At 44.3% G+C, this 256,139-nt stretch overlaps 12 protein-coding genes and 1 long non-coding RNA gene across 13 annotated transcripts in view; 6 read left to right on the top strand and 7 right to left on the bottom strand.

Moving 5' to 3' along the window:
* LOC137903429 (SNF-related serine/threonine-protein kinase-like) overlaps positions 1 to 5,828 on the bottom strand; it is an 11,245-nt gene extending 5,417 nt beyond the window's left edge. Inside the window, exons 1-4 of the mRNA XM_068747580.1 lie at positions 5,711 to 5,828; positions 2,654 to 3,002; positions 2,320 to 2,538; positions 1,785 to 2,047 (exon numbers count right to left, since the gene is read on the bottom strand). Of these exons, the coding sequence (XP_068603681.1) occupies positions 1,785 to 2,047; positions 2,320 to 2,538; positions 2,654 to 2,776 (605 nt within the window). The 5' untranslated portion in view covers positions 2,777 to 3,002; positions 5,711 to 5,828. The remainder of the gene's footprint in view (positions 1 to 1,784; positions 2,048 to 2,319; positions 2,539 to 2,653; positions 3,003 to 5,710) is intronic.
* A 1,682-nt stretch (positions 5,829 to 7,510) lies between these two features.
* Positions 7,511 to 10,448, bottom strand: rpl14 (ribosomal protein L14). The gene is made up of 6 exons (XM_068747292.1): positions 10,408 to 10,448; positions 9,827 to 9,928; positions 9,650 to 9,744; positions 8,913 to 9,012; positions 8,108 to 8,161; positions 7,511 to 7,605 (listed from the first exon to the last, which is right to left on the bottom strand). The coding sequence occupies exons 1-6, from the start codon at positions 10,408 to 10,410 to the stop codon at positions 7,546 to 7,548; spliced, it is 414 nt and encodes a 137-aa protein (XP_068603393.1). The 5' UTR covers positions 10,411 to 10,448; the 3' UTR covers positions 7,511 to 7,545.
* A 4,413-nt stretch (positions 10,449 to 14,861) lies between these two features.
* LOC137903466 (uncharacterized) lies at positions 14,862 to 16,459 on the top strand. The gene is made up of 4 exons (XM_068747617.1): positions 14,862 to 14,943; positions 15,032 to 15,140; positions 15,268 to 15,441; positions 15,571 to 16,459. Exons 1-4 carry the CDS (start codon positions 14,921 to 14,923, stop codon positions 16,195 to 16,197), a joined length of 933 nt encoding a protein of 310 aa, XP_068603718.1. The 5' UTR covers positions 14,862 to 14,920; the 3' UTR covers positions 16,198 to 16,459.
* Positions 16,460 to 32,715: 16,256 nt separating this feature from the next.
* On the top strand, positions 32,716 to 67,680 carry LOC137902933 (growth factor receptor-bound protein 10-like). Its single transcript, XM_068747039.1, has 17 exons — positions 32,716 to 32,792; positions 34,606 to 34,712; positions 39,268 to 39,361; positions 44,455 to 44,701; positions 45,753 to 45,876; positions 53,742 to 53,898; positions 57,098 to 57,213; positions 58,280 to 58,354; positions 58,685 to 58,822; positions 58,926 to 59,036; positions 60,065 to 60,163; positions 60,247 to 60,324; positions 61,225 to 61,341; positions 61,682 to 61,748; positions 62,020 to 62,107; positions 62,461 to 62,554; positions 63,711 to 67,680. Exons 2-17 carry the CDS (start codon positions 34,662 to 34,664, stop codon positions 63,855 to 63,857), a joined length of 1,803 nt encoding a protein of 600 aa, XP_068603140.1. The 5' UTR covers positions 32,716 to 32,792; positions 34,606 to 34,661; the 3' UTR covers positions 63,858 to 67,680.
* Positions 67,681 to 68,823: 1,143 nt separating this feature from the next.
* LOC137902983 (triple functional domain protein) lies at positions 68,824 to 119,515 on the bottom strand. The gene is made up of 63 exons (XM_068747094.1): positions 119,368 to 119,515; positions 110,028 to 110,081; positions 102,218 to 102,292; positions 100,789 to 100,903; positions 99,129 to 99,321; positions 96,875 to 96,979; positions 96,464 to 96,660; positions 95,043 to 95,292; positions 94,185 to 94,307; positions 93,506 to 93,697; positions 93,241 to 93,372; positions 92,555 to 92,785; positions 91,843 to 91,965; positions 91,445 to 91,636; positions 90,897 to 91,066; positions 89,156 to 89,330; positions 88,750 to 88,945; positions 87,861 to 88,027; positions 87,606 to 87,725; positions 87,292 to 87,483; positions 87,023 to 87,172; positions 86,816 to 86,930; positions 86,576 to 86,691; positions 86,015 to 86,137; positions 85,739 to 85,933; positions 85,544 to 85,659; positions 85,186 to 85,252; positions 84,967 to 85,076; positions 84,613 to 84,682; positions 84,340 to 84,429; positions 84,162 to 84,254; positions 83,973 to 84,084; positions 83,679 to 83,869; positions 83,378 to 83,479; positions 82,209 to 82,238; positions 81,473 to 81,615; positions 81,286 to 81,385; positions 80,941 to 81,184; positions 80,747 to 80,854; positions 80,458 to 80,651; positions 80,207 to 80,377; positions 77,563 to 77,658; positions 77,103 to 77,251; positions 76,912 to 76,978; positions 76,627 to 76,730; positions 76,476 to 76,545; positions 76,287 to 76,376; positions 76,098 to 76,190; positions 75,893 to 75,943; positions 75,735 to 75,812; positions 75,457 to 75,648; positions 75,171 to 75,351; positions 74,823 to 75,071; positions 74,226 to 74,731; positions 73,264 to 73,511; positions 73,004 to 73,145; positions 72,898 to 72,925; positions 72,665 to 72,827; positions 72,404 to 72,525; positions 72,252 to 72,330; positions 71,957 to 72,157; positions 71,735 to 71,873; positions 68,824 to 71,290 (listed from the first exon to the last, which is right to left on the bottom strand). The coding sequence occupies exons 1-63, from the start codon at positions 119,438 to 119,440 to the stop codon at positions 70,739 to 70,741; spliced, it is 9,315 nt and encodes a 3,104-aa protein (XP_068603195.1). The 5' UTR covers positions 119,441 to 119,515; the 3' UTR covers positions 68,824 to 70,738.
* Positions 119,516 to 121,399: 1,884 nt separating this feature from the next.
* On the top strand, positions 121,400 to 123,700 carry cfap90 (cilia and flagella associated protein 90). Its single transcript, XM_068747096.1, has 3 exons — positions 121,400 to 121,554; positions 121,965 to 122,081; positions 123,305 to 123,700. The coding sequence occupies exons 1-3, from the start codon at positions 121,438 to 121,440 to the stop codon at positions 123,458 to 123,460; spliced, it is 390 nt and encodes a 129-aa protein (XP_068603197.1). The 5' UTR covers positions 121,400 to 121,437; the 3' UTR covers positions 123,461 to 123,700.
* An 853-nt stretch (positions 123,701 to 124,553) lies between these two features.
* adcy2b (adenylate cyclase 2b (brain)) lies at positions 124,554 to 153,540 on the bottom strand. The gene is made up of 25 exons (XM_068747095.1): positions 153,271 to 153,540; positions 148,406 to 148,603; positions 144,497 to 144,658; positions 142,913 to 143,062; positions 140,776 to 140,924; positions 139,350 to 139,461; positions 138,242 to 138,369; positions 137,343 to 137,501; positions 136,424 to 136,556; positions 133,858 to 134,034; positions 133,708 to 133,748; positions 133,528 to 133,608; positions 132,895 to 132,964; positions 132,637 to 132,734; positions 131,947 to 132,031; positions 130,674 to 130,814; positions 130,001 to 130,129; positions 129,463 to 129,647; positions 128,906 to 128,990; positions 127,039 to 127,197; positions 126,669 to 126,815; positions 126,365 to 126,472; positions 125,612 to 125,726; positions 125,411 to 125,535; positions 124,554 to 125,342 (listed from the first exon to the last, which is right to left on the bottom strand). Exons 1-25 carry the CDS (start codon positions 153,538 to 153,540, stop codon positions 125,190 to 125,192), a joined length of 3,360 nt encoding a protein of 1,119 aa, XP_068603196.1. The 3' UTR covers positions 124,554 to 125,189.
* Positions 153,541 to 163,245: 9,705 nt separating this feature from the next.
* tent4a (terminal nucleotidyltransferase 4A) lies at positions 163,246 to 172,780 on the bottom strand. The gene is given in 14 exon segments (XM_068747088.1): positions 163,246 to 163,413; positions 163,804 to 163,983; positions 164,072 to 164,230; positions 164,426 to 164,607; positions 164,837 to 164,940; positions 165,021 to 165,147; positions 165,378 to 165,591; positions 165,847 to 165,976; positions 167,431 to 167,558; positions 167,905 to 167,990; positions 167,993 to 168,024; positions 168,098 to 168,144; positions 169,877 to 170,000; positions 171,944 to 172,780. Coding segments are annotated over 14 exon segments (2,496 nt in total). The 5' UTR covers positions 172,759 to 172,780.
* On the top strand, positions 166,653 to 169,999 carry LOC137902979 (uncharacterized). The gene is made up of 3 exons (XR_011105754.1): positions 166,653 to 166,755; positions 166,880 to 166,954; positions 169,885 to 169,999. It is a non-coding gene; the product is annotated as an uncharacterized lncRNA (long non-coding RNA).
* A 1,044-nt stretch (positions 172,781 to 173,824) lies between the features above and the next one.
* srd5a1 (steroid-5-alpha-reductase, alpha polypeptide 1 (3-oxo-5 alpha-steroid delta 4-dehydrogenase alpha 1)) lies at positions 173,825 to 179,256 on the bottom strand. The gene is made up of 6 exons (XM_068747418.1): positions 178,857 to 179,256; positions 178,605 to 178,771; positions 177,638 to 177,739; positions 176,754 to 176,904; positions 176,525 to 176,622; positions 173,825 to 173,947 (listed from the first exon to the last, which is right to left on the bottom strand). Exons 1-5 carry the CDS (start codon positions 179,144 to 179,146, stop codon positions 176,556 to 176,558), a joined length of 777 nt encoding a protein of 258 aa, XP_068603519.1. The 5' UTR covers positions 179,147 to 179,256; the 3' UTR covers positions 173,825 to 173,947; positions 176,525 to 176,555.
* A 476-nt stretch (positions 179,257 to 179,732) lies between these two features.
* Positions 179,733 to 188,342, top strand: nsun2 (NOP2/Sun RNA methyltransferase 2). Its single transcript, XM_068747167.1, has 19 exons — positions 179,733 to 179,789; positions 181,114 to 181,271; positions 181,505 to 181,609; positions 181,713 to 181,818; positions 181,992 to 182,063; positions 182,594 to 182,678; positions 182,877 to 183,069; positions 183,416 to 183,490; positions 183,583 to 183,713; positions 184,293 to 184,366; positions 184,457 to 184,587; positions 185,077 to 185,173; positions 185,272 to 185,480; positions 185,702 to 185,794; positions 185,875 to 186,010; positions 186,288 to 186,368; positions 186,712 to 186,850; positions 187,123 to 187,162; positions 187,248 to 188,342. Exons 1-19 carry the CDS (start codon positions 179,733 to 179,735, stop codon positions 187,540 to 187,542), a joined length of 2,277 nt encoding a protein of 758 aa, XP_068603268.1. The 3' UTR covers positions 187,543 to 188,342.
* A 13,352-nt stretch (positions 188,343 to 201,694) lies between these two features.
* Positions 201,695 to 207,312, bottom strand: ube2ql1 (ubiquitin conjugating enzyme E2 QL1). The gene is made up of 2 exons (XM_068747686.1): positions 206,929 to 207,312; positions 201,695 to 201,826 (listed from the first exon to the last, which is right to left on the bottom strand). The coding sequence occupies exons 1-2, from the start codon at positions 207,280 to 207,282 to the stop codon at positions 201,695 to 201,697; spliced, it is 486 nt and encodes a 161-aa protein (XP_068603787.1). The 5' UTR covers positions 207,283 to 207,312.
* Positions 207,313 to 209,884: 2,572 nt separating this feature from the next.
* Positions 209,885 to 211,688, top strand: med10 (mediator complex subunit 10). The gene is made up of 4 exons (XM_068747318.1): positions 209,885 to 210,114; positions 210,199 to 210,282; positions 210,724 to 210,826; positions 211,016 to 211,688. The coding sequence occupies exons 1-4, from the start codon at positions 209,993 to 209,995 to the stop codon at positions 211,109 to 211,111; spliced, it is 405 nt and encodes a 134-aa protein (XP_068603419.1). The 5' UTR covers positions 209,885 to 209,992; the 3' UTR covers positions 211,112 to 211,688.
* The last annotated feature ends 44,451 nt before the right edge of the window (positions 211,689 to 256,139 follow it).

The following is a 256,139-nucleotide window of genomic DNA, read 5'->3' as shown; positions in this document are numbered from 1 at the left end:
ACAGACGCCTACATAAAAACACGCCGCTTCAGTCAGGTCAGTATTTATTTAAAAAGTAAGAATACATTTGCATGGTTTTAATCATTTGGATTGAAATCAGTGCGTTTCCCTGGATGCACTGGAGATTTGAATCTGGTGAAGCAACCGTGGCAGTTTCCCGTGGGTGGAGCAGAGGAGCATCTCCTCCCGCTGATGGAGGGCGTGAACACTGCTGCGTTCCCCCCCCCCCCCCCCCCCCACTGTCATTGTACCCCGAGCCAACGTCTCCTAGCAACCACGACCCCTCCTCCCTCATTACTTGCGTCAATCCTCCACCAAACTTCCTTCCTCGATAACTTTATTTAGAAACCAGATGGCTTGCACATCTCTGGATAGCACCATTCACAACCGCTGCGCGTTGCATCACCATCGCCGTCGTCGTGTGAACAGCTCTGAATGTAAACATCCCTTTCTCTTACCATCCTGCACTGCACCGTTTCCTTCCCGAAGGCAACGAACAAACATTTCCGAACGCCTCGACACATTAAACCGCGGCGGGGCGGCCCGAGCTCTGCGTCCTGTCCCGTTTTTTTTTTAAAGAGCAGCTCGTGCTTCTTTAAGAGGGAGGGAAAATCTATATTTACATTTCCATTTTACTGGAGACAAAAAGAAGAGAGCCCCCACGCCGCATAACATCAACGGGCAAAAGGAGGCAGGCCATTTGTTTTTGCACGCCAAACAATGAAAGCCACATTGATTTGCCACCCCGTTGCCGAAGCGTGTGAAGGAATACGTTTCTCTGCTAATTAACGTTGCTGACACCTTGAATGAAAAAAATAAATGCTGCAGTTGGTAGCAAACCGCTTTCCAATTGGCTCCTTCCCGCGTGCGCCTGACGACTGGTGCAACATTCTCTGCTCTATTTCGGATCACTTTTCCTCTCAAATTATTTTCAGCACTTCAGAGCAGGCAGACGCCTCTTTGTGCAGGTTCCTTGGCAGAGATCTGATCCCAGACCAGGGTTACCTCAAATCCCGTGAATGTCAGGACTGCTGGCCTCCAGTCAGCCTTTTAACATCAAAATTGAATTGGCACTACTAGAGTCACATCCTGGATGGGTGGACAATCCTTGCAATCAAAACATCATTATCTCAACTGAATGATCAAAACACACACACACACACACACACACACACACACAGTGTGTAAACGTCCACAAACGCCCGTCATCTGGGTCATGCACTCAGAGGCAGCTCACCTGATATATCTATATGTAATAATAATAATAGCAAAGACTCCACTTTAAATATTTATAGTCGTCTGCTTGACCCAGAAGAACCTGCGATAGAGCAAAGACAGAAAAATAGAGCATTTTGCTGCTTCTCCCACCCCCCCCCCCACTGATGGCGAGACGATGACGAGGCTGCTTGAGGCGCGTGCAGCTAAAAGAAAAGTCTGACAAAGTCAATTTTCCGATCCGAAACCAAACTGGCGTATTCGACGAGCGTAGAAGCGGGGAGACACACACAGACGAGCCGCGGGCTAACGTCCTCATCCGACGCTTCCGCCTGTCAGGCAAGCTTTTTGAGCGTTGAGCAATTCTCCTTCTGCCGTCAGCCGGCCGATAAACGCTCGCCAGCCTGCCAAGTGTGTCTGCGTGTTCCAATCCAAAGTGCTCGCAGCAATCGAACAGGTTTGGGTACGCCAGAGGACATCTTGTACTAATCCTGCAGCTGGGAGCGCGCACACACACACACACACACTGCACTTTGGACTAAGACAGTGCCCCCCCCCCCCCCCCCCACGCTTCTTTAGACTCACCCACAGCAGGAGCGTCGTACTCGTCCCCCAGCAGTATTTCAGGAGCAGAGTAGGCCAGCGAGCCGCAGGAGGTGTTGAGGTTTTTGCCGGGCTGGAAGCGGTTGCTGAAGCCGAAGTCGGTGAGCTTGACGATGCCCTGCTTCTCGAAGAACACCACGTTCTCCGGCTTCAGGTCCCGGTGCACCACGTGCAGCCGGTGACAGTAGGAGATGGCGTGGACGATTTGGGCAAAGTAACACTTGGCCACCTTTTCGCCGTTGGAGAGACGGAGAGAGAACGCAACGAGATGTCAGGTCGGGGGGGGGGGCCGCGGTTCTCATCAGCAGCTGCAATAGAAACGACGGCAGCGTCGACCTTCTCACTTAACCCTTAAATGTTCTTAAAAAAGGTTCTTCTCCTGTAGACCCACGAAAACAAGTCCGGGATCTCAGTGCGTTCACCGATTACTAAAAGGTCTACTTTACTGGTTGTGTCCCAGTAACCCCCCCCCCCCCCACGGTGACTCACAACCCTCCTCACCTCTTCACTCAGACCTCCATCGTGCTTCATGATGCGGTCGTACATGTCCCCTCCGTCCCCCAGCTCCAGGATGAGGTAGAGCTTGGTGGCCGTGTCGATGACCTCGTAGAGGCGCACCACGTTGGGGTGCTGCACCAACTTCATGCATCGCACCTCCTGGAACAGATGCCCCCGCGCCACCGGGTCCAGTTTAGTCTTATCGATCACCTTCACTGCGACCTGGGGGGGGGGGGGGGGAAAGGACGGTGAGAAGCGTTAAGCTTTTTAGGTCTTCGTTGAACGCTAGAGACGCGACTCAGACGTCTACGGCAGGTACAGAGATCGCCCGGCGTACCTGCTCCCCGGTGAACACGTGTCGGGCCAGTTTGACCACAGCAAAGTGCCCGCGGCCCAGCGTCTTGTCCAGATCGTACAGACCGGCGATCTTCCCCTCGCGATGCCGTTTGAGGCCCGCCATGGCTGCCTTTGGATGTCTGTCGCCCCCGCTGGTCAGGCGTTCATCTCCTCCTTGAGTTGGGTGAATTAGCCGAGGGTCGTCGGCTCGCTTTATTCAGCGGTGGGTCCTCTCGAGGTAGCGGCGAGCGGTTTAACGGTGAGGATGAACGCCGATGTAACAGAAAATGCTAGCAGGGCTTGGTCCTGCTAAACGTTGAATATTTCATTCGGCCCCATCCTCCGATGACCTGAGGTGGGAAAGAGAGAAGCAGGGACATGAATTCAGCCGTTCACGCACGACACAATAACACCTCACCGCTCCGGAGAGCTTCTGACAGCTGTCTGTTACCATCGAGACTGCATTCTGGGCACGTTAAAAATAACTCAACAATTAGTCAGCCAAAAATGTTTCTTTAAATAGATCAGAGTACAGTAACAGAGACACGAGACCGCCACCAATGTGGAGCTGAGATAACTCACATAAATACCTTCCAGGTATGTGTAAGGACAAAATATTACTGCGTTGTTATAGGACCCATAAACTACAAATGATAAACATCATAAACTACAAATGATAAACATGTTATTGGAAATGCTGGAGCCAGTCATTCAGGTTTCACTATGTACTTTAACACAAGACAAATCATCAATGAAAAAATGTCATATATATATATATAAAGTATATATACATATATATACACTGTATATGTCATATATACATACAGTATATACAAACACATTTATACAAATATATATATATATATATACTGTACATAGATATACATATATAGATACTGTATACTGTATACTGATACTTGCTCACAATGAATGAATTCTTTGTTCCACAATCATCGTTGTCTCGTTTGTTTGTTTTTGTTTGCCTTCAGGGGTAAAAAAAAAATCTCTTTCAACTCCAAACCAACTCATGTTCACGAGTCGAACGCCGCCGCCTGCCCCCCAGGAGTGACTGTCATCGGAAACTACGCTGTGAATATGGAAAGGAAAAGATAAAAGCCTCCAGGGAGGGCATGGCATTCCTCTTCCAAGAAACGACCTGCGTGCCAAAAACAACACACACAAAGTGTACGGACACGCAGAGTACAACAACGAAGAACATTCCAGAGAGGTGATCCTCGCCCAGGTGTGTCCCGCTCCCCTGGAAACCTGTGTGTGTGTGTGTAGGTGTGTAGGTGTGTGACCCTCATTTGGAGGTGCGTACCTGTGAGAGTAGAGTGAGTAATTTCCCCCCCCACACAATAGGAGGCTGACATCTGTCTCACAGACGCTAAAGTAATCTGCTGAAGTCTGGCACCTACGACACACAGAGGCGAACGCCAAACAGAGGCGAACGACACACAGAGGCAAACGCCAAACAGAGGTGAACGACACACAGAGGCGAACGCCAAACAGAGGCAAACGACACACAGAGGCGAACGCCACCGCAGAGGCGAACGCCAAACAGAGGCGAAGGCCACACAGAGGCGAACGACACACAGAGGCGAACGCCACCGCAGAGGGAACGGCACCACAGAGGCGAAGGCCACACAGAGGCGAACGCCACATAGAGGCGAACGCCACATAGAGGCGAACGCCACACAGAGGCGAATGCCACACAAAGGCGAACGCCACCGCAGAGGCGAACGCCAAACAGAGGCAAACGACACACAGAGGTGAACGCCACCGCAGAGGTGAACGCCACACAGAGGCGAAGGCCACACAGAGGCGAACGCCACACAGAGGCGAACGCCACACAGAGGTGAACGCCACCGCAGAGGCGAACGACACACAGAGGCGAACGCCACACAGAGGCGAACGCCACACAGAGGTGAACGCCACCGCAGAGGCGAACGCCACACAGAGGCGAAGGCCACACAGAGGCGAACGCCACACAGAGGTGAACGCCACCGCAGAGGCGAACGACACACAGAGGCGAACGCCACCGCAGCCAGCTCTGACACGCAGGTGAGGCTGATGCCACCTGTCAGGTGAGCTCAACGTGAGCTGCAGAGCCGGCTGGTCAAACCAGGAGCAAAAACACATCGAGGTGTGTGTGTGTGTGTGTGTGTGTGTGTGTTCAAGCACTCGATGGCATTAGAATGCTGATGGGTGGCACAGGAAGTTGAGCCAACCAACACAGAGTACAACAATGTACTGCGCCGGCCATGCATGCGTTCAAGGCGTGGGTACTGCGTTCGTGGAAACGGTAGTAACGTGCGTACAGGAAACACACATTTATGCTGCCAAGGAACAGTTACGTAACCGCTGAACCATTTAAGGTATTAAGGGGGGGGGTTTTATCAATGCTCTGATTAGGACTAAATCTGATTAAGACATCAGAGTATTGGTGCGGAAGCTCTGGGCTCAGGTTGCCGTTTACTTTATTCCACAGAACCATTCGATTAAAAACAGAAGATGGAATATATATATATATATATATATATATATCCTGCTGTCGTCTCCTAATAGTCTCTCGACCCTTTGGTATTTATCAACGTCCAAATAACGAAAGTGTTATACGGACGAGACAGGAATAACACAGGTGCAATAAAGTGATCTACACACACACACACACACACACACGCACAAAGATCACAATGAAATACATGCCCGAGCGATGAGGGTACTGAAGTACTACACCACTGTACATGTACTACACGCTGTACTCCAGGATCGTATTTAAGACAGATGTTCTCGGGACCTCCAATGTTGTGATCAGACTCACCCGACCCTGGATCAGCTGTGTAGTGTAGCTGCTGGGCCCATAAGGGACCGAGCTGCGCCCCCCCCCCCTGTTATGTCCGCGTGTCTGTAACCGCATCGAACATGTCAACGCAAACAACGCACGCACGAAGACATCGACGACGCGGGCAGCGACCGACCCACGGATCGCAGCTAACTTGACAACAACACGGGCCCAGTAGCATCAACCTGGTGCGGGAAAAGCGGCCCGACTCACCGCAGAGGAGCCCGGAGGGCAGCGCCAGCCGTGCGGGTCCGTTCCCCTCTAATCCTGCGGGAGGACGCGGAGCTCCGGGCGGGGTGGAAACGCGTCCGCCGTTCGGTTCAACGCTCCGATCTCACTTGGCAGCGACCGAACGAGTTACCTGGCGTCACCGCTCAGCCCCGCCCCCTACCTTCTGTCGCTCCGGCAGTGTCAGCCACAGGAAGTTCACCTTTCAAAATAAAAGTCTTGAAAACGTGTTCTTTTCAAAACAAACGCGTTAGTTTGTTTTTATTTAAAATGAAATATCTCAAAAGACTGAGCAGAGATTTTTTTTGAGGATTTCAGCAGGCGTGTGTCTTTGGGGAAGGGCGAGTTCGTGAAATTTAGAGGCCAATCGAGTGGCAGATGTGGATTCTGAATGGCTTTTTCAGCTTTAATATCGCAGAATAACACCTTTTCATACATTTTGACTGCAACGTGAAATATCGTAACCCAGACCCCCCCAAAATAATAATATGTAACTGAAATAATGCAGATTCGGAGTCATTGAAGTGGATTCTGCATCAGTGTAAGGTAAGGAGTGTTATCTCGATGAAAAATAGCTCCGAATCATATTTTCATTTCTGACTCAGTAAATAATACCTGACCTCAAATTCCAGTAATATATTTCTCAGATGATGGTTTATGGTGGTAATATTCATGCCAACCGCATTGAAACTGTGACTGATATCACTTTAATGACCTGCTCTTTTTTGGTAGTGTTGTGAGGATTCCTTAAATATTAGGACTTAACTTGAAGAAAAGTAACGGCCTTCATCTATGATCAAAATGGAATATTTTTGTTGTTCTTTTACTTTCCAAGGGGAGTTGGCCTGATTTCCGCTTTCTTTTCCAGTGAATGGCATTTCTATCATCGCTGCGCCTCTGTGACGTCACAACTACGCTCACAGAACAGCGTGTCCGCTCTTATCACAGAACAGCTACTCTTACCCAACCTGCGCCCATATCGACGTATTAAAACGAACATTGGTATGTTCTAGAAACACAATCCACCCGGCTGTCATTCTAACCCACCTTTCATCGTATCTTACATGCCTGCCGGGTATCGTGTAATATTGACTATCTCCACTTTGATCTCTGGAACTGGTTTAGCTGGTGAAAGAACCAGTCCCAACGCTGCTGAACTTCATCCAAATGGGATTCTGAAACGAGAAAGTGTTTGATAGCTTTTTGCTTCTTTTACTATCAAAGTAGCTCCTTTACATTAATATTTTTGTCTTGAACGGCTGCCTTTTTGCCACAGATATACCTTTATTTTTTTCCTTCATGTAATAAAAACAAAAGCCTCGGCCGACATATTAGACGACACTGCCATCTAGTGGATGTTTGAGAACATGGTTCTTAAAACAAACAGCAGGATCCCACTTATGGGGTAATTGACCCATTTCGTGCTGTGGCAGTCAGATCAATTTAGTTTCCAGGTAAATCAAAGCTAATTTAGCTCACAATCAAGTGGCTTTCTGCAGGAAGTCTGGACTGTGGATTAAAAATAACACTTCGGTGAATCAAGCTGAAGTTTTCAGGCAGCAGTTGGGTAAACACATGTACGGTATTCAAAAAGGGGTGCAGCCAGGATATAGCCAGCACCCATTGCATTTGGCCTAAAGAAAGCCTCTCGAGTGGCTTACAAGTTACATTTACAAGTCTAAATGTTTTGACGATAAATGGCCAGATGTGGTGAAATAAATCTGCCTCGAGTCGTATGATGTTTTCCCCACAGCAAAAGGACAAAGAATGAGAAGATGCAGAGGATAAACTGAAAAGGAACTTTATTTTGTGAAAAGTGTTCACTTCTTTGCTGCCTGCTTCTGGAGTTTCTTCACCTCATGCTTGATGATCTTGTTCCTCTGCAGAAACAAAAGCATTATTTCAAAAATACTGCATCAAGTCTTACATTCACATCAACAGGATAGAACTACGCAGTCCTTGTCTTTGACCATAATATGACACCAATCTGAAGGTACTTCAGAATGATTCATTTCATTTCAACTGAGTGAGCACTACTAACAGTAGCTGAGGCACACTCACTGTCACAATAAAATCAAACCGACTACTCATTGATAAAATAAATGAAAAAAGAGGCTCCGTTCTTGTTCAACAGTCTAAAGACAATTTTTTTTATGATCTGAGGCCAACAAATAAATGATAATTATATCCTCCTGAGACCCAGCCAGTTAGCATGTCCTCTGTAGTGGACATTTGTCCATTACAGGGGACATGCTAACCCAAAGCTGGATCCCAGGAGGATACGACCAACGTTAGCTGTTCAAGATTTCCAACCTTTCAGCTACTTTGCTGCCCCGGTCATTTAGAGTAACTAAACCTGATCCAGGTCTCTGCTGCACTCACCATCCTCTTCGCCTTCATCACCTTGAAGCGGTCAAAGTCAGACATTTTGGCCCTCTGAAATGACAAGAAGTTGATGTCAGGGTCAGAAGCTTTGTCCACAAGAATCGGCGTATTTAACCAGAATCCTGATTTGTGACTGGCCAGCATACAGTACAGGACAAAAAGAATTGTTCAATAATAATAATAAAAAGGAAACTCAATGGAGAACAGTCAGCAATTCCGTCACTCGTTTCAATAACAAGCAAATTGTTTATGGTTTAAGAGCCAGCGTCTCATACCGAATGACTATTACAAAAATTAATTACACAGAACAGGCTGCAATCAGGACCGGCCAGACGCAGCTCAGTAGCTGACACTGGCTGCGCAACCTCATCCATCAAATAATTATTGATAACCAATAAAAGCATACGGAAGTTTGGAATAGCGATCAAATGGATCAGAATAAAACCACCACCGCCACCAAACACTCAGGAAACGGGGATGAGGGGACCGTTTGTACCGGCTGGTTGCAGTCTGATTCTAATACAGCCGTTTTCCTCAAGGCACAAACAAAACAAAACATACATTCACATATTCTAGAATATAAAAATGAGAACTAACAGGGCCCCAGATTGTCCCTACGAGCACCACTGCAATGTGCAGACAGTATACGACCCTTACTTTTCTGACATGTTGTCTAAAACAAGCTTTACAGTGATAAAAGCATAGAAATCCGAAAGCCAACCGCAGATTTGCGACCACGGAGACATCATCTACCAAACCTCCTAAAATGACACGGCTGGAAAAACAAAAAACCCGTCTTTACCTTTTGTCTTGCCTCAATCTTCTTGGCCCAGCTGCTCTTTTCCCACTTGTCGTTGACCTGGGCCTTTTCCCAGGCTCTCCTCACAAACTTCTGACGGGCACTGAGAACACAATTAGAGGTACTGTAGTGCTGACAATACAGGAACCTTTAAAGCCCCATCGCCTTGTTCCATAGGTTGAATTTCTTATAGCATTTTGTGATGTCACAATCGCCCTGAATGAAGCCATGTGAGATATGTTAGTGAATATTTTACTGAAAAAATTAAGCTCATCCGGAAAAGCAAATCTTATCTGAAAATTCTGACATGGTGATGTTTCAAGGGAGCAAATGGTATTAAAAAAAACATGAATAAATAAATTAAAGTGCTGTAAATAAGCGTCATCTTCAAATTAAACCGCTAATTCAATATTTTAAATTGCCATATGCCAGACTGGCCTGCTCATTAGTCAAAAGACTAATAACGTTTCATAAACATCTGCTGAATGAGTGTAGCGGCGTAAAAGAGTGGCTGTCCTGCACTTACAGAACAACAAACAAATCACTTTATTGTTTCCACGTATAATTATTTTTGGATAATATGATGGTCTTCATCAAATCACAGGACCTGTGGTAGAAGGGATTACGGTTGGGCCATCATTCATAACAATGCTGGTACAATTATTAATGTGATGTTTAGGGCCATATCGCCCACCCAAGGACAGATGTGTGCCCCCCCCCCCCACCCCCCCCCTACTCACCTGTGAGGAACCTTGATGACATAGTCTGTGAGCTGCATGCACTTGAAGGGCATGGCTTGCCTCTTCACGCCTGTGCAGGGACCGTCAACCAGGGCCTGGGAAAGCACAGGAGGCCGTCACTACCACCAAAGCTAAAGGCAGCAGCCTATAGCAGCCCGCGGTTCGACGTGTACTCACCCTGTTTTGGTCGATGACATCTACGATGGCCACCAGCTTGCCAGCATAGGGTCCGAAAGAGATGTAGGCGACACGGCCAATCTCCACAAAGCGTTTGAACACCTGAGGAAGGGCATTTAAAAAAAAATAGCTTAATTAAAGCTAACATGAGAACGGCTACATGACAGCAACCAGAGGCGACTGTTTGGTTTACTAGCGCTAATTAGCTTATGCTACCGATTTGCAAATCATTTACTAAACTGGACTATTTTTAATAAATGTGCAACATATGTAAACGCAACAATTTCGTCAGCGTGTGATTATTTGTCCTTGTTCTGGTGACAAAATGGGCGAATTCGATATTCTTGACAGAACATTTCTTGGCCCGGTCAACTCGACGGACCACGTTGTACGAGGGAATTGCCGACATTTTATAGATGAAGCGTTAAAACAAGAAATATACGAATATGTCTGCATCAAACGCGCCACATCTATGCATATAACTGGGTTATAAATACATTTGAGCCGCGTCGTTTTAGAATAAAGACATATAAAAGCAAGAAATAAATGTATAAATACGAACGCTCTCATCGCGAGCTCACCATGATGGCTGTCCGGGAGCAGAAAGGACGTTACAACTTCCGCCCGACGCACATACTACTTCCGGTAATAGTTACGCATGCGCAGTGACACAAAAGCGATACATTGCGTTTTACGATTTCAACAAATTGAGATTAATACGTTGAAAAATCCACGCAAATCCACGCAAATCTACTGATACTGGATTTTTTTTTTTTTTTAAAGCGGCCCCACATCCTAAAGTGGATTTAGGCTTTGGCAACGCACCGCTTATTTTTGTATTTATTTACTTACTTACTAACTTCCCGACTTACTGACTTACTTTCTTATTTTAGTCCATATTTTAATATACATAGTTATATTTCCTTTAAATAAAATTGTCCTAAATGACCATTCCAAGACAACAGTTGTATCGCATATATTTGTAATACTTATGTTCTTCATAATAAAAGCGTACAATACACAAAATAAAAAATTTGCAATATAAACTGCCCGAGCAAATGTACACATAAATATCACTGTGAATGTAGAAGTAACAAACATAGTTTAACACGAGGCAGTACTGTAGTCATAAACGTAGTGACGGCAGTCACAGTTGATTTTCCTATCAGGGATTTTTTATTTATTTTTATTCTTATTTACTCAGTGATACCTAAAATGGAACATGCCCCACATTTACATTAAGTACTTCTACAATGGTGTTTGACAAATGAAAAACAAAAAACGGGCAACGGAACTCCTTATTTGAAAGTCCAGATCCTCCGTTCCTGAGATCAAGAGCAACGTCCTGTCCACGAACAGTTGCGTTTGTTACGGCAGCCTCTGATGCACCTGAAGGCAGCACAGCTAATGGGGCGGGGCGACAGTCGATAATAAGTCCACCTTCGCTTCCCGAAAGAAGTTACTTTCTCCCTCAGACAACGAAGACGTTTGTTTATCCGGCAGACTTGGTAATTTATTTTTCCGTAACGATTAAGTATTTGTTGGATTTTTTTTTATTAATCTAAAACAAAATAAATAATTGCTGCGTACATACAGCGTGTTGTTTTGTGCATTTTGCGCAGTTTTCTTTTTTTAAAGTCTTAAATGTGATTGTATATTTTATATGAGGGACGGCACGGCATAAAGTCGTACCTTGTGCTTTATGCAAAATAGTACAGAATTGCGGGACAGTCCATTGAGTTTTTAATTTTTATGTTTCTGTACCTGGGTTTGAGTATTCTCCCACCACTGCGTTGACTACAAACTTTGCTTTCCAGGTGACAGTGATCCAGAATGCAGCGTAATCCAGTGACAACGTCCATGTAAGTGGCATCTTCTGAAAAATGAGGTTTCAATGCACATATTAGGATGTTGTAAAACAATTACAAGATCCTAACATGTGCAGCCAATGGAAGATTAATGGTAAATCAGCACATGAGTGTAATGATTTATTAAACAGTGCTGAGTATCAGTTCTACTTTTATCTCTGTTTATCTCATTTCTATGCACCAGACCAGCATCTGAGATGCTTAATTTCCTCCAGCGCCACGGACAACAAGGTAGGGCACCAGACATCCTTGCCTGACAATCTGAAACATTTACCATCACAAAACATTCAAACTCCCTTTTGTCTAATATATTTTGCAGATCCAGATTACTTGACATGGGTTTCAGATGTTGTGTCCAGAAACAGACACAAGTCTTCCCTCCTGAAGAATCCAGCCGGTGCCGCGTGGACAATAGGAGGCCTGGATGACACCGTCTACAGCGGCAAACATCGCGAGGTGAATGGATGGGGGAAATTCTACCTTCCTCAGGTGGTAAGCATGCAGGTCATAGGCGTGGTGAAGGGGACCTCATGCTGCTGTGACCAGCTGGTTCTGATGACCTGCGATGAAGGGAAGATATACGCCTACGATGGCGAGCAAGAAGAACTCCATGTGGTGGCGTCAAGCCTGAAGCAGCTCTGTGACGAGGGAATGGAGTATCCAGCATCCAAGAGTTACTACAACGGGGAGGCCTTCAACGATATGGTGAGAGGTTCAGCTGCTGGGGAGAGCATGTGTTTGTGATTGAGATCTGATACTGGTATTTCTGGTTGCATGCAGACTCAGGAAGACTGGGATGAAGTGAGGAAGGGTGCCGTGGGGAAGCGTTTGGACGAGGCACATCGTAAACTGGTGACAGCAGAGAAATCCAAATTACTGGCCGCTCTCAAATAAACATGTGGGTAACTTCATCATTATTTTTTATCTTTATTCTGTATTAACTGATCAATTCCCCCCCCCGTCTCCTCAGGATTCTGCAATTGATGCATCTGGTTTTCTTTTGTTTGAGTTGATGGTTGGAAAATAAAATGTCATCAATAACCTGCATCTGTGTGTTTTATTAAAATCAATAAACAAATGACTCAGTGGTAATCAATATAAGGACAAATTCGTTGATTTATCGTGAGGACATACGGTCACCCCATTTGGGTTCACGAAGAGCAAAAACCAAGAATCAACTGGACTTGTTCAAGTTTGTTTGAAGACGTTTCACGTCTCATCAAAGAGGCGTCTTCAGTTCTAAATGACCAGTAGAGCGTCCAGATATTTATATTCCTGTTGGAGTAGAAAACAAAGAAAGATACTGGTCTGTGTGTGTGTGTGTGTGGGGGGGGGGGGCACTTATGGAATGCTTTTTTTAAAATTGTCATCACAATACAAGTACAGTACAACAACGAAACAAACCTGACCTACAGTCTGTGTGTGCAACTGGATTATTTTCAGATCAGAATTATAATCTTAATCTGTCGTTCTGTGTTAACTTTCATGGCATCTGAACAGAAAGATTTCATGGCCAAACCTAGATCCTGTATTTGATACGCCTCCGGTTTCATATTTAGTCAGCATGATTAAATTCACTGGAAATTCAGAGGCAACACCGCAGCCAATTTTACAACACGCGGTCTGTGGCACAATCTGGGATCGTAAAATATATATTTGGAGGGGGCCAGTAGTCAAAGCACAATAACAGGTACAGAGACATGGATTCAGATGCTCGAATGGATTTCATGTGCAAGCATTGATAAATAATCGGGAAAAAAAAATAGAAATAGATCCAGATCTGTCAAAGTGAGAAATATTTTTGTTGACAATTTATAATCGACTGTTAATAAAGATATTATTCCAAATGTGAGGAGGAGGTTTTCAGGGTCGTATAATGTTCTAGTTTTATTAAATTGACATGAAGCAGATCCGTGTAAAGAAAACTTGTTTTATTTCTTTTTTTGTGTGGCAATATGACGGAAGGCAGTTTAGTGAACCGTACAAAAGTTTTCCTGGACTGTTCAAGGAGGCTGGCATAAAGCAAGATCCACAAGATCCAAATGTTTGTTTGAGACTGAAATGGGAATGATTGAGAAGAGAGTCCACAAGTAAAACGCATTCAGGAGGACCAACAAACAATTTAATGTGCACACATCAATACGGAACACAACTTTGCAGTCACATTTACTACATTATACATCTACTGCTTATACTGCATTGTTTGTTACTACTGTACACAAGAACATACTGCAGTTCAATACTAAACAATTGTTGGACAGCAGCGAGGCACAAGCTGAATACTGTTTCACTTAAAGAAGTCGGGGGGGAGGGAAGTCCAAGTGAGTTTTCAAAATGGCTGTTTATAGTGTGCTGACTGATCATTAATAGATTTAAGGAACTGGAGTTCTGTGTTAACTTTTATGGCATCTGAACAGAAAGATTTCATGGCCAAACCTAGATCCTGTATTTGATACGCCTCCAGGACAAGAGTTTCATATTTAGTCAGCATGATTAAATTCACTGGAAATTCAGAGGCAACACCGCAGCCAATTTCACAACACGCGGTCTGTGGCACAATCTCACAATCATGGTGACCTGTCTACCATTGTGCTGGTAGACATTGCATGTCCAGTAATTTTCCAGCGAAGCCGCCTCGCTTTCACGATAAACCTGTTATCTGTGTGTGTGGGAGCTGAAGTTTGGGTTCCAGCCAAGTTCATGGACTTTAAAAGGGAGTGGACGTTTGATTCTGGGTAAGGAAGTCGTTCTCTCTTCCTCCTTCATTTGCGCTCTGCTGGCACGGTGAGTAGCTGCTTCTAAGCTGTTAGCCAGCGTCCCATGCCATTATGTTTAAATCATACTTTGCTTACTTTATGCCAGTTATTTGTGCAGTGTGTAATTGCTGTAATGGGTTCTATCTTATTTCGCCTTTCACCCATTGAAATGAACATGTGCAATAAAGGTTTCTTCATCTCAGACTCTATCACGATCACTATCAGGTGCAATCATTTTGCTATTAAATCATGTTATATCATCTGCACTTTATTTATTATAACTCCTGACTTTTTGTACATATCTTTTCTCCTATTTTGTGTTATCTTTATTCTGTTCAGTGCATACACTTTTATTGAATATTTCTATTTTATTATTTACTGTAATTCGTTGGAGTAACCTGGAACCAGAATTTCCTTCGGGATTAATAAAGTTGTATCTTATCTTATCTTATCTTATTTTATCTTATCAGATGAACCCAAGGGCAATGACAAGGTGAGTCGAGTATCTGGATTAGAAGTGGTTACTGTTGCATTTGTTTAAAATAAAAAAAATCCAACTCAATTTGTGGTTTTATTTTAAGGGAAGAGGAATTTCTGGAAAATAAAGACTTTTTCAGAAGAAATGCCTTCCTGGTTATCAAGAAGATTGTGGGAATGGCTCCCGAACAACCTTCCATGTTGGTGGATGAGGTACGTCTGACGGTTCTGAAAATATTAAGTACGGTACTGGTGTATACTGGTATTTAAAGTTTCTGTGTCAGTGTATTTGACCTTGACTCTCACCAACACTTTCTGTCAATGTGTTTTGATCAAATAGATTCTTCACATCATCTTCTTTTTGGGAGAGATCAACAGACCCAAATATAGCCCTCAAGATATTGTGATCGAACAAGACTTGATGAACATCTTGAAGGGTCGTTACCCGAAGCCTTTTAAATGCTATCCCACCCAGATACCCAGGCGGAGTCCAATTTCATGCGTGCTGGACATGGTAGGATCATGGCTCATCAAAATATGACACAATCATTCGTCCTCACTTTGGCTATTACTGTTATTGATTCGTTACATCACAGCAGATACACACAAGGCATTACCCATTACCCTTTGTTATCGCTTGCAGACTGTCTATCTGACCGGACAAGAGAAGGAAAGTGAAATCATTGCAGATCTGCAAAAGCTCATCCATGACTTGAGGAAGGATCAAGCCACAGACCTGGTGTGCTCCACCATTTGTGTCTCCCAGTTGAACCAGTCAGAGAGACACTATGGAGTCTCCTTTTCCACCGCTGGCCGTGATCCTGGCCGAATTGTGACAGGAGCAGACTGCCTCAGCGGCTGGGAGCTTTATGTGGCAGGTGCAGTGATGACCTACTATCCGAAGAAGGAAAAGAAGGCCTACTTTGATGGAACCATCAAAATTCCAGGCGATGTCAGGTGTCAGGCGTTTAATCTCAGCGACGGAAATCCAATGGCTGCTTGCAGATCATGCGCGAATCTGTTTGGTTTGACTACGAGCGAAAAGAAAGAATGGCCTTATGGCAACTGTGCTGAAGTTGAGAGTCTGAGTAACCTGCTCAAAAAGGAGAAAGAATTAGAAGAGAAAGTGAGACCAACTTCTGAAACCTACACAGACGAGAACAGGAAGAAGGCCGCAGACAGCGCCATGAAAGAGGTCACAGATTCTCTGCGCATGTTGCATTTCAAATGGGATAAGAATTTCTACACCCCAGAAGGGCACGTACCTTAAAGAATTGAAATGATGCCAAATATTGAGAAGCATCTTATGGTCTTTGGGAATATTGATTTGATTGTCTTTACTCGTCAAAGCCTGTGTTGCTATCCTTGCCCTTTGCTTTCTACTTTTTGTTACTGTCGAGTCCTCCAGTCCGTCATTCAAGCTCCAGTCATTTTCAGCTGCAACAAACGATGCATAGTAATGGTGCGATGCATAAAAATGTGTTAACCGTTCAATTTGGATTAATGAAAGATGCAAAAAAGTTGATATATTGATCACGTTATGCACAATAAAATGATGTTAAATCATGTCCTTTACTTTATTGTCAGTATATACAGCCTTACAGCGAGCTTCTACAGTGATGCGCCACCTTAGGAGTGAAATACTGAGGAGCTTAAGCAGCTATCAATGACAGTCTTAAATAAAATAAAAAAAGGCTTTTGACATTACTTTCAACAGAAAACAAAAGGACATCATCCATGAAATCCTCTCCAAAGGTACACGACAGGAATGGATCAATCAATCTTCTTATTTACAATCTCTTAAATGTGTTGGCCAAGTTATTTCACACATTTATAAAATCTTTTACAAAAAATTAGAAAAAATAGAGAGGCCAAACCTTTGCAAAATAAAAGTAAAAAAAACCTCTCTCCCTACAGATTAAATTCATTTTAGTAAAGAACTTAAATCTGTTTATAAATTTTGTTTACGGTTGCGAGGGGTCAATTCTTGTATATTCATAGTAGACGGTATAATGGCGTTCTACCGTCGTATGGAGAGGGAAACTATTCCAGCTTCGACGCTGCACACGGAGATGACGCATTCAAAGGCGTCGGAGAACCATGGTGTGTTCATAAACATGGGACATGTGACAACTCACGTCAGAACGAACAATTATCGGCTGAAAACGCGTCTATGAGCCGTGCAACGCCAAACTAATAGTATGGGCTTTCTAACATACGTTTATTAGTTTATTATTTTCCTTTTTTTTAATATATATATATATATATATATATTTTCGAGGCTTGGAGTGGCACCCCCTCCAGCAGGTGGCGCCCTAGGCAATCGCCTAGCTCGCCTATGCCTAGAGCCGGCCCTGATAGTAGTGTACGGTATATGTCAAGTAGTCTAAAACTAAAATGATCACCTAAATGTGAAATGAAATGTTATATTAAATCTATTTAAATGGCAAAAGAACAATACCGTATTGGCCCGAATATAACACGACCCGACTTTTTCAGCCTAATTTCAATGCAAAAAACATCGTGTTATATTCGGGCCAATACGGTGATTGTCTTGAAGAAAGAGCCATGATGCATTCGTATGACTGATGGCGAATAACCACTCTCTTGTTAAACCAACCTTCTCCTGTCAAACGGAGAAAACTTTATCTGCAAGAATGACACAGGTAGGGCAACATCACAAGGATCATACCACTGGAATAACGGGGGGGGTTTGGCGGAGTTCTGGACTGACCCATGTCAAGCCCTGACCTGAAAGGTGGCATGTAATGGTTGTGTCAGTCCAGGAGGAGGCAGCTTACTGCTATAATCAATGCCAACGGGCAACAAGCTGGTTACTGATAACTAAAATGTTGTTAGCTCTGTATTGGCAATAAAGTAATTCCTAAGTATAATGACAATTACATAATCGATAATTGTAAGATCAATCAAATAATCATTAAGTGGCGATTAAACAATGCTAAGTAACTTTGACCTACAGGGACGGTAGTAGGAAAATAACTGTCTGCAAAGGTGTGATAAGATGAAAAAACAATGTTCCTTTCCACTCGCTAAATAACCATCTGCAAAGGTGTGATAAGATGAAAAAACAATGTTGCTAGACAGGAAGTACGCTTCAACGAAAGACCCTCGTATGCAGCTAATTTTTGTTGTAAAGGTTCATGGACTGCATCTCCGTATTGATACTTAGAATTTCCCTTGTACAACACCTGTTTCCTGTTCTAAGAATGAAAGAATGGGTGCCTATATAAGCAAGATGTTTTCACTCTTCTTCGCTTCACTCAGCCAACTGTTCTACTTTGATGACTGAAGCCCCAAGGCCTTGGTAAAATAATTAAAGACCAATCTTACATAATCATGTGTCTTTATCATACAATTATTCAAAGTAACAGAAAACTGCCAACACAGCTCCAGTTGTGCCACCTGAGAAAGTTCATATTCATTATATAAATTATTATATTATATATTTTAGTTATGAATAAGATAATTAATTTGATATTAAACTGTTCAGTTTAAAATATAGAATACTCATAAAGTGAGAATATACTTAAAACTAAATAAAACTCATTAATAAACATGAAGTTTAATTATATCGTAGCAATCACATTTGTTTTATTCTGGATTTTTGTCTGTGGTGATTTCGTCTCTGTGAACCACTAGATGGAAGCACGACATTATTGTACTCCATCTGATCTGAATTTAAATGCTCGTTGTTAACAGCTGCGTCCACCAGACTGATAACCAATAACGGCAGCATCATTTCATCACACTCCGCTTTGACTGGAATTATGGAATGAATTGACATTAATATCAACACCAGCAACTGGTCCGATTCAATCCTTTGTGTTTCGTTGGTGCCTTTCAGCTTCATCTCTGACAGGCCAGACTGCTTCTTTCACACAAAACATGACGTCAGTCACAGAATTAGTCCCGACCCAATGCATCAAGCATTATATTAGTAAATACGCTCTGTCCTCAGATCATCCAATTTAAATCTGATTGTAGTTTCGAGAAGGTTAGAACATGTTTGAATCCATCCATCCATCCCTCCATCCGATCCATCCATCCTTTAAGCCAGGCTCTTGAATATTTTTGAATGTCAAGCAAGCTGCGTTTTCTTTTTGTTGTAAATTTTCTTTACTTGACATTCGTTGAGGACGTGAAGTAGAAGTGAGATTTGACCAAGTCCCAACTTGTTGCGATTTAATAGCCTTTTAACCAGCCAAATTCGGAGGACATTATTTTCCATCAAGCCAAAATGTCCTCAAAATAATTCAGCATTGCCAACGTTGTGTTTTTCCTTGGATCTGATTTCTGAATCAGAATCCCTGAGAATGAAATGGCATAACATTCCTCGGGAAAGGTCTGGGGAGCGATGGTGAAATGTGATTTATTTCCTCCTGCTACGTCACAGAGGCTTTGTCTGGCGTTTCCTATGACCCTGTCGTCAATAACATGTTTGTCTCAGGTCTATATTTGTGTAGCCAACTTCTACCGAAGCGGGGGAGGAAATCCTGTCTGACCTCTCAGCCTCTCCTGATGAAAACACCGGCACTTGATGACGTTCAGGGGGCCAAATGTAAAAAAACTATTCTCCAAGCTTACTAATTTATAATTGTTCTAATCTTTGTTTGAACAGACAATCCCCTGTGCTTGACAGAAATGTATAAGGAAATAGGCTGGAAGTTGATGTCAGGACGTCAAGCATTCCTACATGTCCATAATGGAAGCAAACACACACTGACAATAAAATGCTACATCACACTTTCGTGCGCAGACACACACACGCACAGATGGTTGCAGTTAAGACTGTGATATTTTCATTCAAGTCGTTCTTGGTGTTTCATGTCTGGAAAGTCTGAGTCATCCTTGTTTGACATATCATTCCAGATTTAATGTAGGGTTTGTTTAATCACCCTGTTTTTAAGTGAAACAGATGCTCGGTTAATACACACTGACGCCACTCATAGATATGTGAGGATGTTTCTACAGTGTGTTTAATCGTCAAAATATCAATTCATTTTCAAACAACGGTAGTTATTTTGTATTTTTTAGATGGGTTGTTGATTTATTTTCAAAGTTTTCGCTGTGAATACAGTTGCATTAAAGTTATTGCAAGTTTATTATACGGGGTCCTACAAGTCATACACAACAGTCCCTATTATGACCTACGACCTTATTGCAGGTCGAAATGTTCAGTTGATAAAACAAATGCATTGCTTGGGTAAGTAAAAAAAAACACATGCATGTATCTATACGCTTTTTTAATGTAATGCCAGGAGTGTGGTGGAATAACACGGTGCTCTGACGGTGATTGATCATGAGATCGTTCATGGCAGATTGCCATCAGTTGCTAATTGCTCAAAAAGCCAATATTGCATTTCAAGAAACTATGCTATAATTCAGATAATTATTCTGAGTAAAAGTCCTTTATTTCTAGTTTCAGCATCACAAGGTTAAAAAATAAATGCCATCAAAAACATCGAAGCTCCTTGGCAGAGGCAATAAAATGTGTAATGGATGTGTATTTATTTATTTATTATACATTTTGAAGGTCATTGACGTATTTAAGATCACTCTGAAATATACTGTGAGTCAAACTGAAGGCAGCACCAGACGGGGCAGTGGAGCAGCCGGGGTTCCAATGATCTGATCATCAGACATCACTTCTCATTATACCGTTGAGTATGGCCAGTTTGGAATGGGTGACTCAGCGGTTCTCGATGGACATTTTCATGTCACTCCTCTGCAGCAAGGCGATGAAGACAAAAAAAAAAAAAGAGGAATGGCAATAAAAACATAAACTCCTTGTTTGCAGTGATGACAGCTAAATATTTCTCACAGCCGAGTTCAGTTTGTGTCAGGAGTTTAAGTATGGTCGCCTTGGTGATTTTTCCGCTGTGTGAAATTTTAAATGTCTATCAATGACTCTGCTGTTGCCATGTGAGCGCTGAACAACGTCCCTCCTTCTGCACATAAGCTTGAGTGAAATGTGTGTTGTGCTGACATGAAGAATGCATTGATGGCCGTATCTTTACATAAATTAAATAAATGATGATGGTGATGATGATACTGGTTGACAAGGATTCAATTACAATAGAAAGTAAAGGTAATATAATATCATTCCTTTCCTTTTACAGCCCAAATTTGCTTGTAGTTTCAGCCTATGATAATTTAATTTACCGTAAAAATATTTGAACTACCAACAAGTATCTGGAAAATGTTGTCATCTTCTAAATGTGCATCCAACAAACACATAACAGCAATATTTTTGTTTTTATTCCCATTTTTCCTACGTTGAAGTGAAGGATTTAAGACATTTTAGACACGCAGCAGACTTCCCTCCTTCCGATTTTAAGCACAGATTGGTAAAAAAAAAAAAGAAAAGAAAGGTTTTTACCGACGAGCGCTGGCTGCTGGGATGTCTGATTTTCCCTGTGAATTCAATGTTCACTTCATGACCACAAGCCATGTTGTTTCAGACAGTTTGGCAGAACATCCAAAATAGCTTCCCAACCACAGGCCCTGTGTAACTAAGTCATCCCAGGATATGTACATCAGGCTTCTTTGTCTGCAGGATTGTCTGAGAAGGGTGACCTTGAAAGCATCTTTGGGGGGGGGGGGGGGGGGGGGTTCCCACTGAGGTCTTGAGCAAACTGCAGTTTGTCTTCAATGGTATCTGGAAATATCCTGAAGGGATGAGTCCCGGTGTGACGGCGTTCTGGGCAGACAGCAGGCAGTGTTCATTCTGTGGTGTCAGCATTGTGAACAGAGAGAGCACTATGGTGGTGATATATAAGCTATGGACAGCCAACATAGGTGCAATTTAGTGATGCCAAATCACTGCACAAGCATCACTGTTTAACCACGGCCGAATCTGATGCAACATGATGGTGCACAGCGCCGTATCGACAGCGTGATCTAGTTGCTAGTCTTTCAATAAATTTGTGGGAAAACCTGAGCACAAAAAAAAAAAAAATGTTGTATCCATGTTTTGTTGATCACTAATCCTGAACACTGTTATGCAGAGTCAGGAGGCCGTAGCCCTGGTGGAGATGCCAATTGCTGGGGGAGCACAACAACGGGCGTGAAGGGTGACAGATATCTGAGCACCACCTCTGCTGAGATAATGATACTGTGCAGTGGTTATATTTAGGGGCTCACTTTGGCTAAATTGCTTGGCGTGTGTGTGTGTGTGTGTGTGTGTGACACACTAGGCTGCCAAAGCTCTGAGCTTTTCAGTGCCACAACAGCGTTACCAGTAAAATCACATTGAAATGTGTGCACTTTCCACAACAGAGATAAATGCTGTCCAATGAAAAGATTTGCAGTGAGGAATTATTTCTTATTTGTTCCTACATTTCCTATATAACGTTTAATACAACGCATGACCTTTCCCCTATATTCTCAGGCCAGAACACACACACACACACCCCCACACACACACACACACACCACTCATTAAATCCAACAATGCAGCTTGCAACCAAGACGTCGCCTCCAATAAAAACAGCTCAGGCTTTGAATTTAAGAATAATACATTTTCACTAGAATATCACTCAGGGTTTGGGCAAACTGATGCATTTACAGGATGTGCAGTAAAGCCTCAGTAAGTACTTGTGCTTTTTGACACCTCCAGCCACTGAAGAACAACATAGCATTCACGAGGAGTTCCGTGTCTGTCCACCAAACCACTACGTTTATATTGTTCAGCAACAGTAATCCTTAGGTTGCTGGTTTGAATCTCGCTCAAATGAAGTTCTTTTGGTGGCAGTGGCTCAGTGGGTTGAGACTAAGGAACAGGGAGGTGTCACCGGTTCAGGTCCTGGCCCTGCAGACAAAATACTGAGAGTGGTTTGGTGGCTGGAGAGAGGCCAGACAGCCTCCAGAGCACTGCCAAGATTCCCTTTAGCAAGGCAGCGAACTGCTCCCGATGCGCCCATCATGGCGGCACCATCCTTCACCTATGCCCTCTCCGCATGACATATTTCATCCAAATCCGTCCAGACCTTTTTGAGTTATCTTGCTAATGGACGGACAGACAGACGGATGGACAGACGATAACCTCCGCCTCGCCTCGGCAGAGGCAATAAAAGGCTAGGCCTTAATAATTGCTACCTCTAAGGGGGGAATTAATTGCTCTTGGGTGCATTGCCAGACAGGCAATATCATATTTCCAGTAACAGCTCAAGTTGTCCCACCCCTCATGTGTTCGATTGGCCCAGAGTGTTCCCTGCCCTCTTTCTATTGGCTGGCAGCCAAGGTTTTTGAGGCCATCATGAAGCACTAAGCCAATCGGAGTGGCCAGGGTAACCTCGGGGTTATCAGTTCTACTGTTGACTCAACCGCGCTCACCACAGATACTCAACATGTGTGAGTGTGAGTGTGCACGTTAGTGGCTTCAGTATTCTATAATTGTCATAAGAAACCAGCCAACACTGAAAAACGAGACACCACAGTGTGTCTCAAGATAATTCATATTAATCTCAACACACACACACACCCACACACCCACACACACACACACACACACACACACACACACACACTATGCATTCATTTTGCACACTCTTCCTTCCCCCTCTATTTCTTTGCCTTCAGATTCTGGACAGATGTGTCAGGATTTGGGCGAATGCCAGTTTTGGAGATACTCGAAGTTCAGACAAAGCGCTTGCAGAACAAACTCTCTCGTGCACACACATGAGTGCACACCCATACACTCACACCTCCAGCCTTCCCCCCCCCCCCCTTCCTGTTGGATTTTGTTCCCGCTGTTCTGAGAAAAATGAGAAAGGGAATGTTCTGAACCCTGTCAGCAGGGTTTGGTACCGGTCATCCAGTCACGGTTGGCCGGGTGAATTCTTAAATGTTACAACATGTCCTCCAGGTTTGCTGCCTTTTGACCTTTCTCTGCCACCTCAAATGGAAAGTCCTGCTGGGCAGACAAAGCAATAATCTTACTCTGCTGAAATTACGGTGACTGATATTTGGATTTGGGGTTCTGTTACATCGCTGTCGGCAAGAAAACAAGTTGGATAATAGAAGAGGGAACTGAAGACTGGCATAAAGAGATATAACTTTAAATCTAGTATGAAATTATAAATGTTCCTCAAAGCGGTTGTCGGAGATTAAGTGGATCTAAAAGAGTTTGGCTTCTTGGTTTTGTAGTTAATCTTCGAGCTGCAAGGCAACCTTCACTTCGGCTTGGCCCGGCATTCAGCAGCAAGACTCCGGGTTGTTGGCTGACACATGTACGTTGCGCTCGCCCTCGCCAAGATTAAATGATTTAACCTCTTCGATCGGCTTTTTCCATCCCAAGTAGCCAGACTGCCGAAGGCCTGCTTAGTTTATCTCTCATTCCTTTTCATTGCGCTGCCAGAGTCGTTAGAGTTCCTGTGTTTTGCTTGGTGGACACCAAACTAACCCTTGATCCAAACTAATGTGGTATAGATTCTGGCAGTGCTGCTATTAATAGCTCGGTGGCCTTTTGGCAGAAGATAGCTGACACTTAAAGAGGGAGACAGGGCATGCATGCCTGATGCACAAGGGAAAATAGTTACAAAACCAACACTTAGTTTTAATCTCTTTCAGTCAGCAGCTTAATGTATAAGGAAGTTGCAATTACAGAGCAGCTTTTTGGAGACGGTGAGCTCGAAGTAGAAAGTAGTTTGGATGAACAGTCAAAGCAAGGTAAAGCATTACGTCAATTCAGGCAAATACTTTTCATCCATTATCAATACTTTTTGCTGTTATTATTAAAATCCAGACAACTGAGACATGTTTTGCAATCTGTGTTGCGATCCAGATGAACGCACATTGTCTAAGCATCTGAAAAGCTAAAAGACTAACACAAAAAAAATCTTATTCATAGTGCTCACAGAGTCCTTCTCTTGTGCTCTGCAAGCCCGATTATTCATGTCGACCTCACTCTCAGGATTCGTTTGGCCCGGCTCATATTGAAAAATCCCCGGTGCCGGGACAGCTTCAGTTTCTGGAGTGCAGCGCAAACATTCCAAGTGATTTAGCCGAGGCAAAATTAAATTCCTCAATGATTATTGCTTGTTTTTTTTTCTTCTTCTTCTTTCTGGTGCACTTATAAAATAAAAGACTTGCAGGTGCAGGAAGACCAGTCCTTTATCATGCTATTGCATTCGAAAGGGGAGTTGTGTTCCCTACATTCTCAGTACTCTATTCCTGTAGTCTACGAAGCCCGAGCCAGATGGAAGGGTGGCGTTCCACCACACAGCGATCCAATCCAAACATCTGCCTGGCAACAGGCGAGGCCGTTTCACCGAGACAAAACACAGGCCTGCTCTGTGCAATACCATTACAAACGATTTCTCTGTTTGATAGGGAATAGCTGCAGAGCACTGCTTCCGGCATGAATTGGAGATACGTGGGCATCAAAGTAGGTCAATTAGTAAAGGGTGTTGTAGCTCAACCACCTTAACCTGGCCTTTATCAAACTCCGCCCACTTCCCTCAGCCCTTGCCACAGACTGGAAAGTTAAGGACCGAGCTTCTGTGGTCCTGTTTGTCAAGCGATCCATTGAACTTTCTGATTCACCACAATAGAGGTGTGTTCACCAGTCACAAATATAATGGAATGATTTAGATTTTTTTTTTGGAATCAAAGAAAGTCAAAACCGTTTGCAACCCAAACCTTGGTCTTGGACTTGGACTTGAAATTATTAATGTCCACCCTAGTAAAAAAAAAACATGGACTAAGGGATCAGAAGACTTTTCTTGATGTTGAATAAGTCACCCACAGGAATACGCCTACAGACAGACATCTATCACCCATGTCTGTGAATCCCTGTGAGCTTTAGGGAACTTTTCATCCTGTTTCAATCTATCCATGCATCTTCTACAACTTATCCCGGGCCAGGTTATGGAGGCAGCAGTATGGGCTGGGATGTCCAGATTTTATTTTTTATTTTTTATGTTTTGCTGTCTCGATTTTTAAAACAAACCAAAGGCCCTCTTTTGGACCATTTACTATAAAGTCTGTCATCCGTAGCATGACAGATGTTAAAATATCCTATCACTCAAGCAAAAAAAAAGTCTAACAATATACACATCCATGCCAAAATATCTATAACGTTAACATTTTCTACAAAGATATTGAACAGCCTGACATTTCGTGGAAAATAAGGATTGAGAAACTTGTGGGTTTTCCAGCGCGTGTCTAGTGGGACACATACTAGCATTTATTTTACTACTGAGCAGTAAATCAGCTTGTTGTCTTACGTGAATATTTTCATGACCTGTGCAAAGTAACTTGCGTTGGATATGTAACATAAGTAAACTAATTTTAACCCAAACTATAATTTTTTTTTATACCTAAACTTAACCAAGCTAAGCCTAAATCTCAGCACCTGTGTGTCACGTGACTAAAACAACAAAAAAGCACATGGACGAAAATCACCTTTTTGTTTATTACATTATTAAAAGTCCAATAGATTTGATATGTTAGTTGTATAATGGGGATGGGATTTAATAAGTTATCTTCTTCCCACTCCTTTTCAAGAATCAAGAAGAATCAAGAAATCTTTAATGTCATTCATACACTCTCATGCACGAACGAAAAACAGCACTCAGGTCCCAGCTCGAGGCACACAACACACATTCATTCAACTTAAAGTAAATATATACACAAAATTAAAAAGTGACAAAGTGACAAAGTGACAAGTGATTGCACGATCCCCGTTTGGGTCTCCGCTTGCCTCTGGGCCGCTGAACTCTGCTGCGCCAGCCCGATGTCCTCAGGAGCTGTAGCCTTCCAAGCGTGGCTCTGAGAGTTGGTGGAATAGTCGTCGATTGAGCATCGTTGACGCTCAAAAGCTCAGTTACACCGTACTTTACCCGCTCACACTCACTTTTCTCCACACACTCATTCATACTAACGCCAAAACCATTCATACTAAAGCCAAGGCTGGGAGCTAGAGAAGCCGCTGCACCACAGCGCGCCGCCATCTTAAGGACTTTCAACGGAAACAAGCCCGCAAGGGCTTTTTTGAAATGCTCCTCTTAGACAGGATGTTTGACGTTATTTGTACTGTAATACATGCTACTGTGTGACTGTACTTGTACTCTAACATTCTATCTAATAAATATATTCATCATCATCATCTATCTATCTTCGAGCACTATATAATGAATTATGAGATATTTCTTGAGTACATGGTATTTGGTGTTTTGTCTTGGACACATTTATTATTTTTTTCTGCCGAATTATGGCTTCTTGTACACATAAAGGTATTATTTATTTATTTATTTTTCTTCTGCTTGAAACAAACAAAATCAAACTTGTCAATTTCTGCACGTCTAAACCTCTAAAATTACACTGAATTTAGTTTCCTTATACTTGTGTAATGACAACAAAGTTGAACCTAAAAAAATAAAATGCATACAGTATCAAATGACATGCAAAAAGCTTAAAATGCATAGAATGATAAAGTGTGAAACGACACGTGCGATGACTTTAATGTGGCGGTGCTATTTATAGGCCATCCCATGAGGTCACGTTGAGTTACAAAACTTTCATGTTACACAAGAGTGTTGCAGAAGAACGCTCTGTGAAAATGGAGCATTTAGTGATTCCATATTCACCACTGTGTGTTGTAACACGAGTATCTGCTGTTGGGACATGCAGTATCCTGTAGTGTTTGAATTCACGTTTCCGGAGATCAGGTTTGGGTTTTGCTGCTGTGGCTGTTGAGGCTCGGTGGCACTGACGTACCAGGCGGCCAAAGTGAAAAGAATGTTCTGTTATTAGTGGAAAAGCTCCTGTTATGTGGATTAATCTACAGCCTCGACTTTGATCTCCTCCTGCCTCACTCTAAGCGACTTTGGAGGGGAGTTGGGTCCAGTGCACATTTCAGGCACAAACACACACACCTGGTCCAAGTAATGTCCATAATCGATTCTGAAAACACGGCCTGTTACAACAGCGGTGCGTCATTCATTTAATTACCTAAAATGTTTCGTGATTATATAACATACTCTCATGACATGACGCTCTTTCTTTATTCCTTACTCGACTGCCACGCATGTACCCTTGTTAAACCCTGCATTTGAAAGTTTTTTTTTCCCCAAAGCTAAACTTAAACTTTAATTTAGTGTAAATATTGATTAATTAAAATGTACTTGCCCACGTGTGTGTGTGTGTGTGTGTGTGTGTGTGTGTGTACGTGTTGTTCAGGGCTTATCTCAACCAAAGAACTCAAATCTCTGAATCCCAACGGCGTTCCAAGCTCTTAATAAGATTTAGGTTTGTAATGTAGATGCTTAATTATATAAATCCCACGCGGAGGCAAAACACACACACACAAAAATATTTTGTTACTAATGTAGATTTAATGATTACCAAGGTGTTAAGGGATTCATTATGCTTTCAAATATAAAAGGTACGTCGACCCATTTATTGAAAACACAGCCAAAATGAGAAGGAACAAATATTATGTAAAGGACAAATAAAATTGATTTGACTTGAAGAAACTTAACAGAAATGTTAAATGGACAACATATGGCCATGTTGCTGGGCGGAACAATATTAAAAATAAAGATGTATGCCATGTAAAATCACAGGAGTGGCGCTCATGCAAAACTTTCAGGGAGGAAGAAATGTTTCCAGGTTTTTCAAGTACACCCGAGATTAGGACTATAAGTATTTCTGTATTTTTGAGGTTACATACATTTTACTGTGTTTAATGCACCAACCGTTAGCGGATCCCAGTTCACATCTTTAACTCTTTCTACACGGATATTGTACGTACTCGCTTCAACAGGAACCCTTCTGTAGACTGCCTTGTCAACAGCAGCATAACACCGCTGCATTGTGGGAATTCAGTTCTTATTTGATGCATGATAAACCTTCTCGGTGTCTAGTGGGACTTTTTCATATGCATCATATTGACCCTTTTACATGACCTTAGCTTCTTTCCTCGTACGTAAAGGACCTCCCAGACTTTGGTCTGTCTCCAATTTGGAGATCGTTTCAGTTGATTTTATTTGACCTTGAGTTAGCTGCTCTCTGCTACTAGCCTTTTTAAAACTATCTTCGGTGTTATGTACTATCCCAGTTGCCTCATTGACTCAGATGTCCATTCACTGCTGTTACTACCCCCGCTATAATTACCTCTCCAAGTGCACCTTTGTAACATTTATACAGAGAAGGTGCAATAAATACACAGTCTTGAATGGGCTGCATAAAAGGGGTTTTTATTGTCATACCCATCTCACTCAAAAAAGAAGGCATAAAAACAGGGCAGATGATTTCATCCATTCTGTCCGATGGCTGTTGAGATATTTCAGTCTATTTCCAAAGAGTTGGACTGACGCCTCGCCAGCACTGCTGCCAACTGGTCTGCGAAGGATCATCCTATACCTTTCCTTCTTTCAGGCCTTTCATTTGAACCACATCTCTCCTCTCTGGACCAATCCCTGCCTCTGTATGAAACGGACTATGCTTGGAGACATAGCAGCATTCCAGGATGTGAGCGTCAATAATAAAAATAACAAAAAAAAAACCCAGCAGGACATCAACAACAGCGCTCAGACTCTCCAAACCACTTTATCCACACAAACACAAACGCACTGATTTATTCATCTAGAAAACAGGCCACGTCTTACTCGGAAAGAGACAGCACACACCCAACATCATCGTCCAATGTCAGGATGACCCGCTTCCACTTAACTCTGTTTATAGTTTCCAGAGGTTTTTGGCCAAAACACACCCTGATAGTTATGGAATTTTAATTGTCTCAGACATCCAAACACACAAAGACAAGAAAGTGACACAGCATGACTTGCTTGATTCATGAGCATCCTGTACAACATATTTACAACTGGAGGCATTTAAGGCAATGAGTTGCGGTGCATCTGTGTGTGGTTGCCGAACTATTTCCCAACAAGGGTCAGTGGAATTTTTATGTAACAGCCACGCTTCTCCTGGCTTTCCCAAAGGACTGTGCTTGTCTATGTGTTTGTGTGGCTGTGAGCTGTTTCTGTTGTCGTTTGCACAACTCTGTCACACTGAACCCACGAATGCAAACAGCTGTGGGACCCGCGGACCTTAGCCCTCGCCATTCGTTGGCGTTCTTAGAAAGCGCTGCGCTTTGAGGTGCTACAGCCCTCATCATCTCTTAAAGCCTCTGCTTTCTGCCAGCACCAATGTGGTTTTATAGGGAAGTTGCATTCCAAGGCAAAGCCTCAGATATTTCTAACATTCACTGGAATGGAGCCTTTGGTTGTATGTTATTAATCTTTTTTTCTTCAAGTTAGAAAATCTGCCAGTTGGAGAAAAATGCTATCAATTCCTTTTCCAAATGAAAATTCATCCATTCATCTTTGCACTTTCTATAGGTGCTAGAGCCCATCCCAGTTGACAATGGGACACACATCTCTCTAATTAGCACAGTGTCAGTGACTAGTGTGTGTGTATAGGTGTGTGTTAGCCTAGTGCAGGGGTGTCAAACTCATTTTCTCCAAGGCCCACATCAGCATTATGGTTGCCCTCAAAGGGCCAGTTGTAAATATAACATTGTGTAAATGTAACTAAATGTAATGTAATGTAAATAAAATGTAACTACTCCTTAACATGCTGCTAAATAACTGTATTTACTACTACATACTTAATTAAATTATAAATATTACATATGCAATTGCATAGTTCTAAAAATATATCGATACCTTACTGATGTAAAAATATCCGCCGAGGTTATGTAATCGCCGGCATCTGTCTGTAATTTGTTCTTCAATATCTCCATTGATTATTGACCGATATTTAGGGAATTTAACACAGTCATGTAGGGTGGGGGCCTCTATCTTACCACTGAATATCATCTGGGTCGGATCCAGAATGGAGTCAGCAACAAATATTTAATTTTAACATTAAAACTCCATTTACAGATTAAAAAGCAGTTACAAATACACATCAACTCTGATTCACTTTTACTTTTCAGCATTTTACAAAAACAAATGTCTGCACAAAGCTCTTGCGGGCCTCAAAAAAATGATGTGGCGGCCCACATTGGCCCCCGGGCCTTGAGTTTGACACATATGGCCTAGTGTGTTAGCCTATCAGCTCACTGTTGTATTTTTAATTGCAATACTGTCTGAAGCTCGAATTCATTTGGCTGCTGTTATGTACGTCCTCCTGCTATTTGAATAGGTCAGATGAAATAAATTTAAATCTCCAATCGCCACACAACCTGTTTGTGAATGGCTACTGAAGGATGGGTCCGGTGAAAGGATGTGGGCGCCGACAATTATATAAATCAATGCAGACACTTTATGGCTTTAAAACAAGCTAAGCTAAACTGCATCAAGGCCAGCATGCATGCATGTGTGTGTGTGTGTGTGTGGGGAGGGGGGGGATTGATCCTGCTTTACCACTGCCAAAACTTTCCTTGTTCAGTGATTTAGAGTATTATCATAAATACAGGGCACTCAGTGGAGCGCATACCTTTGAGACCCAGCAGTCACTTTTAATTAAACAAACCCTAATCCACATTCCATCAAAATGCTATCTACGTCTACTCCAGAATTCAGTGGTCCCTTATTTCTCTTTCAGTCCTCCACCAAGTTTCATGAAAAGCAAGTTGAAGGATTCCTCTCTTCTTGTCCAACAGGGCCTCGGGTTTCATGATCTGTCACGTAGTTGTTGTGGAATCCTGCTAACAGAGATGCAATAGCTACAATGCTCTGCTGCCCTTTTGAACTCTTGAAACAATTTACGTGGAATTTAAAGATGTGTTTGATGTAAAGAATATCAGTTCCAGGCAACAACTGCATGCTGTAGAGCTGACAGCAGATATCTGAGTGACATTGATGACTGCCACTTTAACTCGGAGGCTGCAGCCCCCCCATGGAGGGTTAAAGACAGGGCTTGAGCACACTGTACAAAATGTCTAAAGATAAGAACGACTTGGTGCAATTTTGTAAGCATCAGCATTACATTTTAAAGGGGCATTTTCATCAATGTTTGACACATTTTTGGAACAGTGTTTCATTTGTGTATTAATCACTTGATGGATTGCATGGGCAGTGGGATGAGGCTTTTTTTTTTTCTTTGTGTTGACAATTTTCTGAATTGACAAAGAATTGATCCTCGGATACATGAAGCCACAGAAACAGCTGAAATGCTGCAGTGTTTTATGTTTATTTTCTAGATTGGTGCCACAGAATGAGATCTGATTCAGGAAAACATACACGAGAGGAGGGTTGATAAATCCAACAGATTCTGTAGATCAAACAGTTTCAGGAAGAAAGATTTCAGGACATGAAAAGTCCCTTTTTTGTGTAAAGGAATGGCCAAACGAACAAACAAGTAACTGGTCCCAACTCCAAGGACACGTTTACAATTTGGAGTGGGTAAAGAGATGATTATTTTTTATACTGTCTTTAATCTTGAATGCACTCTGAGGGCAGGCGGCGCATTAATTAAAATGTCCCTTCCTTTAACATCACGCATGAGACTATCCTCACCATCAGAATGTAAAAAATAAATAAAGTACATTTCTTGCAGTGTGCTGCTGTTTTCAGGGCGGGGCGGTGAGAGGAGTTTAACTGGGGGGGGCGTGCTTGTTGAGAGAGCGAGGCGAATCAGCTGTTCGAAAAGTGCGTGTTGAGAATTGGCGCATGTGTTTTGCGCGTTTCTTTGCGTGTACGTGTGTGTGGGGGGGCGTGCTTGGGGGGTTGGGGAGGGAGAGCAGAAGCAAAGGGGGGGGGGCAAGGTGAAGACAACAGAGCGACGCTTTTCGAGGGGAGGCAGTTTGCGTGGGTATCCAGACGAGGACCGCCAGCGCGCTCCCGGTGCTGCTCCGCCGCGCGTCCCGGACACGTCCGTGTCCCTTTGATTACCGTAAGAACTGATCGCGCACGCAACACGAACACGGACGCGTTCGACAGAACTTTAGCAACAGTTTGATTGGAAGACTCCGCGGAAAGCTCCAACCCGGTGCGCGTAACGCGCCTCAGGGCGAGATCGATATTTAAAGGCTCCCACAGCATCGTGTGTGTGAAACCATCTGGAGCGCATCGCTGACTTCCTGCGCTCACTGACGCGTAACGGGCTGCGTGGATGCGTGGATGCGGGACTCCCCGCATTTTAAACGCACCGGTTAGTCTCCATGATTGATCCGTCGGTACCGACCGGGATGGGCAGAGGCTGCTCAGATTCTTTATATGGGAGTTATTGACCCGGCGGCACGGAGGAGGGACGGCTGCGTTACAGGAGATAAGACTGCTGCGCGCGCGTGTGTGTGTGTGTGTGTGCGCGCGCGTGCGAGTTGGTGGTCTGTCATAAAGCTCCATTAGCTATGACTTAATGTAGGCTGCTAAACTCCCTCCCTTCTTCCTTGGTGCCTAAAGAAGACTCCGGATCACTTTAGGATCCGGTAACATGAAGAGGAGCTCTGAATGGACCAAGATGGACCAAGATGGACCAAGATGGACCATTAGAAACTGTCTTTGTTTTTATCCGTCTGATGAGTGTCTACAGTCACACACACACACACACAAACTGCAGTGCATCAGAGGACAGCTGTGCACCGTGCTGCACACAGACACGCGTGCCGTTGTTAGCTCGCTGCCTGCCCCGGTTGGTTCTCCGCATCTCCCCCTTTGACCCGGTCCAGTTGAGTCGCTCCCTTTTTCTGCAGGAGGCATCGCAGATGTCAGCAAAGGTCGAGCTGTTGGCGTCGCTTTCGAGCTCAATCGGCTGTTTGGCTGTTAATGCGAGACTGAGTGGAATGTAAAACTGTCTAAAAATGACAAATATAAGCAGTGCAGAGGCCGTCTATTTGGTGTGTGTGTGTGTGTGTGTGTGTGTGTGTGTGTGTGTGTGTGTGTGCACGACTGTATACACATATTTGGACACAGATTCGACTGAGCGTCCTAAAGATAGCAGAGCCCCAGTGGGAACAGTAATTAGTGGGGTGAAAAGGGAGGAGGAGGAGGAGGGGGAAGAGATATTGTTTGAACCATCTGATATCTGTTATATAATGAGACACGCTGGGAGAGAAAGTGAGGAGGAATTGGGCGAGTTTGGGAGTGAGAGGAGCTGCAGAGCTCGGTGTGCGGAGATCCGGTTTACCGAACCTCCGATCAGGACGCGGGTTTCTGTCTGCGCTGAGCATTCTCGTTTGTCTGCACTTATCAGGTCTGCAATGAAACAAGGCAGCTAAATACAATAAATTGCACTGACATTGGGTGTTCAAGTCCCGTCGGAACCCCCCCCCCCCCCCCCCCCACACACACACACACACACACACAGCGGTCTGCAGGTGGTCATGTGTTGCAAGCTTCGGAGAGCGTTTTGTACTTGGTCTTAAGCCCCAGGCTTTGTCTCTGGTACACAATGGCCGTGTTTACGTTGGATCTGGTGTGCGTCTGTTTATCCACGCTGGTCTGCACAGAGAGGCCTTCAGGCCTGCAGACCTGCAGCTCTTACAAAGCTCCTGCCTGGTGTTTGGCCCAGATTCCAACTCGACAACTTTGTCCGTTCATGTCTTCTTGGTCCATTACCTCATCGCTCGCGTCTTCCTTTACCGTTAAGCAAATTTTTGGGACCCCCCCCCCACACACACATTGTTTCCTGTGACCTTTTGTTCGATCTGATTCTTTCCTGTCTTTTATTGTCCGTTAACTGTCTTGTATCCGTCCTTCATTTGCAGGCTGCTGGAGACACCGAGGGTGTCCCTCCATAAAGAGGGGACACTGAAGGCACACGATGGCCTTGGCGGGATGTCCTGACTACTACTTACACCATCCAAATTACCAGGTAAGCCTGTGTGTGTGTCTGTGTGTCTGTGTGTGTGTGTGTGTGTGTTGGTTGACAGTAAAAATGTTGTTTCCACCTTCATTCAGTGTTTAGTGAAACAGAAAGTCTTTACCCCATCTTTGAACTCATCTAGCAGAATTAAGCACGGTGGCGCAGTGGGTCGTGCTGTTGCCTCGCTTGTCCAGGGTGTACCCCCCCCCCCCTTTCTTGACCGTAGACTGCTGGGCTCGCCTGTAGATCCCGCGGTCGGGATTTTTGGATTAATCGGTTAAGAAAATGAATTAATGAATTGAATTGGGAAGCTAAATTAGCCGTTACCCAACTGCTCGCCTCCTGCAAGACGCTCCCTTCATCCGTCAGGAACGGAAAGTGAGTAAAAAGTTCACGTCTAAATAAAACCCAGAATGTTGAAAACAGGCAGTCATATATTCTGCAGACTCACCGCATTCTTGCCGTTTATTTAGAATGGCTCTTGTGTTGTGCTTCGGCCCCGCGGCCTAACTAAGTTCAGTATTCTCTTTCAGTCAGCTCTGATAAAGTCTCCAACTACTGGGGAAAAAAAAAAAAAAAAACCTTCTGGAGCCATTAAACGCTGCTTTGTTTAAACGCCAGTCGCTAATTTTGTCCCCCTGCCGTGTGCTGCTGGGCGTTTTAGTGCGCTGCGTGGTTAATATTATCATCAGATTGTGAATTTGGGGATAAAAAAACATTTTAAACACAGTTAAAATGCTTTATGGAGGTGTGGAAAACTGTTGAGTTGCTGATTATAAGACAGCAGTTGGAGAACAGTCCTGGCACGTAGAATTAAACCTCTCTGTGTATCAACATGTGGCTCTGAGTCGACTGACTCTCGGCCTAGTTCGGTGAAATATGGCGTCTTTGCAAACCACAACAGAACAGGCCCCACGTCCACCGTCCAACTCCTGCTAGAATGAGCCCTTTGTTTCTCCGCTTGGGCTTTTCTCCCCTCCGACTCTGCTCCAACCTAAAGAATTTGGCCGGAGAGCATCTAAAAATAGAGCGCTAAACAAACAACAAAAAACAAGCTGTGGGCTTTTTTTTTCGCGTGACGGGCCTGAGAGAATGGGATTGATGGTGTGTGACGTCTTACTGGGATAGGATGGGTCTGTGAGGGTGATGTCGCTTCAGCTGCAAAAAGAAATGCAGCTCCCTGCTAAAACCCACTGTGGGACCGCTGAGCCCCCCCCCGTGGAGCTGACATGAAGTTGGACTGCTTCACGGTAGCTTCCAGGAAAACGTTTTTCCACCAGGAAGGCTACAGTGAATAGTGAATTGATTCCCCGTAGAAAACGACATTCCTCCACCCTGCATCTAGTGGAGTAAAAACAGAGTTTGGGAGAGAAGTGGGTCACGACGTCGCCCTCTCTCGCTCTCTCTCTCTGTGTGTGTGTGTGTGTGTGTGTGTGTGTGTGTGTGCGTACTTGGCATGACACGGCATGGCACACTCTCACATGGGGTCTGTCTGTAGGCTTGGTGTGTGTAGACGAGGACCAAATGAACGCTCCTTTCTGCATACTTGCATAACTTAATATGTAACGGCAGCATGTTTGGGAATCTGGGCACAGTTCCGTGTGTGTGTGTGTGTGTGTGTGTGTGTGTGTGTGTAGGTGTGTGTGTGTGTGTGTGAGAACTTTGGATCCGTTTCAGAGATGTCTCAGAGCCACTCTTGCTTTCCTTCTACATTTTCTTAATGTGCGCACACACAAACAGCGGCAGCACTCAGAAACCTCAGACGACCAACGCCGCTGATTTATGGATTTAATTAAGCATTTAATTGCGCTTCTTCCACAAATATCACTATTTATGTGTGCGTCAAGACGATGGAAAATCCGGGCTTCAGAGTTTCTTAACAAGTTCTGCTGACTCTACAGAACTAACATTGACCCAAATCCGGGGATGAGAAATAAACTGTCAAAACAAATAAGAGCACATGAAATTGCGACGTGCCGGCAGCAGGGCAGAGAAGCTCCATTTACACAGCTGTTTCAAGGCGGGACGCCTTTGTGTTCCGTTACGATCCACCAAAGTCCATTGTCTTTTTGTTCTTGTTTCACGTAGGATTTCCGGCCTTCCTAAAGTCTCAAGGGATGGAAATTGTTGCTCAACGTTTTATTCCAAAGTGAATTAGCTAAAAAAAAAAATTGTTTGTGGAGACCTTCGAATTCTCATTTTTCGGGTTTAGGTTTGGTCTGAATTGGACAGGACTACTGATCTGCTATATCCGCCGCAAAAACGTCTGACTAGTTAAAGATGAAAAATCTGATTAGTTGAATGATGCCATTGTGGAACATGACACGCAAGACTCATGTGACTCACAGGCCATGCAAGTCCAAGAAGAAAGCTTCCCTTCATGTACTCCACCATTTGTACCCATGAGACTTGTAATATCAAAACTGTTGGCTCACTGTGCAAAACAATTTACATCTGGAAAATGCTTTTACAAGAGGCACCAGTGATTTTAAGTTGCAGCTTCGAAACAAATATGTCTTCCACATTTTGGTGGCCCAGTTGACCACTGAGACATCAGCACACGGCCCTGAGACTACATAGTCAGGAACTGCATTATTGGGAATGCACAATGAGGTTTTTATGGGACATTTAGCCGTTAAAACTGGCTCTTTTATTGCACAAGTGCAGCTAAGGGGAGGGGAATTTCCCTGGGTTTACTTGTAGCTATATATTAACACTGCTGCTACTGATATCTGTTACTAGAACTAGGACACGGTCCCTCCTCCAGCTCCACACAGTGTACACATTTACAGCCCTACGTCCAGGGCAGGGCAATCCTAAACTGGTGCTGACAGTGCTGAAAGAAGAATGGCAGACACATGGGTCTTGCGGCTGTAATGTTGAACAAAAATTTAATTTAACCTCTTTAACGCTAGACCTTGTCCTCAAGTTTCTTAAAAAAGAAAAGACAAGTATGTCCTTGCACGAACAGCATTGTAGTTGCAGGATTCTTAGATCTAAATGATTTTTGCAAGGTGCTGCGTTTGTATGATTATTACATTCATTCATGGCATTCATGCCTGAATGACATTTTATCCATAACGTAGATCAATTTGGAATAATCAATTCACATAAATTGCAGGTTTTTGGACGTGGGAGGAAACCGGACGAGAACATACAAACTTCGCACAGATAGGATTTGAACCCGGTACCTTCTTGCTGTGAGGCGACGGCACTAAACACTCCTCCAGTAATTATTTCCACAATTCATTTAGTTTATAAAATGGCCAAACAATTGCCCAAATATACTTTTCAAACACGTTCTGGCAAACAGTGCAGAACCAAAAGACTTAATTCGCTGTAAAATCTAACAAAGAATAGCATCAACTCTTTACATTTAAGAAGCTGAAACTAGTAAATGTCAATTTGTTCTTTACAAATGAAATGATGAACCCTTTTCATGGCAACTCATTTTCTCTTGTCTAATTGTGCAGCTCGAGCCATTAAGTGGCCCGTGCTGTGCAGGCAGCTGGATTGTTAGAAATAGAAGCAAATGTTCTCTGGCTTTGGCCAAGAAATATTAGTTCATCAAGACGGATTTACAAATGGGGGGGGGGGGGGGGGCGTTAGGAGACTGACACGTTACCAGAACTCAATTTTCTGTGCATATGAAAGCATGCACATTGTAAACTGCACATTGTAAACTGCTGTAAACCAAATTGCCCTCCGAGGGACAAAATCAATAATTAATATTTAGTATTTAGTATTTGACTCGCGGTGCCTTTACATGCTGAGTAATACGTACTCTATTTCAAAGGGTGTTTTGTGAACTGGTTGTATTCCCAGCTAGTCGGCGAAGTTACCGTCCTTGGAAAGCTTTTGGCTGCCTCTTCTTTCCCAGAATTTATGGGTGTTTACGAAGCACTAAGGTGTGTGCGTGTGTGCGTGTGTGTGTGTGTGTGTGTGTGTGTGTGCACACGCACGACACGACCCCTGACAACGAGCTGTTCCTGGAAGCAATACTTCCTCGTTGTTCTTTTTCCTAGAAAAAAGCCATCGTAAATTTCTTTGGCTTTTTTCCCAGGCTTATTCTTCTGCAGCTTTCTGCCTTGAGAGTTGAGACGTGTCTAATTTGACGAAGTGTGAATAACTTGGTTGAGTGCGTGTGCATCTCCAGACATGTGCCATTGTGTAAGCGTGCCTAACCTCTTTTTTTTCTTCTTCTTCTTTCTCGTAAAGATTTTATCTTCTTTCCCCTCCCTGTCAAATCAGAGCCTGATGGGAATTTCACAAGTGCGAGTTCTCTCAGACGCATACTTGCAGAGACAAAAAGAGAGCGGGGGGGGGGGGGGGTGTCATAAAGAGTGCTACAAGGTCAAAGTGTGTCTGAACTTGAGGCTTGCTATTCCTCGAGAGCAGAGCATGAATCCACCTTCTCACTAACCTTTGCTAAATAAGGATCGTCTTTACTCTTCCTTAGCTGTTCTGACATCTTAAACCTCATGCATGGTTTTACTGCATGGTCTTCGCCTTTAAAAAAACAACAACAAAAAACCCCAAATGTCTTCTTTTCCTTTTTTGACAGGAAAGCATGGACCGCACTTCCTCTCGCAGGCCCGAGGAACTGATTGTTCCAGGCTTTCAGCGCCCAGCCAGTCAAAATTTGCCACATCACCATGGTAACTTTCCTCTCCTCATTCAAACTATTTCAGATAGTTCAGATCTCTTCCAAACCTCCTCATTGCCATTTACGTTTTGAAAGACAAAGACAGAGAATTCTGTCTTTTCTGGCCTACAAAATGCTCCTGCTGTCTTCCTGGAGATCACTATCTTTCTCTACCTGTGTCAGACATTTTCTACATTCATGTGAAGCACTGTTAAATATGTCTTCACATGGATGGGGTGTTTAAATGGGCCTATAGAGAGTTGCTTGTACTACGTAGGTCATGAGTTTGGGAGACGGGGGGAGTAGAAGATCTGCAGGTACGTTACTCCATAAAACATGGAAGTTCAGTTCCTCAGAATGAAATCTTTGTCTTTAAATAAAATTTTAATGTAGAAGACTAAGTTTTGTGTTCTTACTGCATGGTACCGAGTCTACTTGCGTTTATGGTTTAGTTTTCCATTCAGTAAAAATACATGGTTCCTGCAAGGTGCTTAAAGGTGATGAGAAATCACTGAATATCGGTGATTGGTCAGAGTCATCGATGTGTCATTAAACAACCAAGCGACAGCCGGCACACGATCATAGAAAATCCCAGCCTGAGAGATGGATCAGAGAGGAGTGTGAAGATGACATCACAGCAGTTTTGAACTGTGTAGCCATGACGACCAGCAATAATGCGGTTCCCCTGTCCTCGAAACAGAAAACAACCTAGAAAAGTACCCAACGCCAAAGCTAAGCCAAGTAGCGCATGTACCACGTAGCAGAAATAATGCTGTATTATTCCTTATTAGATAATTAGAAGTTATACCTAAATGGGGGGGGAAATGTCCGGATCCCAATTATGGAAGCCCATTTGTTGTTAACACAAACTCCTGATGACGAAATGACACTCACAAATGTTGGAATGGCCAAGGTTTTAGTGAATTAAATGGACTTAAGGCAGATCCCATGGCATCGTCATGACGACATCAGCATAATACTTACCCTAATGCTGAATGAAAGGGCTGATACGGCGCAAACCTTTTCACGGCAAAGTCAAACTGGAATTGATGGATGCACATTCTTGTCTGAATGCTTTCTGGGTGTGAACGTAATTGCCCTAAATGGAGAAACATGAACGGAGAAAGAAGTGAAGGAGTCAGGTTGAGGTAAAAGCAAAAGTGGTCTTCATTCCTTTACCAGACGCGCCCATACACTGCTACGTATTATACCACAAGTGTTGTGGTTTAGTGCAGTCGTAATAGTGCAGAGCATATTATGAGAAGCTGAGGGTGTTGCCTTAAAGTAGTAGGCGGCCAGGTATTGGCATTTATTTTTATATTTGTCTAAATATATTGAAGTGCTGGATCGGATGTGCTCAGTAAAGAAGGTTGTACGCTATATTTGGATGAATGAACGAGGATTAAAGCAGGTTTCTGCATCAGGTACAAACATGGCAACGACTATTCTGTGGGCCTTTATATTTGGACCGTGCCTGGCTCGGACGTCGTGCAAGCCGCGTCCTTTTAATGGTCTGATGTTGTTGCTCTTGATGCATACCCATGGATGATATTGGTTGCATGCAAGCAAATCTGTATGCTGTGATGGATTTGTGTGCGCGCTGGTTGAAACCAAGGCCTTCCACGTGGTCCACATATAGAAGGAATTGTTTTGCGGATATGTCGGACTGTTGTGGAGAACTAAAGAGCATTTTTATGTCGCATGCAATTGGAGGGATTTTATTGCATATAAAGGAACAGAATTGCACTTTGCCCTTGAAAACCTGAGTATCCAGCTCCGTTTCTCCAACCTCTAGACTGCCATCGGAGACCGATGATTGCAGGTTGTCATGGCTAGAGAAAGGGAGCACTCATTCAGTGTATTCTGGGATATCACAGGAATGAACTGGCCACGGATGTATAGTGGGTTTTGTTGCCAGACGCAGCAATTCATCCACATTCAAAGTCACAGTTTGGCTAGAGAGAGAGAGCGAGGGAGGGAGAAGACCTTTTCATGCTATATGTCCGCTGGCTTCCCTGACTGAGGCGGATCGGGCAACGGGAGGCGGGAGAGGAATGCCAAACAAATACCATCATTACCTCTTAAAGCTGCACTCGGCTACGTTTTTTTTTTTTATGTAAAACTCCAGCAACGGAGAGGAAACCTTGCTATTCCACAAATCAAAAGGATGTTTGCCTAAATTAAACATCGGGTTTGAAGCGTTACCGCTGGAGGGAAAACCTTCCCGGTTGGGAAAAGTGACACGGGGAAATTTGCGACCTGTCTGATGAAATCTTGATTGCAAATGACAACTTAACGGTTTCTCACCTACTCATTCATCCGAAGAAGTTTGTTCAGTTCTTTTTTTAAACGGAGATGAAATGAGATTGAAGGTGTTTCAGACATGAGGAGTCCATGCCAGAGCCTCTGTGGGCTGCGAGCCAAAGGACCAGCGCTCTTTATGACTTTTCAACGGGTGGATCATCTGGGGGACCATTCATTTCTGTAGAATCTACCCAGTACTTTTTGAGACATGATTTACGTGATGACAGACAGCAGTTAGTCATCTTCTGTGGCACCTCTGCCCTTCCTGCTACTCCATGATAAATCTTTGTGGAAAGGCCTCGAGCATGTTGGTGTTGCACCACGGACGATGTCTGCCTGTCCCAATGTGCTTTCTTTACCTCCCGAGTGCTTTTCCCTTTCATGTTGCCCCATCCAGCCTCGTTCGGTATCACATGACCTTGTGTCCTAGACTGTCCTGTGTGTGTGCCTATGTGTCATGCATACCTCCTTTGTGATCTGAGGTGCAGCGGGCCGTCTCCTGCTGGTTTTGGTACAGTGGCTTCTTTTTGTCTCAGTGGGTTAGATGTTGATGTTCCCTGTGTGTGTGTGTGTGTGTGTGTGTGTGCGGTACAATGAGCCTTTTTTTTTTTGTATAATTACATACACATGCTCATCAGCGCTGCTTGGCACACACGGAGTCTGAGGATCGTCTTGTCTTGTCTTGTGTCTCGGTGCCCTACTTTGCGCCGATCATTTGTCCACCAAATGCCATGAAACAGGCTGGTGAACGTTCCCAGAGTGCTGCAATTAATTCCTACAGGAATTTCTGGAATTCTGTGTGTGGTGTTGGGTTGGGACACACTTTGGAACAAAGGGCTTTGGACACAGGGTACAGAAACACATGGACACAGACCGCACTTGTGTTTTTACAGGGACAGTTCAGTCCAGAATCAAAAATGTGCATTTGTTATGTTTATGCAGCTTAGTTTTTTTTCGTTGATGAGTTACGTGAGGTTTTTATTTAAATCTGTTTTAAACTTTCCTATGTGCAAGTCGACCCAGATAACCATCTAATATCTCAGGAGGGTTTTTAGTTGTCAGTGCAATATTTGACAATGTGTGTTGCTGTTTTGGATTCCCAAACGTTTTCCTGGTTTGCCTCTCTGGATTTTTGGGCCTTTTTTTAAGTTCAAGAGTGATTTCTGTCTGCTTCTCATCAGTTGACCGTGAAGATTAACTTGGAAGATGTGCAGAAACAACAATTTTGTTGCTATGTGCAATGTTAAATGCTGATTGAGTTCAATCCCTGGAGTTCAGCAAAAACGGCTGAGTCACTTAGAAACACTAAAAACGGCGGATTCATTGTTTGAAATAAATGATTGAATGAACAGCTGGTCATCAAAACAGATGTTTCCAATTCACTAAAGCAGCTACAAGTAAAGGAGGGTAACTGTAAGATTTTAGTTTCTAACTTTGTACATAATGGCTGCAATGATCCAGATCTCTGAATCCAGAGCGTTTGCATTTATAAAGCTCACAGAAACTGGACGGCTGTGACAGATAATCATGCTGCAGACCTGGAGCGAGGATCGAACTGGAGGCATCGGGCTTGATCCTGGTGAAACGTTTTTTGCGTCTGTCTTGCTGATGATCTTATTTGCTTAGATGGGTTACACAGAGACATCAGCATTAAGATGAATCTCTTTAAGCTCAATCCTGCTCGCAGTACATTTAATAATAGCGCAGGTTCAAAGGCAAGCACTGACTGGTTTGTGTTGCTCTCTAGAGCACCCGGTTTGTTTTTTCCGCCTGTGGGTGACTGTTGGGTACGACTTGCAGCGCTTGACAGACGACCCAACCCTGTGAATGACAGGTTTTGCATATCCTAACCAATGGCAAGCTAGTAAGTTAGTGTACGCCGCAGCCGCCGGAAGAAATCCGCGCCAAAGTGAAATCCAACACGAGGTGGAATGAAAACGTCAAAACAGCGCTCCAGTGCGTCTTCCTCTGCTCTCTCACTCGTCGTTTTGGGGCCACAATGTGCTCCTTGACAACATTTTTCATTTTGGCCATGTATGTTAAATTACGAGTAGAAATTGCTAGTCAGAATTTTGTGGCATTGAGCGGGACAAAAGGTCACCGAGCTTCTGACCTTCACGGGAATAATCATCGGGCCATCATCATTCTTAGTACAGAAATGAAATGTGAGACGCGTCACACCGCAGGAGCGCTAACAAGCAGACTTGCATTTGCCCTGCTTTGATCCCCTGCTATAAAATAACGGGTGATGCAATGAAGTTATCAGCATGTCCACCAGTCAGTCATGATTAAAAAATGTCATTTAAATTATTCAAAGCGTTTCAACTAAATTATATATTCTAGATTCACCAGCCTTCAGCTGGTTCTTCTAGTGTCCCATGGAGAGAGGGATTTAAGGTGACTGAAGGTCGCTTGAAGCATATATATATATATATATATATATATATATATATATATATCCAAAAACAAAATGTGGTACTGGGTTAAGGTTAGATGGTCTGGTTGAATTCAGGATCCGCAGGGAATCCAGCGTCAAGATGATAACGGCTTGAATTTCAGATGATTTCATCCCTTCAAAGTCGATATTTTAGGCTCTGTCTATCCGGTAAATAGCAATGTAACCCCACTGGTTCTTTATTATTCATCGGTGGATGTGGCTGCTCCACTAGAACCAGACAGACTCACTGACGCCCCTGACACACACACACACCGACGATTAGCGATGCCCACTCGTTTTCTGATTGCTGTGGATATTCACTCCGTCTCCTTCTGCACCACCTCTCTTATCCCACCTGTTTACAGATGACGACGTGGACCTGGAGCAGCTGGTGAATGACATGAACTCGTCCATGGACAGCGTGTATTCTGCACACGCAGACACCGCGCTACTTCTGAACAATGGCCACATGCACGCTCAGCCCCACCACCAGCATCTGCACCCGGTCCGGGCCCACCGTCGCCACACCCCGCCGCCGCTGCCGGCTTCCTCCCCCTCCCCCTCCAAGGAGAGGCTGCGACACTCCCAGCCCATGCACATCCAGGCCGTCAGGTAGACCCGTGACCTGCCCTCTGCATCGCTTTTGCCGTTTCATGTGACGATTAAAGAAAGGAGTTGCTTGTGAATCTGGGGCCTGCAGGTGTTGAGGATTACGGGAGCAACATGTGACACACACATTTACACTTTTTCTCATGTTTCATCAAAAGAGAGAACAATGAATAGGAATGGATTTGTCCAGCCAGGCTTGGCTAATGAGATTTTGTAATGTTTGCCCCTGAAGTGTGGAATTGGTTGAACTCTTGCCACTTTATTTGTAACCCCATGTACTACCTTGTTTATCATAATAGAAGGATTTACACTGATCCCGTCTGATCAAACCCTTTCTGTGTGCCCACTGTTGGCCCTTCCATCTCTGAGACTGGGATTTTGTTCCTTGAGCTAAATCCAAAATAATAAAAGCTTTACTCACACAATGCAGAGAAGAGGTGCCTTTTGATGTTTTTTGGGGGGAATGTTAAAATTTGAACAGATTTATTCTCATATGAGTCAAACCTTTGTGTCATCATAGCACAAGAACTGAATATGTTTAAGGAAACTTAAACATATGTGTTCGTTTACTGATGTTGTGTCACTTTGATGCTCAGCGTCATCAGAAAAATGTCCGACGGGCGAACGACACATTCGACTGGTCTTGTGCGAGTTTCACGGAGGTGATGTGCAATCTTCTGATGGCTTTTCTGATAGTCGTAGTTTTTTTTTTTTTTTTTTTAATCTTAAGCTTGGCACCATCTTCTCTTAGTCATGGAAAAAAAGAGGCTGTGGATAAATGGATTTCTTCATAGCTGTTAACAGAATTAACCTTGGCAGACAGCAAGTAGATTGTGTTTAAGGATTACGCATCTGATTGGAAAATCCTGTCATCAATCAAGAATTATTCTCGAGTGTCATCATTTAAAATTGTTCAACAGCAGCTTGTTTTCTTTTGGTCTGCATCAGATTTATATATATATATATATATATATATATATATATATATATATATTAATCATGTGTAACTGCTCTGGTCTTTATTCGGTGTGTGTGTGTTTGTCTCCCTCTGCAGTTGCCTGCAGGAGGAGCACCAGCTGCGTCCGGCCTCCTTGCCTGCCATCCCCAACCCGTTCCCAGAGCTCTGCAGCCCAGCAGGCTCTCCTGTCCTCGGCCCCACGCAGACATCTGAGAACCAAGTAAAGACCGCCACATCGCATCACCTGCACTATTACGCCCTCCGAGTCAGAACAGACGGGAGGAAGGCAGGCAGGCAGGCAGTGCAGGGTTCTGACTGCTTGGCTACCCTTCCGGCGCTGAGAGTCACCCAAAAACAGCGAGCACATTTTATATATTGTATAATACTATTTACAATACATGATACAACAAGCAGCGAGGAAATGAATGCTCTTCTGGTGCTTTTGAGAGTCTGAAGGTTATTCTGGTCGGTGTCACTGTGGACACGGCAGATTTGGTTTTCTTGCATTTGTTGTTTTTATTTGTCCACAATCACAAGTGCGCACGTGTGTGTGTGTGTGTGTGTGTTGTGAAACCAGCTGACTGTTATTTTCAGGTCAGAGCAGCATGTGTTGACTATGGCTGTAGACAGTCTTTCCTTCCATTACACAACATCTCACCCAGGGGGGTTTATCTGACTATAAATGTGTGTGTTATTGCGGAGGCGCGCACACACACACACACACACACACACTCTCTCGTACAGAATGACAGACGTGTTTTGCTGTGGAAGGAGGTGAACAATGTCTCCAGGATGCTGCAGACGCAGTGCAGACATCCGTAGCAGAGCTGGGAATACGGCTGGGAACGTCTGCAGGTCAGATCTCCCTGAATCTGTTGCCTCCGGCGCCCATTTCCGGTTCACATGATTCAACCCTGGCTCTTAGCGCGAGCGTGTGCATTTAGGTGTGTGTGTGTGTGTGTGTTTCATAGCCTTGCGTTTCCTTCCCCGGTATAGCCCCCTGTTCCAGGAATGTTCCATCCCGTTCAAAGATGTTTTCACGATGCCCACCACGAACAATATAAGTTATTTTTGACGCTCACTCCAGCTTCCTCTCTTCTTCGCACACACAGGTGGTGTCATTTGGTTCACACGCACACCTGCGCATGTGATAAGGCAATGCTTCATTTGTGAGTTTGGCTGACATCACCTCACATGGTTTGGAGTCAGAGAGCAAGTTGCCAGTGTGCACAAAGCATCGTGTGTGTGTGCGTGTGTGTGTGTGTGTGTGTTGAGTCTGTGTGAACTGACTGGAAGTTCATTGGGTTCATTAACCGTTTTTCTCGCGTGTCCAGTGAGACAAAATAATCAGTCAGTATTTCATGATAAGGGTTTTTATCTCGACGCAGGAGGTTGTGCTCTCACTGGATTCTCCTGGAGCAGAGCCAGGACATTTTTTTTTCTTCCCATTTTCTTAAATATTTCTGTTAATTCCGCATAAACTGGGCTGATGGGGTTGGATGTAACTTGGCAGAAGGGCTGCGCTCGTAGCAAGGAAGAATTATATTCTGGTATGGATCTGGATAAAGGGAAAGACTGTGGAATCTTTTCCATTTATTTATTACTTACTGAATTGCCAAATAACCATAAGACACATGTACCATTACTCTGTGGGGCGTGTGCCACATGGAAAATATATTTTCCACAGCTGTAATTAATTTTCTCCTTGCAGAGCCCTTACAGACTAGTGAGCTGGATGGGATCTGTACGGCCCTTCTGGTTTAAGTTGATGATTTAGAATTTGATTTAGGGTTTATTTAAATAATAGGGACTGTGGGATTTTCTCTTAAAGCTACAGAACCAACTCATTCCTCTCTGTGTATCTGTCCACCCCCGCCCCAACCATGAAATTATTGCCGATATGTCGTCATCAGATGGCTCATTTAACAGATAATAGGTTAGGGATCTGGCGGCACCTAGTTTTTTAATGACCTGTCACCATGTTGATTTAGGCCGGACATTCTTTGAAGCCATTTAATGTCACAAAAACAGGGAGATGATTTTACTCTTCCAGTACAAGCTGAGATAAACCTGGAGCTGAAGGGGGAGACCTTAATGCTCCTTCTCCAACATTCCCTCATCCAGATGTTAATCATAGTCTGTAGCAGAGAAGACGCTTTTGGGCAAAGACTCAGCGGAGGTGGCTGGAAGTGACATGCATCGTGGGAAGACAAAAGTGTAAAGGAGCGGCTCCTCTATAATTTAATTGTTTCACATTTATGAATAATTATAACAGCAATAAATGGAGTAAATTTAGTGCTGAGATTACAGGGAGAGACGTGGCAGTCCAGGCTGAAATACGCAACGCTGGATTGTCCTGAATGTCCAGTTCAGTCCATCGATGTGTCTGTGAATTTATTTGTTTAAAGAAAGAATGGAGGAAGAAAGAAGCGTTATCAAAAAGCCAAAAGCTTCAACTACACACCTTGCCTCAGCTAACAACAAACGGATGAACAAATGAGAAACGTCCAGTCGACAAAACAAAAGCATCGTTAATGTCGTTTTTTTTTATATTCTAAAACAATTTAAATGTATTCTAATGACTTTCGCGATACTTGAATTTTCCTCTGGTGACTTTATTTTCAGGGTCAGAAGTACTTGACTGATCCCTGCTGATAATTATTAATACAAGATAGGAAAGAGGAAAAGGAGAAGAGAAAAATGTTAATAATGACATTAAATAATCATAATAAAATGTAATGTGAAGAATGTGTGCTGTGTTTTCATGCTTTTAGCTTCTAGCATTGCAGCTAATCCGGACTCACTCAGTGGCTGTGTGTGGAAGTATAATGCCCTTTAATTCACTCTAATACCTAAAATGAGCCACGGCTCGTCCTCAGATGATTGAATGAACCCTTCGCTGATCTTATCACTTAAGACCAGCGGCAGACGCGGCTTTTAGCGCCAGACACAAGTACTTCTGTCGGTATGCGATGTTGTGTAATGCCGGATAGGCCATCGCACAGATGTGTGGCGCATCTGAAGAAGTAAATGTGCTGCATGTAGGCATAATGGTGTGCAAATATATTTTTATCTACACAGCCGAAATGCATGCTTTGTGTACTGTAAAACACAGTCTGTGTAAAACAGTCTTTAGGAACCTCCATTCTAGTAAGAAAATACAAAATAAAGTTAAAGTGGCAAACGATATCTCTTATATCGTTTGTACAAAAGATGCCATGCGTACATAACAGGCCATTTAAATGACAAAAATAAAACAGATCAAAGTATCTGCTGAACTCTTAAGTGCTCGTTTCTAATTACCTAAAAAAGTTTGAATATTTCTTTATAAATTATGTAAATGATTGGATGCAGGAATAAATACATGCTGGATAACTACAGAGAATATATTTATTCAGAGGTAACAGGTTTTTGTTAAAGAAATTCATTGTTTTAAAATATTTTATCAGAACTGTTAAAATGCTTTGAGTGTTTAGTTATTACTCAAATAAAGTTTTAGATGATAATCACCAATGAAAACCAAACAACTCTAAATAAATATTACCCTACGGGCTCTGACTATGTATTGCGGCTGTGTCATTAAACGAACTGAAAACCAAAGCCCTGAGTCACGGTGTTCAAACCGCCCCCCGCCGCCGATCAGCTGCGTGTCCGTGTGTTTTTAGTGTGCACACATGGCAGCAGAACTCTGTTAGGAGAGACTTGTAGGCTTGTTGTGTGACAGAATACGCCTGTGATGACGTGGGAGATGAGTTTAATTGTTAAAAGCGGCATTCATGTGTTTACGTTTCACACAACTTCTGATCTGCAGAGCAGTAACTGTTGCACATCTGATTACATAAAAAAAAAAAAGCTTAATCAGAAGGCCCATGCTTCTCTCTCTCTCTTACACACACACATTGAAATTTGTTTTAGGACTGGAAGAACTCGAGTTTATTCAGTTGTCTATATAACTCATGCAGATATAACCATGAGGATAAGCATCAATGAACTGTAAGTGATTCCGTTTGATATAATGTGCTCTGATTTTAGGAGAATAGCTGATGACAACAGATTTGTGTGCGTTTACGTAAAGTTTTTGTTCAGATAAAGGAATACGGTATCCTGTGCGTAGCCAGATTTAGCAGAAGGCATCAGTTGTGTTGTGGAACTGGAGATGGATAAATATGTGCTTTCTGCTTTGGATAAATCCGATGAAAGTTGATGGATATATGGATGGCTGCGTGCACGGAAAATAAATCGGCACGCAAACTTGTCTGCCAAATCCAAGCAAGCGTCTCCTTTTCAACATCTGCCAGTCAAAAATTGATTTCATGTTCTATTTGTTTTGCCTCAATTTCATCTGAACCTACAGAGACGTTCAGCAAAGAACAGCGTTTCTCTCTGATTGCACACGAATGCATTCACAGAGCTTTCGGCTTTACTGTACGTGTGAGGCGGCGCTGTGTCCGTGTTGAGGCGAGACGCACTCGGCGAGGCTGGACTGCGGCGCTTCAGGGAGGTGAAATTAAGTTTGGCTCGTCTGCTCGGCAAATCATCTCTGTCTGTCTGGAAACCTGACCGCTCTCAGACACGAAAGACAGCTGATGCTGTAATAGTCCGATGTTGGGAAGTCACCGCCAAACCGGCGTTCAGATGCTGACGTGGGTCATGGGTGTCGGTGCGTCGGTCTAAAAAAGAAGCCTCCACCAGACAGATAGCTATTTGGAACTTTGTAGCAGATGGTCTTTCTGCAGTTGCAAGATAACGTAGTGTTTAGCTCTTAACTTAATATCTTAAGTGGTGTTAACTTGCAGTAGAATAACTGATTTCACCCCTTACTTTATCATAAGGAGAGAAAATATTCATATTCAGTTTAAATGTAAAAAAAAAAGTATTGCCTTTGCTTATTGGAAAGCAAGAAGCGTTACTATTTTCTATCAATTAGCATACTATCAATAAGAGGAACAAAAGATCCACTGAATGTGTTCAGGTATAATTACTCCATCGTGGATCCTGCCTCGCCGCTCTGAATCAATCCAAATGATCAGGTCATAATTGTGAAAGATCTTTTACCTGATTTTGTATTTATTTAAAGGATTGCCTTTACAGCCGGGTGTGTTGCTGTGGATTAGATCTGCGCTGGCTCAGAACCACCAGATCACTTGTATGTGCAGCCTGATGGGTTTAAGGCCCCGTAAACATCTTGGTCAAGTGGGCCTGACTCTGGTGCAGATTATTGCTTTTGACCTCTGATCTCGTACATACTGTGTGTCTGTCTGTGTGTGTGTGTGTGTGTGTGTGTGTGCGTGCGCGCCATGTTTATAGGCATGTAGGTGCGTGTCCATTACCCTTCAATTTAATATGCTGTGGCTCCAAGCCCTCTCAACGTGTTTGTGTCTGTGTGCGCGTAACTATAAGCAACATAGGAGACCAATAACACAGTACACTTCCACCCCTCACCCTCTTCTGCTGGCGTTAGAAAGGAGGAAGTGGGGGAGGGGAGCACAGAGTAGGGAGGAACACGCCAAGGTGAGTTAAATTTCATCATGTAGAGAAAAGAAGATCGTCTCATCCCCCCGTGCACAGACGCTCCTCTACATGTGCTCGACACGCAGAGGAACATGCATTATCTTTGCACGCGCTCCGAGATGTTGCTTTGCCGCAGAACTCCCGCGTGAGACTCGAGCAAAAAAGTGAGGCAGCCTCCAGCGCTGGTTGTGATAGTTTACATTTTGTCTTCCTCTTTTCCTCAACGCTCTCGTGCGGACGGTTGGAGGCCAGCTGGCGAGGCCTGCACGCTACACATGAGCCTGATTATGACTCAGTATTACATTACTGACATTCCTCCTCCCCCCCTCTCTTGCTATTCTTCTCCTACCCTCCCCACCTTTTCTATTTCTCGCTCTCCCTGTCGCTACCTCTCCCCAAGGCTGGACAGATTTGCTGAGCAACCACCAACCCCCCCATCACGCCCTCCCTCCCTCCCTATCCCTCCCTTGACCCCCTCGGCAAAGCCCAAACGCCTGACACGTGATCCGTGCAGCTTCGGATCGAATCGCCCCACCGCTTTCCTTTCAACCGCCTTCTTTGCAAGCCCCTAAGCCGTCAGTGTGTGTTACACGTGTTGCTCTGGTCCCAACACTCGGGCATAGTATTTCACATCCAGCTGAGGAGGACAAGGAGGAAGAGGAATAGGAGAAGAGCGAGGGAGGGGATAGAAATGAAAAACGCAGGGCAGCTCAGAGAAAATGTCGTGGATGCACAGGAATAAGAGATGCGTGTGTGTGTGTGTGTGTGTGTGTGTTCAGTGATTTGCTTCATACTTGCACGCTCCATCCGTGTGTGTGTGTGTGTGTGTGTGTGTGAAGGAGGAGGAGCTTGGGTGTGTTTTAGGGAGGCTTGCTTTCGTTGCGGTGCTAGAAAGGTGACGGCGGTAATTTTCTTTAGGGGTAGGAGGCTGAGATTTTGAGCGCAGCCCTGAAGATAAGAGTGTGGCGTACATGACAGGTAGCAGCTCACCGTTTAAAACGCCCCACACTGGGTTAATCCAGTGGGAAGAGGAGGAGGAGGAGGAGGAGGAAGGAGAGGAACAGCGGCTCATACCACTCCTTGCAGCTCAGCCTTTATGCTGTCCAGCACAGGAAGAAGGGGAAGACTGTCTCTCTCTCTCTCTCTCTCTCTCTCTCTCTCTCTCTCTCGTCCTCCTTCTGTCACCCCTCCACCTCTCTTGCATTCTCTTTGCCAATCTGTCCCTCCCTTTCTCTCTTCCTGACTTCCTTCCCTCCCTCCCTCCTCCTCTCCCCCTCTCTCCCTGTCTCTCTGTGTCACTGGAGAGTGTCTCAGTGTGAAAATGCCATCCTGCTCTCCAGACTGTTGCCTCTTTCAGGCTGTGGAGGTAAGTGTGTGTGTGTGTGTGTGTGTGTGTGTGCTTCTTTTCTGGATGTGGGTCGTGAGCTTGCGTGTGTGTGTGTCAGTTTGCAATGATGAGGACCTTTTGTGCTTTTTCTCTCTGATGTTGCTGAAACTTTTTTCAAACAAAACTCATGCGTCATGTATTTCTTTTTCCTTTTAGAGCGTAGCGAGTCTTCCTGTGAGCGCTGTAGCATCGACATTTGTTTTTGGGAGCCTCTCTTTGCGTCTTTGTGCTAATGCGTGTCCGTGTTCTGTGTCATTTCTGGGCTGCAGCATTGCCGCTTCGTGTTGCCATTGTTTGACTTGATTTTCCGTGACCCCCCCCCCCCCCCCCTCCGGCTCTGTCTGGTTATAAGTCTTGTGTCCTGTTTCATGTGATTTTTGAGCAGCGGGGATCCCTGCTGATTTTGCCTGATGTACAAGACAAGTAGAATGCTTGCCGCTAACAGGCACACACACCTACACACGTGAAGTTTCTCTAATCGCTGTGGTGTGCAGACACGTTGTGTATGTGTGACTGAGCTGTATGTGGTGTGTGTGCGTGTGTGTGAATCTGCTCATACAGTGGTGTGAAGCGGCTGGTCTGTGGTTTACTTGTGCAGAAAAGATGCACCCGATCTAAATGTTGCTTTGGATGCATGAAGTGCTCCAAAAATTGTCTGACGATGGGAAGCTTGCTGCTCCGATCGGGGACGTGTTTAAAGACAACATGCACAAATATTTAAAGCACTGCTTTTGCTGTCCAACTTGTAAACAAAGTGGTTCTTTTCTTCTTTTTTTTTTTGCCCTGGATGCGACAGAAAGCGTGTTATTTGTTCACATGGGTTTACATGTCTGTTTACTGAGGTGCGTTTGAGGAAGTTCGGTTGAGCTGTGGACAAAAGGGTTGAGCGGAGAGCTCAGGGGCTGGACAACCCGTCTGGACGTCATCTTTTTCTTTTTTTTCCTTTTTTTTTTTTATAGCAGTTCTCTTATTGGAGTGAGAGCAGCTTTTTATGAGTGGACTTGACAAAGATTCTTCATATGGAGGTAAATGTGTCCTCTGTTTTGATGCATGCTTCCTTTCTCTCTGCAGAGACAAATTCCTGATGGGGATTTTGGAGGAGCCTCATCTCCACGCTGCTTGTTAGGCTTTTTTCAACCTGCTGAATCGCTCTTGTCAACATGGTCATTATCCCTGTGTGCTTTCAGATAGTGAAGGTGTGGAGCGAGGATGGGGCCGGTAAAGTGGTGGAGATCCCAGCAGACATGACGGCGAGAGACGTCTGCCAGCTGCTGGTCTACAAGAGCCACTGTCTGGACGACAGCGCCTGGACACTAGTTGAGCACCACCCCATCCTAGGCCTCGGTGAGGATGTGGTGTACGTTAATGTGATGAGTGTGTGTGTGTGTGTGTGTGAAGTTCATATTCAGTGAAGTAGCTGCTTAAGATGCGCGCAGCACAACTAAACATGAGCCAATATCTGCTCTATATATATATCTTAAATGTGTATTTTGTCTTTCTGTATGAAACCGGATTTGTGCCTGACAAATCGTTGCACAAAGCAGAGAAGATAGTTGTGCAGATTTCTTTCTATGCATGAAATACATTCTGGGTTTCTCTTTTCCATCTATATGTTTGTATCTGGAGTTTTAATGTCTGTCTACACCCCTTCTGTGTGTACCTCTGCATGGATGCCTATACTGAACCCGTGTTCATTTGGTCCTGGTGCTGTCGATGCAGCTCAGGGAGGGAGGTGTGATGATCATAGGATTAAGCATTTTTCATGTTCTGCCTGCACGCCTGTTCCCTCCTCGGGGGGGGGGGGGGGGGGGGGCTGTAACACGGGACCCATGCTTCGCTTATTCATCTCTAACGTGTCTCTGTTTGTCGCTCTCATTTCTTTATTTTATCCGGGCCTGTCTTTGTCCTCGGTGAGGCTTTCCTACGCCGAGCCGTATTTTTAGAGTCAAAGGATTGCTTTGTGCGTTGCTGCTTGATCTGCGTTTCTGGAAAAAAGTCCACTGGAGAGATGGAATGTGAGGTGGAGAGAGAGAGAGGGAAAAAGAAAAAGAGATGAAGGGAGAGAGATTGAAGGGGGGGAGGGTTGGGTAGGTGGAGAGGCCTGGACTGGAGCGTCATACCAGACTTGTTCTGGACCAATCACAGTTCTCCGTCAGACGAGCCCCTAGCCTTGCTAGCCAATCAGTCTTTCCTTTACCCTCCACAGGAAATTCCCCTGCTTGCATCCAGCACGCACACACGCACACACACACAAATAAGTTGGACATTTTCATCTTCAAACTGCGGCCAGAACACATTTTTAGCAAGTGACCACAGTTTCGCTAAGTTGCATGTATGAGTGTCTGTGTTCTCGTGTGAGTCTAATAAAACCAGATTTTGTGAGTTAATCTGCGAATTAGCACTAAATCCTGGTTGCTATCATTCCGTGTGTGTGTGTGTGTGTGTATGTGTGTGTAGGTGTGTGTGTGTCTTTCCGAGCTGAACGGGAACATCCTGTCACTATCCATTTCTAATCGGCCTCACTCTGAGATCATATGCCCTCGACTTCAAGAAAGAGGATAAAACACACACCTACACACACACACACACACACACTAATTGGGCGTCTGTGGTGCGCAGCGAGCAGGTTAGGCCTGTGTGAGCTCTAAATGTGTGGTTGTGTGTTTGTCCATCGCTTGTACTTTGCTTATGGCTTTGCCGCTCTCAGCAATCAGCCTAAATACATGACATCATCTTCCTGTAATGCCCCCCCCTTCCATCTCGTAGCATTTCTCCTCACCTCCTCCCTCCCTGCATCTCAGCGGTTGTTCTTTTGCTCACTCCCTCTGAATTTAACCTCATTCTCCCGCATTTGTCTCCCAGAAACTGCTGATTTGATCTTGCTGTGTCGTTGCACGCTAAAGTAGTACCAGTCCAATCTCGTGGTAAATAAGAAGACATGACCTCCAGTTCGTTGTCATTTTTAGAACAAAAAGAGAGATACGCGACGTGTTTGTGTCTTCAGTGCTGTGTACAGGGTATTACATTGCTTGATTACAGATATGAAGATTGGGTGTTTAAATTAAACCTGGTAAAATAATATTTCTTCACATTTACTACTTGGATTGTAAGTGTGTTCAAGGACGAGGACATTGAAAGAGCAAATGCATGCAAAAGAGCTGCTTGTTATGCTGCAGATCGGCTCTGCAAAGCACGACAAGGAAAAGTGAGACGACAATTCCAGTGCAAACTGTTTTGTATGACTATCAATATTCAAATCTAGATTCATATTTTACTGTAACAATCCCTAAAGCATTCTACAGACAGTGATTTTAAATAAATAAATAAATTGGTCCATGTTTGCTCTAGCTGCGTCCCCGAGGACAAGACAAATATAGCCCAGCTGGGGGGGCCGTCCACACTGACAGCTATAAATATATTGTTTTGAAAGTCATTCCACAGAACAGATATAAGTAATATTGTTGTCTGTGGACCCTAAATGATGGGATCGTAGAATCTGCTCTGATCCGACTAGTTTGTAGAGGCTCACGAACGATTAAAATGCTGCAAATTACACACGTCTTTTTTGATTGTGACGAGAACAGCTGTTGATTCAGTCTAAAACGTATCTGGAAAACGTGACGACTCTTCAAGCTTTTATTTTTTGGGAAAAAATGTGATTACCGTAATTCCCGGTGTACAAGCCGCTACTTTTTTCCAATATTTTGAACCTTGCGGTTTATGCAACGACGCGGCAAATTTACGTATATTTTCCCACTTTCGTTACGAGCCGTGTTTCGTTGAAGCCTATTTATTTTTGTTACAAAATTAACGCCCGCCCGCCCGGAGGGAAAGCCCCGTAGCTGGGGAGATCCGCGAGAAGCGCCCGGCGCTCGTCCAGAGTCGCCGCCGCCGGACCGCCGTACCCGGTCCCCGCCGCCTGTCCGCCATCCGCTACGCGGCGTCGGACGCGCCGCGTAGCGGGGAAGGAACCCACCCCCTCGACCTCCCGGGCGTCCCCACCCCTGCCGCACCACGCTCCCGCGGACGGAGGATGAGGGGCACGGGGGCAAGGGGGACGGGGACACCCCGCCAGGCGGGCGCGCGCACCGCGCAGCCTCCGACGGGCGGGGAGGGGAGGGCGACGGGGCGACTGCTCCCCCAGCCGCGGCTCGAGCCCAGCCCCGCTTCGCACCCCAGCCCGACCGACCCAGCCCTTAGAGCCAATCCTTATCCCGAAGTTACGGATCTGATTGCACTTGTGGCTTACGAATATGTGCGGCTTATTTTAGTACAAAATATATATATTTTTTAATTCAGTGGGTGCGGCTTTTTCACAGGTGCGCATAATAGTTCAGCAATTACGGTACCTATGTTCATCTCTGTGCACGTTCTTTATGACCAATAAGAGGTCATAAAGGTCTGTATAACCAAACTACCAGTGAACTGCTGAGGCTGCTGGGGCATGCAATGTGTGCTTGGCGCCACTGTTTATGGATTAGCATGGATGCTCATGTTGTCATCGTTATGGTCATTGTTGGTGTGTGTTTATGTCGTCGTGCAGAGAGGTGTCTGGAAGACCACGAGCTGGTGGTTCAGGTTCAAGCCTCCATGAGCGGTGACAGCAAATTCCTCTTCAGGAAGAACTATGCCAAATACGAATTCTTCAAGAACCCCCTGGTGAGTCGCTTGCATTCCTAATAACTCGTTTCGTAAGATCATTTGTGTTGGAGCTTCTGGTAGCCGAGATTTCGTGCTGGGATTCAATCTCTTTCATGTTTGCTTTTTTGGTTTTTGGCAAAACAATATTTTCTTGGCATCTCCAGCTTCTGCTAGCAGCTCTTTGAGGATCTGTTTATTGCCCATTGAGCTAAATGCTAATGTCGTTAAGCTAACGTGCTCAAGAATTCAAATTCATTTCAATGCTAACATTCTGATGTTTAGGTTTGTGCACACTGAATTTAGTACTGTGTATGTACTGTATATTCTCTGTGCTGGCATGCTAACATTTGCTAATAGGCATTGAACACGAGGAGCCATAACCCAGTTCAGCAGTGCACTAATGGTACTCGAACAGGAAAGCAGGTGCATTTTGTTGAAATTATGACATTCAAGTTCTCAATTCAAAGCAAATTCTCCAACTGCAAAGCCGTATTTGCATTTGCTCATTTTCGTCATCTTCATATTGATAAAGGGAGCTGATGGTTTGCGCTGTTTTTACAGTACATTCAAGGAAACAACCCTGACTTTGGCAGCTAGCGGCGCTAGCGTCGGGCAGTTTAGGTGGCATCTTCTCTTGTATGAAGCTCCACCGGCCGGGTTTTTACGGTGACATGATTGCCACGCCGATTCAGGTGCGTGTCGGGGCCAACAGGTGACCTCAGCTCTGTGGTAATGAGCACAGTGAAACGGCAGAGTGCTGCCACGGCCTGTCAATCACGCTAAGAGTAGCGCTGCTGGCTAAAGGGGATTACATCAGCGGGGTGAGATCATACTGCATCTGCTCCTCGGCTGGAGTGCCCGCTTTCTCTCTCCATCACTTTGTCTTGGAGTCCTTGTGGCCAACACACACACACACACACACACGCACACACACACACAGAGTTATATTCTGCACAGAGAAACCTTACCCCACTCTGAGCTTGCATATGCACTAAGTGGTTTCTAGTGCCTCTCTCCCTTTCTTTCCCTCTCAATCATTATATATCTCTTTCTGTCTCCTTTTCTTTGTCTCTTGTCCACCCAGAACTTTTTTCCAGAGCAGATGGTGGCTTGGTGTCAGGAGTCGAATGGCTCGATCCCTCAGTCACAGCTCTTACAGGTGAGGCGATGACTCGGTGCACGAGACACGTACATCTTCAATGGCACATGTCAAGATGTGATTCATTTCCTAATCCTAAATCCTAAAGTAAGACACGCAAAGATGAAAAACAGAAGGCTGACAAATGCTCCAATATACAGGATATTTATGTCAAAACCTTTTTTTAAGATGGCAGCAATCCTAAAATGTGCCTGCAGACTTCTGAAGACTGAATCACTAAAGCTGATTTGAGTATCGCTGAACATGTCCGCTCCTTTATTTGGATGGAAGCATCTATTTAATTCTCATGTAGCAGTGTCTCTAGAGGATTCCGCTTGTGGGTTTTTGCAGAACTTCCTGAACTCCAGCAGCTGCCCAGAGATCCAGGGCTATCTGTTCTTGAAGGAACCTGGACGCAGGTCATGGAAGAAGCTTTACATGTTCCTGCGACGCTCTGGGCTCTACTTCTCTACGAAAGGAACATCCAAGGTGATGAAATGCCGTTGCACTAGTTCTCGTGGCGTGAAAGAGTAAAAAATAAATTACCGGTAGGTTAGATTATAGATCTTTGTTTTTGCTCATGACTCAACAGGAGCCTCGACACCTGCAGCTCCTGTCAGATCTGGAGGATAGTAACATCTTCACCATCATCACGGGGAGGAAACTCCACAATGCTCCCACTGACTACCAGTTCTGCATCAAGGTAACACACACGGGAAACCTCTGAATCCAGCACACGTCAGTGAATTCATTGCTGAGGATCTCCTGCACAAATTAAGCAATTTTTATTTTCATTCTAGCATCTCACAAACTGCAGAATGCTATGATCTGTCCCGTGCGGCCTGCTTCAGAGGTGGAAGACTGGCTATTAGTGATCATGTGTGAAACCAGATGCACCTGCCTTTCAATCAATTGCATTGTGTGTGTGTGTGTGTGTGTGTGTGTGTGTGTGTGTGTGTGTGTGTGTGTGTGTATAATGAGGTTAAAACCACCCTGCAGGGGTTAAACACACACAGGACTGTGTTCCATTCCAGGAGGTATCTGTGGTGGGTCACCTGCTGATCTGGGATAAGCCCGTATGGAACAGGGAAATCTGGTCTACTTAAGCCCCCCCAAAGAAACCCCCTCTCTTTTATATACACACACACACACACACACACAAAGAGCGGTGTATCAGAGGCTGTCTGCGGGGGGGTGACAGTGCAGGATTTGGTAAAGGATTTCACTGGATTGTTGCCATAGTGACATGCATGAATTTATCGGCAGGGGTTGCACTCCAGCAGCAGTGTGTCTGACTTTATAGTGATGGAGGGGTGTGTGTGTGTGTGTGTGTGTGTGTGTGTGTGTGTGTGTGTGTGTGTGTGTGTCTGTGTGCTATGATGCCGTTAAAGTTTTTTTTATATGGCTATGTATTGTATAAAACGCTACTTATTGACAGGTGTGTCGTCTGGTACCTGGGGAAGACGGCGGTTTGAAAACTGCATTTAATAATACCATGTAATAATACTGAACATAAATGTTATCATTTAATGCATCGTACCAATGTTAGCTTTCAAGCTAATTTTCACCTGCCGTCAGCTTCCGGGTCTGCAAACATCGTTTTGTGGATTTATGAGATTTATTACTTTCTTATGTTTGCACACACAATCTTTGTGGACAATAGCGACACACATTAGCCTTCGAGCCTCCGCATGTCATTGACGGAGCGTCCCGCTGTGCTTTGGTTGACAGCCCAGCAAAGCGAGGAGCGACTGTAAGGAGCTGAAGATGCTGTGCGCTGAGGACGAGCAGAGCAGGACCTGCTGGATGACTGCCTTCCGACTGCTCAAAGTAATTCCTTTTAGTTTGGCGTGTCGTTCACGTGATTTCATTTATCAGCTCGCCGAGGTTGACGCTCTCTCGTGTCCTTGCAGTGTGGGTTGGCGCTATATCAGAGCTACAACCTCCCCCAGCAGAGGAAGTCTAACCTCTCGCCCTTCTCGGCGCCTGTGGTGAGGATCTGCTCTCTGACATCATTCTTACAGCCCTGCTCTAATGCCCCCCCCCCCCCCCCCACTCTGTCAGGGTCAATCCAGATTGATCCATTAATTAGCTGATGGTGAATTGGAAACCGTTCCGCACTTGTTCCTCCGTCTTCTCTAAAGGGAAACGCACAAATCTGGATGACATGTTGACTTCATTTTGCACAAGAAGGATTTGATAAATGCTGAAATTAATTCCTATTTAAAAAAAAAACTCACATTGGATCTGTTGATGTTTTGTAAATGAGGTGAAAGGTTTAGGATCCAGATTCACTTCAGCAGTCGGCAACGAAACTTAAACGATTGAGCGTTTGAATGAAGAATTGAACGTTGTTGGTATGAAATGATCCCGCGGTTACGTTCATTACACTTAACTCAAAGAGTGAGACAGATTTACACGAAACTTTTATCAGATGTATAAAAGCTCGGGACGCCTCTGGGTGTGTGAATCTAGATTACAGCTGGCTGTAAATAGGATTGGAACTTGTGGGGATCTTTTTTTTTTTGGAGGGATTACAGAAAAAACTCTGACTTCATCACAGCATGGTTTTAAAAACAAAACAAATGTCCAAATAAATGCTAAAGATCCCTCAGTGCAATAAATGCACAACAAAACCTGGCCGTCCAGCCGTTCTCATGTGTGTCACTGCGCTAACCAGATGACTTTCTTACGCTGGCTTCGAGCCCTGCAGAAACTTTTCTTCCAGCGGGGATTTGTGGACTGAAGTGGGTCTCTGCAGACAGGATTTGTCATGCCCCAATGAGTGTGTGTCTGGCTTGTTTGACCTCTGATCCGTGTCTACCCCAACTCCCTCCACACCCCCCCCCCACCCCCAATTCCTTTCTACCCCTCCCCCATTCGCCCCACAGCGGAGCGTATCGGAGAATTCTCTGGTCGCCATGGACTTCTCCGGACGGACCGGCCGTGTCATCGACAACCCGGTGGAGGCCCAGAGTGCTGCCCTGGAGGAAGGACAGACCTGGAGGGTAAGGGGGGGGGGGGGGGGGGTCGTTTGAGCCCACAGCTCTTTCACTGACATACACGACCAATATTTTTGGCACATTAAAGGAATATTTTCCTCTTTTCCTTTGTAAGACATGCAAAACCTCCATTTCTCTATTATTCCTGCACATTTCTAGACTAGAACCATCTTAAAAGTTTTTTTGGGGGGGTTTCAGCCATTTTTTCCCCTCATTTTCAGTGTTTATTTATTTTATTTTCTCTGAGTCCTGATGTTGAGGCTTGCTGAAGGGAGGCTGACTTAAAGAGTTGTAATAACGATGATACGTACGGTAAATGTTGCTCATGATTCCGTTCTCCTTCCAGAAGCGGAGCCAGCGTATGAATGTCCTGGGCAGTCCCAGCCCCCTACATCCATCCTCTCTGAGCACAGGTACTTCAAACTGCAACAGACGCAGCGCTAATCATTTCCTACGGACTGTAGCTGTAGTCTGGCACTGACTCATAAGCCCTTTCTACAAAGAGATTGCACACAGGTGCCACAACAAAGACGTTTCCCCTACTCTGCCATGGTTTATTTACCCTGAACAAACGACCGGTGGCAAAGCGCCGTTCCAGTTAGTGATTTTTTATGAGGTTTGTTTGGGGTGTTTTTGCTTGTTTGGTTACGGTTGGTCTAAGATACAAAGTTGTCCTTGTTTCAGTGATCCACAGGACACAGATATGGTTTCATGGTCGCATTATGAGAGAGGAAGCCCACAAAATGATCATACAACAAGGCCAAGTCGACGGGTAAGAACAACTGTGCACGTTTAGACCGTGCGCGTTTGAAATGCAGCACACATCTCCGGGGGGGGGGAGCAGTTAACTTGAGGTTATTTCATCAGAAAAAATACAAGTAAAAAAAAATACGTCCAAATTGAAGACGTGACTGCTGCCAAGAAAAGCTTGGATCTGCAAAACGTCTGTCTCAAACACGGCCTTTCGCCTTGACAGCCATACATCTTGGTCCTTTTCCAAGTGGATTAAGATAAGGGTTGCAGCTGTTTCAGCTCACGCAGCAGCCGATCGTCAAGCATAGCATGCAGTCGTGACGTGGCGTTATATTCAGGAGATCCTTTCTCTCTCAACGCTCTGTCTGTCAGGTTATTCCTGTTGCGGGACAGTCAGAGTAATCCCAAGGCATTCGTGCTCACGTTGTGCCACCACCAGAAGATCAAGCACTTCCAGATCCTTCCGGTGAGTAATGTACAGTCGTATTATTATTATGTTTTATCTTCTAGACAAGGCCCAGTGGGGGGTGGATCATTGCATTCGTTTTAAAAACTAAGATATGTGCTGACAAATGTTACATTTCACGTCACAGCCTGGTCATAACCTCAAAAGCAAACTGTCCTCATCTGTCCCCTGCAAATATTCAGCACGCCCGCCTTCTCTAAATGCACAAGACCTGCAAGATCCATCCCGCCTGCTGCACTCACTTAATGTCACCGTTAAGCATTTTCCAAAACATGCGTTATTAAGATTTTGAGATATGCTTTCCTTTCCTCCCAGGCAGCCATCTGCTTTCCTTTATCCTGTTACAGTACAGGAATCAATTTGGAATGGCTCGAAGGGCCTGTTCGCACAAATTATGACAGCCCCTTATTCTTTAATGCTCTTTCTCATGCTGCTCGGGGTATCCAGCCACACAAAAGTGAGGTTTTGAGAAGTTTGTCCTGGTATGACGCTGCCGACAATGTAAGGACACGCGGATGTAAGGACACGCGGATGTAAGGACACGCGGATGTAAGGGCACGCGGATGTAAGGACACGCGGATGTAAGGACACGCGTATGTAAGGACACGCGGCTGTAAGGACACGCGGATGTAAGGACACGCGTATGTAAGGACACGCGGATGTAAGGACACGCGGATGTAAGGGCACGCGGATGTAAGGGCACGCGGATGTAAGGGCACGCGGATGTAAGGACACGCGGATGTAAGGGCACGCGGATGTAAGGGCACGCGGATGTAAGGGCACGCGGATGTAAGGGCACGCGGATGTAAGGACACGCGGATGTAAGGACACACGGACCTGGTGCTGCAGCTGTGGGGCAACTTCGGAAAACGGGAAATCGTCGACCAGTAAAAATCTGTCAAGCATGCAGAGCAGTGAATAAACGACGGACAATTTATTTTTCTTTCTGTTTTATTTCCTACATCTATAGTGACTGAAAAAGGTTAGCTTAGCGGTGCTAACAGTTTCTACGTAGTGCGACGTACAGCCGGGACCGTTTTAATGTCTTTGGTTTTTGGATGAATTAAAGGCCGACTTTCTGACGTCCTTTCAGTTGTCTCGCTGTCATGCTAACTGCCCCCCCCCCCCCCCCCCCCCCTTTGCCTCTGGTTTCAAGTGCGAGGAGGACGGTGAGGTGTTCTTCAGCCTTGACGACGGGGCCACCAAGTTCACCGACCTGATCCACCTGGTGGAGTTTTACCAGCTCAACAGAGGAGTGCTGCCTTGCAAGCTCAAACACCCCTGCACCGCCGTGGCCTTGTGACACTCGACCCCCCCCCCCCCCCCAACGGCCCCCATGCCCCTTTTTTTTTTGCACACCTCTCATCCAGAGATCCCACCCCTGATCTCACCAACGCAACTAGGTTGAGGAGACAGAGAAAGGTCAAGTGAAGTTTCGTGGATGTGAACAACTCATCACAAGCTAATGTTGAGGGGGTTTGCCCCCCCCCCGACCCCCCGTGTGCCCATGCATTTCTCTGCCTTACTGCCGCCTGGATGTTTAGGCGCCAACCCTCCAGCGCTGCAGGCTCCCGCCGTGTGATCATGGGATGGTTGTTTCGTCGTGGCTGTTTTGACCGTGGAGAGAGAGTACGTTGTGAAAACACAAGACATCAGAGGTCAGTTCTACGTGGGTCCCACCCTTCAGAGTCCCCCCCCCCCCCCCCCCTCATCCTCCAGGCCTGATAAGCTGTGGTGCACACCCCCCCCCCCACCCTCGCCCATTCGCAGCCGAGTTGGGTCGGGAGCGCGCCACCTTCTGACTTTCTCAATGATCATCAGGGATGGACGGGAACCCCTCTGGGTCTCGATCCAGGAGGTTTCTCAACCCGTGCGGTCCAGTCTTTATAAGCTGACACTCTGCCCTCCCTCCCAAGACACCACCTAAGCAGACTTGACACGGCCCGTCCGCTGCGTCTCGTCCCATAATCCCTTGGGTGTAGCCCTGGTCCCGCCTCTTCTCCGCCACAAAGAGCTCCGATTAAAGTTGGAAGAGTAAAGAGAAGTAGCTAAAGGCAAGTTAAGAAGAGTGGCGAGGTTTTGCTGACAAGACGGAGGAATGTTGATCAGGAAGGCCGTAACGAGCCTCTCTTGTACAGTTGATTACTTGATGTCATTTTAATGCTGTTTTATTACTATTGATTCAATGCAGAACTAGTTTTGCACTCCTGGGTGGACAAGACGACAGCTGTTATCTCTCGCTAAACGAAGCTGCCTGCTCTCCGTTCGTCCTCCCGCCCTTAAACCCTAAACCCACCCCCCCTCCCCCCCCAAACCCCCCACCCCCGAAAAGCATGCATGTGAATTTCCACCAGTTTTTATTGGATTACAGTGGCGTGGGAGCAAAGAGAGTCGAGGTTGATTAATGCAGTGCCTTTCAGACAGGTTTTGGAAAATCTTGGACATCCGTGTCACGTGATCCAAAGCTTTGGTAAAAGCTCTTGGAGCGCCTGAGGCGCCTCGAGAGGAGGAGGAGAAAGACTCTTAAATAGACAAAGTGTCCACGCTTCTGTCGTGTGTCTATTCTTTTTTAAATCGAAAGCGTTATTAAATCTGTTGGCGAATTTTTGAATGTCATTTTCTTTTTACGATCTTGATTTGGCATTGATTGATTGATTGAAGTGTCGCGTTCAGATTCTGACCACTGTTCACGCCAGAATAGACAAATCATCAAAAAGCACCCCCCCCCCCCCCCCCCCCCCATTACATTTTATTCTTAGAACAAATAACTTGAATTGTGACCTCGGTCGACTGTCAGCACAAGTCGCCTTAAGTTAAGATTGTGAGCCTTTTCTATGAAAGCTAAGCCGTGTTAAAATGCACTTACAGATTTTAGGAGGAAATGATTGTGTTAAATAATTAGCCTTTTAGGACAGTCTGGTTAATCGCAGGAGGATTGGTACCACTCGTGTGTTTTACGGCAAGGAAGGAAGCGGCCACTTTGTCGTTTTAACAAGCGATGACGTCCTGGACTCTTCCTGGTGGTGTAACTTCTGAAGCTAAGCTAATGGGCTGCTGTATCAAAGCTCCCGTCACCTTGTCTCAAATAAAATAAAGACATGACAAAGATATCAGTCTTATCTTAGCAAATATATTTCATAAAACAACTTTAAAGTAAAAATCCACCTGAACGTGCCTCGAACAAGGTGCTTGTTTCATTGGTTGCTGGTTTATTCACATACCTGGAGATAAATACGGACTTATTTCTCATGAAGACGATGATTGATGCCGTTTCCTTACAGAAGGTAGCCTCGGTGTTGATTCATTTTACAGCACTGGATTATTCAAATTAGCTTTCACCACAGCTAGTCGACCGGTATCAGCAACAACCAGGGCTTTAGCTTCTCAGAATGTTTTTGGGGTGTTTAGGCCAAATTTTGCACAAATTTCTGACATTTCATAGATCAATGGAGCAAGCACGAAAACAGGTAGCCATACCATGCTAATTAGCTCACTTTCTGTAGCTCAGAATCTAATGAAGCAACACTGGGCTATTTGTGGTGGTTGGTGAAAGGCATTCTGGGAGATGAAGTGACAATCTTTTTTTTTTTTTTTTTAATGGATTTGTGAAACCTTAGTGCCCCCTAGCGGCAGCAAACGCACATGCGGTAACCAGCTTTTTTTCCTCAGTGTCAGACGAAATCTTTTGTGGCAAAGTAAAACAGGAAAGGAAGACGAAGAACACCTTAAAATTGTTCTCGCCTTTCTGAGTTTTGTGACATTTTCACCTTCGATCCCTGTCAGATTACAAGGGTTAGTGGGAGACCGCCATTCCCCTCTCTTCAAAGCCACTTGCCACCATTTTTTGGCCAATCACAGTGTCTCTCCAGGGAATCAGATGATGCTTGAACCCCACGCCCCCCTTTCCCCACCTGTGTCCAGCCTGTAAGCTATGACCCTGTGGCCAGACTGTTATATTCAGGAATGCTTGTTGATGGTTTAAGCAGGAGACGTAGAGGAAGACGAGGGCTCGGATGGAGGCATCCCAGCGTTCCCAGTCCTCATGAGGTCAGAGATGGTCACGCCGCCGTCCCCTCCTCCTCCTCCTCCATCTCCCTCCATTTTTTAATCACTGTGCTGCAATGCAATCCTATACGCAAAGCCCATGCATATGAATATAGCAGTATAGCAGTATCATTTGTTTAAGTATGTGAATCTTTGGAGAAGACGTAGATCTAACACTGTACTAGGTCACAGATCACTATGTATGGGGCGTTGTGCTTTTGCTCATAGCGCCATTTAAATGAAGAATGATTTTGTTTTGTTTGTTTCCTTTTTCCATCGTTTATGTGTTTGACATTGTGTATTTTCTTTGGTTTGCCACAAAATGACATTTTATATGAAAAAAAATGGAGAAAAAAAAGAATATACCACAGTATATATATATACAGTATTAAGTTAAGTTGTTTTAATTTTTTTATTTGGAGAGACCCAACTGGATTTTTGACCCATGTCAAATTTCTGATCATTGTGTGTATAAGCTTCAACTCTCCCTGCGTTTATGCCATTTTGTTAAGATGTTTTGTTTTGTTTTAAATCCTCTCGCATCTGATTCCAATCCAAACTTCCATTTTCAAGATGGTTAATGTTTGAACTACATTCAACCCTTCTCAGCGGCTTTTGTGCACTTCAGTTACAAACTCGAGAGAGTTTTGCATTTCATTACGACGTCCTTTTACTCTGATTTTAAGCTGCGTAACAAAACAAACCGAACAAAACCTATTCTTGCTGCGGGTTTCTCTTGATTGTTGACGGTATCGTCCTTTATTTTCCGTCCGCCCATCATCTGCATTCATTTGGAGTTAACGTCAAACATAATTCAGTATATCTCTATCATCGGAGACTCGGTTATATTTTTGGGTTGAAGTCAAACATTTCAGGGAAGCAACAACAACAACAAAAATCTAATAATGAACCACGACCGTTTTTGTTTCTTTTTTTCTCCAGACAAGCTCACTGTGCTCTGCTTCATTCTGTTTGTATGGCTCCTGGATCCACATTGTATCCTGTTCAGGTATTTTTGTACAAATAAGGGACTGATATATTCTGTTTATTGGAAATTAGAATAAAAGGCAACATTGCTATAAACCAAACATGGCCTGGCCTGGTGCTGTGACGTTCTCCATCCACTGAATGACACACAGATCATGTTTGTGTGATTGCGATCATTTGACATTTTTAACCATCTGGATTAAGCTGTGAGGTCAATGAATTTCAAGCTCTTATAATCAATATGTTTAAAAATGAGGCGTAAAAGGACGGCGTTGCAAATCTTCAGCATATCTGAGTAGAAAACGCGACCGCTCAAGAATGCAAAACCTACAAGATAAAAGTAATACTATTGTGAAGGCAAAGGCTCTGCAGAATGAATAGTTATAGTTTTCGTCATCGGGATTCAATTTGAAATTTAGAGGGAAAATGTTTCTAAAAATTGATAGAAATTTAAAATTCAAGTACATTTTAATGTGCTTGCTTTAAAAAGTTGGCGGGTACTACCTGGACAGGTGAACAGGTTATCACCAGCAACCAATCACACGCATCAATTCATCTCTACTGCCACGCAGACATGGGGAGAACGCGCAAACTCGGACACGCAGGTGGGATTAGAAGGCCGGAACCTTCTTGCTGTGACGCAACAGCGCCACCTTGCTGCCTGTCTCAAATCACGGCGTGTTTTTTGAAACGGGCAGCAAACCCTCCGTTTCCAACATATTTGAAGAATAAATTAAGTCATCAAATGATTTATTCTTTTTGGAGTCGGGACGAGGCAAACAAGACTTAAGATGGACACTTCTACATGTGTGCGCGTCTTTATAAAACGTACGAGCGTTCTGAACGTTTAGCGGATAAACAATACGTATAAAGTAGCTGTCAGCAAACGGCCACCAGGGGGCAGAAGAGCGCAGGCTATTAAATGGGAATTACAATCAAGATCCGTCCGGAACTTTTAGATACTCAAGTCATTGTGGTGGATTCCTGTAAAAAATCATGGAAAAGAAAAATATAAATGTTTGTTATTTCCACAAGGCTGAACTAAAATGCGTAGAACCCCGGTATCTAAATCTAATCCCATTTATATCATTCCAGAGACAGATGTTTGGATATGACCACAAGCCGTCCTCACATCTGGAGTAAACAACAACTCCGCCGCCAGGAAAGCTTTTCCCTCTCGATTAAAAGCAGATGTTTGAGTAATAAAACGGTTAAAGAATGAAAATATAAAAACGCAGTACATGTGCTGATATTTAATTCTCAAATAAATGATGGCAAAAAAAAATCGTATTTACATTTAAAAATTAAACTGTACAAAGAAATATACATGCAAATATAAAAAAAACAACAACATTGGAACAGAACTGGAAATGAACATGAACACAACAATGGGAAGAAACCTTAAGTAGCCAGTCCGCGCTTCCTCGCTTGAATGGGCCTGTGCACATTTCACATAAATAAAACTAACGGAGGACCGCTGTCAGCATCACTTTAACGTTTAGTGCCCACGCTGGGCTGATGGAGAATTAAGTCAATTTATAGCATAGCTATTTAACTTAACCCCCCAAGGCGCTTTAATCCAAGCAAACCATTTCTTTATATATGGAATAGGAACATTTTGGCAAAGATTTTCTGTACATAAAGGTTTAGAAAAAATAACAAAAATCTCCCATTGAATGCTTCAAATGAGCAGCGGTGCTCCCTCCAGTGGTGAGGAGGACACGCTTCAGTACAGGAGACTAAACCGTGTAAAACATTTCACATGGTCATAAACTACTAACCTCAAGTGAAACAGAATCACCAGAACCTTTTTATTTAGTGACTATGAAGCTAGAGCGACCTTTGTGTACCGATACGACAGAGGCATACAGTAAAAAACATAAAAAATACATTTGATCATACCGTCACGGTTGCAGTTTGTAGACCTCTAAGCCGACAGGGTCCCGGAATCCCCCAAAAAAGGACTGGCGTATGGAATAAACACAAACTACCAGCAGTGCTTGCAGTACCGAGTACGTGCGTTTCTCTGGGTTTATTACAGATACAACAGATGTCTTCATAAATAGTTGCATAAAACGTTAAAGCCGCAACATTGCACATGATAATCAAAACATAACGTACAACGAGTGCATTGACAGTAATTTGGCTTCCTCTGCCTTCACATTCACACCCGTCCTGATTGGCCAATCACTGCTGCCACTCAAGTCTCATCGTGTGTCCCACAACTGAGAAGCAGCGAGTGTGACAGGAAAGAAGGCAGAAGTCTATGTACAATGTAAGGCTTAAACATCTTATATCTGCCGCAAACACGAGTTTTTTGTTCTCAGAAAAGCAAACTACGGATGCCGTTTCCTCTCGGGTTGGACAGCGGGGACTCGCGGCGTCTCAGACTAGTTAACTTTATGCGAGCGCAGCAATCGAAAAGCTTTGATCGGACGTAGAAATGATTCCAAGTCAAAAGCGCAGCAACCGAAGAGCGTTTTCTACAGTTGCATTTTTGCTGCTTGAACGTGTGGACAGTATTTTTATGTGTATCCGTCGTTTGTATAAGAAAGGGCTGCTTCTCAAACGTCACATGAGTTACAGATTTAGTGTAAAAGAGCATCGAGCCAATGCCCGTGTCCAGTTTGCTCTCGGCGCTATCGTTAGCGCCCCTTAGCGTCTGTGCACTGGTGTCAAGGATCGATCACCTGGCTCCTCTGAAAATACAATTTCTTCATAAATTTTGTGGTTTTTTTTTTTTGCATTTATTATTTTTTTCTAAAAGATTTTTTGTTCACTTAATTATAAAAGAGTTTAGAGTTGAAAGCAGCAAGCAGCAGCAGTAGACAAGGGCATCCAATCCATGACTTTCGGTGATTGGTGAGAACTCTGTTCGCTCGGGCTCTGCTTGGTTCAAACCCTCAAAAGGGCTCAAGTTATTTGGTGAAAGGACTACAGGACTTAAGGATTATTAGCTTTTTCGAGAAAGAGGGTCAGATCAGAAGGAAATGATTTCTCCTTCTGAAATCATCTCGCTGGCCAGGATGCTCCGGAGGAACCTGCAGCCCCCTCCAGCCTCAGCACTGAATAACAAACTAAACGGCGCTCACTTCCTTCCTGCCGCAGGGGTCAGACTGGAGGCGGTAAAGAAGTGAGGGTGCTCCTTTGAAGTTAGGGCTGCAGGCGACTCTGGATAAAGCTCCTGACTCCTCCGATGGCCCGGGCATCAGTCTGATGTTTCCTCCTCTCTATGAAAGCGACGAGGCGGGACGTGTCCAAGCAGCCGTCTGTTCTGGCGTGACCTTCGGCCGGATGGGCCTGTATCCACGCCTCCTGGAGGCAGAGCCCAGCTGGAGGTCTCCTGCCTGGGTCGGTCCTCAGGAGGAGGCAGATGAAGTCCCGGGCCGCCTGGCTGACACCCTGGAAGTAATCCCTGGGGAAGCTGAAGTCCAACCGACAGATGTTCAGGCAGGTCTCCTCCGCGCTTTCGTCGAGGAAGGGGGAGGCGCCGCTCAGCAGCACGTACGTCACCACGCCCAGACTCCACAGGTCGGAGGTTAGACACACCGGATCGCCAAGGACCAGCTCTGGGGAGGCGAACTCGGGGCTTCCCAGCAGGGGGTGCGTGTAGTGGAAACTGTTGAGCTGGACGGCATCGCCAAAGTCTGTGAGTTTGACCTTCGGCTGGCCGCTGGAGCTGTGAGTCACCAGCAGGTTTTCAGGCTGCGAAAAGAGACCGAATTAGAACAGCAAGCTGCAGAAACAACACTCCAACTATCCAGCTAACGTTACCGTGTAAAAACATGTTTTATGGATGGAACACGAGAATAGATCCATCTGAGGAAATCATCTCATTTACAGGAAGCATCCTAGGAAGAAAGGCTGATAGGTGCCGTCGACAGAAGTGTCTTTGCAGTGTAAAAGGTGTGTACAATAAAATCTGAAAAGAAAATGTTAGTTTTACAGGGACTATGTGACAGACGGGTTATGGATTTGCAATCTTTGCGTCTCGGCCCAACCTCCTTAATCGAACCGTGTACGGTTGTGCTTTTTGTTTTATATTTCATTCAGAAATGTGTGTCCAAATGTTTTCCTCATCTCCCGTGTCACTCATTTAACTTCTGACAAAAAAACAAAAAACATTAGAAATGCTAAGCTTTGACTCACTTTTACGTCCAGATGTACTATTCTGCAGTTGTGCAGGTAGTGTAAAGCTTCTAAAATGTCCCGGAGGTGGGAGGCCACCTTCTCTTCCGTCAGATTCCCCCAGCTCACGATGTAGTCCAGCAGACGACCCTGGTCGGCCCTGAAACGCGATCAGACGCAGGATCTCACGCACGGCACGCCGGCAGACGGTTCTAGTTGACCCTCGCTCCGTTGCGTACTCACATCTCCAGGATGAGGGCGTAGCTGCTGGGCGTTTCATACGTGTCTATCAGACTGACGATGTGGGGGTGTTGGAGTCGGTGGAGGAGATTGAATTCCTGGGACACCCGGTCTCTCCTCATCAGCTTCTTGTTCACGTGTTTGACCGCCACCGTGCGTTTGGTGCCCCGCTGGTCGCAGCGCTTGACGACGGAGAAACGACCCCTGACGACAAGGAAAGAAAGCGACGAGGAGTTTACTGCAGGCATCTCCGACGGTCAGCTCTACCGAACCCAGGCTGTGTGTGTGTGTCCATCACCTGCCCAGTTCAACCACCTCAGTGAAGTGAGACTCAAAGTTGTCCTTCCAGCTCACTCTGATCCCATCAGTGGACACAGCTGAAACGAACAAGAGAGCCTCAGTTCCTGTTACCCTCAGAGAGGAGGGGAAGGTCCCAACCTGTGCTCTTACCCAACACTCTGAGGCTAGCTGAGGACGCTATGCTACCCAACTCATTGGTGGCGACGCAGGTGTAAACGCCATCATCCTCAGACGCGACGCCAATGATCCGAAGCGTTGCTTCGCCGGTGTCACTAAAATAAAGGCTTACATGTTCATTTACATCAGAGGAGACGTCTAAGTTCAATGTTGAGGAAAAAAAAGAACAAAAAAAACAGGAACGCCTCCCAAAAGAAAGTCATTCTGAAATATGTGGACTTTGTTTTTGCGTACCTGTAGGCGATGCTGAAGTGGCCGTTGTTGGCGAGGTCGCTCTGGCCGGGACCTTTCCAGGTGACAGCAGCCCGGGGTCGACCGCAGACCTTACACCTGAGGGTGACGCTCTCTCCGTTGTCACAGGTAACGTCACCCAGAGGTACGAGGAACTCGGGGGGGACTGCAGGCGCAGAACGTCAGAGATGAGGAACTACAAACTCTTCAAATGAACATTCAAAAGCAACACTTACCATCATATATGTAGTTTGGATTTAGAAGCTGGGAAAAAACAAAAACAAAGCATGTTCAAGTGGAAAAATGATGAAATAGCATTTGCTTGAGTTTCCTTAGAAATACCTTTACAGAAACCTTGTTGGCCAGGCCATCTCTGGACTTCCTGAACCCGTTTTCCAGCTTGGGCTCTTTCTTTGCCTCCTTGTCCTTCTTCTCAGACTTTTTACGGATGCGTAGGGACGTGTGCCAGGAAGATGATTTCCTACTGGGACAAGAAAGCGGAGCGAGTCAAATTAAACTGCTTCAGCCGTTTTGAAGGCGAGGCTGTAGGGTTTTAGAAGAACTCTCATCTAATTCGGGTGAAACACCACAGAGCCCCTTACTTGATGGATCCCTCGGGGCAATCGGGGGTGACGGCTGAGGTGTGTCCCAGCACAAATCCGGGGATCCAGCCCTCGGCGGCCGGGCCCTGCTCGGTAGCTGCCCTGAACACCAGGAACATGTTTTGCTGGTTGCTGGCCAAGATCTGCACCACCTCGCCCTGTTTGACGCTGATCTCGTCCTCCTTCAACGCCGTGTAGTCCTGGGTCACCAACATGGTGGATACGCTACTGCTGCTGCTACTTTCACTCTGGAAACACGGGCACGTGGGAAATATCAAGCATCACCGTCGTAATACCGAAACGAGCCAAATTGTGATTTCATTCCGTCTAAATAAATCAAAATATATGTTTCCGACATTTTCTTTTTAAGAGTCAGGGAAGCAGAGAACAGCAATTAATCGTTTTCTTCTTGTGCACAAGAGAAGTGGAGGAAGAATGTAAGATGCTCAGATTCCATTTCGTTTGTCTTTGCACTGAAGATCCAGGCAAAGACGAAAGGAGGAAAGTTAGACTGAATGAAAGGATTCTCTGTCGAGTCCGTTTGCAGGCGAACCACAAACGTCAGAGGTTAGTTGCAGGAAAGACACATTTCAGTAAAAGACCGTGAAGACAGCGAGATGCAAGGATGGCTAAGAAGAGATCGGGGTTAGTAAAAGCCTTGTCAAAGTGAGGAAATCTCAAAGGGGTCACTGAAGGGTGACTGAAGTCCAACTAGAGAGGTTACTGAACCTGAAACGATGCAGACGGAGGAATCCTGCCAGAAACTGTCCTCAAACACCATCGAAAGCTAAAGGAGATGATGCCGAATGCCAGTGAAGGTTGTCAGAGATGTAGAGTAGGGGGGGACAGATTAGTAGAGCTGGCTGCAGCGGGACAGGAGACAGCAGGCAGACAGGAAAGACCGGGTGTCCCTCTGCCTCGGGGTTAGTCGATGCAACGCAGGCAGCAGCTAGGAGTCTTACCCCGTTACTCTGGGTGGACTGGATGGACTGCTCACTGGCTGAGGAGCATGTGCTCATGCGGTCGGCTTCCTTGCTGTGCGTCGAGTGTCGGTGGGATTGGCTCCCAGATCCAGAGCCAGTCTGGATTTGGTTCAAATTCGGGCGGGCCGGAATCTCCCCTGCCTCGCCAGGGAAGGTGAACGAGCCAGGCCGGCTGGCTGGAGAGCCCGGAATGGAGCTCCAGAATGCAGACCCTGATTTTTGGCCTGGGCTAGGAGGAGGAGGAGGCAGCGCATCCTTGCTAAAGACAGGAGCGGCCTGGGGCGGAGTCACAGGGGACATGACTCCAGGCCATGAATTGGAAGTGGGCGTAGAGGGCAGAGGCCCAACTGTGGCACGGGGCATAGGGGTTGCAGCACCGCCAGGTGAAGGGGTGTGGGCTTGGTCCTCTGGGGGATGGTTCGGGCGCTTGCCCTGTGGGCTACCCCCTGGAGGAAGCAGGGAAGGAGGTCCAGTAGCGGACGAACCTGGATCATAAGTGAGCCGAATACATTCCTCATGGCATTAAAAAAATGAAATAAAATACAAAACACATTTTTGCATTTCGAGGTTTCATACCTGACATCTTGTGGCTGCTTTCTGGGTCGACCCCAGGATGGTGACGTAGGGGCTGGGGCAGACGGGAGGGCTGGGGGATCCTGGAGGGCCGACGAGAGCCGCCCTGCAGCCCCGGAGGAATGGCACTACCTTGGGAGTTACCCCCTCCGGCCGCCGGGGGCGCACTGGAGCCAATGCTGCCTCCTGCCGCGGCTCCCACGCCAGGCACATGCGGCCCACTGCTCGCCCCCACATGGTTCCTCTGATATTCTATTGGTGAGGTCAGAGCGGTGATAAGTTAGCGGAAAAGATGGTGGCCAAACGGAGAGCCATTCTTTGATGACCCCTGTCCCGGGTGTGCGTTCCTACCACTGAGGAAGTTGCGTTGGCTTTCCAGTATCTGGCTGATCTGAAGAGTCCAGACCTCCCTCACCCCTGGATGGGAGGAGTGAAGCACGAAGGACTCCGCTGTGCCATTGGTCGAGCGAGAGGTGAGAATGAACTTACAGGGATCGCCTTCAACGTTCTCCTCTAGACCCAAACAGCTCACCTGCACGGTGCAAAGGGACGCAAACCTTTAACCGACAGCTCTTCATACTTCCCACCCGGTCTTCATCGATAGTGGCGGCGCGCGCACCTTTGCCGTTCACGTTACCTTGATGCTGTTCGTGTAGAGGAAGCCCGGCAAGGAGAAGCCTTTCTTCTTGTCGAGGGGTTCGCTGAAGATGACCAACTGTTCAAAGAGGAAGACTCTTCTCTCCTTCATCTGGCCAAGCAGACTGCCCTCGGGGTCGGACACGGTGAAGGTGTCCTGCAGCAGGAGGCGACCTTGAGCCACGATCTTCCCCTGAAGACGGAGAGAGAGAGACGGCGTGGGACATTTAGAGCTATTGTAAGTAATGCAGCAGCATTTTCATTCGTGCGATTTCTTACATCGAATCCCTGAAGCCGGCCGACGGTCATCATATCATTACACCTTTTAGGCACAATGCACATGATCTCCACTGCTTTCTGTAAGAGTCACGAAAGACGGAGCGGTTACTGCAGACGCTTGTCTTGGTTCCAAGTGGAGAAGACGTTCGTGGTCTTACCTCCAGCTCCACAGACTCCAACCCAGCCTTTTTGGAGTGTTTCAGGAAATCCTACAACAGGATAAAAAAAATGATTGTGAGAAAAGAAGTTTACACATTTTAATATTAGACATTTATAGCCCTCAGACGACATAATAAGAATGCCAGATGTCCAATTCTTAAGGAGCAGCTGAAGCTCTAGCGCCCTCTGCTTTTTGCAACCCACCTTGAGCAGCAGCTGGTACTTCATTATCCTCTGGACGGGCTTGATGAGCAGGTCTGAGATCTGTAACCTGTGTCCCAGCCGCTGCTTCAGGTCCTACGAGGTAAAAAAAAAAAAAAAAGTAAATTGTGACGCCAACAGTTAAAGTGGAGACGCCGCCCAATCCGACTCAGATGGTCAAAACGCTCATACCTCAAAGTAAGTGTCCGTGTACTCCGAGACGACGTGCTCCGACTTGGGCTTGTTTTGACAGTACACTACATACATGTTGAGCCTCCGCTCCTGGATGCAAAATAAACGTGCAATTACAAACGTGTGCAAGCATCTAAAAATAAAATAAAGCAGGAGTTTGAAATTCAACGTGGATCTAACGGTTCTAACCTGTTTGAGAAAGAGGGGTCCAAGTCTGTCAGGGTCCTCCAAACATTTCTCCAGCTCCCCAAGAAAGAAACTGAAGGAGACACGAGAGAACGATGAGAGCTACAGGTCTAACGGCCGAACAGGAAAGCAGATTGTTCGCGGCGTCTCGTACTCCTTGTGCCAGTCGTAGATTTGACAGATGTTGCCAAACACGATTTTGTCTTTTCCCTTCATATCATCAGGGACGCCGTCTTCCTTCATCCGGCTCATGTAGCCCTGAAGACGGAAAGACGCAAACACATCAACACAAATTCACACCAGTAAAGATGTGGAGTTGAGAAAGTTAGTTCTCATCCTTTGAGTGACATTCTGAAATGCTCCTCTTGAAAAACATAAAATATTTAAATCTAAATATCTATTTGACGGCAATGCATCATAACTGGAGCATTCCACTCACCTCCACAACCAGGCCGAGATCTCTAACGTAATCCCTCTCTGACTCCAGCAGGTCCAGCAAAATGTAACTACAGAACAGAAAAAAAGAAAACATTTAAAATAAACACCTCAGTGCATGTCTGCAGGCAGTTTTACACAGATACACAGGCTGCGTAAAAAAGAGCTTGGTGACATGTAAGGTGGGAGACGCACTGTCTTTTCTTCAGGATGCTCGTCCTCCGTTCGTCCATCTCTTCCATGGGGGAGGAGGAGGAGAGGAGGGAGTTGTCAGAGGGGTTTAGAGAGGGAGAACTGCTGTCTCCCTGCTCTACTGACAGAGAGCTGGGTCTATCCTCCAAAGCCTGCACCATTGAGAGACGCAAGGTAAGATACAGCGTGGGAAAAAATATCAATCAACATTAAACTAATCCAGACAAACAGCAGCGTGAACTCAAATTAAACGATACTCAATTTAATCATGATTTTATGTTCAGCATTTTCAGGCAGTCGTTTTGATTTTTGTCAGAGCAGCGGATTGTTTGAAACATTTAAAGCACTTAGACTGCAATAAAACATTAAAACGTTGCATTTAATTACAATGAAATCCCTCCGGACGGTTTAGCGTCAAGTCAGGATCAATTCAAAATTCAATTCAAAACTTCCGTTGTCCTACCATCTTGCTTTTGACCAGCTCCTCGATGGCGCTCACCAACTCAGCGGCACTGGGCGTCTCCGAGCTGGACGGACGGACCGACAGACGAGAAGAGGTCTGGGTAAAAAAAATAGAGAGATGAGAGGACTCGCTATATCTGCTATTTAGCTGCTGGTGCCAGTAAAGCTCTTCCTACAGAGAGAAAAGAATGGATAGAAAATAATAGCTTCATATGTTATGGCAATGCTAACTTTTGAATCATTTCAGCCTTTATTTCAAATCTTTATTAATCTGATCGTAGGTGAACACATTATTTTCATTTTCTGAGTGAGCAATGACTTCGTGAAAATGTTTGTTAAACGTTCAATCGTTAAAAGTGAGATTCAAAAAGATGTTTCAATGAGTGGGACCCCAATTTTATTGTTTGTTTATTCTTGAAGGTTTTAAAAAAAAAATGTGAGAGAGAAAAGTATATGGAGTTGAAAATAAAATGATCAATAAAAGGTAAAAGGTGAGGGTGAAAGTTGGGTGGCCAAACCGAACGTATATAAAAAAAAGAACAGTGAAAATGGCCATGGGAAAAAAGTGATGTCTGTGAGGAGGAAGATTCTGCTGCTCTCGGCGATGATGACGATGATCGTGACGGACGGCCCTTGAAAAAGAAAAATACTAACAGGGCGAGGATGAAGGAAGGAATCAGTGTGCGTGCATAAACAGTTGAGGAGACTCTCACCCTTGCTGTGCTGTGCTTCAAGACTTTCTCCAATTAGGTTTTCTGGGTGAGGCTGTGTGCCCCTCTGGCCTCGCCAGCGTTTAGAGATGCAAATTACTTGCATGGATAATGAGGTTAACGCACAGAGGGTAGAAGGGACATGAGGACGAGTGGGGCAGGACGGGTGAGGGAAGGGGTTGGAGGATGACGGGGACGGGAACGGGAACGGTGCGAGCTCGTATTTAGGTTTTTGACCCCAGAGAGGTGACAGGAAAATCTTACCCACTTTCCTCTTGGTATTCACGTCGATATCTACTGACTTTCTCGTTTGAACCTCACAAACACCTTTTTTCAAACCTATAAGTGATAAACATGCATGGAAAAAGCTGTGGGCTTGTGCTATTCCAACAGCTAACAAGGCAATACAAAGTTTAAAACGCCCTTGAATGTATAGAAGTTGAGCAAAAATAGGCATTGTGACCTCCTTTATCTGCAGTAAACACAGACAGCGCAAACCTCCGCATCAGCCGCTACTGAAAGACCCGCATGCATCCTCTTTATCTACATGCTCCCGCAACGCTCTGCCAGGCGACTCTGCATTACAGCGGTGTGTTGTAGAAAGTGGGCAGAAAGTACAAGTCAAAATGAGAGAAATTAAAAAAATAAGAAAGAGGAAAGAGAATCAGAAATGTTTCAGTGCTTGGAAAAATAAAATAGATTGTTTTTAGGGGATGGGAAAAGGTATACGTAAAAATCAGCAATATCAAGTTGAAAAAAAGCTGCTAGTTTAATTTTCTTTCTATGTTTAAACTACTACAGACACCAAAGGAAAAGGTCTTCAAACAAAGCAGGAGAATAGGGGAAAAGTGATCTGTAGAATCGACTGAGGTTAGGAACGGAAGGGGAAGCGTGGGGCACTTCAGATGGAGAGGTATGGAAACTGAGACAAAGCAAAGACAGGACATAAATCAAGGTAATGCTACAGAATGGCAAACAGCAAACGAAACAACCAGGAAACAAAACAAAAGAGAAACAGAAATTAGTGTCAGAGGAGTCTCCCCTTCAGTTGCAAAGGAGATTGGAGTGGCTTCAACGTTTCATCGGCTTTCCGCTTCAGAAGAGAGGAGAGAATAATGCAAAAACTCCCAAGGCAAGACGGAACAGAAACCAAGGAGTCACCCAAATCTCTCAGGATATTCCCTTTTTGGGGGAAAGTTGGAGATTTAAATGAACAAAAATGTAGCTTGGCAAGATGAAAAGACAATATTATAAAAAGTGTTTCATTTGTCCTTGGATCAAAATGGTTGATGCATTAGCTACACTTGTTACCATCATGTATGGTCAAACAAAAATAATCCCATAGCTAATTAAATCCTATTTTCTTATTGAGAGCTTGTACTACATCGCTACTGCTGCTGCCCTACAGTAAACAGTGCATACTTAATACACAAATGACGCTCTGAGAAGGTTTGAAAGTATTTCTCATAGGATTGAAGCAGGACGGGTCAGTAGCAGTTACCGGTACGTTTAATACCACAGAACAATTGGAGCTTCCAGACACTGCAAGCATCTTCTCAGAGATGAAAAACATTCGTCTTGTGATGCTACTGTATGATCCCCAAAGAGGCGGAAACCGTTATCGTAACGTCACCTTAAAGACCAGGAAACTGCAACATTAAAGAATGTTCCGTTCAGAAATTAAAAAAAATGTGAAAGACTCAGTTATAGTTCAAAATGGAAAACATTAACCTTCGTCTACTCGAAACCTAAAAGTTGTGAACCGGTGTGGGTTGATGGAAAAAGAAAATAAAAGTTGAATGTCAGTGTGAAAACAGTCTGTTTGCAAATCCTTAATCTAGCTGCTAATGTCCCCTCGCCTTCACCTGTTCACCCTAATGCTTCCCTCTCTTCTGTGCTCTGTGACCTCCCCTTCCTCCTCCTCCTCCTCCTCACCTTGTCATCCTGCGACTCTGGCTGCAGCAGGCTGTGCTGCTGGATGGCCATAGGCGGGGGCAGAGGTACAGAGTCGGCACCCTCCTCGCCCTCCTCCTCTCCACAGCTCTGCATGCCTGAAGAACTGGACTTGGACAACGTGCCGCTGGACAAGCCCTCGTTACGAACTCTCTGAAACAGACGGAGCGGCGGACATTGCACCAGAATTCTTAAAAGCAAAACACGGAGTGTGACAGACGTATCCAACCCACTTCCTCCACAGTCTCGTCCTGAGGCGTAGCGGCGCTGTCGTCCGAGTCTTTCTGGGATCCCATCGTCATCTCCCCACTTTTCCTCACCTCTCGGCTCTTTTTGTGCTTGTGGGCCAGTTTCTTCACGTGGCCATCTGCCTTGCCGCTGCTTAACCGACGCACTGGGCTGGTGAGCCACTTCCTCAAGGTGTTACCTACGAAGCGAAGACTCAGTGAGCAGCTGTATGAAGAATGAAAGCCACACGGTTGCATACCAGAGGGACGTGAACCCCCCCCTCCCGGAGAATACCTGGTCGTTTCGGCCCCGGTGAAGTGTGGGCGCTGATGCCGTGACCGGGCTGCAGCGTAGCCGACGACCCCGGCATGATGGAGTCGTTGCTGCACACCGACAAAGTGTCTGTCCAATAGAACGCGATATTTAAAATGTGCGTAATGTTGCAGAGTCACACGGATCCAGTCCCCGTGTTTGTATGACCCCCGCACCTTTGTGGTTGAAGATGCCTTCCATCTCCATGGAGGACCTGGAGTGGGCGATGCAGAGCATGGCGCAGGGCACCAGCCCCTCCAGGGCAGGGGAGCGGTCCGTGGTCCTGACCAGGCACCAGTCCGGCCTGTCGTGGCAGCGCTCCAGGACCTCCACCGTCTGACCGCGGCGCACCGTCAACTCGTTGTTGTTGCTGGCCATGAAGTCGTGTATCACCACGGTCAGCTCACAGCCACCGGAGAGCTGCGGGAGCAAATGCAAGCACAATGGGAAGTTCTCGAACTCCGTGAGGCGTACATTTAGGTAACGTGTGTGTGTGTGTGTGTGTGTGTGCGTGTGCTCACCTTGTCACTGTCCAGTGTGTTCTGTGACGTGCGGGACGCCAGAGAGATGGTGTCAGGCTGGCTGCTGCCTTCACCCTGACTGTCCAGGTCCTCGCCATCCCTAAAAGACAACGACAAACACAGTGAATAGAAGGAACAAATGTTTCTGAAGCGTGATTCTCTTCCTCGTGAGCTGCCCCATGCTTACCTTCTACCCTTGTGGTGCTTGGCTGTAGTCGCTTTGGGAATGTGAATGGGCTCCTTCAGCGCTCCCCTCAGGTGAATGGTGCGCTCCTGAATCACCTCCCTGATGTGCTTTATCCAGTCCTGCTTGTTCTCGATGCTCGACGCCTGATATCAGTCAATACAGGAACCGATTGAAGACGTCAACAGTCGTCAGGGAATTGACTTTCTTTGTAATGCTTTCTTTTTTTCACTGTGTTTTACACAAGTCTGAATTTAACTCTTGTCATTTTTTATCCACTGAAGGAAACAATCAGAGTCGTCAAATCCTCTGGAGCTTCAATCATCATTAACATTAACTCGCATCAGAAGCTGGACGGCGTAGCTAACTATTCTGTTTATCCATGATGTCACTTTTACCGTTAACTATTGTTGTTGCTCGTCAAAACTTTAACCCTTTAAAGCTTTTTCAACTATTTCAATCCCAACAGTTTCATGTACTTTTAAGGTTAACAGGTTTTAGTTAAGTATTTCTAAAGTTAGTTATTACATAATATGAATTTTATAATTTATGCACACATGTAGCTATGATCAGTTTACCCAGCTAGGTAGCTGTAACCTCCCTGCTTGATATTAGACGCTGCTGGGTCAATCGTCAGCTTCTTTTCCAAAATGAAGCTTTTGGATATAAAATGCCAAGAGTGTGAGCTCAGACTTGTGAGGAGTGGATGAGGGCTGTGTTTTTGGGAGTTTATACTCACCATCGCTCCGTGTTTGGATCCCTGACTTAGCTTTGAATTTAAAATATAAAATAAGAGAATTTCACTGGTTTGCTTTGAGAAGATGTACATGACATTTCTTACCGACAAAATGATTTGACATGACAGAAATTTGCAACACTGACAATTTGCCTCGACAGCACACTGCAGTCCAAAATTAGATGTGTAACACACGTTGTAATGGGTCGTTCCATGTGCACGTCATTGGTGAACGTGTACCGAGTAATGAGATACATTTCATTCACAACACACACTGTACATAACGGTATACAACATGCATTTTGATTTTGACTTCATACTGTTCCAACAGCTGACACGGATTTTAATCTGTGAAAGTTTTAAACGTGCAAATCCCCAAACAATATTTAAAAATAAGGAATTGGGGAAAAAATACTGCGAGTAAACAAAGCAATGAATATTCATTCACACAAGGCTATTTATCGACTTGATAAAAAATGGCTACTCGTCACTTTGGCAGTGTCACAGAGCCAGGAGAGGACATCTGGAGACCGTGGGACTTAAATGGTCAAATCAGTCAACGGTGTTGGTGGAAGCAGATCAGCTCACAGATAGAATCAGTGATACAAACATCCACAGAAAACACAGCCCCAGATATACAGACGCCCCTAACAGATGAAGGACGCTGGACCTCAACAGTGGAGAGAAGCCGCTCAGACAGAGAAAGAGGACAGGAGAGGAAGCGGACAGGAGACAGACAGAAAGAAGACAAGACAGAGAAAGAGAAAAAGAAAGAGCAAAAGAGAGAAAGAGGACAAGAGAGGAAGCGGACAGGGGACATGAATTTGTAAGGACAGAAAGCCTCTTGGGACAACTAGAAGCTGCTCATGCAATTAAATGAAACACAAGAAGGAGAAGATCAAATATAGAGGGAGAAAACGCAGACTTTCTATTCTTCATCTTCTTTGCAACTCATTTCTTCCCTTTTTTTTCTTCCCTATTTAGAACATTTGACAGCGCGCAGTCTTAAACGCATCATTGTAAATGTTTGAGTTTTCAGTTTTCAATTTCCAGAAATTCCAGTTTCTTCCTCTTGAAAGACTAAAGCCGGCTGAACCCCCTCCCCCACAAAAAAAGATTTTGGAAGTAGATAAGAATAAGAAGGATAAGTAGATGAATATTATTTTTCCTACCTTGAGCACAATCTTGTTGTCAGAAGTTGGGGTGCGTCCCAACCACAGAGCAAACTTACAGGGGTCTCCTTCAACATGTTCCGTCACCCCCAACTCTGACGTCTGAGAGTGAGTCAGCAGACATTTGAGTGAGTCAGCAGTACAAATAAAGAGGGATTCCATGAAACTGGCAATCAGATTCAAAAAAATAGCTACCAATGAATAATTACTACGACACTCAAAAGCCTGAATGTTTCTTAGGTAAGTATGGAGAAACATCTCCAGCCGTGTCTTTACATGTATTTCATCAGCGTCTACTCACGAAGAGCTTGCTCTTGTAGATGTATTTGCTCCTGCCGTTTGAGTCCTTGACCTCCTTGCTGAAGACGAGAGACATCTCAAAGAGGAAGAGGTGGCGTTCTCGACCCTTACGGAAGAGAGTCTTTGGATCCCAGACCTGGAATGACTCCTGCAGGATGAGCTCGCCCTGGGATTCGATGTTTTCATCAAAACCTGGGGGGGGGGGGGAAAGAGGGTGCATTATACTTCTGAACAGTTTTTATTAAACAGAAAGTAAGCATCAGAAACATACACAGACTGAAAGCATGTTAATCACCTTCAAGCATGGATAGGTGCATGGCATCGTTGGCCTTTTTAGGAACACTGAGCATCACCTCCAGGCCGTCCTTGATCTCCCCTTTACCTTCTTCACAGCAAGTCAGCAGCTCCTGAGCAACACAAAACGTAAACCATGAAAACAAGACAATAAGCCAAATGCAGGGGGGGATTCGGTTTAAAGCGTCACCTTCAGCAAGAGCTGATACTTGGTGATTCTCTGCACAGGCTTGATCAGATAGGAAGAGATCGAGTTGGCCAGTCGGTGTCGCTGTTGAATTTCCTGCATATAAGAAAAGCAGGCATGAGATCAGACAACCGAACGAGGAGCGCACCTTTTCATTTTACCGGCCACAGGCGACACTCACGTCAAAGTAGTTCCCGGCATGCTCCAAGATAAGCTGGGTGGAGTCTGGTTTGTTCTTACAGTAGTTCACGTACATCTGGAACTTATCCGCCTAGATGAAAAATGAGCAAACTTAACAGTGATTTACTTCAAACAAGCTTCATCAACCCACAGGCAATGAAATGCACTTATATGTGTGAGCGTAATATGTAATAAATCCACGCTTGATTCCGTTCCAACATTAATTAGGTAAGTATCTACGCTGGTACAGCACACAATACAAAAAAACGCGTACCCATGTGACAAAGCAATGCCCCACATCCTCTGGGAGCTGCTCGTATTTCTCCAACTCTTTGAGGAATATGCTGACAAAAACAAAAGATCGCAGATTAAAACATGACAGCTTGAGAGTTTAACTGAAAAAGGGAGCTTTCACATTTAAAAATGAAACACCAAATCTATAGAATTATTAGAGCAACTGCAGAACAATTTACTAGATTGAGATTCTAACCTAGTTTAAATGTATAATTAATATTTCTATTGAACATTGATTTTGCTTGAGTCGAGATATTAATTTCACCAGGGTGCTTTTCAGTAATTTAAAGGTCTCAAGTTTAAAACATAAATCAGAGCAACTAATGTTTCTTACTTATGATGGAATTCATAGAGGTCCTGCATGTTTCCAAAGATAATGTGCTCCTTGTTGATGATTCCTGGAGGAATCTCCTCAACTCCGCTGGTCATCTCCCACAGGTAGGTCTGCATGGATAGAAGATCAAATAAGGAAAAAACCCAGCAACCTCACCCAAAGGGTTCTGAAACAGTTGTTGCATGGCAGAAAGAGGTGAACAAGTGAAGCTGGACTCACATCCATGCATTCCCGCAGGTCTCTCACGTAGGCTTTTTCAGTCTGAATCAGCTCTGCCATGATGAACCTGGTCGCAGACACACACCCTCAGTCATCATACAGAGTAATAAATCAGAGCGCCAGCTCGCTTTCATCCCGTCTGCTTCTCCATTTACACTAATGAATAATCCAATAATTATGGGAACATAAAACTTGCCCATAAACCAGCGATGAGGGACTGAAATCTTTTTTAATATAAACAAAATGGCCGTGATTCTGTAAATGCTGAATGATTGCATAACTGTTCAGATTTTCATGGATAAACTCAAAGAATTCTTCCACATTTTCTAATAGTCCTGACAGACATGTGGTGACATACTCTTTTCTGCGTGCCGACTTTCGCTTCTCCTCATTTAAATCGTGAGCGGCATCTCGCAGCTTGACCTCCGACCCTGGCACGGTGGCTGGGATGATGTCCAACTGGAGATCCTTACTCTGACAAAGACAGAAACACAGATAAAGATACAAGTGATCTGATCAAATTGTGAATTAGCTCAAACGTACGACCACTTACTGCCTTGTTGGAGTCCGAGGAGATGCCCAGTGCTTTCTCCAGGCTGCAGCGGTACTTGTCCATGCGCAGGGAGAAGTCTCGGTAGCGTTTGTCCACTGCTGTCACCCATTTTTTGATCTCCCCGGCGTGACTGTGGCCTTTCTCACAGAAGCCGTCGGCCAGCTGGATCAGCAGCTTCACTCGCTCTTTTGTTTGCTTGAGGAGAGGGGAAGAGAAGACATCAGACACGCATGCCTATTTGCGTTGTGCTCGTTTGTGTGGGTGCGTGATGCCAACCTTGGCTGTAATGTGGAAATCCTCATGCTCCTTTAGCAGCTCCTGCGTGTGGTGGATACTCGAACCAGTGGAGGTGTGTGTGGACAGGTAAAACTCCCCAGTGTCATGAATCCACTCCAGAGCCTGGAGGCGCGCACAGAATTCATTGTTATTTATACTTGCATGTAGATTTAGTTTGCGAACACTGTAACACCATTAAATGAAACCTGAAATCCATTTTGGATCACGTTTCTTTATAGACAAAAGCACTTCATAATTAAAGCACTGAGATACAAGTAAAAGACACAAAACAAGATAAAATTAACAGGAAAAATAACATCCAAACAACAAAAGGTGCATCAGAGCAAGGTATTAATAAAAAACATTATTAGTAATAAGTAATCGCTAGAATAAAATGATAAGATGTGAAAGCGATACTTAAAATTAAACACTAGTTTATCTATAGACCAGCATCTCAGGAGAGAGAGTTCAATTAACAGTCAATAACGAGGTTTTTATGTCGGATCACATAGATAACAAAAGTGTTCCTATATAAGCAGGCATTACAGTGTTACCAGGTACCTGTTTGGCGCTGCGTTCAAACACCACATACTGCTGACACTGGTCGAGCCGCCGTTTTCTCATGGTCCAAAAGTGGAGAACACGATTCTCTCTCTGCAGCAGCTCATTGAGGATGTCTCAACACAACAGAAACACAAGCTTTTAGTATCCAACTCAGCTATAACAGTGTATTAAAGGAATACATAACATGTATCTATTCGCTTTCATTTGCAACATAAAGGTGTTTGTTTTGGTACCTACTTTTGACCTGTTGTTCCGGTGCTTTTACGTGGCTCAGCATCCCAGGCATGTTGACGCTGTTCCTGTGCATATACTTAAGGAAGACATCTGCATTTCTTCTGGCCAGAGTGCAAGCCTGGCAAAAAAAAAAAAAAAAAAATCACACACAGGGATAAGAGCTGTCATGTGTTATTACGTTAGGGGTCTAATGTGAGTGTCCTATGTTACCTTGAGGAAGGCCTCCTTCTGCTCCAGGTGTTTACTGATCATGGGGGTGACGTGGTCCGTTTCACAGTTGGGTCCTAGCTTGTCGGCTCCTCCACACCAATCCTCCTCTCTCTTGTACTCCTGCTCTAGGCTCTCCAGCACGCTGCATACCTGAAGGGACAAACGCACGTTGTTCTTTTGGAATAACAATGAATTATGCTTTCTTATTTATTCTTTTTGGGGGGACAAACATGTGAAGAACTGCAGAGCCCTCTGTGGCAGTCTCATACCTGTTCGGAGGTCTTGTAGAAGGCTACCGAGGCGTTGACCAGCTTGAGTCGATCCTCCATTTTCAGCATGAGCTGCTGCCAGTGAGAGGCCACGCTCTCTGCACAGTCTCTGATCAGGTCCATGTCATAGTGGTTGGCCTGGAGCAGAGCCTCTGCCTTCTGCTGAACCTGCAGGGCACTCTGGTGGGTTTTCTAGCCAGAGGGAAGAGGTTGAGGAAAAGATGGGGTTAGGAACGACTGAAATAATTACCAAAAGTAAAGTCTAGCTTCAGGCCGAAACAGCAAACCGATGGGATGAACAAACATCATCTCACCTCAATGGCGTGCTGGAACTGTTCGTGTTCTCGCTGTAGTTGTTCCGCTTCCTGCAGGGAGCTGGCTGTTATTAGACCGGCATTCAGCATCGACTCTCCGTTACGGATCCAACCGAGAACCTGAGGAGAACAGAAACACGCAGCGACTGAATGACGCCAACCAACACGAAGAAAATCTAGATTTATACTTGCATATACTGTATACCGACGTCTTGGCCTTTTTAAAGGCCCTTGTTTCCAATCTGCACGTCCTACCTGTTTGACTTCTGCCTGCAGGTGCCTCAGCTGGACGCACTGCTCCAAGTGCCTGCGGTGCTGCTCGGCCGCCAAGTCCAGTTCTTGCTGTTTCTCATGGAGAAATTCTAACAGGTCCTGAACCCGGGTAGCCATGTCGACGTCCCGGTCACATAACAACTCAACACCTGGAGGCAAGGCACACACTGACATCAGCTTAAAGGGATAAAAAAAAACAAAGACCTCCGCCTGTGAGGGTTCCTGTTTAGTCTTCTTCAGCATATTTTATCTCGGCCCCTTGAATATCATCAGCACGTCTCGATCCACGTGACATGATGCAACCATTCCTCATGCAGTTTGAGAGAACACCTATTAGCATGCAAGATCACAGGTGAATTATTATGGATAGTGCGTGGGATTCTCTCATCACAAAAGGTGACCAAACCTGACTCTTGACACCTACACAGAACCAATATCAAAGCAATGTAGAAAACACAAAACTCTGTACAGCAGCGCTAAACATGAGCTGCAGCCATCCGATGAATGATGTCTGATAAACAAACATGTGAGAGACAAATGCTCTTCAATTCTACTTTACAAAATATGCATTATAATAGCTTATTATGACAGGATGCAGATTATAGAAGAATATTAACTCATTGAGTGCCCCAGCTTTCCAAGCCCAACAGAATATTCTTTACTCTGACTATGCAAACACTGAACCTACCGTCTCTAAACGTGAAGGGCACTCAAATAGTTAATTTACAGAGATAATTGAAGGAAAGCAAATCCAAGACAAAGCCGAACGGCACCATCTAACCAGACGTCACTGCAGAACCCACTATTTATAGTACTAAATTTTTTTCGGGGCAGTGTTTCACTTCCAGTGAAGTCTGTTGAGCGAACTCACCGGAGGCCTGGACTTCATTGACGTATTGCAGCAGCTCCTGGCCCTGGTGGATGACATCGAAGGTGAGGTTGTTCATGGTCAGGGCCTTGTCAGCGTGGTGCTGCAGCCTTTGCTCGGCCACCGTCAGGTCCTCCGTGTCGAAGTCATTCATCTGACCCGTGAGCTCCTCGTTCCATGACTCCAGGTCAGAGATGATCTGAGGAAAGACATTTTCAGAGGCGCTATGGTTATTCAGTGACACTGTGTTTCCCTATTTTAAATAATGTCTACAGCTCTAACAATTATTATCACCATCACCAAGTATTTCTGGGGAAGGTTAGGGATCTACTTTTTGCAACCAAGTCGGAGCGTGACGCTCTCCGTGTAGTCAGGCACGCTGAGACACAATTTCTCAAAGCAGACTTACATCGATCGCATCCCTCTCGAAGATGCGTAGCTGCAAGAACAGATCCAGTTTGATTTTCCTCTCCTGGAAGAGCTCCTCCATCTGAGCCTGCGCCTCATCCAGCTGCTGCAGGACACTCTCAATGTGGTTGATGGAGCTGTTGTGAGGCGTCTTGTTGCTCGAGATGGCCGAGTCTCTGTAACAGAAACAGAAATAATACTCATCTCATCTACTGGACTGGAACACTGAACATCAGGTATCTTCACCAGTTCAACCTCAGAATGTGTGGTTGAGATCAAATGAGTGGGAATGAGAAGCACATTCACGTTGTGACTCATCCTCCTGACAGATTCACGCGTGCATGATGCACAGACACAAAGAAAGTTATCAAGAGGCAGCAGACGGGGTTCAGATGGTTCCTGCTTGGTCTGATTAATCCGTGTTACTGTCAGTCAAATATGCATTTGTTCCTCAGTTTTCAATTTCCAGACATTCCAGTTTCTTCCTCTTGAAAAACATTACACACACACACACACACAAACAAAAGGTAACGTGTTTTTTCCCAGGCGGGACTGCATTATATACGGACCGGTACGATTATACCTTATTCTGTTGCAGAATTATATAAAAATGGGCTGTGGAGGGAAACAACACATTCTTTAGCTGTACTTTCCCCCTCCCAGACATCTCCTCTTAACTTTATTAACCTGCCGAGCAGCATTGTTTTAAAAAACAAAACAAAATGCTTTCCACTGTAGTTTAACATCTTTTCACGCTTTGGTTATTTGTTGGGAATATTATGTGCTCTACTACTTTGACTGCAGCTGGACGAGATACAGTAGTCCCTCATTTTCCGCGGGGGTTAGGTTCCAAAAACAACCCGCAATAAGTGAAATCCGCAATGTAGTAATTTTTTTTTTTTTTACAATTATTATACATGTACATAAATGTTTTAAGGCTGTAAAACCCCTCACCACACACTTTATACACGTTTAACAGTCAGGCATTAATCTAAATAGATTGTTTCAGTATTATAGAATGAAACCAAAGATCAAAACCTTTTCAGAACGAAACAATTGTTTGAGAAATAAAAATAGAAGGACGTACAGTAAACGTTTTCCTGTTAATAATGTTAAGGCGTGCAGGTCGAGGAAAGAGCCGCTTGGAGTGCAGAAGAACAAATATTCTACTCGTGCCGTCTTTAGCCTCTCGTGGGCTGCTTTATTGGATAGCTTAGCACAGCGGAACGGCAGCGGCTACATGTATCAACAGGAAATGAAACCCAAAAGGGACGTGACGTTTATGCTCCTACAAAATAAAAGCCTCTTTTTACACCGAGAATAAGAGCGCTATTAAACAAACGCTTAACAAATAAACACGATAGCTTTTAGAAATAACGAATTCAATTTTAATGATCAACCTACGAGGTTGAACACATAAGAAGTTATTAATAGCAACTCGCGCATATTTCACAGTTCCTCCGACCGCGCCCCTTCGTCTTGCGCCGTTTCAAGGCGCGTTCAGGTGCAAAAAAAAAATCTGAAATTGCACTAAAAAACTCCGCGAAGCAGCGAAGTCGTGGAAAATGAACCGCATTATATCGAGGGACTACTGTATATCGAAATGTTTCCTGATTCAACTGGTGCTAGTGATTTGCTGATCACTTGAAACTGGTTTGGGCTTAGCCGTTAGAAACATTTTAAGTTTTGTGGAAAGGGGGGGGGGGGGTGGTGTCTGGTTTGTCATGTGTATTAACGTTTACCGTAGCTGCTGGATGAGATCCTCTCCCTCCTTAATGACGTTGACAGTGACCTGCAGTGTGGTCTGCTGCTGCTGGCCAAAGCGCTTGATCAGATCCTGCACCGCCTCCACTGACTCGGCGTAAACGTCATCCAGCAGCTCTTTCTGGAGCTCCTCCAGCCATGTCCATAACTGCAGGAAGAATTTACGGAATACAAACATGTGCTCTTCATTACAGTGCAATGATCCATTTCATACAAAACTCAACCTCAGACCAACCGGCTGCTCAATTTGTTGTTGTTGTTTAACTCTGGTTACAGAGACATGATGTGTGATCACATTATAAAATTGCAAGCAAATTCCTGCTGTACCACAACTTTTCATGAGAGGACAATTCAACCTAAATTTAAATGTGGTGATTAACACGACCAACTGTGTAAAAGCTCAACATGCCATTCATTCTGTCTCATGCGGAAATGATTTCTCTCTTGTTCAGAGAGCATTGTAGAGTCTCTGATTAACACAAACAACTCTCCATCCACTTTAGGATTACATCACCCTCCCGCCTACCTCCTTGACGTGCGTGTGGAAGGCGACAGACATATCCAGCAGGACTTTGCGCTGCTCCACGCGGCGAACAAAGTCTTGAATTCTGTCTTCAAGCTGATGGGCGGCCTGGTAGATCTCCTCCGGATCGCACTCACCCGTCTGGGCAAGCTGCTCGGCAGCTTCTAGCAGCTTGTCCGCATTGGTGTACGTATTCTAAACCGAGGGGGCGGGCATGGGCAGAAAGAGACAGTGGATTAACTCAGTGAAAGTGACAAATGAGCAGAGAGAGAGAGGAAGAGGAAGAGATGAAACGGGGAGATGAAGACTGATATTTTGCCAATTATTCCAATCAATGTGTTTAGCAGTGCTTCCTTACTTAAGTCAGCAACATGAGGCTTCCAGAAGGAGAACCAACCTACCTGGGCCACTTCCTCAAAGTCTTCATGTCGTTTCTGTAGCGCTCGTGCTCGGTGGAGTGATTTTCCCACACCCGTGTGCTTGCTGAGGAACGCCTCGCCATGGTTTTCTATCCAGTCCAGCACCTGTGTGCAGAGACCACATGTCCACTAAGTGAGACATGATAAGGAGTTGTGTTGCCACAGGGGGGCGCTCTAAGATGGCAGATGAGCCACCAGTGTAAGGGCTAATTAAAATAGTACTGTATACAAGGAAGGGTGACAGAAATGCTGAACAATGTTGCTACTGAGTTTTTGCTTTTCACACTTTACAAGGTCCTCTCTCTCTCCCTGCATCCCGTCCTTCAAAGATTGAATGGATGATCAACATCCGCATGGACATATGACCCAATTCAGTCGCCATAGCAACAGTTGCCATGACGACACACGAGGTATGCCCATGATTTTTGGACAGCAAGCAGTTGTATTATTGCACTGGACCAATTTGTGTATGGCATGCTCAAATTGTTTTCAATCTTTTATTCTGCAGAAAACAATGAAATGTCGGGCTTCTGTCTTCCGGTGCTGAAATGCAGAACAAATAGTAGCAAAAGAGTCCGATTTGCTCCAAACATATTGTAATGGTAAACATGATAGCAGCTCTGATCATTATTAACAAACGGGTTACTCAGTTAAGTTCTAATTACAATATTCATCTCTGTTTGCTTGTTTTCACCTGCTGGACGTCCTGTTGGAAAACACAGAGCTGCAGGCGTTGGTGTAGCCGCACTTTGCGATGTTGCCAGATGTTTTCCAGCTGTCTTTGGTGATGCAACACCTCGTGGATAATGTCCAAGACGTGATGAACTGCTTTCGAGTAGTTTGCCGATGCTGTCAGTGAATCTGCACTGCCAGGGGTCAGAGGTCGCTGCAGCTTGTCCAAAAGGGCTTTGCCATCTTGGCTCACCTGAGAAGACGTGATTTCGATTTAAAAGAACACAAGATTTAACCATCACCGAGAGAAAAGACACTCTGTATATTTTCAATTCCTTTAATATGGTCTTATGAGTCTTATGTTCAAGGTTTTTGTACAGAGTTATCGTGCTGGGTGGAAACAAACAAAAATCCAGCAACAGTACCCCAAGGAAAATGGAAGAAGTGAAATCTAAAAAGAATGGAAGGAACTGCCACCATTTTAATGGTGGCAGTTAATGAGTAATAATAATTCATTAATAACAATAATTAATGAATTTCTCCACTAACGGAGAGAAAATCCTTACAGTGAGTGCATGTTGAAGTTTTATTGAAGCGAGAATCAACAGTAAATACATTTTGCAGTGATGTAACAATTCTAATTGTATTTTCCGATACTGATTTTACACATTTATGGAATGGAATGCTTCAGATAAGGTGTGACGATACCTCAGAGTAAGCAGCAGTGATGTGTTCGTACAATCCTTGATGGTGGTGGATAGCATCTTCAAGGTCTTGCAGCTCAGAGGGTAAATCCACCTCGCCACACGCTTTACACCACGAATCCACATTACTCATGTACTACAGAGGGAGAAACACAGATTGACATTGATGCAGTGCTGCCAGCTGGGTGTGAAACATTTCATGTAAGACATGGTATTAGATCATGGTCCATATAAATTTGTGATTTTCTTTTTTTTTTTTTTTTACTGACCTGGTCACATTTCTGGTGGAAGCTGGCCGACATCTCCAGCACTGTGCTGCGTTCATCTAGTGCTGCAGCGAAGGCCTTCCACTCCTTCTCCAGCTGGCCTGAGATCTGCTTGATCTGCTGGGAGGCGTAGTGACCCGACTCCAGCAGCCGGTTTCCCACAGACATGATGCGATTGATATTTACGTACACATTCTGCATGGCAGGGAGGGAAACAGAATGATTACCCAAAGGGGTTGTGGGCAGAATAAGTGCCAGATCATTTGTACCACTGGGTAGAAATGAAATGAGAATAAGAAAAAAGGACAAGGAGAAGGAGGAGGAGCAGAGACCGCTTATCAGGACTGTTTATCTTCTGAGGGTAGAACCTCTAGAGGCGAGATTGATTCCTCATCTCGACAGTTTCATAATGGTTACATAAGCTGTAGATAGAGGAGAGGACTATTCAATACCTAGTTCCACTGCTGCAAACAAAGAAAATGGTGCAAAAGCACTCAAGAGCAGGCTGCTAAAAACAAACACTCAAATCCAGTAGTCGAGGTTGAGGCTAAGTGCAATAAATATGAGTGTACAGAGCGGGGCACTAACTAGATAGTCCAAGTGGGTGGAAAAACATTCCCTCCTGCAGTGGGTCGGAGTGTGTGTGTGTGTGTGTGTGTGTGTGTGTGTGTGTGTGTCCTACCATGCAGTTCATAGCAAAGTGGCTGTGCTGGGTTTGGAGCTCTGCAGCATGAGGGTGGTTGTTGCCAATCTCCGTGTAGCCCGCCAGGAACAAACCTTTGTTGTGCATGATCCAGTCAAACATCTACGGCACAGGGAATGACAAAACGGTTAAAGAGAATAACTCTTAACGGGCCAGGTGAGAACAAGCACGCAAAAAAAAGGTGAAATTCATCATCGACTTTCATAAATCATTGCAAGAGCAGGCCCCGAACAAACAGCTGGCATCTCGCCGCCGTGGGAGGAGGACCCGAGTGCATTAGTGAATTGCAGAAGTGTGCAGAAACTTGTCATCTACCCAGGCCAGAATAAAGAGAAAGTGACTGCCTCTATTAAGAGTATCCTCCCAGGCTCTCCAAGAGAACAACTCCTGGCCTATGGTGTCCTAGCAACAAGCTCCTACTACTGCAGTGTATCCGAGACTGCATTTCTCGGTCGCTGCAACCTGCCGTTTATTCTACTCGCTCAAACATTGATCTGTAAAAGTCTCTACCTGTCTTTTTCTATTTTGTACTGCAGCTGTCGTCACCTGAGCTACCGAGTCGATGCCCCATGTGGCTGCATAAGATATCCTCCATCTCCCTGTGTATTTATTATCTTGTGTTGTGATGGGAAGTGAAACCATTTAGATTCTAGTTATTTTAGTTACAGAATTAAGATTAAGCTACTGATAAAAAGGACACAAATTGAAGTGAGAATAATTCATGTTCTAAACAGCAGTAAATCAATGCTTCTCTGTGGCTATAATTAAGTTTTGGCAGTTGATCTTCTCAACAGTAATCAGCAATTATGGTTATGGATTACCGTTAACATCACTGACCTTCTCTGCGTCCTGTTCAAACAAGCGGAGCTGGAAGCACTGATCCAGTTGCAGCTTGCGGACGTGCCAGGCCTGGTGGAGGTGTTGTCGGGTGGAGTGCAATTTGTCTAGTAGCTGAGTAATTCGTGGCACCAGGCCCTGGGTGTCAGCATTACACATCCCTCCACCGCTGCCGCTACCGCCGCCGCTGCCCCCGCCTCCGCTATTTCGGTTGGAGAAGGACTCGCTGCTCTGGATTCGCTGAAGCAACCTGGAGATGGATTCAATGCTCACCGTTGCAGGCTTGTGGTTTGGCTCTAATTAGTTCACTGAACAAAGCTTTGTGTTTTTTATTGTGAAATGACTCGCATGAGAAATGCTCCACCTGGCGTCAGCAGAATTATTATAATAATAATGCATTGGTTTTATATAGCGCTTTTCAAGGCACCCATAGACCTCTCTCTCTCTCTCTCTCTCTCTCTCTATGTGGCCCTGCGATTAACTGGGGACTTGTCCAGAGTGTACCCGACCTCTTGCCTGATATCAGCTGTGATAGGATCCAGTCGTGGCCCAGATTCGTATACGTGGCTGAAGACAAGACAACGACTGATTGTGAATGAATGGATGAATGGATGAATGATGGTTAGTCTCTGCTTTGGTGGGATTGCACAAAAAGAAACCATCTGACCCAGTTTCCTGAAACTTTTTTGGGGACATTTTTTTGTCAGTCACATGTAAACCACTTGCCGGATTTCCGGGGAACTTGGTGGAAGGGAGGAGAACGTGCCATGGAAGAGATTATTACATTTTTGATTCTTGATCTAGCTCGTAGGGAAAACAGCTACTATGTGTTTGACTTGAATAACTTTCCAACTAATAATGATACTAACGTGATTCAAAGTTCCAGGGTTGCGTTTCACGGTCACAAAGGTTTAAGCTATTATGGGAACATTGCTCTTAGGCGCAATTATGCAATGGAACATGGAGCTGCCTTTTGCGGATCTTTGTACTCTCAGGTTTGCTGCCAGGTTTTTCATAATATGGCAGCCATTCACCATATTCTCTTTCAAATTTGTAAACCTTTCAATATTTACAGTGCATTTGTATTTCCAAATAAAACTGACATTAAACTTTCACTTCTCCTACAACCTCCATTAACATTACCGGAAAAACGTTCTCCAATACAAGAGAATACAAAAGGCTTCAAGCTGGTACAAAGACAACATTGAAAGCACTTCACATGGACAGTTTCTAAATGACTTAAAACAAAGAACAGAAAAAAGGACAAATGAATACGGCTCACTTGTAGAGATACAAGTGAGAACATGGGAGAATGTTTGAAAGATGACGTTAGCCTTCATGCCTTTGACTTCACTCATTTTTCCAAACCTAAACTGAGAAAGGAAAGAAAAGTCAAGACTGAAGTATGTCTGCGTCCTTACCTCTGTCCCTCCGTGTCCAGTTCCTCTATCGGCGCTTTTATGACCTTTTTCTTCAGCGTGGCGTGTTCTTCTATCATCCTCCTGGCTCCGTCCAGATCTTGGGGGAAGTCTTTCCTGGACACCGTTTCTTGCATCTCCTCGAGTCGAGCCAACATCTGGGTGGCATGACCGGAGAACTCCTCAAACGCAACACGCACCTAAATAAAAAAAGACAGCAAAGCTTGGGGGCTTGAAGTGTATGAAAATGAAAGACCGTGACTACGTTTAAATGTTGCCAAAACTGTAAGCAGCCTCTAATTCTATTTTCAACAAAGTTCATCTACTTATTCTGGATAGTGCAGTATAAGTTCAAGAAGGATATCCTAGCCAAGCAGATAGGCTTGAGGGGTGGCTTCAGAGAACTAATCTCACCTCTATCCACTCTTCGTGGTTGTAGTCCAGGCTTCCATCAAAGTCTGCAGTCAGCTGAGAAGGGTCAACAACCTTTGTAAGGCCCTCTAGGGACACCATGGTGGTCTAGGAAGCAATGACAGAGGAAATCAGACAAGCGAGAAGGACTGAAGGCAGGTGAGAATTACATTCAACCAGCTTCTAATCGCTCATGCCACTGTTTCTCTTTCTTTGTAGAAAACCTGACCGACGGTAGTTCCCAAAAAGAACAGGAATCAGCACAGACATTTAACGACTGTAGTTGCAGAGACAGGATTTTTGGTTTAAGCTTCAAAATGAATAATTTAATGCATCAATGATATGACTTAAATTAATTTTAATCATCACTGTTACACGTAGCACAACTTCACCGAGAAACATTCCTAGTCTGCGATTGCTAAGGCAGCAAATCACAGCTGTGAAAAATTAAAAAAGGAAAAACTTCACATCATGTCCTGTTCTGTTCTGTTCTGTTCTGTTCTTCCTTTAAGCACACACTCTACAATCCCTTTTTTTTATCCTTCAAATAATAGCTGAATAAACATTCTAATCCTCTCCCAACAACTGTTGCATATTACAATATCAATTTCAGAGCAGCAAGCAAGGAAATGACTCCTTGTTTAGTTCCAGTGCCTCTGTGTTTCTGTCAAGCCACCTCCGCACGACACCCCCACACACATGGGCAGAGATGGATGGAGACGGAACGATCGCTAGATAACGGGCCAAACAATAGAGAGACCGTGCACAGTGGTTCTTGCCAAAGAAAAGTGTGTTGTTCAAGATAATTGATTTGTTCTATGCCGAATCGTGAGAGGGAGAATCAGTCAGGTAACGCGACTGCACTGCAAACCTTCAGAAATCTCATGAGAACAGGAAGTCAAACATGAAAGGCAGGCATAAACATGGAGTGAATCCTAACACAGCCTGCGTGGCCTGGACGGTCAGCTCATGGATAACTGCAATCTGCCCTGTGGCATCTGCGTGTTCCGTCTCTCCAGGGATCAATATTGTGTCACCAGACCACAGTGAACCTGCACGTGGACGTACAGAACCAGAACCAGAACCTTCAAAACACAGACATGGTCGGTCAAACGGTTTAGAAACCATTATCGTATTAACGAAGGTTCTTTAATGACGGAATGAAAAGTGTGTGTGTGTGTGTGTGGGGGGGGGGGGGTGGGGGGGGGGGGGCAGTTAGTGTTAGCTAATCCTCATTACAGGGAATTTACAATGCAGGCTTCAATCTCAGACGAAGGCATTTTCACAGCTTCAGAAGCAGCAACCTTGCAGCAGCGCCTCTCAGCATTCAGCGTCACTGGTACACACAGATCCTCGGAGAATAAAGCCCATCTCGAGGATATGTAAAGAAAACCTCAATCACGACAGACAAATTCACAAACACAATCGTGATCTGCTGTTTGAATCCGATGACAGGGGATCTACGCAACCACAGCGAAGGGGAGAAGGAAACAATGAAACGTGCCGAAATAATGAACGTGGCCGCCGCGGTCGTTTTCACAACTCAGCTGACGGCAAATCAGGAAGACGGCCGTAAGACTCATGAACACTTTATAATTCTCTCCCGGACTCTTGAACATTCATAACTGATAACTTGCACTGTTCTCTTTGCACTGCGTGATTACGCTGGTTTACTGCTGCTAGTATACTGCTGCTAGTATACTGCTGCTAGCATACATCTGTGTATCCACTCCTGCTGCTGTTTTGTGATGTGTCTGTACTTGTATGTTTTTTGTATCTTAGTCATTACTGTTACATGTAGCACGACTTCACCGAGAAACATTCCTAGTCTGCGAATCCTCATCGACAATGGCAATAAACACCTTCTGACTCTGATTCTAATGTTTCTCCACTGCGAGACCTCATCTCATTAAAATAACAAACTGCTCTCTGCGCTTACGAGTGCATATTAGGTACAGTATATCCTTAGTTATGGTGCAATTCTAAGAGTACCATAATATATATGGTCAACACTGTGTATATAAGCAACCTGGAGACTGATATAGACTCACATCTGAATGATAATTCTATTCTCCTCTCTTTTAACTTCAATTACATAATTTGTCAAGTGAGTATCTAATACCGCCATGTTTTCATTACTTAGGTTATAAATCGAATTTGCAACATTCGGATGAAGGCAGCAGACAGGTAAGCAGCCAGACACCAACACCAATTAAATCATCAGCCATTGAAAATACTGTAATTTACACCATCCTACCTCAAACTCGAACTTTGAGCTGCCGAAGTTGGTTCTCTGCTTCTGCCAGAAGTTGTCTGGTTTGATGATGAGTGCTACGTGGATGCAGGATGGAAAGGACTCCTGCAGGATTTTCAGAAGCGGCTTGATGCTGTCCCACTTGGAACCGCGCATATCAACGATGACTGTGAAGCCATGTTTACACACCTCCTCGCTGGGATGGATGGAGTTCAGTGGGAGTTGGGGGGGAATTAAAGTGTGAGGAAGGGGGAGGGGGGGTGATGTGAGGGAGGAAAGGGTGGTGACAGATTGGAGAGAGTATAATCCAGAGCGAGAGGACAGATGACGGGGAAAGGAGGAGAGAGGAAGGGGGAGAAAATAGAGATGAGAAGAGGGAGGTTGGAAAAAAAGAAGAAAAGATCAGAAAGAAAAAAACAACACAGCGAGAATGACGCATTTTCTATACTGTGAGAAGCCTACGCAGCTAAAATGCACGGCATGCACACATCCACCCACACACTCCCACACCCACGCAGAATCCTGCGACGAATGAGTCACAAATGTGTGCAGAAATCAAAATCAGCACATTCGTGCATCAGCAGCCTCATCTCCCTGGGATGCTGCGCCATCATCACGGCACAACCAGAAACACACAGGCAATTTACATCAACAGGCCTGCCTAAAAGCTCCAAGGATCATTAAAGACCAAAGAAAAACGACATCCGTCTTCACAACTTGAATTAAATGATCGCCTGTCATCTCATCATATGCCACATGAATAACTTTTATCATTGGAACATCCTGGACTTCTCTAAACAGCCCCATCCGTGTCCAAAGTCCGCGCTTGCAGCAGATAGCTTGCAGACAGATGTGCGGCAGTTTGGTGATGTTGCTTTTCCAAAAATAGAACACAGAGTGGATCATGATGATGTGCAAAACATGGTGTGATGACAGTGTGTGGTTATGAAGACCACAGGGCATTCAGTGAATTCTGGCGCATCTAATCGCTGTGACGACGATGTGGTAACTTAAATAGGAGAGGATGAGAGCAGGCAGAGGGAGGATGGATGGATTACAATGGAGGGAGGGAGGAGGCAAGTACCAGATTAAAGAGACAGACACGTAAACAGAGAGGAGGAGAGACGCTTTACCTCTGAGGCCAGGAGCTGCTCGTCCACAGGAACTACTGCTGCACTGTGAGCTACTGCGACACTATGTTTTGCTTTCGCACACACACACTTGCTCACTCACACACACCTCCTCACACATGCGCTCTCCGTCTCTGGAAATGATCATCCCCACCCCTTTCTGTGGCGTTCTCTGTCCATCCGTTCCCTCCCTCCCTCTCTCCTATCATTTGTTGTCTGTTATAGATCCTCGTCTGAGCTCAGGCTTTCCCCTCTCCATCCGAGCATCTCGCCGCATCGCTACTCTTTCGGCAGCAGAGAAGCTGCAGCACGCTAAACCAGTCTTGAATTTTTTCCCCCCCCCATTCAGAGACCTCACATGCTCATCTCGCCTCGCTCACGCGTTGCTTTACCGAGCCTCATCCACTTAGCTCTGAAGTACTTTGCTTGTCCTTCTCTTAAAATAAACAACAATACAAACACACACACACACAGAGAGAGAGAGAGGCTGGACTCACGCACACATCACCGAGCTAATCGTATAAATGTGCAACCTGGGGATACTGGCGAGGTAGGCGATCAGTCTTCTCAGGTCGTCCGCTCGTATTCTATCGTGATTGCTGCGTGATGGAAACGTTAACACCGGGCCGCCACGTCTGTCTCTCCCACCTGCGGTGAAGGATGCACATGCAGCTGTATGATTATTGGTAATAATGCAGCGACTGGCATTGACCAATTAATATCATTTTTCACCCAACAAATGGCAGATAGCCGTTTGTCAGTTTGACATGCAATCAGGAAGAATCACAAGTTGAATTTCATTATGTTAGACGGGAGATACTGAGCTTGGAAAATGAAGCTGAATCTCCATTTGGTTGCCTAGAAATTAGTACAACATTCTAATAATACAGTGAAGCCTGCTGAATAAACAGAGTACAGATCACTTTAAAAGATTAGTCTTATGAGGAAAATTATAATATATTGAAAATACAAAAATATACATGAAAAGCTTTATTGTATGTTGCATCTTCTTGTTGGTGCAAAAATCTGGAGTAAATTAAATGAAAATTTCTACAAGAGGATATTTTAATATTCAGGTTATCGTAATGACAAATCGAGACGAGCTCGGATTGTGAAGGTGGGATTTATACGCAGCAGTGCTAGTAGCTAGACAACATGCTCACAGCGACAACGACAAGGTCAACATATCTGCTAGTGTAGCAGCAAACGTGCTAATTAGTGCTGAATGGATGGATCAAATGATAATAGCTTCAACATTTGACAATTTTGTATGTTCATTGTATTTTAGCTGATAACAATACAGAGCATGAATATGAAAGTGAATGATTAAGGTGTTACTAATTATACTATGATCGTTATAATCTTTATAATAATTAATAGCATCATTATACTCCTTTAACAATGACTTCCAGTTTCAGAAGCAGAGAGAATCTCCAGTCACGCGGGCTGTTTAGTGAGTTGGGGAGTTGGGGCGGGTTGCTGTGAGCCTGGAGGCAGCGCAGAGGAGAAAATCAAACGCTCCCGAGGCAAACACGCAACAAACACCAGCGAGGGCAAACATGGCCGATTTATTCAGGGGCCCGATTCAGGATAATAGGCTTAGCTCATTTACCCTTCTTTTCACCGGTGGTTCCTCCTCTACCTCCCTCCCTCCTTCATTTCAAAGCCAATTATTCTGCAAGTGACTACTATGGGATGTGGCAGCTAAGAGTAAGTCATCTCCATGGCAACTGCACCCCGTCTCTCCCACTTTTTGATTTCATTGTGCTGGTGTGCTTCACCGTCCTCATCATTGTGTTTCGGTCTGTAACCTTCACTATACACATGGAGACGACGAGACCAAAGAGAAGTGTGTGCGTGTGTGTGTGAAGAGGGGTCATCGGTGAAGTGTGTGAGCCTCAGTATGCGTTTTGACAGACAGACAGAGAGAATGAATAGGTGGACACACAAAAACGATCTTACCTGACAAAAAGGCAACTTTTTCTTTGAGGATGGGAAGCACCTCCATTGCTCTCATCTCCTCATTTCTCCTGAAGCCTAAAAAGAAATGAGATAAATGTTGGCTTAACTTCAGATTGTGTCCTCGGACAAAGATGCCCCCCCGCTATTGGAAAAACCAAGTATGTGCGGATGTCGATGGACCCCCCCCCCCCCCAACCTTCATCATAGGTGAACGTGTAAACCAGAGTGACAATCGAAACGTTTAAATATGACCAATAATGTAAAAAATAGTTCCTCCTGTCGTGTTTTCATACATGCATCAACACTTTCCGTGCGTCAGCGTGGTAACACCAGCGTAGCTGAGGCTGATGTCACCAGTTACGAAGTTATCTTTGAAAAACATTTAAAGTTTTGACGTACTGATTGCACTCTGGGATCCGCGCTGCGATCACTCTGCATCAGTGTTGGAACAACCAGCCTATGGACAGACATATTTCCATCCAGGGCTTAAGGTTGTTACACCAATAACCCCATTTAACAAATTTTTTTGAAACCTTATAATCCCAGGGATTATTAAATTACTATGTTTTCTAATTATTGGAGAGACATCATTTTAATATATCCCTCCGCCTTCTTTACAAACCACAGGTTAGAGTTTTTCTAAATGACATTATGAAAGAATACCAACAGTTAGATGAGCAGAATTAATATAAATAGTGATCCCAGATCTCTCCACCCTCTCTGAGACTACTAATCTATGACGTTTTCCTATAAATAAATGTCTGCTGGTACTTGCTGGCATTCAGTGGTGATTCATGCAGCACTGGCTGATCCATTTGTTCCTTCATAATGCTGAACACTCTCAACAGTGACTCTCTCAAAGGAGGCTCTTTCTTAGGGAAAATCTTAAGAAATGTACAAGAACTGGTGCCTTTTACACCACTGTGTGGCATAAATGGCAGCCCCCCCCCCCCCCCCCAAATAAAAAACCACACACGTTAACGGTTAGTGCAACAATCTGAAGTTTGAATTGACACCCGACAAATAAACTGAATCTCGAGGGTGGGATATCGACCGTCAGAAATAAATAAATGGAGTTATTCAATAAGTGAAACAGACAGATGGTTCCCGTAAGAGATGAAACTAACATCTCAATGTCAACACGCACACGCACACACACACTCACACACCGGTGGACAGAGGCCCAGACTATGTCGCTCAGACAGAACCCATGACTGATGACCCAGACAAGTCATAGGACTCACCCTCCCTTCTTCAGTCCATTTTTGTTCTTCAAGGGACTTTCATGACATGATGCGATACTCCGAACATGATTTAACAGAATCAAATGAGCTCCTCCTTGTGTCAATAAGTCACAAACTACAAAGTAAGTGGAAGGAGGGATCTCTCTGCAGGCCATCAGATATCGTTATGATGCAACACACACACACACTCCAGGCACTTGTGGTGTATTGTACTCCAGTCTTTGCTCTCAGCAAGTGCTGGTATTTCTGGATGTATGCTAATGAGATGGTAATTATTTTCTGCCACCAGAGGAGATGGATGAGAACCAGGACTTGTCTATTTTTAATCATCTTTCCTCCCCTCATTTGTCTCCTGACTTCCCTCTGAATGCTACAAAAAAATAATAAAATACAAATTAGCCTGATCAACTACATTTCCCACCGCTCTCCTGTAGCGCGAGTTTGTAATTCTTTATACACGATTCATAAAGGGGGGGGGGTCTTCATTTGCAAATACTGACTATTGTAAATGTAATCATTTGTGAGAACAGTGGAAAATTACCATCCAGTGTCCACATTAATATTTTGCAAATGTATATATTTTTAAATCAATTTAAAGCCCTAAGTTCAATATGCAAGTTCTGTTGTTGTATCGCAAATCTAGAAGTAGCTACAGCTACAACAATGGAATTTCCCTCTGGGATTAATAAAGTATTCTGATATCTATCCATCTGTCCACCCATCTTGATAATAATAAAAATAAAAAATACGGAGACAAGGAAAATATGACAACTAATATTGAAGTCATTTTTTGACATTTGTGGTGATTTTTTCAAGACAAAGCCATTCTTTAGAAAGCGCTGCATAACAAGCCTAACTAGAGGCCAACATAGCTGTTATGTCATGCCTTGTTTGATGGTTGAACACTATCTCGTTATTTAAAAATGCACACCAGAGTAGACTTGGTCCACAATTCTGTGGTGCAGCAGACACAAAAAGGCATCTTAGAGAGATGTCTTTAGCACTGATATTCTACCTCTGAGTTTAAAAAAAATAAATAAATAAAAGGGCCAAGTGAGTACCAATTAAAGTGAGGAAGAGGAAGGCAGGGGTGGAAGCTGGTGAAGAGTGACAGGTAGACAGACAGGAAGAGGAAGGAAAAAAAGAGTGAGATAGCACCAATCTGTCTGTTTGCCAAACACAGGCTCCTTTATACATGATTGTTCTGGAGTTTCATTCCAGTATTATTTACTGTATTTTTACTTCAATGTGAAAAAGGAGGAGATTGAAACAAAAAAAAATGTATTCACTTGTCATCAGGACGTCTGCGGGTTGAGGAAGAAGAGTTGAAATAGGGGGAGAGTGGGGTGACCTCAAGGTAGATTTGAATGCCACCTACCAGATGTAGCAACATACCTGTCAGATGGATGAAGACCGAGCGGGTCTGGGCGTACCGCCACATGTGATTTGTGGCCCAGTAAGTCATGTTTGATAACTCATCCCTCCACCAAAAAAAAATCCTTGAATTGCTGTGGATTCGGCTTTGTTTGCTGATGGGATTCACAGTCGTCTCCGACCAACAGTTAATGATAGAGTGGCCGGCCGATGCGCAAAGCCGAGCCTAATCCTGAGATTCTTGAGGGGCGATATTCCAATCCAGCAGACATCCAAAACTGTCCGTTTTAATGTTCCTCTACGTAGCCACACGGAAAAGCTGGTGCAAACATTTCCAAGAAAGAAAGGGCAACTATCATTTCATCATAAAAAAATTTGACCTGAACAACTGTTCAAAATTATTTTCAGTCTGATATCTGGAAATTACATCTTTGTTTATTAATTATTGGCGGAAACAGTCCCTTGATTAAATTGAATAGCTCTTTTCTCTTGAAATGAATGTGAGGCCTACACTGCAAAGTGCAGCAAAGAAAGAAGACACCAGAAACCGAAGAAGAGACGGAAAGATGTCCAACGCATGGGGCAGTGGCGTTCACAACAGGAAATAGAAATATATTTATTTTAATTAATACATTCAAACCTTATTTGAGAATTTGTGTAACTTTTCTTGCTGTGCTTATATTACTAAAACATGGTTAATAACCTGATGAGCTTCTACTGTAGAGAACGGCATTTATAATAGACAGCATGTGTCTAAATCAGTCACGAAGAGCCCCCCCCCAAAAAAACAAACTATCACACGGGAGGAAATGCAAAAGATGAACTGTGTAAACCTCCTAAATATGGACTATCGTAACATTCTTCATTGTCAAAATCAATATAATAATGAGCTACAGCAGATGAGGGCATTACCTTCTCGATGACGTTCAAATTCAGGATTTTTTCCTTCATTGCCAGGCTCGAAATCCACAAGAATTTCCTCTCCAATAAACGGTTAACAGTACTTTCCAGAATATTTTTTTATGTCATACAACAAAATGCACTGTTAACTAAATCAATGTTCCCTTAATGGCCAGTCAGCCCCAGTACTTTGCTTGTTAATGGTCCTGTGTGAAATGGGTGGTGGTAAAACGCAGTAACCACCGATATGGCTGCACCCTTCAATGAAAGAGGGCTAGGGATGAATGGGAAATGCCAGAAATGTTGATCATCTGTTTCAGAATGGAAACTACCACAACATGCTCAGTCCATCACACCAGGTCAGGACTGTTAGTGGGTGGGTGGGGGGGGGGGGGGGGGGGTAATGTGTGTCAACATGGCACACACCTCAGAAGCTTGGGAGTTACAGGGGTCTCTAAAAGGTCAGCGGTACTTTAGCCCTGCTGAGGCAACAAAGCTCTCAACAACATCACAACAAGAGACTGTGGCAAAAAAACCCACTTGGGTAGGGGGTCAATTTGTGTTTGTTTCCGTGGTCAAACATAGAAAATAAAAAGAGGGAATGCAACAGCTGCTCTGACAGCGACAAATGGGACAGATGGTGTGGACTGTTACTGGAAGGAGGGGAAAGGCTCCACAAAAAAAAAAGAGCACACACACCCTCACAGCATCTTCCACATCTGATTAAAGAGCAGTTACACACAGGCATAATCTCATAATGGCACGCTGGCAACTGACTTGGACATATCTTTTCTAAACCGGCTGTTATGGGTGAGGAGAAACAAGAACCGTGCGCATGCGTGTATATCCCCACACAACTGTGGCCTTTCCACATTAACGGCGTGCCAGGAATTCTTTTGTGAGGGATGTGTGGGAATGGAAGGAATCCCTCAAAGCTGAGGGAGCAGACAGGAATAGGTGCCCATGACCTGGACTTGCATCCAGATGTCCTGAAGGGGCAGGTTCTTCAAAAGGAGCCGCAGAGAGCAGTTTTATTCGACTACAGGGGGTCGACTTACGACCACAATTGGTTCTGCTGTTTTTTGTCGTATGCCGCCTTGGTCATAAGTTGGCCCATGTTAAATATTATTTAAGTATATATATATATTTACAGTATATGCTGCATCATGATACTGTAATGAGGAGTAGGAAGAGACCATTTCCTTTCGGTAGACATCGTGGGTGAGACCACAGAAACTGGCGTACACTCGATTCGCTCGCTCGCTTTCCGGTATGTCGTAAAAACATGTCATAAAGAGACAGAAAAAACAAAACAGACCAGTGCGGTCGTAAAGTCAAACAGTAACGAGTCGCTTAGGTCGTAAGTCGACAACCCCCCTGTACACGCTTATCTCAAGCACGAATTCCATAAATGGAATAATCTGACTTTGAAACTTTGTGTGGGTTGTACTCAAGCATGCATGAAATTGTATTTTTTTCCCATGACCCCATTTTTCCCATAAATGTGTCAGAGGCATGTCCCTCCTTACAATGACCACTCCACAGTAGAAAACACCACGCTATGTGGTTGAAATGAAGTACATCCACTTTCACAATACGCCAGATAGGTTTATACTGCATAAATTCAAAACTAGTGCCCAGTATTTGATATAATGGACTTTTGGCTGCTGGCAGATTTGATCAGCTCTCTAAAACCATGGACTGACCCCTACAGTACATGACGTTGTACTAAAACACCCAGGCAAAAGACAACATCCTCATGGTACTAATTGATGATAAATGTAAATGAGATTTGGTCAAACCATTGCCAGTAAAATGCATTAATGAGTTCCCTTATTTTCATAATGAACAAGAAAACATAACGTCAAGGGAAGTGCAAAAGTTGATCAGGATGAACCCCTGTGGTTGGCGTGACTATTCTCAGATACCTTTCCTTGTGGGTGTCGCTGTCGCCTCACAACAAGAGGGCTCTGGATTCAAACCCTTCGAAGACTTCTTTGTGGAGTTTGCTCGTTCTTCCCGTGTCTGTGTGGGGTCCCTGTGGGTTCTCCGGATTCCTCTCACCCCTGGACTTTATCAACACTACACTGAACTCTTTGAGCAGCTCTGATTGGCTTAAGACAGTGCTTATTTCACTCAATGTTGAAAATTAGAACCTGTCAATACCAATTGGTATCATTTTCTCAAGACACCACACTGACGGGGTGGGCGATTGAGCAACCTAGCTTTTTTTTCCAGTCCAGTCCCACTCAGACGCTCCTTGTCCTACCCCCATTTTCCTGTTTTCCACCCCAAAATCAGAGCTTTGGCCTTGGAGCGAGAGCAACGGAGAGCACACCATCTTTCCTTTACTTCTGTTCTCTTAATCTATCCAGACCTCTAATAGCAGGGTAGGATAACTGAGAAAGCAACAGACCAGGCTTACCTCAGCGACCCAAACACAGCAGGAGAGGAGGGAAGTGGGAGGACAACAAAAAGCGAGAGAAAGAGGGAAAGAAAAAGGGAAAGCGAGGGGAAAAAAGACGTCTTGTTCCTGGTGCCAAGAGCTCATTAGTTCGAGTCTTTTAATGCCACATGATCTCATTCTGAGCAACTGTGACAAAACTGGGGGAAAGCACCGCTGGCAGCTTTAAGCTTTCTATTTATATTAAACTGATATTACTAAACTGCAGAAAACACCTATACCATTTAATTTCAAATATTACTGTGTTGTAAATACTTCCACACTTGCCTCCCGTCACCAGCTGAGATTCATGCAACATGCAGTGAACAGCTGGACGCTGTCATCTCGATTTCAGCTGATCGCCCCTGCTGCCAGCCTTCCTCTGCTCTGCTTCAGCTAGTCCACCTCTGCACAAAAGTGCCATCTGCAGGTGACTGCGATATGAAACATGATCTTAATGGACAAAACCGACGACTAAGAATTTACAAGAATTTAATTACAATACAAGATTGGCATAACTGGCCTGAACTACCAGGTGCGTAAGAGTGACAGTGATGGAAATTCAAAGGCTCATTAAAATCCTACCTCGCAAAGTACTCTTAAACACATCTGTCAAGGTCCAAAGGCATTAGCATTATTACATAACAGCAGCCCCCCCCCCCCCCCCCCCCCTCACAATTCACCAGTCAGACCAGTGGCTAAGGAGGCCAAATCAGCAGATGGACAGAACTAATCCCCTCCAAAACCAGGAAGTGACACCCGACATGAAGCATACCTAACCTGACAGTAAGTAGTAAATATTCTTAAATTAAAATTCGGCTTCTGTTTTTCTCATTAAAGTTATTGCTTGCGCGATCTTAGCGCTCCGTGCAAAACTAAAGTCCTGGGCCAGTTTCCACACGGACGCCTCCGAGTGTCGGACACCATTGGCTGAGAGGCAGGTGCGCTGGTAGCTCGCAGGCGTGACTAATGGCATCCTGGCAAATGCAAGAGAGAAGCCTGGGCTGGAAGCCCCGCCCACATCACTAGGGTCTCCTGTTTGGGAACAGTTTGGCCTCCCTGTTAAAGTTACCGATGGACTAAGGCAAGTGGAGAAATACAAAGTTGTGTGTCCACAGAAAATGTGTTCATCTTTCTAGCCAAAAACTTTAAGCTTGAATAGTTAGCGGTAGTAGTTACATTTGTCATATCCAGGCTGCTGCCAAGTGTTCAAAGTTTACAGTTTTAACTTGTTTATTTATAATTTTATTACGATTTTTAAATTGTTACAATACAATAGTTTTAATAACTCAGTCCAATTTATTTGAAATATCACCCCAATGGGTCGCTTTTATTTATTTATACAAATTAAATTGTTTGTATTTTTTTTTCAAACGAAACATTTTAAGTAATTTTTTTCTGCCTTTTTTGTACCGAAAATTAACCGAACCGACATTTTAGTGTACAGTTACACCCCTAGTTGTCACGTCATCATCTAATCCTATTATACATGTATGTGAAAGTTTGTAATAATAAGTGTAAAATTCTTTAAAAATGTAAAGAGATTAAGAACAGGATGAAGAGACAGTCGATTTGAACATCTCTGACTATCTTCAGCGCAGAGATCAAGTGTGACTGAAGAAAAAAGCCATTTCATGGTGAGAGAAAGGCAAAAACTGCATCAGCCCTACAACCAAATTATAATGGAATGGAATGTGGACCATTTTATTTCCACTATAATAAAATAAAGACTTTTCTTCCGCCATCTCTACACACACACACACACACGCCAAACTGTTTTTTCAAGGACGAAAAACAGCTGCAACATTTTGAATCGCTGTGTGCAGTAGGGTGTTCGGGAGTGTTTTACCTGCTAGCTGACTCGATACATCTCCTTTCTGCTCTTTAGGGAGGGATCCATCTGCTGGTGCACAAACAAAAAGAGATGCATCACCAACACGAAAGAGAACTGAGAACTTTGTCGCTCAGTCAAAATGTGTGGAACAAATACAAAAATGGAGAGGAGAATAAATAGGATAATACACCGGTTCTACAAGTACGAAATAGGATTTATCTTAATGCGTTACAATTTATGGATCGTTGTGCCTTGAATGATCTGCCTCACTGTAATTATTACATCAAGGTGTCATCAATTTGATGAGTCCACATGCATTTGAAACATTACGCTGTGTCGAGACAAGATCAGCGCACGTATGACTCATCTTCATCACTATATCTCATGACCGAGCCCCACTGGTTCCTCAGCTAATACAACAATCAGCCTATTGATGCAGACTACAGCCTGCGACTGTGAGAAGGGATGCTGTTTTAACTAAGGGGGGGGGGAGAGATCCAGTCATTGCCATGTAAACAGGCTGGAGTGTTAGGGTTAGTGGGGGGGGGGGGGATCCAGTCATTGCCATGTAAACAGGCTGGAGTGTTAGGGTTAGTGGGGGGGGGGGGGATCCAGTCATTGCCATGTAAACAGGCTGGAGTGTTAGGGTTAGTGGGGGGGGGGGGGATCCAGTCATTGCCATGTAAACAGGCTGGACACGCCACCAGCAGTGACCTTGTTCTTACTCAGGCTTACCCCTCCATCTTTAACCTTACAGAAGGATGTATAAAGTCAGACGGAAGCAGGCTGTGGTGCTGATTATAGGATCAATACTGTCAAGTATCCACCTTCATGGACAGGAATATTCCAAAGCAAACCGATGACACATGGCGTATGGGCTAATTTCTGAATGATGTATCAAACAGATGCAAACTTAACAGCACGTGTTTTGACTTCAAGATGCGGATTATGCACATCGGGGAATTTCCCCGACTCAAAACAGAATTAAAACACTTGTAAACGCTGTTCTATTGGCTACAATGAATGACATCATGAGATATTTGGTTAACCGCTCTCTTGACAGTGTTCTTTAAAATCTGGGATGTCTTCTATGACTTCCTGGAGCACAATGACAAACATGATGTCTTTTAATTTATGGGTTGTTTTTTTTTTTTTTACTGGTCTTCACTGATGCAAAGGGAGATTTTGGTTGATGCTATGTTTTTTCTTTTTACTATATAAACTGAAAACAATAGTTGTGATGGCCCCTGTGGGAAGGGCATAGTTCCTGAATTAGTAATTAAAAGATGTTTAAAAAGAATACTGTGCTGTCTGAGGTGAATGCAGCATTCACCATTAATTTATCATTTTAAATGACAATCTGATAGACTTGTATAAAACTGAGGGTCCAGATCCATGACTCATAACTATGAACATCTTGTCTTGTTTAATGTTCTTGAGCAAGAAACGTCCATCTTCCAAGAGTAGGGGTCAGTAATTAGGAACAGCCCATGATCTTTCAAAGTCAACATAGGTCTATTATAAAGCTTTCACCTGTGTCCTCTGGTTGCTTGATTTGCACCATCGGTGTGAACGGACTCCCTTTGGAATATCAGAAGGCAAATAAAAACACGACTCTGTGCCTCAAACAATAACTGAAAATCACGTGACTTTTCGCATAACAAGCGTCCTGGTTCTGATGATGTCGTCATTACCTCCTCTAGTCTGGACTGTTTGATCGCGGTCGAGGGATGGAATGACGTAGGAGAGCATTGTTGCTTTGTAGAAAGGGCTGTCAAGCTGATTGATTATCACTTCAAGGAAAGGCTGAATTTTGTAACAAATTATGTCAGAAGAACGCCTCTTATTTTTTAACAGGGAGGAAGCTTTGCTTGGGACGGATGGGACCTACGAGTTATAGACACCAGTTTTCTATCACTGCTTTGGCTTCTTAAAAAGCAGCAACTATAATCTGCTCTTTAGAGGCAAGAGAAAAGAACTTCCCTGTGAGGAGAAATATCACATTGAATCGCTCTGCTGTTTCCATTTCCCCGTCTGTGTTTATGATACGATACTTCACTACAAGATTCCCCAGATTCTGTTGTGACGGCTAGACTAAACTATCATAGCAGAACCCTATTAAGCAATGGGGGCAATTTGAATCAATGAAGACATAAAACTACAAACTGGGGGCTTGTGTTCATGATACTGAGATTTTAAACCTGGTATAAGAAGAGAAGCATAGCGATCTCGAGGGGATTTTCATTAAAGCCGTGTACCTGGGGGCTACTTAACAGAGAATGAATGGGACGAAGAAGTGAATAAGAGGGAAAACATGGAGGGCAAAGGCAGACCTAAGAAACACCCACATACTTCTCATATTTGTGATGCCAGAGATGTCCGCTTAAGCCGCAACGTGCAACAATGCAGTACCAGAGTACAGCGGCGGCTGCCAACATCTTATCACAGTTTAAACAAGAATAGATGTCGCAGAGCCAGAATTCAAACATCCACGTAGGAAAAATCAATAAAGCAGAATATAAGTGTGCATAACGGGACATAAAACACACACACACAAAAAAAAATGCAACAGCCTCCGTCCTGTAAAGGCAAACACTACGGTACAGTCAACTGACCTGGAGCTCAGCTCTGTCAAACACAGGCAATACTGTATCCTCCACAGCGCGATCCCTTCCACAGGCAGACGCACACCGTGTCTGTCTCTGAGCCCATATGAAGACCGGACCACCCTTTCTCTGGGCCCCTGCCTTTTCCTTCTCGGCAGCCACACTCATCGTTTGACTCACACACGAAAAGGAAAGACCCCTCTTCGTTCAAAAATACCTTTTGTATGTCTCAGACCGACTAGAATGCAGTGTGCAAACACAAAAATAATAAGCAATACCCCTGTTGCCAAAGCTGCCCCCCGTGAGTCTAGCGCTAAGGGATGTGAGAACACATAAATGTCAAGGACCACAATAAACATGCGTAACAAAATAATGAAAGAGATGGACTTGAGGGGATTTGTGATACTTACTGCATATAGCTGTAGGTGGCGGGATACGGATTGTCAGCTGTGGGGTTCATGCTCTGTGCTTCCCAGAGATGACCCTGAACGCACACAAGTTACTGAGATGTTACTTTAAAACTTGGATGCTAAATATATATACTTGATATTTAAGGTGAATGAGGATGTGCTGTTCAAGTGTTGTTTTTTCTGAATATCAGCGTTATTGCTGCATAAAACAACAAAAAGATGATGCTGATTATCTATCAGTCTGGACACAATTGCATTCAGTTGCAGCATATGCAAGACACACTACCAGAAAGTGTTTAGCAATAAAAAAAATGGCAGCCGAAAATATTTACATTCCATAAAAGAGACAAACATAACCAGCATTGGGTGATTCATAGCGAGACAGCACAATGGCCCAGGCATTTGGCTACCTTTTGAGACAAGAACTTCTGTTCGAGTCGGACAGTGACTCACTGGCTAGCTAATGTAGTTAGCAACTCCCAGAACAGCAGAGTGCAAAATAATAATGTACCGGTAATGGCAATACCCTCATACATAGTGCAAATTCAAGACAACGGCAAAACCATACAGCGAAAGGGAAGTAGATGAAGAACTGGTTTTGAGGGGGATAAAGTTTTTCTACATTGGGAGGACTCAAAGTCTTCTCCAAACGGATGTGCAATAGCTGACTGACACCATCTTCCTGAGAATTTGCACAGCAATAACATAACTCAAAATGGCATCATAATCTCAAAACATGAGTGTCATCAATCATAGATAATTTAGTCTAAAATCTATGAGAGAAGATAGAATCTATAAAACCATAAATGCATTATATCAGTGCTCTCCACTCCTAATGCTCCAGGCAGACATTTTTCTATCCAGCAATGCTGTTATCTGCAGTCACACGGGATCCCATGTAGGAAAGTGTCCATTAGTTATTATAGTCCAGATAGCACCAAACTGCTCTACTCCGAAGCCTGCTTTAGACCCCGTTCTGCTTTCCCTGAGCTGACACCAATTAGCCATCACATCTGAGAAATTAGCAAACGAGAGCACGGCAGTTGAGAAGGAAAAGTAGGACAAGATCCTTTTAATAAACACTCGGAGTGGAGACGCGTCTCTCTCTGTGTCCCCGTATGAACAACAGGCAAGGTAATCAGCCTTCGGCCTCGTCTTGTCTATCGGGGCAGGAACCCGGCGATGGTGGCGCAGGTGGTTGAGACGGTCGTACTATGATCGAGAGGTTGGCGGTTCTATCCCCGGCTCAGGCACACGTGTGCACTGTCGTTGTGTCCTTAGGCAAGACGCTTCACCCGCATTGCCTGGGCGCATGCGCGCGCGGCGACCAGCAGCAGACTACAGTTAGAAAGCGTAACTGCTGTAAACCAAATTGCCCTCTGAGGGACAAATCAATAAAAAAGTATAAAAAAAAAAACACAGTAGGCCTGCTGGTAAAGACGTAGGACAACACAGCCATGGTAGATGTTGTTACCACGGTGACACACTGCAAGCCCTGCTTCGTTTCTAGACTGAGGGCAGGATATAACATGCAGCGGTTTTCGCACAAAGCAGTCTTTGCAATCTATATTTATCATTTTAAATTGTCTACTACCTATCTGAATTACATCACTGCTTCAAACTGAATAGTACATATTACATACATATAATAACACATAATATACTGTATACATACAGTATATTCATGCACACCTTCATACCGCCCGCTTCTATATGTAAACACACACACGGTAATCCCAGAGACAAACACCAGATTAGATTAGGTCAGTAAGAGTAATCCAATGAACTCTCACCTCTAACATGCTTGATGCTGTTAGAGCCGAGAGCATCGCACGTCCCACACGCAGGCAGCGACTTGTGTCGCTGTCACATAGCTCCTCCCACACACGTCATAGACCTGCACGTTACGGACGGTCCGTAGGGAGTTGGCTTGACCACAGAATGGAGTGTGAACTGGTGGTCGGAGGGGTGCCAGCTCACCTCCCGAGCACTGCCGAGGTGCCTTTGAGCAACGCACCACCATCACTGCTTCCAGTGCACTGCCACTTGGCTTCACTTCACCACGCCATTGCTCTCTCCATTGCAAGTGTCTAGGCCCTCCTGTGTGTCTGTGTGCGTGTGTGTGTGTGTGTGTGAAACGTGCATGCGCTCAGAAAAAGAAAAGGGACGAATGAAGGATTATTCTCCTCCTTTCTGGCATATTCATTCAAGTAGCATTTTACGATTTCCTTGAAAATTCACATCAGTCCTATTCAATTGATTTTTTAATGACGCCACTGCAACACAATCAGACACGCCAGGCCACACGACTCTTCACTCTTTAAATCACTCCCTAAACTACCTCATTGATCAGATTTTAAGTGCCTTTCTTCACATTACCACGTAAGGCACATCCAGAGAGAGACAAGCCTCGTTTGTGAGCATCCCACCTCCAAGTAGGTAACCGTCACTCCCTCTGAAAGGCAATCTGGTGGTTTTTGTTCTGGTTTGGGTTACTAAGGTGAGCCCTCGAGTTCATGCTGACATCATACATGCGCTTTGGGCCACAAACAACTCCAGCGCCGTCCGTTTTCACTTCTTGGTCTTCGACTTCGCTTTACTTGATGCAGAGTATCCTGCATTGCAATTATTGCATACGAACACTGTGACGTCAGTGGTAGAATAATATTTTGTGCAACACTATTACAATCGGGTAAAAATATTAGATGGAAAGGACAGGCAGAACTTCTGGAGTCAAGGGTGGTGGCGGCTTCAAGAGCCACTCCACTGGTTTATAAATAATCCCGATGATGTCATCAGGGCTGCAAGGTTTTTCCATCTTTCAGCAATTCTGTTTATACCCTTTTATTTAATTTATAATTTACCATTTTTAACAAAGATGTAAAAAAAAAAGTATGTTCTCAAGAACGAAGGAAAACAAAATGACACCAAACCTAGGCTTCAATAATCCATTTGTATTGATCGGTGATGCGCCAATCCTCTAATTACTTCCATCCCATACATACAGCGATGATAAGAGAAACCTGCTTTGTGCCGCATTACGCTGAAGACTCTGCTCTGTGTCTGACTTGGCAGCTTTGAGCCTGGAGGAACATTTTACTGAGGGACCTCAATCAGTTTCCATCTCCGGGATCAATATCCATTAGTCTCAGAGTGCGTGTGTGTGTGTGCGCGTGCGTGTGCGTGTGCGCGTGTGGCTGGGCAGACCTCATCCTCTGTGAATGGCCCTGAGTCATAAATGTATGCTCTGGATAAGATTTCTTCCCCTCTCCATTAGTTGCTTTTTCACTCATTCTTGTATAAACATGCACACATGCACACACACACACACACACACACACACACCTAATGACTGACCCTGTGAATGCAATTTTGACACTTCTAAACACTCATTCATGAAGGCCCGACAGGGTAGATTGCACTTTTTTTTTATTAGTTGTCATTCTACATCACGCCAGAGGGGTCCAACACGATGCAACAGGAATGAGCCAGGAAGGAAAACATGAAACAGACCTTAGCGAATGAAAGTTAAGGCAGGAGGCAGGCAGATAGAGCGTAAGGAAGAAAAGTGGCATGGGAAATACAAAGAAACAAAATGCAGCAAGATGGAAAAAGAGGTGAGGATGTAACTGGGGGGGGGGGGGTCTGCAGCCTGTACATGTACACTGAAACCTGTACATGTCAAAACAAGACTTCCAGCCCTGCGAGGAGGAAGCTCATGATCAAAACAATGAAAGCAGGGGCCTTAATGTGACACTCAGACCACATTTCACAAGCCTGTTTGGTTGACCACTCAGAGCTATCATGGTTTCACTACCGAGAGAAAAATACCAACAAAGATAATCCATCAACAGTAAAACCTAAGACGCACTTCAGTCACATTAAACAAAGACCAGCTGTTTGTGCCTGCAACCTGTAATTCACAGTCAGTAATGTTAAGCATAGCGTTAGAGGCTTGTCCTGCAAAGGGTGTGTTACTGCTGAGGAACAGAACAAGAACATGCACTGAAAAGATTTTCATACAAGATGTCAATTTGACCTGAAATGCAACTATCGGGAAGAGCTGGTCAAAAATATTTCAATAATTTATCCTATTTGTCGTTAGGTCGTAATAAACCTTCGCATAAATACATACAATTATGGATACAAATAATAGAATCTAGGCCAGACACCTTTAAGTCTTGTCTGACAGGTTAGTTGTTAAAGGTTAACTGTGGTTTGCTGTGTTTATTACTGCGGTAAGCAAGATAATATTTTACATACTGGCCTGACATGTCAAAGATACTTCTTTCACATAAAGAATATTATTAAAATTCACCAGCCAGCTACAGATAGTGGTATGAAATATTGTTATTACTTTTCATCTCATCCATAGTTTCTCTTTTATTAAATCGTAGCAGACCCACAACAAAGAAACAAGAGTTCCAACAAAAAAACAATTATCTGTGGCCTCTTTCCTCTTAAAGTAAAAATACGGTTTGTGTGCATTCTTAAATAAAGAGCCATTTACAAACTCCAAACTAAAACTGCAGCAGATTTGTAGTAATAACAAAACGAGGCATATCTTAGCCTTCTAATTAGACCAAACTAGAAACAGGTTTGAAGCAGAACGGCAACAGCCGTGCACCATAAGCAAAACATACAAAGTTTGACTACAAGTGAGTAGGAGGATTCCTCTTGCCCCAAGAGGAAGCCATCAAATCAGCTCAGTAGAGATAACAAACTTCCCTTTGTTGATCGACACAAATCATGGACGACAGAGACTGGGTGTCAATACTCTGCATTCTCGTTTGCACTCATCTCAGGGCACTTCAAAATCCCAGTTGTACCACCTGTGACGGCGCACCTGAACAAGCAAGTGATCTGACTTTACAGTGAAGACAACACAGGACGACGCTGGACGGCCACATTCCAGGAATGACTGTGTTTAAAGCCAATATTTCACAAACAGGGGGAAGGACGCAACTATGCATTAGAAAAATTACAGTGAAACAATAACGTCAGGGAGTGTGATGAGAACACAGAGTGAACATGAGCATTATCTTGTATATGAGCGTGTCACCATTTAAAAATAATAATGCATTTGTCCATTGATCGGCGTTAAAGTGTCTTAAATAAATCCTAGTAATGCTTTCAACAGCATCCTCAGTCTTTGGTAGGACCCCCTAGAACTCAGGTTTTATGAGCCATTGTGGCAGACTAGGCCGGGGGAGAGACTGGTTTAGGTAGCCGCCTTAGTTCAATGTAACGCGCTTGATTCTAGCGAGCACATTTTAACCAGATCTAAATATTACAGTTTGGTCGTGCATTAATATTTCGCTTTTACGGCTATTCTGGTCGTGATAATAGACGCTATTCTGGCCCTGGACTGCGATGCTACACGGCTAGCTGTTCGCGTCCAGCGCACACCCAGGCTCTGTGCCACGCCATGTATTGTTTACATTGCTTTCACAGATGCTATCAACGAAATGCAGCTGGAATTTTGAATTTAAACCAGACGACAAATCTTATATTTTTACACTAAATGCATCAATGAGATACTTCGATACACGCCAGCGTTGCAAACTCATTGTTAAGCTAGCGATGCTAGAACTAGCTAGCATTTGTTAGCTAACCAAGCAGACAGGATGCGCTGAGCCTGTTAGCTTAAATGCTAACATTGGAAGATGATGTTGAAACTAGTTCGTTACACATTATCCGAAAACCATTAGCTCCTTCTATACGTTTTAATAAAGTCTGCCGTATGTCCATTGCTTTTATCTTATGCAAAGTCTCCCTTATCTTATTTTTATTGTTTATTAATCTAAATAACAAAAAGTCGCTCTCGTCAAATTGAATCGGTCTTGCATAAATTACCCGTCAAAATGTTCTTCGGCCATTTCGTTACTGGTTTATATCTTACTATACTTTCCTCCGTGGTCTAGACAGAAAACAATTGTGTAAATTAATTTTAAAAGCAAAAATATTGAGGCATTTTGTAGTACACGGAAAACTAGAAAGCAGAACCTTCCAAATCTCAGCTGTCCGAAGATGGAACCCTGACATTTAGCGTTCGAGCTAGCATTATTGCCTCTGGCTTCCGTCGGGAAAGGTGATCTAATGTAATTGGAAAATATGAAACCAATAACTGTTTTCGATTATTTAAACGATTGTGCTGGCCGTAGCTATATCTTCTCTTAAATCAAAGAGTTTATGAAACTAACCGGTTAAAGCCATCCCTGTCAAACGCTGTCAAAGCTACACGAAACCGTCAAACACCGACGGGAACAATGTCGCTCACTTAGCAGCTCCAACACGTAACAACTCCGTCCGGCCTCTTCCGTGCTTTTTGGGACTTACCGGTCTTGAAGAACGCCGTTATGTCGCTGCTAGCGTCCTTCGTTGTGTCTTCGGCTCCTTCCCCGGAGCTCATGGCTGCCACAGCCCGAAGCCGGACCTCACCGACTCCGAAGTAGATCCCCCAAAATCTGGACAAAAAAAGATGTGAAAAATCACTTCTGTCCCGGCAAAAGCCTCATTGTGGCTGCGGCAACCCGAAAACGCTAGCGGTGCCATCTGCAGACCTCCATCTTGGGGTAACGTAATTGGAAACGAGCAACCGGGGGCACCGGGTTCCTCCTCGGAGTGGAGCCGAGGGGAGAGGAGCTGTAGCTGTAGGGAGGGGGCGGGGGGGGGGGGGGGGGGCGCGTCGCTGCTCCGTAAATCTCCGTAAGCTTTCGGAAATGAGCAGACTGTGGGTCATCAAGGAACGACGGAGGTCACCGAGTGCGCATGCGCGTGCGTGGGGCAGCGCCGTGTATTCAAACCTAGGATAAATAGAATTATAAATGCGCTACACCCACTGGGTTAACGTGGAAATGAGAAGTTCGTTAGATGTGCAGTCTACCTTTAATAGGGAAGTCATTCTTATGAATACTCTATAACGCATGGTAATACACTCTATAACGCATGGTAATGCTCTATAACGCATGGTAATGCTCTATAACGCATGGTAATACACTCTATAACGCACGGTTCACAAAGTGTCTTTTGTTTCTGTCAGCTTTCCACTGGAAAATGACTTAAACTCTTACTTAAAAATATTTGTAGGTAAGCTCTCTCCTAGATACAAACAGAAAAGTGTTCACTGACGTCAGATTCCTATCTGAGCTGTAATACTAATGCCATCTGCTGGTATACAGCATTAACCGAGTGAGACTGAAAACACGAAACCTGTTGTTGTTATTATACGTATTTGTTATTGTCTTAACTACCCAACTTTCACTTGTTGCCAAACATTTTAAATTGCATGCATTAATTACCAAATCCATTTTCACTTGTTTATTTAATAACCTGCTTGTAAATCACTTTAAACTGAATTGAATTTGTTGAGAAGCAGCAATATAAATAACATTTGGTTGATTTTTTTTGGTTGATGTATACCTGTAGTTACTGTCCTAGCAAGCAATTTTCAAAATGTAGAAAAAGATCTAAGCACTCACATTTATTTTTCTAAAAATTCTAGATTACCGTAATGCTGTCACTGCCTAATCTTTCCACACTGCTCATCCACAGAATGTGGCTTGTGCACATATCCAGGGAGGAGTACAAACCTCTACTCAGCATGGCTGCACGCCTAAAGTGATTTGACCTTTAACACACACACTACAAAATATTTCTAGTGAGTGAAAATGTTGATATCGACTAGCCGTTGAAGAAATGATATTAGAGTGCTATAGATATAGATTAGATGACATCATCTTATAATAAGTGGTACTCAACATGGAAATTGACCTTTAGCTGTGAAACATTTGTCACTGTTGGCAGTGGACGAATAGATTTTTGTTAATGTTGCTGTGAAGCAGAGCTTCTGCAGTTTACTAAGACTCTCGCAATGATCAAAGGCATGCAGACATGCAGACATGAGGTGAAAATATTAACTGGCTCATTGGCACCATTTAATTTTACCACTTACCTCTTTGGCCGCTGACATATAATTTATGATTCCACTGTTTATGGTAAACTGACTTTTTCAACATAAAAAAAAAAAAGATGATGCACTATTTGTCATGTCCAGCAGGTGGAGACTAGCACTAATGAACAACTGGTTTGCTACATGCTTTGGTAGATGAATAGCTTGCTCGCTAACAAAATGCTTATACAGTTAAAAGTAAAATTAGCGTTAGGGTAGACTCATCAGTCATTGTATTTAATGTTAATGTCAGTCACTGTCATTCATAGATACTGCTGTACAATAAAATGCGCTCCACCACCAGATCAGCCCGCGTTAGTGCTTAAAAGTCCTGCAGTCCTTGAAGGCAGCATGGTTGATGTCACTTGGATGGGCGTGTGTCTTAGTATCCTAGCAACGGCCGACGCCAGCGCTCCGCCTCGTCCAGCTGAATCTCTATCTCTGTTCTAGGCGAGAGGATGGACGTATCACTCGAGGCAGAAACCAAACCGCTGTCGAGCTTGTCGCCGTTTAGCTACATCCCGCCACGACGCAGAGAACCAAAGGAAATGACGTACTTTAACCACGAATCAAAGGTAAACAACTACCGGTGTGTTAGCAGGCCTGCTAATAATGACGAAGTGAGAAAGTGAGCCATTTAAAATATTTATATTCATCGTGCTGATGCACAAAAAAAAAAATTAAATTATTGATAAAGTACATTTGCCTGAGATAACTTCTTAAAAACTGGCTGTTTATTATGAAAAAAAGATGATGCACTACTTGTCATGTCCAGCAGGTGGAGACTAACACTAATGATGAATAGCTTGCTCTCTAACAAAATGCTTATACTGTACAGTTACAGTAAATGTAAAATTAGTAGTTATTTGTAGTTAAATAATTGTTCATATTTCGACAAAGGCAACACATTTCTCCAAGTCTTAGAATGATACTCACCCGTTTACTGCCATTGCATTCTCATGAATTCTCATGGCCTCTCTGATAGGTCTCTGAAGTATCCACGTATGACCAAGTCTTCCACCCGGCTGAGGGTTATGACATGAGAATACACAGAGATGACAGACGACACCATAGAGGAAGAGGACTAGAAATATATGAAGAGGTAACCATAATTTAACGACTGATTCATTTAAAACCTCTCAGTTAGTGCTTTTTGAGCTCCGCAAAAAGATTAAAATTCGAGATAAATTAACCGAAAAAGTGTATTTAATGTAGCCATTGCAGGAATTAGGACATAGATCAGATGGTAAGTGACTAAATTATTTCCTGTGTTGGATTTTACTGTAGCATCTATACAGCCCATGCTACAATCTAAAGGAGAGAATCTGGATAGATATCCTGGACCAGTATGAAAACAAATAATTATACTCCTTGGATTTACTCTACAATTTTTAGATGACCAGACATTTTTATTTCAGTGTTTTCAGACACCATGAAACAGTGGGGCTGGTGTAAACCCTCAGTTCTTTGTGTGCAGGACTGCTACTCTAACCCGAACCCGGCCCCCCCAAAAAAATGGATTATATAGCTTCTAAGAAATAATGATATACTTTTGTCTATGTATTTACGTAGTAGAGGTATATTCTTGTATTTACAGACCGATTTGACAAAACAGTCAGGGACCGCTTTAAATAATCTCTCACCAAATAGATGTTATTAGCATTAGCATGCTACTTATCTGAACACAGAACTGTTAATGGCCTTGTGGCTTCTAGCAATGCTAAAATGAAGATTCCATTTTAATTATTCACTATTTTAATTCTGCTGACAGTTTTTTAACATGTGTTGGCTGACATGCAGCAAGTCTAAAATGTTTTTTCCCCCTCCTTTTGAAGTTATTTTATCTCCACAGAGTAATTATTCATGGCTGTAGGAAAGTAGCCCACAGTGGAGTTTCTGGGTCACAGAAAGCAGACAGGGTGGTGAACGGAGCAGCCACACCCGCTGTTGAGATGTAACTACAGCTTACAGCGATTGGCTGACATCTCCTATGATATGTTTCCGTTTAGGTTTAAATTCGAATTAAACCTTTTTTATTTATTGCTGGAAGGTGCACGGACAGTGGCAGCAAGTTTCGTTTTGTCCCACAGCAAGTCTGATCTCCTTGAAGTGAGGACGCTCACAATGGGACACCTGACCTTCAGTTGACCTTCACATGACATTAGGATGTAGCTGAGGATGGCTAATTTAGTTTTTGGGACTATTTTTCCATTCCTGGCAATGTCGCCCCCCGTTGGTCGTGAAGTCAAACACAGGATAATGCATATTCTTCCTACCTGTCGTTTTAACATTTACTCTCTCCCTTGATGTCCTGCTCAACCTCAGGAGAAGTCCCGAGCTGTTCCAGCCCGCTCCTCCGCTGAATACGGCCGCCATCCCGTCCCCGTCCACTACCAAGCAGCAGGCCGGCAGTACTTGCGTGTTGCATGCATAAAAGCAGATTTCTTTTCAAAAAATGGCATCATCTGGGAACGCAGCTGAAGGAGGGGGCTCAGCGACCCCCCCTATTTGGAAAGATGAAGTATCACAATGTGAGATCGGTGTTTTGCTCTCTCTGTCAAAGCCTTTCGTAATAAACCACAAATGCCGTGCTTAGCTATAAAGTGACTTAACAGTTAATTAAATTTAATTAGAGGGCATTTCATTATTTTCCTGTGCTGAATGTGATTACTAGCAATACATATACCGGTAATAAAATATTGCAATACTTGTACAGAAACAATAAAGACTAAAAGTTTGAGCTGTCTTTTCTATTTTAAGGGTGAAATCAGTCCATCAGTTTGAAATTGATTTAAAGGTTAAAAAGCGTCAGGCGGTTTATAAATCAAATGGAAAGTTACTGCAGCTCAGTTTTGCTCCTAATCTCAAAGATCTCCTTGTTCTCCGTCCTCGTCTTGGTTGTTTTTGTTATGAGACTGAATGTTCTATCTAGACGACTGACGCAGTGGGGATTATTGAACTTGACTGGATTTCTATTAAGGATGACTCTCACTACTGAAAAGGGATTAAGATAAAGGTACAAAGAGTTGTTTCATCCAAAGCCACAACTCCACACCATCAGCGTTGTAGATATTTGAGTATAACTCATGAATTCACATAACTGCGACCAACCTCCTCCATAAAGGGACGTTTTTGAGCACAGACATCTCTTATATGCTTTAGCTTTGTCCTCTGGCAAGCATAAACATTTCATCCTGAGGCATGACGTGATCTTTGAATCCGTGTGCGATTAGAGCCGCGGCGCTTCTTTCGGAGAATCAGGAGCTGGTGCACAAGCAGGAGTTTCAAAATGAGAGACGTAGAGGAGCAAAAATGCTTTGTTTGTCTTACAGAGTAATATTTGAGTCACAAAAGTCATTCATCTCTACTTTTATAAATCTGTGTACTAATATTTCTGGCACAATAAAAAACTGCGTCGCCTCTAAATCCGTCAAAATCCTGACCTGACAAAGTCTCTGTTCGATTGGTTATAAAGCATTAAAACAAACACAAAGACAGAGGATGTGGAGTTAAATACAAATATTTAATGAATAACAAAAAGATGGCAGTGATCATTCACATTATAATACTTGGTTTGGTTCGGCTCCAGATAGATTGTAAAAGGAATCTCTACTGTCCTATTGAATCCTGTGCCTGAGTACACCCACCCCTCAGAGCGAGAGAGAGAGAGAGAGACAGAGAGACAAACACGGCTCTAAAGCTATAAATATAATTCACTGCTTTTGCCAACTATCCATCACAGTAGCGATTTTGGCATCAACTGCTCTATATGACAATAGACTATTGTAACACCCATTTAGAACACAGTCCCAACCAGGCAGATAATAAAAAGCGCAGCTCGACAGGCGGCTTGAGTTTGCTGAAGTGTGAGGCTCTAAAGCACGGCATTACTGGCAAAGGGGCAATTAGCTGCACACACTACTACTGTACAGATGGATGCCTGCCGTCCTGCAGGGCAGCACTCGTTTGGTTAAGCCCCCCTCTTCCGTCAGGCAATTCTTTAGACTCCTCAGGCGATGTCCTCGCTGTACGTGAGTTACGTGAAACCATCCGATGACGTGCCGGAGGAAGGCGGCGGCCCGCCTCCGCGTCGTCTTAAGAAATAAAACTGAATCTGCACAGTCGTCTGTTAATTGTACGTGGAACACGATGACTCATTTTCTACCGCTGTGTGCGCTCCAGTTTTATTCGTTGGGTTAACGTTGTACGCTCAGGGCACCACGGTCCCTTGTGACAGAGAGCGGGTCATCTCCGTGTGAACGAAGTAGGTCTTCAGCTCTCCTTTGCCCTTCACGTTGATGATGCCCCGACATGAACACATGTACCCCAGCGTCGACAAGATGTGACTCGTCTCCTCTGTTACCTGTATGGAGACCGAACCAAAGATTAAATAAATCGACACGCACCTGACTGTCTCTAACACATCCCCACCTGTATTTTTCCCAGCACCCCAGTGGTCTCCATCCTACTGGCCACATTCACACTGTTTCCCCAGATGTCATACTGAGGCTTCTGGGCGCCGATAACCCCCGCGATCACCGGCCCGTGGTTGATCCCTGGCGAGAATCACATTCCTGATGAATTAGCATAATTCATTTGCAATAAATGTGTTATTTTGTGTGAATTTCTCACCAATTCTGAGTCTGAAGTCATTGAAGGAGTGTTTGTTGATGACATCCAACTTCCCCACAAGAGCAAAGGCAAACTCCACCATGGTGCCAATGTGCATGTACTGTCTGTCATGCTCCTGAGGGAAAGGCTAAGGCGTCAATAAGTCTGATGATGATGATGATGATGTCTTTGTCACATTCACGCTGTTAACTTCATCTGATTGTACGCATACCTTAATCACCATCACTGTCAGTCTCATGCTGTGGTATCATAGTTATTGCAGAATTGAAACTTGCGTCCTGTTGCATCCTGAAATCGTTTGCTATTTGATTTCACAGCTCATTGCCTCTGTCGGTTGTTGCTAAAAACGCGTTCAATAAGCAGCTGTTGTGTTTTGAACAACCCTGATACTTGCTTGAAAGGCCCGTCAAGGTTTGGATGTTGAAGTGGTGCCACTTATCAAAAGTAAAATGTGTTTTTTCACGTTTAGAGAACCACATCAAAAGTACAAAAAATTGTAATATTTATTTTAAAAAATATGATTTTAAAAATATTTGCTGTTTTAGTGTCATTCACAGTGACAGATTTCATTGTTAAAAGAACACTGATGATCACTAGGTAGAATAAATGTGTTGTACCTTCTTTTTTTATTTTGATTCTTTGGATTTAATTATAAAATGAATTCATGAATGCTCACAAAGAATTATAATGTGTGTGTGTGTGTGTGTGTGTGTGTGTGTGTGTGTGTGTGTGTGTGTGTGTGAAACAGCGTGCCTGTGCAGACTCCGGCCCTGGCGACACATTGAGTCCAGTTGCAGCCATGTAGGTGCTGCCGATGGTCTTTATCTTCTCCACTCCACTGAACTTGGGTTTGGACAGCAGCTGAGGGCACATGAAGCACACGGCCCATTACACAGCACACACAGGAGGACGTAACACCGGCTCCCTGCCAGATGCTGCAACGTTTGTCTGAGGTTTTAGCATCCAGTGTGGCCACTTCTCAAACAAAAAAAACAAAAAAAAGGAGGACGTTATTATTTTCTCACTTCGTCAGGAAGCCGGGATTCTCGGAGTTTACCTCATCAAAGTCTGCTATGATCTCGTTGAGGAGACGGAGGCACTCCAGTCCTTCCTTGTTGACATCCGACTCGGTATAAAACTCTTTGAAGTCAGGGATGGAGGCGAACATCACGCACACCGACTCGTACGACTGGTGGTACAGGTCCTGATAACAAGCAGAAAGAAGGAAGACGACGGCCGGCTGTGTTGTGTTGATCGAGTACTGGTGAAGGAAGGTGAAAGGCGAAGGGGCTACGGCTTAAATGATCAATGAACATTGAGCAGTCACACTGTAAATATATAGAGTGGAAATGACACCCTCTCTGTGAGGACCCTGGATCAGCACGGCAGCAAAAATAGCGACGGCATTCAGTTTGATAGATGTTTACCTCATTTTTCCAGTTGCGTCCCAGGAAGTGTTCAGCTACATGCGCAGGCAAAACGTTCTCCAGCAGAACCCGGTTGAGGTTCTCCATGGTTTCGATCTCCTCGCACTCCCTCTTGAATTTGTCCCTCCACAGGAAGTCCAACCTACAGTAATATTCATTCTGTTACAGGAGGACACAGAGTAAAGAGACACCTGTGTCATTGATGCCCAGCACTCTGATCTATCCAAGTCTACAGGCAACAGAAGGAACCTGCACCAGAACCTGCACCAGAACCTGCACCAGAACCAAAGAAAAGTAGCCATTCTGTGAAAAACAAATGTACCCAAATGCCTCGCTTGGTATTCATAGGGAGCATTTCCCAATAAGACGACTCTCACTGCTTGAAGGAACCAATGAGCAGGCAGGAGTGCTTCACATAAAATAAAGCCACCAATTAATATTATAATAAGAAATATATATTTGATTGTTAATGCTTTAAGGAGCCATCTATCCACATCTCAGTAAGCATCAGACAGTCCCCTGAATGCACCGTCATTATATGTTTGAAAGCTCCGGGCTACCTTTGGGCTCTGGCTCCGGCTCCGGCTCCTGCAGCGTGTAAGGAGTGTGTAGGAGCGTTTTCAGCTTCAGCTGAGATAAATGTCTCATGTGTGGTTAACAGTCTGCAGGATTTAGGTGTGCATTGAATACTTTTTTTCTCTTCAGATTAAAGTAGGCTGCCAATTTAGAATTCCCCAACAGTATGGAGCAGGCCCATCCCGCTCGGAGCAGAGATTTCGTGCTATATTTTTAATGGCCTGATTTAGTCATTAAAATATAGTTAGTCTCGTGTCTCTAAGTATATGTATATGTGGAGTCTGACGTTTGCCTCGCCGGGTAGAGGAGCTCCATCCTGCAGGAGTGCAGAAAGTAGGCCAGAGAAAAGCAATTCCAAGTTCTTTGAGAACCCAGCTAACAAGCCCGTAAATGAGCTTTGCTCCATCGTGCCTGTTTTTCCCGAATAAATTATAGATGCCTTGGTTCTCCTGACTTGTTTTTTTTTCCCCCCTTCCTCTGACTAAATGGTTCGAAATGGGCTCATTAGAGTTGGAGATGATTTTTTTTTTTTGCAAGGCAAATTTGCTAATTGCAGGCTAAAAGCAAACAAAACGGATGCTCTTTGTCCTTGTGCTTTCATGTCTGGCTCAGATTCTGTCAAGCGCTTCAGGCGATGCCACTTTCAACACCTTTCGACATGGTTTCACAAATATTTTGATGATATGGATGAAGCATTGCCTCAGTAATTTACATCACTATGGTGACCAGAAGGAAAAAGTCTGTAATGTATCAAAGACTTTGATAAAACCACAAACGAGAAGATCTGTATGTAATGACAGTAGCAAAGAATTTACCAGCTAAGTTAGTACCATAAGTACACTTCAAAAACAATGACCCAGAATTAGACATGCAACCCAGTTTGAGAAGCCTCTTGGGGGGAGTTTTTCTGTCCAGAGCATCTGTGCTTTGGCATCAGAGATGATGGATGGCACCCCAAAAAGATAAAACATGCACACCAAATCTGTGTCGACTTAGAATAGCTTGCACACGAAGTGAGGGTGGTAGACACAGAGGAGAGCTATAAAAAATGTTTTGTGATCTTTGCTGTTTTATTAGCTTCCAAAATGTAGCTGTGGTGTGAATTATTTAAATCTACTAATATCAAAATCCCTACATAGAAACATAAAAAAAAAAAAAGCAGGATTCTGTAATGTTGCTGAAAGGTCTACTAAGGAGGGTTATGACCTGCATATAGAATAAAAGCTATAGTTATATATTAGTGTTGCATATAGCATTGCTATTTCACTGTCATGCTAAAGCATCTACTGACCTGTCTGGCTAATACCAGCAGTGTGATGAAGATGATGAAAAGGGACACTGAGCCCATCGTCTTCAGATCCTTCAGCACTCCTGGTCTGCAGGCAGAGAGAGAGAGAGAGAGAGAGAGAGAGAGAGAGAAGGCCCACTTGAATTCAGTGCTGTGTTTGAACCCTTCCACCCACCGCTGACCCCAAGCCTGCTTGCATTATTTCAGCAGATCCTATTACTAATGACTAATGCGAGTGAACTCCACTCTCCGGACTGGACTCATGAGGGAAGGAATTTGCTGAGGTAGCAATATCTCATCTGCCCATCAGTCAAGCAGAAGCCCTGGAGAGCTGGATGACGAGTGTCAGAATGAGATGAGCGGAATTCATTTCTCACATTTTGACTGGCAGCTCTCACCGCCGATAAAAATGCCATAAAGGTTTGCAGAACATTTGGTGAAGTTCTCCTAGCGCTCATATTTCTGCCTTTACTTATATTATCACCTTGGATTTTGCCATTGCGAAGCATTGAAGTGGGCCTTCTCTCTCTGTGTGTGTGTGTGGGTGTGTGTATATATACCTGTCCACGGTATCTGTGGGGTACAGTGCTCTGCTAAATCCATCCAATAGAGAGGCGTGTGTCTGGAGGATGATGATGTTGTAGAGCACCACGGCAACCAGCATCACCAGCATCTTCAGCTCATAGTTGATCCTCAGGAACACGGAGCATGACATCAGACCCAGAATGCAGCAGTAGATGAAGTACTGGAGATGGACAGTGAGCACAGGAAGGAAGAGCGAGAAGATGACTTTGAATGGAGGATGAATGGTGATTTTGTCACCTGCTCAATAGTGTTGAAACAAAAAACAAAACACTTTCCTTCTAAAAAAATGGGAAATCAAAAAGCAAGCCTGCTTCAGCAATCGGATTGTGGCAGATTTTAAGCACCATCTACTGAATGAAGAAACCTTTCCAGCCGTCTATGGTATAAAAAAGCGAAATTACAATAAATATAAATGAAAGCATTTGTAGGTGTAGGTAATGACAGCGTGGGATATTTTACTGACTTATTCCTCCTCAGCTGATGTTTGCTGGGCATCAATCTCGTGTTACTCACTGGCAGATAAAACTTGTCCTCTCCTGTTTTTTCTCGCTGGTAGTCCAAAGAGCTGTCATTCGTCACGTTGGCTGGTGGGGACGTCGTCAGGACGTCCTCTGTGGATCCTCCAGGATCCTCCACAAAAAACTGACAAACAAAACAGAAAGGTTTGACGCATCTCCAAGAGTTTAAGAATTGCTGCACCACATTAGATGTGGTTTTTTATAAATGCATTGATTTTCTCTGTCACACCACCTTAAATGTGATTAATTACTGGTCTGGTCATGTGATCCAGTGCATGTATGTGTAGGAATTAGTATCCTAAACATGTAAAACACAAACCACACGACATAAAATGATGAAAGCGTTGTTTATTTTAAAGAATCATCACGAGATGAATGTTGATTAGGCAATGAAATGACTACGGAGTAACACATTCAGCTATAAAGATCATTTCATAAATATATAAACGTTCACCTTTAAGATCTGAATGTATAAACTCGTGCTTTTTTCCTGTGCTGCTGTCACTCTCCCAGTATACAGTAAAAAAAAAAGGACATTACTTTCTCTTTGCAGCAGCTCAAGGTGTAGCTACAGAACACCCAGTTCATCCCAGTTCATCCCAGTTCACCAACGTGCATCAGTGGATGGACCACAACCATTACATCATGCCTTATAACTGGTTTCTCACCATATTGAAGACGGCCATCACCAAGATGAGAGCTGTGGTCGTCATGGTGAGAACCAATCGCAGCCAAGGGTTGTTGGTAACAATGATGCGGGAGGATGTGGGGAACCAGGTGAGCGAGCAGAAGGACCGCTTCCGCCCCCGCTGAGGATGCAGAGGAACAGCGGGATCGAGTACAGAAAGAGGAGCGAGGAAGAACAAAGAACACACAACAGTTCATACGGAGTTCTCTCCTCCACCTCGCGCTCGAGCTGTGCTCGTGCACGTTGAGATCTCGCCAGTGGCTGATGATATTACTAAGACTCTGGGTTAGGTAGAAATGAATGGAATTACCTCTCCAATAAATGGCAGATTTGTGCACAATATTATGGCCTGGCAGCCTTCATCTGAAACAAAACTCACTCACAGAATGAACCTATATTTAACTTGTCACCATAGAAACAAAACCCAATAAACGACTCAGATCCTTAAATAGCAAAAGTCACCACGTTTGGTTGTTGTAGAGGTTTTTGTGAGAAAAAAAAAAAAACTTTGTGTTGAAATGAAACCAACAAATGGACCAGCCTGATCCTACAGCCCTATAAAGGGTTAATGCATACCCCCAAAACAAAAGGACATTATTCGCCACCAAATAAATTTGAGCCATATTCTGTTGCATTTATGTCATACAGTTACATACATGCCATAAACCGCAATGCAATCTGGGAGAAATGTACATATTATAGTGCAACAAGAGAATGTATACCTATCTGGAAGAAGTAGAATGTAGTAGAAGAAAGAAAAGTGGGAACTAGAACTAGAAAAACAAGCAGACAACCTGCTCTGACTCTTTATACACACACACACACACATCTATGCTCCAACCAAAGGACTTGTAAGGCGAGTCTTGTTCAGCGTCTGCCTGTCTGTCTGTAGCAGGTTTGATAACGGGTATGATCTATTCACATATTCTAATAAAACAGATGGATAACAAGGCAGACTTGCAGGGGCTCTAAAGGCATCGCATTCATTTCTTCCTCAGCTGACTCACATTTTGAGGCACATTAGAAGTGATTCTCATCGACTTCTGCTCATATCCTGCCATGATAGAGGTTATGGCCCATTCACATCCACACAGACAACATTCATGGATGCAACAGTGTCCTTGGATACTAATGTGGTAGTTCTCCCTCCCTAAAAATGCACTATTTATTGTGTATGCAACTGATTATGTGTGTGTGTGTGTGTGTGTGTGTGTGTTAACTGTGTTCACGGATATATGTCCAAAAACACCCACCAGAATGTGACCAGCAAAGCAAAGGAGCAGGATGACGGCCAGCAGCAGGAATGCCAGACCGAAGGAGATCCCCAGCACAGCAGTTCTACAACACACACACACACACACACACATTAGATGCATGATTAGAACCTCCTTGGCTCCTCTCAGTCCTCCATTGTACTTCAGGCCTGCGATCTATCCACATAAAGTAAACACAACTGTGGATGTTACAGCAGCAAACGCTGGTGCTTCACGCATGGTGTTCACAGGAGGAGCGCGGCAGGCCAGATTTAAAGATCCCTCCCGTAACGCAGATGATGCTACGTCTGCATGTGCAGAGCAACGCTGCGAGAAACAGCAAAGACGAAGAGGGTGAAAGAGACAATCAATGGCCTGTCAGAAAACGAATCACACCTTTGGTTCCCAGACGCAACACATTTAGCATGAACGCGAATTTCCCATCTCGCACTTTGATTCCTCTGATCTATAATCACTTTCATCTCCATTTACTTTTGAGCATTGTTCCTCTCACCCCCCCCGCCCCCCCCTCACTCGTTCATTTCTTATTTCATTTTCCCCCACTGATGAGACAGCTGACATCAAATGGCTTCTCCACCTCAACCTGGCTGCCACAGCTGGAGTTTCTTGATGCTACAGGAACAGAGCATCTTAAATCCTGTGAAGGGGGGTGGGGTGGGGGGGACTTACTTTGGTAAGACGAGGACCTGCACTATGAATATACAGCAGAATATGAGGCAGGCACAGGTGATGTAGTACTTGAAGGCTGGCAATGTTGTGGCTCTGTACTGTGGAGAGAAAATGAAGCAGATTGGTACATGGGGGTGTAGGGTTAGGGTTTACACGCCCCCCCCCCCCCCCACCTTAATGACTTCTCTTTCACTATACATTTCTATTGATTAGTTTCCCAACACGAACACTGCTGGCTAGCAGTTTGCGTTCGCCTACCTCTTTCTCCAGAGCTTTATTGTGAAAGAACAGTGAGATCCTCTGGATGCCCTCAGACTTCAGCCACTGTCTGGACACAAGCGAAACAGGCAGTCGGGAAAATACAGAGAGGCCACGCCACCGAGTTGGGTTCTATAAAACGGCATCTTCTCCGATCGATCCTCATCCTGCTTCTGCTCCATGTGCTCTCTGGACCATAGCATGCTCTTCATTTCAAGCAAACATCTTGAAACTTTATCTGTGTCCGAGTGTCAGCTTTGGGTTCTGCCTCAGCCTCCATAAGAGTTTCATTAATATCAAAACGCAAGAATGGAACCATATAGCTCTCTTGTAGTGACATTAAAAATGTTGGATTGTACAATACAGTAAAAGAATTGCTGCTATCAATGTTAAATGTGCCATAAAGAAACGACAGAACATCTTTGTAAATGAGTCGATTGTCCTTCTATAAAACAAGATAAAGCAACATGAATGGCTCTTGGTCCTCCACAAGCACACTGTTGTTTGTATTGATTTTGCCTTTTTGTTTAATTATGGGACATAGCGCAGCCATCGTGGCGTTACGCTGTTACTACGATGGCCTGTGACTGTGCAGAGTGAAGACGCTGCATGCGAGGCACACACGATGCTTACTTCTGTGAGTTGATACCGTCGATTGTGCGAATCATTCGCTCATTGAGCTCCTCCTCAAACCTTCTCCTTTGAGATTTGGTCCTGGTGTTGGGAGGGGGGGGGGGGGGGGGCGGGCACATTTAAACAGGTGACTGACTACATACAGTATGTCATGGTCATAAAATGTTGCTTGCTGCTCACCTTTCTCGCCTCTGGAAGTGGTACTGGCCCATTGGAACGTCCTTAAACGGCAATCAGATCATTGATCGATCAATGACACACAGTATATCTGCATCTGTCTAGATGTGTGTGTGTGTGTGTTTGAAAGTCAGAGTCCTGAATTGGACTTACAGTTGTGAGAACCTTGCCATTGTCTGTGGTCATGCTGTCTCGGTGGTGCAGGTTAGCAAAGGGCTTGGCAGCGCCCCAGGACTCGAGGTATCGGGTCATTCTGACCGATGCCCTCATCTTCCCACCATCCAGAGAAGGACGCGAGCGCACGGTCAGGAGGGGGCTGTGCCTGTCGGTCTGAGGAAAGCATTAGGATCAAAAAATAAAGTGGAACCTAACAAGTCACTTTGTTGTAATGAATAAATAGATGTGGAATTAACTTTTGTGTTGGAGATCCTGCATGGGTCTAAGAAGAGTTGGAAGATTTTGATACAGATTCATACACGGTTCTGGATTCTGGATGACTGACCTCAATATTTATTCATTGAAAAATCCCCTAATAATGTAAATGAACTGCTGTGTACTATTAGTAGACCCTGACTGGCATCCTAATCTGGATCCGAGAGGTACAAACGCATATCTGGAACGCACAAAAAGTATTGTGTCACAGGATCATGGGGGGGGGGGGGGGCATGGAGTTGTTACCGATATGTAGCTGAAATAATGCAGACTGAGAGCCATTACATGGATTTCATGTACTTGTGAATGGTAATTTCTTTCCAAAAAAAGAAGATCCGCAAAATGTTTTGTTGTTAACTCATCAACCTTTGATGATAAACCCACAAGTGCAAATGCAAGGAGGTTCCTAAAAGGGTCACAATTATGTAGCATTATTGCTTTGAGTAGATTTAGTGGTGTTTTCATCACCATAGTGTGTGCCGTAATCTGTTTGCAATGATAGAACAATTTAGAAAATCTCCTTGTCGTGATACAAATGCATAATTTGAGTTATCAGATGATTTTCATACAGCCTGAAAAATCGTTTCTAAAATTGTTTCATAAAACCTTACATGATAACGTGCCCGGCGAGATAACGGCGAGAAACGGACCCAAGCACAACCATTTCCATTCGGAGCACATTGGATTGCTGTACATATTTTACTGCAGACATTACAAAACGTTCATTTTGACCCAAGCTGACAGTCGGTGGGTGTAAAGTAACGAGGACTTTGGGTCAACTGACTGCTCTCGTGACTTGTCTGTCAATGTTTTCAGCGACTGAGGCCACTTATGGGAAATGCTGCAGCTCTTTGTTATTTTGGCATGTTTGCTGAGTGCTGCTCTCTGACAAACCCCAAACCACTTTATTGCTGGCAGAAGGATTGCCCTGCAATAATCCCTGCAACAGCAAAAGTGAAATTTTGTTGTTGTGGTTTTCTGTTTAAAACCTAGGAGAACATGATGTTCCTTGTTCCACACCGCTGGTGATTTATTTTAATAGGTCATAGAGGCAGGCATTGAGACTGACCCAACATAACACATATGGCTATAAGGATCAGATCATTTCCTGCAGCAAATTTCTGACAGTAAAAAATCAATTGAAATGAGAACAATTGCATTTCCTGAAGAACATGTGTATGAGAGCATGAAGTATGCACAGCACAACAAGAACACGATAGCAGTATTGTATGTAAATATACAGTACCGTGTGTATTTCAGCAGCATGCACAGTCCATGCAGTGTGTATTTAAACAGACGTACTAAAATAATCTGTGCTCCATGTTTGGCCGTGATCCATCCAGAGGCTCCCTGAAGATGCCACTGAGCACCCGCAGTTCATAAAACAAGATTGGATATTTATTTATTTATTAGGAGGATATGGGAAAGCTATACCTGTATTACAGTAGATACAAATACGAGCTACAGATTAGCCTATTTCCCACACAATAATATTATATTTAAAATGATATGCGTTTATATATCCAGAGACTCAGATTAGGATTATCACTGGGCTGCATGGAGCCAAAGTAAATAAATCTCTACTCGATTTGGCATTCAGAAACTAGATACCATAAAAACAGGAAATGAGTGCCAGTCTCTACCTGCAGTGACAAAAGTGTGCCATTAAAAACAAGGCGCTTGAATGATTGAGAAAAATTAACTTTTATATCAAAACCAAACCTCTGGTTACTATAGCGCTAAAGAAGAGAGCTCATTTTAAACCTTTTTTTGTTTTGTTTGTTTTCAATGCCAAAAACCCAGATCACAGCTGGATGCCAGTATTCCATGTCGAGATGTTCTCCGAACAGACAGGTATGCTAAAGCAATCACTTAATACACTAATTGGACAGAAGGAGCCGCCTTATGTTTCGGGCCACTCACAAGGCCTTAAACAGCAAAAAACGGCGTTTCTCTCAGTAGATTAATTTAAGGAACAGCAGTTGAGCTGACAACCGTGCTCAGCATACTGTAACTGGATCCCTCCGCACTAAAATCTGTGCAGAACGGTGGTGCTGCAGTGCATTTAGGAGAAAGAAGCGGTGAAGTGGGGTTTTTGTATGAACCTGACCTACACGCCGAAACTTAAAACACTGTTTGCTGGAAATGACTTGAGAGATGGTTCAGTCTCGAGCCGATGTTTTTAATAAGTGGATGTCATCAATGCTAACAGCAGTCAGGGTATAGAATAAGAGAACCAGCAGTGCTTTCAGACTGTTTGTGGATATAATAACCATCTGATTCTAACCTTGGGGTTGATGACCAGGAAGCTGGTGACGCTGTGTTCTTTCAGGTAGGAGTCTCGATTCTCTCCGTCTCCAGGCTCCACTTTATACGAGCCTTTCAAATGCTCCAGCGTCTCCGAAGAGATGTGGACCCTCCTGGAGATGCGATGCAAGTATAACAGGGGGGTGGGGGGGGTGTAATGAGAAAACTTGTGTCCTCATGCAATCAACAGATCTATTACTCTTGGGCTTGTTTATTACCCCTACAAATTGTGAATGAGGGAGCTGGGAATTAAAACAAAAAATTCCAGTGGGTGTATTTTTCAGATAGTTTCAGCAAGCATGAGAAAAAAGAGGAACATCATTTGCAGCACAGTGAGGCAATGTGGAGAGATTATTTTCAGTGTCGGACTCACATAACCACCAGCCAATTTCCCCATGCTTGTTAGAGTGATGGGCTGCCAGACCTTATGGCCGAGCTGATTGGTCAAAGTGAGGGGGTGTTCAATATGCTTCTCCCTCAGGTTTTTTTCCTCATATTTGTTTCGGAGGAGCTAATTTACCAGGGATGACAACACTGGACTGTGATTCCTTTCCTGCTGATTAAGTCGAACTATTTTCACACTTAAAAATGATACAACACTGCAACAGACATTGAGGCGCCAACTTGCCAGTGAAGTGCATGATAATCATAGCACAGTGCTGCTAGCCACAGAGATTGCGCACTTCTACACAGCCACATGGAATGTCAGTGGGGCAGATGGGGAGTCACTAACTTACTAAAGCAAAGTTCAGATTGGCGTTAAATACTGTGTTAAATAAAGTGTTTCCCAAAGCACAACCTCCTGCTTGGCTTACAACCATGGATTTGCAAAGCAGGATTGCATCAAGAGTGAAATCAAGTGCAAGTAATGCATTCTTTAAATGCTGGGTATTTCGTACCCTGGGACACCTCCTGCCTCCATGTGATTGGCTAGTGTTACATCATGCGACCACACATCATACTGCCACTTCCGAAGGCCGATCACGCCACAAAGGACGTTCCCAGAATGAACGCCAACGCGCATGTTGATATCCACTCCTGTGGCATCGCGGACTTTCCTGTGGAAACAGAGGAGAAAACGAACCTTTCAAGGCGTAGGTCGCTATTTTGGAAAATGTGTTTTATTTCCTTTCATTCTGAGTTCCTTTCTTTTGATCACAGAGATGTAGTCGGGACAAAATTAGCCTGGATATGTGCAGAATCACACACAAAAAAAGACTTATTATGCTGTATCTCATGAGTTCTGATGAATTACAAGTCAAACTGAGATGCATGAAAGAACATTTGTGCTTCATGGATATTTGGGTTGGTGAAAGTATCCGTTGACAAATGAAGCATATAGTCCCAAAAATGTTTAAAAATAAGAAAAGCCAAATATTGTCTTTTTTTTTTTCTATTAAAGACCAGTAATTTACATATGATATTTGTAAAATGATTAAACTGTTTAAACTAATCTGTTCCAAAATACAGACTCTGCTTCCCCATGTCTGAAGTGAATGAAACCGGATGTTACCACGAATCTGCTTATGAATAAGTATCAGGGCCTATAAAACTAATGTGTTTGGATTCATGAACGAGAAAAGTATGCAACGACGAGGCAGAATGGGAGCACCTTTTCCATTTGCTTGAAGTTTTGCTAATTTCGGAGGCTTGTCATATTGAATTCACAAACTGTTTACTCCAGAGTTCAGATAATGGAAACCAAATCTGGCTTTCCATCTGCTCGGGCTGCTTGCCTTTGTGTTTCATGTGTGAGTGAGAAAATGAAAGCGAGAGAGAGAGAGATCTGGTATATTACTTGATGGCCTCACACATATCCAAGCCCATTTTTACGCAGTTCCTGGCATGATGAGGCAACGGGACAGGCAGACCCGATACGCAGTAGTAACAATCTCCCAGGATCTTGATTCGCATGCACTCGTTTTCCTTAAAGAGAGGAGGAAAAAGGTGGAAAGTGGGGATGAAGGGAACATTCATCGACAATCACTAGCCCACAATGATGATATCTTTACTGGTTTACAATTTCATTTATAAAATGCTTTTTCTTGTGCACTGTCTCACCTGCAGCCATCACGCACACACAGTCACATCCATCAAGCCCAAAAATCATACACCCACACATGAGCTCTTATTCCACATGTGGGAAGCGTAACAAGCTCATCGTTGGATCACATTTATGTAATGGCAGCTTTGTCAGGCAGAAGGAGAGAACTTCTGGACACAAAGATGAGCGAGCCTGACTCATTGTTTAAGATTGGTATATCCAGGAGACCCTGTTCAGCCCACGCTGCTCAACCGGCAGCTGAGAGCAAAGTAAAGGTTCAAAGAAGATACGGCAGCAAGGCCGACAATGGCCGCGGGACAGAGAAAACATCCATTCCAAGGCCGCATTTGATCTGATTGACAGCTCGAGACATATTCCAGCTGTCTCCTCTCGGTTATATTGTGATTAAAATAAAAGTTGTCTCCACAATTTCATTTCCAATGACAGATTTGCATGAGCTGAAATCACTATTTGTAAACCAAACCATATTTGAAATGCCATGAACAGCCTTATTTTCTGCGCTAAAGCAAGATTGAATCTCAGTAGGAAAACCAACATACTTGACATTTAAAATGCTGTTTGGAAAGGTGCACAGAATCACTTTACTTATTAAAAAGCCCTTAGCAATGAAATCAGTTTAAATGCCAAAATTCATCTGTAGTTTTCTATAGATGTGCAGCTCTGCATCTGGGGGTGCTGCAGTATTAGACTGCAAAATACAGGCAAAAGTTTAAGTGCGTTGTGCATTTAGGCTCTTTACGTTCTGGTCATCCGTCAGACAAAACTCCCTGCGTCTGTGAAATCTTATATATAAATAAATAATAATGAAAAAAAGATAAGAGACAGGCTTATTTTCAAATACCTTTGCAATCTGGTCAAACTTGCCGAAGAGTTCATTTAACATGTGCACAAGTTCGCCTGGGGAGCAGTCACTGGCCAGCCTCGTGAAGCCCACAATGTCAGCATAGAGAATGCTGCGGGAAACAAGACAAGCGATGAGCAACACGACGCCGTCGTCCATACCCATGACTGTAGCTCATGACCTCAAGCTCGGATCCTAATCTGCTTCTTCTCATCACTGAGGTACTTCAAAAATAATAATAATAAAAAGTCCCCCGTAGATTATATGGATGTTTTATGGATTAAACATAATAATGTGTTGTGAAAATGTCAGAATATCAACTTGTCTTGCTAGAGTGAAAATTAGCCCTTATGTACATATTAATGGTTACATATTTAATAACTGACAGTTTTATTATTTATTACAGAGGCGTGAAATAAATAATTATATACCAAAATCCTAGTGTTAAAACCCTTCTGATTTTGACTGGGGGGGGGGGGGGGGGGGGGCTGTCATCAAGGTAACATCATGGAGGAACCCACACAGGCAGCAGAGTTGTGTCTCAGATGTGTCACAGGTGTGTTTTGCCATGAATAGCATCGTGACTGTGTTTGTTGGACAGCTTGTGTTTTCATTATTATTATAATTACACAGTTTTCAGAAAGACAAATAACTCTTCGTGTATTACGTCTCCACATATCCTCTATAAGTATCCAACTGCTTCCCAACGAGAAAATGATTTTCAAACACATGATTCATAATGCTTCAACCAAATATCCTGTCTGCAGCTTCAAACAGGATGGCGGGGGCAGCGGCAGCCGCTGCTTGGCTCTGTCTCACCTCTGTAAAGTGTAGGAGGATGCCCCCCAGACTCACAACAACCACCTGTCCTTGGATGTCAGATTGTTTTTTTTTTTTGTTCTGGGGAGATTTCCCTCTTTACTGAAATATACCATGAGCGCTTTTATTATTATTAGCATAGAAGTATACACATAAAGCGCAGACTCGCCCACACATACCTCAGGCCTGCAAGAAAGGGACACGGTGATATTCTCTCTTCTGTAAAGCTTCGACCTGATATGGACAATCTACAGCGAGGCTCCTCTGGTTAGATCTGTGTCTTTGGGTCTTACCGATGAAAAGAGGGGCATCGCACGGAACGCAGGACAGAGAGTCCTCTTCTTTTGACCGAGTCACCTCAGAGCGCAATGGAGGTGGATTAACTCTCAACTGAATTCAACCAGTGCAATAAGAAGAAGATAACAAGGAAAAGGGAGCAGAAGAAACGAAGGAAGAAACCAAATGTGAGAGCAGGGCAAGATGGGAGGACAGGAGACGTGGGACAGGGCAGCATGGGGGGGAGGCGCAGTCCAGCACTGGAGGGAGAGCAGCAAACAATAGCCTCTGTTGTACGGATGCACGGATGAAGGGGACGTCTCATCACTACCTGACATTGGTGTGACGCTGCACATAAAGGTTGTGGAAGTTGTTGGTGCTCTCAGTTCGACCAAAGTTGGGTCCCTGCAGCCTCTGGATGATCTCAGCCTTCATCACCCGGGCTATGTGAGCCGGAAGTAAGGATAGCAGCAAACGTTCCTGGAGACAAACAAACAGGAAGGGATGAAAAACGAGATGAGGCAGAGTTAATCATCGATGAAGCAATGTGCTTTCGGTAGACTTGATGGCCATGCTAGGAGAAAGGAAGCCAGGGAACCTGGAGAGGGAACATATGCAAACCCGGGGAACAAGTCTCAGGGTCTCAGGTGGATTTGAACCCAGCATCTTCGTGCCGTGAGACAATAACACTACGCATGGGTGACCTTGTTTTTTACTTTCTAACTCACACAACGTGATTGGAGAACTTTGAGTTTACAAAAAAAAAAAAGGAACAAAATCACAATGATTGTTCCAATACTTATTATTCTCGTCTGATTCCAGTTCGGTGCAGGAGGACAACGTTAGAACAGTAGTTATATGGAGACGGGAGGAAACTGGAGAACCCAGAGAAAACCCACGGACGGACACGGGGAGAACAGGATAGGATTTGAACCGGGGACATTCTTGCAGTGAGGTGACAGCGCTAACCACTACACCACCACGCCACCCTCTATTCTATTCTATTCTATTCTATTCTATTCTATTCTACACTCATCTAATCGATTCTATTCCGGGTACCGCATACATTATAACCATTGTCATCCACAGCTAATAATTAACTGTCTAAATAGATTTTTCCATAATAATGGTTCTTTGGATCATTTCTCAGAACAGAGCACAAGAAGCAAGTGCAGAAGAGCAAATGGGACAAAGACGCTTTCCAGCAGAGGAAAGCAGCAGATGCAAATGCTGTGAATCTCCAGATCCTCTGATCCCACAGGTGGGTCAAAAGGTGCGTACTCCTCAGGTAGCCCTGAGTGGGATTGCGCAATCATTTTGCTCTTCAATCCAGGTGAGCCGTTTTCTAAAATGCCTTTTAACCACCAGTAGGACAAATGGCAAATCGCTTTTTGTTCAAAGGTGAAAAATGAACACCCGTCCCTTATTCGGTGTACGTCTTACACCTACAGGCGTGTCTCCACCTTAAATAACATGCCTTGTGGTTTAGATGGACTGAGGTGGGCGTGGCAATGAAATGTGTCTCTTATGTTTACTTGGTTTCTCGCTCTTGGAGTTTAATCCACAAGTGTTGCAAAAAGCTGACTATACAAAGAGGCCATCGACGGCTCTGGGGTGCCGACTCTTAAATCCGACGGCTGCTGCTTCCAAGGGTTGACAACACCGTATAATATGGTCAGTTACATGAGAAAATAAGAAAAAGGGAGGACTAGAGCAGTAAGATCGTCCAACCCGTAGCAGTTGTGTAACCATGTATGTCGAGGGTTTTAATTTAGAACCGTCCACGTCAGATGGAGGTAGCATTTGAGAGTGATTGTGGTGTGTGTTTGCATGAGAGCGCGAGAATTCGGACAGGTGTGAGTGTGTGTGTGAGTGTGTGTGTGTGTGTGTGTAGGTGTGTGTGCGCATATCGGACAGGGTGAATAGCTCCCTGAGGGGATGTGACTCATAAATGCAGCTCGCAGCAGAGAGGGTCATTACATTGTTCACACAGCACAGGTTCATTTCCTAAAACACAGCAGCAAATTAAGTAGAGACAGGAGTTGGGGGGGGGGGGGGGGGGGGGGGCTCTAAAAATAGAAACCCGCACTTATTTACTTATTCAGCACCGAGCCAATATGAACACGCCACTGAGAGCGTATGGAAAGGCCTACAGAAATGTCAAATGATTAATCACCTGTTTGATTCATGAATGCCAATGATCTGTATTCAGAGAATTGGCACACGAACACATTATGAACACTACTCAAAGAGTGCAAACCTCCGCTGGGGCAGCGCAGCGGAATCCATAGTAGGGTCCGTCAAAACATGCTTGGATCTGGAGCCGGTGCTGAATAAAAGTCTCAAATCTAATTACGATAAATAGTCCCAATGAAATCATGAATGTCTGGAATGGGCCTGGACGTAACTCAGGGAAGAGGTTTTACAACATATCAGAGCAGCATCAGGAGCGTTCAGGCAGCGCGTACCTGTTGGTGCTTCTCAAACTCGAGTTTAATGGGGGACTTGATGCAGTTGCAGGTGTCTTGGTAGGTCTGCTTGAGTGCCAGGTCCATCAGGTGTTTGTGGTACGCCCCCGCCAGGTTCCCACAGGTGAAGATGATCACATTGGCTAAGATCTGCCCAGTGCCCCCGTCCCCCAACACACACACACACACACACACACACACACAGAGCAAGGCAATAAGATAATGTCATGAGGCGGAGCATGCTTTAGATAGACCTGCGTGCAAAATGCCCGACCTTCTACTTAAGCAAACATTATGGCTCAATAAAAGCCGGTCACAGCGGCAGCACTTTTACAACACTGTGTCGACCGCTGGCTTTTTAAAATGCAAAACAACAGTGGGTTGTGTTGTTGCTGGACGAAAGAGGAGGGCAGTGGATGTCTTGAACATGTTTTATTACTGTGCGTGTGTGTGTGTGTGTGTGTGTGTGTGTGCGCGCATGCATGACAGAGAAGAGATGACCGCGGTTTGAGTGTTATCAGTGAGTTTACTCTGGGGGGGGGGGGGGGGGTGTATGCCTTCGCCTTAGACATGCAAGTGATGGAAAATCAATGGTTTCAAACGCAATCTGGCATTCTCCTGTATCTTTATTGGATGTCCTGCCTTTACTGTGTGTTTGTACTTTGGCGTATTTATAGTAGCACAGCTAGTTTTCTGCTTTGCAGTGAGACTTTCCGTCCCGCCTGCGTTCATTTAGAGACATTGCTTGAAGAGCTGCTCCCGGAGCAGGCAGATTATTTACCTCTGGAGGCTTTGTTGAATACTGGGTCAGAGTAATACGGGGCAGATCCACTGTTTCATAACTCGACTCTTGTTAAAATGTTCCGCAACCATAATGTTTAATCACGCCCAGAACAACATCATGAAATTAACCCTTGTGAAGGAATTACTTCGGCCTTTCGAGAAACGGGAAGCTCAACTATGTCGGCTGCAGAGGCAGGACGTTTCGTAAATGGTCAATTTCAACATTCCAGTGTTGAGCTGTGTTATCAAAAGGTCAGAGTCGAGGTGAACAATTAAGTCCAGTTCAGACCACAAACTCGCAGCGAGACAAGAATTCTGGGAAAATAGCAGTACTAGAATGTGAACTCTTTATATTTTATGCACTGGCGTTTTTCTACCAACCTTCGAATCTAACCTCCTATATTTAAGATTTCCTGACAAGTAAAATGATTCTGCTGCGTGGACAGATGGTGTTGAGCAATTTACTTTCTGCGTGTGAGCTGTTTTTTTCTGTTGCATTAATTGGTCCGTCTTAGCTTGACTGATGCTGATTGATGGCGTCCCCTGCCGCTCCACAAGTCCAGTCACCAGAGGCTAATTTTTAATGTTTTGGATTGAGGAAAGAATTTGAGGAATAGTCTCATCAGTATAACCCAAAACATAAAAATTAAAAAATTAAAAAAAGGCCTGAAGCTGGCATTTAAATCTCAAGTAGAGGTCGTCTTATTTATTCTTTATTTGTTTTCGGAAAGTTTCACACTGGCACAGGGCAACTAGCTGCAACTTTCCCCTGGTGTGATCACAGGTCTCTAACAATCTTACCTGCCAGACCAAAGGCTCCACTTCTTTGACTTTGGAGGCCAGGCAGACGCTGAGGGTGACGGTGTGCGAGACGCACGTGATGGCGCTGGCAATAATGGCCCCTCTCATAGAGAAGGGCAGCATGGTGTAGACGACGAAAACTATAAACAGGAAGAAGGACACCTGGAAACAGGAAGCAGGAATAAGTCCGTAGGTTCTGACAAGCTGCTTGGTTTTGAGAACTTTTCAGCTTTTTTTTTTTTTTTTTTTTTTTTGCAGTTAGATTTAAGTGGAAATACAAGAAAGGATGTAGATGAAGAAAACTGCACACAATTACAAGCAAGCAACAACAAATCCAATTTGCTGACATCATTTTGTTCGGCTGGTTACACAAGAGCTTACTCAAAAATGCCTGGATGGAGATCACAAAAGTACCTGTAATAGACTTCCACTAGAGTTTTATAATCTATCATTTCTGTCTTGGTCTGTTTTTGTTTAAATGTGGTAGAGTTATAAGAGAAAGACGGACAGCCTCCTCCTCTGAGCCGATAATAAATCATGGGAGGTGAGGAGGTCGCTCACTCAGCGTTACTAAACACTCAACATTTAAAAATAAATACAGCAGCATCAGAGCATCACAAAAATACACCCGTAAAGTACAATCACCGCTCAAATATATACACTTTTATACTGTGGTGTGTATTTAGATGGAGTTTCCTGTTTGTTTTCTTTAATCAGTTTGCATCAAATCTCTTTCTCTGACCTCTGATCTGCTTTGACTGTGGACGTCTGTGTGTGTGTGCGTGTGTGCGTGCATGTGCGTGTGCGTGTGCGTGTGTGTGTGTGTTCTCACTGATAAGTTGTGCTTTAACCTCCGGCTTCGTCCCTGTCCACTTCCCGCTGCTGTCAGCCCACCCCTTCCTGTTTTGTTGGGTGACCAGTGCCCACAGGTCAGAGTTCCAACCGATGAACTCTGACCTTCCCGTCTCTTTATTTCCTGTGCCTTCTAGGTTCAGAGAGCTGGTATGTAAAATGGGATCTGCTGAGACATTAAGCAATCTTTGGCAGAACGTGATGCTGCTCACACCCGGTCCCCGATGCAGCGCGTCATCATAAACATTGAATTAAGATGACGCTAATTTGTCCTTGCGTCTCGTTTATACAGATATGCAGAACGGTTCCGCATGCAGTATTACTTATGACATCACTATTATAAGCATTTGCATCAAGGGGGTTCTGGGTGATCGCCTGAACACTGAGCACAGAGAGACGCTTACTCTTTCTGTTGCCTGGGGAACAAATATCAGGGATATGAATGTTCATATTAAAGCAGATTTGACATTTTGAGGGTTTTCTACATTTTACCATCTGCTTCAACTCTTATCCTGAACTTTGTTAAACACAAAAAAAAAAACCTGAAAGGGACAGAAAAGTTGGAGCTTCGTTGTGTCCGGTCCGTGGTAATTGAGAATGGCAGTCCAATTTCAGGTATGTCACCCACTTCTGGCAGCCAGACACATTCCATCTCCACAGTAATCCGGCCAGAATCCTAATACACCGTCACACACCTCCATGGGAAGGATGGGAGCTGCTGCTCGCCTGCCATCGTCTCTATTCTGCATTTCACCCTCTTCCCGAGTTGGACTGCACGGCCTCCCTCTGTGTTTCAGATTGGAGCAGCACATCACTTGCTTAGCCTCATAGCCTGCATCAAAAACGTTTTGCTCTTCACTCAGTTTTGCGATATGTTCTCAGACTCAGCGGCGGCACAGATCAGGACGACTGCGTCTCGACTGTGACGTACCAGGTGTGACTTTCTGAAGAGGGATTTCAAAGAAATGTAATCAAGGCCAGCCTAACAGGGTAAAGAAGCTAGATTGAGGCAGATGCAGCTTCTGGTGTACTTTCAACATATTCCCTTGTGTGTGTGTGTGTGTGTGTGCCCAGATGGTGATCAGGTGATGATGTTTGGGGAGGGGTAGAAAATGATCAGCTAAGTAGGGCAGCAGTTTATCTCGTTCCCTGACTTTCAAACCCCATCTCTTGCTTTTTTTTTCAGGCCTCGCAGCTTTAAGCTCAGACGGTTCTGTCTGACGTCCTGTTCTGCCAGCAATCAAAATCAATCCAACCCTCTGGGTGCATGACAGACAGACAGACAGACAGACAGACGGATCTGTAAGCTGGAGCGAGTGACAGCCGAGAGAGTGATTATTAATAATGCAGAATGATTACGCTCTCACAGGTGGCTGATGGTAAAAATATCTACCTCAGAGAACGGGGTGAATGGAGGGAGGGAGGGAGAGAGGGGGGGGGGGGGGGCTGTTGGAGTGGGGTCTGAGCAGGAGAGGAAGAGGCAGGCGGAGAAAATGGGATTTGATAAATAGAGGGAGACAAGGTGCGAGAATGAGCAAATGGGATTCTGGAGACAGAGCGGAGTCTGGTGCTGAGGAGTAATCCGTCTGGGCTGATGTGTTCACCTCAGGCTCCATCAGGCCTCATTAGCAGCTGGAACTAACCTGCGCCGCGTGTCGCTGGGTTGGTGCTTGCGTCACATTATCACATTATCACAGTCACACACAAACATTGAGTAGCTATACCTAAAGCGTCAGATAGGCGTGGATCAAAACACTCACACACACACACATATACAATCGCAACAACACACACATGCTCCCAGATGAATACGGCATGCATTTTGATTGGCGGCTGCCTCGCTGCATTTATGGGATGCTTTGTGCTGGTGCGCCTCTCTGGCCTCCACTAACACGACGGACAGGCATCTATTTGCTGTTCCATTACATTCTACATTAAAGACGTCGCAAGCCATCAACTATGTCCTGTAGCCTATCCAGTGGGGGTAACAACAACAACAACAACAACACCAACAAAATACATGCACATCTATCTATCAGCATCTTCTCAAACATTGCTGGACAGCATTTAATAAAATGCCACACATGCTCTGCACGTGAATATTCAAATTGGTTTCTTTAGTTTGCTTATTTTCACTTCACATTCATCCACATGCACTCTGTTCAGCATAAAGTTGTTTCATTGGGGGGGGGGGGGGGGGGGGTCATCTGTGTCTTTGGACATATATCTCTCAGTCACATTTCTCTTTGTTAAGAACTGAATGATTTCTGTCTCAGTAAGCATTTCATTTCAATAATTGTCTCTTGGATTTTTACTTTAGCTATGTTTCTTGAGATATTTCTTCCCTAAATTTACTTTAATTGGCTCATCGGGGAGGATATTTTAGTCACATTCCTTCTGCCCAGTGTGCATTGTCAGTTTGGAGTGCATCGTGGCGCACTTAACCAAGGATGTTAAGAAGCCCCTGCTCTAATCGAAACCATTCTATTAATTGTGCACCCTTGTGCCGTGTAACCTAATTAATTGTTGCAAAAAGGATCCCCATTAGCGGAGACCGTGGCACCAGCTAGTCTAATACCTATGTGGACGGCAGGACGACCCCCCCACTGATGGTTTCCCCTTCATTCTTTGACTGAAGAGCATCCAGGATGTCATATTGAGGCGCGAGACATTTCCATGCCTTCATCAACCAGTGCTCACTTCACCTGCGACATGCAGCTTCAATCTCAGCTTTTTAATGTATGTGGGGCAATCAGTAAATACTTGTGGTGCCTTAGAGGGCTCGGCATTTCAAAAAGAACCGGAGGGAAATAGTAAGCCAGCAGACGATTGGCTTTCTTAAAACTGTAGCTGCTGCTGATTAAACAGGTTGATTTGTTTCAGAAATTACATCAGTGGTGAAATTGCTCTAACCTGAGCGAGCTTGATGGATGGAGCAACAGAAATTTATAGGGATGGAACTTATCTAACGGATCAGTCAGATTTATGACGCTTAAATGTTCAATTCATCCTCACACATCATTTCATTAAGCCATGCAAGTCTGTCAAGTAATCTACCTGGTCCCAGGGGCTGAGTAGCCCTCCAGAGAACATGAACAGGTAACCCATGGTGACCAGACAGGCCCAAATGAGGAGGGAGAAGAGGCGGAGCATCCGCTTGAACACCGACTCAATGCAGACAAGGATGAAGATGGACAGGAAGAGGAAGAGCGCTGCAGGAACCGTGATCAAGAAGGTCAGATGGTCATCTGTGTTCTGGAGACAGACAGAGAGAATTATTGGTTTAGTGAGTTCCAGGGCCGGCGAGTTTGTCAGTTGACAGTGATTTTAGCAGCACATCCACATTTAACTGTTTAGCAGACACAGAGTTTTGGGTCACTGTGAGAAATTCTAGTTGTCAGCACTACGTATCTGCTGCATTGTTCGCTTTAAGGACCACAAACAGGTCTAATGACACAAAGAGCACCTCGGAATATGCTTTAAAAATGTATTACACATCAATTTGATCCTTTCTAAAGCGACAAACAAGCTGAAAAAGCTGCAACGCGACGCACACTCGCACGAGAAGATGTCTTTGTCTTTACTGGGAACATTCGGTCCTCATAAGGACGGAGGTGTCACAACACGATCGCACGTAAACAGAAGAACAGACGGCACACAGATTGGCAGACAGTTAGTCTGAGCCCAGAGAATGTGCTAGTGCATCACTTCTGTGCTCGCACTGCCAAAGTCAGCATTTAGAAGCTGCTGGCACACACACACACACACGAGCATCCCTCAGTCACACACACCTCCTCATCCTCGATACCAGCCCCACTCATCTACATCCGGTCTATCAGCATCCCTGAGTGGACCAAGGAGACAGAAGTGGTTAAAGATAAAGTCCCAAATACATTCAGTTCCAGCTGTGATAAAAGTCTCCTTACAAATGTTTGCCATACTTTAGCATTATTTTTTAAAGAAAGCCATTCTTAAAAGCTAAAAAAAAAGATTATTATTTTTTAAAGGAGTGTGCTTAAATATCTGTCTCATTCATATTTCCTAGATGTAAATTCAGGTCCATTTGAATTTGTAATTTTCCATAGCCTTTTTCTCACTAACTTTGCCATCCGTACAGTTCGTGGGGATGAACAGACCAATGCAAGTTGTGTTTAAACAAGCAACATGTTCAGTTTTCTTCCAAGGATTCTTCTCGCTGATCTTGGCGCCGTTATCTGCCGTCTTATATTTGTGTTCCTTCAAAACGACCAAAATCAGGCACAAATGATCTCGCAATGTTTCATTTCTGCCAAGGAAATTGCCTCCATGTCAGACAAAGTGACTCTTTGCCACTTAAAGGGAAATGTGTTCAGCAGGCAGACATTTTCAGCCAAGCCTTTTGTCATCACCTGGTATGACTCGCATAAATTATATTCCTGTGTGTCTTTGTGATGAATTACTACAGCGTTAACAGGAGGCGAATGTCAGCTCCACTTCTCGACTTCATCCTTTAAATGCTAGCCCTCTCTACACTGTCCACAATCCCAGAAACACACTTGTAGTCCCTGATTGCACATTCTGCAAGCTCAAGCACCTCTTCTGATTCTGACAGGAAAAGCACTTCAAATGCAAAAAAAAACCCCACATCCCTCAAATACACAGACGAAAGACTGGGAGAGTAAACTATTCCCTTTCAAAACTGTGTAAATTAGGAGACGGCCACAAAATCACTATCATTTGCTTCAGAAGAGGCAACCAGCACTCCTTCACAGAGTTGATCCTGTCTGACGAGCATGAACAGACCACTGCATTAAATTATTCTAAAGCCATTAGATGTCACAGATTTTACAGCGACGTGAACGTCAGTGCAGACATAAATTGTGCTGGATCCCTCTGACATGCAAGCTTGTTAGAGCGGACCCTTACACGACAGCGTGAAACGATTTTTCACACACTCAAGCCGTGAATTTGTGGCTAATTTGTCAGTTTATTTGAAGAGAGTGGCTTGTTGATGTCCGGCTGCTGACGGGCACGAGGACGATGCAGTCAGCCTGGAGACTGAGTGACTCCAATCACCTCAGGGATACTTGAGAGGACTTAAGGAACAAATGATTTGGTATTATTTGCACAAAATGAATCCACACACAAATGAATTTGCATCTGTGGTCAGAAAAAAAAGAAGCCCCTGCACTTTGCACATTTTTGATTGTAAGGCATATAATCCCGTTAAAACCTTTCGTGTCTGTTTAAAGCCGTTTCCCTAGACGTGCCATAGAAAGAAGGACTTGCGCCTGCCTGCCGTAGCATATTGCATTGTCATCCAGAACAATTCTGTCTTTTTTTTTTTTGTTAGCCCAGTCAGGCTCTATTCAGCGCTTACACTGAGAGGGGAAAAGGGGGTAACTGTGGGGACACAGCGGCAGCAGAGAGAGACTGAGAAACACAGCAACCAAATTATTCAGCAGTGAAACGGCTCAAATACATACAAAGTCAGATTTGACCCTGTAACCTTCTTGCTGTGAGGCAACAGCGCTTACCACTGCGCCACCGTGCTGCCAAGAACTAAAATATCAATCAATGAAAATGCACTAATGTATTCAAAAATAGTTGTAAAAGTAGCTCAGTTTTATTTATTTTTCAGCGTTTCATTAGCACATATTATCTCTTTTAACGTGTCAAATACCATGAGGTGAGCATATTCCATGGGAATTGCTGGTTATGTAAATACATTTAGGTGTGTAAATACACATGTACACACACACACACACACACACACAAGCCAATCAACTCAACTTTGAGGCAATAAGAGACAACAACAATTATTTTCTGTGAAGTATTTGACGGAAATGAGAGACTTCCTCAGAAAAACACACCCAAGCAAAAGTAGTCCTTGTATACACACTCTCACAAACACACCTACACACACACACACACACACACATAAACATTTTATGGGTGGAGGAGTCTAAGTCCAGTCCGGATGTGAGGAGAAAGCTATAAAGTGAGCAGTATGTCTGGGCGCTTTAGCGCTGCTTTGGTAGAGTTTCTGCCAGCTCGCTGATAAAGCCAGAGCACTTAACAAAAACATCCTCCCTCACTTCTCACACCCAGCCGCCATTTATTCCTGCCATTCTTCTTCATAGTAAAGACAGACGCCCCAATGAACAACCACCACCATTATAGAAAGGTCTGTCTGGCAATTTGACAGGAACAAATATGGGGGAAAACTTACTTTGATTAGCATTGTGACTGATGGGAATTTCTGAGGAGAGATTGTAATCTAATCTATGAACACACCAGTCTGCAGAGGAAGGGAATATGGAGAATGAAATGGACCAGCTGGGGCAATAGGTTCTATTAATTCTATGTCTTAAAGGGAAGTAACAAAGTAAAGGGATCGATTTAGACGGAGCTTCTCCTGGGAACGACCCTGTTATATGGAAAATGTGTGCGTGTGTGTGTGTGTGTGTGTGTGTGTGTGTGTAGCCTTTCTCTGAGGTTTCCATTTGTGTTTGATCTTCTAAATATTAGTTTCAGAGCACATGATGCAAACGCAGAAGAAGGAGAAAAGGTCTAAGGCTCATTATGAGCGTAAAGCAGCAAAACAATCATTTTGAAACAACGACCACCACAACACAGCCATGAGAGGGCTTCCTATTGTGAAACTATTTCATTACTACTACTTGAGAAACAATAGCCTGTGTTTGTGGTTGAGTGTTTTTGGCCCAAATGCTTTTAAAAGCAGCACCAACACCCACACAGCGGCAAAACGAAACTCTCATGCCGCTCTTGATCCTCGCGGCAAACCGAGCGTTCCGATTTAAAGTGCCGCTTTCCAGCCTCTCATGTTGCTGCACACGTTCGCACACGTTCACACACGTTCACACACACGCAAACGGTCCTTCAGTCTCATTCACGCTGACGATAAAACTCAACCTCACCATTTACTCCAACGACACTCTGAGTCTAAGCTAACAAGCTAACTTGCTTATTGATAAGCCAGGGGTGGGCAATTAATTTTTCCATGGGCCCACATGAGAAACAGAAAATATTCTGGAGGGCCGGGCCGAAAGGCTGAACTCAATTCTGCATAATATTAATTGTATTTCTTCATAAAAAAGAAAAGCAGTAAATAGCATCGTTTTGACAAGCTTGTTAGAGTAAAATGTTATAATTAAGCAATGAAAAATTGAGGCTGCCTTACAAAAAAAGTCATTTATTCAATAAGATTTCTCAAAACAATGGTAAAATAAATGTGAACGTTTTACCATTTGTGACTCATAGTAGTGAACATTTTTAGTCACATTCAATCTAAAACACACTTTGAGTTTAATATACTGTTGGAAAGTTGTGTGAAGGTTCTCAGTATCCTAAAAACGTCACAATATTGTCTCTGTGCTCATTAAGAAAGATGCATGATATTAAAGTGTCACTGAATGCAGTTTTAGTCCATGCATGAGGTAAAATTAGAAAATGTGTTTATTTAATAATTTCCAACCTTACAGGGGCCGGTCAGAGTCAACCAAAGGGCCATATGCAGCCCTGGGGCCGTACAATGCCCGTGTCTGGGCTAAGCTAACTATCTATAGAGTTCACTGAAGACAGATGAAAAATCAGTTCATGTCAATCCATAACTTTAACTGTGAAGTTTGTCTGTTTGTCTCAGGACAAGATGATAATAATAATAAATAAATAAAAAGTTTACCACTGTAAAATGTTCAATAATGGCACAACAAATAACATTTCTGACATACTTTCAGTGAAATGCTGATCTTTCGATATAAAACGATGCAAAATTCTTCTTTCGAGACGTATAAAACCGAACACCTACACAGACCTGTCCAAACACTCCCGCGCGCGCGCACACACACACACACACACACCTACACACCCACCCACACACACACACACCTACACACACGTGTTAACAATCACTCACTCACCAGTTCTGAGGCGAAGAACACTGCAAGCAGTGCAAGGCAGGTTCCCATGACGATCAGCAGCAGGAAGACGATGAGCGGATGCTGCTGGCTCATTCTGTAGTAGGACTCATAGAGCCAGTCCTGGGGGGGCTTCTCCCCCCCCTCCATGCGCATCTCACCCTGGAGCCCCGGGAACCCGTCCCCCAGGCTCTCGGGCCCCTCGGCGCCCTCGCCGCCATCACTCTTCTCCAGCAGGTAGCGCCCCCGGGTCCACAGAGCCTCCTGCCACATAGGTAGCCCCCCCCCCTCTGGATGGATGTGACTGACCTGAACGCGTTCTCACAAAGTGACAGGGGCGAGGGAGGCTTTCTCTCTCTCATTAAAACCTCACTTCCTCCTCTCCTTTTGGTTGAATAAAGTTTTTTTTTGTCATCGGTGAGTAATCAGTGGACAGCTGGGAGGACTTTCCAGCTGCTCCTGTTTTCCTTGCATCCGCTGCTGCTCCTTTGGCTCAAGGTGACGGACCTGAGTCCGGACAGCGGAGGAAACCAATCCCCCCCCCCCCCTCCCTCTCTGTCTCCCAGAGACAGTGGGTCGGACACCAGACAGATGGGTTTGGACGTCCCTTCCCTTCCTCTCCTCTCCTCCTCTTCCTCTGCTCACCGCTCTGTCTGTGCTTTGGCTGCTGACGAGGCAACGTGCGCCCCTGCTGAGGCGCAGATGATGACTGAGGGAGAGAGAGGCAATGCGAGTAACTGGGAGGGAGGAGAGAGAGCGAGACGAGAGAGGGCGTGGAGAGCTAAACGTGCGTGTTTGTGCACTCTACCTATTAGAGGGAGTGGAAATGTGAGAATGTGGAGAAATCTGTCACGTGACTCAAGAAAAAAAAAGTTAGCAATGTACACAAGAGAGAAACAGAAGATGTGAAGTTGGTAGAAGAGCGGTAGAAAGACACTGTGAGCGCTTGTGTGTGTGTGTGTGTGCGTGTGTGCGTGAGAAGGGTTGTAACAGATGTGCCAAATCCAGATGTGCAGTAGAGTGTGGAGGGAAAGAGGATGAAAGGGCATCAAGCAGGCGGTGACGAGATAAAAAAAAAAGAAAAAGATGGGCAAGAAAAACGCACAGAATGGGAAGAAGGACGGGGAGGAAGAGGAAGAAGGAACAAAGTCAGGAAGGGAAAATCTCAGGAGACAGAGAGAGAGAGGGGGAGAGAGAGAGATTGGTGCAGGGGGGTGCTGCTAATGAGGGAAAGTTTGCGAGCGCCAGTGTTTGTGTCGCTCGGTGGGAGTAAAATAAGATCTGAAGAAGAAGTAGAATCCTAATATTCCTCTCAGCCCCCCCCCCCAGATTTCACTTCTCTCTCCCTCTCCTTTTTGACTCCCGTGCTGCCAGCTCCCGCTCTTCAGCCGTGCCAAGCTGCACGATGCTGCGCTGTGAAGTGTGAAAACGGCCGTGCAACTTTCAATGTGTCAAAATCCACTTAGTCTCGGTGTAGCGCAGGAGGGGGGGGGGGGGGGGGGGTATCTAAAAATGGATGGGATGAAAATCCAGGCAGTCCCCAAAATTCCTCTACTGGAGGAGAACATTATTGACTGAGACATCTCACAGGTGAAAAATGTTCACCTTGATGGACAATTAATTTTGAACATTTGACACGCACATTTTGCTCTCATGGGGTCCAAAGAATAGCTTCAAACTTTTTTTTTTGTGAGGTATGTAAAGCTTCCTCTGGCCCTAATTATGAAGAGTATTTTTAAAAAAAAAGTTCTCAAATGAATAAATCCTAGAAATAGAAATAGAAAGCCTTTATTGTCATTGCATAGTGGCTACACAATAAGATTGTTGTCCAGGTGTTTATGATGACTTTCTCAATGTGGAGCCATTCAATAGAAAGAACAAATGATCTATTTAAACATTTAAAAGGTCAATTCGGCAAGTACAACACTAATACCAATCTCAAGCCTGGCTTTATTCACGTAACACCATGTGCATCATATTTGATCCATAAGTTTTTGGTCACCTTTACATCATAAGTGTGATATTTCTTTTCCTGGAAAAACCTGGTGCATACAATCAGACACATGCCTCTGTACTTTACATGCGCAGCAATGCCAGATGAAGCCAAAATGATCTAATTTATAATTCATGTTTCTTTTTTTTATTTGTCAGAAAGGTAAACAAAGCAGAATTTTATAGATTTGGCTATTATTTGATGGTTCAGGCTTTACGGAATGATTATTGAGTATGAAGACATGTCAACGCTCAAATGTTTATCTTCGTAACAGAATTGACGACAGCGATATCGAAGGGATGACTGACGGCAGGAGATACACATTGTAATAACCCAGATTCTCCCTGATATGAAGCGTGCCAGTCAGTGTTGCTCATTCTCTCTTGTGACTATGAATTCTTGATGACCTTTTGACCCAATGGGGCTCGTTTCATTTTCGTTTGTCAAATGTGATCTTTTTTTTTTTTTTTTTTATCTCTAACCCATTTATATATCAGAATACTTGTTTTGATCCCGGAGGGAAATTCTATTGCTGAAGCTATTAAATAGCAAATGGTGTGCTTCTGACTATAGATTTTGCCTCCTGTTTTAGTACTTTTCCTTTTTTGGTTAACCAGAGTTGGAGCCATGTCAACCCTGACATCAAAACAAATTAATAGGCGAGTATACGCAACTTTAAATGTGTCGCATATGTCCATATACTGGCCACTTCAAAGTGCTTTTACAGAATAATAAAACATGCTAAGGGAAAAAAGGGTTACAATTTAAGCTAAATGATTTACAATTTAAAATTCACAAATAGCTGTCAGAGAAGCGATGCATAGATCAATGATTGAAATTAGAGACTAGAGATGTTTAAAAATAGGTTTGCAGTAATTACTGGGTCGAGGAGGCAGTTTCTTTTTTTTCTTTAACTTTGTCGGTCAAGGCTCAGTTAATATCATCTGGCAGGTTATTCAAAGTCTGCACCAATGGGAGGCCACCTGCTGTCGTCCTCAGGGCCCCGCAGGGTTCATAGGTCACAGCATGATGAGATGTTTGAGTGCCACTAATGATACTATGTTCATACTGCAATCACTATGGCTCTGTGTGTGTGTGTGTTTTCATGAGCCCTGAAGCAATGATACTCAAATTAGCGGAACAGCAGTTTTTACCAATATTAACTCTCACACACAGACACACACACACACACACACACACACACAGCACCAAAGGCTGTGACAGAATGGGATCACAAAGAGGAAGGGTGGACTGAACACACTAATTCTGCAGCGACACCCTCCTGCGTACAAACAGTGTCAGGTTAGAAGACGAGGCAACGTAAGCAAATGGAGAGAGGATGATAGGAGCTACGCTGCCTTCATAACTGTGGGAAAATACACAAATAGAAACCTTGGGACAAACGTATATTGTATATTCCTATCAAGTGGTTTGATCAAACACACATTGGCCCCTATTCAATGATTGAATGATGACCCTAATTATGTTGCTCTATATAGTTCCCTTTTAAATGAAAAGTGTGTTTCTGATTCTATTTCTAATCCGGTATAAACTCTGATTTTGGCTAGAAAGGTCTGCAGAAGTACTCGTTACTCACAGGAAGCAACCTTTCATCCATTCCATGAGAAAAAAATGCAAAATAGACGGAGTTCCAACTTCAACATTCAGATGAAAAGCATTGAATTACAATTGAGATGCTTTGGTCCATGTGGTCTACTGGCCATGATCTGATCCGGATCATACTTACAGACAGCTGAAGAGAGAGGATGAGCATTGGAGAAATGCTTTGTAGTGGAGATAAAGGGTATTTATACGTACTGCTATGCTGCACTTGGGTCTGTTTTAATGAGATGCTTGCTCTGTGTTTAAACATCATTTGGGTAATCAAACGCATGATTAGAAAACGGCATCTTGCTGACGGAAAGAATTTGCTCTGTGATTCAAAAATAGTGAGCAGTGTGACTCCAGGTAGAATCAAGGAGACCTACAAATAATCAACTCCAGATGTTTGGTGTTTCACCTCCACCTTCGTCATCCAGGTCGATTTCCCATCAGCACCGGAGGGGATCGATCACGTTTCATGGCTTCCCTGACACGCGCTGGTCAAAACAGCATTTGATCTTGACATCGCTCAGATGACTAAAGGCCAAAAAGAAAGGATCTAGGTTAAGAAGCATGTTGGATTTAAACTGGAACAGATGCCGCTGAACAGTGATAATTACAACGGGGCTGACGGTGTGCTAGAAATGATGCAGATTTCCCACCTTGATGAGAGAAAAGTGGGTTTCATCACCCTAACTGGGTCTCACTCAACCCGGCTGTGATTAAAACTCACTGAGATGACCTAGATAAGTTGGAATCAGGAGGAGAAGGTGGGATTGTGATGAAGAGAGAGAGAGAGAGAGAGACCACCCGCGCCGAGAACTACAGATTCCCCATTAAGACAAATGCCACGGGATTCATTAAGTACAACACGCTCACGCTGTTTATCTCAATCACGCATTGCGTCAAACGTCTCTTTACACTCCTTTGATCCCCTGACAAACCTCCCTTTGCTTGAGAGACACAAGAAGTATCTGGGAATTTACAAAACCGTAAGCTAATCAGGCATTTAATTGCTTTTGATTGCTATCCTGCAGGGGATTCTTACAAGGCTTGTTAAAATGTAGTTTGGCTACATTTCCTGTGGCGCAAAATCTAGAGAATCTAAAGCTTGAAGACTCCCTGGATAAATACTGGAGCATCACATCATGATTAAGAAGTAAAGATTGTCTCCAGCCCTGCCAATGCAACCCAAAGAATGCAGTTTGCATGTAATGGCCCGGTTCTAGTTAGGAAAGCCAGAATTAACAAAAAGAAAAAAAACACGCAACACATGAACGTGTTGACATTTTGAGTCGAGTCAGGCCTTCGTCAGAGGTCACAAGAGTCATTCTGAACACGCAGGAAGATAAATAGGATGCAAAATATTACATTTATGCCATATTGAAGAAGTCTTGGTGAAGGAATTATTCAAGTTGAAAATCTTTACTGGTGTCCATCTTTGAGGACAAAGACAAAGACATATCAACATAAATCTCACCAACAACCAACCAGTCACAGTCTGTACAATATATTTTGCACAATTCTGTGCATTCAATGCTACTTTGACACGATTAACACGTGACAGATCACTTTACTCCGTCTTTTCTCTGGAAGATTCCGAGCAGTTGATCACTGACTTATGAGAACCTGGCCCTCTCAGGACGTGCGTCCGCATCTTCCAAGTCGTTTAGTTCAGCTTTGGCTGAGCGGAGAGAGCGCTGACCCGGATCATCAGGCTGTACGGCTGCTCAGACAATGTCAAAGCTCGCAGCTGTTCGTTGGACAGAATCCTCTCCAGCTTGGTGATGATGATGAATATATTTATTAGATAGAATGTTAGAGTACAAGTACAGTCAAACATCCTGTCTAAGAGGAGCATTTCAAAAAAGCCCTTGCGGTCTTGTTTCCGTTGAAAGTCCTTCGTACATAAATCATCGACATTTAACAATACCAATAAAATAAAAACTCCACAGATTCAAAATGACAATAAATTAAAAATAAAAAGACACATATGTACAACGTAGGTGGACAAAAAGGGGGGTGGGGTGATTGATCCGGAAAGAGTCGTGATGACTATCTCCGTTTCTGCCCCCCTGAAAGGTGAATTTTTAGGGCCGTTTTGAATGAATGAATGCATGTTTTGAGGGCAGGAGTCAAACAGGCAGTATTATTAAAAGATGATTTACCCATGTTTGTCTTATAGGAGGGTGTAATCAGGTTGTTGTTTGAGCTCCCTCTAGTGTTGTGGCTGTGGGTGTCACTAAATCTTTGGCGGTGTTTCGTCAGGTATGCAGGGATGAGGGGACTGAGGGCAGAGCTGCATTGACTATTTTAAATGTCAATCCCATTTTGAGTTGTTTAACCCTGCAGCCGTTTTGAAAATGATCAAAGGTTCGATGCCAGGGTCACGATGAAGGTGGGGGTCTTCGCTCATCAAACCCCAATGAGAATCTCAGGTTTATTATCCCTGCTTCCCCATTTGAGGGTCCCATCAGCGAGGTTAAGACACATGGGATCAGGAAACACGAAGAAGCCTGAGCAGATGCTTTGTGAGTAGTGCTGCTGATCCTGAACGATATCGTGCACCGACATCCACCAAAGGGCCGGGGTGACGGAATGCGAAGGTTGCTGATGAAGTCTGGCAATGTGGAGTTAACACTTCTATATCTGGCTTCAGGGCTTAGGGGTACTGAGGAGAAGGACTGAGCTCCAGCTCCACCGCAGTAATGGGGCGTGTGCACCACCCAGTGTCCATGAAAAGAACCACATAGAGCGGAGGTTGCTAACCCACACTAGCCCCGGATCATGCTGGAGCATATCCCAGCAGTCAAAAGGTGAGAGGTGGAGCGGGGGGGGGAATGTGCAAACTCCTCACAGAAAGGTCGGATTCAAACCTGTGACCTTCTTGCTGTGAGGTAACAGCGCTTACCACTGCGCCACCATGCTGCAGACAAAGTACTCGCAAATAGGTGGCTTCCATACATTGTTAAAACTGCTTCAATCATTAGCATTAATAAATCCCTCACGCTAAGACCACACCGAGCTCCAGTCCTGAATCGCTCGGCCCTGCTCTCGTCATTATTCACACACACAGTTGATAAAACCTGCCAAACTCAAGTGTCCCGAGTGCCCAGCCATCAAACACGCGGTTGGGGGTCATCTGGTGGACGTATTCCAAGCGTTGTTCGTTTTACGGCTAAATTAATTCCCGAGATGAGCGAGGAGACATGTGTGTGTGGTGACAGTGGAAGGAACTACTTCCTGCTATCCTCACTCCAACGGTAGTTTGGGTTTTTTTCATGAATGAAATAATACAGAATGACACCAAACAAACACCCAATGACTGGCAGTTTTAAAATGTTTATTAAAAAATAAAATAGAAAAAAATATATTTACATAAAAATGTCAGAAAAAAAGAAAAAAGAAGAAGCTGGGCAGCTCCCTCTGATGTGTCCATTTCGAGGAACACTGCTCACATGAATCAGCCAGAGCAAAGAGGGGCTGCCGCCTTTTCCCATACAGCAATGGGGGGGTGGGGGGTAATATTACATTGCATCTGCATGTACATGTGTACGTCTAAGTCTCAGCCTTCCGAGCCACTCGGCGCCATTTTCCTTCCTCTGACTGACACCAATCGTTGTGAAACTTTGTCAGAGCACAATCGGGACGTTTGCTGGATGGCGAGCTGACGTGGGGGGGGGGGGGGGCGCGAGCTGCACAAGAACGCTGAGACGCACAGAGATTTTAATCCACGCAGACTTCCTAGTACTGCGTGTCAAAGTCTTTGCTGTGAAGATGCAGGCAACTCTGACTCAGTCAACAACCTCTCATTACCAATTTCATTTCACAGTTTCCATCAGTGCTGGTTCTAAATCGTTAAAAACAGACGGAAAGAGTGGAAATGGCTCATCAGATACATCAATGCTATTATTCCAATTTGTAATCCAGCTACTATATGCATTTCATATGGGATGGGGTTCACCTCGCGGTGGATTTAGAGTCTATTTGGACAACGATCGCCCGTGAGAAATGGAAGGGTGGAAGGTTAAAAGCGTGACTGGAACACACACCTTTGAAAAATGGCAAAATCTGGCTGGATTTTTGGGTCAAATCATGAAAAGGTAAAATGAATTTCCCAACCTGGAGGAGACGACTCTGTGTCAATAATTCATTTGGCTGTGGCCCCGTTGGTCAGGGGTTATATTGATGAGGGGGGGGGGCAGTTTGAACTGAAAGATCAGAGTTGCCTTCATTTAAAGAAAATAAAACATTGTCATAGTACAGGAGAGGAGCCTCGGTAAAAGATACAGAATTGTCGATGGATGCTTTGGCCCCCCCTTGTGAAGTGATCCTGCAGAGTGCAAGGCGCTCTCTGCGTGCACTTCATCATCGACTCTCGGGCATCTGATTAAAAACCTTTTGTAGCAAGTCTCAATACTTTCCTCACACATTTCACTATGTCACACACTACACACACGCACACGCACACACACACACACCCCCACCCAACCACTGACACTAACATCCCCCCGCTCTTTACATCTGAAAGACACATGTAGAAAACTAGACTTTGACATCTCAAGACCTTCACACACACACGGAAGGGCACAGGGGAATGCGGTTGGAGCTCCCAAAGGTTGACTTAGGCGAGCCTGTCAGTCAGTAAACTTATTTAGCATGGGGGGGGGGGGTCCAAATGGAGATGGGAGATGACACAATAATTAGAATAATCCACTTGCATAGTAATAAGACGTGTGTGTGTGTGTGCAGAAAGGGCGAGTCACAGCCCTCGACAGACCCGTCTGTGGGTGGGAATTTGAGACACGGTGTGCTCGCAGAAAATGACGCGCGCACACGCACACGCACACGCACGCACACACACACACACACACACACACTCCAAGTAAACACAAAGAAGGGCATTGCAAACAGCGGAAGTACCTGGCAATCAAATGTACACAAGATTCCGGAATGGAATCAAAACACAGCTCCCTTTCACTCGGGCCCTTGGTTCAGGAAGACCCCCCCCCCCCCCTCCTTTATTCCCCATTGTCCAGGACCAGAAAGGAGAAAACCTTATCGCTGAGCATCTTAGTGTTGATCTGACTGGTTTACAGCTGTGAGCAAGAGGAGAGTGGCTTCAGCCCCGAAGATCACATTTCCACACGAGTGTCCTTTGACAAGTGATCGAAGGATTGATCCGACCTGGAATCAGTGGATTTTTGTCCTCTTAGCATAATCTTGATCTTCAAATTCAAGTCAGGTAAGGTAAGCCGCGGCCTCGCCGGCTTCAACCCCGTTTCTGACTTGTGTTAAAGAAGCAAAAACAAAAAGGAACGCGACGATGTGCGACTATCAGAGGAGTCTCTTTCGGACTAAACTCCTGCTTTTGTCCGGACGGCCTTCTAAATCCCCTCCAGTGAGGACAAAAGACGGCAACTGAGAAAACTAGCAAAGCACGGCCAGCGTCCCCCCCGACTTCTCTCTCTCCCTCTCTCACACACACTCGCTCTCCCTACTCAGGGGATTACACTTTGAGACCAATACTAATGTACATTCTCTCCCCTCCCGACAAAGGATACCCCAGGATCCAGTTCACCCCCCCCACACATCCCCTCCAGGGTGTCTGAAAGATAACTGGGCCTGAAAACAAAACTTCCACGAGGAATTTCTTGTTAGCTTCACCCATTTTCCCTAAACGTCCGAAGAGATGAAGAGAATATCTGGATAGTACAGGTCTGAGTGCCACTGACGCAAGTAAAGATGGGACAGAAAAAGGATGGGGGGGGGGGGGTCCATCATCAAGACACACACACTCTCGGCAAACACACAACTGAAATGCTGCCCGGCGAAAGGTTTGGTAAAGAGAATTTAAAATTCTATGAAAATAAAACGGTATAAAAATGCCTTTACATAAATGCACACACACAATTAAATAAAGCATCAATTTTGTTCCGAAAAGAAAAAAAAAGAAAATATTGCACAAAAATGAGAAACGGTTTTGTTCTTAAGTGTAATAACTGAAAAGGTAACACTGAGCAACAAGCAGCTCGGCTGCATGAGTCAACATGAGGTCAAGTGAACTTGGCAATGACATCACCGAGTTAAAAAAAACAAACAAACAAACAAACAAAAAAAAAACAAACCCTGAAAATGAAGACGAGAGAAAAGAAACTGTGAAACTACAAAACTGTGAACTAAAGTCATGCAGGAAAAAAAAACGTAAACACAGTCGTAGGAAGATGCAGCGCTGAGGGCGGAGCTTCCTGTGGCGGTGGCCCCACATTGAAAACTGCTGGTCTCTGGCCTTCTGTCCGCCTCCCACTCTCCTTCACCACGAAGAAGAGCCAGGGTTAGAGAGACGAGGGGGGGGGGGGGGGGGGGGGGGGGAGTGGTTTCTATCAGCTGTGGCTAACTGGGAGGCTGTCCCTCTTCCTACGTCGCCAAGTGTTGCGGTGATATTGAGTGTGAGCGTGCGAGTGTGCGTGCGTGTGTCCACGGTTAGCCAGAGCGGGGCTGTTGACCAGCGGCGGGTTGTGGAAGCCCTTCATGTTGAACTTGGCTGCATTCTGAGGAGCGGAGAGAAAAGTCTACGTCAATAAAGCCTTTCCTGACTCAACCAATCAGATCGCAGCTGAGGGAAACGTCGCAGGCGCGACACCATCTTAATCTGGAGGACAGGCGTTTGTGTTTACATTTTGCGATACGCGTAAAAGAATAGTACGACCATTTTAATTGTGTATTTAAATGCGCTAAGCTATGCTAACTGCTTGTTGAGACGAAAATGTCAGTCATCTACGTCTTCGCAGAATAAACGTGAATCCAAAATCGGACTATTTCCTTTATAAACCTATGAGAATGAAAAACTGGATTAGACCAGTTAAGGCCGCGCCCCATCTGAGAGTTGCCTTAGCAACAGGCACAAACAAGAATACGCCTCAGATCATCACTTATAGTACCTTGTGTGTGTGGCCGGAGTGGGGGCTGGGCGGAGGCTGGGTGCTGGAGGGGGCAGCGGCGGGGACATGAGCATGGGCTGCGGGGGCCATGTGGAAGAAGGGGGCGAGCCCGGTGTCAATACACACCCGTCTGCCAGGTATGGCGTGCACGGCCAGACCGCCGGCCAGTGAGACGCGAGCCTGAGGACCGAAGGCGTTGGTTGAGATTCAGCCGTCGGGTTTTCAGGCGACTCGAGTGCGAGGACTGAAGCCGCCGCTGTGCGCTCACCTGAGACACCGCAGGCACTAGGAGATGGTGGCCCCCCATGCCAGGCTTGCTGGTGCTGATGCTGAGGCCCGGGGGCAGAGCGAGGCCCAGCGGTGCGAAAGACGGGTACGGGTGCAAGTGTGGAAGCGGGACGGGGCACGGCAGTGTCGAATCGGAGTCCTGGTGAAACGCACGAAACAGAAAGGACAAAGGTCGCGTCTGGATTTAAACCGGCTGCTGCTGAACGGGATGCGGGACGTAGTGCTAATTAACCCTTTGTGTCCTAAAGCATTAAGCTAGCATCCTGAGCAGGGCCTTGTCAGTAAGGAGCAGCACCGTGCGTGCGTGCGTGCTTGGATTTATTTATTTGCTTACGTTGTCTGAGCCCGACAGCGATGACACCGAGGAGGCAGACGAGTGCTGCTGGGGGCTGGAGATGGACATGGGGGAGTCCGCGCTGTGGGGCGACACAGAGTCCCTGTACTGGTCCTCAGACGCACCGCCACCGATGAGCACGAAGGGCTCCTGCTCCGACGGTTGCTCTTTGGGAAGTGAAACTAAAAGATAAAAACAAATACAGTAATCCTAATCTGCGCCGTTCGTTCAGTGGATTTAATTAATTATACATAAAGGTTTTTGTTTATTTTATCCATTTAATGTTCAAACTGTTTTACAATTACCCGAGTTATTCGATTAGTCAGTAAACTCATCAGTTTTGTAATATTAGTTTTATTAGAAGAATGTTTCAGGCAGCTTTCCATCGTACATGGGGCTGAGGAATCGTACCTCTGTTGTCTGTTCGAGACAGATCCCTGCCCCCCCACTTCTTTATGATCCATTCCCTGTAGTCGATCACTTCCTGGGTTAACCCAATTATCCTCCCCAATGTGCTGCAGGGAAGAGAAAGAAGTTAAATAAATAGAAAATAAACCTGCACTCTTATCCCATCTTCTCAGGAAGGAATCCCCACCTTTCAGAGTATTTGTTGGGGTAGGACCGTGCGAGCGGCGACACAGCGTGGCTCAGGACGGTGTAGGCATAGTCAAACACCTGCTTGACATGCATGGCGCCATAGGAGCCCCTCCCCACATCATTGCCTGCAGGAAGAAAGACAATCAACACAATGAATATTGAGGAGGCAGGATCAATTCTCATCCTAGTTTGGACTCACTTTTTACAGCGATGAAGGCATAAGTTTGGGGAAGATTACAAAGAAACAGACCTACATGGAAACCGCCGTGCTGCATGCGCCGCGTTGCCGTCGGCTCTCCGACCAGCACAAGTTCCCGCGCCTTCTCTAGAACCTCCGTGACGAAGTGGAACTAACCTGGGAGCAGCGGGTCCTCTATGCAGAGCAGGGATGGCCTGTATCCATTTATCACTCCCTTCATGATCTCCTCTTTGGCGACGTATGCTCCGCCGTGTTTGATGCGGATCCCCGTTTTCAAGTAGTTGAAGTGGCGGCCGTACAACTCGAAGAACTCGATCAGCAACACGCCCAAATTCTCGTGGGGGTTTCTGGCGTCGATGCGAGGATGGAGCTGGAGCACGGAAGAGTGCGTCCGGATTAGACTGACCTTAAAACCGTTTTGGCAACGCTTTCGTTCAGGCTGACGAACGCGCCGGACATGCAGGACGTGGTGCGCAATTACAGCTATAATTCTACAACGTCTACGACATTACATTTTACTTTCAGAAGCAGAATTTAAGTGGTTTCCGACGTGCAGCCGCGGTGACATCCTAAGCCGGAGGGGGGGGGGCTTCTCCTGCAGGACGCGTCTGCGTCTTTACTGTACCTGTAGGAAGCTGATGACCATGAGGATCAGGCTGTAAGAGCTGATTCCTCCTGTGAAGACTTCATTCAGGTCTCTCTGCAGCAGGAACTGCTTCAGCACAAAGATCAGGTAAGGCAGCACCGGGAAACATCTGCGAGACACAAAGGGGGGGGGGGGGGGGGGATTAACAACACTACGTCCCTTAACAGCAGGTCTCAGGGATTCGTTCTAATCGTAGAGTCGAGCGTTCGATTTGTGATTTGGTGGTTGATCTGTTCAGTCGAGTTTTGATTTGGGTCAAATCTTTTAAAAATATCGGATCTAATGAGGCTTCCCAGTGTCTGTGATTTGATGTGTGGATTGACTTTAGGTGACCCCCCCCCCCCTCAACTTGACTGTTATACCCATGGTCAAAATAAAAATTAAAAATCAACCCCCACTGCATAAATGCTGCGAGCACTTGTCAAGAGTCGGGCTGCTACACGCATTCCCAGCAATCCAGCAACAAAAAGAAAGGACAGGACAGAACTTACTGCATGCCGGAACATCAATCAGCACCCCGGAATTCCTGCAACTACAACAATGAGGGGGGGGGGGGTCCACCGATGTCGACATGGTTTTCAGCAACACGCATACACCGAGCGAAGAAATCGGTTCCAGCTTCGCTTTGGGAACAAGACGAGCCAAAAGCAAGATCGGAGTGAAGCGCTTTAAAAACGCTGGCTGGTCTCGTCGGATCCACAGAGAGGGAATTTCCACAGTTCCGTATTTAGACCTCGTAATTATGTGACTCCTCTGGTAGCTTTTATTTAAGCGCGTCTCCGTGACCTTTTCCTGCTCTCCCCCTGCAGCTCCTCCGTATTGACGTCGCTGCTTCTACGCGACCCGATCGATGCAGATTGAAGCGAAGGTGTGAATAAAGCAATCGAGGTAGGTCTGGTCACTGTGACCGTATTTGGAAGTTGATCCAGGCCGCATTTACTTACTTTACTTAAATTACTTACTCACTACACCTAAAGAAGCATCTAACTTTGCCTTGTCTGCAACCCAACAGGCTAATTCACTGTCGGTCATGTGGATGACTGGAACATAAAGGAACATAAAGGTTCGGGCTCTCTTACCCGCCAAGGCAAGCAGATGTTTGAAAATCCTTTATGGACAATTCACACTTTTTTGTCTAATTCAGTGGCGATTGCAAAACATAAATCTGACGACGTTTGGTGACACGTTCTGCCCTTCGAGGGTATCTATACAACTAAATCACGTTAGTATTTCTGGGGATAAAATCAATCTTAAAACAATTGTTGCGATATTTCAACCACTGAGGGTGCAGCTGGGTGCGAAAGAAGAGGAAGAAGAAGAGCGATGCTACCCGTTTGATTTCTGTGTTGATCTTCCTGTTGAGCAGTTAGAGAATTGTAAATTCCACAATCTGTTCGCTTGCGACTTCGTGTTCTTACCTCTTATAGATTAGACGTGTTTTTGTTTTAAGTGAAAACCACAAATTCTAATCAGTACAGCCAAGTGTACAAAGATTCCTGGACACCATGTGATTCCTTCTGGTCTTCCTCCATCACCAAATAAAATGCGTTGGATCCTGCCAACATCACACAAACACATCTCACCTTAACATAATCTTTGATGAAGCTCGCTGCCTTGACTCCAGTCTCTACGTTGAAACTGATATCCACCTTCACCTCGGTTTCTTGGTCGGTCAGCTTGATGATTGGAACCTGAGCACGGAAAAAACAAAACAAAGCAAAAGCAACAGGCATCAGCCAGCGTATCCACTCAAGTCTTTACACCTCTGATCCGTTTCAAGTCCAGAGGAAGTTTTCCAGGAAATTACGAGTGCTGCCAAATTTTAACGGCGCCGCAACATTGAAATTAACCACCAAGTAATTATTTCTTACCAGATCACGAATCAGTATACGAGGAATATCCTTTTATTAAAATCCCTAACGTGTTTGATGTACATCTACTTTAATTTAGTGCCCCCCCCCCCCCCCCCACAATGACTCCATATGATCGCAAACAGGAAGATGTCATCATCACCATGACGTTGGGAAACGGACTCACCGTGGCCTTATCCAGCACTTTGATGGAGAAGGGTTCTGCCACGTTATGCTGCCGAAGCGCTTGCTCCAACTCTTGCAGCGGGGGCGCTCCCACTTTCCAAACACCACCAGGTCAATGTCACTGTGGAAAGGGAACGTTAAACACTTGGCCAGCGAAAGACACACTTCGTCAGTCAGACGTACAACGGGCTAACCTTGTCGGGAGGTACAGCCCTGTGCTGAAGCTGCCAAATATCTGGACCTGGGGGGGAAAAAAAACATTCAAAAGAAGCATGAAAACGAGTGAAAGTCCTAAAGATGGCGCATCTATGTCGCGTGTATTAGATGAAAGGGAGTTTTTTGACTCCATTGATTGAAATGACGTTGTTGAATTGACACTAGAAAGATGTTCCCCACTTCTCCAACCTGGCAGTACAACAAATCTATGCAATCAGCTAAAGAAGAAAAAAAATGAGACGGACATACAGAAAACCCCCAAAAAACATCCCGCCTCCACGGAGCCGCTGCCCAAACACAGGCAGACAAACTCCAAACACGTTTCACAGCCGTTCCCTTCACACTCTAACTCACGCACAGCCTGGCTTATGCACATCTGACAGTATCGCACCAGCAGCTCATTTGCTGCCGTGACGTACGAATTCAAATCTTTCCAAACTATCAGGAACGAGGCATTTCCGGTTTCCACTTCCCAAGACTCTGAACGCTGCCAAGTTTGACAGAGAGAGTGAACCGCCGCCAAATTAAGAAAACAACAGTTAGAAGAGAAAGCCGCGTTTGGGGATGGAAGCGAAAGCAGCAGTAAATACGACGAGGCGAAAAGCACAAAGACCAGCCGGGATTGATGGGGGGGGGGGGGGGGGGCTGCGATGAGAACGGGGGGCCGCCACAAATCACAGGCTTGATCCATTTACCTGACAATCTGACTCACAGTAAAAGAGAGAGGGGGGGGGGGGGGGGGCAGCCAACAAATCACCGCTGCACATGTTTTACATGGCTAAGTAATGAGATGCAGCATTACATCAACGCCGCGGCGCTCAAACAGCTGCGGGAACCTCCGTCGCCAGTTCTGCACATGCAGCATACGCAAATAGAAAGAACAGATTTGTCCTTTCCGTTACGCTGTTTTTGTAAATTTAGCTCAGAGGAAATGATCGCGAGTCAATCTGCCAAAGAAATGATTTCCTGATTTGTCTTTTCCACACTGACAAAATGACGCGAGTCGTCACGAAGCCATTTGCTCTAAACATCCCGATAATGACTGAAGCCTGCAGACGCTGGAGGGCGCATTTAAAGCCTCTCTGGAATATAGATAATACATAATAATAAGCTTTATTTATATAGCACCTTTCAAGAAATAAAACACAGAAATATAAACACCACCATGGAAAAGTTCAACGTTAACATTAACAGCTACTACGTATTTAAGTTAAGGCTCCCTGCGCATGAGCGGAGCCCCGCCCCTGCATGCGAAGCAGACAAATCAGACGCCGCTGATGCATTCAGTCGGCGTGTGGTTGGCTGCCTGATCCATCCATAACATGGGGGGGGGGGGGGGGGGGGGGGGGAGATCACATTTTATCATCAGTCATTTTTTTTTTATCAGATCCCCTATCAAGATCATTTTATCGGCCGGGCTAATGCCAAGCTATTTCTGAGCAGGACCACATGCCTAGCGAGCAGCACAGAGTCCAGGAATCTACTGGAACGGACCCAAAAAATAAAAAATCATTAAATAAATATCTCAACACTATCTGAGGAATGTGAAATACCGGTTTACCAGTGTGCCAAAATGTAACACCACAAGAGGACTTCTCGAAGAACCCAGAACATCAATACTTGGTCAAAGGCAGACAGAGGTGTGTGTGTGTGTGCGTGTGTGTGCGCGTGTGTGTGTGTGTGCGCGTGTGTGCGTGTGTGTGTGTGTGTGCGCGTGTGTGTGCGTGTGTGTGTGTGCGCGCGTGTGTGCATTTTACATCCGCAGTCGGCCACAGCTCCTTGATGATGGTCTCTATCCGGTTCACCACCTCCTTCCTCATAGCCGCTTCCTCTGGCCGAGGAGACATGAAGTTGTAGAAGTCCATCACCTCCTCGTGGAGTCTGGGCAGAGAGCAGGAGGAGTCAACGCCACCGCGTTCGCTTACGTCGTGAGAGATGTAAGCCGCGCTGCCTCGTCATCGCCGCTCTGCGCGACGAGGAGGAAGCCTAAACGACAGCAGGGGCGGCATTCTACAGACTACTATGCAACATGCAGTTCCCATTTTGTTCCCTTCTACTTCATTGGATCACAAAATGAAATTAAAATGCATTATGGCAGACCGGATCAGTACCGGTGCCGATTCTTCCTGCACAGCGACACCATTTTTTTGGGGGGTTCTTTGCCGACTGTTATTTTACAATCCCAGCTGCGTGCTGATTGGTTTGGTGCCATTGTTGCTGGAGAACACAACATGTTCAGACTCTAAATGACTCTGACCGGCGGAACCCTGATCAAGCCCGTGGCCATTCATTTTTCCAGGAACGCGTGTAGTGATGATGTCAGTGCGAAATACAGAACAGGGAAACTGTCACCATCCATTAGTGGAAGCCTGCAGGAAATGCAGTCCAGTCCGTGTGCCCTCTCTTACGGATACTCTATTCATGCCAGATTAGCCGCTTCTAAAATCAGACATGGTGATTGTCGGGGCTGCAGGCGGACCGAGAAAGAACTACGGAACTCCTACTACAGTTATTCCACATGAACTGGCCGAGAGACAAATTAATGGAATCAATGTTGCTCACGCTGGGGCGGGTTTATGACCTCGCAACCACAGCCTCTACTCAGGACACAGCATGTTAGTGCCACACGCGCACACACACGCACACACACACCCGCACACACACACACACACACACACACACTAATCTCATCATGGGGCAAAATGGTATCAATGCAGTATAACTTTTTTACGATCGTTTTGAGTTCCAGTGTGGACATTCAAACTGTCAATCTGGATCTCAAAGAGTGCCCGCTGGGTAAACCTTTGTAGGACCCGTTTGTGTTTAAGCAAAAATCTTGCCATAACAAATATCGATCGATTAATTGTGCAGAATATTTCCAGACGTGCATATTACAAGCTAAATGTTACTTTACCCATTTGTTCTGAAAATGGCAACTGTCAGGGCAAACTGAGGCGTTATACCTCCACGAATCAGGCCATACTCAGGTATAACCCTTACCCAATCACCCAATAAATAATAAACATGAAGAAATAAAATATAGCGCCATTAGCCTTAGAATACACATACACTCGAATTATGAGCTGCTAAAACCGTGTTCAAATAAAACTTTGGTACAGTTTTTAAAATGACATTTAATCCCGCTGCTGTCTGTGACGTCATACTTTGAGAGCGCTCCGTTCCTTACCAGGAAAAAGAAACTTAACTCCATCCACACTAACCTTTATATGCAAGTAAAATTATCCAGAAGTGTACAATGTGCATAACTTTCTGGTTGTGAGTACTTCACTGCGCTAAATTCGTGATACATTACATCTAAAATTGCTAATTTCGACAACTTTTAATATTAAGGAAACCCGTTAAGCTCGCTAGCATAACGGACTACAAGTGGCAACACATCCGGTGAGGACCTCCAAAATAAACCTGTCAATCTAAAAACGCTACACATCAATTCGGATTTGATTTATTCCGCTGTTTGAGTTTGTTATTTTTTTTTTCACATTTCCATACACACGGTTAAAACAATCGAGCTTCTTCATAGTTTGTTGGAAGTCGGACGAACCTGAAATAACAGCGAAAAATAAAAATAAATTACACTTCCTGTCCAGCGTGTGCAGACACTCGTTGTCTTTACAAAATTCGAACAGGAAGGTTTTTTTTTTTTTTTCAGTCTTTCTGCCAACAAACAGCCCAATTCCAGTTTGCAAGGCAATAATGGGCTACAGAACCCCGCATCGCTTTCAAGTGTACCCCCCAAACACCGGAAGCTCCGAAACCACGGACAACCGGACCGCCGGTTGCCCTTAATAAAGCCAAACACTCACCCGAGGACGCCGAGGTTGTACCTCCTCGTCTTCCACGGCGTCCAGGTGCTCGCGTAGTTGCCATTAGTGCAGTGCGAAAGCAAGTAATTCATCCCATGAGTGCTCGCTTTGTTGTCGCTTTTCCTCCTGCCCGGGCGGTGACTGCGATTCGCAGGTACGGGGGGGCGAACCTGCTGGCGCGGAACGCAAGTCTGTTGAACGGTGAAGCCCGGCGGGCGCTCCTGCGGGGGTCGGTGATGCAGGTGGTAAAAGTTCACGTTACCGTCCACGCTGCCGCTGGCGTGGAAGACGAGACCGGCGCCGCCGCCGGTTTGATTGATATTTCCCGTTAGATTTCCACCCATAGTCCTCTCGAGTAAGCAGCTGGAGGAGGAAGAGGAGGAGGAGGAGGAAGAGGAGGAGGAGGAGGGGGGGCTGTGGCTGTCCACACCGGATCCCTGCGATATGGACGCCGTCTTCTGGGGCAGGGTTTTCCCATGTCCCGTCTCGGCTCCGTTCATCCCGGGGGGGGAGTGAAGCGCGTTCCCGTTCACCGCGCCGCCGCCGCCGCCGCCGCCATGGCTGCCGCCGTTGCTCAAACTGGCAGCGGGGTTGCTGTTGCCGCTGCAGACGCTCTTCTTCTTGCTCGCCGCCACTGCGGTCGCCACATTTTTCAGCACGTCCAGCACCGCGTAGTTCACGTACCGGTTCTGGTTCTGGCTCTGGTAGTGGTCGTGGAGCCGCCGCCCCCCCTGAGAGGTCTCCCAGACGTGCATCCACAAGGCGTTCGCTGGTCCTTTCTGCTCGGGCTGGATCCAAGCTACCCTCGGATCCATTCAACTTCTTCCGCTGGCTTTAACCCCCCCCCCCCCTCCGCCACCGCGCCCCCCCCTACAAGTATCTAACACTAGCGAGGCCGTTGTGACGCTAGAATCCACTTCCGGGACGTTACAGAAAGGTCCGCTCTCCTATCCGGGATGATAAAGAGAAATGTCTAATCGTTAAACCGAATCAGGAACCATTGGTAAAGTACCCCCCCTCCTCATCCTCCTCCCCCCCCCCACCGTTGGCTCGAGAGAAATGCTAACCCCGTTTCCGACGGGAATTCAATATGGCGTATTCGCTTCAAATCCACGCGCATGCGCACTACGAGGGGATTCTCAAACGACGACCGCCCCCCTCCCTCAGTCGGTGGACTAATTGCACAGAATTCTTTGATTTTTTTTTTTTTTTATTAGATTAGATTTTTATTAGATTAACATTCGGCCAAAATAAAACAGATAATGGCGGCTCTATCATCCGAGCTGCCGCCGGAGCAGCTCTCTAGCGCCACTCCCAGGCGATCACCGGTGGGTGGGTTCACCGGGGATACCCCCCCCCCCCATCAACGAGCCTGGGAAGTGGCTGTACCGTGGTGGAATGACACAAATGCTGTCTTATATACAGTATTACGCTTATTAACGCAGTATAATATGTATCAGTATTCCGTGTAGCTGTATACAGTACACTGTTTGTTATACACTGAATACAACAGAGTCAGCACAAGATGCTGTTTTGCTGAATAGTGAAGTCTCAAAATCGCTCAAGCCCCCTAAATAACATCCCACGACGCAAGAACGCACATTTGTAAACCAGATGTTCACACACACACACACACACACACACACACACACGCGCACACACACACACACGCACACACACACACACACACACACACACAGTGCCAGCTTTTGTACTGTTGCAGCTGAATTCCAACATTTTTGTTGTTGTGGTCCAAATCATGGCTCCATGGCCCAAAAATCCACAACGTGTATCGCTGCCGACCCGAAAACACGTAAAATGCACACGCCCCCCCCCCCCCCCCCACATCACACCAGATGAACCACATGCTGAAAGGAACACCTCGTCTCCAGTGGACATCGTGAAGAGCCGATGCTGCTTTGCCTCTTCGGCTCTACCGGACGCCCACCCGCAGAGTGCAAGGCGGCATGGCGGATTCAGGAATAGATTCACACAGATGTGCTTCTGTTTCAACACAAAGGAGAAACAAACTACAGTGCAGATATTTGAAATCCTTACATGTATTTACTTTTAAATTAGAGCAACAGAACTCTTCAGCAAAATAGAAAATAGATTGTTTACACAAACAGACAAGAGAGGAGGCCGCCTCCTCACATGCTGCTGCGGGCCACAATCACAGCCTCTGGCCTCCAGACGCTGCTCACACACACACACACACACACACACACACACAAGTAGCAGAAAGCCCACAATGCATCCCACAGGGTAACAATTTGTCTTTTTTGTTTTTTTTTACGCTGAAACATAAAATGGAGCTTGTTCTTCTGTTTATTTTTTTACGCTGCATCCGAGCATTCAAATTGTCATTTTCAGGGGGCAGTACTCGGCAGGTGGCGCTGATCATTCCGGCACCAGCCACGGCTCCATGATGGAGGAGAGGCAGGCTGAACGAGCTGCAACCAGCGACCTCTGGGGTGTGTGTGTGTGCGAATAAGAGGGAGCGAGGGTCTTGCACAATGCTCAACCCTCCCTATTCCCGCGCAGCATGCGATGAGTCAAAGATAAAACACCCCCCCAGAGCAAACGGTGCCAGCTCAGATCTGCAGCTCCGTGTCGTACGCACATCGCTGCAAAGCCCCTTTATAGGCCTTTAGAAATCTATTCTCTTCTGTCAACTCTCTGAGGCGCCATGAAAGAAATACACCCGAGTGGCAAACCAGATCAAACACGTCATCTCTCTCATCTCTCACAGGGGCCGAGCGCGTTTGTTTCATTTGGAGGCCGCTGACGGACACCTGGCAGAAGTCAACGGTACGCCATCAGGCGTTAGCAGTAGCGGCGTGCTGTGGAATATTAAAGAAGCAGGCAGCGGTCTGAGACGGCGTGAGGCCTGAATGACAATGAGGGCACAGCATGTTCCAGATATTTAACCCACATTAGCGGATGGCTTCATTTACATTTTTTAGATCACTAACCGTTTTGCATGTGTTCTCGTGCACATGTTGCACGTGGGCTCTATAACCCACTGCTGTACAATAAAGACGGTTCCAATGAACCCAGACGCAGACTGAGGATCTGACCCGGCAGGCAGCCTGGATGGCCAACAGGCGTGCAGCTACCTGAAGCTGTGGGCAGGCTGATGCGTGCCGTCTGAGGGGAACTAAAAATACAAAACCTCCATTTTAACATGAGCAGATCCTCTGGTTCCTGCTAGCCGGATGTTTCTCCCCGTCTCGCATGGTTTATTTCCAAAAACGACAAATACACACGAGAAAGTTAGCGTACGGCATATCAACGCCAAAGCTAACAGCTGTTATAAAGTACTTAAACTACAACAACTGAGGTAGACCTTCTTATAACTGCATGTCTGCACTGGTTTTACTTCCCACAGGCGAGATGTGATGAATCCACGTATGAGTGAGAGTTCAAATTAAAAGCTAGTTTCACTGAAATGCTGTTCGTTGTAGAGGCCAGGCTCAGTAACTAATTACAAGGAGCGTGGATGAAGAGGATGCCCCCCCCCCCCCCCCACCGGCCCGACCTCGACGATTAATGCTTGTCGCTCTCATTTGTAAAAGTGACAAAAATATGAAATCATTTCAAACAGAAATCATTCACAGCCGCTCGACATCGACCGCGAGCGATGTCGGCGCTCGCGAGAGAGAGAACTCACAAGCGGAAACTGCAGCCGGTGCTTTGGACACGTGGTAGAACGCTTCAGTGTGACGTCCAAAACGACCCGTATTACAAGTTCAATTTAAGCCGTCTCACCCTGAATGTGATTTTTAAACAATAAAAGACGCAACAGAGGCGAATGTTTCCGAGTCGCTTCTTACAGCAGCTCGTCTGTTCCGTATCGCTGAAGCACAGCATCGCTTTCATCCTCCGCTTCCTCTCTCTCTCTCTCTCTCTCTCTCAGCAGAGTGTTGTGCTGAGGCCGCTCTCTCATTTTCTCATTTGAGGCACGAGTGACTCATTGAAGACGATGCTTGATCTCGCTCTTATTTCCCTGCTGCCGCCGCAGCCTTTACGGGACAGAAGCGGCTTCTCTTCCGCCGGTCAGAGATGATGAGGTAAGTCGAAAAGTGTTTGTGATGACGCTCACAGGACTTCAGTTAAGGTCTGTCTATCATCTATTTCATTTACATTGATGCTAAAAAAAAGAAGAAGATGCATTTGCAATGAAAGAGTCTCGAGGATGCATGAGCAATTTAAACGTTAGCTTTGCATTTCCACATTTATGCGCCATCTGGGAGAATATTCAGATCTGCGGAGGGTCTTTTTTTTTTTGGGGTGCAGTATCATAAATCGTCTATATTACTGTAGAACTAATCTTCCTTCATCTTATTTCCTTCAGAGGATTGTTAGATGTCTTCCAGTACATTCATTTCGTGATTGTCGAGATTACTTCCTGCGTCACGGATACTATTACGACAATCATGCTAATCTTTCCACGCTGCCAGCTTTGCTTGTAGGTCAGAGACAATTCACAAGGAAGCAGCATCTGTGTTTCGAACTGTTGTCAATAATAATAAATAAAATATATATATCTTCAAGGCAGAGGTGTTCTAAATTCCAAACCTTCTCAGGCTTCCGGTGCCTTCAGCATGTTTCAGAAGAGAAAGGGAATCAGTGCCTTCCTACTTTTAGGGTAGTCTTCAAACTTAGTGAGGTACCATCTGTGGAGAGAAAAAGACAGAAGAGGCATTTACTTCCAATAAAAAAAAATACATTTGATTTGTGTGTGATACACTCATGAGAACCTGATTATTTCCTGTGTGTGTGTGTGTGCGTGTGTGTGCGCACTCACTTGTGGTGAGCCACGGCCCTGCTGGCAAGGACTACCGTGGTAAAGATGGCAAAAGCTGAACTGTGAACAGAGCGGGCAGCCAAAGCGAATCCTGCCCACTCTGTTATCTCCCCCAGGAAGTTGGCTCCAGACACATATTCAAACATTCCACCTGTGTTTGGAAGACACAGGAATTAGGACAGGCATGTTCCTCTTTTATTAGGATGCCCAAAAGGGGAAAAGAAGCCAAAATGTTTCAATCTGATAGAAAATAAAAACAGCTTTTGCATCGCTGGCGGGTAAAGGGTGAATCATTTCTCGCATTAGATTAACATAAAGGTACCGCCACAGGTTCCAAATGAGATATCGCAGCATTGATAATAACATTTGCACAGCAACAACACCAACAACAATAATGAGACATCAAAAACAATAACTACAACAAAAATAATGTAGCACAGGCTAAAATAAAATGGCCATGTCAGCTTGAGGTTTGTTTTACTAATTTATGGCCTCGTGCAGAAAATGATAACAAACAACAACCTCAGAATCTGTTTGCAGTGTGATCCTGTATAATCAAGAGACCGCTTTGGAAGATTAGCATTTAGCTCTGCACCAAAAGAGACAGACTTCAGTGATGGTGAGATTACTGCCTTCTTGACTTTATCACCCCACAGCAATGGTGGAGAAAAGAATCAAAATTAGAGTTCGCACTAAAATGTAAGATCTGTCTTTAAGAGAATACAAGTATGTATTTTTTTAATCATGACGTTCCCCTTCAAATTAGAGCTTAAGCGTTTCCACCCATAGACTGCTGAGGGTTTCTTTGCTTTGTAATACGAGTACAGAAATGTTTGATGTGCTGAGGACGATGATCGGCTTAAGTTTCAGATGGAAGGTTTTACCTGTGGGGATCTTGTAACCGCTCTCTCCAGGTTTTCTCAGACTCCTTAGGATGTGGTCAGAGTGTACATTCAGCAGCCAGCCGACCAACCACAGCACGGACCCTGGAGAAGAACCCGTCCGTGAGCCGAACACAAGACCCACAGAATACGTTCAGTTTCCCTTTTCCTCCCCCAGAAGGAGGAGCACATAAATACCACTCTCATATCCATGCGAAAATGAAAATACCTAAGTATTACGTATACTTAAGTGTTACTTAATCTCATTAATCATCTAATAGCCCCACAATTTCTGCAAAAAAAAAAAAAAAAACAAGTCTGAGTTTTGCTTTCAACCAATGCTCAGAAAGCAAGCACATGAACGGATTTGCATATTCAAATTCACATATATATATTAAACTGAACTGAACCAAAAATAGGCTTGCAAACACTCAATACATAACATTGTGGGAAAAAACAACAACAACTTTGCGTAAACATCTAGCGTGCCTCGTAATGAATTTTCAATGCAATCTATAATCTTAAACATTTCAGATGCGGTGCTGTAACTTCTGGCATGTTCTTCTGGCTTTTTGTCACCCAAAAAGTTTCAAGCACAAAGTAAAACAACGAATCTATTTACGTTGAAGGTGGGGGACATATTATGTGTCTTTTTAATTTTCATTTATTGTTATTTTGAACCTGTGGAGTAATTTATTGTTATTTTATTGGTATTGTTAAATGTCGATGATTTATGTACAAAGGACTTTCAACGGAAACAAGACTGCAAGGGCTTTTTTGAAATGCATATTTATTTATTTTCTGCTTGAAACAAATGAATAAATAAAATAAATAAATAAAATAAATGTTCCTCTTAGACAGGATGCTTGACTGTACTTGTACTGTAATACATGCTACTGTTTGACTGTACTTGTGTACTTGTACTGCAACATTCTATCTAATAAACATATTCGTCATCATCATCACATACCTATGATGAAGCGTGGATGCGTAACCCAGCGTGCAGGGTACTCCGCGTAGTGGCTCAGGTACCGGATCTGCATGTATCCATTATAGATGCAGAAAACAAAAGCCAGGACAAACGACGCGAATGGAGTCGCGTTGCCTCCTCGGATTAAAAATGGATAAACAAGAGATCTGTAGCGGAAACAAAATATCATCAGGACAACTCGGATATTTCAAATTAGTTAGATTATGTACATTTATTTATTTTTTAACTTACCTCTGTATATAATGGCAGAAATACATAACAATGAGAACCCGGTTAGGAAGCAATGCTGTTTTTGCAGAGGTTGTCCAAAACACCAGAAACAAAGGCACCGCCAACGCAGGAAGCTCCTGAACGAACCAAGCGAGCCTGACATTGACCGGAAGTCCGTATTTGCTGGAGGCATATCGCCCGTAGGGGACGTTTTCAAATAGCAGCGTTACGAAAGTGCAGGCTGCCATTAAAACCATAATGTAAGCCATACAGTCCAAGATATACAGCTCCTCCATTTCTGAGGAGAACATTCTGGAGAACAGCGAGTCCGTGTCGGGAAAAGCTGCTGTTAACAGAAAAATATCGAAGTAATATCGTAAACCATTAAACAAGACGCTGTAGCGACACAGAAACTACACATCGGGTACAGGCAGGCACGCGACTGCTGACGCGCGCCAAGTTGATAAACAACCAATCACAGTCAGTGAACGTTTCGCTCGCTCACATCAACCAATCAGAAGCGCCGGTTCGTAATGGGACGGACACCACGGTGTGCTTGCCGATGTATACGCCTGTTCACAGATGAAAGACAAAAAACACAAAAGAAGATATGAGACTTTTTGAATTATGTCGTTTTATCAGAATTTTACATTAACGTGCTCTTTATATATTGCACATTTTCATACTTGCCACAAAAATAGCTTATTTCAGGGACACGTTTAATCCAGGCAGATTTTGTGGCCACCTCCGAAGGTCCTTATTCACGTGCGTCACAGGCAACGCGTTCTGAGGATGCGCAGCGTAGCAGTCCATCCTGTTACAATCAGTAGGTTTATACGGGCTGAGGGACGCTTCTTCTTCCGCAGACTTTTCTCCAAAGTTGTCTGCTACCGGAACATGGGGAAAAGAAGCAGGCAGCGGCAGAAGAACCAGCCGACTGGCAGAGACGATGCTGTAAGATTCTCATTTCTGTTGAAGCAGCTCCTGCTAATATTAGGCGCTAAGTGCTCGGTGAGGTTATAGAGAACATTCGTTTACTAAATCGGAAGGAAAGGGAATGGTTGTGAGTCGTAGAAGTTAACCTTAGAGCTATGACATCGTTATACAGATGCAAAATAGGAGCGTTAGCTTCGTTTAACACAGCTAGAAGTGTGACTAAACCTCTGTCTGGATTCTCTAAGCTAGCCCGGAATGTAGTAGATTATCAGAATTTAGTCCACATTACTTTCAGACGTTCTTTCCTCATAACTGTGTGGGGAAAAAATAAATCAAGAAATTGCTCAAATGTCATTCAGAAAGTGTGTGCGAATGTCGTCACACTAAATAGTCATATGACAAGTCCTGCAACTTCTGTACCGATACATTTGTGGTTTAAAAATACTTTCAATGCATTCTTTTTAGTGCAAAAGTTTGTATTTTGACTTGGTAAGGGTTTTTTATTATTATTTACAGTAGTTCAAGTACTGAGATGAATACGCATGGCTCTGCTGTGGAAACTGATGAACAAACACTGCATTGCAGGGCAAACAACTATTCTGCCTTTTATACTAATGGTGCAGCATATGTGGCAAACGTGTATCTCCTGTTGGTGAAATAATATTTGTACAAATTGTACAAATCTGAATACAGCAAGAATGAAAGTTGCTAACCTCATAATCTTACTTTTTGTTAAATCATATCAAACCCCGCCTTTATGCACGACTGACGGCCTTTGAAGGCTTTGTTTCTCTTGTGTCAAAATTATTAGCTCATTTTTCTTGAACCGCTTTTTCCGTAACCGGGTCACGGCAGGGCGGTGCTGGAGCCGATCCCAGCAGTCTGTGGCGAGAGGTAGGGTGTACACCCTGGACAAGCCGCCAGTCCATTGCAGGGCCACACATAGACAACCATTCAACGCACTTGCGGACAAGTTGGCGTCACCGATTTGCTTAAATTGCATGGTTTTTTTTGGTGGCGGGAAGAAGCCAGAACAGACAAGGGGCGAACATACAAACTCCAAGTTGCATTTGAACCTGCGAATATCTTGCTGCGAGGCAACAGCGCTTACCACTGTGCCAGCATGTAAATATCAGGCAGCCAAATATCTGGTAATGGACCACTAGTTCTTTGGCGCATTGTAAGGATCGCTGTCGAATCAAACTGCTTTTAATTTTAGCAGATAATGGTCCGTTTTACTTTGTTTCTTAATTTCCCCAAACAAAATACTGCCATGATGGAAGACCTTTCGTTGCTGCTGTTGCTCAGTCCAATAAACACCTTCTGATTCGGATGTCTTCAGGGCTGGGGAGCTGGCTATGCTGACATTGTAAAGGAGAACAAGTTGTTTGAGGAGTACTACAAGAAACTAGGATTAGTGCCTGATGGAGAGTTTGAACAGTTCATGGAGGCAATGAGGGAACCACTGCCGGCAACCATCCGCATCACTGGATACAAGAGGTGAGCTGAACACTATTCTACCTGGATTCAGATTGTTTGATTTGTCCATGAAAGGTGCGTAATGCTCATCAAACTTGCAAGATGTGGAGAATAGATTGTAATTCAAGTCTCTTCTGAACAAGCCGCCATTACGGTGTACATCGTGCACAACTCGCATATTGTCGATGGGAGCGGTTCAAATAAACTGCATTCGTGACTAAATACAGTCTCTCTTGTTTTATGCCTCGTTTCAGCCATGCCAAAGAAATTCTCCACTGTCTGAAGGAAAAATATTTTAAGGATATTCAGGACCTTGAGATCGATGGCCAGAAGATTGAGGCTCCACAGCCTCTAAGCTGGTAAGAGCTCATGAGTTATCCAAGGCTAAAGGGACCTAGAAACTCTCCACACACACACGCACGCACACACACACACACACACACTGTGTCGTGTCCTCTCCAGGTATCCTGATGAGCAGGCCTGGCACACAAACATGAGCAGGAAGATCATCAGGAAGTCTCCGCTGCTGGAGAAGTTCCACCAGTTTCTCGTCAGCGAGACTGAGTCGGTGAGTCACATACCGACAGAACATTTACCAGGAGCACCTGGTGAACCCTGTTAAAGATTACGTTACGCATGTTTGAGCGTTATCTTGTGCATGTTCACAAAATGTGCTCTGGATAGGCATTTGAAAAATATTACCAAGATGATCATCAGCGATCAAAGAAATTGTCGTTGTAGGGTAATATCAGCCGGCAGGAAGCTGTCAGCATGCTTCCTCCTCTCCTCTTGAAGATCGAGTCCCACCATAAGGTAAACGCTCTTCCTTCTCTGAATGTTTAGAAAAATACGATTGCCTGTACTTGAGGCATTTTTTTTTTTTATACCTCCGCCGAGGTGTTTATGTTTGCGCCTGTGTTGGTTTGTTTGTGTGTCTGTTAGCAAGATAACTTAAAAGATTCTGGGCGGGTCTTGATAAAATGTTGGGAATGTTACCAGGAACGGTTCATTAACTTTTGGTGATGATCCAGAAGAGATCTGAGATTCTGGATCACTTTGAAATATTCGGTAACATTTGCAGTCAATGGAGCTTCAAAATCTGTGCCTCAATATCTCGGTTGATGATTGATGTGTTTATGGAGTTTGACAGTCGTGTAGGGTGAGGGCCGCTATCTCTCTACTGAATTTCATCTGGATCGGATCCAGAAAAATATGACATTTTAACATTGAAAAATCCATTTATGGATTCAAATATCAGTTAAAAATACACATGAACTCCGATTCATTTTACTTTTCATGGTTGGTGTATAAAGATACCAACAACAATTTCATTAACTGCACAGATCCTGGACATGTGTGCAGCTCCGGGGTCGAAGACAGCCCAGCTCATTGAGATGCTCCACGCTGATATGGATGTTCCATTTCCAGGTAACGAACATTCCAAACAAGACCAGATTTAGTTTGTATTTAAAAGAAGTAGAATAAAAGTCTGATTATTTATAATTAGGAAAGAGAAGCTCTGCAGGTAATTCCCTATTAAAGCCGTGCAGGAGTAAAGGAGCTACCCTTTTACACTGTATTTCCACTTTAACATGAAAGCATGCGGTTCAATGTTTTACCCTCCAGAGGGCTTCGTTATTGCCAATGACGTGGACAACAAGCGCTGCTACCTGCTTGTGCACCAAGCCAAGCGTCTCAACAGCCCGTGCATCATGGTGGTCAACCATGATGCCTCCTGCATCCCCAGGCTGACTATCGACTCCAACGGCAAGAAGGACGTCCTCCTCTACGACCGCATTCTGTGCGATGTCCCCTGCAGGTCGGCGAAACAACCTTTTGATGTTTCAGGACATGCTTGGATGGAGAAACATCCTTTTTTCTTTATGGAATCTACAATAATTATACGGCCAGAGCGGAACTAAATTTGTTTGCGAGCGCTGTGCGAGTTTAGGCAACCGTTGTGCAGGAGCCAGGAGGCCTTGCCAAATGTGAGGGAAGGGAAGGGAAAACTGTGGAGACGGAGGAAGGCAGGCAGCTAAAGCCTGTCGTTTAGACAGTTTCTTTTACCCTGTGAGATGTGTCTGGAGATCTCTGGTGGTTCCAGAGCCTCAGGCCATACAAGAGATGTGTCTGACTGGTGCTGCCGTCTGCTTGGTGTTATGCAGCGGCGATGGGACCATGAGGAAGAACATAGATGTGTGGAAGAAATGGACAACAAGCAACAGCCTGCACCTCCATGGGTGAGTGTGTGGCGCCAATGACTTCTGGATGAAGGAATAGAGCGATGTCTTTTTGGGTTCCAAGTAGAAAAAGCGATGCGTGCGTTCAACAGGCTTCAGCTGCGCATTGCGGTGCGCGGCATCGAACAGCTGGCTGTGGGCGGGAGGATGGTGTACTCCACCTGTTCACTCAACCCTATAGAGGATGAAGCCGTCATCGCGGCCCTGCTGGAGAAGAGTGAAGGTGATGAACGCATGCGCGGCTATACGTTCATTAATAATGTATGGGTTTACTTATACTCACACCGAGTTTTATATTTCCCCATTAATAGCGTATTGAGTTTATCGAAGCTGCTCAGAGTTGGTTCCGTCTCCCTAAGGTGTCTAAAAATGTTCTAAAACGCAAACGTACTCATCTGAGATATAGTGAAATGAGAACTTTTAATCTCAGATTCATTGAACTGAATTCATCGAAATAATATGAAAGCGCGCTCGGATGAGTTTTGACATGATCCTATGACGGGGATCGATTTCAAAATCCTGGATGATGAAATCTTGTATAAATACGTTTGAATTCCCACACAGAACATCTCTGGTCTGTTTTCACACAGTTCAAAGCTGCTAGTGAAGAAAGCTTTGTTTTCCTTCCTCCATGGAGGAATAACAGATTTTATATTGTAAAATCATAACTGTTGCTGACAAACAAAATATCAGCAACTGTAGTGCCTTAAATAGAATCTCCAATTTTGAGCTGCTGAATGAATCAGAATGTGTGAACATTAAAGCCAAGTTAGTCGATTGTCTCTGATGTCCCCATTGCCAGGAGCGCTGGAGCTGGCCGATAGCTCAGCTGACCTCCCAGGACTGAAGTGGATGCCTGGGGTCACTTCCTGGAAGGTACGGGACCGTTTCTATTTCTAAGGGAAATTTTAGAATTTCTTGATTTATTTTTGGTTGGATCACTTAAATAAGAAACCGTCTCCATAGCTGATGACCAAGGAGGGTCAGTGGTACTCGGACTGGTCTGAGGTTCCGAGCAGTCGTCACACACAGATCCGTCCCACCATGTTCCCGCCAAAGGACCCGGAGAAACTTGCGAGCATGCATTTGGAGAGGTGGTAAGTAGGCGCTCACCTTATTTATTTATTTTTAACAATTCAGCGCTTCTCCCATAGCACTCCGAAAATGTGATGGAAAAGTCATTCAACCTTTCCCCTACAAATCCTCAATTGTACATATTTTTTCTCCTAATTATTTTCTCCGGAGAGGATTTTGTTGTCATGAAAGGACTGAGTCGTCTGTTTTCATTGATGCCCAATTATCTGAGTGATCTCTCTGGTTTATTTCTTGGCACATCTCTGCACACAAACACACACACACACTGGATGCATTTTATGTACACCACACCCAGAGGGGGATGATGTAATTTCTGCTTTGAAGCCTTTACTCTAATTCTCAGTCTGGGGCTGGCCAGCAGGGGGCGGTATTGTAACATTTTGCTGACCATCTCTGTATTTAAATCTGAAAAGTGCGTTTGTTTATCCTCTCACTGTGTATGTGGCACCATAATGCTCAAAAACCTTGATTAATGCTGCTCTGTCTGTCAGTATGAGGATTCTGCCACATCACCAGAACACTGGGGGGTTCTTTGTAGCTGTACTGGTGAAGAAAAGCCCAATGCCTTGGAACAAAAGATTTCCCAAGGTACTCCTTCATTCACTATTTTCTTTTTTCCCCACTTACCTGTTTAGCAATAGTGACCACAGCAGGGGTTCTCTCATCCCCCTCCCCATTGTCCCCAGGTGAGAAAGGACATACCGTCCATCTCTGGAGGCTCCCTGGCAACCTCGACCCCCACTGATGCTCCCCACCTCCCAGAGAGTGCTGTGGAGGAGGAGGAGAAGGAGAAGGGAGGGACAGAAGGAAAAGTCGATGGGGAGGATGAGAAGGAAGCTCCCACAGCAGCTGCCTTGGCTCTGGAGACCACTACTGTACAAGATGGAGTGTGTGGGTAAGTCAGTGTTCAGCCAATGAAAATGAAGGTAGCTGCAGTGTTTTGAACGAAGGATCACACTTTGCATTAAAAAAAAAACGATCCTTTTGATTTTGGTTTTTAAACTTCGGTTATGTTGTCATCAGTATAAAATGCAACGCGTTTTTCCTGACCACTGACATCGGCTATTTCTGCACCGCATCTGATATAAAAGGGGAATTATTAATGTCTGTCTCCAGGCCTCCAGCCGCAAAGAAGATGAGACTGTTTGGTTATAAAGAAGACCCCTTTGTGTTCCTCACTGAGCACGACCCTGTCTTTACCACCATACAGTAAGGGCCTCCCTCCATTTGAATCGGGCATGAAAAGGATTTTGGCACAAGCAAAACGATTTGTTTTTGTTTCTTTCTAGATCTTTCTTTGATGTGTCGCCCAACTTCCCCAAGGTCAATGTTCTGACAAGGACCCACGAGGGCAAGAAGAGACATTTGTACATGGTGTCCAAAGAGCTCCGCAACGTGCTGCTCAATAACAGCGAGCGCATGAAGGTGTGTTGCTTTAAGTTCAGGCTTTAACTTTAACACTGAAGTGTAAAATAAATAGACGCAGTTTGGATAATGTTCTGATATCTAGATTGATTATATTTCAAATAGCTTATTGTTCCTCTTCAGCATGAATCCATTTTTCTCTAATATACTTAAAAGAAGCGTTCACCTCTGAGCTCTTCACTTCATTGTGTCTCACAGAGAGATGCAAGTTTGCGTAGTTAGTCGCTAGAATCCGCCACCATTGTGCCGTCACGCTGCTGCTTCTGTCCTCTCTCAGGTCATTAACACGGGGGTCAAGGTTTGGTCTCGTAACAGCGATGGAGAGGAGTTTGGCTGCGCCTTCAGGCTGGCTCAGGAAGTAAGAATAATAAAAGTACTGCAATTTTCAGCATCGTATCCCTACACGCTATTTCAGCGTTAAACGATCGGAGGAGTAAATACAACTCTCTGTAAATTTGCCTGCTCTTTGTTGAGCCTAGTTTTATGAATATGAATATTATCTTGCAAACATTGTCTCCACATTTTATCTGCAGCTTTTTTTCGTAAATCCTGGATGGCTTTTTTTTTCTGTCCTTTTCCAAAGAGGGGATCCTTGCATAACAGTTAATGCAATTTACAAAACTGAAGCATCTGGATTTGTTCTCGGTAGCTGCCGGCCACTAACCCCCCCCCCTTCTCCCCCCCCCTTCCTGTCCTACCAGGGCATCTACACTCTTCAGCCCTACATTCGCTCCAGGATAATCCGAGTGAGCGTGGAGGACATCAAAGTACTGCTGACCCAGGAGAACCCTTTCCTTAACAAACTGGAAAAAGACGCTCACGATCAGGCCAAGAAATTAGGCAAGCACGGCAAAAGAGTCTGTTCCAAAACAGACTGCTATTTGAATCGAATATTCAGAAACCTAAAGCTCTGTAATTAATCTTTACTGCAAATTTGTGCTCCTGCACATTTAATCTTGAAACTGGTAACTGAAAGAAACTAACTGGTGTTGAGCTGCCTTTGAGCAAGGCACTGACCCAACATCAAGGAGCGGAGTCATCTCAACTAAGAACAGCTGCAGTTGTCGGTCTGGAATGATTGATTTGTCTCTAATTGACCCTTCTCTCTGCAGGTATGGGCAGCATTGTGTTGACTTACATTCCCAACCCAAAGTAAGTTGTTCTTGTTCGTATTTATATTTTTTTAGTGGGTTTTTTTTGGTCGTTCCTTACCCCCCCCTCTAACCCTCTTTGTCAGTAACCCAGCAGAGCCTCAGTGCCCCATCCATCTCTGCGGCTGGAGGGGTAAGACATCCATTCGGGCCTTCGTCCCCCGCAACGAGAGGTTTCATTACCTCCGGATGTTAGGCGTGGAAGTCTTCCGAGACAAGCAGGGAATGGGCCGGAAACAGAGCGGCGACGGGAAAGAAGCCGTCGAAAAGGACGCAGAGGAGGAAGAACCGAAGGGAAATGAGCTGGAGCTCGACCCGGAGAGCGGAAATGGCTCATCGGAATCAAAGATGGACAGCAGCAACAAAGAGCCGAGTAGCTGAGAGGGGAAGAAGAGCAGCCAGATGAAGATGAGCAGCATTGACTGAAGACGGGTCAGAGCTCTAAGAGCCCTTCAGTTCGTCCACAACCACACTGTGTGGAAGGAGGGCCTCTATGGGTTTCTTTGTTTAAGGACTCCTTCCTGGAGATGGATGCAATGGACATTTTTGATTTCAACCAGGAGTCGGCTTTTAGTTAAATGTGGGGTTTTTTTTGTTTTGTTTTTTATGGCCAGTTTTATGTTTTAGCAAATCTGCGTGGTATCCGTCTGCTTGGCTGCTCCGGTTCAGAGAGGTTTAACCCTTATGCCCTCCTCAGTTTGGCTGCGTTACAGATTGTGGCATGAAGTTTTACGAGAATTTCTTTTTATTTTTTTTTAATAGTTTTGAAATCCAGTGCCTTTTACTCTTACATGTCATTTATACTCACTCCATTGAGGCATTATTTATCCTCTGTACGCCTTCGTGAGGAAAAACCTACACAAAAACGGCTATCGGACTTCATCTTTTGTGTTTTTCTTTTGTAAATCACTTGGAAAAATCAAAACTACTTTTCTTCAAAATGAAATGCCAACGTTACAGAATGCAAGGTTTCATACTGTGATGATAAGGAGACTAGAAAATCTGAAAAAAAGTGTCCAGAGGAATTATTTGGCACCACATGAAAAAACTACCGGTAATCAAATCAATTTTGCTGCTAATCTTTGACACATCCAAGACTGTAATCACCATCAAAGCCTCAGCCGCTTGCCATCGTCCCTGTGGCAATAAAAAAAAAAATCGAGCATTTAAACTGCCATTTAATGGGTTCATTTTGTTCAAGTGATTGTTGGGGGGGGGGGGGGAGATAATAGCAGTTTTTGTGTACATGTCCGTTTTTGCCACGAAGGTGACCAGAGAGGAGTAAATTTGAGGGGCAAGCAAAGTTGAACAAACTCATTTTCTACGCCTGCAATCAAGCCAAGATAATCAAGTTGTGAAGTGTATGACATGAAGCAGTTGTTTTGTATGAACAGGAGGGACACACAAAAAAATCTAATAAAAATGTTCAAAACAATGTGCAGTTCATCAATATTTGCAGGTGCACAATGTTCTATATGAGCAGCAGTCTGATGGCCTGCTGGAGCTGGTCCCAATGCGTGGGGGCCACACAGAGACAATCATTCACTCAGACTATGGACCGTTTTGAATAATCAGGTGATCTGAATTGCATGTTTTTGGAGGCGGGAGGAAACCGGAGAACCCAGAGAAAACCTATGCGCCCATGGGCAGAATTTACAAACTCCGCACAGATCGGATTCGAACCCGGTACCGCCTCGCTGTGAGGCGACGGCGCCGGGGAACCATCGTTGTTTGGCTATTCATTAAATAGTTGTTGGTGTCACAAGCCAAAAAATAAAATCTCATCGGATTCGTCCTCCTGGGACCATGAATGCCTGAACGGATTGTGCTGAACTAATGGAAATGTTGGTCTTTTATTTTCAGAAGCCTTTAAAGCAAAAACCGAGTGTTTTCAGACCCATTAAATTAATTCATGGCTCTAAAACTGAAAACAAAATCATCCTTGTGGCGACAGTATATTTGCTTCATCTCAACCACAGTTGCCACGGCAATATCACTACACTGGATGGTCAGGCGGACTGACATCTCTCCTGTTTGTTACCCAGTCCGGCTGCCATGACAACCAGCCCCCTCACCTCTCTCATGTGGCAGAAGAGAACTGAAGACCGAAGGACCAGATAGATCATCGTGCTCACCTCTCATTTTATTCTCCCAACCTGCGCCTCTCTTTTCTTCCTCCTCCTCTGCTGTCCTGTTTTTTTTTTTTTCACATTTTCTTTTTTTTTGGGGGGGGGGGGGGTTGTTTAATCTGTGACCTTTACGGTGTGTGACAGCTCTTGCAGACGGGAATAGGGCTGGAGCAAGAAGATGGGGAGCGAGTGGAAATGGCATGTCTTCCTCCTCTTTTTTTTGGTTGCCAAATTAGAAAGAGCAGGAGGTTTTAGCTGCTTGTGGGGTGAGTCAAGGGTCAACAAGGAGAGGAAGATGCACCAATATTTGGTGCTGAGTAGAGCGAATAGCACATGAAAAGTGAAGGAGTTTAAACTGATAAAAGCCTTTGGAGGATGGAGAACGAGGGTGTGGAGGAATACATTGAATTGGACAGATAGAGAAAGGTTTGGAGATGAAGCAAAAGTTGTTCCTGAGTCATTGGCCTGTCTGTGTGGGAGCGTGTTGGAGTAAATCCTGTGTGCACTGGCTTGTTGGTATGACTGATACGAGTGATGTCATCAGCTCTGTATGCACATGCATTAACTTTAGGTCTTTTCCTCCCCTTCATCCTCTCTCCTCATTTATTTTACTTTCTATCCAGCCGTTACCTCTAACTTTTTTAATGCCTTTCATTTCCTCTTTGGATTCTCTGTCCCTGGAATAGCTTTTCTTTTCTTTTCTTTTCTTTCAGGGACATTAATGTTTTTTGGGTGCTGTTCTTCTGCTTATATTGTTTGTTATTGGAATATTCTTTAGGCAACAGCTCAATTGTGTCAGCTGAAAAATAAGCATTCTCATTCACGGTAGGCTATAAAGCACGACATTTACATTTTGTTACTTTGATGAGTTTGTCGCTGCCCAACCTTCCCTCCAGGTCTCCAAAAAATCTACAGGTTTTATTTTAGACTACATTCCATTACAAACCTCGTCATGCGATTTGATCCTTTGCTCAGATCAGATTTGCTCATCTTGACATTTCAAAGGCATCAATGGTCTGCGTCTAGCTCTAATGTCAACACATCTCTCATCTGATATGGCCGGATTCTGTTTATCATTTTATACGTTAAGTTAGAGGGAACATTTTGTTCACAAAAAACTCACCCAACATTTGTTATGTAACTTCTACTTGCCAACTTGAATATTTAATCATATAAACTTGCTGCCTCCTCCGCTCACCTCAACATGAGCGATGAGTATACAGAAATAAAGTGTGACGTCATCAGAGTTCTGCTGCAGACAAGGCACGCGCTCAGTGCCGCTGTGCTGTGGATGTCCCCTCCTCACCTTTTTCTTTTCCTTCCTCCTCCTCCTCCTTCATCCCCTCTGCAGTCCAGTGCTCTTGCACGCTCCATGCACTCCAGCTCCTGGCCTCACCGACACGCGTAGATGTTTTGGGATTATATAATCGAGCTATTACGCAACGCTATAACAGACTGAGGGAGCTAAATTCACACACACACACACACACACACAATGTGGAGGGAAGAGTGACAGAGAGGATGGGGGTGGGGGTGCATGTCTGTGTGTGTGTGGTGAATGTTGCGTTTCATGTTTGGATTAAACCAAATCCCGCTCAGTTCTACACATGTGCACACACACACACACACACACCCACACACAACCGCTCGCCCTTTTAAAATCCGCTGGTAAATCTCCGGTTATGTGTCTCGGCTCCCTCTGACAGTGTTATTGCACGAAGCCCTGTGTGTTTGTCTTTATTTGTGCACATGACCTAATGTAGAAGCGGTTGCGTTCCCACGGCACGCATAGACGGACCCATCTCTGGCCGACTCTTATCTAGCAAATGATGATGTGGCTGCAGGCATTAAGCCCCCCCCCCACTCCCTGACCCTGATGTGCACTAGATATCTGTGTCTATAAAAGACTGTGCGTCTGAATGTGTCATCTCTGGATCCAAGGTGTAAACCGGAGCTTGCAGGTGAGCGCGCTGCTGTTCTTGCATCGGTCTGAATGAATGCCTAGAGAGGCAGGCCTGCAGCAGCCTTCACCGTTATTGTAAACACCTGAACAACATCCGTAGAGCCTCTTGAATCTCTCTGCTCATTGCTTATTAGAAGCAAAGTATGGAATTCTATTAAGAAATAAGGTCTTTATTATTTTGTTCTTCACATTTGGTTAGAACGGTGATATAAACGCCGCGCAGACCTAAAATAAGGAGTGAGTAGATGCACACAGTTATGGTTACTATCATTGCACTGGGTTTGACAAGCACACAATGTCTTCATGCCAGTCAAACCACAGGTCACACACAGTAACAGTGCAGTCAAGAGTCAGTGCTTACAAACTGTACTTACTTGCTGCCTGTCAGGCTGATTGATCTCAAATTAGATCCAAAGACCCCCCCCCCCCCCCTCTGCACCACAGAGAGAAAGATGGGGTAGTATATCATCATGACAGTTTAGGGTTAGTTTGACTTGCCTCCAAGTGTACAATATTTAACTGCCCGTTCTCTCTCTCGCTTTCTTTCTGCCTACCTGTCTCTGTTTCATCCCGTCTCAGCTGACAGATCACCCAAAATGAAACCGTAATATTATCCATGCATTCCATTGAATTCTGTTTAGTATAATATTCTAAACTGAGATGTATGAGAAAAATACACCAGCAGATGATCTCTGAAATCCTCTCAGATGAGAAGATCTGCTGGTTGTCTTGCGATCCAGGCTCAAAGCAGTCGGATTGCTTCTGTAGGTTGTGGCCCCTCTGGACTGCCTCTCCCTGCAGACTTCAGATCTGTTGGCACTGTGGACGCCTTTCAAAGACGGCTCAAGACACATTTGTTTAGCGCTGTCTTTGTATATTCTATCGTTGCCAAAGGAGCCAACGTTTTCACTGGTGCCTGTTTGTGTGACTGTTGGCAGGGTTTCACAATAACTGCTTGACATATATTTATGAAACTTGAGTTGACAGGAAAAAAGTTTCAAGAGGAGGTTTCGACTTTTTCCAAAGTTGTAAGATTCAGCTATTTTTTGGAACAATTTAGAAAATAAATTATTTGGCTGATTAACACGAAGCTGGGTGGAAGGTTGAGGACAACATTTCTTACTTTAAAGTTTCGCCATAGTTATCGATCACACAACGACTCAATTTTCATGAAGCTTGTTTTGTACTTGCAGACTGGTTTTATATAGATCAAATGCCATTGGAGGCGTGTGCTCTACTGAGTGCTGCTCTAGTTCCTGTTTTAATATGTTTTACGTCTGCAGCTTTGCTTGTTGCCTGTTTTTCTTTGTGACGACTGCCTATAGTGTTGAAATGTTTATGCATTCCTAAGTTAAAAGGCTTTTCCATTGTGTGTTTGCTCACAAGGACATTGCGTGCCTCTGTAAATGACTGACGATGGTCTATGACTGCTCTGTTCGTGATTTGGACTGATAAGAATATAAATAAATTAACCGTGAATAAAGATATTTGCATTGCCCGCTATGCAATAGATTCATAGACAGTGGCTGCAGCCCGATCCAGCTGATTATGTTCTTTCTCATTTGCTTTCCTTAATTCAGTTTGCATGGCCATTTTTCACAAATCTGCCGCTTTAAGAAAAAATGTACAGTTGATACTCCACAGGTCAAAACAAGATGAAGTCCTTAAACACAGCACTGGGCCCTGTTATTTGATTGTCCTTGTTAAATGTGGACCGAATCTTGCGTTTTCCAAACCAAACAGTGCTGTCGTTCCTGCTCAGCGTGAAACCAGAATCTCAGCTGAATGAAAAAAAAGAAGATAAAAAAGTGCCTTCTGGTGTGTGGCGGGGGGGCGGATGATAGAGGAGGACGAGGATGATGCAAGAAGGAGCAGGATGTGTGAGAAGAACGCGTTGGGTGATGGGATGATGGGGCGAAGGGTAAGGGTCCGTGAGAGTTAAGGGATAAATGAGAGAAGGATGAGGGGCAGACAGACGGAGAATTTAGAAGTGTGTGTGTTGGGGGGGGGGGGGGGGGGGGGGGATGTACAAGGCTTTATTTAGTGCATGCCTGCAGGTGTTGCCTAGTAACAGAGGGGAAACAGATCGAGGGAAGAGAGCTGGAGAGAACATCTCCCTTTATCTTTTTCATTCGTTCCCTTTTAGCTCCTGGCCTTCCAGTCTCCCAAAAAGACTTCACACAAAGACACTCTCTCTGTCATCACAACGCACACACACACACACACACACACAGTCCTGTGACTAATTAGCAGTCATGATGGCTGCTGTCCTCCTGTCAGGAAGGAGATGAGAACAGGAGCTAAAGAGAAAAATTAAGTAGGAAAAGGCACCAAGGTGGAAGAATGCAGGGAAACCCTCCTGTCCAAGAACAGACTCCAAGGTCGTTGCCATAGCATTTGTTGCTGTGCGAGACGTTTTGCTCTGTGAATGCTTATTCACACGGAACCGTTCGTCGCCAATTCCTACCAATATGATGGATTTTAATGACTGATTTGCATTCAGTGTCCCAACAGAGAGCTTCTAAATTGCGTAAGGGAAGCAGCTCAATAAAACACTCGCTGCGCTGTCTTAGCTCCCATCCAATCATAACCTTTCAAGGTTACATTGAGGGCACCCTGAGAATGGGAGTGTGTGTACGTTAACGACTGGTTCCTTGTGGGCTTGCTGTAAAATGCAGAGGCTAACAAATCAGCTATAAAAGAGAGAGACAGACAAAGTATCTACCTCGATTTGTCTCGTTTCCGCATTTAAAACTCCCGTGATGATTTTGCGTCATGCTTGAAACAGATCCTCCTCTGTGTCTGGAAGAAATTGTATCTCTGATGTGGCCACTGATCCACGTTTGTGTTTCATATCGGGACCACCGATGAATGCTGAAGTGTTTTTTTTTACTTTCTATGAGCTCTTCCTCAAATGTTAAAGACTCCTACATCGTCCTGATTTCGAGGCTGCAGAGTGTGTGACTGCTGTTTACTGCTCATGTTCATGCATGCATGTCTTTGCGGCCTGGGAAAGGGTGTGCTCTGCATTTTAATATCCCATCCCTCACCAGCTTTTCTCTCTTTCTCTTCTTTGATTTTCCCTTGTAGTTCCTCTCTCTCTATCACTGTCTTTGGGAGAGTATAGGGATCACTTTGTGTTACAAGCCCACATCCAGATGTGAGTTCTTAAAAACAACCTCATTGAAATTAAAGCTAACATCATGCATCCTCTTCAAGGAGTTCATTGAGAATCGATGATGTAACCGTTGCCAGTGCCCAGCGGTCAACATTGATCGAAGTAGTCAAGGCTGACCCTGATGCACATGCACATGCACATGCACATGCACATGCGTATGCACAGATGAGGGGAGTCAAATTAGTCCATACCAAAAAGCTGCCTGGCTTCGCAGAGAAGAGCCGGTGAAATACATACATTCTAAAAATACATTTTCCCACATGCACTGTGCTATATAAAATATTTATAGTGAGCTCGAGTCAGCTAAGAATGACAAAGAGGGAGGGGAAGTAGCTGCGAAAGCTTGCGGTAGCCTCCATTCCAGTGTGTGAGCTTACATAAGAGCTAACTGCAGCTTGAAGGGGAGCACCGAGCTTTACACGCTCTCCTTGCACACACACACACACACACACACACATGGAGATGCACTCAGAGAGGTCTGGAGAAAGAGCATCAAGAGGATGGGGAGAACTGATTCTACTACTCCAGGAATCGGGATTTATCACCCCTTTGTGTCCCACAACCTTCTCTTCCTACTCATGTTCTGGTGTTACAGTTCATCGCGAGAGGCCGTAGAATCTGAGGTGATACAAAATAGTAAAGACTCACAGTTTCATTAAAGTCTTTTATTGACAATGACCTGTCAAACCCAGTAAACAAATCCCTGGGAGGAACATGCAGCGTCAGTGTTGCAGGGAGTGGGGATGAGTGGGAATGTGCTGAAGGGAAAGACAGCCCAAATAGAAAGGAAGGTGTGGGGAGACCTTCTCCAGACTGGCTGCTGCTTTTATATGCATGTGTCCCCTGCCACTGATCGAGCTCCTCGTCGGTCTGCGGCCCTGCAGGAGGTACTGCTGGTGGGTGACACAAGCAGAGGGACTGTGACAAAGGAAATGACATTAAATCTTCATTTCAAGTGAATAAATGTTCGATTTTTTGCATGCAAGTCCACAAAGAGCGACTATGAGTATTATTATTTTATGCTGTTCACATTATTCACATCTACAGGGTTTCATGTGAGGCCTTCATGTGTCCCTGATGTCAGTTCTAATCAATGTTGGTAATATTATTTTGACACTGTACCATAATCACACAAAACACTGGCATTGACCTTGGGCTGTCCCCGACTGGCACCCGAGGCTGGTTGTGTAATCGGGTAGGACATCCTGTCAGTCAAGCAATATGCTTTAATTCAAGCCTGATAACAATTAGCTCACATTAAGACAAAATTTATTTTTCATCAGCTTTGAATCAAATCGGGGGGATTTTGGATGAACATCAAGAGATCCCAAGGTGCACAAAAACACATATTGGCATCAGGCAACAGTCTACGTTTTAAACAGAAGTGTGTGTGAGCTAAAGGCTGCAGTGTGATCTATTTTTCACACCCATGTCGATCACACACACACACACACACACACGCACAAGGTCAGCCTTATCTATATGCGGAGTCTTCCCTCACACATACACACTGACCTATCCATACATTTGTGTATCAACACAGAGAAACAATTCATTATTTAACACCATCTGTCCATGTGCTGTGCAAAAATACATAATGCACGCAGCCTGCACTACTGAAAGCACATCTTTGGTGTTCCTCACCCGCCACTGTAACCATGGCAACGCATCTACACACAATATTTCCTGTTGTTTCTCAGAAGAAGAAGAAACCTGCAGTCCAATATTTTTTTTAAAAGAGCATCAAATATATGGCATCATTGGTTCAACATATACATTATGTGTGAGCCATATACCAAAGATTCAAAGACATCTCCGGTATTTCTTGCAGTGTGGAAAAACTGCTAGAGACAGGATGAATCGACTTCTGCGTTGAGAGGGCGGATCTATAATTCAGCACAGGCTTTTGGATGGCTTGCCCCCAGAGGTTTCTGGCCCCTCTGGCTCTTCTTCTCTGGCCCTTTCCGGCTTCTACTGACCCTCTTGGTATTAAGAGCATCAGCAATTCGAAACAGAAAGCATTTGAGAGTGACAGAGTTAAAATGTGTCTTAAGGTGTGTGGCTGATCTCTTAGAGACATTCTGGGAAATGTCCACGCCATTATGTGTGCAGCGAAGATGGAGCAGAGGAAATGGGAGGCTTGTAAATCATGTCTAATGAAGCTAAATATAATTCAGATGGAAAGGAAAAGCTAACTCCTTGCTCATAGCGCCCCGTGGCCTCACTGCAGCCCCTTTTTCTTTATCAAAATCCTCACTTTCTTAATGTCACGCCTTGCTTTGCCAAAGGTCACTGTCTCTCTATAGCTGATTCATCAGGGTTTTATTTTTTACTGACACAAAAGTAGTAGATAAAATATTGATAACTGATTGATTCAATTAGGCTTCAGTGGTTTGTCAGTGACTTCGAATGAAACATAACAGCATTATGTTAAATTCATATTTACAATCCAGACATGTCTTTTTAATCTAACAACCAAATTATTGAACATTTCCTTCAAGATAAATATACAATATATTCATATTTATATAGAGTAATCGAATCTAAAGCATCTCTCAGACTGTCATGAAATAATTCCATCACTCTGTGCTTTGCTTTTACAAATCATATAAAGTTTATAAACAGCTTCTTCTGGGGAGATTTGGGGTGGCTATTGTTGTTGTTTTTTAGAATAAAGTAATAACCTGAATAAACAAACTGTTTTGATCACCTTCCTCTGAGCTTCCTTTCTCACCTCACACCGCCTCCTGTTTTATTCTGTCTGTTTTGGATGTCGTCTGTGTCGAGGTAACCTTCGGGGGATTGAGTTTTGTAGTCCCACAATTTAATAATGAATGCTTTTGTCTGTCGCTTCGACTCGAGCGAGAGCAAACACACACACACACACACACACACACACGTAAACATCACTTGCATGAAGAGCTGACTTTTTGTATGCTTGCTGTGTTAGCTAATCAGTAAAAAGGAAGCTTCATTGCTTGCCCTGGTGCCCTCGGAGCATTCGGAATGGTGTCATCAATATCTTGCTTGCGCTCTCTCATCATGCATTCACTTGCTCAGTCTCTCTACCACACTAATGAGCGTAAGGGAAATATCAACCAGGCCAAAACAAGAGTGCTCAGGGATCAATTAATTGGTATCCTGTCAGCAGTGATGACAGCAGTGAGTGTGTGTGTGTGTGGGTGCACCAGGATGTACGCTGCAGATTTGCATAGTTCAGCAGATGCGAGTGTTTGTCCAACGCCTGTGGTGTTGTGATGCTGGCTGAAGTGCATCGTATTTACTGTCCAGACACGAGATATAAACATGAACCTAATCTTTCCCTGAGCAAGAACTTGACATCCCTTCCTAAAAGGGACACGTCTGCTGCTTTTAAAGGCCAATTAGATGTCGGTGTAACAGGAAGAGCACAGGCGTAACTAAAACACAAACAGGCAGACATGGATCTGGATCCGGAACCGCGGGATGGAGTGCACTCGCAATTAATGGGATTAATGGGAGGTGCATGTGCTGCTGATGATTTGTTCATGCTGTGATGAGGAGTCATTCCGTCATCTGTGAAAGGACATATTTTGTAAAGTGTGAGTAAATGCCATCCCTGAAGTGACGCAGTGGCAGCGCGCCATCTCTTGATCTGAAGGTGCCACGTGCCAACTGAAGTGACATCCCTGCATGACATACTGCTGATTTCTGCCCGCCTCTTCAATACAACATACAGTAATATCCTGAGAAATCTGAGCCATTGCCACTGAGGAGTGTAAAATGACGGGGACACATAGGCTGTAAATAATCCTGTGTTTTAGCCAGAACTTCAAAATGTTTCTCTTTAATAAACATCTAAATTGACACATCAGGAACGTCAATTCAAATATTTGTTTGTGTGTGGCAACAATGGTAGGTCATGAGCAGTGTCTGAATAGTAAATGGCATTTAACAGAATAAAGGAGGTCATGTTTTTGGTGCTTGCATGACAATATGATCCCAGCAAATGACCTTGGAGAAATGAGAAACAGGGGGGGGGGGTGTCCTTTTAGACATGCATTCTGCTCAAAAGTGCATTTAATTCCACCATTAATAAAACTGCTTAAATCTCTCAGCAAGACCCCTACACACTGAAGATGGTAGAAAAATGTGATGGCAGTAACTAAAAGTAGGGCAGTGAAGGGGTGGGGGGGGTCACACTGAGGCCGCAGCAGCCTGCAGTGGGTCATTAAGCGCAGCAACAAACAGCCTCCAGGTGAGCCATGAGCTCACAATGCAAATGTGAAAGAAAACATCAATCAGTTGAGTTTGAATAAGCTGTAACTTTTATTGCACATTCCTGTTTGGTCTTGCAGTGACCTTCCACCTTTTGAAGTTTTAAGAACTTGGTCTTGACCAAACACTCAAGTCAAGGAGGAAGAAGTCGCCCCACAGTAACTGATCACAGGTCAGATGTGCGCATTCCCTTTTAGAGATGAGATTTGAAGCATAGGGAAGTCATTCTGACTGGAGATCTGAGACGATGGGAACTTTCAGTCCAGATCTTTGCGTTGACGGTGTCATTTTAAACTAAATCAAGGACCAATTGGGGAAGGGGCAGTAGTGACATCATTGAAGGGACTAGGAAGTATCTAAGGGAGCATAGCATACGCACACTCCCAACTCCCTTTGTACCACCTTCCCCATCACACAAATACATCATTCTTTGTAACCCCCCCCCCCCTTCTCCTCGTTTTCTTGTGACAACACCTGCAACATGCTTCAAATCTTCATTTTGGCAAACCACAAATAAATTAAAACACAGACATTCATTTAACACAATTAAATGACATTTTTAGGTCGCTCTGAAAGAAACAAGAAATATACATACAATACAGAACCCAAATAAGAAATTAAAGAACAACAAAAGAGAAACGTTTTGCATTTGTTTGCCCCCCCAGGGTTTTTTTTCTTGCTTTTCTTGAAAAAAGATATACAGCAGCTACCAATCACATATCACATGCAGATATAATACAACACAACCAGCTTTCCCAGTTAGTGTCTGTGAACTACCAATCTAAACTATATCACAAAATGTTTCTCTTGAAACCAGCAAACACTCAGCCTTTGAGATATTCTAATCAAGTTTAGTCTTTTGTTGTTGTTGTTACAAGCCAAGCGATCAGGAGACGATCGACCCTGCGCTAAATAGCCAAATTGAAAGAGGACTAACATACCAGATGGTGTGCTGCGTCTTATTTTTTTTTTTTTACATCTGATGCCTATATAAGACACGTATTTGGCCACACGTGCACACGGACAGACATTTGTTATCGACCACGACGTGTGGCGGGGCGTTGAAATGTGGCACAGCCTGATCCAAATGATGCAAGCCAGAGAGACGATCAGCATCGAGCTGCCCTTGCATAACCCCGGTCCACTCATCCAACCTGCTTTCTCCCTACGCTTCTGCATCCCCTTGAAAAAAATAAAAAATAAAAACAAGGCGGGAGCTCAAAAATGACAAAAATGTCAGCGCGGCGCGTAAGGTTCGACACCCTCCCTCCTTCTGCTCTCAGCTGCTCTTCTCTAATGACGCGCTGCTGAAATGCCAGACCAATTAGCAGCTATCCGTCTGACATTTAACTGGCAGATAGCAAAACAAGCGCACGAGGAGGAGCCTGCCGGACCGGTAGTCTGCAGCCAGTTGATTTGAGACTGGCATCGCTGCAGCTGCAGACTTTTAATATCAGATTTCCATCAAGTCCTTTCAAAGGGTGGAACTCAGGCGCCACGCAGCTCTTAAAGCAATCACAGCGGGGAAGAGCAAACAATATCCGTCGTCAGATATTATGCAAGCGACCTGACATTTCCAGAAGCATAGTGATCAAAGCTCCCACAAGTCCCTCCCCTTTCAGCAGACATCAGTCAGAAGGATGCCTTTAAGGCACCTCTACATCTAATGGCTGCACTCCCCCCCCCCCGGTCTGTCTTCATCCCTGGATCCCTGGGTGTTGCCACCGATGTCAAGGCCGCAGGAGTAAGTGTGGACTAGTTTGTGTGCGTGTTTGTGTCAGCACAGCGTAACATCCGGTGCGTTATTCGACTGATTTCAGACAGGTGAGATTATGTACATGTAGATATTCAGTCGAAAGCGCACACCCAATTACAGCAGCGATCATCAGCAGCCGACGTACAGTAGAAAGTGGAGCAAAAACAGCTCGACCGTAGGATTCAGTGTCCTTTACAGTAAATCATACTCATCTTTGTTTAAAGGGCTGGCTCCCTTCCTCACACACACACACACACACACACACACACACACACACACACACACACACACACACACCGAGGCGTGGCCTTCAGCTGTACCATCTGGTATCTACATCATGGGATTTACAGAACTCTTCTTCCACACACACACACACACACACACACACACACAGAGGCGATTGACTGTCATTCTATTCATTGTACAGTCTCTCGATTAGAAATCAATATCCACCTACGCAACAGTGAGCTCTAAATTTAGCCACGACAAACGGACGAAGTGAACGAGCTAGCAAAGAAAGAAAGAAAGAGCGCGAGAGAGACCGCAGAGCTCCGTGTAAATTACAATCTTGGTGTTGCATTGGACTGTGAGCAACGGCACATTTGAAAAAGAAAAGGGAAATGAAGGCGCGAGTCAGTATAAACACCGCTGCACTGCTCGTGTATGAAACATTAACAGCTTCTTCATTTATATGCAAATGGAAGGGAAGTGACACGAGTTCAGTGCTGTAGATAAGGACATGGAGCGGGGGCGGGGGGGGGGGGGGGGTGCTGAGGGAGAGGAGAGGGTCATTCAGTAGTCTTTCACATGGGTGTCCACACGGTTACATTTACTCCACTGTGCATGGCTGTGCGTAAAAAAACAACAACGCCACCGACAATAACCCACAATTCCTTATGATATCTGATGTATTGACAAACAAGCTCACACAGAATATTCACACACACACACACACCTCATTCTCAGGTCTTTCTGAAGGGATTGAAGGACCTCATTGGGTCAAACGGAGATGAAGGAAAGTGACCTCTCGTTGGATGAGTGACGGTGACGTGTCTGCTCTCAGAAAGTCTTAGATGTGGGCACATTGAAAAATCCAGACAATAATAACACAGACACACTTAACAGAAGAAAAAAAAAAAACCTCTAGTGAAACAGCAAAAGGTGAAATTGAAAGATAGTTGAGTTAGCGTGGCGTGTTGTTGGCCTTCCTCCGGCTAGCGTGGGGACCGGAGGGTTGGGCGGCCGGGCGCTCAGCCGTCAGAGACGGGCGGGGACACCCAGCCATATTTCTCGTGGGTCTTCACCAGGGACTTGAAGGTGGCCTCGGCTTCCTTTCTGCTGAAAGCTTTCTTGGACTTCCCAGATTTCCTACATATACGCCCCTGTGTGGAAAAGAGATAGAGGGAAAGGAAAGAGGAGATGTGAATGGGGTTGAGTGGGGAAATACAAAACACAGAAACCGTCCAACCTGCCGTCGGCTGGAGGGACAGTAGCACAACGGCTCATTGCTTCGTCAAGATTCTGCAGCTGTGGGGGGGGGGGTCCGTATGTAGGTTGACCAATATTAGATCAATGTTTATAGGCACAGAAATGGCTTTCAAGATGTCGGGTTCAATCAGACGTCACAATATACTCTCTGCTCTATAGGACAGTGGGGAAATAAGTGAGGACTAGAGCACAAAAGGATAGCTATAATAATATGAAGCCCTATTGTGTGAAAAGCATCTCACTCACTCTGACTCCAGCTTTCTGACCCCCCCCTCCACTCCACTTCACACATTGGAGCTAATAATAAATGTGGATGGGGAGTCACCTGATAACGCTGCTGATTCCATTAAAATCAAGCCTTGCCTGAAAAAGAGTGCGCTAGGGCATGGTGAGAAAAATAATTCCCGTGATAGTGCATCTCGCTCCAGTTTGAAGTTTCCCCATTTGATATATAGAAATACTTCCAAACACCAGAGGTCTTAATATGAAATCCCCCGATCCTCGGGTCGTAACCCAGATATACTGTAGTTTCTGTGGTAGTGTGTGTGCCCAGCACCAGCCTGCTGCTGTGTAATATAGCAGGTGCTTTCCTGTATTTGCTCGTACACACTCTGTAACACGGCAGCACTTTGCCCGCTGGCCAATGTGGCTCTAGGGCAGGGAAGAAATGCCACTGAAGCCACTACATTCAACTGAAACCAGCTCCGATGAAATTCCTTCAGGACGCGAGCTCATCCGAATGCTGCACTGCAGCACAAACAAACACCAGCGGCACCGGCCTACACCTCAGGGCTGCAGCTTGGCTATATGGTTCAATCCGCTTTCACAGAGGAGCGGCCATTGTTATGCAGTACCGCAACCGACGTCATGTAAACAAGACAGCGGCGACGGATATTTCATTATACCTCTGCTGCGTGAATGCTGAAAGTAAGACTTGGAAGATTGATGAAACACTTTTGCCCGTGTGCGAATAATATTTGGATTGCTTCATAGATCACTTTTGAGCTTTTGTTGGAAGAATGTAAGATTCGTTTTTTTGTTTTTCTCCAACATTTCTTCAAACAAGACTAAGTTTTAGGACACTATAGAACGCCATGTTTCTCCATGCTACGTTATGGATCAACCACAGTCCAAATTCAGCTCATTCTCCACTCCCGTAATATCTGGTGGCCGAACACTGTTGTCCCTCTTGTGTCCAATGCTCTGCTATTTTGGGTCAAACGTGATGCAGCGCATTAAAAGGAGATGATCTGCAGATTAGGGTTACAGTTTCCATTCCTGTAGCGGCGCTGGCCGAGTTTCACTTTCAGGGTTTAGTGACACCGTCTCTCGACTCGTCACCGTCCCGATCTCAACGTGCACGCAGCGTCTCCGTTTGTTGCCGCTTTCAATTTCAACCAGCATTGAACTCAATCCCTCCTCTGAATGTTTACTGTGAGACGTCGTCTCACATTGTGTTTGCCATGCGACGCACAACTGAGACAGATCAGGGATATATCGGATTTCAGCACTGGTCCTGAAGAAAGTGACTTCATTTTTGTAAGCTGATGACACTGGAAACCAGAAAGATTTACCCTTGTCAGGGGGATTTGTTTTGCTTGGTAATAATTCAGTGAATGCATGATCTTCAGAGAGTTATTACATGCAGCACTCCTGAGGGACTTGTTTTTTTTTTATTACTAAAATACACAGCCTTTAAAATGGGAGGCAAACTAGTTGGTTGTCATCTATGCGGCGCCGCCTGGAATCTGCCCAGCCTTTCTGTGCATCAGAGACGTGAATACAGACGGTGTGATCTGCATGGCAAACCCACTCCATGCGTCACTTGGCTGCTGTCAGAGAGCATTGGTGAAAATGAAGGATACGCGGTTTGTCCGCCCCCAAGCAGCTTCGTAAATGTGCAAATCTTCATATTGCACCATGTGGTTGCCGTCTCTGCCCTTGGATGGGTATCATTAAGGCATCAAGGTGTGAAGTGTGACGACCACGGTCATTAAACCATCTTGCTTTCCCCCCCCCCACACGGCTGGCAATTTCTAATTGTTTGAGTGTGTGTGTCAATAAGAGGCAAACATAGATGCCTCAAACTTGCATGACAGTTTGCTTGTGAATATGTGCAAAAGTCGAGGACTTCAGCAATAAGTGGAAATTGAGCATTAATTGGTGCCATTGTCTTTGCAGTCATGTACAAGAACGCCTCAATTGGATGCATTTGACAATTGGGAGAAAGAAGAAGTAAAAAGATCCGCCCCTGAGAGAAGGAATGGACTAACAAAGGGGTGTGTGTGTGCCCAGCTGAATGAGCACCCCGGGCATATACAGAGCCATGCCAGTGTTGATCTCTTTCAGCTCAGCGCCTGCTCATTGAGAGGTACACTCATGTAAAGTGCCTGCTGGGTAATCGTGTGAATGGAGATCAAGTCAACGAGCAGAGCAGGCAAGGCCCCAACGCATGTTGGTGGGAGGTTGAGTAATGCAGACGTGTGCTTCAAAGGGTCGTGGTAAACATCTAGGGATCAGTGATCAGATCATCAAAGAGAGTGCCGTGGGATCGATGGTGTCAGTTTAAAGGGTGACACTTGGTTTTTTTAGTTTTATTTTAAAGAAAGTTAGTTTTCACACAGTACAAAAAAAGAACCGGATAAAAATCAACTCGTGTTGAGGAATCAGAGTCCATCACAGAACTAAGCTAAGCAGTACACAGTTCTACGTGACTGCAGAGGAACTTTCCAAATTAAAAATAAATCATCTCTATCAGGAAAAAGTCTGAATTTATTTAAACTGGATGTTTTTAGAGAACTGGTTATTTAATGCTTGTGCTCACGACAGCACAAGAGACATTACTGCACTTAAAGCACCAATGGGAGTCGCACTTAAAGATCCTGTGCAGTTGTGCTACTAGAAATGTAGCATCTCTGAGGCTCAAACCATTCTGGTGATCAGGATATCCATCCACCCGTCAGGTCAACAGACGCTTTTCTGCTGCGGCGGTCCCACGGCTATTGCTGGAGCCTATCCCAGCTTGCAATGGGCGAGAGGCCGGGTTTACACCTCGGACGTGTCGCCAACGCATCGCGGGGTTCACTACGGACAATTGATTGCAATCAATTCACCGAAACTGCATGTTTTTGAGGTGGGAGAAAACTCAAGACAAGGGGGAGAACATACAAAATCCACACAGATGGGATTCGAAGCCGGTGCCTTCTTGCAGCGAGACGACAGGATCAATGTTTCGAAGTGTATTTTCGAGCCATTCACATGGCAATAAAAACTTGACATGTTGAATGACACGTGGAAAGACTTGTCCTTCTGAAACCAAAGCCAGCTGGTTATTATGCCTCATGCAAAACCGGATCCATGAAGAAAAGTTAATCTGGGTTAGGTTTTCCACCTAGAAGGAAAGCGATTTAAAACATAACCCTGTGTTTTTACCTTTCGATGGTTTAGTGGTTAGCGGTGCAAGGCTTAACTCACGGCCATCCAAACTAGATTACAATGCAGTTTCAGCGTCTGAATAAACGGACGGATTAACTTTTAGTTCCTCTTAATACGTAAACCTTCTCTCACCTTGTATTCATGTGCGTTTCTGTGTCACTATCAACATCTGCAAAGTGAAAGCACACAGGCTTGTCGTGTTGTCATGGCTTTGTCCACTGCATGTGTCCCTATTATCACGCTGAAGATAAGGTGGGAGCTTCCAAACAGGACGAGCCTCTATTTAGGTTCGTGTTCGGTTTTGTGTAGCTCTGATTGTCGTGATGAATGAGAGAGGACGTGAAACACGTGCCAGTCTGTAGCGACAAAAATCCACAAGAGGCACACAGATAAAGGGATGCATGCACACACACACACACACACACTGAATCAATATTGTTTCTATCGGCAAGCTGAAGAACGACACTGCGACATAATTAGGGAGAACTGCAGAGCTGCTAGCTCATCTCCTCAAGCAGCAAATTTAAGATGCGTACAAACACACACTCTCTTTTGTTTCTGCATTTTCACCTGACCTCTCTGAGGTCGCCGTTTAGTGACCGCAGATGACACTGTGATAAAAAATGCTATTATATGATCAAAGACAAAAACAACAAAGGCACAAAGGGTCCAGGGGCTGTGCAGGACAGGGCCGTCATACATCTGACAGAATCAGTGGGGGGGGGGGGGGGACTCTTCTGATGCTGTGTGGTATCCCGCACTAAAACGAACATTTGACCACTCATCAGAAAACAGTAATTATTATCTGGTTCCAGCAGCTCTGGCCTGGGGGTGTATTTGGTGATTCAGTCTCTCTTCCATTAGAATTGCAGAGTTGCTGCTGCGCACCAAGGATGTGGAGAAACAGGTCTGACAGCATAATCTAGTCCACGTCTGCGTGCTGCCGGTCGGCAGGCAAACTGTTTCGTTTGTCTTTCCATCTATGAATAATTGCCATTTCCCTCCTTTAGGATAGCCTAACAGGAGCGTTTTAATACTCTATTAGAACGTGCGCGGCGACTTTCCCACTGCACGGCAGTGAGTCTTTGTCGTCATAGGATGCTGATTTATGAAGGCAATAAAAATAAAATAAAAAAAAAGAGAGCAAATCCAGACTGCATTCAAGAGCGGGCTTCCAGAAGATACTGGAGGGTTGCACTGCATGAAAATGGCCGCCATAAAAGTCACATCAAGATGAATAATATCCAAAATCATAATGGGGTTTGCTGATGGCAGGGGAGGAGGGGCGAAGAGGAGGCCTGCAAAATTCACCTGTAGCTCACACAGAGTGTAAAAAGCGCGCGCACACACACACACGGAGAAAGCAACGACTGGGCCGAATGATTTTCACAATGCAAAATATTTTAATAAATCGCCACTGAAAACCGATTTTCATTTGCGACGCGATGGATATGTGTGTGTGTGTGGGCGGTGATCACGCATCCAGCGCGCTCGATGCGCGGGACGGTTAGTGGTGTGTCATTCAACGACCTTCACCTACCAGCCCCCCCCCCCCCCTCACCTGTCCTTTTACGAGGCTGGCTGCAAACTGCCTCATGACCGCCTCCACCGTGTAGGCGCTGGACCATCCGCGGGGCGTCAGCAGCTCCATGCATATGGCGCCGCCGTCCAGCACGTAGCCGTTCTCCAGCCGGGGCGTCAGGACCCGCATGAACGGCGGCGAGAAGGGGAAATTATCGGGAAAGGTGACGTTGAGCAGGATGAACTCGGTGCCCGTCTCCTTCATGTCCTGCCACAGCGCCGAGTCCTTGTCCACCTGGTGCAGCTTGACGTTCCAGTCGTACAAGTTGTCCTCCACGAGCTCCACCGTGATGAAGTTGTCCCCCAACCTCCGGATCTCCTGCAGCTCCTTCATGAGCCTACGCGTCCGGACCTGGGTGCAGTGTTGCCGGTGAGGCTGGGGCGCCGGCGCCGGCAGCGAGGAGGCGCTGGTGGCTTTGCTGCCGCCTCCTCCGGTCTGCTGCCTCTCCTTGGCGTCCTTGCCCTGCTTATCCTTGCCGGACGGCTTGTCCTTGCCGGGCTGGTCCAGCTTCCTCGCCTTGATTTCCGGGGTGCTCAGGATGTTGGCTTCGTTGGCGGTCTGACAGTGTTTGTTGGCGTTGTGTTTCTGGCTCCCTTTGGTGCCCTTCAACGAGCCCTGGTGGTGCTTCGGGTCCTCCGTGTCTCGGTCGTGCAGGCGGATCAAACCGATCTTCCGCAGTAGAGTGGCCATAATGTTAGTATTTTATGTAAATACGTTTCTCCACCGATCCCCCCCCCACTCCCCTGCCCCCCCCCCCTCCTCCAGCACAGGGGTAAGATTCCGATCCCCGCTCACAGGAAAGACCTTTGACGAGGCTGATTGTTAAACCTTGCTGTGCCGCAACCCCCCACTCCGTTCGCAGAAGCCTCTGGATGAACACAACCGGGGGATTCCTCCTCAGTGCAGCATCTCGACCAGGTTGGGCTGGAGACAAAAGAGCAAACAGAGTTTAGATGAGTATCAGCCATAAAACGACACCAATTGCGTCACAGCAGGCCAGTGGTGTTCTCCTGCATCGTGTTTGGGAGATTGCGGTGTTGGATGATTCATTACGCAGAGGCACCGAGGCGTCCGTGTTGGAACAGAGGGCCGATTATAATTATAATATAATCACAGCGTAGAAGATAAAAGACGATGTGAAGAGAGGCTGGACGAGAAATATCAAAATCTATACCTTAATGGGGGACAAGACATCTGATTAAACGAGATGATCCTGAATGACTAATGATTACGAGAGTCACGACTCCGGCAGGAGCCGCATAGGAAGACTAACGTGGAGGGAAATAAACAGGCGCAAATATTAATATTAGACGAAGGTCACAAGAAAACTGCCGACATAGAAGCTGTTAAAGCCGCCGTGGAAATCACGAAATGCCGCAAAGCATCAAGTCACTATAAGATCCGCATGCGCGCCCACGAGAAATACCGATCAGCGCTTTAAACACTCATCATATGACTGTCATATATTCCCCTTTTTGTGTCTCCTCCCGCCCGCCCACGCACACACGCACGCACACACATACACGCACGCACACAGTATTCGAGCAGGAATCCAACACCAGCGCGTCCCTACCGTGGATGGGTGAAATCTTTGCGTCTTGTCCGTTTATTGTCCCGTTATATAAACCGGACACCGATCCGACAGTGTGCAAAAAGCTGAACCGGTTCCACCATCCAAGGTGGGGGGGCTGCGGGGGGGGGCTGCGGGGCCAGCGAGGAGCGGCGACTCTCTAACGTGCGCTCAGCTGCAGGAGCTCCAGCGTTAATAGAGCAGAAGAGGACGGAGCCTCCAGTCGGTCTCGTCGGTCTGTCGGTTGTCACCGGGGAGACGAAGCAACGGCGGTGCAATTTCAAAATAAAAGCTCAGGTGTTACTTTTCATTCGGAGAAAGGTACTATTTACTGCGCTGTGTATAATGGAGGTACACGACATATTTACGTTCAAATCAATAATAACCTCTTTCAATGAATCTCCACAGTTATTACATTCAATACTGCATTAATATGTGTGACTCCTATATTATGAACGAACAAAACAATGAAATATATTATCAACAAGAGACAAACAGCATTTGTAACCCAGATGTTTACAACATAAACATGACGCAATCATTTCAAAAATCAATGTAAACGTAATAAAAGCTGCATCGCCCCTATCATGTTAAAACTGTGAATAGTTAAGACGGTCTTGGTTTTATTTTGAAGGGTCTTGATTTATGTCCTTGTTTATTCAAGATAACTTTATGGAAGTTAGAGTTGGGCGCTCACCTGACAGTAGACTTACTAAAGCAGCGAGAAAATATTGAGGAAAAAAAATCGATACTTTTATACGGGCACATTAATTTCACTTACATTTTCATTTTATTTCAAAATGCATTTGGGGCATGTGAATTATATGGATGTCTAGAAGACATTACAATATCCTGTGGTGCATCAGGTTTTACTTTAAATACATTTTAAAACGGTATACTTTTTGTATACTTTTCAGACGATATATATGTTGCAGGATTTATATGGCTTGATCTCTCAGCACCGGAAGTAACGTGGTAATAGGCTATAGCCATAAAATATATTTAGAAGTATTTATTACTCACATAGTTAATATTATATGAGCAAACTAAATGTCACACGCAATAAATATATGAATACATAAATAAATAAATACTCTGAAGCAAAACTTGTTCGTCTTTTTTTTATATATACTGTATACTACCTTTAACGATATAGGCCATGTTTACTAATGAAATTATATCCTCATCACGAAAAGGAAAGTAAATAGATAATGGTGAAAAAAAAAACTCTCGTCTTGCCAACGTCACGACAATAAACTGCATCGCTTAACGGCAACCCGCCATTGGTTGTTGCCGTGGTAGCAGCAGCCTGCCGACGGTGATTGGCTGCTTCATTGCCGCAAAGCATTTCGGCACTGCAAGCTGTCGTAGAGTCGGTGGGCGAGATAAACAGCGTTTACTCGACAAAGGAAATACTCCGAATTTAGTGTTTTCTATCATTTTTTTTTAGAGATTTAGCGGCAGGAAATAAAGATGGCGGAAAAATTTGATAATCTGGAGGAGCATCTGGAGAAATTTATTGAGAATATTCGGCAACTAGGAATCATCGTCAGCGACTTCCAGCCGAGCAGTCAAGCAGGGCTCAACCAAAAACTGTGAGTCTCGTTCTATTGACGACATTCGAATGTAACGAATGTATCGATTAACGCCATAACCTCTTCTGATGATTCTTTCGTCAGAAATTACATGATATCCGGATTACAAGACATCGAGAAGTGTCGTCAGCAGCTTCATGAGATCAACGTGCCGCTGGAGGTCTTTGAGTGAGTAACCCTTATAACCAATATGCGTAATGGTGTTTTCGTTACACCGAGGCAGGAATGACAGTGAATGCAAATACACAGTTGTGTTTTTTTTTAAATACAGTCACACCGAGCCTCATTTAAAAATGTTGTTGTGCCATTCCTTGACCGTGAATGTGATACTTGTACAAATGTTATTACTTTAAATTGTGTAGCACTGAGGTGCATTATGAACTGACATTCGAGAAGAGCACTTTTTTAGTCTTTGTAATTAGCTAATTTATCTTTCCATATACATAAAGACAGACACATACACAAACAAAACCCAAAGCCGGATGGGGTCTCATTTTATAGAATGCTATCTCATCATTTTGATGCGAACCATAGTTAGGTGATGGAATTTATCATTCTTCACGGCTTCGTCACAGTTCCCTCGACAGATATTCTGTCTTTTGATTGCAGATATATTGACCAAGGTCGAAACCCTCAGTTGTACACCAAGGAATGCCTGGAGAGAGCCTTGGCAAGGAACGAGCAGGTTAAAGGGAAGATCGACACCATGACGGTAAAATAGTTGTGACCCAAAGACATATTTGTTACAGGATTTTGTATTGGCACAGTATGGAAACTGTTTTCCAGTTTTTAGTGACAGTGGTGTTGGGAGAAATATGTGGTGTATAAGGGGTTTATATAAATCAAATCATATAAACCAGTAATTAAACAAACTGCACGCTTGTATTTTTTGTTCTCACAGAAATTCAAGAGCCTTCTTGTCTCTGAGCTCAGTAAAGTCTTCCCAGAGGAGATGTCCAAGTATAAGGCCATACACGGAGAGGATGCCCCCTCCTAGTAGCTGCAGCACCATGACCCCTGACCTTCAACCTGTGACCCTCAAAGTGAAGCATGAATGGAGTACGACCGAGCAGGGATTCTCTGTGGTTCCATGCAGAATTTGATATCAACCTATTATTTTGTCCCATAAATATTGTGATACCTGTGGTACCCTGCTGGAGAAGTTTGATTTCTACTCAGCAGCCTGAGTCTGCCAATGTTTTCCTTTCATCTACATCCAAAATGCAACAACAAGGCAAAAGAAAAGAGGATATAGTTATATTTTTTGATGATAGGAGACTGATTTGTTTTTCTCCCTGGCGATACGCTTGATTAATCAGCGGAAGTGATTTCTATAACGACAAACATCGAAGAAAGTTCACGAGCTACGAGACACTTCTCTGATTCTGAATTAATGAATTTAGTCGCTGACCTGTACATGCAATATTTCTTTTATACTCTTACACGTTTTCTAGTGCTTCCTATTCATTACAACACGTATTTGTACCACACTTAGTCCCCAACCTTTTGTATGAAGCTCAGGTTTCTCATGGCAAAGATTATTGAATGCAAATTTTTATTTGTTTATTATGTGAAATGAGTTTTTATTTGTAACTTGTTTGTAATATAAATTTTGTGATAAAATGGTCCTCGTTTGGCTGATGCTGTTTCATCGTGTTCATGGAATGAAGAGCTTTAGCATCAAATTCAATTAAATAACTTGTGCGGTTTGTACACCTTAATTTTACACAGAAATACTATTTAAGTAGATAAATGTACTAGTATGAAAGTAAAATTCTGGAACTATTTCCCCCCCCCCCCCAAATCTAATAAATTGCAATTTTTGGGGGCGAAAAAGGCTTGCAATATTTGACATAAAGGGTTAAAAAAAACAAACCATTACCAATACCACAGATGGTGATTTAGAGCTCAAATGAGTTCACACAAACGACTGACCCAAACTGGGTTAGTGGGTTACCTGGAGACATGACCTGTGAGACATGCTGACTTCACTCGGCTCAGGTGGCGTCTGAGACATTGTCACTCCACTGTGTATCAGACATAGTTCCTGGAACCAGACGATGCCATGCCATTGTGCGAGTTATGGCCCGACCCGCCTCCTCCTGCTGGAGCTGCAACACACCCCTCTGGGACAGAAGGAGGCAAATGAGGCCTGTTATTGGTTTGTAATCTATGCAGGGAATACAGACCGGACGGCCGCTCCTCTCGCTGACACTCGTCCCTTGCGGATTTCCCAACGCACAACTCATTTTGTCACCAGTGGCTTAGTGAGCACTCGGCCTCCATCTTGTAATGGGAGCGAACAGGAGTCAAAGTCAGTTTAATGTGTTTCATTCTTCCAGGTCCATCTATCACAGACATGGGGAAACCACCATCCCAGCTTTATGCTTGCTTGACATCGGAATACTTTAAAATGTCTTATCTTTTCTCTTCAAACTCCTGATGCCTTTCATTTTTCTTTTCTGTTTCATTGATTTTAGCTTTCCCAAAGGAGCAGAAGTACGTATTGATTGAAATGACTTCGTTTTGTTATTTGTCCTCATGTGCTTGAAGGGCACACAGAAGGGCAAAGGTCAAGTAACAGAGCCTGTGATTTTGTATTCTATTTTATATGTTGAAGGAGCCCTCCAGTCTCCAATTTCACAGTATAAATTGGACACTCAACAAATTGCTTTTCGAAAACAAAGGTGCGCTGTAGTCCTGCAGGTATCACATTGTGACGGGGGTGTTTGGTTGTGTCAAGTGATCCGTTGCCTTTGCAGTCTCTAAATAGTTAATTAAATTCCCTTAAAAGGTGCATTTAGGGCAAAGAAAAGCAAAGTCAAGCAAGTCATGTTAAATTTCCACTGCTTATTTAGCTCCTTACAAAACACATACAAATGAAAACTGATACTAAAAAAATAATAAAGGTCTTTCTAAAGTAAGCGTGACAACAATCTAGCGGTGGTGGTCGAAGTACTTAATTTCATTACTTAAAAGTACAGATACTACGAGTGAAATACTACTCCAATAAAAGTAAAAGTTGCCAAATCAAAAATTGATTTACCGGTAAATAAAAGTAAAGAAGTATGTGCTGTAGAAAATACTTAAGTACTGAAAGTAAATCATTTTAAGTATACTGTGAATCATAATTTTGCAGCTTCAAAAATAAATAAATAAAGATAATACTTGTGAAGATGTATTTTAGATTGTTTCTGTTCAGTTCACCCTGGTGAATCCAGACAGAAATGCTATGAGCCTGTATTCGGCTCATCTGTGTTTCTGTGCTGTTGACATCATTCTCTCTCCTCTCATGGCATTCAGGTGCGGCTGAAAGCGAACCAGCAGGATTCCAGTGAGCTAAATCTGAAATGCCTTCGCAGTCATCAACAGCCACTTCTTAAAACCTGATCTACACCTCTGTTTCCTGCCAGATGATAATTCTCCAACGCGCATGCAGACCTGCTCCTCGGCCATCATGTTTAGTCTCAAGATGCCGCCGCACACTTGATGTCCTACACTCCACACTTTCACAGCAAATGGCGCCTATCGCCCGGCCTCCTCTTGAAATAAATCCACACTCCCTTGTCCAACTAGGACACTCTACCCAACAAGAAAATGGGCAAAATGGAGCGTTAGGGCCAACGGGCACTGGGAGCCGGCCCTATAGTGCCTCCTGACTTAAACTTGTTCTATCCTGCTGCCTTGAAACCTTTTCTCTCAGTGCTTGTGAACCTTTTCCTGACGGAGTTCCTTCATTTACGTGGCTATAGATACTTTATGTGTCACTGCTCACGCCTCCATTTTATCTTCATGCAAATGCTTCCACATTTTACGACCGGACCGGCAGTTGATATACAAAGTCCTCTCTCGTGTCCTTGGATCATCGTAGGAAACACAAAGGCAGGGTTTGCTTCGATTGATTCTATTAGCAAAATGTCTCTCTGATGCTAATGCTACGTGCCTGAAACCGACTATAGTGAACCTCACACAAATCCACAGCCGTGATGCGCCAACATGGCGGCTGATCGCTTTGTAGCATTGTGCTGCAGCTTCGGACGCTCGTTCACCTTCTTATTGAGGGTCGGTAGGCAGACCCCCCCCTCTTCCTTCTGTCGCCCTGATCACCATGGAAACGCCACTCCCATCCGCTGTCACCCACCCTTTCTCTGTCCTCTCTGGATAATGGCCTTCGGTGTGCGTGCATGTGTGTGAATGACAGTGATGCAGATGCTAAATGAAAACTATACATTTGCCCACTCATGTCAACCTACACCCAACAGCAGACAGATGGCAGTTAAATAGATGGAAAACATATTACTCTCATCTCGCTTGTGCCCCAACCGCAGGCGTGTGTACATTCCTGCTCTTCTTTCTTCCTTCTCCTTTGTTGGATTGTCATTTTGCATCTGCAGCCAGGCGTATTTGCCGAAGCAATAAGAGCGAGTGTAGATTACAGAAGACAGAACGAAAGACGCAGAGAAAAGGGACAGGGGGGGGGGGGAGGTAGCTATAATTTCCCCTTGGTTTAATTATCTCAGGCCATATATGGCCCTTCTCTTTCATGTTGTTAAATGTTAGAGGTTTGAAAATGCCATCCGTCTGTGTGTCTGAATTTGTGAGTTTGTGTTAATGACGTGCAACAAAGCGCAAGCAATGTTGAGCAGGGAATAGTCTCATCCCACTGTGGTGTTTAAAACCTGGATTATTACACAGTGAAAATATGAAAATCAATCATTTTCATCACCTGCTGCCACTGCGTGATTACACGAGTAAATGAGCCACCATATTCAAAGTTATGATTTACTCTTCGCTTGTGCTGGCGCCCCCTCTGATGCGTCGTGTATGATTAGAGCTGCTAAATGGGTTCTTTTTCCTGTTCAAACAATGCCTGGGAAGACAATCAGTGCCCTTTCTCACATTTTTTGTAAGAGCTATTATGATACTGGTGTTTGCCAGAGGCTGTTTTGGCCTGAGGCCATGCATTTAAGGATATCAAGAGAATTAGAGGGGGGGGGGGGGTTCTGCTTCATTATGTGTCTGCTGCGTTGCTCGGTTTGATTCAAATCTTTTTTCTTGTAACGTGATTTTTATTTGATTAAATCAACCTGTATTACTGAAACAGAATGGATTTAAAGGAAAATGTTGTCAATCTTTTAAATACTGTACCCGTGTGACACTAATAGACGGGTTCCAAGTGGTTGAGAGAAATTTTAATTTGTTTTTCAAATAATTCCCCCTTTAGTCAGCTGCTACACATCTCTATTGTCCCCAGGGTGTCTCTTTGAACCACTCCCAAACCACACACACACACACACACACACACACACACGCACACGCACACACACACACACACACACCAGGCTCCATAAAATTCACTGCCACGCCTTGCCTTTGTTTTGCCATTTGGCCTCAGCTTCTGTCTTCTAATCTGACCCCCACAGAGGTCATCAGTTTAACGCCAAGCTGACAAATCTGCAGAGCACCCCCCCACCACATCCAAGGTGACCCGGGCACATGCACATCCACGAAACTTCCACCCACACACATCTGACTGAAAGCCAGCCTGTGCATTTAAACAAAAAAAAGCTTCAGGAAAGCAAGAAAGAGAAAGGGATAGTTTGAAAATCTCCACAGGACTGAGGCAAAAACATAGGCTTAGTCCTCATTTTATTTAACTTTATTGTAATTGAGATAAGATAAAAGACATGTGGGAGGAAGTTAAAATAGATCAGGAATAAAATCTGGATGTCAAATCAGATGACAAGGCGTCATCTTTGGATCCATTTTCTTATGAGCCCCAGTTAAAGTTAGCTGCAGTCATTGTAGTTGGATACTTGCATACAGAATATTTAGTTTTGTACGGTGTAAGGGTTCGTCATGAAAAAACCGGGCACATTTATGAATCTGGCATCACAATCGAAATAAAATGATGGATCATCCAGATCTAATATGTTATTAGTTAGTGGTCTGCACTTTAAATTATGGCTCCAGGGTGTGAGTGTGACTTTTGGACAATACTTGGCAGAGGCATGAACTCTACAGGGAGTTCTACTTGATTTAGTTTATGACAAACTCTGCAGGCTGCCACTTGGAGGGTGGGGGTTCCCGAATGAAGTATTCCGGCAGTTGTGAAAATGTCTTTGGCTTTTCGTATCCTTGTCCATGAGCTTCATTAAGGCAATTAATCTGTCTGGATTTTCAGGATTTAGATTCCCTGCTTGAATATAGTGTGTGGGGGCTGTAATGCAGTAAATACAGACTACAGGTGGTTTCCGTGGGATGTTCCTCTTGTTTATTGTTGGCCATATCTGACTCACCGCCTCCTTTAGAGTCAGGACAGCTGTAATCCTTTCTCACATCACACGGTCATTCAAACCCTCACACACACACACACAGACAGCCTTGAAATCACACACACATTTTCCCAACATATTCCCCAGTCACAAAAAGTGGATTTCTTTCTATTCAAAACCTGCGCCTTTAATGAAAGCCATTCTTTAATCCAAACCTGCTGCTGCTTTTTTACACGGGCTTCTGACTTTCATTAAATGATCACAAACCCAAAAATGGAATATCACAACAGTCATCCCTGCATCTCTCCGGGAAATAAACACGGACAGGTTAGATGGCGACGTAATAAATTCATGTTCTATCGGAAAATATCATGCATTTGAAGTATATGTGGATGTCCGAGTCATTTCTTCCTCCTTGCCTTTGGTGAAAGTAGGCTAATCTGTGCTGATTCCATCCAACCTCCTTCTCCTCACTGTAGCGTTGGTCTCAGAAGCGTCGCTGGCACTGTCAACAAGGGTGGAGTGGTGGTAAATGTAGCAAGCACAAAACCCCTGTGTTGTTGTTATCAAGCTAAAATAAGCAGCCCTTCAATCAGCCACAAAGAGTGATTTCCAACAATCTGCTACACAGTCAGTGGTCCGACTGTTTCTACCGCAGATGAAGGTTTGGGTTTTTATTTCACAAGGGCACCTTGATTGCAAGAGACTCTGTCGTTCACCTGGAAAACCGCAGAGTCTCTGGTCTCAAGCCCCCCCCACCCCCCCATCTCTTTACTTGAGGCAACAGTTGATGTAACTCACCTTTGATCTGACATCAACGTGCCTGCAAGGATGATGGACAAAAATGCAATCGTGGTATGTGCAACAGCAGTCAAAAGCCTTTTATTCTGACAACCAGAGAGATCTTGACTCAGTTGTTCAACACGGTGTCGTCCCCAAACCAAAGAATGAACATGAACATCACACTGAACATCAATCAGATGCTTTTTTTTATTTTTTTGTCTCAGATTCTAGTTACTTTAATTATTTCATGGTTCAGACTTTAAAGGGTTAAAGTACAGTTGAGGCTCGGGGGAATATGTTCAACTTTGCTCACATGTGGTCAAAATGCAATATGTGATTTTGCCCTAAATTTAAATGAAAGCTCTTTTTTTTTTTTTAGCTTGTAGACGGGAAATGAAAATGTAGATTTGGATGCGAGCACCTGCAGGAGGAACCCACAAACAGGAAAACAGCGCAAAACACATACAGCCATCTGGTTGCGTCTGATGTGTGAAAGTTAAAGTGAGGCGTCACTGAAGTCTCTGCTCTGAACCGTCACTCCCACTGTGCTTTTAAATTCAGCCACCGAAGAAATAATGGACCACCTGCCATCTCTCACTTTGAGAGCCAATGACTGGACAAAATGATACGTGGACCATTTTACTTTGTGTGTTTATTTGTGGCTAAAACATATCTCCAGGGAATATATTTCAAGAACACACACCACTGTAATGTAGGTTACTAGAATTAGGCCACTGTGAGATCAGGCACAATAAAAATGACCGCACAATCATCTTCTCACACATTTGTGCTCTTCTGTCGAATGCGGTACTCCAACCATGATTAGTATTTGTGTGTGCGTCCGTGCGCGTGTGTGTGAGAGCTCCGACACTCCTGCAATATGGGTTTCGTATCACCCTTGCCAATGTGTTATGGGAACATTTGCATGCTGATTGATTTGCTTGTTTGTGCGTGCCTGCTATACGTGATAATTAATGCATGCTTGCCAGTGACAGTCCATCTGCAGAGGCGGCTTATATATCCATGCACACACCCTCATCCAATAGTTTCCACCTAATGAGCATGTGCGTATGTGTGATATTCTCTCTCTCTGTGTGAGTAGAGGCTCAGATCACCAACTGAGTGGAGAGAAAAATGACGCAGACGGGTTCATAATGTGAGTGTCATCTGGCCCTCTGTTATGTTCGAATGCCTGAGACACACACACACACACACACACAGTCGCTGGTCACTCGGAGCTTTAGAACCTTATGTAAGCTCCTGTGTGTTACAGTAGGCACAGACAGGAATAGCCCTAATAAGGGGCTTAGGTACGGGCACAGGACACACACACACAGTACCAGATCATTGAATGGGGTTAAGCCTCTACTTCCCACTACAGAGTTATCAATGGAGAGAATCAGCACTGCTTGTTTCTGATCCAATCAGCATTTCAGTCATGGTTCAGTCACACAAGCCATTATTCCATAGATTTGCTTGTTCACACTACGTTTAAGGGTAACCAGGAGAATTCTCCTCATGCGCCAGAAGCTCGTCAGCTGAGATCGGCTTGAGAAACCTATTGATTCCCAATTAGATGCTTACAGATCATTGAAAAAAATCACAGGCTTTGACCACCTCAGAGGTAGCAGCTGTTTTATTGATTGCTGGAGATACTGTTGTTGCAACCCGAACGCGTTCCTTTTCTTGGATTTTCAAATTCATCACAGAGTGAGCCGAGCCAATTTAACGGACCGATTTTGCCACTTTGGTCTTCAGTTAAACGCCAACCAAAGATGATCAATTCCTCTGGGTCATGCAGCTCAGTCTCTGAGCTTCACGGGCGGAAATGATGAGTGTGTAGAACTTGTTGTTTGAAAGCTGTTTTCATCTCCAGCTAATGAGATGGAAAGGCAGGTCTCTGAGGCATTTGATGAACACGGCGAGTGATACGGACACATGAAGCACAGATCATTGACTTTCCAAATTCGTTTTGAGAAAAACTCAGACGTAGGGTCTTCTTCCGGTCTTTGACGAGAGCAGACATTTTTTTTTCATCTCTCTCTGTTCCTGCTTGCTTCACAGAGTTGATAGTAAGCCTGTGAAATCTGACCCATTTAGCACTTGCTGCTTATTTAATTATCAACTAAAGCACTAAGAAAATCCCCTTTCCTGCTCATCCTATTCTTTGTGTCTGAGATGAACCACCCTCAGACCGTGAGGATAAGCTGACTAAAAATCCAGCGGCTCAGAGAGGGAGGAGTGGGCCCTAAGTCCTTGATTTTTTTCATTTAAGATTCACATTTCCATTCTTTTGGAACGCTAACCTCCATTTAGATTTTATGGGCAATCCTGATTGTGCCGTAGTTTTTATACCTCCCAAAGTGCTGATGTATGCATAAGAAGTGTAACCGGATGGGCTGTAATTAGGCAGGCAGGTGTGGGAGGGAGCACCTGTGGCCCATTTGCCACTGATTGGGGGGGGGGTATATAGGTGCTTCCCCTCCCTCGTTCCTGTCTTTGTGTTTTCCCTGTCAAAGGCCAACCTGGCCTTGTCTCTCCTTTTCTTTTGTTTTTAGAGTCTTAAATAAATATTTTGAATTAGTAACTGCCGTGCTGGTTTTCGCTGTGAGCGGACCTGCGGGTGGGGAAACCCGCTAAAACGAGCTGGGTACCAACGGAACAAAAAAATAGATCTTCAGGTTGAAAGGCCTAAAGTGGCGTTGTTGGCAACATTTCGTTTAGCCCCATATGCCCGACGCCACAGAAGGAAGGGTTAATATCCACAGGGTGGGGATGGGAGTTAGCTCCAACCAATATTGCTATTAGATTATCGTGTCTGGAGTTGGCATAGATCAGACAGCCTGAGACTCCTCAGTGGTTATGCATCTAGGTGGATGTTCAGTTTCAACACTATTTTATCCCCAATTTTCATATCATTATTGTAGCATCACTCCACGGCTGCTGTGTAGTCAATTTAGTCTCTGCTGCACCCAGGGGAGCAGTAGACGTGGTGCTGTCTGTGTCTGTCTGTCTAATAATCTTTTCCTTTGATCTATTTTAACCTTCAATAAGGATTAACGTTCTTCGATAGGAAAAGCCTCCTGGTGTGACCAGATTGATGCATTCTAACATTAAATTGCATGTTGATGTGCAGATGACATCTGGGATGTGAAAGCACCACAGCAATGAAAGCCGAGCAAATTGGGTAGACAAAAAAACGGAAAGGATTATTTTACAGGTGAAAAAGTTTTTTTATTTTGTTTTTTGACGACTGGTAGATTTTAGAGGCCACAAAAGCCCATTTTAGAAGGCCAGTTGTTGGAGGGGTTTAAAAGCAGTTTTGAGTCTATGAGTTATGGACGAGTTGTGGATCATTTTAGAGGTAAACTGTGGAGACGGCATGCTTGCTTGCACCATCCTTGACTGTCAAAAATCACTCAACCTATCAAAAGTGGGCCATGGTGTCTGCCTGCACTGCATTAACGGAAGCATAAAGTGAAAGTGCATCCTTGGAGGAGAAGAAGAAGAGACTAGTTGAATGAGGGATGAGGAAGCGGTGGTGTTCCTTAGAGATGGTGATTAACATTTGATTGGCTCTCATTCAGCGAACACTCACCATGCTGTCAAGGTCCTTGGAGGCTTTAATGTGTGAAGTGAACAAGGGGAAGGGGGCGGGGAGGGGGGGGGGGGGTGCAGGCAAAGACAAGGACAGAGTAACAAAGAAGAGCAAGAGAAATAGAAAGGGAGGAGAAGGACTTGACAAAGGAGAGAATGCTGCTTTTCTTTTACGCTTACCAGTGGATTATGCAGTGGATTGTAGAAAAATGATGCAATGTTGTTGTTGAGGTGGAAGATGGCGAGTGGGAGAGGTGAAAAAGAATCAGTAAAGACAGAGGACTGGGAAGGAGGAGGGCATTGAACACGGAGAAATGGGACGCAAAAGCACAGGAGTGTCTGTCTGGGACCCAGAGGATCCGTGAGGCAGGTCGTCCCACAGTACACGCGAGTTCACCACGGAGACCGAGCCATTCCGAGGGTCCGGGTTTCCTCTCTTAATGTGAAAAGTGCAGCTTGAATTGTTCCAGCGCAATTTAGCCAAAATGCCCACAAAGGGTTGCCATGAGTCTGAAGGTGCATTCAAAAAGGTTTCAACCAGCAAATTCAAAAAGCAAATACATTTAAACAGCTACATGTTTTATAAAGTTCTTACACGACCTTGGTTTTGGCTTTCGGCACTCGTTAATGATGATTTTTGTAAAGAGAAAAAAACCCCATCATTAATGACTTCTATGTAAGAATCTTTGACACTTAAGCCTCATAAAAATATATTTTTACACAGGAATTTCTCACCAACAAAGGACAGCAACATTCTGTGAAAACGACTAACTAAACTGCAGTTGCGATGGTAATCACGTCCGTGCATCCTCTAATGCCTTGCGTCAGAGAATTAAACGTAATCTGTATTCTTTTCTGGCTCCTGCACACTATAAATCGGTCAATGCAGTATGGATGCTGCAAATGAGTGAAGGAATGAAATGGAGAAAGACATCTTTGTGTGTCAGCTGTCAAATCACAGGTGGCGCTGGAGGGAATTGGAGTTGAGAGGAGAGTAAATGAGGAGGTGTGCAGAGCTGCCAATCAAGGTTGTCCTTTTTATAGCACTGAAAATCGAAATGATTTTAAAAGAACCTGGAGTAAAGGTGAAAAAATCTATTGAAAGCAACACCACATTTCATTGAAAAATGTAATTTCAAACAAGTCAAGAATACTTCACTGTTTATGATAAATTGCAGTCTATATTAAATGAAATCATCCCACAAGCCCCTGAACGGCAGTATTGAATATATAAATCACATGCGTGTGCATTTCTTGTTCTGTTGTGACGATAAACGGGAGCAGCTTTAGAGAAAAATAAAGTAATACTGGATGTATAATTCATTTTGTTAGATGTGAATATTTCATGACCTGTGAGTAGAAACTGCCCTGAGCTTATTTCAGAGTCCGGGTCAAAACTCAGCGGAAATCAGTCAAGTCTGAATCAGGAAATCACGTCTGCGAGTGTTTTGTTTTTGTGTCACAATAGATCCCATCTGGACTTATTGGTGAAGACTAAATCTAAATCTCTGCAGCAGAATGGAAGTTCTAACCCCAGTGATATATTGGATTTTCTGAGCTGGGGAATAATATATACTACATATTGATATTTTATTATGTTATTTTGCTGCTGGAGCCTCCAAACCCTTCAGCTGCACTTCTGAATCCTTCTGCCGTTCAGAATCGCAGACACCAAATAAGCTAAAATACAATACCGTTCGGAAACTTTGTTCTAATGTCCAATTGCTGCTGAAGGACAAATTTGAAGACTGCAGTTTCGCATTGTGCTGAATATTTGAGGAGGATGCAAATGGAATGAAAAGTTAATGAAAGATGTCTATCTGCTGCAGCTATTGACCTCTCTGATGACCTCCAGAGATATAAGCCTGCCGTCATTTGGCGATCCCAGAATGAAAATCAATTTAGAAGTAAAGTGCCGCAGAGGCTGGGATACCGCTTCTGTTCTGATTCAAAGTAATGCCACAGGACTGAAGATGATGAAATATTTACCTCCAACTCTGCCTCTTCTCCCATTTTGAAGTGAAAAAATGCAACACTTTTGAGAGTGATTCACAGTAAATGCAAGAATGCAGCGTGGTATGCTTTTAAGAATCCAACAAACACAGTAAGGCAATTGCAGCTCACAGTGTTCCACCTGTGGGCTCTGTACGTACTTGCTCTCTCCTCCTTTGTGTCGGCTTCCATGGAAACCGGTCTACTTTAGGATCTGCTAATAGAAGACAGAAAACACAGCGGAGGCCACCAACAAATGTAAATGTCAAACTTCCATTTTCCAGTGAGGAAACAGGCTTGAGTTTTTTTTTTTTTTTTGCAGGGAGAGAAAGTTGGGGTGTCGAGGGCTGAAGTGTGAAGGAAAGAAAGAAACATCTTCCGCTCTTCCTGCAGATGAATTCAGAAGTGGATCTGGATGGATAGCTACTCTGGATTTCCATTTTGCCGTCTTTAACATTCTTTTTAAGCATTTTGATGAAAAATACAAATATCAGGACTTGATGTTTTCAATCATCTTTGAGAGTTGCAGTTTAATCCTCAGTGTTTCCCCGTGGTGTCCTTCATGCAGATGCTGATCAATACCATTGAACCCAGCATGTGAGCAGAATAATGGAGCCAGCTTTTATAATCCATGTTGACACATTCAATAATGGGAAACAGAAGACTGTCCAGTATATTTTATTTTTTTAGTATTTATTTCTATTATGTCTGGGTATAAGAGAAGGCTGCAAAAAGTGATTACACAAATATGTTTCTTAGGTTTGCTCCACTTTATTACTTTCTTCTTGTTGGCAGTGAAGAAGTTCTAGTAATTAATTGCTTTAAATAATGCAAGTCTATGCCCTCTCAGAAATAACCTTTACTGTGCAAATATACAAATATAAACATGAAAAAAATGAATTTTCACCTGTCTAAATATCTGGTTATTATTTTATTCATGAATATATAAATGTTTACACCTCAGTCCGATTATCTGGGAAACCTCCATCCCTCTGGATGCATGAACATTTCACAGCATGAGAGGAGCTCTCCTCTCCTCTCTGCCCAACACCTCCCCGTGCAGCAGACGCCATATGCCACGTATAAACAGGCTACACTTTGTGGTCCGGTGCTTAGGCGCAATTTTCTCACCATCAAGATAAGGTTTTTTGTCCTGCCGTTTCCATAACAACACAATGTGGCAACTGGACAGCAGGGAGAAGAGTAATGGGCTGTTACGGTGCTGCTGTGGGTTGTCGGTGACCCCTGACCTCCGGGACCAGTGTGTGACCATGGGGACTAAGGAAAACAAGGCCCCAGAAGTAATCATCCCTCTGAGCCTAATCTCACGCATGACTTTTTAAACCCCTCCAACTGTATTTGGGAGCACACTGAAGCCAGCGGGGTGGAAGACAAGCCCAGCAGAGAGGAAAGGAGCGGATGGAGGGGAATGTCACCTCGGTGCTGACATCGCTTGTTTTATTCTGTACAGGGGGGGGGGGGGGAAAGGTTTTGGTCTTATATTAGACATCTCGATAAATATATGGTGCATAATCTAAGCCTGTTAGTGTAGCATAGAGCACAGTTAAGAGTGACTGATTGGATTTTTGTTTTCTCATATCACTGAAAAAAAATAAATAATCAGATTGAGAATATCAGAGAGCCCAAACCACATAATTCCACATTATTTGCGAAGACACCTGCATGCCATGGTTTTAATTCCTGCTGCTGAAATGTACCCCCCCCACCTCCGAAGCCCCAAACTGTCTCTTACGTGGCGAATCCGCCACAGAGAAACAAGCCCAGGGTGCATTGGACTTGGTTCTGTCCTGCTGTGTTACCGATCTGCTCACTAAGGTGAGAGGGGGGGGGGGCGCCTGGCCATGTTTCATTACTCTGCTCACTCGGCTGAGAGGATGAAGAGCTGGTGAATGACTGTGGGCCCCCAGGCAGCCATATTGGGTGCGGTCATTATCAGCAAAGAAGACAAACTAGTAACTCAAAAATGTCTTCCAAATATTATATATTTATATATATTAAGTTCTTTGTGGAAATGAATTATGATCATAGATCAGATGGCTTTTCAGTGGGAAACGCATGAAAGTCATAATTTCATAGGATCATACTGCTAAATTCGTACATTTTTATTAATCTTTTGCAAAGGTTGAACTGAATGAGGGTGGTGTAGTGGTTAACGCTGTCTCCTCACAGCAAGTATAGGTGCCGTGTTTGAATCCCATCTGTGCAGATTGTGTTTCATTCAACTTAGGTTATTCTTCTTATCTTGAAGCAACTTTCTTTTCACATATGAATTACCGCTAACCTCTTGCTGTGTTTTTGGTTTCGCAATGCAGTACGAGTTAAGAACTGGACATCACACTGTCCATCCATCCATTCATTTTCAATAGGACCCTCTGCTGCACGACTGGAGCCCAATCCAGATGATAGGAGTAAAACTGGGATTCTACCTCCTCATGGTAGATTCAAATGACACTGAGTGACAATGATCACACACAGAAAAAACAAACAAACAAGTCTGAGCCTTTATTCAGAAAAGTGTACCCACCATACCTCTAATGATTGATTACCTCTCATGGCAAATATATTATCATGGATAATAATTCTCAAATTAACAGGCATCCTAAATTGCACTTAAATTCACTAACATATGCTGTCTTTCACTAAGAACAATATAAAATCATCGACTGTGGGTGTCCCCCCCCCCCCCTCAACTCTCACCAAACTCTGCTTTGTTTTTCCAGGCTATTGCGTTATTGTTTTTGTGCAGGCACCACTTAGGACGCCACTCAATGATTATGGCCTCCCAGTTTCCATGGTGATGCTGAAATAAGTTATGCTCATAAATGGTACATAGGAGAATAAATCAAGTGCAACATTCCAGGCCTGTCTTCTGAACGCTCCGTTCAGCTGCATCAGTGCCACTACCCCTCACCCACAGTCATTTCCTCTCTACAGAGAAAAAATTAACGATAGTATTTCTATTCCTTTTCTTCTTTTATTTACATTTTTTCAGTTTGAGGTTATTATGTTAAAATTCTGAAGATAAATGAGACACTCGCGGCACACACACCAAGGCCTTAAGCTTGTTCGAGTATCTCATAACCCCATCCCATATAACTCTGTAACTCAAACAGCAAATTAATGTCATGGAAAATGGAACAGAGCGATGATGATTTCTTTAAACATCATGTAGGAAATGTCGAGTTAAATGATTCTGAACGTATTGGCAGTATGCAAACTAATGTTGTCATTTTCAGTGACATTTGACTGAAAGCATCCGACATCTCTACCGTCTTAACACCGATTACTGAGTCATTCAACTGCTGAGTAACAAGCAAAAATAATTTCATTCAGATTACTGTTTTTTTTTTTTTATCCCCTCCACGTCATCAATGACTGAATGATCAGCTGAGTCACAGGATGACTGACGTTTGGGGTGACGTTTAGTTTATGTCTGCTCCTGAGCTGCCGGGGGATGACGTCACCGCTTCAGTGATGAGCGTCGTGATGCGGAGTGAGATGGCTTTCGGGTCTGAGGGCGGTGATGCACGAGGACAGGAAAGGCTGGGTGACTCAGTGGGGATCTGGGATTGAGGAAGGGGATGGGGGGGGGGGGGGGGGGGGGGGATGGGGGGTGACATATGGTGACGGCAACTTCCTCAGCTGGACGTATTTGACCACCAGCTGGCCAAATGAGTGCAAACTCAGAGCGTATCTCTGTGTGCGCACTTGCTTTGTGGGCTCATTCACTGAGAAAAATGCCCCCATCTGCAAACCACACCTCTATTGAAGGGGCAAATAAAGGTCAGACTCTAAGTTATGCCTGTGTGTGTGTGTGGGGGGGGGGGGGGGGGCTTTGTTTATCCCCATTTTGAAAGAGCAGGTTATGGAGCTAATGCTCTCTCTTGCTCATCATTACAGTCGCTATAAAAACACTTGCACTGTGAAATCGTCACAAGTGGAGCGTAAAAGCCAAACAAAGACAGCACAGACCGAGTCTGATGTATAATTCCTTCCATTTTTCAGGACAGCAGAGCCAGAGAGACCTGGAAAATGCTCTGGAAATGTTAATTGTGTCCGTCTTTACATGGCCAAAGCATCTGAGAGCAGAAACAGGACAGGTCAGACAGGAAAAAGAACAAAGACAGACAGTTGGAGGGAGAAAATGGTCAAAAGAAAAAAGAGAGGGAGGATTTTAGCATCTGATGTGCAGAACAAGCTTAGAGGTTAAAATATGACTTTGGAAGTGTTAGAAGATTCCTCATGCCAACACATACCTCTGCTCTACTTGTCAATGCTGTCAGTCATTTGTCTTTCATGTTCCCTCTGTTTTTCCCCTCTCACTGACCATTCCCCATATCCTCCTCTGGGACGATCATGGAACATCCGTCTGCAGTCCCGATGGACGAGCATCGCTCCTCTCCAGCGCCTTTTTTGTCTTTTATTGCACGTGCTGTAGAGGACCATGCATGCTCTGTCACATCTCTGTGTTTGAGCAACCTAAGAAAATAGATATTTCAATAAAACAAAGCAGGTGAGGGGCAGTAAGGCGGTGCGGTGCAGTGGGTAGGGCCTGGTTGGCGGTTGCATGTTCTCCCTGTGTCTGCGTGGGTTCCTGCTTACCTGCTTGTCTCTCTCTGCAGCCCCTATGGTGAACTGGAGACACAAGATGTACCTGACCCGACCAAATGTCTGCGTCTTTGCAGGGACAAATAGGTTATCAAAAAGCAATGGATGTAAAAATAGAGGAGGTTGTGATAATAATGTAAGCACGAAGACTCAGAAGTGTCTCGCTTGAGTTGCAGCGGATCAATAGAAGCCAAGATGAGGCGCAACGTCACCGACCAGCATGGGATGCGCACAATCAATGACAGGACGGCCGCTGCACAGGAGGCGCTCCAAACCGCCCAGAACCATCTGCTGTGCATCAATGATATCGATATAAGCATCAGCTGGCATGCATCAAGCTTTGTTTCCTTGAGACTCAAGCTGAGCATGAACATAATGTATGTGCTATTATATAAATAGCAACTATTGCTGCATGAAACCACATGGCAAATGGGAATCTTGCAATTTGAAGGATGCCAGGGTGAGAAAATGAAAGGTGGAAAGTGAGGCCCAGCTCTTTGATTTAGCTCTCGGCCTCCCTCTCATCCCACTCCACATTTTCTGCCTCGCTCTCCTTCGCCAGTTCAAAGTGTATCCTAAGGACGCTGCCTGAATCCTGCCTGGGTTTGTTTGATCTTGTGAGAACACACTTAAACACCCAAATATCCACCAAGTCAAGGGGACAGTCAGAAAACGGGCGACGGCTTACGACGTCACACAGTCTGCATTATTCACAGAAACCAGTGAAACCATTATTCATGGTTTGATGCTTTTATTGGTCGTGTTTCTTTCGTTTTGTCTTAGGTCTCCATGCGTTGGCCCCCTGTGCCCTCATGCCTTCCTGCTGTATATAAAAGCTTCATCTCCGTGCGGGCTGCATGCAGCGTATCGTGCATTAATGTGCCGAGCACATGGACTCCAGTCGGGATTTTGTCCCTCGCTCCATTCCAAAGTGTGCGTGTGCTTGTGAACAGGAAGTTGGTCTCATAATTAATTTCCTGTCTTAATGTGAAGACGATAGATGAGGACGATTGGAACTAACAGAAACAAATGTAACAAAGCAGATAGCAGGTGATTTTGCGTTCTTTTGCAAAATTGCTTCCACTCGGGGGGGATCACTGTGGGGACTTTGGATTATTTTAACTGATGATAAAAACAAAATCTGTATCTTTAAATAATGCATTAATCAGTAGGAGACACTGTAAGCAAGTAAGTGCTCTGTATTATAAAATCACTTAAATGTTAGATCATGTAGGCACTTAAATGCACTGTAGAGCGACACACATTATGACACGGCTGCCTCAGCGCCAGAAGGACGTGGCACTGCGTGCTCGCACAATGAGCGCCAGTGTGCATCATTTCCCCTGTAACTGGATCTCTTGTGTGCTCTTCGCTCTCATACTAACTAGCAGTACACTTGAAGTAACTTGGATTTGTTGACTCATGAGCTTTCTTGTCAAAGTACTAGCTCCTTATGTCCACAATGCATATTGGTGAAAATGATAACTGGAAGTTGCCGTTGTGTCTGAATGTGAGCATGAATGGATGTTTGTCTCTCTGCGTTAGCCTCCTGCCTTAACATTTAACTGCAGAGAATCTTCTTCCCTTTTCTTTGTTTAGTCTCTCCATCCATCCGCCCATCATCAGCATCCTGCAGGGCACGTTTTCTGATGAGACTTTTCTTTCTTTCTGTCCCTCCAGGATTACCTCCCTAGATTATGTTTGTATTCACGGTGGTGTGAAAATGAATCGATTCTTTAGCGCACTCTTCCTCCCCAATAATAGTTCAGCACTTGTAAAAGGCAGGTTTTGCCAAGCTTCAGAGAAAAACAAGAACAAAGGCGTAATGACAAAATCAATCATAATCCCAGCCCCAGGTAGATAAAGATTACAGGCCTGTGGCTCCAACTTTGTGTGTAGAGGATCGTAGGAGTGCTGCAGTCAGTCACAAATATCTCCAACATTATCAGCCATCTCTTTGACGTCTTGAGCATAATCTACAATCATTTTAGAGCCACTATAGCGGCCATCTTAATAATGGTATCTCCCACACCCCTCACACTAATCTTTGAGCAGTCCAACAGCAAAAGCATCGTCACATTTAATTAACAGCTTATCCTCCACCAACGCAGAATAAGCCTGCATCAGAATGACATCAGGGACTATGGAAGCTTTGTTTTCATGTGGATCCCTGTAATGTTTTCACTCAGGCCGGAGCCACCCGCTTCTTAATGGTGTAATGGACTGGTGAGAATTGATTATGAAACCCGGTGGCGTCAGATAATTTGATTAGTAGCGGCAACCCCTACAGCAAACGTTATTATTTTAATCACAAGGGAGACACCCGACGGAACCGATAACCTAATGAAACATAATCAGTTAAGAATCAGTATCTTAGAAATCGTATTGCTGAGGGTGAATCTCATTTTAATTCCATAAAAGCAAACTAAAATCAATGTTGTGCCTTTAGGATTTCAGGTGGACCAATTACCTTCTTCTAATGTGTCTCCAATAGAACAGCCACAGATGTATAGATTGGTAATCTGCATGGATGGAAGTTCTATGTGTTCATGTGTGACTGAGTAAATAACAAGTTATTTGTGCTTATTATCAGACTTGCTGCTCTATTTTAAACTGAACACAAGGCTCACGGTGATTTCGGTAACTAGCATCTTTCTTTCACAGATATAAAACACACTTTATTTATATTTATCCTCATATTTATCGACTCGAGCAGCAAATAATTTGGATAATTCAGAGATTATTTTGTATACCCTAACCACAAGAAGCACCGACTTGTTCTAGGTAAAGGCAACGTTATTTCCATCAGAAAATCGGATGCTCTCTCGTCTGAGAACAGCAGAGTAACTGACCGACTGAGGTGGATGCAGTCTGGCTGGAGTTCTCTGTCTGTCTGGGACGAGATGCCACAGTAAATCCTCACGCTGTGATTTTATCTAGGAGATGCAGAGAGGAGGAAAGACGGAGGCCAGAGAAATCCCTTCCCCTGTTCAGATAAGAGATTTGGATACAAACCCTCATCTTTTGAAGTTCAAATAAATCAAGCCATTTTGAAATGCTTCACCATAAGTAGTGGAACCACAGCGATCCGTGGAAGTGTAACCAGATAAGAGTGAGTGAAGACTCAAAGGACCGGAAACAGTCACGGAGCATTGATGAAGTGGGGGGGCATTTTGTATTTTAAAGGCGCAGTCACCAGATTTACATAATCACACTTAAAAAGCTGAACTGAACGAGGAGACAAAAGAGTTTCTGAACTCGGTCATACATGTTTCAATAAAATAAAGGAAGACTTCAATTAAACGACTTCCGAGGCTCAAACTGGAAGACCGACGGGAACGGCGGTGGGGGATGGACTCAAAGGGAGAAAAGCCTGTTTAAAGAAGGGGAGATGAGTTCAGTGGCAGGCTGGGGTCAAGGGGTCGGTGTGACAATGTCACCATGACCCCCCCATACGACGTCTGAAGAATGTTGAAGAAGGGGCGACATGCTCGTCTCTGGGGAACAAAAGAGAGGCAACGGGATAAATACTGCAGGGTGGACGCATCAGCCATCCATACCTGTTAGCATCAAAATGCAGTGGAGAAGAAAAGGCCTTCCAGTTCATGCAACGCTGCTTCCACAAGAAACACTCAATACGATGCTTTGATGTTTCCATAAAGATGGGAGCAAACAGCCTTATGTTTAGCTTTAAGGGGTAAAAAATGTTGTCCAGTCATAAGAAGGTTATGGGTTTGATCCCCAGCCCCTGCAGTCTCCCTTGAGCACCAAACCCCAGGCTGCTGATTCCAGCCCGGGCAAACAAGGGGAGTTGTGTTAAGAGGGGAATGCAGTTTAAAATCCTCTCCTAGATTCACAATGCGGATTCAAAAGTCTGCTACGGTGACTCCAAATCAGGAGCAGCCTTCAAAAAATAAACGCTTTAATGTGTTCTGGTGTTCGTAACTGTGTTTTCAAATGAAAACCAGAACAGCGTCCATTAGCTTGATCAGTCTGTATCCAAAATCAGGCTAACCACTTTGAAAGCATATTTATATCTGGCGGATCATGATTTTTTTTTTTTGATCCACACCAAACTGAATTAATTTATTGATACCAAACCCCCAAGTGTGCTAGACCGGTTTAGTTAAAATTCATAAATGCCTGAGAAATTAATAATATTTTAGAAAATATTTAAGTAAAAATAGAATTAAAAAGTATTTAATCCACCCATTTATCCAGATCCACATCAAAATTGAGCAAAATCTTGCAGAGTTTTGGGAAAATCTTTAATCCTTTGTAATCTGAAATGTTTGCATAAAACTCCTGAAAATCCAGCAAATAAATGAAAATGGATGAAAACAGCAGTCCTGTCCAGATGAAGTTTTGTGCTCTGCCGTCTGTACTTTTCCTGTCTCGGCATTACACCGCACTCCTCTTTTGTTTTCATGTCATGCATGTCACCTCTTTCATCGGCCTCTCGCTCAGCTTTGATTTGAACATGAGTCATAAAAAACCGGGAACACAGACACAAAGACGCACGCCTGTCTAAATGTCTCCGTTTGAATAATGTATGAGTTGTCTTTCTTTGACAGATGCTCTCCTCTGTCACTTATCCAACACTCGAATGTCTGCCTGGCCCCCCCCTCCTCTCACACCATCCCATAATATAACACACCCGTCGCTCACATTCAGAGGTCACACAAGGTCACAGTGAGGACAGTGTAGGTGCGACGGCGCAGAGACGATGCCGTCTCCCATCCTGCTCCAATCATCATCACGGCAGCTTTACGGCAAGGTGACTCCTCTTCGTGCTTCCTCTTCGTCGGCAGAGACGGGAGTAAAACCTTTATTAAGTGGATATCATGCACACAAAGCAGAGGGATAGATTGAGAGAGCGACGTCGTCACTTCGCCAGCCAGCCGCTCCTTTTAAGTCGGCATCAGTGGGACTTATCAGAGCTCTAGAAATCAAGATGAGAGGCGGCAATGAGACGCCTTTGGAAATAAGAAATCTGCTGGCGTTGAGCACTGCCGTGTAATTTCCTTTCCTGGCTCTCAGAGGCTCCTATCATCACCATTGATCTAATGTGTCTGGGGGGGATCTCTCTCTGTCTCTTTCCGGTCTGAGGAGAGACACCAAAGGGAAGGGGGGGTGGGGGGGGGGAGAGAAAGAAGAAGAGCAAGATGACGACGAGGGAGGAGGTGGCTGGAAAATAAGATGAAAGGGCGTGATGGAGAGTGGGGCGCTGAAACGATGGGATGGGCCGAAGAGGAAGGAGGATGAACTCAAAGACTGAATGCCCCCCCCCCCCCCACCGGTCGCTGTTTGTGAATCCCTTCGTTTTCACGTCTTATTTCCTGAGTTCAGGGCCTCCAACTGATGACTCACCCTACGGCGAGAACATAGCGAGGATCACCCTGTTCTCTGCCAGGTAATTTCTTAGGGTAGGCGTTCTCCCATTTGCCACATCCTGTAGCTTCAAGCTGTGGCTAACAGAAACAGGCTAACGCAGATGTCCTGCCTCTGCCCCCCCCCCCCCCTCGGTCAGTCTGTCGTAACAGATTAGCAGCATTAACGATGCAGTCAGAGGAAATGATGGTGATTGGTTCAGCTATAGGATCAATGTCTGCACGGATCATTTCAGCAAAAACCATTTATTATTGACGCGCCACCATGAACCAGGCTGAGGAAGGAGGGGAGGCCAAAAATACTCCCACAGTGACATCAATTAAACACGCTCACTTCTGCAAACTGTCGTCACAGCTGTCAGCCGAGTTGGAGGATCCATGAATCCAACTTCTTCCTATTTGCCGAGCATCAAGTTTCCCATTAAATATCCACATGAGGATTTTGCAGATTGTAAGTCGATTAGTGGGTCAAAAAGTCCAAAATTCACCTGGGGAAACTACAAAATGCAATATTCCAGTGGATCATCGCATTTAAAAACTTCTTAAATGCAGATTTGTTATTTATTTTCCCATTGATTTAATCATAAAAAAAAAAAAATGTAATCCTAACTGACATGATATCAGCATTTTCTGGCCTCTCTAAATGTCTTAAATGGTTTTGCGTGTTCCCAACACGTTTCCTTTTCCCTTCGTCATTTAACGCCAGCTGCCTCAAGCCAGACTTGCCTTTCATTTTAGGTGTGAATGTAACACAGAAAGGTGATGTGGTATAAAGAGTGGGATAGTCCACAAACGGAGGAGGGCGGGGCGCCACATGGGGTTCATGCATCACATTCAACAGCTTAAACACTGTTTGTAATTTGAATTTGTCAAATAAAACATGCACCACCCTGACATTGCAGTTTAAAGCTGCAGCTTCACAACAACTCTGTTGTTGCACAAGCAGCCTGGCGCTGTCCCCTGTGGGAGTATGCATGTTCTCCCCGGGTCTGCATGGGTCCTCTCCGGGTGAGTGTCAGTGTGAGTGGTTGCTTGTCTTTCTGCGTGGCCCCGTGACTCGTCCAGGATGCTCCCTGCCTCCCGCCCACTGAGGACGGGCTGTTACAGGAGGTTTTGTAGTACAAACAGCTGCCTCCTGCTGGAGGTGAGCTTTATAAGATCCACGAGAGTCAATCTCTACCTTGCTGTGTGTGATTACATCCTATAAAAGAGAAGAACCATTCACTGAAAGAATGGGAACTAATTCTTAGAGGGATGTGCTGCATTTCAAATAAAACTATCGGTAATGTTATAAAAACAGCAGTGTTGTAAGTTGAAACACTTGACATCTTAACACACACACACACACACACACTGGGATCAATAAAGTATTCTGATCATAGCTCTGGTTGTCTATTTGAATGAAAACTTTTCCGTCTTCGCTCCAATCAGCGATGTCACAGCAAGTGTTTTTCATTTGACAGCTGATGTAAAGCCCCCACTGACATCACTGATTGGGGTGTAGTGAAAAGTGCAACAGGGGGGGGGTGCAGGAGCAGTTTGCGCCCTCTGGGGGGGGGCTGCATAGGATGTTTTTAATGAAGCTGTTGATCATTTAGAAATTGAGTGCATTCAGCGTTAGAGTTTGCGTCTTCCTTTTTAAACCGCTTACACTTCACCTGTCCTTTTTAGAGTTTGTACTTCCTGCTCTGGTTAAATGAAGGTTAATGAAGTAAGACATAATTACAGTTTGTCGCATGTGATTTTCAGCTCGATGGTGGAAGTTGTCCGGATGCCACAGCAATGTCGGCGTGCTAATCGGTCAGGCCGATGTGGAAAATCATTCTGATATGTTATGCTTTTGTTTCTCAGTGCACATGCTGTTGTTTGCATAGCAGATATGAGATCATTCATATCCCCCCCCCCCCCCCCCCCCCCCCCCCCCCACATTTACCCAAGAGAGGCAAGTCAGACTCTGGGAGAGGGAGAGAGATTTGTGGGGTTTTATCGAGCTGATGTTGGAGGAAGGAGGGCATGTGCGTGTTTGGAGAGTAAAGCATGAAAACGGATCGGGAGGGGAGGGGGGCGTAGCAGCGGAGGGGGCGCTGAGCCCAGGGGATGGAGGGGCGGAGCCCTTCTGCATTTGTATCGGTTCCGTCACCATGGGGATGGATGCTAGCTGCGGAAACGGCCCACCATGCAAGGACATGTCACTTTGTCTCAGCCTTTCGTGCTCTTTGTCCCGCTTTCCTTCAATCCTTTAACCCTTCCAAGTCCTTGCCAAAATGCTGCTGGCCTTCAAAACAAACATTGTCTGCAACTGGAAGGAGACCCAGAAGATCCTCCTGAAATGAGTTTCAGATCAAAACACGCATTTCAGTGTATGTCAAGTCTGCTTGTGTTTGAATGCTGTTCTTCATTTAATGGGATACTTGTCGCACTGGTGAAATCGCTCGAGATGCATTTGCCAACCAAAAAAAAATGTGTATCAATCTTGAATGCACTTTATTAAGAAATGTAAATATTTTCCGATTAATTCATTCAATATTTCCTGAAAAAGCAAATCCTTTCATCTATGGCCTTGAAAATGAAGGTAAAAACTTACTGAACGTGGCATGATTGCCCCCTCGTGGTCAACTATAGCAACAGCAAATAAAGAAAGCTGGTTTGGTTTTCTTGATCTACCGATGGTACTTGTAGGCATTGGAATAGGTTAATTCTGCGCTTCAATTTGTGGCCCTGGTGACTTGTCCAGGGTGGTTTCACCCCCCCCCCCCCCCCCCCCCGCCTCTCGCCCGTAGTCATCTGGGACAAGCTCCAGCATGACCCGGATCCGGATAAATTGCATGAATAAGTTACAGACGGGCGAGCGTGAAGAAAGAAACGACCTTTCACTTAGTGACGTTTTCAGTCTGGCCGGCAGGGGGCAGCAGACACCAACGTCTCGGTGTCATCCAGAGACCCGTCTCCGCCGCTGATGTTTATGTATGTAATTACAGAGTCGTTAAAACCTCAAGCATTCTTCTCAGCCGCGGAGACAGGCTATTATCTGAAGATCAATCACACTGCGCGTGCGCGTCTTGGTGCGTGCGTACCCGACGATGGACCGAGCAGCGTGTGCGGATGGGCCATAAATAGGGTGGAATCTGCACACACACACACACACATAGCCTGAGGTAATCTGGCGGCACTAAATGAGATTATCAGTAACGAGGTGATTAATGAGCATCACCTCATAATCAACTGTCACCGCTTTGCTGTGATATCCTCGAGCTGGAGCACCGTGCAGGTACACGGCCGCGCACCTGCTGCTAACATCAGCCTCGCCTCAGCGCGTCACAGCACCAACAATCAGTGACTGAACGCACTCACACGCCGCCACGGTGGGGTTTGTGTTATTATGGGTTAAATAAGCAGCTTGCATTCAATAATGAATTATTCAAGGTTTTAAATTTAAATGACATGATGATGATACAATCAGTAAAAAAAAAGAAAAAAAAGACTGTCATTTGTAGCCAATGCTAATAATACAATCTTGACATTTTAAATGCATCGATACACTTTTAGCTCCTCCATGTAAGCACTGGAAAAAATGTATTTGCAGTTTTCTTTTGAGATTTCACAAGTTAACTTGTGGTCTCTATATTTAATATTCCCAGTAAAAAAAAAAAAAAAAACCTGGATAAGTATTAGCAAAGAGCGATCAGCTTTTAAGTATTTTGCAAAAAAAAAATTCTCTCTCTCAGCAGCAGATGACCCAAAGAGTGAAAAGCAAACCGAGAACTCCTTAAAATGTGTTTTTCCCTTCCAATGAAAAAAACAAATTCCACAGAGGAGGAGGCGCAAGTTAACACATCTTGTGTTCTGCAGCAAATTAGAGAGTTCATGCGAAATATGCTGCAGCTCTTTATTTTCAAATGCATAAACCAAATATGGAACGCCAGATAGAGTTTAACAATCATGCTCTCATTTATTCAATCTTTCCATGATGTCTGAATCAGGTTTTTTTTTAAAATCTATAAATCAATATCAGTTGGGTATAAACAAACAAACAAAAAAACCCGCAGTCAGCGTGGTGGCTTGTGTTTATGTGAAGCAGCTCCTGCCCCATGAGCTCAAGAGCCGACAACAAATCACCCATTTCATTCCCACCTCCTCCGCGCAGCGGTGGACTGAGCTGTTTCAACATCTCTGTGTGGAGACACCTAGATCAGATAATGCTCTCTAAGTCTCTATAGCGAGCCGTTTGAAGTGGCTCCGGTGAACCGTGGCCCTCCCCCCCCAGCCTCGGCTTCTTGTTCTGGGATAACTGTGCAGTGTGTGCGGGGTGACGGGGTCAGGGTGACTGGGTCCCCGCCATCTCCATATAGGCTGTAGGCTACAGCTGCTCCTATGAGATTGGCACCTCAAATGCACAGGATGTGCCTTAGATGTCCCCTGCATGTGTGTGTGTGTGTGTGTGAGCAGAACAGGCCAGAGGGTAGAGATGTCTTTATCGTGTAGAAGTGTGCAGATTATCCCATCACTGCTGTATTTAATACAGAAAAAGGGATGGTAAGCCCGCTAACCAGTTTCCACTGCGTCCACCTTCGCCACAGCGGACCCGGACCTCCTCCCTTTAGAACCGTCTCCGGATGCACCTGGTGCCATTTTGTTTCTTACTCACTCCATGAGACCAAAATCAGCATTGAAGGAGATCGCTCTTATCAAGCGCTGCCTCACGTCTGTCTTCTTAATGCGGGCCATTGGGTTCCATAACAGGAAGGGTGGGGCGAGGTGTTTTTTGTTTTTTTGTTTTTGGACGCCGTGCATTGCTGATGTGTAAGAAGACAAATTCAAAACACACCTTGATGTGCAAATGTTCGCTAACACACCCCTTGAAAATGGTTTGTTAGCGGCATGGAGCTTATTTTCGGTCAATAAATATTTTAAGGGAAATTATATACTTTTACAATAGCTTTTGCTTTTCAGTAGGAGTCCGTAGTTTTGGAGGATTGCTGGATGGACCAACGCAAATCTTTTCATGGAGCTTGCTGAAATAGAAATTTCAAATATCACCACGCTTATCCATTTTTTATGCAAAATAAGTCATAACTAAGAGCAGCTTTGGGGTTGCCAGGTTGTTAAAAGCGGCTTCTTTGGCGTGCTCTTATTTCTTAAAGGATTCCACATGTCATCTATAAGCCTTCTATAAAGTGCATATCATTTTTGCAAAGTGGAACAAATTCTTCATGTCGGTGCTTTTCAGTCTTCTCAATCGAAGGTGAGCAATTAATAATTGATGGTAAATCACAGTGAGCTGACGCTATAAGTGAGGCAAGTCAGTGTAAACGCATCTGATGCATTTAATGAGATTTGAATGAAGCGAAAAGTGCCCATTGATGTTTTCCCTTCAAAGTCCAGCAAATCTCATCAGAGCAGCGGCGCATAAAATGTGACTCGCCAAGCTGTGTTTAGAGGTGAGGCTGGAATGAAACCATTAATGACACGCTCTCAGAGCTGCGGCCTTCAGCGGACCGGCTGCAGATCCCCGTGTTTATGGCCACATCACTAATATTTACCCTGACCTCATCACTATTCATCTGCTGATGCCTCTGTGTTGTCTTTGATTGTTTACCGCCCTGAATAAACACTCGGGGGGAGGGGGGGGGGGGGGGGGGCTGAACAAAAGAATGCATAGAGCGCAAATATGAAACGCTCCTCTATTGCCGTCTAACTCGCTAACGTTGTGAGAGTGGAGACGCCCGGCGAGGACTGCTGTTCATATAGGAGATCTGCTGATGCGGTGCTTTCCTAAATGTGTTCAATATGCTTCTTTAAATGCCAAAGTGACGCGTCACGCCAGTGTTCATGTCACCGTTTAAATATGTGCTGCTGCAGATTGCTTGTGGCTCGACACGCATCTTTTGATCCTGCAGTGAAAGACAAAATGACAATTTAATCTAATAATAATAAAGCTTATACGTATTTCTAAATGATATCTGCACAGTCTGGCTCCCCAGCTTCCTCCTCTGACTCTGCCTTCAGCAGATTGCCATTTAAAGCGGTTGAATAATTGAGGAGTAACATTTGCGTTAGCCGTCCTGGTGCGAGTGTGTGACACTTCTTAAGAGCAGCTCTCACACACACACACACCTGCTGGAGGGACTTTGGATCAGGGGCCAATATCAACTGATCCATTATCGGATCACACGTGCAGTCTGTTTCAGCTTCAGATGCACAGTTGAGTTGATGCAGTTGAAGACTTATCGGTGCAGAAAATAACACATCGCCACTGAAAGGCCACTTTTCTTATATTGAGCCTCAGAATAGCGTTTCATCAAAAATCCTCACCAAACAGCGGGGGGGTGGAACAGATTTTTACCAACAACTCATTAATCTGTCTCTCAATATTTCCCAGCCTCCTCACGGTGGCTGTGACACTGAGGCCCAAACCAGTTCATTTTTTTTTTAAACAAGTAAAAAATGTGTATTTATTTATTTTTTCTTCTTGTTTGGAACTATTTCCAGCTGTGGATGAATACACTTTCGCAGACGCTGGCACAGAGGAATAACACATATCAGACAGGCCTCATTTGTGTGATGAGTTCATTGTTGGTTTAGTTTTTAGGAATAAAAAGAATATCTTTTAAACTAAATGTCCCAGTTTGTGTGCTTTGCTTTCATTTGAAGTGATTGACGCTTCAAACTTTTTAAATGAGTTCAAATGCATCATCATTTTCCCGAGGCTCCTTCTGTGACCTCGAGCTCCAGTCCTGTTCATTAGGCAGTAAATGTGCGCAGCCGTTTGCTGCTCCTCTTGTAACAGTTCACAACCCTCACCTCTGAACCGCGCCGTCTCCGAGGTAACCGGGGCCAACCGGAGGATTAAGCCCCAGAATGGCTGCTTCACCGAGCTGTTTATCCACTGACCTTTTATTAAGAGAGGGTCCCTAACCCGAATGAATACCATTTCACTGGCAAACACAGTCAGACGTAATTAATTAAAGCCTTGTGTGTGTGTGTGTGTGTGTGTGTGTGTGTGTGTAAGTGTCAGGTTTCAGGCCGCACACCTCACGAAGTGTGTTTTCACACTGCGCAGTGTTTCTTTAACCTCTCCCAGACTCCTCCAGGCCTCAGCAGGAAAGGAATCACAACAGACTTAGGTTACACACGCCCGACAGTGTGTGTGTGTCTGTATGTGAATGTGTGTGTGTGTGTGTGTGTGTGTGCTGCAAGACTCTCAATTTTAACAAGGATTAGTTCTATATTTTCCTTTCATCAGTTTTCTAACGGATCCCCAAATATGTCTGAAATCAAATCGAGACAAGCAGCACCCTGTGCGGATGTTTGGCTTGTGGAGCTACTTCTACCTCGACGGTTTGGAGGCTGTTGAACCTTCACTCAACAAGGAACGGCACCCCTGCCCAAAACACACACACACACACACACACACACACACACACACACTCCCCCTCTGAAGTCATTACAATAATCTCCCTCAGTCCAGATCTGGGAGCAGGGCAGGGACTCTTCGTCCTTTCGATCCTACCAGACGCTAGCTCACTTTGGCCCTAAACAAGGGGCCGCGGCGGGACCACCAGTGGTGCAAGAAACACTTACACACTCACGGGTGGGTCTGTAGGTGCTCCATCAATCGTTCTTTAAGAAATAGACGGTTCAAAGCTGCAGCAGATGCTGAAGGCGAACAGTGACCGTTCATAATGGCATTTCCATAGTGTGTCACACTGTATGTGTATTCACAATGCACACTCAGAGGTGCAGAGCCGCTATAAACAGCTCTTTATATCTCCCCCATTCAAATCAATTTGTTTACGGTCTGCTGCCAGAGGGACCAAATCTAACTGTTTCCCCTTGAATACATTAGACAGCCAGTGAGGTTGGGAAGTGATAATGACTTCCCCCCGCTGCTCTCCCCTCCTCTCCTTGCCCTCTCCTCTTCCTCCTACCCTCCCGTTCCACCCATCTCCACTCATCTGCATCTGCGTCTCAGATGGGGATTTTGACTTGAACTCATTTGACTGAAGTATGATGGAGCCCATCTTTCACTATCTCCCCTCTGTCTCCCTTCTGTTCCAGGCACAAGACTGCCGTCTCTCTCCTTCAACCTTTATCCTTCAATCCAGGGCACTGTGGTCACGTAGGGGATGGATTTTTTTTCTTCTTTTCTTTTGCTGAATAACTGAGGGCCAGAGACCCTGGACAAAGTATTTTATCAGTGGGAAAGCTCCTTTCACTTCATTGACATTGGTTCAAACTATCAGATAGTAAGTTTCGCTTACCTCAATACGACTGAGATATAATTAAATATGTTCCATTTTATTCACGCTTGTCCACAACAAACCTTTTTATCATTATATCCTTGGTTTGTTTTTACTTGAAAAGCATTTAGGAAATTTACAGTGAACAATGTCCCATTTAAAAGAAAAAGAAAAATCGAAATAATCAATGCATTACACACAACTGTATTGATGAAAACATGTAAGACTCCGAAGCTGATGATTCGTACTTCAATCATAAACCGTGACGACAAGGAAATTACTGTTTATAACAAATAACAATGTTTTAGTTCAGCAGGAATGGATCCGCATGCTGTTTGATGCAGTTTTAAAAGAATACAAGCTAAATAGACGATTCTGCTGTAAGGGGTTCCAACATAATCAGCACACACAAATATCAGCTGTGTGTGTGTGTGTGTGTGGGGGGGGGGGCTCAGCCACCAGGAAGTGAGTCAGTAGAATGATATCGAGCTAATCCGCAGCGATTGTGTGATTCAGTGATGAATGGGCTGTGAATAAAGCAGCTGATCAACGTTCTACTGGAAGACTCTGCCAACAGCGCACAGTGTCGAGCAACTTCCACCTCTTTCTTTTTCCACCTTTTTCCACTGAATCTCTTCTTAACAGGACGGTATTTAATTTGAATATTCAAAGCTGCTGAACGATGACAAAACCAGGTCAAAAAAAACTAAAATGAGTGTGTCCCTTTCTCCAGCCCCTCTTCCCAAAATTCTGTGACACATTGAAAATGTAAAATGTTTAAAAATGGGTCAAGAAAAAAAGACAATACAACTTAAAACAACTAGGCACTGTAGATATAATTATTCATAATAGAGGTCTATTTTCAGTTGTGGATTCGTACACGTTTGGCCTTTTTAATGAGTATTCACAGTGGCGCGATAGATTGTGTGGGATGTTGTATTTGTTGTATTTGAAGTCAATATCGTGACAATATTTATTAGACGGTTCAATAAATTGTTTGTTTTGCTCTTTTCGGTTTCATACATTGGCATTAAAATAACACAATAAGGTTTGATATGTCATTATTCATAATGCAGACTGTTAGATATTCAGTAATGAACTAAAGGCACATGAGTTCCTTGATATTCTTACATATGTGTTTGAGGGAAATTAGATTTTCGTAATGGATTTACTGAATTATGCCCGCGTTTACAGTCAACTTTTATTTCTTGAGGCCCACAAATATGAGAATGCGAGAACCAGTGGCAGAAGGAGAGAGTAAGAGGGACAGCGATTGAAAGAGACAGAGAGGACTTATTGTACCAGTGTTAGCAGATGTACAGCAGTGGGATGTGTGACCAAAGCTCTGTCAAGCTTGCGGGTATCAACACAATGGGGACAGACTGTCACCCCCCCATCCCCCGGCTATTAATATTACATTACTGTCAGTTCAAACCAATCTCTCAGTTAAATAGCTCTGTGTGTGCAAATAGAAAAATAGAGTTACATTTTCAGCTAAAGCAAATTATTCTTTGATCCATTATGCAGGGAGCGGGGAGCCCGGCCTCCGTAAATGAGCGTTGAATTATGTAAAGCAGTGTGTGTCTGACAGGAGGGAGACCCTCGTGGCAAGGTGACTATCAGAGGTGGAGATCAGGTAGGACATGACGGTGATGAAGACATGCTTTGGCCGGTGAGGTCATGTCTGACTCTCTAGGAAGCCTCAATAACCTCACATGTCAGAAAGCATCATCTGGCCAACATGTGGATCTGGTTTAATGGCGGATTACTGCGTGCCGCAGCGCCTCTACACAATGTTTGTGTTTCTCCGCCCTCTTTGTTCTGTCTCCCATGTGGAGTATAGCTTGTATGTTTTTTTCCCCCCTCAATGCTCTGTTCTTTATTAGGGTTCGGTTTGCGCCGCTTTGAAGACAGAAATGGGTTTTCAAATTGAAATGTACCATTCTGCATGTGCATTCCTAATTTCATTGCTGTCACTTTAATTATTGAGTAATCTTTTAAAGGCTCACTTTTTTTATTTTTTATTATCTAATCGCTTTCACTCTTTTGTCAGCATGTCTGGAAACTTATCCTGAAATGACTTCTGTGGCAAAAGTCAGACAGTCAATCAAGTCACGTATAACTTGATTCTGTTCAAAACACCGTCTGCAAAAATAATTTCAAATACCTTTAAAAACACGGGTAGGATATGTGACAGCCTCCAAGCTGCAGTGCTCGCCTTACTGCTCGTCTCGCCCCAATTAAGACTGTTATATTCAAAATACTATATGCACAAAAAAGTAAGCGTAGAAATTGTGATAAATTAGATGTCAAAAGTTTCCACATTATGGAAGTGATTTCACCAATACAAGAAGAAAAATACTTCTTTGTGGAAGAAGAAAGGGATCCTCTTATCCCATTTATATTCATATTGCACATTATATATATTTTTTGTCATAAATCTACAGTCATGATAGAATAAAACCTGCACCACAACGATAGCTTTATGTCGTCATATTTCCATTTTCAACTTCAGGTCATCAGGGCGTTCACCACCAGTGATGACCAAACAGGTAACAGGTGCACTGATCAACCGCTGGCTGCTAATGCTAACTGCACACTGATGCTGAAGGAGGCAAAACAAGATCTGAAACTGCACATAGATTCTAATGTTAGAACTGGACTGATGTGAGGAAATACAGTACAGATTTTAAACAGTTCTTAAAGGTTCTTAAAGGTAACTTTGTGACTTATTTACACTTAAGTTTTTAATCCAAAGTGACATAAAGCTGAGGGGCTCCCTTTGTCACGTCGATTGTAATTGATCGCCGCAATGATGCTTGCACATCAAAAATGACCTCAGTATGACTTGTTTGTGTTGAATGAGCTCAAAACCACAAAGACACCTTGTAGTCCTGTTAAAATATGACATTAGAGGATGCGCAACTTTTCAAGAAAACTTACAATAAAGCATCCGCGCGCGCACACACACACACACACACCTTCTCTGTTTGTGGGGAATATGGCTGGAATGTGAGATTGTCAACAGAGCATGTGGAAGGGAAGAAGAAGCAGCAGCCTGCCAAAGTGTTGTTATTCAGGTCCACACGCCTCGGCATCTGTGTCAGCTAATGAGAGAAACTCGGCTCTGTTTCATCTAGTCTCCCTGGACCGGGAATTAGCATCTCCAAAGACAGACGCAGAGAGAGGGACGGCGAGAGGGAGGGAGAGAAAGTAAAGGGGCGAGCCGCAGAGAAAAACTGAGGGAGAGAGAGAGAAAAATGAGCCGAAAAATAAATGTGATCGACGGGGTGGGGGGGGGGGGGGGGGGTGGGTGACTGGCTTCCGAGACAGGGAGTCGAATATAAACACAAACTCTCTGTCTGTATGTCCCACATGCTGTAGCATATTGACAAGACAGAGTCAAGTGAGGTGGTGGAGTGTAAGACAGCCCTTAATAGGTCCCTGATGGACCCCCAAGATGAGAGGCCAGCCACTCTACACAGAGGGAGGAGAAGGAAGGTGGGGCTTTGAGGTCACAGTTCGGAGGTCAGCCAATCATTACGCTGCCCAAACCCTCCTCCCTCGCCCAAACTCTGCTGGTCCCTCTCCCACTTGACTGCAGAGTGCCTAATGATTATTAACACATTAAAACACTTAAGGAGTGCTGGGAGTGAATGCACCCTGGAGACCGGCACAGATGAGAGGATGGGGGTAGAGGGAAGGGAGAGGGAGGTATGGTAATGATGTGCTTGCACATGATTTGCTGGATAGATATCACTAATCACCTCATCCCTATGGTGATACCATTGGGATGTGTGCACACTCATTCAGACTCGCACTAATACAGACTATACTTTCACACAGAAACATTGATGCAAGTCTAATAAATATTTCTATTGCATTTGATATTTTCAAAGACTTTGTGCATATTTAAAAGGCTGCTTGTGTGTGTGGTTCATGTGGGTCTGATTGTGTGTGTGTGTGTGTGCACACACAAGTATATTTCAACTTCCCAAATTTCCTTCTCTTGCGCACGAGCACTTGTGCAGCAGGTTTGTGAATACACAAGCATGTGTGTGCCCGTGTGTTTGTGGAGCATTGGGGAGCCCTCTCATCTGTGCTTAGCCCAGTAAATGGTGAGTGATTGAAGGGTTTGATGTAGAGTGATTCAGCTGGGAGCTCGTCTGGCTGCATCGAGCCCCACAGCTCATAATCTCATGCAGCAAGGCTCTTCATGACTGAAACTGAAGCTGCTGGAAATATTTTACAGCAGCAAAGATGAACTCAAACCAAAGTAACCACCCACAAAAGGCTCCTGAAGGGAACGGTACCCGTAAGTGAGGCAAAATGGGCTGATGTGATGAAAGTGAGAAGGAAGAGTGATAAACAGAGAAAAATGCAGAGCAAGTTCAACTCCAAATTGAATTTTCGCTGCTTTTTGGAAGAAATTGTAACCATTTCAATCATTTTAGAATCAGTGCACACATAAGAGCAACATCTTCATGTCAAGAGTTGTGATAGATTTGGACAAAAAAATTATAATAAAATAAATTACTAACTCTCTCATTTATATATATATTTAGATTTTTTTTTAAAATCAAAACAATAAAACTGAGACCTATTAAATAAATTAAAAACAACAGCGCGCAATACAGCCAATACTTTAATTTTAATTTCATACCAGTTGGATAATTCAACAATGCTCAGCAAGGAAACAGTAGTCAGCGCAAGAGGGGTTTCCCACACAGATTCACCATGTCTCTGGTAAGACAAAGAAATAATCTAAAGTCAAGTATCCAACCAGGCAAACATATAGATGTGTCAACCATTAATCCCAAACCTACATTATACTTGGATTTTTAAAATATATCCATTTGCAGGAGTGTTCTTTTATTTCTGCTTAAGCTTGTTATCTTTAAATGGTGCTAAAGGGTATGAGGGAATGAGGTAAATTCATATTATATTAGTGATAAGGGTAAAATGACAGCCTGAATTGATCAGTCATTTTACCTTAAAACTAATTTTATGAATGTTGTTCAACAAACTTGCTGTCTGCAACCAGATTGGTTACTTCATTCATCTAATCAAAGGTGTGTTTTTAACCATCATCCTTTCCCGCAGTCTTTATAATCTATTTTAGGAAGGTGTTCCCTGATGCTCCAATTTTGCTCTTGAACAGCAAGCCCCTTACTTTACCCTTCAGCTGCACGAGGCTTACCATTATCATTGGCAGTTGTTATGATACAACTATCAGGCCAAAATAACACATCTTTCACATTTTTACTGTTTTCTTTTGTAAATTCTGGACATTTCTCATGAGTAACTGAAAAAAAACAAAAAAAGACATCTCGAAATTCAAATTGCCAATGTTCAGGCGGAAACATGCGGACAATAGGAAACCTGAGAGAGTTTCTTGGTTTAGTATATTTACACTTTGGTGTGAAATAGTAAATTGAGCCATATTTGACTCATGAGTCACCTTTCCATCTGTCTGAGTCACAGGCAGCATTTCATGACCGTCATGAAGCATTTCATCTGTTCCAGCAGGGGAGGTTTGTGTGTGTGTGTGTGTTAGTCTCAGGGGTGGGTTGTGTCAGTGGGGGTCAGCTGAGCGGCTGCTGGGGGAGGATCTGCCAGTGAAGTGGTCAAGCAGCCCCAGATGGGTTTCTAATAGTCGTAATCCAACAGGTCACTGTGCTGGGCTCAGCCTTCCCACATAAACCTGGTTTTCCTCTCCGTCTGCCTCCCCTAACTCGCTTTCAACTCCCCTCTGCTTATCTAACCTCCCCCCTCTCTGTGTCCCCCCCCTGTCTCGCTCTGCCTGTCTTTCCAGAGAAGCAGCAAGAAGCTAATGAGGCTTGGTTGGCGTTTATCCAGCACTCTATTCCCTTGTGTGTGTGTGTGTGTGTGTATGTCTCTCTCTCTCTCACTCTCTCTCTGTGTCTGTCTGTGTGTGCAAGCAATCAAGTATATCCTTGCAGAGATTAATATAATATTTGTTTGCATCAAAAATAAATATAAATTACTTTCTTCCTGCTTATAGGTAAATGAATGCATGCAGAATGGAATGGCAGAACTATTCTGGAAAGACAGGTAGTCACAGGCTGTCGGAAATGGGAATCCTTCGGTGAATTTTCAGTGGTGGAAGGAAGGTTTTCCGCCCCATTAAAAGGTTCCCAGTGCAGGGAGAAGTGCTCCACCTCGGATAAGACGGTCCCCTTATCTCTCTATGGAACAGGCAGATGGGAAAGCATTCCTGCTTCTTCTCGCTTCCGTGACGCACCTGCTGTTTTCCATACAGAGGGACTCTCCCTGAGAAACAAACACTAAAAAGCCTCCCCGTGCGGGCTTTGATGCGGAAATCCATTACGTCCCAACCTGAAAATATTCCCAAAGTATAATTTGCTCCCCTTGCCGGAATTTGCAGACAGATCGAGCTAATGAGACACATTTCACAGGGTAAATTAAAAAGAAGCCCACAGGTTGACAGTCCGTTATTGCGTTGGGTTGCATTTGATATAATTTACAGAGAGCAGCAACAGATTGGAAGGGGCTGAGTAATCACATGTGATGCTGCTATGAGGATAGAGACAGAGAGAGGAGACCCGTCACACACAAATCGTTCCAGCAGTCATTAGTGCAAAGTGACAGTTCCTGGTCGCCCTTCAGTCAGCTGGGAAGCAGAAGAGAGAGGGAGTGTTTGCAAGCGTGTGTGTGTGTGTGTGTGGGAGTGTGTGTGTGTGTGTGTGTGTGTGTGATGGAGACGAGACAGGTGGATGTAATGTATTATAACAACAACAGGTTCACTCCAGCACTCAAGTCCATGTGACAGTGTTAATATTGCAGGATTATTATTCAGCCGAGCAGAGCTGAAGGTGTGATGACCTGAGCAGGTGACGGGACTAATTAACTACCGTTTGACCCTGCCTGCCTCAGACAGCTGCTATGTCTGCATGTGTGTTAATTGTGCACGAGTGCGCACCCACCCGTCCATCAAATGCGTCAGCCATCGGATTTAAGGTGGTTATCCCACACATGATTTAAATTGAACGGTCTCCCAGCTGCTGGCAAAAAAAAAAAAGAAAAGAAAAAGACTTTAAGACTCTGTATAAGATGCTGGATTGAATTGAACCGGGCATTACGAGGTAACACGGCAGTATGCAGTCAATCAATCTGAGGGATATGTGTAAGCTGACCCTTTTCATGAAAGGTATTAAAGTGTATATGTGTGTGTGGGGGGAGGGGTGTGATGTTGGTTGGCAGCTGATATACTGTAAATATCATTATGCATATCATCAGCAGGCAGGTGTCCATCAGCACAGAGGCACATATAATATGAGCTGGGGGAGAATGTGACTGCTTCAAAAGCAGCTTATCTGTGACAGGTCTGTTCATCTCATTTACATATTCCAATGAGTTTGTAAAAAGATGCAAGAAAAATAGAGTCTTAATGACCTGCGGTGAACAGGACCAGTCTAAATCTCGAGTCCCTTTTGCACCGTTCTTTTAAAATACTGGATAATATGAGGTCAGCGTTGTTGCGCCTCCGTGACAACGGCGGAGACAGGAACAAATGGTGCATCGTGATCCTGCGTGGTGATAGAACAGTTGGTGTGACATTTTGACAACATATTATGTGTGTGGCCGACAACTGGAAAAACTAGCCGTTAGCAGCTAGTGGCAAATTCAAAGACATAAATGACACTATATGTCGTCTAGGTCTGGAAGCTCCTTATTCTCTAATTAGAGGGTGAGATCAAGCACTATAGAACAAGGGGTGTGAATGATTGTTCCGCATATGCTAAATATCCCGCCAGGCATGAATACCGCTGCTTTATACATCATACCACCTTTGCAGTACGCTACTTAAAGGCAGCCACTGACACAAGTGGTGTTAATTTTGCTTCATGCAGTGTAAATAAAGCAAAGCCATCATAGAGCGGTCTGAATTGCAGCACTGTTGCGCGGTCTCTTTGTATTAAAAGTTGGTGCAAAACTTCTGACTTGAGCCACGCCTCTGAGAAAAAGAACAGGAATATATCAAGCATCAAAGCACTTGGAGATATTAAGGTCAAACTTTATTTAAATGGGTAAATGGAACTGAACCTAACAGGTTAGGTGTGAAAGGACCCAAAACTATGTTAATATCAACATGGACTGATTTACGACCAAATCGGCTTACGGCAGATCCCTCGGAACCAATTGTGGTTGTAAGTCGACAACCCCCCCCCTGTACCATCGAATGTGCTTGGGGCTAGTACGGCCGTACATCAATCTAGGCTTGACAAATGAAAAGACAAATAGTGAGAATCTGTGAACTTGCGTGGAATAAATTCTTTATTCTCAGGATCTAGGGCTACAAGTTACGACAACATTCAAGATGTTTTTAAATTCAAATTTGTTGATTTATTGAAAAAGTGTGACTTTGTCTCTGACTGTAAATATACTTGATGCACCATTAGGAGCAAGTTTAGCCCAGAGACATTTGAATGACATTCATAGTTGTGTAATAACTTGTGTACTTCCGTCCTTGACTCTTCTGCCTCGCACGTTTCCAGGAGTGCTCCAGCAATTAATGAAATGCCTTGGGTCAATGAAAACATCTAACAGAAAAGAGATGAAAAGAGGAGGGCTGAACGAAGTTGGACAAAATCTAAGAGAATTAGAGACCAATTTTCAAGCCACATTTTTAAACCACAATCCTTGAAAACATTATGAACTTCTAAAAACAGCTGGGGCATTAACATATTTGAGTTTAGTTCAATTGGATTTTTAACACAAGCATAAAACTGAGAATACAATATCTGAAGTGACCCACAAAGATCTCATGCATGCAGTTAAAGGTGAACAGCTGCCTCGGACATAGTCTGTCATGTGGTTCTTTCCAAAGTTGCATAGATGAGTCAGTATGTTGAGATGGTTTCATTCATATGTGACTCAGATATTTTAACAACATTTAACGGCAGAAATCACATGTCCTTCTCTGCCCCCCCCCTGCTGTGTGTAGTCCCACAGGGATCAGTCCTCGGACCGATCCTTTTTTCATCTTTTCACACAATTTCATGATTCATCATATCACTGTCAATTCAGTTCTACTTCTCTACCAACACCAAAAGCCTGAGCCAAAAGCCAAAAAAAAAACAAGCTTCGTTTGACAGACAGCAGGTTAACGACCCAGATTATGACGATACAGTAAACCAGCTGCGCTTAGGTGGCTGACCGGCGTTAACGAGGTTCTAACTCATTCACAGATTATTTCATGCCAGACTTTGAGCAGCTACCTGTAAAAGAAACCGTAGAAGATGCACACATGAATTCTTGTGGGCCCCTTGTGCCGCACACTTTAATCTTTAATGGGCTGGTGATGATGGAGTACTCTTGACCTTCGGGTCTGCACTCAGACACACACACACACACACACATCTTAAATCTCCGTGGCTCTTTTTCCTTCACTCATTCGTCGTGTCTTTTAACTTCTCAGCGTTCCTACAGATTGGTGACTTCCCCGGTTCAACTCCTCAACAATAGGCAGGTCCTACCCAGAGCTAGGGAAAGCTGGCCCGCCATTGTCCCAGCTGAAAGCCCAGTTATTCATTGCCCGTGAGTTAAAGAGCTGACCTCAGTGTAGCACTGACGTAGTTGGCTTACAACACTGAAGCCCTTTGTCCAGCACTGCCTTGTCTCTGATCACCCTGTAATGAACTGAGAGCTCTGTCGAAAATTTACAGCCCTGGCCTTTCATCTTCTTCTTCGCCTTGTCTTCGATTTTAGTGCTCTTTTTCTCAACAGACAACATTTTAAAGGGTTCCCCTCCCTCCAGAGCATCTTATACAATAACAATGCTGACAATATGAGATGGGTCATTAATTTCCTCTCAATGGATTCCAGTTGTTTAACCCTCTTCTCCTGCCTTTGCTCCTTTCTTGCGCTTGCTGTGTTTTGTTCACCTTCTCCAGCTCCATAGGGATGGGTTTATTCCTCCCATAGGGGTCCACAGACACACACACACACACACACACACACGCACACACAGGCAAGGGTCCTAAATGAATCACCTCCCACTGCTCTTATAATGGGGAGTTAAACGCTCTAAATGCTTTACGACATTTAATCATTACCTCACACAGGCAGTAGTCCCACACACACACAACCATTAACACACACACACACACACGCACACACACAGTTATCAGTACAAAAACATATTCAGGACATATGCAAAAATGTCACAGGTTCCCAAACCATTTTTTTGGGTCTGGCTAATATCTTATTTTTTCTTGAAATTATTTCTGTAAACTCGACTCAGTGATGGATTTCTCTGAACTGAGGACCGACCTACTGTAATAAATCCTCTCCTTGAAGTGTGTGTGTGTGAGGGAGAGTGCACATGTGTGCGTGCATGCATGTTTGCGCGTGATATCCTCGGGTAAATTGTTTCCTCCAGGCTTTGAGAGGTGGGCATTCAACAGCCTGCCAGAAAAGCTATAGGCGATAATTAAATGATTCCACGCTTGAAAGGAGAAGGAAACAGAGACGGGCAGAGAGAGAGAGAGAGAGAGAGAGAGAGAGAGAGAGAGAGAGGAAAAAGAGAGGGGGAGAGAGAGAGAGAGGAAAAAGAGAGGGGGAGAGAGAGAGAGCTGGACAGAGTGTGAGGAATGGCAACAGAAACAGAGAGATAGATTTAGAAAGCCACAGTTTGGGATAGTATCACACTCTGTGGGCCAAAACACACTGTGGATCCAACCCAGTGCCTGAAGCCAGCATGGAGATAAAGAAACATCATTAATCAGCCACGTTGGAGGAGTCTAATTCAGGATAGCTCCTGTTAAAATGCCAAAAGAACATGTTTAATTCCAACTTCAGTTTCTCTTTTTTTTTTTTTTACCTTTGTTTCTGATGTCTGCAGCTTCAAGCCAACACAATGCCACAACATCCAGTCACTGGAGCAGCTGGACGGTTGGTGCCTCATTGGCTCGTAGTTGTAGGCGGAGCGGCACTCACTGATCAGGTTCATCTCTATTTTTAAAACACAACTTTAACTTGTAATTTAGCTAAAACTAATAAATCTTTTGTTAGGCCCAATTAAAAATTGGACATAACATCTGTTTACAACTAATCTCGCAGAGCTGAAATGTGTTGCCAATTATTTGATTAATGGACTGAAAAAATATTGCAGCGATATAAAATTGAGAGTTCATAAAGTTGGGCGAGCTTTGGGAGACGGATTGAGCAACGAACAATCAGAACTGCAGCAGCAGAGGCATGTGACATCCTGACTATGGTGTATTTTGCATCCTACATTACCCACAAGGCAACTGAGTCTCCTCATTAGACCCATCCAAACACTTCTCGCAAAGTTTCCGCCCAATCATGAGGGTGATAAGTTATTTTTTATCCAGTCCTATCTACTTAGAAAACATGTAGTGTCTCCTAAGCAAATGTAATTGTTCGCTTCGTCAACATTTACGAAAGACCGAAATCTCTTTCTAACTTTTGCCAAGGGGCGTAGAAGGTTTACGCATGTTGCTGTTGCCATGGGTGCAGTTTATACTGCGAAATCCATTTCTGGCAGGGAAACAACTGAAATTTTGCCACTGATGCAAATATACTTTGGATGAACATAAGTTCATTTGAAAATGTTTCTTTAGTTTTCGCTCAGTTTTCACTGTTAATTTTTTAGTAATAGTAGTATTACAGCAGGATATATATAAAAGTCAGGGAAAACTTCTGTATTGTCTGTACCGGTAGTCTAATAACTATTGAAATAATAAATATTTATGCAATTCACATTTATTGGACTGATTATGTTTAAAAAAAAATGTGTCTTTATTTAACGTTTTTCTATATACTGTACAGGCAGCTGAGAAAAAACTGAGATGACAAGAAAATAACAAAGAAGATGACAAATGTGATTTTTAAAAATACTGATGGACTTTTTTTTACATTTCTCTCTGAAACTTTAAAAGCTATAACACTATGTAGTAGATTGTATTGTAATTATTAATCTATTACAATAATCCATGAAAATGTGCAATTAAGAAAAGCCACATCATGCAATGTTAAAGGAATTGTTAACAATGTGTGCATCTCCTTCATTGTCTTTCTCGCTTCTTTTACAACACTTTAAAAGTTTCAATAAACTCTGTCAGGTATGTTATATGAAATAGATGAAAATTATGATTAAAATCCCCCAAAAAACTTTCAGGAAAATCTGACATTTCATTTTGCATGATATACATTTATGAGCTTTAGTGATATTTCAAAGTATAAATGTCAGACATATAGGACACTCTTTATTATTTAAATTGTTTTGCAGGCATTCAATAACTTTATTGAACAGGATGACTGGAATTGAGGGGGGGAAAGATTGCCTCCCATAAATTCAGATGTGAAACACAATATTTCAAGTGACTTCTTTTCAATTGACATTTCACATGATGGGGCCAAACAGCAGCAACTGATTCACTGCCTCTTTTGCCTCTTTCGCCTCTTCTCTTGCCTCCTTTCAATTAAAGTACACGGCGGTTGAGAAGATGCTCATTTACATTCCTGACACTGTCACTCACACGCAGGCAAACACAGGGAATTTGTTGCGGTGTGTTTCAGGACCAGGGAGCGTTCAGTGTTCGCTTGACACCTTGAGTTGCTCACTTTTCAATACTCCAAAAGAAAAAAATCCTCTCTTTGTTTCTGTCTCTTATTCTCTCGTTCAGTCCAACAGTAGGTGTTGCATACTAATGTGTGTGTGTGTGTGTGTGTGTGTGTGTGTGTGTGTGTGTCTCAGGAGGGAGAGATGAGGAAGTCCTCTCCCATTACTCAGTGCCCACCAGCTGGGCAGGGGCAAGGGCTACAGCAGCCAGACAGATGGTATGGTCACCCCCTGCTCACGCACACGCGCACACACACACACACACACACACACACACACACACACAATGGTTTAATAGTGAGGAGGAAGTCATTAGCTAGGGAATCTACAAGATTCCTTATTGAACCGGGGGAAGGAGAGGGGTGAGGCGATATAAAGAGATAGGAAGGAATGAAGGAAGAGAGGGAAAGAGAGTGCAGTACAGTGGAGAGAGAGCGAGAGAGAGAGAGAGAGAGAGGCTTTATCCTAAACTCGGTTCTGCTGAGGCAATCTGTCATGGTTGAAGTAATTGCCCTCGTCTTGCGTGAATGAAGTGATCTGTCATCACCCACTGCATTACTGCCTTAAGAATTGCTCACACACACACACACACACACAAAGCCGTGACCCTCCTGAAGGCTCTGACTAAGACGCATGCAGCTGTGACTTCTTGAATAAACCGCCCTCCGTTAAAAAAAAATTGTGAAGGGGGGGGAAAACAAATGGGAAAAGACACACGGCTCTCTTCTTCATATCCGTGTTTCATAATCGCTCTTTGTCTTTGCAGATAAAGGGTGTCTCATAATGCAGAGCGGCTGATCCCAGCTCTGTTTTAACAGTAAGAGTAGAGTGGACGTGGGTCTCATTAGGTCAACATCCTCTAGTCCTATATTGTAGCTTATTTGGCTTAGCTGATACGCAGTGTTGAATGAGAAAACAGGGCAGAGGGGCGGAGTAATTGCTTTTTAACTGCTGCTATTGGAATAATATTTGCCCAAGTGGTTAAGATAGACAGTCACATCAATTTGGAGTCATTATTGGACACGTGGATGGTGAGCTTGTCTGAATTGCCTGCATTAGTTGGATGAATATTGAGCACAGCATAATATGTTATATGGAAAACCATGCAAACTTTCATAACGTATTATTTTGATACTCCGATGTCTGTATAAGTTGCACATGATGCTCAAAGGCGTTGAAACAGTTATCAGACACATACTTTTATATTTGTCTTTAGAACACTGATGAAGCCTCAGCTGTTGATTGGTTCAGTGAAAATAATTTGTTTACTAATACGTGGAAATATAACAAAAATAATTTACGGCCCACTTTTTTGTATTGAGTTCTCTTAAATTTCTGTCTGCGGTTATCGTCACTAAAGCACGAGGGAGGGCACGAGTTCAACTGTGACACTTCAGGCTGCAAAAGAACAGACAGAGATTCTGACTCAAATTTGAGGTCTAACAATGTTTTCACCAATAATTTGCTTTTTATTAGATTTCATAAAGAGATTATGCCGTTTATTTTTTTATTTTTTTAGTGTGTCATTCTCAGGGATTCGCACTGCACTGCTTTGTGCATGCCTATTATAGTGCCATCCTTATTTGGCTACTTGAGAAGATTTGTGCCACTCTTATATCTTTCTGTCCAATTTGAAGGCCTGTATGCATGAGGGTAAATAAGAAATGTCTAGCAGCAAATTTAAATACATTAAATCCACACTTTGCATTTCATTTTGTTGATGTGCACAAGACCCAGAGTAAAAACAATTGGTCTCAAGTACATATTTCCTTGCGTCTTTTGGTTATCAATCATTTTATCTGACTACTGAGAGGAAAAGAATCTGCACATTTTCGAAACTGTCCAAATACTTACCGGTACTTAAAACTCGGTTTATGTCTTATTATGTCACAATCTTTTCATCGGTTTAAACATACCATGTTTAGTGCGCTTTGATTGTAAATTCAGTATCAGTTTATGTTATCCGTAGCATACAGATAGCCTATAATATTAATATGCATTTCTGGTAATATTGATTATCTGTTCTGTCTCAAAGGCAGCAAAAACGGCCTACTGCAAAATAAACGTATTACTTCAACTAAAATGAATGATCCAGCCTCAGTTGAGATACATCATTACCCCCATTAAAATGACTCCAGATACAATCAGATACAATGTAATAGCCAAAATGACAGGCCTGCTGTCAAGGCTGAATTTCTAAAGCCTAAATGTATGTGTTTTATTTACTTTTTTACTTAGTCTGACAGGTGTTGATTCAGTTTGATGGTAAATTTAGAGGGTTTCTTATATTGATTTGTATATATTGCACAGGTGTTATTGTGTCCACCTTCTGCTCATACAGTCCCTTAAATTGCAAATGCTCCTCCACACACACACACACACACAAACAGACGGTCAAATTGACATACAGTCTGTCATATTTGCGGCTGGTAAACAAGCACTGAGAGGCTGTTAAAGCCGGCAAGCTGAGTAAACCAGCGACAACAGT

The sequence above is a fragment of the Brachionichthys hirsutus genome, chromosome 13, assembly GCF_040956055.1.
Source record: "Brachionichthys hirsutus isolate HB-005 chromosome 13, CSIRO-AGI_Bhir_v1, whole genome shotgun sequence".
NCBI classification, from domain to species: Eukaryota; Metazoa; Chordata; class Actinopteri; order Lophiiformes; family Brachionichthyidae; genus Brachionichthys; species Brachionichthys hirsutus.
The sequence above is the reverse complement of the archived record's forward strand: the minus strand, read 5'-3'. Positions and strand labels throughout refer to the sequence as shown.

What these genes read in the sequence shown, in the direction of transcription:
- med10 (XM_068747318.1), top strand. Translation starts at nt 209,993, where the DNA reads ATGGCGGAAAAATTTGATAATCTGGAGGAGCATCTGGAGAAATTTATT. An exon ending in GCAGGGCTCAACCAAAAACT is followed by an intron (nt 210,115 to 210,198) that starts GTGAGTCTCGTT and finishes TTCTTTCGTCAG; the next exon opens with AAATTACATGATATCCGGAT. An exon ending in GTGCCGCTGGAGGTCTTTGA is followed by an intron (nt 210,283 to 210,723) that starts GTGAGTAACCCT and finishes TTTTGATTGCAG; the next exon opens with ATATATTGACCAAGGTCGAA.
- rpl14 (XM_068747292.1), bottom strand. An exon ending in ATGTCATCGACCAAAACAGG is followed by an intron (nt 9,745 to 9,826) that starts GTGAGTACACGT and finishes GTGCTTTCCCAG; the next exon opens with GCCCTGGTTGACGGTCCCTG. An exon ending in GTCATCAAGGTTCCTCACAG is followed by an intron (nt 9,013 to 9,649) that starts GTGAGTAGGGGG and finishes TTGTGTTCTCAG; the next exon opens with TGCCCGTCAGAAGTTTGTGA.
- adcy2b (XM_068747095.1), bottom strand. Translation starts at nt 153,540, where the DNA reads ATGTGGCAGGAGGCTCTGTGGACCCGGGGGCGCTACCTGCTGGAGAAG. An exon ending in CCCACAGATACCGTGGACAG is followed by an intron (nt 128,991 to 129,462) that starts GTATATATACAC and finishes CTCTGCCTGCAG; the next exon opens with ACCAGGAGTGCTGAAGGATC. An exon ending in GGGTGCTGGGAAAAATACAG is followed by an intron (nt 125,343 to 125,410) that starts GTGGGGATGTGT and finishes GTCTCCATACAG; the next exon opens with GTAACAGAGGAGACGAGTCA.
- LOC137902983 (XM_068747094.1), bottom strand. Translation starts at nt 119,440, where the DNA reads ATGAGCTCCGGGGAAGGAGCCGAAGACACAACGAAGGACGCTAGCAGC. An exon ending in GATCCAAACACGGAGCGATG is followed by an intron (nt 81,616 to 82,208) that starts GTGAGTATAAAC and finishes GACTGATATCAG; the next exon opens with GCGTCGAGCATCGAGAACAA. An exon ending in GCCGGCTTCAGGGATTCGAT is followed by an intron (nt 75,649 to 75,734) that starts GTAAGAAATCGC and finishes CTCCGTCTTCAG; the next exon opens with GGGAAGATCGTGGCTCAAGG.
- LOC137902933 (XM_068747039.1), top strand. Translation starts at nt 34,662, where the DNA reads ATGGCCTTGGCGGGATGTCCTGACTACTACTTACACCATCCAAATTAC. An exon ending in CGCAGACATCTGAGAACCAA is followed by an intron (nt 45,877 to 53,741) that starts GTAAAGACCGCC and finishes GTGTGCTTTCAG; the next exon opens with ATAGTGAAGGTGTGGAGCGA. An exon ending in TCCATCCTCTCTGAGCACAG is followed by an intron (nt 61,749 to 62,019) that starts GTACTTCAAACT and finishes TCCTTGTTTCAG; the next exon opens with TGATCCACAGGACACAGATA.
- LOC137903466 (XM_068747617.1), top strand. Translation starts at nt 14,921, where the DNA reads ATGAACCCAAGGGCAATGACAAG. An exon ending in AACCCAAGGGCAATGACAAG is followed by an intron (nt 14,944 to 15,031) that starts GTGAGTCGAGTA and finishes TTTTATTTTAAG; the next exon opens with GGAAGAGGAATTTCTGGAAA. An exon ending in TTTCATGCGTGCTGGACATG is followed by an intron (nt 15,442 to 15,570) that starts GTAGGATCATGG and finishes TATCGCTTGCAG; the next exon opens with ACTGTCTATCTGACCGGACA.
- cfap90 (XM_068747096.1), top strand. Translation starts at nt 121,438, where the DNA reads ATGGACGTATCACTCGAGGCAGAAACCAAACCGCTGTCGAGCTTGTCG. An exon ending in ACTTTAACCACGAATCAAAG is followed by an intron (nt 121,555 to 121,964) that starts GTAAACAACTAC and finishes CCTCTCTGATAG; the next exon opens with GTCTCTGAAGTATCCACGTA. An exon ending in GACTAGAAATATATGAAGAG is followed by an intron (nt 122,082 to 123,304) that starts GTAACCATAATT and finishes GCTCAACCTCAG; the next exon opens with GAGAAGTCCCGAGCTGTTCC.
- ube2ql1 (XM_068747686.1), bottom strand. Translation starts at nt 207,282, where the DNA reads ATGAAGGAGCTGCAGGAGATCCGGAGGTTGGGGGACAACTTCATCACG. An exon ending in CCAGCCTCGTAAAAGGACAG is followed by an intron (nt 201,827 to 206,928) that starts GTGAGGGGGGGG and finishes TTTTCCACACAG; the next exon opens with GGGCGTATATGTAGGAAATC.
- nsun2 (XM_068747167.1), top strand. Translation starts at nt 179,733, where the DNA reads ATGGGGAAAAGAAGCAGGCAGCGGCAGAAGAACCAGCCGACTGGCAGA. An exon ending in TCGTCAGCGAGACTGAGTCG is followed by an intron (nt 181,819 to 181,991) that starts GTGAGTCACATA and finishes TTGTCGTTGTAG; the next exon opens with GGTAATATCAGCCGGCAGGA. An exon ending in CTGTGCGATGTCCCCTGCAG is followed by an intron (nt 183,070 to 183,415) that starts GTCGGCGAAACA and finishes GGTGTTATGCAG; the next exon opens with CGGCGATGGGACCATGAGGA.
- srd5a1 (XM_068747418.1), bottom strand. Translation starts at nt 179,146, where the DNA reads ATGTTCTCCTCAGAAATGGAGGAGCTGTATATCTTGGACTGTATGGCT. An exon ending in TTCTGCCATTATATACAGAG is followed by an intron (nt 178,772 to 178,856) that starts GTAAGTTAAAAA and finishes TTTCCGCTACAG; the next exon opens with ATCTCTTGTTTATCCATTTT. An exon ending in AGGGCCGTGGCTCACCACAA is followed by an intron (nt 176,623 to 176,753) that starts GTGAGTGCGCAC and finishes TTCTCTCCACAG; the next exon opens with ATGGTACCTCACTAAGTTTG.